At 40.0% G+C, this 288,358-nt stretch overlaps 4 protein-coding genes and 1 long non-coding RNA gene across 10 annotated transcripts; 1 reads left to right on the forward strand and 4 right to left on the reverse strand.

Moving 5' to 3' along the window:
- Positions 1 to 7,994: 7,994 nt before the first annotated feature.
- On the reverse strand, positions 7,995 to 24,459 carry mn1b (MN1 proto-oncogene, transcriptional regulator b). Of its 2 annotated transcripts, XR_014123764.1 has the most exons (3): positions 19,765 to 24,459; positions 19,386 to 19,498; positions 9,392 to 9,608 (listed from the first exon to the last, which is right to left on the reverse strand). XR_014123764.1 is itself a non-coding variant. In XM_027029047.3 (2 exons), exons 1-2 carry the CDS (start codon positions 23,285 to 23,287, stop codon positions 9,403 to 9,405), a joined length of 3,729 nt encoding a protein of 1,242 aa, XP_026884848.2. In that variant the 5' UTR covers positions 23,288 to 24,458; the 3' UTR covers positions 7,995 to 9,402. The 2 variants fall into 2 exon arrangements, 1 of the variants encoding a protein (XP_026884848.2); XM_027029047.3 differs by lacking the exon at positions 19,386 to 19,498 and having other exon boundaries at positions 7,995 to 9,608; positions 19,765 to 24,458.
- Positions 24,460 to 24,477: 18 nt separating this feature from the next.
- Positions 24,478 to 30,979, forward strand: LOC145657859 (uncharacterized). The gene is made up of 3 exons (XR_014123765.1): positions 24,478 to 24,706; positions 26,059 to 26,100; positions 30,393 to 30,979. It is a non-coding gene; the product is annotated as an uncharacterized LOC145657859 (long non-coding RNA).
- A 7-nt stretch (positions 30,980 to 30,986) lies between these two features.
- Positions 30,987 to 51,067, reverse strand: LOC113589682 (phosphatidylinositol transfer protein beta isoform). The gene is made up of 12 exons (XM_035530139.2): positions 50,988 to 51,067; positions 48,198 to 48,228; positions 47,150 to 47,295; positions 46,631 to 46,722; positions 46,447 to 46,454; positions 45,806 to 45,880; positions 45,236 to 45,319; positions 42,809 to 42,886; positions 38,332 to 38,442; positions 37,744 to 37,866; positions 36,718 to 36,792; positions 30,987 to 33,711 (listed from the first exon to the last, which is right to left on the reverse strand). The coding sequence occupies exons 1-11, from the start codon at positions 51,005 to 51,007 to the stop codon at positions 36,745 to 36,747; spliced, it is 816 nt and encodes a 271-aa protein (XP_035386032.1). The 5' UTR covers positions 51,008 to 51,067; the 3' UTR covers positions 30,987 to 33,711; positions 36,718 to 36,744.
- A 1,253-nt stretch (positions 51,068 to 52,320) lies between these two features.
- On the reverse strand, positions 52,321 to 157,509 carry LOC113589087 (tetratricopeptide repeat protein 28-like). Its single transcript, XM_035529946.2, has 24 exons — positions 156,764 to 157,509; positions 110,833 to 110,980; positions 107,250 to 107,522; positions 105,719 to 105,849; positions 85,683 to 86,190; positions 72,761 to 73,557; positions 71,932 to 72,476; positions 69,871 to 70,394; positions 68,006 to 68,115; positions 66,447 to 66,576; positions 65,984 to 66,202; positions 64,485 to 64,641; positions 61,502 to 61,624; positions 60,224 to 60,368; positions 59,605 to 59,784; positions 58,929 to 59,407; positions 58,327 to 58,574; positions 57,944 to 58,068; positions 57,372 to 57,603; positions 57,176 to 57,252; positions 55,887 to 55,910; positions 54,987 to 55,116; positions 54,762 to 54,869; positions 52,321 to 54,569 (listed from the first exon to the last, which is right to left on the reverse strand). The coding sequence occupies exons 1-24, from the start codon at positions 156,788 to 156,790 to the stop codon at positions 52,957 to 52,959; spliced, it is 7,053 nt and encodes a 2,350-aa protein (XP_035385839.2). The 5' UTR covers positions 156,791 to 157,509; the 3' UTR covers positions 52,321 to 52,956.
- Positions 157,510 to 221,628: 64,119 nt separating this feature from the next.
- On the reverse strand, positions 221,629 to 266,027 carry rph3ab (rabphilin 3A homolog (mouse), b). 5 transcript variants are annotated; one of them, XM_027029362.3, is made up of 17 exons: positions 265,810 to 266,027; positions 241,591 to 241,762; positions 241,254 to 241,383; positions 240,823 to 240,906; positions 240,428 to 240,596; positions 239,745 to 239,789; positions 238,903 to 239,079; positions 238,634 to 238,819; positions 233,430 to 233,509; positions 232,709 to 232,783; positions 231,956 to 232,065; positions 229,961 to 230,087; positions 229,798 to 229,854; positions 229,146 to 229,300; positions 228,383 to 228,464; positions 226,895 to 226,991; positions 221,629 to 226,397 (listed from the first exon to the last, which is right to left on the reverse strand). In XM_027029362.3, exons 2-17 carry the CDS (start codon positions 241,737 to 241,739, stop codon positions 226,267 to 226,269), a joined length of 1,854 nt encoding a protein of 617 aa, XP_026885163.3. In that variant the 5' UTR covers positions 241,740 to 241,762; positions 265,810 to 266,027; the 3' UTR covers positions 221,629 to 226,266. The 5 variants fall into 5 exon arrangements, with proteins under 5 accessions (XP_026885163.3, XP_081570294.1, XP_081570295.1 ...); XM_081714168.1 differs by having other exon boundaries at positions 240,419 to 240,596; XM_081714169.1 differs by having other exon boundaries at positions 240,419 to 240,596; positions 241,591 to 244,856.
- Positions 266,028 to 288,358: the final 22,331 nt, after the last annotated feature.

Here is a 288,358-nt window from a genome sequence, read left to right on the forward strand (position 1 = left end):
GTCTGGTGTGTGTGTGTGTGTGTGTGTGTATAATATATACACATATATTATATATATATATATATATATATATATATAGCTAAGGATGGTAAAAATCGCAGTAGTACACAAAGTGTCCAGAGAGGGTTTTTTATATCACATTTGTGCATGCCATGTTACTATTGTAATAATCAGATAATCGGTGTGGTGTTAGTAGGTCAGCACTGAATTTACAGTGTGGCATGCATATTGCTTATGTAGACCAGAAAGCCAGTAACTCATTAGTAGTGATTAAAGTTATCATTTAATCATTGCAAGAGATTCAGTGTTCAAGCACCTGAAATCTAAATGATCAACAGTTTAGTATGATGGTCCAGAAACTGTAATGCTGTTACATCAGAAGTTTTTGTTCATTTGTTTGTTATTGTTTATGTTATAACTGTTGTTATTATTGTTGTCATTATTGTTGTCAAAATTGTTTTTGTTGTTCAAAGTTTCAATACCATACAAATTTTGACAAATAATTAGCCTGAGCCAAGATGAGCTTTTACGGTTCAATCTGGAAATGTGGTGTTTGTGGAACAGAGTGTCTTGTGTTTTCTCATGCAGACAACATGATTTGAATATGTTACAATGAAAGAAGCCGATGGAACTCAACTTCTCATCAAATTGCACTTTGTGACAGTGTTAATATTAAGGCTGGGTCTGAGCTGACACAGGATAGGAATCATGGCTAAACACATACTAAATGCTGACATGGACCTATCACATGCTGTTACGTCAACTTCAGATGTTCTTTACCAAACTCTTTACCCAAAGAGTTGCCAGTAAGTAATCTGATGCTGCCATCTCAGAAACAGCCCACAAACCATAGACCCACTGAAGTGACTGAGGCTCTAGACCCACTGGAGTAATAGAGGCTCTAGACCCACTGGAGTGACTGAGGCTCTAGACCCACTGGAGTAATAGAGGCTCTAGACCCACTGGAGTGACTGAGGCTCTAGACCCAATGTAGAGACTGAGACTCTAGACCCAATGTATAGACTGAGGCTCTAGACCCACTGGAGTGATTGAGGCACCATATCTACACTGAACTGGCTCCACCCAAAGAGTTTTTCCTTGCCTCTGTTGCCTTTGGCTAGATCTTTAGAGATCTGGACCCTAATCTGTGTTGTACAAAGTGCTATATATAAATCTGACTAAATAAATTTGACTTTTGACTCAAAGATCAGCTGTTCTCAGCTCTTCTAGAAGACTCTAATGAATGTGAATAGGCAGGAGGGAAGCGATGAGAAAAGGTTAAAAGGTCAAAACAACTTCTCACTTATAGAGCAGGAAGGGCAGGTAGAGCAAGGTGCCAACAATGCCAAGGTTATAGCTTTGATCTTCACATGCGGACATTCTTGTGTGTGTACACACACACACACACACACACACACACACACACACACACACACACATATATATATATATATATATATATATATATATATATATATATATATTAGTTGCTCTGGATTCTGCTTTTTCACAATGCAATTATTTGCACTTCTGATAGATACTAACTGAATTTTGCTGCCTTGAACTTGTGCTGAGCAATGACAATGAAGTTGAATCTATCTATCTGTATGTCTGTATGCCTTCGAGCTAGCAATGAATAAACAAGCTGAAACTGGAATGTCTGAGGAGACACTTCAGTTTGAGTGGCCAGCTCCATTTTGGACCAGGCCTGGTCCTTTTATTCTCTAGACTAGGAGAAGTCTAGTATTTGAAGCAAAGTCTCTCCTTTGCTTCAAATTTTGGAATGGTTCCAAAACAGGAACCCCATTGCTGGAGCATTGTTTATTATGGCTAGGTGCAGAAATTTTGAAACTTCTCAGGTAGCCTTACTGGATTTTGTTTGCATTTTTTTTTTTTTTGTTATTCTTGCAAATAATCATGATTTGAAATGTTCACATTGAAAATAACAAAGACAAGGAAAGTTTTGATTGAACTTAACATATGAACAACAGTTCATCTCAATATTCTATGCTTAATACGTTAAGAGAACTAGAATGTGGAATCGTGAAGGTCATCCCGTCTCTACAGTCTTCAGGCTGGTACTGTCCCGCCTCTCCTGCACAGGCACTCCTCGGGTATGTCTTCCCTTTCAGGGTGTATATGTGTTCTTCTGCGTGTGAATGTTCATGCGCTTTACCCCAGGGTGTATATGTTTTTCCTGCGTGTGAATGTGCGTGTGTGTGTGAGCCACACTGAGAACAGTGGCTTGTATTGTTCACCCGTACCCCACCCAGCTGCAGATCGAGTTAAGGTCTTGCCCGCATATTTCCACCTTTAAGGAAATCTGATCTCACTTAATTACCCACTCTCCCTCTGTGTAACCACATACACTAGTTACACAGATTGGATGCTTCGGTATAACATTGTGATTAAACTAATGAAAACTTGATTCATGTTTTTTTTTTTCCCATTGAATGCTGATGTGTAAATAGATAAGCAAATTTCGCCACGTATGTCTGCAAGGCAGTACAGATGCAGCTGTGGGAAATATGAGTGTTCCGACTCTCCACCTTAGAAGGTTCCTTTGGGTCATTAGCTAGAGCACAGAAACACTACAGAAGAGGTTTAAACTCTGGTTTGGGCAAACCCCCATAACTCTGGGGCCATGACCTGGATCTGAATCCACTGATGTCTATCAGTTCTATGGACTGCAGAAAAGGTCAAAAGTAAATGTAACAGAGTAAAGTTGCCACGCAGGCTGCTGTATTTCAGGTGACCTGTAGAAAGTATGATAGTTACGCCTTAAAAAGCAGTTCCGTCTTCGGGTATGCTGGCAGACTATGTAGAGTGATGTTGCAAAGAGAGATGGCTTGGCAGGAGCAACAGGTCTGAAGGTGTGGGAATGACTCCATGACCACGCACTCTGTTTCGAGACAGTATCATAACTCAAAGACATGGAGCAACTGGACAAAGTAGGATAAAGCCACATACTGCTCAGCCGAAGCAGCCCATGATCCACTCTCTCTAAGCTTAACACATTCTTAAAACTAAGTGACCATCTAAATTCAGAGCAATTCCTCCACAATGACAATAAGCCACTATACGGCTTAAGTGGCAATTTTAGTGCAGATGAATAATGTTCACTTTGAAAATAACAAAGACAAAGAAAGGAAGTTTTCTGTGTGTGTGTGTGTGTTTCTGTGGATGTGTGTGTGTGTGTGTGTGTATGCCTACAGAAAGTTGCTGTGGATGTAAAAGAAAAAGAGAGTTTCACTTTTTGTTTGTCCTTGAAGTTATGGCCACATTTAGAATTATACTCTGTCAATCAACAAAGCCACAAATCAGACTAGCCCCCCCCCCCCCCCCCCCCAGACAGCCTTTATATTATCCAACAGCCAATTAGCATTACGGTAATGATCTCTCAATAGCCCTCTCACTAAAACTCTGACGTATGGAGTGTTCACAAATCATTAAAACCAACCTGCCCACCTTAAAATATTTATTCTCTCTCTCTCTCACTCACATACACATACACCCATCCTCACTTCTAACTAAATCAGTTAGGGTTAATGTTATTTGGGACTGGGTGCTCTGTTTGGTGTTATAATGTGAGGACTGTTTGGCTGGGGTGTAAAGGACAGTTCTGGCATGCAGTAATGTCTTTATGTTCTTTCCTCAGGCTTTTTACACCTGCTCTCTCTTCTCTGCACTATTTCACTTTACATAATAAATTTAGGTGTGTGTGTGTGTGTGTGTGTGTGTGTGTGTGTGTGTGTGTGTGTGTGTGTGTGTGTGTGTGTGTGTGTGTGTGTGTGTGTGTGTGTGTCTGTGTGTGTGTGAGAGAGAGAGAGCGAGAGAAGGAGATGTTTTGGTACTGATCAGCCACTTCTCCATTGCTTGTCTTCTCTTCCATTATCTGAGCACAAGGCAATTTCTATTGGTAAGTACAGTTGAGCTCTGAGGTCATTTTGTTACCTACACATGCCTTACATAGACCTTCCTCTCTCATGCAAAACATTGAAAATGTGTGTATGTGTCTCAATGGCTGTACACAAATACATGAAATGTGTAAAAATACAACATTCTACAACCAAACCATTCTTACTCCTGGTTAAAGGTTACACTTAAATGGAAAGGAAAGGATTAGCCTAAATCGAAACATGTTCCCTTCCACAGTTCTGGATTCACTCCTCAAAGTATAACAAATTAATTGAAGGCAAAAATAAATTTAAAACATTATGCAGGAAATGGATTAAAATGTGTCAAAGACTGTCATTACAGGAAGAATATATCAACAGGAACTAAGATGGCTTTACAAAATGCAGGTTACTGGTAAATCTCAAGCACAGGGATTCCAGTTACAGTTAGTTAGTACATTTTAAAAAAAAATGTTCCCAATACAAATCAAAGAGTAACATGCACAAGTCATAGAATGAAATACCTGGGTAGCAGAAAAAAAACCTGCTCTCAATGTTGAGCATATCACCTCTTTGAGCACCACTTACCAAGACAGGCCGTAAGGCAAAGGTTCCTGGAACAAGCCAAAGCAGCCTGGAACAGCTCGGAAACGGCAGCATTCCAAGTCAAGGATAACCTGAGAAGACACACTGAGTCTGCTGATGTCTGTGGGCCAGTCATTGATTACAAAGGATTTGCAACCAAGTACAAACCATGCTATGTATTTAAGATTATAATGATTTATCCAGTTACTTATGGTTTCTTGAAATGTTCTAACTGTATATGATTCATATATGGTTCTCCCAGTATACATATCCTCAAATATTCTGTTATGTTCTGCACTTTGTAAACTTTATGTATAAATTATATAAAGTTTATAGGCATTGTTTCATTTCATATCCAATGTGCTGTTGAACAGAGCCAATACAAAAACAGCATCACTCTTCGATTGCTTCATGAAAGCAAGTGCAGAGATGAGGTTGCCAAGAAGCATTAGAGAAGACATGACATTGGGACAGCAGGGGGAGAGGTCCCACAGGGGAGACCAAGGTATGAGAAACACCAACACAAGGCATGAACATACGGCTTATTACCATTCCCGAGGAGCGCTAGGTGAGGAACGACTTCAGCCCCAAGAAATCATAACTTGAACTTGAGTGAAATATTAGTAATGTGTCTATAATTGTTCACAATGGCGTATATATCAAATCTGTCTGTGCTACTTTGTCTTATATCTGTCAGCAAGCAGAGCATTATTATTAAAGCAGTCATAAATCTTGTTTACTAGAAAAATGTAGACAGACATTGTCAATCTGCCAAATCCTGGAGTATTAGATTACTGTTCATCTCCTTTACCACAAAGCCATTTCAAATTTCCGTACAGTAGTTATGTTTAGGTCATTTCCCGCAATTCTTTTACACTGCATAATACAATGAGGAAATGAACAAATGTCTGTGCATACACACAAAGGTGCACACAAACCTCGTAAGAAAGGATTAAAAATATAACCATTGCAGGTGATGTCATGGATCTGGATATGATGTCAAAATGGCTGATGTAAACTTGATCTGTGCTTGCGACTGAAGCCGTAATATTGACTATGACAATGACAATGAAAATATTTCCAGTTCAAAACATCCAACTGACCACCTTCATTCAACATTGCACCAATGTGTATACTTACAAAAATATAGAAAGATCTATAATGAACCTTTGGTAAGCCCTACTAACAAAAAAGCTCTGAATTAATTTTCCTTGAGGTTATACTAGTTATATTCCTGCATCTGTCCTATTCTATTCTGGCCTAATCACCATCCTTATCCGGCATACCATCGTAACACAGGAAACAGAGCTTTATCTGAGTGGCCATTAAGGGCCATGGTTCTGCCCCTTTACTAGTTTCCCCACCCACCCACATCAGGACTCCGCCCTGTTTTATGAAATGGACTGGCCAGAATGTTTGCACCGGTAGATCTGTCCTCGAGCCAGACGAGGAACCATTGTGTTCCACGATTTCCCACCCCCCTTCCTTTCTTTTATGTACTTTTTTGTTTTTATTCATGTTTTTAGCTGCTAACTGTGAAAGTCCAGAGGGGCTGGAGAGGGGCCACCAGTGCCTATGAGTGATGACGATGTCTGTAGGGCCAAAGCGCATCAGTTTCTCTTCCCTTCCCCTCTCTCTCTCGCTCTCTCTCTCTCCTTCTTTCAGGATCTCTTCAGAATAGAGCAGAGGGATAAAAGTCTCATTCAAGGTCCAAATCTATTGGAGTGCTTTGTGAGCACTATTGTTGCTAAAGGACTGTGACTGCCTTTAAGATCCATTCTCCATCTCTCTCTCTCTCTCTCTCTCTCTCTCCTTTTTTTTTCACTTTTCCCCTCTACGTTCAGTTAAACTGACCCTGTAAGTGACTGGACAGCCCAAGCAAAGCAGATTCAGCATATATCCCACTGACACGAATGCAGTGCGTAACAAATTCAGTCTCTCTCTCTCTCTCTCTCTCTCTCTCTCTCTCTTTCTTCTCTCTCTCTCTCTCTCTCTCTCTCTCTCTCTCTCTCTCTCTCTCTCTCTCTCTCTCTCTCTCTCTCTCTCTCTCTCTCTCTCTCTCTCTCTCTCTCTCTCTCTCTCTCACACACACACAGCATTCAACCCTCCTTCATTGAAAAGTTGTGTATGTTCAGAGAAGGAGGGTTGGAGGCACCAGCAGGGTGGGGGGCAGGGGGCTGGATGGAGAGAGCTGGGACACAAACCTAAGTCAACACTGTGGTATTTTCCCAAAGATGCATATCTACTCTAAACAAACACTGATGAGTATTTATAGGAAATGCACCGTGCACTGTTGGGTATGGTGGGAGCTAAAGAAGTGCAGCACCAATCGGGTTTACAATATCAACATGTTCCAAATGCACCATGGGTAATCATAACTTAGTGGTTTGGTTTTTATTTGTCAACAAGGCAAAAAGCCAGCGACGAAGGATGACAGCATGTTACGGCATCTAGGCAGTCACTCAATAAACAGCAGACCAGTGTGATGCCTGAATGACACACCATCCACCGCAACCGTGCAGCTGCCTTGTTCAGACCATGAACTGAAATGGCAGGACACAGTTGTTCAAACTCTCCTAAGCTAACAGCTAACACTGCACCCATATCTCTGGTTTTACTGCTGAAAGATGTTTCATCAGTTTGTCATGGTCCAAATGCTTGTTGTAGCACATATATGATACTAACCAAATGAAGCAGAAGTTACTTACATAATAGCCTAATTATTAAATACCAGTTCAGAAGCAAATATGCCATTCCAGGATCCAACAGTACCTTGCAGGATGTGGGTCATAACGTGCACATTACCTCTGTTGACTATACTTAATGGAGCACACTTCATCAGACGCTTGGCACACTAGCAAATTAGCAGCCTTAAAACACCCCTATGACCCACATTTCAACTGCATTTTGGCTGTAGACAATTTAGAAAGCAACTGCTTCATTACACATAACAACAAAAACTCTGGTCATGCTACCTGTCTGACCTGTTAAGCCATGTGCAATGAGCCATGCACAACTATGAGAAATATCCAGAAACCATAAAGTCTAGAAAAAACAGAAATGTTCCTCAAGCTTGTAAGAAGCACAAGTCCTCAGTGATTACTTATGCTGACCAGCCTAAAACTGTGGCCCATTTATTAGTGCACATGTCTTCATCAACATAGGCACACTGAGCCTTCATTACCATTCAAGGTTCAATACATACTACCAGGAAATACACTTCAGTGGATGGATTTGTCTGATTGAATTGTTTTCCCCAAAACTCTTTTCCATCTCTTACACAGACTCACACAGCAGGCATTACCAGTGTTAACGCTCCAGCACAATGGAAAAAATAAATACAATTTGCTATTTTTTTTTTAATTGTGTGCAAACCACTCGTTATGTTTTATTTTGTTTTTAAATACTAATTTTAACGTCAAATTCAATCTGTAATACAGGCATTACATTTTATCTATAGTATAGTATAGATAAAACATGTTTGTTACCAAAATTAAGACATTTCAAGACAGATTTCACCATTAACATAATATTTATTGTTATTTAGTTACTCAATAAAACATATACATATATATACAATATGCAGGAAAACAGACAACTGCACTTTACATATTATTTTTAAAAAAGAAAATAAAACAAACAGCAAAAACTGAGAAAATGACCTCTGTAAATCTGCCCTCCATCTACCATTTCAGAGTTTCAAAGTCAACTGAAGCAATTTTGTTGAAAGATTACAAGATTGCCTAACACACAGCAAAAAGTTTTTTCTATTTTACATGTGCAATACCAATACGTTTTTTGTTTTGTTTTTTGTTCATTTGCTTTGCATCACAAGATGTTACTGTGTATTCCCATTTTGTCTGGTACACCAGTATTGAAGCATGTTAACACACGATTTTAGACAAGAAAATCTGATTTGGACATTTAGAAGAAAACTATGAACTAGACCGACAAGCGTTAAGAAAGCAGAATTTACAAAAATATCGCTGAAGCACAGAAACACAGAAAGCTGTGAAAACTAGGAAGAAGAAAGAGCTTGAGCAGACGTTCTTTGTAGGATGGGTTGGACTATGTGTATGTTGCAGGAGGGGGGCTTCATAGATGTTAGAACATCATTCTGAGCCTCTCCAAAACACCATCTAAGCGGACTTACCCCCATCTCTTTCTACTTTTCTCTGTTCCCAAAATCCCAGGAGGCAGCCTCCTGGCCTCCTGGGTCAGAAGGACTACGGTGGCTCACAGAGACAAAATTTCAAAGGAGCTCTCTTATGCTGCCTAATGACAATAGGATTACCTGCCCTCTGGCTGGGGAGGTATAGCTTGGACTTGCCAGGCCAGGGAAAAACCCCAGATCACATTCATGCTGACAACCATACAGTCCTAAAGGAACAGTCATTAGGGAAATGACAAAATAAAATGACACGTTAATACTGGTATACCAACACAGCTGGGCACATCATTTAGGTCTCCTTCTGTTCTCTTTTACCACCGCTGACATGACATTTCTTATGTTTTCATATTTATCTGTTTTCTACAAATTTAAAGAAAACCAGAAATAAAAGTTCCTGACAAAAAAAAGGAGAAAATAAGTTTGAGGTTTTTCTGTGGTGAACTCAACTATGCAGCCTTGCGCTATTGTCCTGTCCACGGATACAGGGTTTCGTGTATAGGTGTGTGTGTGTGTGTGTGTGTGTGTGTGTGTGTGTGTGTGTGTGTGTGTACACACGTGTGTGGATGTCTGTGTATATATGTCTATGTGCATATCATGTTCATCATGTGTCCACAATCGAAATTTGTCCTCTCTTCTCACATGAAACACAAAAAGGTCCAAAATCCAAACCTTTCGTCAACCCTCCTCATCCTCAGCCCTACGTCTGCCCGCCTCGTTGTCGATGACCGTTCGTGCTGCATTTCACAGCGTTCAAGTCAGCGCCGCTACAAAGGTCCCGAAGCGGTTGGAGATGTCTGAGTGCAGAGAGCGCCAGGATGGCACTGTCCCGCCACGCCCCTTCGGCTCCCCCAGCTCATCTGTACAGTGGACGGAGAGACACTGTAGGTGGGGGCCCGTGCCCCCCGGGCCTGGGGCTACTCCTCCCGCTCCACCCTTACTCTGAGAGATGTCCACGTCTGAGGGTCGACAGAGAGGAAGACACAGAGTCAGGTTCACAACGCTCAAATTAAACTGCTCTTTGGTATATAAATGATATTTCAACAGACTATAAAACAGTATATTTCATAGTGTTTTAAAATGGGTGAGTGACATGTCTATTAAACCTAAAGCAATACACAAAGATGCTGGCATTTATAACACAAATTCAGAAATGCTAATTCTGGTTTTAAAAAAAGGTTGCAACACTCACAACAGGCATATTTACGAACAGCTCCAAACAGCAAACGTGGAAATCTTCCTTAAGGGATATTTGCAATAACTTTGGTCAGTTAGATCATATAAGAACTTAAAGTCCCTAGAAACAAGTAGCTGGAAATAGCCATGCCATTTAGGGCCTACCCAGATACAACCACACACACACACACACACACACACACACACACACACACACACACACACAAACTGTGCCCTATTTAGTCCTGGTCATCTGTGCAAAGCCACAATGACCTTTGGTCAAGAGGTCACAAAGCTCCAGGGAGGTTGACCTTAGAACCTGTTTGACCCAATTTACCGGTATAATGACCCTGCCAAAGCATCGACTTCTTGTCACCATGGTGTCACAGCAACCAATCATATGTCACACAGAACACCTCCCAAAAAATCTATACACAGGTTTATATGTTAAACGTCAATAGAATGAAAGAGAGAGAGGTAGAGAGAGATGGTCAATGAATCTTGAAAACTGAAGGAAGAAAGTCTGTACACAGTGACCTGATGAAATGTTCTGTATAACTTGAGAATCTTGCAACACACTAATGTCACTTTCTTTGCAATGATCTTTTTCGCTTTTTTCCTCTTTTTCTCCTTTTCATACCTACGAATGTCCTCCTTTCTTTCAATCCTTTCTTTTCTATTCTTTCTCTTTTTCCCCTCTTTCATCAAATTAAGAATTCCTACCCTCAAGCTGCTCACTCTTCCTCTCTTCATCTGATACCATCAGAAGACTACAAAACAAAGACATTTGTACACACACACACCCACACACAGAGCATATGAGAGGCACGGAGTCTGGTCTTGCCCCCAAGCTTGTCTGAGCCAAGACAACTGGCACAGAAAAGGTCAACCCTTCTGCCCTCTCTCTCTCTCTCTCTCTCTCTCTCTCTCTCTCTCATTTCATCCTTCCGTCATGTCCTCCTAAAGCACCTGGGGTCTGAAGGGGCAAAATAATAGTGTAAGAAAGGAGCTCTCATGTTACTATTACATACAAGACCAATGTGACTTAAACAATAATACACACACACACACACACACACACACACACACACACACACACACACACACACACACACACACACACACACACAGTTCTGTCCTGTGCCCTGCTGCCTGCAGCCAGTAGCCCACGGTAGCTGGGCACAGCAGGCTCTGCAGTGGCCTGGATAAGCAGCCAAGCGTTCCACTGACATACACGCACAAACGCACATTCTCTCCCTCTCTCTCTCTCTCTCTCTCTCTCTCTCTCTCTCTCTTTCTCTAACCATCAAGCTGCCTGCTGCCATTCACCACACATAGTGATACACCCTACAATCTGACAACAGTTCAGTCCCAAAGCACACATGCCCACACACCACAGCATTCAAATCACTGTTAAACCCACAGTGCCCTAGTGTATACACACACACACACACACACACACACACACAAAAGAATGACCATACCTATTACTTTTTACTGACGACCTCCAGAGGATTCAACAATCATTCCACATTCATTTACACTTCTCACATGCAAGTTTATTCCTTGCTGACTCAAATTCTAAATAACCAATAAATAGTGATTAATAAACAGTGATCCATAAATGGTGATTCAGTGTAGTAACAAATATGATCTATTCCAAAGATTAAAACACTGAAACTACTTGCGGTTAATGAAGCTGATGTCTACAGACCTGACTGCAAATTTATCATACTTTTATATTATTTTTTTATATTATTAGTATATTATTATATTATTAAAAAATTAAAGTAATATCTATGACCTACGAACCAGAGAACAAAGCAGAAGCTTCCAGCACAGGTAACGTGTGCGCTGCTCCCGACAAGTATGCTGTGAAATCATGCATCAAACAAGGCTGAATTCCAATTTGCCATGAAATGTAACAACCGAAGGTATCTTTCCCCACGAAACCTCACTAACTCAAGCATTGCAAATGCACTGTTACACCAACTGTAATAAAAGGAGTTTCGTTTCTCCAACAGCCAACTATGAATAAGTGCAGATACCATGCAGAGAACAGACACGGTAAATAAATAAATGGTTATATTGATGTTAATAACTGTATTTCAAATACAGTTACTGTATAACAGTATCTCAAAACCAATGTTAAAGGTATTGATATTCAGATGAAACACAAATGATAAAAAAAATCTAATTAACATAAATGGAAAGAAACGAGAAACAATTTCTGCTCGTACGTGTCAGTGGTTTGTGTGTTTGGTGTATATGTGAAACAAAGAGGAACTGGCAGTTTGAACATGTAGAACAAACATGAGCATGTGACTATGTGTTGCAGAATGTCATGGAAGAAAGATGAGGCCACCTTTCTTTCCCACACCCATAATCCTTCACTTCCGGTCCTAGTTGGATTTTTTTCCCAGATCCCCATGCTTTGACCTTTCACCTTTATGTCTGCCTTTCGCATAGAGGGGGATAAAGACAGTACAGTGCTCCCACAGGCACTGATAGTGCTGAGAGCACCGCACTGCGAGAGAAGGCAACAAGAAGTACCTCCACACGAAGGAGGTTCTTTTGCTGTAAGAAGCACAGGGCTTTGTCTCATGAGACTAACTGCACCTCTGCTTGAGGTATTTCAGACTAGAATATTGAACCACACTTTATGAGAAATGAATCAGCACTTTCGCTCATGCTACAACTGTTTTTCCTTCTTGCCGTAGCAAAATTGTTTGGACTCCAAAACGAAAAACAAAATCAAATGTATTTAGACCTTATTAACCATGGGACCAGAGAGAAAGAGAGAGAGCAAGCGATTGGGTGGTGAGTTCAGACAGGCGTGACAACCAACCTCTCCTTCTTCACCCTCTGACCCTGCCCCTCCCTCCCACATTGGCCCACAAGACGTGCCCATTCTGAATGCGAATACAAAACATCAGCACGTGTGGCAAGTGATTTACGGCAGCAAGGCATAAATCTGCACTACGTTCAGTCTCCATGCGACACCTCGTCTGAGGAGATGACATCACTGTCCCTTCTCCATGCTCCTTGACCACACATGCTTCTGTTTAGAGTCATTTGTTTGCACGTTTCAAATAGATTCAGTGAAGCCCATTGTATTCTGCAAACAAAATAATTAAAGCATTTTTGTATTTACTTAGCTGAGTGAATTAGCCAGACATCATGCATCCAGACTCTCTTTAACAGCTGTGGGAATTTTCAGGCTTATAAGCATGTGCAGAAGTAGAGAGTAGAATGGGGGTATGCGGGGTGGGGGGTGGGGGCACATTCAAAATACATGCTTTTACTGGTATACTAAAACAATGTAAGCTTTAACATAATCAACATAAAACTATTGTCAGAAAATCAGAAATAAGAAAAAAGGACATTTCGCAGAGAGATGAAGGAAAAGTAGCAAGAACAGTCAAGGTGGAGTAACACTTCTCCAATTTAAATTTCACGTTAGCTGGTGAACTCATTAGCATTTCAGGTTAGTTGGCATATTAACAAAATACAAGCAGAAATATATTTAGTGTAACAAAAGCATATATGTTCTAAGAGCAGGGTAAGACAACAGGTCAAATTTCATAGTGAATTTTGCCAAAGAAATTTAATTGAGGCTATTTAATACTTCTCAGGACAGGTTTGATTGATCTCCAGGAACAAATATTAAAGACAATGTAAAAAGGCAGAATCATCACCTGGTTGGAATTGGTGCTTCACAGCCAGTAGTTATAATATTGGCTTCGATAGTGTTAGACTTTCTTTAACTGGCTACAATATAGTACAATAATTCTCACATACAGCAAAGTGTAGTGTTGACAATGTAGTGATGATAATAGTAGTATATGTATTTAAGTTTGTTTCTGAATGTGTGTGTGTGTGTGTGTGTGTGTGCGTGTGTGTGTGTGTGTGTATACACAAAGCATCACTGCTACGTTCACTAACCACTCAAACTCTCCACCATCCGGAGAAGAAAGAACAAAGTGGCAGAGCTGTAGCCAAGCAGGAGAAGATCTGGAGAAGATCTGGAAGAAAAGCTGGGAGAAGATCTGGAAGAAAAGCTGGGAGAAGTGTGGAGCAGGGTGCTTGAGCCCACGATGCCCTGCCCACAGGCCATCCCAGTGCCAACCACTCAGCCCTAGCAAGGCCTACACTACGCACTCCCCTATGCCCTACTGGGACTGCATGACAACCTGCTGATCATTTGTCATAAGCAAGTAATGTGCCTGCTCCTCAGTGGTAATATTTAAGAGAGACCACACTTTCTTACATTTTTTTAAAGAATGCAGATATCAATCTTTACCACCTTGTCTGTCATTTGGGATGTATAACAGCCTTACAGCCAAAGTACTTGTTAATTGTTACTATTATGATTATAACCCCTGCCTTTGTGAATGTGTGTGTGTATGAACACACACATTGGAAGCTGATACAGAACACCTTGTGATGACGGATTGAGAACGTGGGTTGCCCTAAGCTGTTTTCCTTTTTTGCAGCAAATGTCAATCACGACATTGTTTTTAGCCGTTAGGAAATGAATGGGAGACACAAAGAGAGGCAGAGGGAAATGAAAATTACTCATGTTTTGCCAGTTGTCGCCTGTGCCAAATGTCAATAGCATGAATGTGCTGGTAACAGATTAGCATGAGTGAGAGAATGAAAGTTGGGGGGGGGGCTCTTCTTTTTCTTGAAAACCAAGAAGGCCAGAATCGAGGTCATTTCAGGTGACCCGTCAATACCAGCTGCTAACCTAATTAAGCTGCCAGAGTATGCTCCCAACGTGTGCACACACACTCATAGACACACACACACAGACATACACATACAAACACACACAGACACATTGATTGCCAAGAACATGGTACAACATGTTGGGATGCAAGAGAGCAACCAGTTACAAAACTCTTTAACTCCTTAACTTTGGACTCAGTCACTCAGTCACTGTTTAGCAAACTGGTTAACTACCAGCCCTTCCTCATACTGTATCAGGTACAGCAGATCTTAATTCACAGGACAGAAATCTTAGTAACTTCATTCAGCTTCATTTAGCAAGGGGGACACATACTAAAGAAATAAATAAAATGGCAGTGATAGGAGACATACAGAAACCTCCAGATGAAATACAAACACAAAAAGGGCAAACACAAAGCTTGGGGGTAGGGGGTCAAATCCAAATAAAATCAGCTGAATCATTTCCTAGGGCGGTTCATTGAGTGTTATCAAGTGAGCACACGTCCCCGTGCACAAACTGTCAGGTCAGACAGGAGAAAGCAAAACATGTGTTTGTGTCTGTATAAGAGACATAGAGAGATAGAAAAAGAGAGTGAGAGAACAAACTCTAAATATATGTGAGAAAGAAAAAAGAAAGAAAGAAAAACAGTTCACCCGTCTTAAAAGTCACAGCTATGAATAGATGTAGGTTTGAGAGTGTAGTCTACCCCAGGGACCTCAACTCCACTGTAGTTGAGACCATGGTCAACACCAGCGTCTACCAGCCCCAGTCATTTAGGACCACAGCAGTGTACAGTACAGGCATTTCTACAGTTCTTCACCCTTCATGATGGGCTTCATAATTAGCTGATGAGCTGAATCAGGAGGCAGAGCAGCAAAATGTCTGTGCTTGACTGTTTTGTGAACAGTGCAGGTCAGATTTACACCCATGTCTGACGTACACATCCGTCAGATGTACACCCATGTCTGATGTATACCCAGCTCAGTTGTACACACCAGTCAGATGTACACCCAGGTCTGATGAAACAGCAAAGTGATCATTCTTTTTTAGCTTCTGCATGGGTAGTTTATTAGGTGCAATATCAAACTGGTGGATGTTAATCACTGGGTGCAACTAGTATTAACAAATTAATAAATTAACAAATTAAAACAAATTAAAAGCACTGAAGAAAACAAGGGTTAGTTTTTTTTTTTCAGAATACAATAATTGCTTCTATATTTTCTCTCCATTTACACAAGCAACTTAATCCCCATTTCTGAATTCTGAACACTCAAGGAGAATCTCGAATATAAAATCCTCAACCTGAAGTAGGGTACAAACAGATAAATACAAAAACGTATAACTCATGGGTTGCCAGTACCTGCAAAACTCCCCGAAGGGTGGGAAAAACACCCCACACTAGGAACTAGCAGCTCACGTTATGGCTGTTAAATTGCTAAAAGTATTATTTCACTACTCCACTTTGGAGGTGCCTATAATGACATCAATTTCCCCACTAAACAAAATCCCACCCCATTAAACCTCTAGCTGGGTGCCTTGTATATGTGTGTGCATTTTTTTTTTAAAGTTCTCACAGTTTCTATATGCCTTGCCCTGCAAAAGTGTTACACATCTAAATTATATTTTTGTGAATGTGTGTGACATATTGGAATGAGTGACATCCTTTAACATTATTGCATAATTTAAATGTTGTATTTGGATTTGAATTCTGTGATTACTGATCACTATTAGTATTTTAAAAACATTAATAATAATTGTCACAACATTCTCTAAAATTAAGGGAGCAATTATAATTTCTGTTATATTTGGCTTTTGATCCCCCATACATCAAAACATGTCTGAACAGGTTTGGGCTTGACAACATAAAAAAAAAAGTCAAAAACAGAAGACAATTAATTACATTAATTGCGTACAAAAGAAAATAACATGGAATCTTACATGCAATAAGATGCAAATCCACACTACTGCATGGTTGAAGTGTGTGTGTGTGTGTGTGTGTGTGTGTGTGTGTGTGTGTGTGTGTGTGTGTGTGTGTGTGTTTCTTTCATGTGGGGGTGCTGACATTTACACCTGGGATGTTTTGAGTTACATCTTACTTAACTCTTTCCTAGCCTGAACTCGACTGGCTGTGAGAACAAACCTATACAGGTTGTGCAAACATATGTTGTTACATGTGCATGAACCAACAGTCCCTGTTGCTTAGGAAACACTGCAAACATTTTACTGTAAACATTTAACACCGAATAAAAGTATAGATTCATCCTGAAGTGTGCTCTTCAGTAATGAAGTTACATATTCTGTATATGCCAGGATCTGTATATTTGTGATATTACATTTTGATGGAATGTCTAATTGTATTAAAATGTAAATATTTAAATCATACTGTTTGCATACTGTTTTGGCAATTTGGCAACACTGTTTACAAAGCTTCTACTCCAGAAACATGTCGTTTTTGTTGAACTTCCCCATACTCTACAGTAATAATTAGATGTTTTATTAAAATGTGATATTAGGCCAGTCAACATTCAGAGAGTCCAACTGTTTATGACAAATGGCTTAGTGGTAAGTATATCCATAATCCAAAAATGTGCCTTATAAATTTTCATCCGCACATCTCTTCACTGTAGCACTCATATGCTGACAGAAAATGAGAATATTGCTGTGAATGAGCTCCGTTTAGGTTTTTAATAGTCCCCTTGCGTGCTCCCATGCAGTGCATCTGATGCCATTTCACAAGCCACAACACCTTGCATCCCTCCTCTCATCTTTGCTGTCTGCGCCACTCAAATGAAAATCTGTCAAGGCTTGTGATTTGTGCTAACTAGCTATCGATCGCACCCGCACCGCGTACGTTTGCAGCTCTGGGGGCCTGAAGGCGAGCGGGGAGAGAAGAGGGGTGAAGGAGAGCCGAGTCGATGGAGGAAAGGAGAGAAAATGAAAGGTGAGAGCGACTGGAAACTACTGTGTTTTGCATTTGATCTACATTTAACGCACTGAAAAAGCCCCAAAGATTCCGTAGTTGGCTCATTGAGTAGGCCATAACATAAAATAAGCGACGGGAGATGGGGCTGGCGTGCTTGACTGCGTTCAGTGTTAAACAATGCGTTCTGACTTGACGTCCCCTAACCCAAGAGCCACCTCCCCCACCCTCGCCCCCTCCCACTCGCAGTTAGCCCGAACAAAGGGACAGAGAATGCACACCGGGGGTTGCCTATTCACGCGCGTGAAAGCGTCTCCGTCCGGCGCGATTCAATTATGCGTGTCCGTCTCGCCGCCTTTTTCAGCAAAGACAGTTACCGTTTCATATACTGGTTAAACTGAAAGACAAGTGACGAGTAGAGAACTTGCATATAAAATATATGGATCCATAATTAAATTGTTCGGGGGTGTGGTGCGGGGGGGGGGGGGGGGGGTCCATAAACATAAAAAAAAGACTTCTCATGAAGCATCAGGTTTTAAACCAACCGATCACAAATTAAAAAGCACTAGAAACTATGGAAATGATACAGTTACAGAAGTGTAAACATAATATCCATTAATAAATATCAGATTTAACTAAGCTTAATGAATCTTGTAAGGCTTATTGATAAAACTGAATGAAAACAACAAATGCAATAATAATAATAATAATAATAATAATAATAATAATAATTCAGCTGCCAAGGTAATCTGCAGTTTAATTCTAGAATTGTGAGGTTTTAGTTGTTTTACGCTTTAACTTTGTTCAAATGGAACTAAAGCGATGTTAAACTTTGTCGATAAGGCGTGTAAGATTAAAAATGGTAGCAGAGAATAACGAACTTAAAGACGAACTTTTTTGATCACATCAAAAGTCATCAAAAACTTTTGATCTAATTACTTTGATTATCTTGAAATTTGTGAAACTATCATTTTAATTTTGAGATTCTCATGCTGTCATATGTCAAAATTAGATTTTTATTTTTTTCTACTAGAGAAGGGATGCAATAGCAATATTGCCGTTGCAGCAATATAATTATTATATATTGATTAAGTAATACACACAGAAAATATCGTTAAAGCCAACATCACTGGACAAGAACAAATTGTTGTTGTTATTATTATTATTATTATTATTATCATCATCATCATCTTATTGATGTTGCTGTGTTTTTTCCCTATTATTATTATGCACTATATACTATATAAATGTTGGGACACATTCATAACGCAGGATTCACATTCGTGTCGTGGCTCATCTAAAGTCAGTTCAAGATCTTCAATAAGATTATCCGCTGGTAATATTTAAAACAAACAGACGCAGAGAAAGGGAGATCCAGTAGACTAAACGCATCTCTCCAAACGCAATTAATCTTCTCCGTGTCGTTGTTCTGAGTGAAAACCGAGATAAAGAACCACAGGAAATGTTTACTTTAGTCCGGTTGCTCTTTTGAAGCCTTTTCTTTGCGGTTTCATGCGGACTTAAACCCATAAAATAGACAAAATCCTTAGATAAATGTTCGGCTCGTGCGAGGCTTGTGAAGCGTTCGGAGCTAGTCGCTCGTAAATGACACGGTTTTTTCAAACCTCAAACACTCTTTTTGACTTACGGCCTCTAAGTAGCTTCGTTTAAAACGCACCATTTAACTTGAAGCAGTTGATTAAGAAATTCTGGCTAATTTGAACTGCCTATTCTTTTTTTTTTTCACCAGACCGAAATATTAGAAGTAGGAAACAGGACTGTGTATTATAAATCATGGATCTCCTAAATAAAAACCTGCATTTTATTGAAAATAATGACATCGAAAAAAAATCTAGAGAGGCTCTACATCAAGTTGCTGTCAGTATGAAACCTACAGAACATACACACCGATATTTGAAATGCACAAGTTGTCCACAATTCGCGTACGCCAAACTCTTTTACCATTGTATTTCTGAAATTGATACATTATTGTTGTATGTCGTCCTACTGTTTGCTAGGGTCTATGAGAGAGAGAGAGAGAGAGAGAGAGAGAGAGAGAGTCAAACAGACTGGGTGTATGTGTGTATGTGTGTGTGGGGGGGGGGGGGGAGTAGTATATTAATGTGTGGCCATTGTGGGCTGAGCACTCTTTTTCTTAAACTAATCAAATAATTTGAAATCCAAAACACAATTAGAAGTCACAGTTTTATCAATTAAATTAACCCAATAAATTGCCCTAGTCTCATTCATTTTTACCCAGTTAAATAGTATAAGCAATAATATTTACCTTCTTTGACAGTGCCCTGTCCCTTAGTCTTTTCCCATGCAGCCAGTGATTTGTCCTCTTCTGAACTCTCGAGAAGGCTCTTGTCACTGGGCACATACCAGGTGGCATGCTGTTCTGCCATGAGTGTGTCCAGGTCAATCGTCCCCATGGAGCCCTTTCCAGCATCCGGGCTGCAACTGGGGAGCTCGCCGTCCCCACTCTGTCCGTTGCAGTCACTGCCTTTCTTGCCGTTCTTTATGGCCAGAGGCTGGTCCTCAGAGATGCTGAACTGCTGCCTCTGAAGCTGGATCTGTGCCTGGAGTATCTCCAGTGGGTGGATCTCATCCTGACCAGAGGTGCTGGAGGGCGTGCGGACCTGCTCCATGCCCGGAGTACCTGGGTGGCCTACTCCTCCGTAGCCCTCTGGGGTTGAGGTAGTGTGATTGGCGAGGCCCATGCCCTGCCCTTTCTGCCCACCCATCAGCCCATTTTCTGCCCTCTGCATCTTGGGTGAGCCACCCAGATGTGGGCTGCGGCCAGCCTTCGCCGAAGCTGCCGCATCGGAGCTGGACGACACCTCGTCCTCATTGCCATAGTGGGGGCCTATGTCATCAGGGAAGTCAACATGGGGCGAGCAGTCGGCTGACTTGGACACGCTCTGGATGCCGCTGTCCAGGGACGACATCAGGTCAGCTTGATCGCCCAGCACCAGGTCGCTCCCCTTCCCCCAGGAGGGCGACGTGAGGGGCTTCTCGTGCGGTGTGCCCGTGCCCCGCTCTGCAGTGCCAGCTGTTGGTGCGGACTGCTGGCCAGGACTCACAACAGGGTTCCCATTGTCAGAGGGGAAAAAAATCCCAGGGCTTACGTGGCCACTGTCTCTTTTCCTCCTCCCTCTCCCTCTCCCACTCCCTGTTGCCGCTTTACCCTCACTGCACGGGGTAGCGTCCATGTTGTAACTTGGGGAGAGGGCACTGGCTTCCCCCTGCACCGTTTGGTTCGGACCTGCCGGTTTAGTGTTGCTATTCCCGGGGCCAGTCATCTGGGTGCTCTGCTGGGTTGCTCCGCCTGGGAAATATTCTGGCCCGGCCCCACCGGTCCCGTTGGCTGTGCTGTTATTCACATCCTGCTCTGTTTGACTCAGCTTTCTCTTCCCTTCACCCTGGCTCTTTTTGTTGAATGTCACATTGAGGTTAGGGGCCCCCAGGCTGGCGATCATGTTCTGGCAGGCAGTGGAGAGAGCTGCCAGGCAGCTCTGTCCGAAAACACTGTCCTTGCTGCTCGTTTTATTAAAGCTCCCCAAGGAGAGAGCCCCCAGTTTGCTGACCGAGGGGCGCTGGCCAGCTGGAAACTCTGCCTGGGAGGCAAAACCCCCTGGAGATGTGCTTACCCCCTGGCCATTATTGTGTGGCGCCCCCTGCCGATTGGAACCTCCAAAAGGGAAGGAGGGCTGAGCACCCATAGGTGGCCCTGAAAAGTCATTTGGTCGCCTTTCTGATGGTGTGTTGGGCAGCCCTACACCTGCCCCAGGAGACTGCATCTGGGCTAGGTTTCCCATGCTGCTGCCAAACTGGGGGTGGATGCTAGGTGAGTGTAAAGGCTGCACATGACCCTCTCCAGGTATTCTCATAGACTCCTGCATACCCAGGCCATTTACACCTGGTCTGAACATCATGGCAGCACCATTCTGCTGCATATCATGAGCCCCTGTTTCTCCACCTGGGCCACCCATGCGCCTGCCCAGCATCTCCCCTGGTGGGTGGGGCCCAGAAAACCAGCCACCGTCAGGAGCCATGTGGGGGTTCTGACCATCGAAGTTCACCATCCTCCCGCCACCATCTCGCTCAAAGCCAGGTTGAGGCATGCCGCCCACAGGGCCTGTGTGCACCATGGGGCCTTGAGGAACGTCTCCGTGGTGGCCAAGCTGCTGCAGGTTGGGCTGTCTCATTCTCTGCTGCTGGCTCCGAGAGGCCATCTGCTTGATCATCATGGCTGCGTTTTGCCGTTGCTGCAACGACTGCTGCTCTGGCCCTGCGTGCTGCAGCGGTGGGCCTGGTGGGAAACCATCAGTCACAGGAGGAGTGAATTCTCCAGGCAGTCCAGGATAGGCAGATGGGGAGATATGGTTCTCCATGCCAGGTGGGTTGTGCATGCTGCTGTTCCAGGATCCACATCCCTCCCCTCCGTGGGCATTGGGGAAATCAAACCTGGGCCTCTTGGCCACATTCAAATAAGGGGAGTCAAAGTGCTGTAGCCTTTGACTGGGAGTCTGCTGGGGAGGGGGAGGTTGCTGTTGCATATTGAACATGGGGTCCCCGTAGGGATGCATCCCTCTGTTCTCCAGTCTGTGAATTGGGTATTCAAACTGGTTATGCTGGCCAGGCATCATGACGGCGCCCTCCTGCATGCCGGCATTGGCGGAGCCAGCCTCGGGTTGTGGGGGCCGTGGGAGGGAAGGCGGACAGTTTTGTCGGCCCATCAACCCCGTCTGCTGCTGCTGCATGAGGGGATGCCTGGCACCAGGCTCCATCCCCACTGGCATTTTGCGCCCACCCCCAAAGCGCTCAAAGAACACACTGTGCTGGGATGGGGGCTGCTGCTGTAGAGGGGCCTGGGGGTGGCCTTTAGAGATGCCCTGCATTCCTGGAGCCCGCGACAGGCCTGGGTTTCCAGGAAAACTGGCCCCTGGCACTTGCCTCCCGGCCCCAAAATGGGGGAGCTGAGAGTCTGGCTCAGAAGGGGAAAACACAGATACATCAAAATGTCCAGAGGGTGGCTCACTAGGATAGGTGTAGTCCAAGCCTTCCACTCCACCACCCTGGGGGGGCATGCGTCTGGACTCCAAGTTGTGACTCTCAGATGATGATGAGGAAGAAAGGCCGTGAAAGGAGGCAGCCCGATTTGGTGACTGGTCCAGGGGGAGGCATGGGGCAGGGACGGGGTGATTTCCACTCGACGGTCCATGGTGTTGAAAGTCAGGCATGGAGCCTGGCCTCTGCTGTTGCTGTGGCGGCTGCTGAGAAAATCCATCCCCCGACTGGCTCTCGGAGAGGGGGTCAAAGCCTTCTGTGAATCCCTGCTGAGGCCCCATACCACTCCCATAACCCATTATCCTACCTCCATGTAAACAGGAGGATCCAGGACCAGGGTCCCCAAAGTTTCCCCCAAAGTGTGGATGATGTTGGTGAGGATGAGCCTGGTGGCTGTGGGGATGGTTATGAGGTTGCTGGTTGTTAAAAAACCCATGCATGGGTGTCTGCTGTTGCTGGGGTTGCTGCTGGAGTCCTCCTCCATGCATGTCCGCGTGCCCTCGCGGGTGGAAGCCGCTGTATTGCTCTCCTCCATTCATGTTCATGTTGAGCGCAAGCATAGGAGGCTCGTTAAGGGGGCCCATACCAGGCTCAACCGTCCCTGGCGGGCCTCCGGAGTGAAAACCTGGGCTCTTGTAATGAGAGCTCATGCTTACTCTTGGCTGGTTTAAGGTTTTTTCAGCGTGGCCGGCGTTTCTGCTATTAATCTGGGGACCGAACTGTTCCAGCCCAAACATACTTCCCGCGATCAATCCCGCATGACAGCCAGCTTGCCTGGCTCCACGGCAGAGTCTGCCGTCTTCCTCGGTTCTATTTTTCAGCCGACCCAACAAAGAAAAATAGGGCGATGATAATATATAAAAAATACAAAAATGTAATTGGATAAATAAAATGTTAGCGACAATATCGATCTTTGTGGCTGAGAGCTGGGATAGTTAAATATCCATTTGGGGTGAGAAAATGTAAAACTCACCAATAAAGTTCATCCAGTTCAGAAAACAAATTGTTCCATGTTTTTCTTCTGTTTTCTCTCAAACTGACTATGACGAAATGCTTTAGGATGCACGGGGAAAGGTTTCTTCACAGTATCACTTTCCTTATAATAACCCGTGAAATACCCTACTTGCGCATCCGAACCTGCGGGGAAAATATGATTGGCACCGAGAACACCGATTTAAAAGTACTCCCCTTATGTAAAAGTTCAAAAATACCTCGCACTCAAATTTCAACGGAAATTTGATGACAGCACCGCGAAAAGTGAAATACTGCACGCGTTCTGCGGGACCATTTCGTCTCCAGGAAACATAATTCCACTTTGTTGTCAAATGTCCCGAGAATAGTGATCTAATACTGGCATTCTGCTTTAAAATCCTCATCGAAGGTGCATCACAAGGACATCCATATTTCTAAAATCAAATCAAGTGTAGACGGTTCACTGAAGTCTTTATCTTGCAATCACAAATGACACCGACAATAATGCGCTTGTATATATTTTCTAGTCCGATGTATTTTCAATTGTATCTGGGAAACAGCGCTTGCCGTAGAATCCTTGTATTGATTTGAACTGGTGAAGAAACATCAAAACGCAAAATCCAGTCCTTTGTGTTAAGGAGTAAACTCGAAAAGCCCGTCGGAGTGTGGCTGTCTCTCCGGTGTGTGACCGACTGGCACAACACACTACCCAAACTCCGCGAATACAGAGCTGCTTGGTAACATAGTCCCATCGGTACTGCTCATTTTCCGTGCAATCGCGCCGCTTGCGTGAAATCTCTATTATAGCCAGCACTCTAGCGCACACACTCTGCGAGTCTTCTTTCAATCGCTCCTACAACACCAGGTTCGAGTCCGCTCGATTCCAGCTGGAAACGATTCACTGATAGATCACATACTGATGTCTGGCGCTCAGCACTGCGTGCGATGAGCGCGTTTCAGAGAACCAGCAACAAGTTTTGCATTTCTGCAAGCTACTCTGTTGGCGAGACTAGCCAATCGCAGACGCGGGAGTTACGGCGTCGAGGGAGGGACAATCTCTTAAGGTGGCGGGGTGTTAGACTGGATGCAACGTGTGGTGGAATTCCCACAGAAATTCGGCTTAAGAGAAGAAGTTTTTCTCTTTTTTTGGCCATGGTTTTGCATGGATTTTTAAAACATATCAGGTGTGATTCATGTTCTGTTGTAGGCTACCTCCGCTGTACGTTTAATATATTATTAGTAATGTAATATACCAGCGTAATCTAGATGATAAAGTTTACATGTGTATTTGTATAACCATAGCGTTGTTACTTACAGTATGTATAACAACTTCGCTACAGAAAGGATCCGTAAAAGGCAGAAAGCATTGTTTTACATAATAGATATTTTTCTTTTCTTTTACAATGTCTAACAACAGAAACACTGGCCCCTGCGTGAAACTGGTTGACAAAGGCTTTGGTCAAACAAATGTGCGGCGTAATCACCGCCTGGAGTTTGTATTGTTAACGCATTTCAAACAACGAATTAACATTTCCATTCAGATTAATAGATATATTAACATAATTCTGTTTACCTTATAAATTAATCCAATTTAACGTAACCTATTGACAGCCCGTTGCTTTGGGGTCTCCGTGTACGTTTTTGCAGTGTAAAAAGACAATGGGAAAGAGTGCTCTTTATAGTTTTTCGTATAAGATTCACATTAGAGGGACTTTTATCTATTTCAGCATTAAGTAAATAATTGAGTTTTTCTGTATCACTGCTAGCCGTGTCTATGCCAAGACTGTTGTGAGTAAATAAATAAAACAATACTAATCGATATAGAAGCCTTACTGATAATAGTGGTTAAATGTGACAAAAGGCGTTACGTGTGCCAGTGATCTGATATGGCCACAATTAAACTAGATTTCAGTGTGGAGAAAAGTTGACGAAGCTGCGCCGACTGTTCCAGGTACATTTGTAAGACCATAATCTGCAGAACATTTACCTGTTTAGTATCTTGGTAATTTAGTAAATATTATCAGAGTAAAATAAAGTGTGGGCTCTTTGATCACTTTGATTAGATAATTAGAGAGAGAGAGAGAGAGAGAGAGAGAGAGAGAGAGAGAGAGAGAGAGAGAGAGAGAGAGAGAGAGAGAGAGAGGATGATTCTAATAGCCTACAAAGCACAGTACCACAACACAGCACTGATATCTTCAGTTTGTAACTTAAAGCATTATTAATTTGTCTACAATCCAAATAAACAATTACTGCATATACATTCAGTAAACTATGTTAGAGGACGTAGGCTACTTCCTCTCTGTAAACCACATACAGGCTACTAGAACTTATTCTTCTTCAGTTTTTAAATACATTGCCAATTCAATCTGAATTATGAACGCATTGGAAAAATGCAGCTAAATGATACGATTATGCTTTTGTGCCTGTCAGACAGAAAACGGACGGAGAAAATTCTGGTCAATATTGGACTAATAATGTTGGTTATATTATTAAACTAATAAGGACTTGTTGTGTTTCGCTTTGTTTCCCTTCGGAGGCTACACGGTTCATGACGGGACAAAATAGAAGCGCCCATCAGGTGAGCTCAAGAAAAGACAAACGGACACACCTCGAGGTTTGCTGTACGTAAGGGCCCTGGCATGTCTACGTTCCTGTTCTCGTCCAGACACCCCAGGCGGCGCCCAGAAATAGAGAAGCTTGAAACAGTACATTTGGGAACTATAATGTGGCACAATTAAATGATTGATGTGATGGGTTTTTAAAAAGTTTTTACATAGACAATATCCTACGTAGTCTAAATTTGATTTAGTTAGGCCCGGAGCTACTACAAATAACAAACTCCAGCGACATGCGTTGGAAAATGTAAATAAATTAATTCATAATAAATATACAAATCCTTATTGGCTAGCTCTGGCCAACTCAGTCGATGTTTGCGAAGATGTGGCGTACCGCAGAACAGATGTGAAATGAGTGAAATAAGGAGCAAAATCTATATTAGGCCTGTGTCACATGCTCAATAAGTTTTCAAAATACTTTTTTTTTCTCTCTCTGTTCAAACGCTTTCTGCTCAAGTATGAATACCCTCTATAACGCACTCTAACGGAATCTGTTAAGGAATCTCAACAGCAAATTTTGGGCTTGATCGCGTTCGCTTCTTTTCAGAGAGAGCTTGGGTATTAAATTCATCTCTCGGGAGACTTCTCTGTAAAAGCCTTCAGAATGACTTCACAATGGAACGTCTGTTAAACAGACACAGTGCCATCTAGCGTTTATGTGGTGAACAGACTACAAAGGGCTAAACTGGATCTGCAAGACTCAGTCCCAGTTCTGATAGTTGCATTAGGGTACCGCTAGTTTTGCTTAGAGGCGCGAAATAGCCATGGTTGAGAATGAAGTGAGTTTATATTAATTTAGATGTATTCAGTGATTTATTTTGTCTTCAGTTAGATGGATTCAACTGAGAACACCACATCGCCAGAAAGTTTTTACCTTGTGTAATTTTTACTCTGCCAACGTGGGTATCGTCCATGTGTAAAACAAATGTTCTGAGAGCATGCATTAGAAGCCTAACTAGCTGTTTCTTCTCTAAGAATTTCAGCCACACACCATGGCCCTTGCCATGTTTAGCTGATTAGCAAATAAATTTACTGAACAGTTGTTCAAAACAGTGCTAGACAGACAGCGAACTTTAATCAGTTGTGTTTATAAAATTACATACTGTAGTTATGTCAACCACTATGACTGGAATCTAGAGCCTGTCTGTCTCTTTCTCTCTCTCTCTCTCTCAAACACGCAGACACACACACAGAGAGAGAGAGAGAGAGAGAGAGAGAGAGAGAGAGAGAGAGAGAGAGAGAGAGAGAGAGAGAGAGAGAGAGAGAGTGAGTGAGTGAGAATGAGCGAGAGAGAGAGAGAAGGACAAGGTGTCCAAATGAAGCCTCTTCATGGCCTAGAGAGTGCCTACCAGTCACTTTAAACTAATGATGCTGCCCAGTGGAAACAGACATGATCTGCACTGTACTCCCCGCCTAAGGGCCACAGCAGTGCTGTCACACACAGCCACTATATGCACCCCCCCCCCCCACTAAGGGCCACAGCAGTGCTGTCACACACAGCCACTATACGCACCCCCCCCCCCACTAAGGGCCACAGCAGTGCTGTCACACACAGCCACTATACTCCTCACCAGCTTGTTTAGCTCTGTTAAGCAAGCTGATTTTACAGTAATGTAAAATGTAAATAAATACATGTAAATAAATATTGTTACAATATATACACTGAAAAAATCTAGTTTATTTTACAAATGAAAATGCAATAACCAATTCATTTTTGATAAGATTCACAGCTTACACAAATAAAAATAAATGCCTAAATCAATGGCTAGTATCTCAACCAAAATAGAAAAGAAGTCATTCACATAGCTCCTTTACCATACACACGGCTCCTTTGCCATTTGGTATTTGGCATTTGCTACTTTCTTGTTTTTAGCTACAGATTTTTTTAAGGAAACCCTTTTAGTCTACCTGATTGAGTAATGTTTGACTTTAACCACTGCTTATGGAAAGATTTGACCTACACCCTCAACTGCTAACTTAAACTAAACTAAACTAAACTAAGCTAAACTAAGTAAACCCAATTTCAGATTCTATCCCCCCTCCATGTCCTCAACATCTTCCACCAGGAAACACATCCCTCATTTTATAGGCTTTTAACTCCTATTTGTCTTAATAACCCTGACAGAGGCACAAGACAGCGGTCAAGCAGCTGTATTAGCGTGCTTTGATTCTACTTGTCCTCATGTGCATACATCACCCCATGGGTCACACCCACTGGGTTGGTTCCTTCCATTTTTTTTTTTACAGGAAATGGCTTCCTGTGCTGAGGGGAAACTGGTTGCATTTCTCTGAGTCCTCTCCAATACTGTCAGTCAAGAGCCACCATTTCAGAGCAACGGGGCATGGGGGTTAAGCAGCATCTGTCATCCAGAGGAAAGTGGTTGTGCATGAACAAGAGCAGAGAAAAAGGATAGGTGAATCTGTGTGTGCATGTGCCAGTGTTTTCTTTTGGCAGAATGGTTGTTTATGGTTTCAGAAGACCATCTCTGTCAGATGTTAGAAAATATATGGTCTGGACTGATTGCAAAAACATGAACAGCACTGAGGGGGCTTATCATATGATGGGTGTTATTTATTTATTTAAGCTATATGTGCCATGTGTGTTTAGACAATGCTCACCCCATTAATAATATGAAAAATCTTGAATTTCAGAACATTACAGTCCGAGGCTCTATAAATGGCCAAAACTATTCTTGCCATTCAAAAAAAAACAAAAACAAAAAAAACCCCAAAAACAACAACACTTTTCTCCAGCTTCTCCCCAGCTCTCTGAAGGAAGGAATAAGTGAGATTCTCTAGGGCCTGACGCTAGCCAGTGTTGATGTGTAGGAAGGAGGAAGTGTGCCTTTTGCATCACAGCTGTAGTGCAGGAGGCCAGAAACAACAGCGGGTCACACGGGGGGGAAACAGGCGGCCCTGCGCAAGTCCGGCTCCAGTGGCCACACCAGGGTCCTGACCTCCAGCCTGCATACAGAGGCCCCGCTCCACTTGGTTGGTTAATGACTCTCTGCTATCGCCTGTTTTGATGAATAGAATGACAAAAGCAACAATTCAGACTGAGTTGTCTTCTAGTCACGCTTCTGTTTAATTGATGCACTGCGCAGCACGTCCCTTCTAATATGTCAAGAACACACACACACATTTGTGTATAAAACCCTATTACGTCAGAAACATGTGGAGTTGGAGGTATCTGGGAGAAAACAAACTCCAAGCACTGACTTCAGCCAGGCAAAAATAGTCAACATCCTGGCGACCTGAGAAAAGCTCTTGGACACACAGACAATGGGTATGGAAGGTCTCCCTCCCCTCTTACTTCATTTAGAAACAGTATTTTAAAACTAACCTCACAAAATGAAAGTCTGCTGCTACAGATAGCCCACTTTCCGTGTGGTCACTCTCATGACTATTCTTCCTTAGCCAAAGGGGGGGGGGGGGGGGGGGGGAAGAGAGGGAGGAGGAGAGGAACCAGCCGACAGGATATCTCTAAGGGCAGACTGGATACTTTTCCTGTGCACTGTGTGCCGATTTGGCTGGTTTTTCCTGGCCCCCGGTCTCCCAGAGATGGCTACAGGCAGAGGTCACACACCCAACCACAAGCTGCAAGATAAAAGAAGTATATTCTAATTGCAAACAAATGTAAACAGGAATTGCGTATATTTACATTATTTTGAGATCATTAAAAAAAAAGTGCATACAATAGATGTTTGTGAATATCGACATCATAAACACCTCTTGTATATAGCTCCAATAACATTATGAAAATTAGACTACCCAACACCAGATGTACAACACAGACAGGGATACCTATCTTATAGGAGGATTTTGATGGTATACAATTGCTCACTGTTGAGGTTTGCACCGTTCGTTGGCCAGTTTCTCACAACAGGACCACTGCTTATTAGATATTATCTGACTGGGGGATCATTCCCAATATAGCAAATGACAAACATGATGGTGTGTGCTGTGCTGATGTGAGTATATGAGGAACAGCAGTGTAACTGCAGGGCTGGTGTGCTACTCATAAATATCCAAGTAACAGCAGATCTCTAGTCAGATGCTGACCAAGTCAGAGTTAGATGATGGTTAACAGATGGGCCATCATTTCTAACTGTACTGCAGGGTGTTTTTAATAAAGTGGGTGATGAGTGTACATCTTCCACCCTTTATTTACAAGCTTTTCAGTAAGAGAAGACAGATCGTAGCCGGATGTATGATGCATACATGTGAACCTGATTCTCACATCTTCCTTTTCCAGCTACAAACATCAAATCTGAGCAAGACTCAAGATGTACAAGAAAGCTCTTGCTTGCAGTCAGGCATGCATGAAGACCCACGCTTAGTTGGAGTGTGTGCAATAATAAAGAACAATAAATAACTCCACACAGAACTATGGGTGTAAACATTAGCTGTTGCCGACAATTTAAATTTGGCAAGCAATGGCTCAATATTTGGCGATTAATCAAATTTTGCTATACTACAATGTGATTTTTTTCAATAATATATGATGCCATTGATGCATCAAGCAAGCAAACGTTACATCACTAATTCACAATAAATGGATTAAATTGTGATTAAATTTATTGAATTCAGTTTAAATGAAAGTCTTTTGATTAACCACAAAATAATGAGGAAAACATCACTTTGAGAATAGTGATTGATAGAAGTACATTAAATGAAAACCATTACAGCCTTTAAAACCCCACATGCTGTTACCCTTACACAGAACACAAGTAAACAAACAGACCTGCATATTTACTACATCTGCTTTATTAAAACCAAAATATAAACATAGGTAAACAGTAAACACATGTAAACAAAGTAGTTGGACAATAAAAACAAGAAGTCAGTATTATTTCTATCGAAATTTAATGAACAATTAAGAACTCTTTTTATAAGCCAGGAAGAAAAATAAAACTACAGGAGAACAGGAAGTAAAGTGTACATTCATGAGAATGCTTTCACCGTTGTAACAAGCCAACTTACAGGATTTCATGGTTCTTTGATTAGCGTACATGATGACAAGTCGCAGCCATGATTGTGCTGAAAACAAAAGAATATAAACCAGGTCCAGATACCCCTTCACCTGGGACCTTCAGGAGTGTAGATGTCAGATCTTTATATAGCGGTGTCACCTCAGTGAAAACGAGACAGTGGTTGGGAGCGTCAAAGTTCTTATAAACCGAGGGTTGCTTTCGTAAAAGAAATGTAACTACACACAGAATCATGATGTCTCAAACTGTTCTGTTTTATCTTCTACTGTCTGTACTGCACAAATATAATTACATTGTTATGTAGTCTGTTTGTCAAAACCCTTTTGTGCTTCAGAGGTCAAGGGATTAAAGCTTACTGAATAAAACTCCCTTTTCAATTCAGCAGAGGAAGTATGAGATACAATTTGGTAGAAACTGATTCAGACTCACTGTAAACATTAACAGTAAGCTCTTCAAACCATTATGACACAGGAGAAAAACAGGTAAGTATGTTAATATAGGTACTATATGTAGAACCTAAAAGATAGAGGCATATCAAAAAAAGCCCCTGGTGCTGTGATGCTTATTTAAGAAGGTGTGTCCTTACTGCCCCTGAGAGTTTGTGCCAAGGGGGAATGCACAGAGAGTATTTATTGCATTTTTCCCTAAATATATTACTTTTTATTCACCCAAGGCCTCCCACTACCAGTAATTGAAATTACAACCATCCCCAAATTTTCTGGGACTAGATTTATGCATGAAATGGTAAGAATTACACCACTATTAAATGTTTGTGTTTTCCCATTAGTACATCATCAGGCAGCCTTTGGCACAGACTGTGCTGGATCACTGTTGACAGGCAATGTAGGTTTAGTTTGTAAATAAGTGAAAAAAAATAAAAATTAAAAAAATAAAAATTAAAAAAAAGGACTGCAGCGCACTCTCCAACATGCTCACAAAAACCACAAGTTGAGGTGATAATGGGGCCATGCCGAGCTAACATTAAAGACAGTAGGCTGTACGTATTGAGGCTCCGATGGTTTAGTTTTAAGGCAACTTAAGGGCAACTCCAACTATACAGAGGACAAAGGTTTTAGCATTATTATTATTCAGATAAAGACTGGGCCCTGAGAAAAGAACTCTACAAACTGGAGGTTAATACCCTGTTTGGAATCTAAAAGCAATTTAGTGCATTTAATAAGGTTTTCAGAAGTCTAAACTTCATGGAACAATGAAAAAAGCATTTAAAAAAGGTGTCACCAAAAAGTGAAGGATATGATTTTTCATATAAAAGTGAAGTGATATGATCTTTCCCACCCAAAAAAACATAAGTAAGGACCAAATAAGGCACAAATTTTTATATATATATATTTTTTATACATATACATACACACAGATATATGGAGAGAGAGAGAGAGAGAGAGAGAGAGAGAGAGAGAGAGAGAGAGAGAGAGAGAGAGAGAGAGAGAGAGAGAGAGAGAGAGAGAGAGAGACACACACACACACACACACACACACACACACACACACACACACACACACACACACTTCTGGTTCTACAAGGTTAGAATGCTGATACTCTTCTGGAATTCAAGAAGTCCATGTACACATTACAGGTTCAAGGGTCAGGTTTGAGAGGGTGACTGGCATGCGGTTGGTGACCATCAAAGACATTTTACGCTACTCTATCAGAAGGCACCTGCAAAGAGGACATGGAGCAAAGCACAAGCAAAATGCAAACAGTGACTGACAACCTGTGCAGATTTGCCCCAATAAAGCTTATGAAAGACATGTCATCATGAAGGCATTGACACCTGGGACTGCGGTTGTGTCTGTGTGTCTATGCAGGAGTGTATGTGTGTTCATTTGAATTCATTTGTGTGCATGGTTGAGTACTTTGGAGTAAAAGTGTGGGGAAGGGATTATCTCTCAGTAACGGCCAAGGCAGGGAAAGACAGGAGAAGAACTGCAAAATGACAGGCACAACCCTGCCCTGAAGGGAAACCTCCGAAAACAGCTTCAGCTATTCAACACACATACACACAGAAAAAAAGAGAGAGAGTGCGAAAGAGAAAATGAAAGAATGCAAAAACTAAACACTGAAATAAGATCCCACATCAAAAGTGATGTAGCGAGGTAAAGAGTTAACAGGCAAGAGACCCAACTTCAGGCCTATGATTCTTGAAGAATCATACCAAAAGAATGTTTACCCAAGAAAATTTGGTCCTTTCATAGCCATACCTCAAACTTATTTTTTTTTCCCCCTCCCTTCTTATTTTGGGGATTGTCATTTTTTTTGAGACAGAGGCAGGACTGCCGTTGGCTTTTCTATGTTGAGGCTCCTGTGATAAAGGCATTATGTTTAAAAGCATTGCTTACTTGCTTGACACAAAGTGATTCTGTCATCATGGAGGCAGGGGGGTCCAATTGCTCTATCAGTTATAACCTCCCTCCTGATTTTGGCAAGAGACTGTTGAATGTTGCCTACAGATGAATGCCAGTCTTCAGTTGCTTTTCTCCATTGTCATGGTAGTGGGTGGGTTTGGAAGGGTGGTCTCATTCGTCGTCGGCAGCGCTAGTTCCTTGCACTTTTTTTTTGCGAAGCTGTCGAACAGGAAAAGTAGATGAAACCCATTTTATAATGGATGAAAGCCATATTTGATATTAACAGTCCGACAGCTAATGAATCACACCAACAAATGAAGTCTAAAGTTTGGTCAATGTTTAACATTGGATAGTTTTGGCTCAGGAAAACCAGTTAAAGGCTTTAGTTTGCTATGCTTCCTCCAGCTTCAGAGCACTGCTGTGAACAGCCACATGAGCACAACTGGGAGGGATCTAAAACATGTACTGCAGTGTCAGTAGCATCTGCACATTGAAAATGCACCAGTAATATGTTTTCTGAAGTTTTCCACCAAAATAACTTACCTGAAACCTCAGAGAAATTGCAGAATGTTTTTAAAAGTAAATTTCAAGTTATGGATGGTAAATCCAATATGAAATATATTACAACTAATCAAATTCATAAAAAATCCTATAATAGAAAACCCAATTCAACAAAGTTTCAATTCTGTCTACCGATTACATAGAAGATCCAGTACTTTTATCTAAGGATTTGAAACATGGGAAGGCCTGACAACTTCAAAAAGCCAATTAGCTGTCAAATTCGATGGGCCCATATCAGAATTCTTAAACAGACAAACTGATTCAAAATAGCCTAGCTGTAAGCAGAGATGGGAGACAGAACCAATGAATATTCCAACATTCCAGCCGTTCTCCGTCGTCCCGCCCCGACGTTCCTCATTTGCAAACATGGCACAGGTGTATTTCAAGTACAGAATTCCATTTGTATGTTAATGAGCCCTCAAGAAACATCTTGAAATGTGAACACACGCGCATTTTTGTGTGTTAGGACTACGGCCAAAAGTGGACAGATGAGTTTAGCGTGCTGCCCAAACAGGCATCTTGCAGACATTCATTTCAAAAGGTATGTCCCATCACCATGTACTCAGTTCATTCATCCCTTTCACAATCTATTCAGAGGAATTTCACTTCTACTCTTTGTGAGTCTTGGTTGCTGTGTGGTTGTTTTACATTAGAGGAGCCAAAAATCGAATTGCCTTGGAATGCATCAACAACTCTGGAAGGGGCTTTTCAAATAGCATGAGAAGTGCAATCAGCAATCATAAACCAAAAAGTGTGTTCAGTTCCACGCGTGAAAGAGAACTGCTCAAAGAGATATAGCTGTTTCAACCACACAAACCTGAGACACTGCAGGAGAGTGTTTACAGTACCCCTTGCCAGCTATGGTTATTAAACCATTTCTTGATTAAAATGTAAACAAAATCAAAGATAACATTTTCAAGTTTAATCTTCAAAGAAAGATGTTTACTGCTCAAGAGCTTGGTAGTCTTACAGTCCAAACCAAGCAGCTTGGTTACCAGCCACTGGGTAACTGACTAAGACAGTAAGGTCTTGAATGGTAGGCCTCACTAAATTTATAAACTCTGACAAACAATGAACATTTCCGTTAAATGAAAACAGAAGGAGAAGTCAGTGAGTACATGAATATGTGGCAGCTGGAACAATATATCTTTCAATATCATCATATGTAAGTAAAACACCCCTACCTGGGTGATCTGAGCTACTCTCTACCCAGCGTTACTCTCTATGCTTCACAGTCACTTCAGCCACTTCATACTTATCCTCTCATCAGTGCACTGGGACTGCTGGAGGGGCAACCAGCTAGTGCCATTCTGGAAGGGCAGCCAGCTAGTGCCCTTCTGGAGGTGTTCCCAGCCTACTCACACACTTCTTAAATTCCTCTGTACTACCAGGCACAGAATTACAGGTCAGCGAGAGAAGCACAGTGTGTAATAGGGTTTATGGGTTGTGTTTACTTTGACGATATTAAAACTAGGACACAAAAAAAATAAAACAAAGTACACATAGCTATAGACTAAACAAAGCCATCTAGACCTACGCTCATTAATAGAGAATCTTCCAACATAATTTGTAAATAAAGCTTTTAGATTTCTGGACAGTACTATATACTCGTTATTTAATGTATAAACCACAGATGTGTGTGAGAATAGTTCAATACTAGGAAAGATTTATATCCAGCAGGTATGTTCCACATTCACTGTGCACCACCAGGTGCATTGTAACACACTTAAACAGTGCTAAGATGTGTGTATTTGCAGAAAACATTACTAGTAAGAAGGACTTCCATTACTTGCTATCTACATTACATATAACTCCAAAACCAATGTGTAGGACAGCAAACAAGCCTTGGTTGATCAGTTATAACTGGTGTAATGGGAAACTTGGGAAATGTAGATTTTTTTGTAGAATCTGTCCTATTCCTGAACCATTACTTTCTTTGCTTTATTAACGTAAGGCTCCCAAGTGGCAGAACAGAAAACATAGTGGGCTCGCAGCGTTGAGCCGATGACATCACAGCCATCCTTGGCCAGGAGTCCATGGGAGCACATCTGGCGCTGCTCTCCTGGCGGTAGGGACATTATTACTCTGTCCCCTGTCAATCACAATGATGCTAGCCAATTGTGGACACCTGTGTGCTCAAATGTGCTGATGAGGGCAGCTTTCCTGCAAGTGCATTCAGCTGTTGTGTGTCTTGAGAAGATGTGGAGCTTGACTTTACATGTCTGGGAGGAAGCATGTAGTTATAATATGAGGGGGTTGCTGGATGATATATTATGGGGTTGTTATATTAGCTACTCAGTGGGTGGCAATAGACTTACAAATTAAAGTTGAAATCAAAATGTGATAAAAACAAAGAATAAACTTTATGTAAATTTAAAAACTGTTTAGATAGCATAACTTCATTCACACCGAAGCCATGATTATGATAATGATGTCATCAATTACTGTCTAACACATAATGGCTTCCCCTTACAAAAAATAGAATACTGAAAGTCACAGAGAGACAGGGACACACTCATGCATGCACACCCACATGCAAACACACATGCGTGCTTCTAACGTGAGACGTGCCTGGGAGATCCCACCCAGTGCAGCCCTGACAGATAAGACGTTAGGTTAGTGTGATGGGTTGTATGCTCCGATCCCACTCCTGGGTGAACTTACACTACATAACTTGAAGCTAAACTCCAGCTAGTCCTCTGCTGCCTTTGTGCCTCGTACTGAACCTCTCTTACGCATCTAGAAAGAAGAGAGTCAGCAAAACAGAAGATTTAGCACACCAGGGCAACCAGCAAGACGGACTACAGAGTAAAAAGAAGATATTGGTTCTGTAGTGATTCTGGGAGTGGGTACACAGAATGGAGAGAAGAGGGGGGAATTACAGACTCTTCGGTTTCTGCTTATATATGTTAGCAGACAACATTTACTGACTGGTGGTCATCAGACAATTTTAATAGCATACATGAACACGTGTAAAAGATGAAAAATACATATAATTAGGGGTATATGCATGATGATATGACAGTTTAAACCAGAACGTTTAAATACTAGTTAAGTGAATGCAGTGTCTTAATGCAAGTCTGTCTCATTTGTATAGTTGTAATACGTGCTTTGGAAGGGACATTCATAAATCTCATACTTTCACCATGAATCCATTAACATAGTCATTACTAGGAAACTGGAAAATCCTGTGAGATTTTATTAGCATCTCACGATGGTTCATTGAACATACAGGGTGAATACTGGATTACATCAAGATTTTCTGCACATGTCTTCATCCTTACCTGGATTTATTATATGAGTGCAGAGATGACTAATTTCTCTCTTTTTTAATCAAAGAAATAATATAAAAATACAAAATGAAAGTGTGCTAACTAGAATGAGTGGATGAGATCTTTCGCAAACAGCTAGCTTACTGGTAATCACAAAACTGTTGAGAAAACAACCAACTGCTAGGTACTTCTCATTCTAACCTATGATTTAAATGCTGTCTACATGTCAAAATTGTCACTGGTGAAAACAGTTATTACCCTTATTAATACAAAACTACTAGGACTAGTGTGAGATGATTGGGTGTAAATGCCAAAGGGCTATTTGGGTGAGGGGGGTGTCACAGTCTTGTGTGTGGTGTGTGATGAGTGTGTTTGTTTGTTTGTGCACGCGCGCATGCACGCACACACACACACACACCTCCTCCAGCTCTTTCTGAGTATCGTCTTCCATTCTTCGAATGTCCTCCATGCTGAGCTCCACCCACTTATCAATCCAGCAGAACAGCTGCCGGTGGAAGTTAGTAAAGATTCGCTTCTCTTGCTGAAGGACAAAGCAGATGCAGTTTAGAATCTCTCCCCTGATTTTATCGGAGGAACAGCTCCCAGTGGCCTCCACATGGCTTCATTTCAAAACAGTTCCAAGATAGCCACTGGCCATTTCCATCAGTCTTTCTCTTTTAAAGATTTAAACCACATAACTGTTTTACAGGCATTCATTACTGGAGATTATGTTAAAAACACTAGAGCATCTGGGTCAGCATCTTGGTGAAGACTTGACAGAGATCACAACAGAAATGAAAACTACCTAGTTGACAGACATACAGCCTGTCTACTAGACAGCTAAAGAACACAGCTAAAGAATAACACTACTGTAAACACTAAACAAAATTATTACAATTTGCAAAGCACTACCGAGGCTAATGGACTGAAGAGACTTCATCTGGAAGTCTTTTCTGTTGTCAGGGTTTGCAAACGCCACCAGCCTTTAGATCTGTGGGCCACGTACCTTATGAATGAAGTTTTCCACTTTGTTCTGTAGGCCCCACCACCTGAACTTGACGGTCACCAGTTTGTAGGCACACATGCGTGGGCTCTCGGGGTTACTGACCAGCTCTTTCTGGGATTTCACATGAAAACAGAAGCTTTTAAGAGGTTGCACACTTTGGACTAAAGAAGGATATACCCAAAACAACAACATCTAGCATAAGATGATCTAATTTCTTCTGTTCTGAAACAGTTTTCAAACTTGGCAAAAAAATTGCTCAGCAATGAAACAGATTGTTTCATAAACTTTTACAAGTGAAAAAAAAAAAAAAAAATCTGTTAAATCTCTGAAAAGGAAAAAACAGAAAAATGTCTTGAAACAAACAAACAAAAACAATCTTCTCCCAGTGTGGCACTAAAACGCTGTTAAAGCGTAATGCTTTGGAATGGAAGAAGATAAAAAGAGCTGTGTAAAAGGCAGACGGAGGCTGAAAGGGCGCTTGTTTTTTTGCTTCATGAGCAGAAGCTGCGGAGGGCCGAGTGGGGCTGCAAGACGAGAAGAAGAGCACAGCGGAGACCCTTCTGCACCTGCTCTGGTAAGCAACACTGCTCGCAGCCACATGCCAGAGATAAAACACGATGAAAGTGACATGCTGGTCGCTTTTGGGAGCGGGTCAGTTACATTATTAACATGGAGGAGCCGTGTACGCGCATGCTGCCCTTTCACTTCTCCCATCCGAGGAAACCTGCTTAATTAATGATTTGATATTTTCCCCCTTTTTGAGCTTTGTACAAACCCAGAAGGGGAAAAAAAAAAACACAAAAAAAACCCTTGGATCCCATCAGCACTCACGTCATCTCATTTGACGCTCCAGTCAGTACACAAAGGCTCGCATGGGAAGAGAAGCTGCACCAGGGTTACAAAAGTTACTGCCACCGCAAAAAGGGGGAAGAAAGGTGGCCAGAAGTGGAGTTTTTGATGACACGGCTCAAAGGAGTCCGTGGTGTGCGCTGTACGCGGAGACAAGCAGGCAGCATCTGTGCATAGCAAGATAGATCACTCAGCCACACCAGAGAGGAGGAACTGAGCCGCAATTTTATATTCGGTCTTAAAAAGAGTGTGATCTAATTAAATAACAACATAGCAAAGTTGTTACATAAAGGAGCTTATAGGCCATTTTTTGCAGGGCTGGGCATATATAGACTTGGGGTGGGGGTGGGGGGGTGAAGGTTCCTCATGAAACTGAAGGAAGTTTTCAATGGGGAAGTTAGGTTGAAATACTGTTACAGGGCATGGAGATTCTAACCAACACACCCAAGTACTTCAAATATCACTATAATAGATGTCTGTCTTTAAAACTCACATAACACCATAATTCTACAAGTACAGGCAGATCCATATAAATTAATTTTTTTTTAGTGACATGCTCAATCTCTGCCTCGTTTGTATAAATCGAAGCATCTAGGGACTCTGGATCTAATACATCCAAGGGCACGGGTCTGTAATAAATTTGATTGTCTGTGATGTTCAGGGTTGGACTGGATTTAAATGTATTCCCATGTGTTTTTCTATCCGTATCATCAGGTTACCTTTTGGACACAGCCTATGTTTTTAACTCCCCCAACAAATTATACAATATTTGACGGTATTCCTTATGAATAAGAAACATTACTACAGGCTTTTAGTCACGCAAGCCTACAAACTGGTATTTTAACCTGGGCTTTACAACTGCAAGCCCCGTGTGTGCGTATTACCTTCTGTGTCCACACACATTTATGCAAGCAGGGACCCACCCATCATACACTCAAGTCTTGGTGTCTAATTTAGATTCAAGATAAATAAAATTCTAATACACAAAGATTCATTTTTATGTTTTCAGCAGATGTCTATGGAACTGTACATGTGCAGCCTAATCTGCACCTGCTGGTAGGCCACGTCTTAATTCCACAAACATGTATAAATAAGAGAGTTAGACTTAATTACAAAGTGCAGCTATATTAATGTAGACCAAAACCATATTACGTTCATGTGGATCTTGCTTTCAGGTTGCAACAACCTAGTCAAGCAAGCTGACCTCAGACATATATTTCTGCATAAATTTGACCTAAAACTTCAGAGTGTCACCCAAGTCCTAAAAGCAGATTAAGAGAGCCATATCAAACAAATGAGAAACATTTTAGACTCTCATTTATTTTTTGAGGAAAATGATTCAATATTACACATCTGTGATGGAATGTGAACCTTTGCTTTCAGTATCTGACCCTCTAGTACATGAATAAATTACTAAATGTAATTGTTGGTTAGTCCTGCACATCTGCTTGAAGGAATTTTAGCCCATTCCTCCATACAAAAACAGCCTCAACTCAGTTATGTTGGTGGGTTTCCTCACATGAAATGCTTGCTTCAGGTCCATACACAACATTACTATCGGATAAAGGTAAAGATATTTAACTTGGCCATTTCAATATCTTAACTCTATTCTTCCTTAACCATTCTTTGGTAGAATGACTTGTGTGCTTAGGGTTGTTGTATTGCTGTATAACCCATGTTCTCTTGAGATTCAGTTCACAGGCAGATGGCCTGACATTGTCCTTTAGTATAATTTGGAATTCATTGTTCCATCAAAGATGACAAGCCATCCTGGCCCAGATGGAGCAAAACAGGCACAAACCACGATACTACCACCACCGTGTTTCACAGAAGGAGTGAGCTTTTTATGCTGGAATGCAGTGTTTTCCTTTCACCAAACATGATGCTCTTCATTTAAACCAAAAATATCTATTTTGGTTTCATTTGCCCACAAAACATTGTTCCAGTGGCCTTCTGCCTTGTGAGCTTTAGCAAACTGCAGACAGGCAGCAGTATTCTTTTTGGAGAGTAGCGGCTTTCTCCTTACAACCTTGTCATGCACACCAGTGTTTTTCAGTGTTCTTCTGATGGTGGACTCATGAACATTAACCTTAGCCAATGTGAGAAAGGTCTCTAGTTGCTTAGAAGTTACCTTGGGTTCCTTTGTGAACTCACAGCATATTACATACATGCTACATTACATGCACTTGGCGTGATATTTGCTGGTCGACCACACCTGGGGAGGGTAATAACGGTCTTGAATTTCCTCCATTTGCATACAATTTGTCTGACTGGATTGGTGGGGTCCAAACTCTTTAGAGATGGATTTTCCAGCCTGACAAGCATCAACAGCTTTTCTTCTGAGGTCCTCAGAAATCTCCTCTTTTCATGCCATGATACAAACATGTGTTGAGAAGATCAGACTTCGGTAGAGCCATGCTCTTTAAATAAAAGTGGGTGCCCACTTACACCTGATTGTCATCCCACTGACTGACAACATGTCTCAAATTTCACCTTCAAATCTACTAATCTTAAAGGTTCACATACCTTCACAGATGTGCAATATTGGATAATTTTCCTTAATAAATAAATGACTCATATTTTTGTCTCATTTGTTTGATTTGGCTCCATTTATCCCTTTTTAGGACTTGTGACAATCTAATGACATTTTGGATCAAATCTATGCAGAATTATGGAAACCTCTAAAGGGTTCACAAACTTTCAAGCATCACTGTAAAACAAGCGCTGTAATGCACATTATAGTGTTTGTTTTACAAAGCTATTTCTAAGTTTCAGAGAGGCTGCAAATCAATGTCCAACTTTATTGTGAGCAACTAAACCTCTTGCAGTTCGTCATAAAACACACCTTGCGCAACGGCTCGTGCTAGCTCACATGCGCGCAACCCCCCGGCCCCCCCCAACACACTCACCATAACAAGATGAGCCTCGTCTGCTCCAATCACTGATTCGTATTAGGCTCAATTAGAGACTGGATAGAAGTGATTTATCTTCATCAGAGCATGGTCGCAGAGCACAGCCCCCCTCTCCAGCTCTCTCTCTCTCCCATGAGACCATGTTCTCCGTTAGTCTCTCCCTTCAGCTGCCCTCCAAGCTTACAACACCATCTACTGTCCCATCTCCCCTCCCCTCACCTGTCCTCCATCACCCCTCACCTGCACTCCACATTTATAAAGTGTTGTTAAATCTTTGTTGGCTGACCATGCTTCTGTAGTCTGTTCTTATGAGCACCCCATTCACATGCCCATTCAGCTCACTTCATTCGATCCTGGGCAACACTCTTTTATATTCTTGTCTTTCTTAAAAACAAAAATAAGGCTGTTTATTTAACAACCCAGTCGACTGATTGCAACTTAACTGCAAATGTCAGTGGGAGCTGACTGTCGCGTGGGTACTCCAGGGTCAGTGGTCCAGCCCAGTACAAACAAAATACACTTGCAAAAACAAATGATAAAAAGTGACCTACACAGATTACACGCAACATTCTGGCAAATAACCTTGCTGCGACTGAAATCACAATGTGTGATTACTGTGCAACGGCTGTAGCTCACCTCATTAGATCTCATTGCATCTGCTCCTGCCTCAACACAACACACATCCACCCTCCCGATGTACTGCTCATCTCGCTTACCTTCCAGTGAGGCCCCAGCGGTCCCCTGCCCGTCTTGGCGGACTTGAAGAGGGCGGGATCCTCATCCGTCTTGTAATCCTACACATGTAGAATGTATCTGCTTAATGCACGTGGTGGAAGTCAAAAGCATCATTTCTGATCATTCAGCACCCGTTTGCACCACAATGGCCACTTTAAGAGCATAATCAGTGAGCAAGTTAACAGTGACTAAAACAGTAAATGGGCACGAAGGCAAAGGGGTTGTGCTGCTCCATCTTGTCCTTAGCAGTGACACACACCGACACACACCTGAAATGAAGATCCGGCAGAGCCAAAGTCAGCACAAATTAGGAGGTAAGAAGTGAGAAGAAGAGAGAGTGTGATGGACACACACACACACACACACACACACAACCAGAGAATCTCCTTTTAATAAAAACGGTAGAGAGGTGGAAATGTAGCACCTAAAATAAATGGACGAAACGCCTTTAATTTTAAGTGCACCTCCAGGGCCCTGCAAGTGTAAATAAATCATGATGTGCCTGAAGCCAAACAGCAGCTCTACTGGCCCGCACAGATGCGCGCGCGCGCACACACACACAAAAACAGCAGCTGTACCAGCTTGCTGCACAGAGAGAAGCAAACAAGCAGTGAAGACACACACACTAAACTGGCCTGTTTAATACCAAATGCACTGTCTGGAGGACAATGCGTGACTGTGCACTAATTAGGCTGGGTGTGAATTCATGCAAAGTGGAGTATAGAAGTTGTGTGTGTGTGTGTGTGTGTGTGTGTGTGTAGCTGCACAGAGCCTTAATTACTCTAACTAACTCATTGTTGCAGGCTCACAGCACAATGCCTATAGCCATGCCTGAGGCTAGAGCCTGATAAGGCCCTCAGACACAGGCAGCCAGTATACCTCAGAGACTATCGCTAGAACATACTCACACTCATACACCCACACACATGCGTGCGCACACGTACACATATACGCATACATAGTTCAAGAAACTATGGTGAATTCTAGTTCATTAGAGCAGTCTTGCCAAAGGCAATCACCCTCCTCCTCCACAGTGGGCATTTGGAGATACAAGTATTCATAAACTTACATAAGAAAACACACTTGCCAAAACAACAAGTTTTCAGGAGCAGTGAAAACTTTCCTGCTGTTTGTTCATCACAACACTACATGCACAAGTCCTATATGTAAAATATTTTTCATTTAAAAACATCTATCATTTGTTTGGGACTGTTAGTTGTGTTGTGTTTGCAACAGCATCATTATGAACTGGGGATGGGAAGGGCAGGGTCACAAACACAAAATGTTGGCTGTTTTATATATAAATCTGTAAGCCAATTAGACAAATTCCTGATTACATCATCTGTATATGCTGCCCTCTTCACTCTCTTCTCTCTTCGTACAGATAAAAAAGTACAGTTTGACCTTTAAAAGGGTTAAAATGCAGAAATTTCACTTTCAGTTTAATTAACAATTCAAAAGTGACCTCTAGATCATCTTGCTCAGATTCTGAAATTAATGTCCTGTTAATGGAAGGGTGGAAAGAAACACTTTCCTTATTATATGTAAATTAGGTAACTTCACAACAATTTTCATAATTATACAGAAATTGGTACAGAATCAATTTATTTATATATATATATATATATTTATTTATTGTGAACTAGAATCTAATGAGGAAAATGATTACAAACATTTACCACAAGGGGGCAGAAAAGTGGCATTCTGAGGTTTGCATTTGAACAACCTTCTTTAAAAATGACATTTAAAAACATATATATGTATTTATTTTTTAAAACAAGGCATTTTTGAAACTGCAAATACATCCGAGAGACTAAAGGAGGACAGGAAAATCAAATTTGTAGCATAAAATAGCTGCAATAAAGAGGAATTCAAAATGGAAGGGGACTCATTTCTGAGGTGAACAATTTAACTATATCAACTTAAAGCGTGTTTCTATAGTGCTTTTTACAGATAGTGTCATATTGTCGACCTCTGCTTCATACAACATGATATCATTTTCGTGATGGCATATAGTGACGCAATGTTTCAGAGCAAAATTGTTCAAAAACTCAGAAACACAAAAATATTTTGCATCATACGTTTTTGCCATGACATGCACCCTTAGTGAGCAATCGGTTTCACTTACGAGCAGTAGTGGCAGGGAACAAAACTGAAACTACAAGAAGAAGAAGAAGACAGAGACAGGAAAAGGATGCCAGTAAAGAATCGTATGTTTAAATGGCATTTCAACTGGTTAAAATTCCGTTAGCATCACCTCTGAAAATCACTTCCCAATTCATTGCAAGTTTCAGTCTTCAGTCTGTCAGCACAGGATGCTATACTGAAAATGGACCAGGGAAGTGAAAGATGACCCCAGCACAATTAGGCAGCTGTATACCACCCAAACTAAAGAGATAGATACTTACACCAGGGGCTACTTGAGCCCTGTCTGCTATGTCAATGGGCATCACCTCCACGGAATTCCATGTGGAACTGTCCAGCTTGTGAACCTGTTGTTCAAAACATGAGCCAAGACTAATATTGTGATAATCGTAAACAGTATTAACTAAGACTACCATCATCACAATATTAACAATATTAATAAAACTACTATGCACTTTCAATGCACAGTTTAAACAGAAAGCTGGCTTGTGACTTTAATGGACAAGCATGACAAATATAAGAAAAAATAAATAAATCAGAATAGTATTAAGCACCAAGAACTCATAAGTGTTACTCCTCTTAAAACCCATATTATGCTACTTTTAATAACAGAGTGCAGCCATCTTCTGATTCTCTCTCTTCTCTCAGAGTACATTTAGCTTTAAAGAAAGAGACAAATACACATGTGACATGTGCCTTGTTCTGAAATACACTAGAGTACTACTACAAGCACACATGGATTAAATACAAAACACGACTGCAATAGTCAAACCAACAAATCACACAAATAGAACAACAATCCATGCATAAGTTTGAACACAGCATTGACTCACATTCTCTATTGTTCCAAGGTCAGGTTTGTGCCATGTTTCAATTTTGATGAAGAAGTCATCCTTCATATATTCATTCTAGAACAGGCATAGCAATCACAACCAAAAAAGCTGAATACAATAATACCACTGTACCAAGAGTATGAGTATAGAGTAATATTACAGAGTATTTTCACAATCAAAACAGAATAACTGTTCTCAATGTTTTGTAATGTTAGCAACTATTACTGTAATTGCCCATCAAAACTGAGCATACATGAACCATGCAACGGAAAAAAAAAAGACATGACCAGTAGATGGAGCCAAATCTTAATTTCAATTAGAAATGCACTTCTGTATTCATTAGACGGTATTACACGAGAACCGTCATAGCGTTGGATTGACTTCATAAATATGACTTCATTCAAATACAGACCACTTGCCCTCATGCAGTATTGATTTCAGAATTTATTTTATCTGTGCCACATAGAACAATTTATACCTGTAACTAAAATACTGTGATGCATATTCTGCATCATGATCAAAAACATACATCTATACATATCCCCACACACACACACACACACACACACACACACACATATATACATATATATATATATATATATATTAAAATGTAGTGATAATCGTTTCAGTTTACATACCGTTACAACTGTCGCCAAAAGATGAAACATGCAACAGAATAAAAACAGATTATTACAAAACCATACAGAGCAGAGTCAAGTACAAACAAAACAGGTAGCAGTAATAGTTTATAATGCTGTTCTATTCTATGGTGGAATAGAAGCAGAAAAATATCAGAGAAAAAAAATCCAAACCATCACTCACTTGTTCTGCAGTAGGGGTAAGAATTCCAAGCCTTCTCATGGAAAACCAGAGAACCTTCTGGAGCGATCATCCTTACAAAGCCTGGAACTTTACTGCGGCCATAGAAACAGGACATAAGATATTTCCAGTAAATCAAGGATTTTATTCAAATCATTGGACTGAAATACAGAGCTGTGTGACAGCTTACCTACTCCTAGAATTGTGGCTATTTTGGAAAACAATTCTAAAGTCAAACGGGTAGCTAGAGATGCATAAAAACCTCACAAACAGTGTGCAAATGCATCTGGGTTGAAATGTTTCATGTTTTATTTTTTATTTCTTTTTTTAACATGATTATGGTGCTACCGAATAGTTTACTGTAACAAGCGGGTGTGTTGGGGGAAATTCTGAAATCCTTTAGGAGCAGGACAAGTTTATGCACGCTGATGACATCAGAGGGCAGTGATTGGTTAACAGGCCTGTTGTTCCAGGATCATGTCCTACTTGAGGAAGCTGGGGTCCATGTGTAGGAACACACACCTTTTGAGATGGTAGATCTTGTGCGTGTACTGGCCTCTCTCGCCATCTTTCTCATAAGGCTCGTTCTTCAGCACCTCGATGCCTTCACCTCCTCCGGTCTCATTCTTACTGGCCTCTGCCACCGAGTACAACTGCCCCACTTGGTACTAACATGGATACAGAGTTATTTGGTTATTCATTTCATTATTTATTTGGTTATTTATTTAGTTATGCGTTTATGTATAAAATACTTTGAAAGCCCGTCGCCTTAATATGCCAACGTTCAACAAAACAGAAGCCAATGCGATGCAACTACTGGACTTGCTACTCTAGCGAGTATCGGGTTGTAAGTGTTTATACCACAGAAAGGTCCACAGCAGATGGTGCCTGGACTTTTTGGGTTCTTGGATTCTAAAGTAGGTCAGACCTGCACTCGTAGATGATCAAAGAGTTCTTAAAGGCATAGTTCAGGCCTGCACACTTCTTTCCCATGGTGCCTGTTCGGTGAATGTGTGTCTCTACAGCATCCAGACTGAATAGTAAACAAACAATCACATATGCACTGGAATAAGAGTCTCCAGCCTGCACACAGCTCAAAAATACTAGTTCCTTGGGGGCCCTTATCAGCATCCAGTATATGCACATGGGTGTAGCAGACAGCAAAGACAGCAAGTGTGCAGCTGGTATAGAAACCGAGTGGACCCAGGGCTACCTAGCAGGCTTTGGCAGCTCCTCAGCCAACAGATGGGAACTAGCATGTCCCTATTACTAATAACTACTTAAGGTGCTTGTGAAATTTCATGCCCATATATGGGGAGCAGGGAGTGAATGGTTTCACAGCACCAAACAAAGATATTACATATGCACACATACTTACACACACACACACACACACACACACACACACACACACACACACACACACACTTACACACTTACACACTTACACACTTACACACTTACACACTTCAGTCATTACTGGCACACTGTTTGACAGCAGTTTATGTTTACTTGTTTGAATGTTCTTGGTCATAAAAGGAAAAAAATTAAAATAAAAAAATAATCTCACCTCTTCAACTGTGCATGGTAAGACCACACGACTGCAAAGAAGAACAGATTAAACCAGTTAAATAAACAGCAAACTTCTCCCACTTCTCTGATGTCTGGGTCATCATTTATTAGTTGGCAATTTTTATTTATAATGTATTATTTGACATAAAGAAAGTGGACTGCAGGCTTAGGAGCTAGCAGGCAAGGCTACCTTCTGAGGACCAAACTGTACTGTCATTCATCTACTCACACTGATAAAATCAACTTGACCTCACCAAGGAACAAGGGAACAAAGTAAAGGGCATACTCTTAACTAAAACCTCAATAAAATGTTGTATGAAGTGAAATTGTAGAATAAGAGTAAGTTTAATAAACCATAAGCCTTATCTAGTTCTTAAAATGAACTATTTGGATGCTTCAGTTAATAAATTCCAGACAGCAGAGTGAAAGGCAAAAAGAACAAAAACAGGAGGAGAAAAAAAGTGAATAGCTGTAGCTTTCGAGGGTACCAGCTCCTAACGGAGAAGCCAGACTGAAATCACAGGGGGAACAATCACAGGCTCACACATTTGAGGAAAGTTAATCAAGACGAGGCTAATGCAGCCCTCAGCAATATCTAACAAGCGTATCTCTTCATCATACAAATTACAGCACAAATTACAAACAGGAGCTAAAACAGAACTCGACTTCCCATGAAACCGCCAGATTATGCACAGCAAGGCTGCAGGATTACAAACAAAATCAAACAGGAATGCGGGTCATCCCTAACACATAGGCATCAGGTTTCATAACAAATTTCCTGGTGCTGTAGTGCATGTTATGTTCATTGTGTCAGCATGGTCCTGCAGGGACGAGCTGACAAAGAGGGAATTTGATATGAGAGACCAGATATCTGATAGACAGACTATATGAAAGTGCATCTCCACAATGAGCTCATTGTATAGGCTCAATTAATCTCACTAGGAGGAGGTACTCTGCAGGTATACACCCCAGAGCCAGAAGGCATATAAGGTTGTGTGTGCCTGATTATATACATTGATTAAGGCCAGAGAGAGCCTCACTGACTAACCAGTGAATATTGTGTTGAATATAATACCTCAGCAACCCAATAAGTACCTTAGAAAAAATCAACTGATGTTGAATAATTTGAACTGTATTCAGTGTGCTGAATTTATAAACAGCAGCTAACATAATTTAGGAAAACATTTGGGGTGTCTACTGTAGCAGGGTTGTTTTGCACAATTAAAAAAGGCTCAATAACATTGCAATACACCTCACTGCAAAACAAAACCACCAAAGAATAGTCATTGAACAGAGGTAGGCTATCTAAGGTTGGTCAGTGCATGCACTTATTAGATTGCTGTTTCAGACCTCATCAACCCATAAACTGCAATAATATTTACATCTTCTTTAGGGCAAACATTTTATATTTTAGTGCAGAATAAGCTCTGCTGAAAGTACTAAATAGCATGCACATGTCATTGTCGGTAACTAAGCAAGAACATTTTTTGCATGTTTCAACTATAAAATCTATAAAATCATACTATAAAATCACTTAACAGAGTCTCTTTCCAAGATCATCAAATCACCAATGTTATCAACAAAGATCACCTATACATCTTTATGACTTAACACACATCTATGATCACTCTTTAGCTCACGGCCAGGAAATCTCCCTTATACACAACAGACCAAGGATCAGTGGGTTCAAAATCATGAATCACTTTATGCTATTAATAAAATATCACTCCTGAACAACATCTTCATGTAATTTTCAGAATTAACATCTCAAAATTTATTTGTTTATATATTTGTTAAATTTTGTCAGTAGTGAAGCTCTAACAGTATCTAAACCTCATCCACAAAACACAGTAATCCAAACTTCGTATCCAACACAGTAATCTAAACCCATGACATAAAACACAGTAATCTAAACCTCGCCTGTAAAACATATTAATCTAAACTTCAACCATAGGACACAGTAATCTAGACCTCATGCATAAAATAGAGTAATCTTCTGCTGCAAGGGCACATGCCTCTACATGCCTGTGATTTTGAGAGATAACTTTAATGCCAGCATAAAGGCAGGCTCCTACACAAGTTCACTGACAAATCTTTCTGAACATCTACAGATATTTCCTGTGGACACTATAATGCTATTTAAGAACGTCTCCGAGAAGCATCGTCAGAGCAAAATGATTCACTTGTATGCTTTCCTGTATCACTTAAGCCATGACTCGACAAATGAATCAAGCAGGAAGATCACGGGGTAGTCAAGACGCCTGCATCGCCTCACGTTTGTGCCACAGGTGCAAAACAAAGTTGCCAGTCGTCCTTAACAAAGTTAAACCATTGTTTTTATTTGATTTTTCCCTCCTTGTTTGTAAAGTCGGTAATTATATTCTCCTTCACTGCCAAGTATGACAAAGGGCTGAAACTAGAATTTGGAAGGAAAACACGCCTCTCTTTTCCTCAGCGTAGCTGCTATAATGCATCCGCTGTTTAACTTAAAAGTTATAAATGTAAATAGTCAATATTATGAAATGGAGTTTGAAGTTATCACCTGCGTGCTATCTACGTGGGAATAATTCTTAATAGCTCATTTGCTGTCAAAGCCGGTAGGCCAGGCATAAGGCAAGCGGGTTGTTGAATACACCCAAGCCACATCCTGTTTAGAAACTTACCAAAAAAGTTTGTGAAGCTTTAAACAGGCACCAGACCCGAACAGGTCACTCAATGCGACACTGTTCAGTTGGTAAGACATTTCATAAACAAGAAGAAAGAATAGTTGAGAGACTATTACACTTACTATTCTTTGACGAGCACCATTTTCACCGTTACAGCTGCGGCTGCGCAACAGTACTGACGTCATAAACAGTTACCAGCGTGCCCCCTTGTTGGTTTCCTGTTTCACAGCACGATGTATTTCATGACTGAGTAGGAAAATATTTTATGTTTCTAGTAGGAAAATTGAGACGTCGCAAATAGACGTCAGTTGGTGGATGCTAGGCATTTAGTTAAACGGTGTTTTTGTTCTTCTGGTTTAAAACCGAATAGAAAGTGTGGGGAAATGTCCTTTCATTACTCGCATAGTGATTTTAATTCCATTATAGGTAGCCAAATTGACTTTTTTTCCTTCTAAAATTGTAATATGGGAACAGTAAATCACTATTCTAGATCCCAGGTCTTCCTAAATGTTGTCCCACTGGAATGTTAGCAACAACCTTTCTATATTTGTTTAATTTAACAACATGGTGTCATATGAGTCTATGAGCACTATGAATGCAAATTCCTTAAAGCACAAATAAAAATAACCAATAGGGCTACGTCCTCTGCAGGACATAGACTGGAGAAGGACCAGGTCTTTCGTCAGAAATACAGTATTTACAATAAGGCCTGACGTATAAGATATACACTTGAAATTCTACCATCCATAGATATTTAGATGCAGTTAGTATATTTTTATTAATTTGTTTTTACAAATTGAAAGAAATTTTGGTACGATTTAAGCTTTCCCCTTTTTAGTCCTAAAAAGTGCATATTCCTTCGATCATAAATATTTATTATGACATCACCTTAATTACACCCTAGCATATGCTGAGTCTAATTTTCAGTGTATCTTTGATCCCCGTTTTCTGGCTGGATTTATTAGTTATTATTATTTTTTTAAATTAATTTGGACATTTTAGGGTGCTGTGTATATTAAAAATAGTATTTAAAGGATTAACAGTTCTATTTTAAAAAAATGTGAAATAGAAGCGCAACATGTATAAATGTGTGCAGAGAAAAAAAATGTAACACTTTTTATGAAAAATATTTAAATTCAGAAAAATACACAAATAAAAATCATGAGATTAATTATGATATTTATGATGACAATTGTCTCACTAATTGAGTGGTGTACTAAAATAGGACCTTGCACATCTGTGCAGAATATTGTAGGTCATTGGTGGTCAGTTACTTACCAGAAGACCTCTGATGGCTGGATCTTTTTGAATGGCAAGACCACTCTTAACTGTGTGACCATGATGTGTAAAGTCTCCAGCAACACTGCTGTCCCTGATACACTTGTACCAGGGCATAAGCAAAAGTGAGTTCATTTACAGCAAAAAAATATATAATAGCAAAAAGCAAAGACAGAGTGGAAGACATTTTTTTTTTTTAATTAAAACAGTTCCTGGTAAATGACAAAGTCTTAAGTAGTAATGTCTATTCAAAAAGTTAGGCTAGAAAGTCATAATTGGTGCTTAACAATGAATATGAAGAGAAACCATGCTTTAGACGAGATACTCATTTAACAAAGAGATGAGGTTCAATGTCTGCAATTTCAAGAAAAATATGAAATACAGTTCCCATTCTCCATTTTCACAAGATTTCATCTTTTTTTAATTATAAAAAGGTGTAATACTGACAAACATTTGATTTAAATTACAAAACATAATAACGATAACAATCAATAACAATCATAATAAACAATACAAATATATTATGTAAAAATCAAATAGAATAAAAGTGAGTTCTGTTTGGCCCTCACAAAAATTAAGTGGTCCTGACTTATATGCACAGTATAAGGTCTTCTGTCTCAAATACACAGTGGTGGCTGAGGGCAGAAGCACCAAATATATTAATTATATTTCAAAGTCCCCAGACAGGTTACAGGTTTGTTTGGTTCACAAGAGCATGAATTTTTTTCAAACTCAAGAGTGTCAGAAAGCATCCTACAGGAGTCGCATGCAAGCAGTCATGAAAAGGTTGTGTAAAAGATTCCCACAAAAGCATCAACATTTCGATGAAGGGAAGAACCTGCCAGATGGAAGGAACTTGTAACCATTACCAGTGGGTAAGTGTAAGGACCGACCACCCGGGCTGCTTTGTGTGGAAATGGAGGGTGATGGTGTAGCTTTCTGAGCTTTAGAATCATTATGTCCACTACATGGCCCTCTTTCCAGAGATTGATGGCCCACCTTCAAAAGCTCCACATCTCGGCCATCTCCAGGCAAGCAGTGACGTGGTGAGAGGTTAAGCAGGCCAAGCACATCTTTCTTAGTTGACATTACTGGACCTCGAAGTCTTTTTACTGGACCAGTGTGTTGTTGGTGCTGGGTCGCTGTGTTAGACCAGAATGTCTTATGACTATGCACCGTTTGAAATTTCTCATCAATAACAACCCTGCTCAAGCGATCAAGTTCAACAGCATCTGTTGGGCCTGACCCAGTGGAGCCAGTGGAGGAATAGGAAAGGGCTGGGGATGGAGTGCTGGCAGCCGGGGACTGGTGGCCTGAATTTGGGGACACATTACTTGGAGAGCAAGGTATGTGACCACTATAAAGAGGGTACTTCAACTTGAACTGTGCAACACTGTCCAGTGTAGGTGAGGGGTGTCCACCCTCTTTCATAGAGGTATCTGATGTGGCAGGGCTACTGTAGCCAGAGCTGATCTTCTGGAGGGATGAGGAACGTGAAGGGGGTTTGGGACAGGTGGATGAGTCTCGAGTGCTGGTGCTGCTTCCTGGTCGGCTAAATGCACTAGTCTCAGAAGAATGAAATGCTGAGCATCTGCTCAGGGGGGATGTAGAGACCGGTGCGGCCATGCCCTCGGCTACTCCTCTCTGTAAGCCTCCCATAGCCTTGAGGTGGCTCTGGGTCTCCTCCAAAATCTTCTTAGCAAGTTCCTGAGGATCCAGAGATGCCAATACAGGTTTCTGTTCCTGGGACTTGACTGTGCTGTCAGTCTCGGTGCTCGACTGGTCAGATTCACCTGTATCTGAACTGCTCACTTTCCCAACCTTCTGGAAAGAGGAGTTTGGACTGGGAATCAAGTTTGCCTTGAGTGGAGAGGTGGGAGTGCTGACACTTCCTTTTGAAGAGATGGACACATTGTACTCTTGTCCTGTACTTGAGTTTGAGACATAGCCACCAATCCCATTCCTCCCACCGTGACAGAGGCGGCGTCTCTGACCATGACCCCGGGGCAGAGGTAGCGAGTCACAATGGCCACTCAATGGCTCATTGCTAATAATGGAGAAGCCCTCGTATTCCTCCTCATCTCCTCGTACCATCATGCTGCCTGTCATTGCAGCATGAGGTGAGGATCGACTACGCCAAACACTGTGTGGTTGTTTATTAGTAGAGAGGGAGGAAGTCAAACCACCACCACGTCTTTGGCCCAGAAAGTCACTTTCAGACTTAGACACAAAGCTCATAGAAGAAGCAACAGAGCTTAAGCTGTACACAGATATGGCATCTAAAGCCAAGCTGTCAGGACAGTGGGTAGAGAAGGGCATGTTTGGACAGCCAAGAGGCAGAGGATTGGAGACAGACTGAGCTGAGGCGAGTGACTCTAGGGAAGATGAGCTGTCCAGGCTCAGACGCTTGGGAAGTTCTGTTGAGTCTAGGACAGAATGATCAGGGAAGTGTGACAGTAAGTAAGTAGACTGAAAAAAGCTGTCACAACAAACTCTAAAAGTTGAAGGGCCATGTAAAAACATATCAAACATAACATGAAGAATGTCTGTGCTGAAGTGATGCAGATTTAAGTATAGCACTATAACTCTGTCAGTTATGATGTTCTAGTGCCCCTTACCAAAGACTGCCATTAGAGACTGGAGGGCAAAGTGCACGGTGCGGCGGCTCGCCTGCTTTCCTGTCTTCAGAACAACGTCTTCCTGTCCCACTTCACATAGATCAAATCCTAAATTTGTGCAACCAGTGGCACAACAAAATTTAATTAGTTAAAATTTTTTTTTTCAAAAGTTGTAAAAAAAAAAACACCAAACATTTGAAGCAGATCAGTGTCACACTAACTCACCCAGTGCGGCAAGAAACTCATGGCATCCTGGCAGTCGCCATAGCTGGACACTTACAGACACCTGGATGGGGAACAAGGAAAAATCCTGCTCCTTCTCCCCTGCCTGCAGCTGAAGCAGGACTTGATGGAGCTGCATATGATGAGAACACCAAAGGAAAAAGTTTGAGCTAATGTGAACAAGATATGAGTGAGATATTTGTAAGGGAATCATAATACAAATAATACACACAAAAAAAATTGATGCCTGAGGAAGAGTTTTTATTTGAATCTCATTGCCATCGCTGAATTTTTCTTTGCCTGTTTCTATTCCCTTTCTACTCCCTTCCAGTTTAGTTGAGGTTGAGAGGAAGGCGGGGCCTCCTTTATACAGGTCTCCAAAGAATACTCCTCTTTAGGAGATGAACTTCAATCAAAAAACAGAGATTTCTTTGTTTTTCCATATTACACCAAAAATGTTTGTTTGCTGTTTCCTTAATCCCAACGTTGGGACGTTTACAATCAAAGGCATCTGTAATTGTATCTATAATTGTTCATGTTTGCACATATTTTTGTATTCACATGCAGTTGGTCAACATGAACATATATTACACAGAATACTTTGTATTTTACTATAGGACTAAGGCTACAGGACTTCTATAGGACCATTGAGGCTCAAAGTCAAAAAAAGTCCAAATCTAGGCAGACATCTTAAAACAAATGATGTCTTCATTACATCAGCCTGCCATCGCACATGATACATCATGTCATTTAAAGTCTCAGAAAACAGTACAATTTGAAAGGCACTCAGATGTCAGTTTAGTCTAATGGTGGTGAGACAGGCATGTCTTTCAAAGGGAAATTAAGAAGAACTAGTTAAATCAGTTCCAAGAAGGTTTCTAGGGCTAAAGAAAGACTACTTACCATTCCAACAATGTTCTTTACAGCCTGCAGTCAGGGAGACAGGGAGAGATAGACAGAGGATGCATTTAAATACAGGCTTTTCATACAGAATATTTAATTAATACAGAAAGTAGAGATGCTTCTGCACATGTACCAGAATTTGGTAGTGTTCTAAACAAATCAAATTATAACAAAGCATGTGGACCACCATCACTGGATTTGCTGAAATGAGTGATTTTGATTAATTAATAGGACAATTAATGTAGAAAACAGTGAATCTTTATATTCAGTGGTAAATATTAAGTATTTTATTAATATGCCTTTCAAGTCATTTGTGATGTTGAGTTTGGCAATCATTGCAAAACGAACATTCTCCGACCTAATGCTGGACAGTGCGGCATCTTGCATCTGTCTCAGGTGCCATACTGTGAACAGCACGAGTCATTTTCTTTCTCATTTCTCACCTTTAGCCTTTAGAGGGGAATTGTGTGCTGATGATAATTTTAATTGTTCTAAGCATACAGCCTTTGTCAGCAGAAATGTGTTAAGCAATCTGAGAAAAACTTATTGAAACATAATTCTGAAAAAAAGTCAAAGTTTATACTAACTGATTAATCATCAATGAGACATTCACAGAATTTTCACAGTTACCATAATTATTTAATTGATGCAAACTGCTCTTATAAGACCTTTAATAAAAAGCACTTATCAGATCTGTAAAACATGTAAAGGTATCATTTATTATTATCTTTCTTGGCACACAAATGCACTTTCAATGCAATAGACCCTTATATTTAATTTACGCATATATACATTGATACTCTAGATTGCACAATTAATGACAAATTATAAAGATGTTTAGGTATAAAAACTTCTATTTACTGGAATAATTAATATACTGAATTGTGAACAAATATGAAATATGTTGAAATATATAATTCTATGTAACTGTACTTATTTATCTAAGAACAAACAAAACTAGTTGCATTGTTTTTATATAAAAACAAACTAATTTCTAGGATGAAACTCTATTACAGTGACTTTGTAGTTTTGAGTTTTATGTAAAATCAACACAAATAGATCTACATCATGGTTGTACTATTGACTACCAACTACTACTGTTCTACTGATCTTAGTTTGCAGAAATGTACTATAGTAGTGAGAAAAAACAAAAGATCCTATCTTTGAGATGTTATGTAAAGGTGTATTCTCTTACAAAAAGACAACACCCTGACAGGTGAGGTCAGCAAAGTCTGTTAAGCTTATCTAACAGGTGAGGTCAGTAAAGACTCTTATCTGCAGTAACTCACCTTATTAATAAGCTGCTCTCCTGCCTCAGAAGCAATAACTACTTTGCAGAGTGCTTGCAGAGCTGCAGGTGGAAGACCTGTAATGGAAACAGGAACCGATGCCGCTGATTTAAGATCAGTTATCCAGCTATCAGCATTTTGCATCAGCAAATAAAAATGGTCTGGAGTCAGGAGTTAGGGAACTCGTCCTTTGTACCTAGTAGTGACTGCAGAGTGGAGCTGCACTGCTGTAGCCGGTCGCCTGGGTCGCTCATGGGGAAGAAGACGGCAGCAGGGACACCCGTGCCAGCCAGGTCCAGCCGGAAGCCCACGGCAGTCAGCAGGGCCTGCCACCCCGGAACCCCCCCCACCTTATTCTCCACACTCTGCTGGGATGTGTACATGGAGTTGCGCTGGCCACTCTGAATGCGTTGAAGAGACTTCTCTACCTGAGCGAGGGCAAAAGGGAAGTGGAGGAGAGACAGAAGCAATGAACTGCCATGCTGTCTGGACTCATCGGTGTGTAGGAAACAGTGCTTCCCTAAGAGGTTTGGTAACATGTCTAAAGAGACTTCCACAGGTATGCACAGGTGCCTCTTGTCTGCCACATGTGCCACATATTTATATTCCCCACTATGCTGGGGTTTGTGTGTATGTATATGTGTTAGTGTGTGTGTGTGTGTGTGTGTGTATGTGTGTGTACGTGTGTGTGCGTGCATGTATGTGCACATGTGTATGTGTGTGCATGCATGTACGTGCACATGTGTACGTGCAGGGCATGCGACTCACCAGGTGCAGTAGGACCCTCAGGGCATCTCTGGCCTTGTCTGGATTCTGGAGAATTTCAGAGAGAGCCTGGCCAATCAGGGACGAGGGGCTGTTCAGTTTCACATCACTCCCAATCAACATGAAGCCTGAGAGACAAAACCACACAGAAATGTGCAATGTTCATGAATAAATTCAATGTATAATGCCAAAAATATTTTTACTCATGCTATATGCACATACTGTATCTAAAAAAAGACTTGCTTAGGTATATTTTCCAAACTTAAACTTTTGTAAACCTAATTTGTGGGTATAGTCTCTCGCAATATAGCTCTTAACTCTTATCTGTAAAGTGCCACTTTACATGTTTAGTTGGTCATTATGGATACTCTAGTTTTGACACAGACCTGCCCAGTTAGAAGGATGGGAGTACTGCTGACTTCCTTGAACACTCTTCATGGCTTCAGTGAGAGCCACACTGGCTTTGGCTCCATTGAGCAAAGCCAAGTAGAAGGTATGAATAAATACTTTGGATGCAGCTCCAGGTACGGGCCACAAGGAGACCAGCACACACTGGACACCCGCAGCCAGGAAGGCCCGTGTCAGACCCACCACACCATCAGCTGTCACCCTACTGCTCGACTCTTGGTGGGAGCTGTGACAAAAAGACAGGTTAGACTGGAAATTAAATGTAACACCACTCAAAAGCCTTGTGCACACGTACTTCCTGGTTTTGAAATTAAACCCATTTTCAGATTTACTTTCAACCATTTCTTTCTTATAGTCCTCATTTCAATGGCTGTATCCATGCTAATAGACCTTTTTAAGGAATATGTTCATTGCGACCAATAAAAACCTTTCTAACCTTTATATCAGGTCGGTTCCATTTCATATCAGGTCAATTCAATTTAAATAAGTTAAAACGCTGTCTTTTAGTGTGCAAAGCATGCGTTTCAGTGTTTTTCTGTGTAACAGTAAAGAAAGTTTACCCAGAAATGTCCCTTCTTACCCCAGCACCACCAGTTTAACTGGCAGCCTCAAACCCAAAATGTCCGCTGCTGATAGCAGCATCTCCTGCAGCGGTGGCGTGTCGCACACGCTCTCCACATCACTCCCATCATCGGGAACCACGCAGTTGCTTCCAAACGAACCCTTGCTTCCTCCTGCTCCTCTTCCTCCATCTCCTGCACTCCCATCGTGGTGGCTGGGTGCCAGCACCAAGGCTGCCAGTCTCCAGGAGATGTGCGTGGCAAAGTGGGCACACTCGGCCTGACTGAGAGCACTGACCACATGTTCCTTGGTGGCAGCCGGTCCCGTGAGGGGCTGACAGCCCAGCAGGCCGGCCACCATGCAGGCTTCCTCTTCGGCTGAGGGCATGGGGCCCCACAGCCAGCGGTCCATGGCAGCGGGCGGAAGGAGAGGGTTGCCCACCACAGCTGCCATGCCCAGGGCGCCGCAGGGTGGGGTAGCAGCATGCCGGGATGTAGCCTTGGTGGAGGAAATCACGGATGACAGGTGGATGAGTAGTTATCCCAAATGAGATGCTCAGTTCTATTCCGCCATGTTAGCATTTACCATGCACTGTGACAGAAAGTGTTGAAATTTACTTTATAGCTTTTATATTGGAGAGTGGCTTTCAGAGTGGTGCAAGAAGACACGGTGGGGGTGCTATGGATTGGGCTTACCTTGGTACCAGCGGCCAAGCTGTGAAGGGAGGGCACGGCGAGGAGGCTGAAACGCTCATACAGGTACTCATTAGAAGAGCTCCCTTTCAGAAGGGCAAAGGGGATGAGATATAAGTCTCCTTCCAGAACCAGAACCAGCTGTCTGTGTCTGCCCACTGGCCCAGTGGAGTGCATCAGACCCTGAGAGAGAGAGAGAGAGAGAGAGAGAGAGAGAGAGAGAGAGAGAGAGAGAGAGAGAGAGAGAGAGAGAGAGAGATTCTTAAATAAACTGAAGAATATGAAGACAGTGCTATCAAAAGGAGACAATAACAAGCAGATACAAAGATATAAATTTGAGTTATCTTAATAAAATCTCTAATGCTGATTATTAATGCTTAATTCTTGACTCAAACCAATGTGCAGCAAAGAATGGTGCAGAATGGAGTAAAGATATGTATAGTAGATCATGAGCAAAATAGTTCACGCATTTAATTACTGAAATATTTAAAGATACGCTGAGTCACACTACCATTGTTTAATTCACACTGAATAATCAGTGTTTGTGGCCTACTGACATTTGTACTGATGTAACAAATTTAACAACACAGTAAAATGGGTGGGCACGAAGATAAGCACACACCCCCTCCATGGGTCCAATGAGGAGGTCATACAGGGTCCGCAGTGGAGGTTTATTTGAGGCACTGCTGGCAAGATGGGGCGTGGTATGGCCATCTTTGACTGGAGACATAGGGTTACTGTAAAGACTGGTCATACTTGGACAACTCCTGCAAGAACCAGACAAAAAGAAGTTATGATGTTTAGGTGCCATCTACGTATCAATAATCCAGTGATATAAACATACACAGACTTTTTTCAAAAGGAAAAATGAAGTTGTATAATCTGTAAAAACACAATATGACCACATGATGGTAGTGTGGGGCTACAAACAAACATCCAAATAAATGCCTTTTCCTCAGATGATGACTAATGTTCTAGAAAAGTCCTTTTCAGATTAAAAGTGAGTCTCATCTGTTTCTCATTACAGAAGATTAATTACAGAGGATTAATTTCACATCAATTACTGTAGGGATTTATACTCTTAATAAAGGGATTACAAATTGGCTCTAGAGTCTTAGAGTGGGTGAGTGTGTGTATATAGCGCACTGGGCTTGCTTGTGTAGTAGCATTCCAACATTCCTCTATTCTCCACTCTCGTCCATGAGAATCATGGATTGGACCATATACACAACATCTGATGTAGACCTTGTTGACCCGGGCAACGTCTTAGCCAGTGTTTTAGTCGGGTAGTGTAAAAGATCTTGCCTAAGGGGCCACATTGGAGATCACCAAATACTGGGATCTACCACACCAGACAGGACACCAGATGCTGTGCAAAGATGCCCCCGAGAAAATCCAGCACATAACAGCGGGATGCAAGATGTTAGCAGGCAGGGCGTACATGGGACACCACAACCAAGTGGCTGGTATATTAAACAGAAACATCTGTGCTGAGTACGGGCTGGAAGTGGAATACACCACCAAAGGTGGTGGAGAATGACCAAGCTAAGATCCTGTGGGATTTTCAGATACAGACAAAATGGTAATGGCTAACCAACTGGACATACTAGTGATGGACAAACAGCAGAAGAGGGCTGTGGTTATAGATGTGGCAATCCCAAGTGATAGCAACATCAGAAACATGGAACACGAAAAGGTCAAGAAATACCAAGGACTGAGAGAAGAGCTAGAAAAGACATGGAAGGTAAAGGCAACAGTGGTTCCTGTGGTAATCGGAGCACTAGGGGATGTGATTGTGTGGCAGATCCCAGGAACAAAAGATGTATAGATACGTGAGAAGCGTATCTGCACAGTACATCCTCATTCTCTCTCTCTCTCACACACACACACACCCCTTCACCTGTTGAGTTGGTTGTTTCTAGACACCATGCGCAGAAAGCCAGAGGTTTTGATACTGAGCTCCTCAAACTGTTGATTAAGCAGATCTCCTGCTTGGCTTGCTGTGTCACTGTCCGAGCACCCTCTTGGAGACATGAAGACACAGACACAGAGAGACAGGGAGAATGGGGAAAGAGCAAACATATATTTAAAAGGGTTCTGCTGCAATGTCTGTATTGCGACTTTTCCAGTGCACAGTGATGAAGAATGCATGTTTTTATTTGATGTGGAAGCAGCTTAGGAAATGTTGATAGACAATGGGTCTTTACCAAGCATCATAAACAGAGGTGTAACTCTGTAAAGGTCTCCCAATATCCTTCACATTTTAAATTCCTGATTTCATCAGAAAAAGAGAACTTCTTTCTCCAGCTAAAAGGCTCCAAAAAACAGTGGGTGAATAAAAGTTTCCCTTTCACACTGTGGTTTCGATCTACACTAGTCAGCATAGGATCGCAACTACCTACACCTGCTGATATCACAACTACTGCACTTTGTGATCCCAGCCATGAGAACCCGTGTAAAACATCTCCTACTATTTTCAGTCTCAGTTTTTCTTGTCAGATCCAGCCAACCATCAAGGGGTATGAAATGGATACTTCAGCTGCTCACAACACACACAAACAAACACACACACACACACACACACACACACACACACACACACACACACACACACACACACACACACACACACACACACACACACACACACACACTCTCTCTCTCCCTCTCATGTTGCAATGCTATAGAGTGCACATTTTTGTGCATCAGTCTAAAATGGTTTTAAAATGGATTCAGCTCATTATTTTTCTCCACAACAACAAAGCAAAAACAGGTTTTTGAAATGTGTTATAAAAATATATTAAAAAAAAGAAAAAACGAAATAGTGTATTTAAATAAGTATCCACACCCTGCACTTAGTTTTGGTTGAAGTGCCTCAAGTCTTCTTGGGAATGAACTTACAAGCTTGGCTCACACTTCTCTTGGAAGGTTCTCCTATTCTTCATGACAGAACCTTTCAACCTCATTCAAGTTGGCTGGGGACAGTGTCAGTGCACAGCCATGTTCAAGTCTGTCCAGAGAGACTGGAGACTCTGGCTGGGCCACCCCAGGACTTTTACAGAGTTTTCCTGAAGCCACTTCTGTGATCTCCTAGCAGTATACTTCAGATGATTGTCTTGTTGAACTGTAAACCCTCTCCCCAACCTGAGATCTTGGACACATTGGTTCACCTAGGATTGCTGTAGTTTCTGCATCCATTTTTCCTCCATGACTAGTCTCCCAGTCCCTGTCACAGAAATCATCCCCACAACATGATACACCACTGTGCTGGACTGTAGGGATGGTATTGATGAGATCATTCTCAGTGTCTGATTTCCTCAGTCCGCTGGGAATTGAGGCCCAAGAGTTTAATCTTCATGATATTTGAGCAGAGACTCTTATTTCTCATGGTCTGAGTATTGTTCAGGTGTATTTCAGCAAAATCACAGCATGCTTTAATGCACCTTTTAGTGAAAAATAGCTTCCATCTGGCCACCCTACCATAAAGGCCTGATTGGTGGAGTACTACGTTGATGGTTGTGATTCTAAAAATTTCAAATCTCCACAATGGAACTCTGGTTCTCCTTCACGGTGACCACTAAACTGTTGGTTATCTGTCTGACCAAGGCCTTTGGTCGCTGAATACTCAGTGTGGCTGGGCAGCTAGTTCCAGGAAGACTGTCGATGGTGCTAAACTTCGTCCATTTGAGAATAATGGAGGCTACTGTGCTCTTGGACACTTTCAATGCTGGAGAAATGTTCTTGTATCTGTGCCTCCATACATTCCTGTCTCACAGGTCTATAGAAAATTCTTTAAACCTCATGGCTTGGTTTTCAATGTGACATACACTATCAATTGTAAGACTTTATATACACACAACTATGTGCCTTTCCTAATTACACCCAGTGAATTCAGTTAGGCAAACCTGGACTCCAGTAAAGTGCTAAAAGCATTTCTGATAGATAGGATGCACCAGAGCAACTATCGTAATACATATAAATGTGATATTTCAATCTATAACCTTTAATAGGTTTTAAAAAAACAACAAAAACAATTTTGCTTTGGTATTGTGGAGTATTGTGTGTAAACTGATAGGGGAAAATATCCATTTTATGATGAGTCTGAGGCATACAAAAATATGGAAAACTTGAAAGGGTCCAAGAAACTTTTAAAAAAGGTCCAGTTATATGCTAGATTCACACAAGTTATGAAAAGAAACTAAAAGTACTGAATAGGAAAACGTGTGTATGTATGTGTGCATATGTGAGTGTGCGCATATGTCGTGTGTGTGTGTGTGTGTGTGTGTGTGTGTGTGTGTGTGTGTGTGTGTGTGCGCGCGCATGTGTTCATTTAATCCATTTCACAGTTTTGCAGGGCAGAGCACACAGGGCACAAGGCAGGAACCAATCCTGGACAAGCTGCCAGTGCATCAGAGTGTGTGTGTGATACAGCTATTACTAATGGTGCTTTGCTCGGCATTCATTTAAACGAGTGAAGTGGGAATGTCAGCAGAATGCTATGAGTGAAATGCAGGGAAGCTTGAACACTGCACTAGGGCTACTAGAATAGCTAATTTAATTTTCATACAAATCTGCAGGCAATTTGGAATAAACTGGCTGTTTAGTGGTCTCTTGCACAGCAGAAAGAGAACTGCTGAGCATCCTGCTGCAGATGGTTCTGTAGAGCCAGTGTGACCCAAACCCTCAAGGCTCACATCTCAGTGCTCCTCTTATGAGGTAAATCAGAGGAATGTGTTTGCCCCTTGCCACAAAATAAAAATGTCATACACTATAGTGTTGAACTAGTGGAATTAGTGTCATGTGAGAGAAAGTGCAATCAACAGACTAGAGACTGGAGTTTGAGGTGTGACTCTGTATCGTGGGTGGAGCTCTGCTAGCTGTACCTGCTGCAGCAGGACTCCACTCCCAGAGCCTCACGAGCACTGCAGATGTACTGCTCCAAAGAGGAGACTCCACAAGATATACCTCCACCCTCTTGGAACTCTGGATCTCCTTCTGACATGCCCTCTCCTAGGAACACCTCATGGAACTTCACAATCCCTGAAGAAGAATTGGGAGGGTTTTTCACCTGGATTTACCAAGCAAGATTTCATATTTAAACTGAAAGACACACACACACTCACAATCTTCACCTTTTTGCCTTTAGGAGAGACTAAAGAACACTAAAAAGGCTTAGAGACAGCTCTCTCATTCACATTCATGAACACAGATATATAAAGCTTACAGTGCTGGAACCCAAACAAAATATACATATGTAGAGAGGACAAAGACTACTACTTCTAGAGAGATGGACAGACAGACAGACAGACAGACACATACACACATACACACACACACACACACACACACACACACACACACACACACACACACACACACACACACACACACACACACACACACACACACACACACACCCCGCTAAATGTAAACAAAGAGGGTATGACAGAGAGAAGGCTTGCATGGAAGCATCTGCTGAAATAAATGAATCAACCAATCAGGAGCGAATAAAACATAATTAGCGCTTGGAGCACACCATCTGGCCAGCATGGGGATTGGGTGGTGGGGGGGTGGGGTGGGGAGGTCTAAAAGTAGGAGGAGACAAAAAGACAAAAAGGGAGAGAGGAGAAAAGAGCAGGTGTTTGGGACAGTCCTGGGTACAAGTACATACATTACATCAAGCTGCACTAAGGAGCCAGGAAGAAAAATACATATTTATTCATTGTGATACCAACTTTAATTATCTTAATGAGTTTATCATTGTGTTTTGGTGTAACATTAATGATGATTTATTATCATTTACAATATATTACTCTGACTGAGTGGATTGTTCATTGGTTTATTAGTAACATTTATCTTTATTTGATCTGATTATAATATTATTTTATTAAGTCACAGAGGAATACTTTGAAATAGAAACACACACACATCTACACACCCACACTGTGTGATCATGTGGCCAAGGTGCCAGCCAAACTAAAGAGTGGCAGGTGGCACTATCAAAACTCTTTTAAATTCTCCTCATACCCTTGAAGAGGCAGCTGTAGAAGGTGTGGCATGTGTGAAATCGTGAGCTTGTGTGTGTGTGTGTGTGTGTGTGTGTGTGTGTGTGTGTGTGTGTGTGTGTGTGTGCATTTAGGCACACGCAGAAGCCATTTGTGTCTGATATGATTTGTTCAATATCAATCAAATTTAGCATGTGAGCACTTGCATAAACAAAATATTAAATAAATACACATAAAACAAATTCATAGACAAAATCCCTCAAAATTATGTAAAATATATATTTTTATGTCATATAACAACATATGTTTCCCACAATGATAAAAATACCTGTTTTCAGCACCCCCCCCCCCCCCCCCCCACACACACACACACACACCTGCTCCTGGGGCGAGAAGCCAGCTGTATAGGTAGCCAGCAGCCATTGAGAAGTAGAGGATGAAGGCTCTTTGCTTATTAACTGCATCCAGGATGTGCTCCACTGTGACAGGGTTGTATGGATCAGTGTCATACTGCCCTGTCTGCCTCTCCACCAGCAGGTCTGCAAATGCACGAGTGCGACCTCGCTCTGCTACTGCAAGTGCCTCATCATAACGACCTATATGAGAGAGACAGGGAGAGGAAGAGGGAGAGAGAGAGAGAGAGAGAGAGAGAGAGAGAGAGAGAGAGAGTTCAAATTTTATTCATTCTACCAGCAATGAAACCGGTACTGCCAAACACACCAAGAGGAAGGGAAAGAAAGAGAGAATAGATGGAAGAGAATTGCAAAAGTAAACACATGATAAAGTGAAGCAGAAAGTGAGAACTGAAGGAGAAAGAAGAAGACGGAAACGTGCTCTCACCCAGGCTGACGAGGACTCTCTGGAGAGCCTCATATGATGAAGTCTGCAGGTCGAAGAGGGAAAGTTTGTAGTCGGAGCTGTGCTGTGCCTCATGCCGTAATGTTTCAAAAAGCACAGATGCACGGTAGAGCTGTAAACCAACACACACACACACACACACACACACACACAGAAAGCATGACATAAACAGAAACTTTTTATATTCTAGCAGAGGTTAGCCAGCAAATACAGTCCCCCAAGCTATAACAAAAAAAAAAAAGTCTAAGCCACTCCACCATCAAAAAACAAACAAATAAACCAAAAAGTCAAAGTGATATCATGTATTAATATAACGTATTTATATAGCACTTTTTACAACATCTGTTGTCACAACAGCCCAGTGAGCAAGCCAAGGGTGACAGTGGCAAGGAAAAACTCCCTAGAGCATGAGGAACGAACCTTGAGAGGAACCAAGACTCAAAAGGGAGGCCCATCCTCCTCTGGCCGACAATGGTCACCACAATAGCAAAAAACACCCATTTTATTATTAGAGAGACCAAGTATGGAAACAAACTATTTAACATTTTATTAAACGAGAGGCACATTGCAGTACTAGCTTTCACCCCTGGGGGGCAGAAGCAATCTATAGAGCAAGTAAAGTAAAGTTATGACCTAAAAATATGTTATCTGAGTCCTCAAACTCTCCGACTGGGAACACTCCTTTGACCAAGCTTCTTGAACAACCACTTCTGATAACAAATGTCCAGACAGGTGCCACTGCCTAGCAGTGCCCTATCAACCTGTAGACTGCTAAACAGGTGTGGGTGAAAATCTTGCCCCGCTACATTGGAGACATCCTTTGGAAATCCTACACTAAGTCAAATTATCAGCCAGTAATATGACATTCAACATCTGTATGCAATTTGCATCTTTTAGCTTGTCCTACATGGCAAAATTGACATAGGAATGCAGATGCTTAAGTTGCATATGTATTAAATGAAAATAAACAGAGAGAGAATGTGAGAGCGAACAAAGGGGTAATGAGCATAAGTGAGCATAGTAAACAAGAAATACTGAATCACTGTCTGGTACTCATTTTCTATGGCTAGAAAAGGTCATCTCTCTCCACGTTCGGTCTACTAAGGTCTGTTCAGCAATCAGCAATGAGAGCAATGGAAGGTCTATAGTGAAATGACAATTAAGGCATAGATCTGTGTGTGAAGAGGTGAAAGTGTGTGTGAGGCAAAGTTTGCAGGAATGTCAAGTCGATGACGGTGCTAAACGCAGGGTTATCTGGTTTTAGACATCCAGCTATGTGTCTGCATTCTCTCTCTCCCACACATACACACACAGCATAACATTTCGAACAGTACAGATGTATGGTAGAGTTGTAAACCAACACACGCACAAGGCTGCATGTGCACACGCACACGCACACACACACACACACACACACACACACACACACACACACACACACACACACACAGGTGTGCGCGCATGCACGCATGCTCACCCTCACCCACACCCACGTGCACAAACACGCACACAACCTACCCACACATGCACCCACAGAGTACCTGGTGCTGAGCCTGGTCCAGGCTTCCACTAGCCCAGAGAGACAGACCCAGACGATGGCGGATCTTAGCTTCGTCCTCACGCTTCGCCAACTGCTCTGCCAGTCTTAGTCCTCCGAGAAAGAGTGCGAGAGACAGAGACAGGAGGAAGGAACGAAATGCACATAATGAGAGCTGGCAGTGGAAGCCAAACCAGATTTTGTGTGGAGGAAAACGCTGTATTTATGTGTACCACATAATCATAACAGAAAAATTGCTTTAACCATATATCAGTTATCTATATTTACACAAAAGTTCCAAGCTTAACTAGATCCATCCATCCATCCATCCATCCATCCATCCATCCATCCATCCATCCATCCATCCATCCATCCATCCATCCATCCATCCATCCATCCATCCATCCATCCATCCATCCATCCATCCATCCATCTATCTATCTATCTATCTATCTATCTATCTAAACATTCTTCTTCTACACTGTTGTGCTCTCCTTTTCCCTGCATCTCTCATCATTCTTTCTGTATGTCTGCTTTGGTCCCTCAGGTCTGACATACCAGAGGATGACACTACTGTCTATCCCAGCATGTTACACCCAGAGGACACATGTGTATGCATGCTCAAACACACACACACACACACACACACACACACACACACACACACACACACACACACACACACACAATCTTCACTTTTTTGCCTTTAGGAGAGACTAAAGAACACTAAAAAGGCTTAGAGACAGCTCTCTCATTCACATTCATGAACACAGATATATAAAGCTTACAGTGCTGGAACCCAAACAAAATATACATATGTAGAGAGGACAAAGACTACTACTTCTAGACACACACACACAGACACACACACTCACACACATATACACACACACACACACATTCACACACTCACACACACACTCACACACATACACACACATACTCACATGCTCACACACACACACTCTCACACACACACACACACACACACACACACACACATACACACACACACACACACACACACTCACACACATATACACACACACACACTCACACACACACATACTCACACGCTCACACACACACACACACACACACGCACACACACACACACACACACACTCTCTCTCTCACACACAAACACACACACATTCACACACTCACACACACACTCACACACATACACACACATACTCACACACACACACACACACACACACACACACACACACACACACACACACACTCTCTCTCTCTCACACACACACACTCACACATATACAAGCTGGACCGAGCCTACTTCCAATTAATTGCTTACATGTTAATACCCAAAAAAACAAGCAAGGCAAGTATAACTAAAAATTACAAAGGAAATAATGAAAGAAATAACACAAGAGGAGGGGAAAAAAATAAAGAGAAGAAAGGAAATTTTAAAAAATCTTAAGTAAACAGCAGAATTCTTTTGTCGGGGTGGGCTGGTCAAATATAATTGGCTGTCAGAAAATAAAAAACTGGGAATATGTATTAGCTGGGAAACAAGACAAAGAATATACCTGTTATTTTTTGTGTTGTGTGTGTTTGTGTCTATATTTACATCTGTGCACCTGCTTTTGTGTGTAAAATGGAGTTTCTGTTTTATGAGATTCTTGGTTTTGAATTATATGAATTGCACCTATTCAGGTGTCTTTCAAATCAGACACTTGAAAGTATTTGTAAAATGAACAGTAGAGGATAATTTCAGTGGCAACCTAAAGTATTATTATTTGTACTTGTAAGTGAATTTCTATTAGTTTACTGGCAAAATTTGAAACTGAATAATATGTATTATTTCAAACACATATCTTCCCATTATTTTCATATGCTTACCTTCTTGCAGATACATAACGGCTTGTGAGTAATTCTGCAGTGCATGGTGTGTCCTCCCCAGGCTTCCGTAGGCCAGTGTTTTGGCTACCAGATCATTTGTTTGTGCTGCCACACTCAGGTGCTGCTCCTGGAACACTACAGCCCTCTCATGATTGCCTAGCAACTCATACGTCAACCCCAGGTTGCCATATGCACGGGCCTGGCGCACAGAACTGCCCATCACCTCAGCTAATTCCAGGTCTCGCTGATGGCACTGAAGAGCTCGGTCCAGCTCACCCATAGCCTGGTAGACATTGCCCAGGCCAGAGTTGGCATCTGCTTCCAGAGTGTGGTCAGAGGTGTCCTGGGCAATGGCTAGCTGCCGCTCCAGGCAGGAGAGGGCCTGTTCGTGGTTGCCCAGCTGGTTATGCAGGGCGCCGAGCTCACCGTAGGCTGCTGCTTTTCCTCCACAGCCCCCAAGCTCATGGGCAGTGACCAAGCGCTTCTCCAAACACACCAGAGCCTGCTGCAGATTACCCATCGCTCTAAGGAGGAAGTCACCAAGAGTCAGAAAACTACGAGTTCTGCAGAGTGTCTTATAGTGGCAGTTGGCCATAGATTAACAGAGAATGAAAAATATGTTAAAGGTGGGTGAGAAAACAATGTTAATGTACAAAGCCTTTATCAATCTCAATAATTCAATTTTGTTCCAATTTGACCTCTGTGGCAAGTATAGGATTGCAGCCACATTTGTTTGTCATATAATTTTGTTAAGGCATGACTTTCTACTCAAATATCTCAAGCTGTAATCCAAATGAGTTTGGCAGTTTAGAATAAATCAATACAATTTACAATTTAAATGGATAACAGTAATACAGGTAATCAACTGAATACAGCAGGTCAACTGAAAACTGTCTTTGGGAAACATGAGGCTTACCCCTCCAAACCCTTTTCATATAGGAATGACATTAGAGGAGCGTTGTTTCAAAAAGCTAATCGACTATGCAGTTGAGTTTAATGAACTCTCTGTGTTAACGGCCCTTGTCTTAGTGCCAAAGAGAGTGGAGATCTGTTTTCATCATGGCTGGAAAACAGAGCAGACCATTCTGATATTGTTCACTTCTCTTCTCAAGCATGACTAATTTAAAATTCCACCCACTTTTCCACTCAGCAGAATGCCAACCGTGCAGAATGACTGAAGAAAACCCTTTAGAGGTGTGCTTTCATCAGCATGCATGTCATTCCTGTCTCCCCACATTTCTAGCCTATATTGTCTGTCTGACCCAGTGGTTGAGAAAAGAACAAGCACGAAAAGACATAGAGAAAGGTTATTTCAAATTAACTTGGTTTCCATTTAGGTTAAAATGTGTGCCAACGAAGCCTCTTTGCGTACAGAGAGGGCCACAGGAAAAAGTGGTGGGCACACAGATTTGTTCAGATACTAAAGCTGATATCAGGTAAGGTAGTCCAAAAATGCAGGCAGCAGCAAACTGAACAATGATGGATTCCCAAGACAAATTAGAATAATCATGAATCTTTACAATAAGCTTCATGACAGGAATTAACCTGACAGAGAAGCAACTGGCTTTTTGTATAATGTTATTTCCTTTCTAAAATACCTCATTACGCTTTAGCAGTACTTATGAATTGAACTCCACTAGTAAATAAGAGATAATGTAATGAAAATAATATATTGATTAAAAAAAAACAAAGGTTATTCTATGATGCAAAACTATAAACAGAATGTGAAATGTGTGTGTTACCATTTACGAGAAAGTGATGGAATTGGCAATTCTTTTCTGTAAAATGAACAATAATGCTACACTTTTTGAGTGGATGATACTCTTTATCCATGCTATATTCTATTATTCTTTTTAGTGTTTTGTACTTTTTAGTTAAAGCTTCTGATTTATCTATGCGTTGGTTTGAGATCAGTGATCTAATCAATTTGACAGATGAAACAAGACATAGTGGCTCTCCAAGAGAAATGATGCAGTCAAGTGAACAGGATTGCCATGGACTGTAACAACAAGCTATTTGATAGACTGGATTAGACGGTGTGCTTTTCTTTGTGGGACTCACCTGTGGCCATTCCCAAGACCACGGTAGGCTTTCTCTTCATCTGGCAACCGGTCAAGACTCTGTGCCACAGCCAAATACCTTTCATAGTATTTCACAGCTTCTTCATAGTCGCCTAGCAGGTGATAACAATCACCCAAGTTGCCGAAAGCTCGTCCGCGGTCCAGCACTGCTTCGTTGCCGCTCAGCTGCTGCAGCATAGCCAGCTGCTGCTCCAAATATCCAATGGCCTCCTCCATGGCCCCCACGTTCATCTTGGTGATGCCCATGTTGCCATAAACCTGTGCCTCGATGCCAGGATCCCTCATTTGCCTGCTGAGCTGGAGCTGTGCTTCATAGCACTTGAAGGCGGCGCTGTACTTCCCCAGTGCCATGTACACAGCGGCCAAGTGCCCGTGGCCTTTGCTTTGGCCCGGTACATGAGTCAGTTCCTGGAATATCTCAAGCTCTTTAGCATGGTATGATAATGCCTCTTCATATTTCTTCATCAGCCGGCAAACAGCACCGAGGGCAGCATAAGCACAGGCTTCCAATTTTCGGTCTTCCATCTCAAAAACAAGAAACAGAAGGTATTAATGTGACATTATTGAGTCTTGGCCTCAAACTGTGATGAAATTCCTTGGCTAGACCTCAATCTTGTGTATTTCAAAATGTTTTGATAGTTCCAAATGTGTAAATACTGAACAAGTTAAACAAATGCATTCAACTAAATATATATATATATATATATATATATATATATATATATATATATATATATATATATATATATATATATATATATATACACGCTCTATATATAATCTTCTTTACTTTCTCCATATATTCTTACCTGGTTGGCAAGTTCCAACTGTTGTTCATAGAACTGCACTGCTCCGGTCATGTCCTTCTTACAAATATGAATATCTCCTAAGTTCCCCAGGGCACGAAACCTGGCCTTGGAGTTCTCCAGTGACTGTGCCAGAGAGAGCAGGTATTTCTGGCACTCCTCTGCTTTAGTAAAGTCTCCCAGTGCCTTAAATGCCAATCCCAGATTGCAGTAGGCCTTGGCTTGGCTTAATTTGTCATGAAGGTCCTTAGCCAGGGCCAGATCTTGTTCATAGCATTTCACAGCATCCTGGTAGTTACCAAGGCAGTAGTGTGCATATCCCAAATTGTGACAGACTTTCCCCTCACTCTCCATGTCCTGTAGGTCTGGGGAGAGTTGAAGGTACTGTTCATAGCAGGGCACAGACTGAGCAAACTCGCCTCTGGAACAGTGGAAATTGCCCAGGTTGCCCAACGCCCGAGCTTCACTCGGAACATCCCGCAGCTCACGGGCGATGTTGAGATGGTTCTGGTAGTGCTGCAGGGCACGGTCATGAGCACCCAGGGCCTGGTAGGCTACAGCCAGGTTTCCATGTGTAGATGCCTGCGAGGCCCGATCATTGACCTCCATGGAAATCTGGAGCTCCTGCCGATGGTAGCGGACAGCCTGGTCAAATACTCTCAGGGCGTTGTAGGCATTACCCATGTTGCCATAAGCACGACCCTGGGCAGCATAGTCATTCAGCTCCTGAGCGATAGTAAGGTGGGTTTTGTGGAGCTTCAGTGCAGTTTCGAAGTCGCCTTTCATTTGGTGGATGATACCTACAGAAGAGTGGGATAATTACTGCTCAGGTGTATCCATAAAGTCCACTGAAATCATTAATCAAATTATGGTTTGGCTCTTGTGCAGAAAGACTTCTTTTTTTAAATAACACAGAATATAAGGTAAAGTTTATAAAGTTAGACCAAAGAAATTGTTTTCAAGTCTTAAAAAATAGACATGGTAAGATTTTTGTGATAGAAAACCTCACACAAAGCTACACGGTTTTAAGACTGATGCTGCTTCCACATACAGTACACGCCAAGGACAGATAAGCCAGCATGGCTCAGCAAAAGACATGAGTCACGCAAAAATAAGAAAGAATTCAGAAGCTTGTTCTAAGTCAATGTGAACAAGCTTGCATGATGTGTTTGATTCCCAGTGGCCCCATTGTCTTTACCATTTGCCGCTTGGTGAAATAATAACAATAATAATAATAATAATAATAATAATAATAATAATTTTCTTCCAGGCTATGTGATACCTATGTCAGTTCACATATGAGAATATTCCCAAACTAAACAAATTAAACCTAGACAAAATGGTTGCTACACCTAACTGAACTGAACGTCATCATTTTGCCTGCATGTAAAGAGATGTGCTTTCTGATGTTCTGGATCACAGTATTACACAAGACCATGTTTGGATTTCAAAAGTATTACAAAGAAGCATATCTTGATATCTACAGATAATGAAGGCTAATTCTTGCAAATTTAATGACAATCACTGTGATGAATAAAAGAAATTCAGATAAGGATCTCTCTCTTTCTTTCTTTCTTTCTCACTTATACACACATGTGCACACACACACACACACGCACACTAAGGTTGATGCCATAAGTGGATTGGCAATGTACTACAGTGTTTAAGAACACAGTCCTTACAGAAATGCATGTAGCTGGCAGAAGCTCTTCATACTTGGCAAGCTGTAATTGTACCATACAAGCAGCACAGAGCCCAGAGCTGATCCCCACTCGAGGGTTCTACAAGTAATGTATGCAGAAAGACCCAGGACAGAGGAGAGACAAAAAGTTCATGACAGTTGGCCTAAACCACAAGCAGCTTCGCAGAGCAGAGCTAGTCCAAGACTCTTTACTGCTCTTGGTTTCTATATCATGGGAAAACATCACAGAGGATTGGTAACATCATATAAAGCTCACAGCTCAGAGTCAAAAGAATCGGCTAGTCCACCCAGGACTAATCCACTGAGGGCTAGTCCAGTGAGGGCTAGTCCACTGAGGACTAGTTCAGTGAGGGCTACTCCAATGAGGGCTAGTCCACTGAGGACAGGCTAGTGCATCTTTGTACTTTATTTTTCTGTCATAACACGTGTGTGATGACAAACTACAGCAGCATAAAGATGTAATACAAAGAAGCAAATTTAAATATGACACAGTGGAGAAATTCACAGGTGCACTTAACCAAATATACACATGTACCCAATGAACCTATCAGCCAGTCAATTTAACACTTTGCATTCCATCGTCCAGGCAAGGTCAGCAGGATACAAACATATTAATATTTAAATCACTATAACATAATACTGTAACACATACAGTGTTACAAATATACCATGTTATTATACAGACCTTTCTGGTCACATGCATCACTAAAAAAAAGGTAATCAAAATCACTCCATACAGCAGTCACAAATATTGGCAATCATAACCTGTTTTGGACATGTTTTTAGCAGGACTGTGGAAAAGATTGGCCAAAAACACCTGTGAGTAGACCAGCAGTGTTAAACTCTACACAGAGTCCCTGAGGTCACGTAAAGTCAACAGAGTTTCAAGAACAGCAGAACCCCTTCACCAAAAAACGCCCAGGCTAGAATGCATTTACAGCCTCTGTGGATTTTGTTCCACTTCCAGGAATTGCTCAGTTTTTGTTGTTTGGGTCTCACATCTTGTGCTCTGGCCAGTGAGGAATTTAGACAATAGAGGCTTGAGTGGGTGGAGGAGGGGAAGGGGGGGGGGGGGGTTAGTGAATAAAACAAAACACTATCCCACACTACTGTAAAAGGCATGTCCACCAACTTTATAGCCCTGACCACCACAGTCACAATAGTGCTGGAGTTAGTTTTGTCCCTTTGGGTTAAATTGTGTCTCTCTGGCCAGGGCCACAGAGGAGATTTATAAAGAATGCAGGTAAGGTTCATCAGGAGTGTAATGAGGAGGAGTGGCTTATAAAGGGTACAGATAATGTCCGTCAGGTGTGTAATGAGGAGGAGTGGCTTATAAAGGATGCAGGCAAGGTCCTTCAGGTGTGTAATGAGGAGGAGTGGCTTATAAAGGATGCAGGTAAGGTCCTTCAGGTGTGTAACGAGGAGGCGTGGCTTATAAATGGTGCAGGTAAGGTCCTTCAGGTGTGTAACGAGGAGGAGTGGCTTATAAATGGTGCAGGTAAGGACCTTCAGGTGTGTAATGAGGAGGAGTGGCTTATAAAGGATGCAGGTAAGGTCCTTTAGATGCGTAACAAGGAGAAGTGGCTTATAATTAATAGGCCAGTGATTCAGAACAATGGAGCTTGTCAACCCATAACAGGCAATAACTAAAGTTATTTTTGTGTTTACATTGCTTTTGTTACTTGTGCTTATATGCTTTGTTGTTGTTGTTGTTGTTGTTGCTACTTGTAACTGAAATGAAGAGGGCAAATAAATAAGTAAGATCAGTGAAAAATACAACAAAAGTCTCTAGCTTTTAACATTCGGTACTGCGCGTGTGAAAACCAGAAGGAGAACGAGAGGCCACTTCAGCTGTCTCTATGCTGCTGGGCTGTGCTAGTGAGGGAAAAGACCTATCAAAGCCTCACACTCTCCCCTCTATGGCTTTTAAGGCACAAAAACACTATGCGACACATTTTTTGTGTGACGCGACCATAAATGGCAGACAGACAGAGACTAATTTAAGCTTTGCTGGGTTTTAAAGCAAAAGCTGCCAGTTCTCATTTCAGAGCATGGTGCTTGTCTAGCCAAGACTGCGATGGTGAATTGTGAGAACTCCCTCAAAGACTAGCGTTGGGCAATGAAGGATGAGCCAGACCTAGAGGTCCAGAGGAGAAGATTGTGCCTTGGGTTTGGTCCACTTAATCATACACATTAATAATGAGAAAACCTGAGTAAACATCATTGATACAACAGTAGGATGCTGTTTTTGTTATAAAAATTACTTTGAAATTGTAATATTCCCTGATATTTCCATGTTGGCCATGGCAAGAATCGTTTAAGGTTATTGTCACTAATGTTAGCTGTCTCTAATACTAGTGTACCTAACATGACAGTGAAACTGGTGAAATTTGATCCATTGCTGTTAAACTGTATTCAAAAACTGCATGAAGTAATCATATGAATGTGATTTTTTTTTTTAATCATCAGTACACACATGTACCCAAATGTACAAAAAGGTATCTTGTGAACTTAAAGCTATTACAGACCTGTAACATAAAGCAGAACTGATGCAGCAGCACATTCTAGATGGGCGGCACTGCACAAAAACGATAAAAGTAACTTCAGTGTTAAGTGCTTGCCTCTCTCTCTCTGTGTGCGTGTGTGTGTGTGTGTGTGCGCGTGTGTGCGTGTGTGTGTGTGTGTGTGTGTGTGTGTCATGGGGACAGTCAGAGAGTCAGAGATGTCTTGCAGTCAACCGGATATGCTGAGACAGGAGATAAAAAGCACAGGCAAGGGAGCGATGGATGGATGGATGGATGGATGGATGGCTGGCTGGCTGGATGGAAAAAGAGGTGTGCCAACACAAGAAAGTGGGCCCCTTAGCCTTGCTGTTCAGTCCTGTTTCCCAAATCCAGATTATCTACCCTGGGAGCAGTCAAAATTTCCATGTCAGGCTCTCATAAGTTAAAGAGGACTGAACAGACAAACTCTTTTATTTTAACCTTTGACACTAAAGGAGTTGCTGAGTGGATGTAGTTTAAAAGTCCAGGTGAGTTATTTAGAAACATTTAGAAAAAAAGATGGGCAGTTTTTTAAAATTCTTGAATCCTTTTTTAGTTATTGAGTACATTGTAAAGTCTTCTAACTATTTCAAATAAATAAATAACTAGAAGTAACTATAATAATGATATAACATCTATGGTGTTGACAGACTACTGGAACTGAGCTGGAATTGTCTGCCGCAATTTACAGTTCAAATAGTTCAGGAGTTCAAACAGGTTCCAGCAGTCTTGATAATCACTTACCTGTTTTTCCAGGAAAAAAAATAGGAAAAACCATAAAGGATATTTAATGCTCCCTTGGTTAAAAAAAGAAAAAGAAAAAAAAAAGTTTATGATAAGGTCATTGGTCTTCAGTGTGAACACAGACACATTTTTACTTCTTTCTTGTTGATAAAACTGCACGAATCTTTGTGTGTGTGTGTGTGTGTGTGTGTGTGTGTGTAGGTTTATAGGGCATGTGCATCGTGTATACAAGGTATAATTCTAGAAAGATGGGATAGAAGAAATGCTTTCATAATATGTTATTCTAAAAAGGGGTGGCAGGACACAGCTGTCTGGCACACCTCTCTCTCCTCCGCTCATCACTCACCCCCCCTCTCCTCCCCTTATCACTCACCCCCCTCTCTCCTCCCCTCATCACTCACCCCCCTCTCTCTCCTCCCCTCATCACTCACAAGCTCTCTCCTCCCCTCATCACTCACCCCCTCTCTCTCCTCCCCTCATCACTCACAAGCTCTCTCCTCCCCTCATCACTCACCCCCCTCTCTCCTCCCCTCATCACTCACCCCCTCTGTCTCCTCCCCTCATCACTCACAAGCTCTCTCCTCCCCTCTTCACTTACCCCCTCTCTCCTCCACTCATCACTCACCCCCTCTCCCCTCCCCATCACTCATCCCCTCTCTCTCCTCCCCATCATTCTCACCCTCTCTCTCCTCCCTTCATCACTCACCCACTCCATCTCTTCCCCATCGCTCTCCCCCTCTCTTTCACTCATCCCCTCCCTCTCCTCCCCTTATCACTCATCCCCTCTCACTCACCCCTCTCTCTCTTCCCCATCATTTACCCCCTTCCTCTCCTCTCACAGACAGGACAAGTTCCCATTCTTTTGCCTTGTCTTTGGTAACTAGCTGACTCACACACCTTTCAGTATTCCACATTTGAGATCAGTTATTTCTAAATACCTGTTTATGCGCTAAACTACCCTTGTCTCTAAAAGGGTTTTTCTTTACACTCTCTGACTGTCTTTGCTCTCTTCACTTTGATCTGACCCTCTACTCTCATTTGTAAATTTTTTTTAGAAACCCATCAGTTCTTCTAACTCTTCTTTCATTTCTTCTATCCTCCAGCTGTGATTCTACTGTGGTGCTACTTTATCTAGGTTTTATTCTTCTTCTGTCTCTCATTTGTGCTGCAGTGTTATAACTCTGTCATCTTGGTGCTGTATGGACAGCATCAGCCTGCCTAATGACCGCAGATAATACTGACAATATTCCCCCAAGAAGATAAATAGGGCCATGTTTCACTGTGTGTGTGTGTGTGTGTGTGTGTGTGTGTGTGTGTGTGTGTGTGTGTGTGTGTGTGTATCTCCGTCCACTGCTGATTCTGTGTATCTCACATCAATTCCAGCGCACTAACACAGCATGTGTCCTTCTCTCAACCTGCTCTTTCTGCTCCCAAGAGCTACTGCCAGATTTTGTGCTATGGTCAAATATTTTCCAGCTGTTACTAGTGGAATTGGAACCTGTAATTCCTCCACTGCAGAAGTAAGGCAGAACGAGAGAGAGAGAGAGACAGACAGAGAGACAGACAGAGAGACAGAGAGACAGAGAGACAAAGACAGACAGAAAATGGAACAAACATCCCATTGAAACTCTGCATACAGAGTTCTGTAACAGTATCCTTGGAGTCCAGAGGAGCTTACCAAACAACGCATGCAGGGCAGAGTTAGGCCATTACTCTGCACTGAAAAAAGAGCCATTGAATTCTGGAATCAGCTAAAAAACAGTAACCCCAGCTACTACTGTTTCAAAGCCCTAAAGAGCCAAAAGATGAATACTGAAACATGTTCTCTCATTCAGCTAGTCCTGAAGCTGCACACACTCTAACACACAAACAGTACTAACATGGCAAACAGACAACCCCACACCATACTAACACACAAAGAGAGAACTACTTAAAATATTGAACTGAAACAAACAAAATCCAGAGTAATCTTCAGTGCTGACTGTCCCTCCACAGAGAACACACAGTGAATACACAGAGAACACAAAGTGGCAGGTACATATGAACATGGTGACTAATAACAGAATAACCCTGAGCAGGTACTGACTGAGTAACCACAGCCTGGCAGTAGAGACAGGCAGACACAGATGTACCTGGCTTCCCAAACAACAACCCACTGGTGCCCACTCTAGTCAAACTACAGTGGAGACAGAGCTACACTCCCATACCACCTGTAGACACAACTACGAGACACATTCTAGTCCAGATTCCAAACTCTTTATCCAGAATTTAAAACATTGGAGGATGATCACTGCAGAACTAACTTGGAGAGAACAGAGACTTTGCAACACTCGCTTCAAAACATGCAAAGGCTTGTCACAGACAGACAGACGCGTCATCAGTGATGCGTTACATTACAATACTTCAGATTGCTCTCTGCGGTATAGTTTATGAATAGAATATTGTATGTAATTATATATATATATATATATATATAGTGTATGTATATATATTACATTTGCTTTTTTCACACTTGGTTTTGCCTGTATTGATTAGCAGCTGTGGTCTATAATGGAATCGACTCATTCCTTTTCTTCCCTGAACTGCATTTCTGTTGTTTTTTTGTTTTCATGTTTCTTTCATTCACACCAGCAGAAACAAGTCCTCCAGGGCTGAATGATTGATTAATTAGAGCCATTACCCCAAGCGTTGTACACTGACAAAGGAATTCTCACATCATTCCTTTTAGTACACAGAGACAAAGAGCGGAAGAAAAAGGAAGAGCACTATGCGTGGCTAAAGCAATGAGAGAAAATGACAAGCTGCAAACAAACTTAAAAAGGTCTTTTGAAAGGAAAACGACGTTTTTTTTATGAGAGAACGAGAGAAAGACAGAAGGAAAGAAAAAATAAAGAAAGTGTGAAGACAAGAGAGGAGAAAGAAAGGGAATAAATGAGAATGAGATAGAATAAATGATAGAGATGAATCCAAGTTTACTCTGCCATTTCTCCAGTGAGGTTTTAAATATTGCTGACTGGGGGTACATGCACTCAGTAATGAATAATAAATGCTGGTTCAGAGAGCAGCATTCTCATATCCTTTATAGTGTGTGGTTTATCCCTGAGGGCATTCATGTCCCTACCCTAATAAAGGAATATTTTGGTGAGAATGCAGTGATGCCTCCAGATCTACCAAGTCAAAGGACTGGACCTTTATTTCAACATGGATCATTTAGGAGAGACTTGAAGGACAGAGAGGTATTCTGGTTACCAAGGAGAGACTTTAAGGAAAGACAGGTATGCTGGTTACCAAGGAGAGACTTGAAGGGCAGACAGGTTTGCTGGTTACCAAAGAGAGACTTGAAGGGCAGACAGGTATGCTGGTTTACATTTACAGTATTTAGCTGAGGCTTTTGTCCAAAGCAACTTATAATTACAACTTGAGCAGGCCTTGCTCAGGGGCCCAACAGTGGCAACTTGGCAATGGTGGGGCTTGAACCAGCAACCTTCCAATTACAAGACGAGTACCTTAACCACTGAGCTACCGCTTGGTTTACCAAGGAGAGACATGGAGGACAGACAGGTATGCGTGTTTACCAAGCTCAGAAGTTTTTCAGGCCTGGCTGGCAATGTGCTTTTACTGAATCCCATGTAGGGAGCAAAAAGCAAAGCAAAGAAGTTTATTTCTACAGTATTCCTACATGAGCAAAATCAAGATGCTTTACAAATAAAAGACAAGCTAAAAATATACAAGTTGAGGTATAATGCTATATAAATAAGAAATAAACAAGATATAAAGAGTACACATGTCCACATAGACCTACATAGACACAAACACACACACACACACAAACACACACACACACACACACACACACACACAAACACACAAGTTAGTCTCACACATTTTTTTTCCCTTCCTCCACTCCTGCTTGGCTTTCAGTATTTTCACACTCATGAATGAGAGAGAGAGAGAGAGAGAGAGAGATAGGAATAGGAAGAGAAAAAGAGGGGCACAAAGAGCTTTTCTTCAAGCTCTTCTCCTGACTGATAGGATGCTCGGGAAGGTATGGATGGGGAATGACTATTTACTGGTCATATTTGAGAAGAAGGGGGGAGTATAATAAATGTGCCACTTTCTTCAGTGATCCAGTAGCGAGAGAACAGAATCTCCACTGCACTGTCCCTCCTATTTCTCTTTATTGACTCACTCGGCCTTATTCACACTGAATCAACTGAATCAACTGAACCAACTCCTCACATTGGGACCGCTGAGCTGTTTTCGCTAGCATTGTTTAATATTTATCACATTTTCTTTTTCAATACCTGTCATCCCTTGTTGCGTTTAAGCTTTTCTTTTTTGTGTTAGTGCTTTATATAAGTACCTCCTCAGACACACACACACACACACACACACACACACACACACACACTGTCTCGCCACCACTGCAGGGTGCACCCTAAATAAGCAGTCTGGGGCCCAGCAGCAGTACAGTAATTAAGGGAGTCGTACTGGTGGCAGACTTGCCTCTCTTCCCTGTTATCTCCGTTACCACCAGCCCACACCAATCAGCCCTTAAAGCTAATTAAACCATTCATCAAGTCACTTTCAATTACCGGCAGTCTGGCAGCCCGTATCAGAGTCAAGAGGTGATGAGAGGAGTGGTGCAATTGGAAGAGAGGAGGAGCGGAAGATGGCAGGATAGAACACAGAAAAATGACAGAAAGAAAGGGTGTGTAAGGGAAAAGGCTTACAGCTTTGGCAAGGAACTTTAGTGTATAGGTAAAGGCAAGGAGTGAAATTGCTTATTGACCTGTTACTTGTTTTATAGCTGGGCAGAGTTGTTAAAAGGTAGTTAAAAGAATAAAAAAAAAATCATCACACATAACCTGGTTGAAAAGGAATTTTAAAATCTTTTCTCTTTATTATCATGAAATGTCGAAGGTGTTAAAGGTTTTTCTAGACCTTTAGTAGCATTTGGATGGTTTCATCTGTAATAAACAAATAGACAGACAGAGAGGCAGACAGACAGACAGACAGACAGACAGCATCTGCTAAATGTCATATATGGAAATGGAATGTAGATAGAAAGAAAATTGTTTATGTGTGATATATGAAATACATTATCTTAGTCTAAAAGGTAAGCAGAGACCTGAATGAACTCAACAGTGGAAGGGGTCCTCCTCTCAGACAGAAGTACACATCGCCGGAGATTTTCCCTAATACATCTATTAATACATAGTGAACATCGCACAAACCTTGAACTCCATTACATAACTGTATGTCACAAAACCCAATCAGCTAAATGCTTTTAGAGACAGATTTTTCTACACACACATACACACACACACACACACACACACAAACAATTCAGACCAGCCTGGAAATTCTAATCTAGGGAGGAGGGCATGCAATTAGTTGTAAAGAATGCTTATGAATATTTATGCAGGCAATGGGTGAGCAGTGGAAACATTTGCATGGTCAAAGGTCTGGTAGTAAAGGGTACTCTGACAGAGTCCCTTGCTCTGGCACTTACACACATTAGCGGCGAGAGAAGACATCATGTCACTGAGTGCAATTAGAGCATTTTCTTTCTGAATTAGGGCCAGCTTCAAGGTTAACTGTTAACAGAAACTAGATAAGACTGCAGTTCGGTCTCACCCATGTATGTGTAAAGAACGTAAAGTCATTCAGCTAACCGGAACTTGAGGCAGGTCAGGCTATGCATAGTAATATGCCAAGTACAAAGAAAAAGATGTTACAGCACTTTCATTGAAAACATAAACCAATGACCTTGAAAACATAAACCTCAGCTGTGTGTTATGCTGTGACAGTTAAGGTGCCATTTCAAACAAATTGAGTTATCATGATACAGTGCGAGGTTTAAGTGTTGTCGAGGCAAGGTACAGGAAATTTCCATCACCTACTGAACTAGACAAATGGATCTCATTATTCTGAGATGACTACGTGTCATCTCTTCTGAAATCAATTTGTCTCCAGTAGGTGCAATGCCAGTGGGACCGTGTGAATCAGTCTCTATGGTGACAACGGGTGATAATGTTACGGCTAACTTTGTCACTGTTAAGACTGAAGACACAGCCAGCATTTAAGTTTGCTGTTCAAAAGTAAAATCTACTCATATGTCTTCTGAATCAGTAATAAACCTTTAATATTTAAAAACAGTGGTTACATGTTTTAATGACCATTACACGTTTTAATAATTAGAAAGGAATTTCTAATGTTTCATAAGATTACAGTAACAATAGTATTTAAACAGAGTAAGGACAGGTGTATGAAAAGAAAATAAGGACCGCTTACTCTTGCTCCAGTCAGTAACTTCTGTACTGACACTGAGTGTAAGAGGAGGAACTACTGAGCAATTTCTGTCAGCAAATGTTTTGACGAACACACATCTCAAAGAACATACTGCAGCGGTATCGCTGATACTATATTTCAGCCATCATTCACAGAAACTATAGTCCAAAACTACTGAGGTGTGAGCTAATTGCTATAAAATATATATATATATATATATATATATATATATATATATATATATATATATATATAATTATACATTTGTATTAAGTATCATGCATGAGGTATCAACTTTGAATTGATATAATGTAGAAAATACTTCTTGCTTTTATGTTGAATGTTGATTGGTTACAATGACATTCAAAGGCAAATGAGGCAACAAACCCCAAACCTCCAGGCCAGAAAACTGACAGGCAGCATCAAAGTGCAACCACAAATACTACTGCAAAGCATTTAGGTAATAGTGCAGTGGAAAGCCCAGGCATCTCCTACTAATAGAGCCTTGTTCCAAAGACGTATATGCCACCAGGCACTGTCATAGGTACGGAAAAGTGCATGCATAATTCATTACCGTAATTCACAAATGGAGGTGTGCTATTATGGACCCTGGGCGACTACTGCAAAGCCAGAGCCTGGTCTCCAGTAATATGGACATACACACCGGGAGAAGTTCCGAGCATGAGCCATGAATTATTAATAAATGTTATGACTTCAGCAGAAGGCGAGAAGAAACAGGAGGGCGGATAAATGACATAATGAGGGTAGTCGACTGGGGTTTAATTTGGTCATCTTTCACAGTATACAGGAGTTTGATATAGACATTGTCCTACCGAGGAAGAGAATGGGAGAAAAGCGGATGTGTGTTCTAAAGGTATCTGACAGGGATGCAGACACTGGCACCAAACGGCTTGCTCTTCAGTGTGAGTTCTCCTGCACAGATAGCATTCCAGTGTCCCCTCCCACATTTGGTCACTATTGGAGTTATTACTTCATGGATAATAGGTTTCCATTCCTACATTTCTGTTATGATGCAATTATCATGACCTTAAACCTAAAGACATGCCATCAAACTGGCAAGCAGTTTGCCAGTACATTTTTGTCAGGTGACAAACATCTTGGAGTTTTCATTAATAAGTGAGTGGGTTAAGAGAGGTGGAAGCAAGCTTTTTTCCAAAGTCGAAGATGAAGTGGGGAAAAAAACTATTTATCAGCTAGGCCGTGGGTCTTGTAGGGGTTCACAAGGATGTTTTGCCTGAAATAATTATGTTAAAACTCACACATACTGTGTGTTTATATTTGGAGTAGGTTATATGGTTATAGCCCAGTTTCATTAGTGTTTTCATCAAGCCCCAGCACCTGTGGTCTGTCTCACATATGTCATAGAAGTGGTCAATTGTTGGAAAAGGGCGAAACATATTGCAGGTGAGGGGGTCATATTTTATAACCTGGAAAACACCTGGCTTTGCAATCATGCTGTCAAGTTAAAATGGTTGCCCTGGTGACTTACCCACTGCTTCCCTTCCAAGTAAATAAAAACCATACTACAACACCTTCTCCAGTCAAAGGGTAATTACTGCAAAGGACCAAAATGCAAATATGAGCACAAAGGCCTTTTAAGTGGACATGTGAAAGCTCTTACCCAGATTGGATGAGGCTCTGCCCTCGGCGGATCTATCCTTCAGCAGATCCGCGATGCTCAGCTGTTGCTCATGGTACTGCTTGGCTCGCTCCAGGTCCTGCATGCAGCGAGCGGCATGGCCCAACCCAGCGTAGGCCCTCATCTCTATGGACTTCTCAGTAAGATCCTGAGCTAGTTCCAGGACACGTGTGTGGTAGGACATGGCCTTGTCAAAGTTCCTGTGATAATGGTAAGCACTCCCCAAGTTGCTGTACGCCCGGGCCTCCTCACGTTTGTTTTCCAGATCCTTGGCGATGCTGAGGTGCTGCTCATGGCACTGGACAGCATTGTCAAAGTCGCCCATAGCGATGTAGACAGCACCCATATTACCCAGCTCCCGTGCCTCTGACAGCTGGTCCTTAGACTGTTTGGCCAGCAAGACACCCTGCTTGTGGCTGGCAAGGGCATTAGGGTAGTCACCGATGGCTGTGTAGACATGGCCCAGGCTGCAGAGAGACACGGAGGCAGCCTACAAAGAGAAGGCAGACACAGATGTCTATTATGGACTTTTTGAAGCACCTGGCAAAGAACCCAACTGACCTGCATTACAAAGCAGAGGATGCTGTGATCTGTTTTAAGCATTTCACTTAGTAACAATCCATGTGGTATATAATGTGAGGGAAATATGTTGGCACAAGATTACAAAAAGAAAGACCCTCCAAATCTCTGTGGGATTACACATCTTTGTAAATGAGTCAGTGGAGGATGGACGGAACTCTTATACTGATAAAAACAGCAGCAATAGTGCTTCAGAGATGTCAGTTAGTGGGGACAAAGACTCAGATAAATAAGGAGAGATTTTTGAAGAACTGCAGTGAGGAAACACTACTGTCTTCCTTGTTTATGAAGAGCCAGTTTGGGAAGTTTACTATTTGACCTGTAGATAATCTTCTGTTGAAACATACTAATTTACACTGCATTCAAAAGACATCTTTACTTCAAAAGAAATCTCAAAAGTAGAATTCTATGCTTTTTAGTGCCACAAACTAATCTATATATTTTCTGAACCTAATACAGTCTTACAGTGGGTAGTAAAAAGCAAATACTGACCTAAATCTAGCAGTGATATTGGCTAGACTATATGTTGTTTATCTTTTGGATCAACAGCTGTGGTTTCATGACAAATGCTTTTGTGTATTACATTAATTGAAGAATTTGCTCTCTCCAGAGAAAGCCATGGAAACTGAAACTTTGGACAAATGCCAGAGAAACATCGACAGGCTTCATTGTTTGTTCATTGCCTGTAGACTGTTCATAGAAAGCTAGCATAGGAGCATATAGAGACAAAGGCATATAGAGGCAGGTACTATTATCCACAGCAACTTACATATAGTAATGCAATACACAAATTGATATGATAAATATTTTAAATATTTTATGTGTGTACACATTTTAAAGTATATGATTACTTGCTCCTGCCAGTAAATAATTCGATCTTTCATCTTGCTAATCTCAAATGCACTACAGTAAACAGATTACATTTTAAAAAAAAACACACAAACAGATCTATCAGACAACATGCACATTTTTTTTTCATTCATTTTGCAGGCTTGATGAAACCTGGAACCAATTACTTACAGCAATAACTTCCAGCAGTGTGCTGTACTTAAAAGGCTTGAAATAACATTACACAGCCCAAAGCTGGCAATTACCCTTCCTCACAACTTGTTTCATGTTTTTCTGATACAGTATCTCAGGCAGTTCAATTACGTGTGGCTTTTGAAAGCACGCCATATCGACTAAGCCCATGCCACTCCCTAAACAAACAAAAAACAAAACAACAACAAAAATACCCGTTAATGGGACTTTCTGCAGCTCCATTTCCGCCTAGAACTTCATGTAGCTGAGTTACCCAAACCAGCAACAATTACTAGGTTCTAGATGGCTAAAGAAATTTAGTGAAGATGTGACACAAGAAGTCAACAACACTGCACCTTCGGTGTGTTTTGGTAGATATAAATGGGTGAAACCAGTCAAATTTAGTATAGTATTTTGCATAAACTTGAACTATAAACTTGATTTGTCTCTAGACAAATATAGTTGGGTCAATGAGTCAAATTTATAGATGGAAATCAACACGCTCTTCTCAGGAATGAATGAACTCCATGGAAAAAGACTATGTTATTTACCTCATTGTCCTCAAGAATCCTCCCCTGTATATCTTATTACATCTGTGCACTTAGGCATTGTTTTGTTTACAAAGCTCAACTAGTCTCTGGATCAATTGATTAATCCAGCTGTCCACAACTAAACTGTTGATGAACTGCTGGCCCCTATCAGTATACGTGTTCCTGCTGAAGGTCCCCTAATATAAGATAAACAAGGCTGGGCTCATCATGGCCCTACAGGAGAAGGGTTAGTGTTCAGTGGAGACACTTACAAAAGTAAACAATGGTTGTGAAGTTGGAATCAGTCCTTTAGCTCTTGAATTCTTCTGTCCTGTTATCTTTTTTCTACACTGTTTTTTCTTTCTTTCCATGTGACTTTGGACAGTCCCTTTTTGTGTTGGACTAGCAAATGTTCTGCGACATCTGAGTAAGCAAAGCAGCTACTGCATAATCTGCCATATTCCACAGGGGTCATACACTGTTACTTTGTTGCAAGCATGTGCACAAGTCATGCAGCATAATTGATTCCATGTGTTGTCTTATTCTGTGAAAACAACTTCTGCTGACCGGCTTGATGTAATGCAGAAAGTCTCTTAACTGCCTTTGTGTCCAAGTATCCAGAGATAGCCTGCTTGTAACTCTCAGTTGGGTGCACAGAACACTTCAAGAGGCTATAGTTAGGAGAAATGTCTGAGGCAGTTATATCTCTTCTGAGCACATACATTTTTATAAGATGTTATCCACCTTGATCCAAACAATGTTGAGTATCTTCTCCAGGAGTTGTTGGCTGGTTGTTGAATGAGCAATTGTACAGTTTTCAGTCCAATCCAGTAAAGATAAGATCCTCTCTCATAAATCACTCCATCAGTGTTTATATATGAAGTTTATAGTTCAAAGGCTGGCTTGCTTGCCAGTGTTGCGGGCGGGCTGTGAGCTTGGCCTGGCGCTGTGAGGTGCATGAACCCACATGATCAGCAGGTGTTAGCTAAGGAAGTCAGTGAAGCAGGCAAGGCCACACTGCAAGGGCAAAAGCACCAAATGCTTCTCCACTGCTGCGAGAGTGGAGCCAGGAGTCAGGAGAACATTCATCCAGTGCTTCGGTATCTCAGCGGAGAGCACTGCGCTTGCTAGCACTAACAACCGGCTTTGTCAGAATTGGCTTTGGAACTGCTAGCAGCTGGGTTGGTGATTAAAAAAAACAGCCACCGATATGCAATTCACTTTTGAGTATAGAGTTGCATAGAAAGAGACAGAAAGACTTTGGTCAGTTTCTTTCCTAGTCTAGGACTAGTCTACTTGGTATATAAAAATAATTAGGCTTTGTAGTAATGCCATCGTGCCTGTAAAGGAGTTGGTAGTAGGCCTCTACACGGGCCCACGGGATCTGCAGTAAGAAAGGCTGCATACAGTGGTCCAAGTCTCCATGTAACCAGATATGGCACTGCTCTGGAGCCACAAGTCCAGCTTTGTGAACATTCCTTCCCTCAAGCTAAGCAGGGTTGGCATAATTTGGGGAGCTGGAAGAAGTCACCTTGGACCCTGTTTCACATTTTCAGTAGTGGCCACATTCACAATTTTTTTTTTTTTTTTCAAATCTGCATTGGCCAAAGAATAAAAATAAATAAATAAAAATAAATGTCACTGTCTTTTTGAACATGGCTGTGCTCGTTACAGAATGCAGATGTGTGCTGTTTTCTCCCTTGGCTGCTTGGCTCATATATACTAGTGTTGTGCATTATATTCTATCCTGGGATCGGAAATATGAGCAGCTGAATACCCCTATCAAGTACAGTCTGTACAGTTCAAAAATATGGCAACACATTACCCAAAAGCTTAACAGGATCATATCAACACACTTCAGAGTACACAACTTTTACTGCATAAATAAGGATGAGAGGAGCATCTATACGCTGGACCTAACCCAAAAGATCTGTAACGAACACTTGACTTATACTTGCATTATACTTGGGTTAAGATTAAAAGCAAGTACACACACACACACACACACACACACACACACACACACACACACACTCACATACACATACACACACACATACACACACACACATACACACACACACACACACTCACACACAGGATTTTTAGTTATTTTATCAATTCAAATCAAAGTGTTTTTCATATGAAAGTGAAATCTGTCCAGTTCAATAACGAAAGAGAGGTGAGGACAGCGGGCGAACAAAAGGTGGATTTGTTTAGACATGAGAAGAGAGCAGAGAGCAGTGGAGCAAGACATCCTGGAGAGGTATACTGTCCTTACATCTGCTTTCAACTGCAGAAATGCATTCTGACAAATAAGGAAATATCTGTCTCTAGTGTTTGTGTGAATGTGTGTGTGAGTGAGAGGGAGAGAGTGGAGAAGGAATCTAATTCTTTAACTTAAACATCCCTCCAGGATGCAGGGGATCCACCAGGATCCACTAATCTCCTACAGATGAGGAGACCAATCCATAAAAACATGAGATAAATAAAGAATCGGTGACACAGAGTGAAACCAAATATAAATAAATGATATATATAAATAAAAATTCTGATTTATATATATATATATATATATATATATATATATATATATATATATATATATATATAATTTTTTTATTTATCTCACAGATTCGTTATACATAAAAATTCTGATAATACATATAGCACCTTTCTCTCCCAGATGCTTTATAGTTTTTTGGGCTTTTTTGAAGGGGGTGGGGGGTGGGGGGGTTAATAGAGAAGGCAGTCTACATTTAATTAACCCATTACCTCTATGTGAATAATTTGAATGATTTAATAATTAATTTCAATTTGGTTTTGGGAACTACCACAGAATTACAGCAGCTTTGCTTAAACTAATAAATTATCTGAGAATGTTCAGAGATTCAGGTAATGTGTGTCCTTGTACTTCTCAATCTCAGCAGAGCCTTTGGCATAATTAATTATGAAATCTTACTTAACGGGCTCTATAACTGGGCAGGATGGGTTTTTTAATGGTTTAGATATTATTTAATAATAGATATTATTTAGATTATTAGATATTATTTGAGAGTGGTTTAGATATTATTTAACAATATACATTATTTAGATTATTAGATATTATTTAAGAATGGTTTACATATTATTTAAGTAGTTGTGAATCTGCTACCCATTCATAAACTCAGCATTTTAAAAAAGAAAATTAAGACTCTTCTGTTCATTGCTGCCTTGAAATACATAAACACACATCGTAACAGATAAGGAAAACAAACAAATTTACAATAAAGCATTCATTTAAGACACAAACAACAACTACTGATTACAGAGCAGGAACATAAAGCTAAAAGGAAGAGGAAGGGATTTTCTAGGAGGGTGATGAATTAGGACGTATGTGTTTATATGCTGGGTGAAACTAGGACGTATGTGTTTATATGTTGGGTGAAATTAGGACATATGTGTTTATATGATGGGTGAAATTAGGACATATGTGTTTATATGCTGGGTGAAATTAGGACATATGTGTTTATATGATAGTTGAATTAGGGTGTTTTTATATTTGTTTTGAATGAGGCATGGATAGGTTGGGGAAGTGCATTACAATATTTTGAAGCAACAACAATGAATGAGCTGTCTCATATACAGAACTATGGAGCAAGTCAAGCAGTCCAGTATCTAGGCATCCTGCGGAGTATGTATAGATGGAGGAATTCATAAGTATGTGGCTACTGAGTGCTTTGAATATGTACCAATGAATATTTAAAATTCTATACAGCATGTACTTGGAAGCCAGTGCAGCTGTTGAATACTTGGAATCTCAGTGAGCAGTCTAGAAGAGTTCTGGACATACTGCAGCTGCAGATATTTTAAAACGAGACCAGCAAAAAGTGAATTGCAGTAGTCAAACTGACAATTTATGATGGCCTGAATAAGAGTTGATAAAGTTTAAGAGATGATAAATATTACAAACATGCTAAGAATCAGTTTTAGTTTATATGGGGCTGAAAGGCGAGTCAAGTATAATGCCAAGGAAGATGTAGACATAGTGATACCATTAATAACAAGATAAAGACCCATAGCTTTCCCAAATGTAGCTTTGGAAGGTATGTTCATGAATTTATTCTTGTCGCAATTAAGTTTCAGAAAGTTTCAGAAAGAAAGTCATAGGAGAGAGGAGTGAAAAGTTTAGTGCTATAAGATTTGCATGTCATCTGCATAAAAATGACATTAGAATCCACAATGGCATACAGTGGCACCGAGAGGGAATATACACATGATAAATAAAAGGGGAGCAAGAATCAAACCTTGTGGAACATCGTGGGGGACAGGGATTGTGTGAGATTTATTTCCTAAGGGCACAGAATGTCATCTGTTTGAGAGGTAGGATCTAAATCAGGCTGGTGTTGTTTTGGACATTCCTGTGTGGGTTTAAAGATGGAAAAAGAGAATGTCACGTTGACTGTATCAAAGACAGCAGTGATGTCATGAAAGTGGATGCTATGAAAACCTGCATCAACAGAGGGGAAAAAATCCTTTGTGACTCCAAGAAAGCAATCTCAGTACTATGCAATGAGGGGAAACCTGAATGAAAACAGTAATAAAGATTATATTTATACTTGGAGTTGGGCAGCTCCCACCTTTTCTAATATCAAAGATAGCAATGGCCAGTAACTGCTCAGAACTGAAGGATTATGATGTGAATTAATTGTCTTAATTGCTATTGTTTTAAGAGATAGAGGAACAGAACAAGAAGCCAGAGAAACAAGTTACTGATATGAGAGATATAAAGAGATATGGAAGACAGGATCTGATTATATCATGAATTTGTGTTAAATATGTTAGATTATTTTCCTATATACAGTTCCAGTATACAGTTTCCTATACTACAGTTCCCAGAATTCCGATGACAATTCAGAAGACCATCCAGCCAATCACCTAACGTTCACACATTTGTCATCATTGGACTATTAACTGCACCTGTTACTCATTTACACTGCCTATCTATACCTTCTATTACCATACACTCTTTGTGAAGTATTGCCATCTGTATCGTCAGTGTATACCGAGCGGTATATCCTATTGTATTTCTGATTTTCTGACCATTTCCAACTGCTTACTTCTATTTTTTTTTTTTTTTTTTTTTTTTTTTTTGTCTGCCTGGATATTTTGCCTCTCTGGATTTTGACCTGGAGTGTATTTATTCTCTGTTTGTGACCCTTGCCTGTGTTTTGAGAATCCCTCATTTTATCCATGAGCATATGGCTCTAATTAGCCAAGCACATCTGTGTAGTAGCTAGATAGTTAGTTCATGTACATTTAATTAGCTAGCTAGCTGTGTAATGTTAAGTTTATTAATTATATGTAACATTGTTTTATCCAGTAGCAATAGTTCTGTTTTGCTCTTGATTATTGTGTAGAGAGCACAAAAACTAACTCCCCCAGCTGTTGCTCATTCTCTCCACCACAACCTTTAGCCTGTCAACCTATCGGACACAGAAATTATGTTTGACGTCACAGTATGAATGTCGCAGTGTGTTTGACGCCACAGTGTGTATGGAGTCTCAGTAGGTATGACACAGTATGTATGGCATCACAGTTTGTATCATCTTGTGTCAGAAGGGTCCTCTGCAGACTGCTGCTGCTAAAGATGTGTCCTATTTAGCAACGATCCTTTAATTGAGACGGAGAAGTGTCTGGTTTGCACACATCAGGCCACCAAAGGTCCTAATCTCTAGAATACTAGTGACTACTGATCTCCATGGTGATTCATGGTGAACTCCAAGGTGACTCATTATGCTCTCCTGCATCCTATCAGCCTCTTCACCACACTATATAATGCCTTCAGTGGCTCCCAGAGCTCTCTCTGCATACCAAGTTGTTTGTTATAATGTCGTGTTGCATTTCTAATAGCTGGTTTTGACCCATGCCTGTTTTATTTCTCATTTTTGCTTCTGGCCTTGCTACATTGTTCTCAGTAAAATTACCCTGCATATGGATCCTAACTCATTCTGAGTCTGCTTTGTCACAGAATACTTTGCCTTCCATGGATCCAGCAGGGTTACCAGAACTGCGGGCAGCTATCCAAGCCCAAGGTAGACGCCTTGGTTCATTTGAGACTCATCTCCAGCAGTGTCACTGCATGATGGGAAGCATCAAATGTGAAGCATTCAAGCCGTCCTGTCTTCCGTTCCCATGCCTGTTCCTGCTTCAGCCTCTGTCCCTGTTAGCGAGACTGTAAGTTCGCTCATGAGACTGTCCTCCCTGACAAGTTCGATAGAACTCCTGGTCAGTGTAAGGGCTTTTTGTTGCAGTGCTCCCTTTATTTCTGCCTAGTTCCCCCCCCCCCCCCCCCAATGACACTTCTAAAATTTCTTTCATTATTTCCCTTCTCACCGGTACAGCGCTTAATTGGGCTACTGCCATCTGGGAAGCTCAGACCTCAGAGATGCACACTCATGCTTGTTTTGAAAGGCTGTTCAGAGACGTATTCCATCATTCACATTGTGGTGAGGACCCAGGTGAACTGCTCCAGCTGCACCAAGGCAAGACACCTGCTGTTGAACATGCCATGGCATTCATAACTCTCGCAGAGCGGATGGAACGATAAAGCACTCCAGACAGTCTACTAGCAGGGGCTCGATGAACATGAAAACCCGAGCTAGCTTGCAAGGATGACCAGTTGTTACTTTCATAGCTTAGTCAACTAGAAAACCTCATGGGGGCCAAGAGAAACCGCTTGAGTCATTCAACATCACACAGAGGAATCTGTGAGTAGGTGGCCATTGAGGTAGGCAGAGCCTATCATAGCCATAAGGAATGGAACAGGAGACATTCCTGCAGGGAGAACAGACACTTCTGCAGCTCCTGCCCCATAATTCTTCACACATATACTACAGATGAGTCGTGCCAGTTTCCAAGCTATTGATAACAGGCCCATGTCTGTTCATGCCAGTTTATGATCGGCTAACATGTCTTTGCCAATTTCATCCCTAATCGACTCTTTGGTGCCAGGAAAGTTTATTGATCAAGATATAGCTCATGAATGGATAATCCCACCTACTACATATAAATCACCTTCAACAGTCAAGGGATTTATATCCTGGTAAACTACTTCCCTGCTGGTAACTACATCCCCAGACAGCCCGCTAATTATAGTTTACAATTAGTTACCGGAACATGAATTTGGATTTTCCTGGTCCACAGGAGAAATACAGTACTGGGACAGTAACTATCACATTCAGGGTTCAATGTTAATGTTTGTTCCAACTTGCTCTATTGAGCAAGTTGAGCTCGATTGAGCAAGTGACCGGAAAATTCACTGCCCCGAACCAAATTTCTCCTGTCACAAACAAATCTTTGTCTTTGTCTTTTAAGATTTGTCTTTTAAGACTTGTAAAGTGTTATTCAAATATAAACAAGCACAAATAAGATATAAGGTTATTTAATCTTAAAATAATTGTACATTGTCACACTATACCTTCACTTCTCATTTTGTTGTAAATAATCAAAGGTTTCATAACAAACATCTTTCTCTTTTAACCCTGTGATACACTGTTGTGACTAACTTGGTCGTCTTGGAATCGGCTTCGCTGTTCATCTGTCATATGTGCATGTCCAGTGGTACAGACGCGCTAGAGGCTTTTTTTTTTTTTTTTTGCTGCTATATACAACATGAGAGAGATTTGTCGAGTGATTTCTAAAATCTTTAGAGCCACTTTTATCGGCCTTGTTAAGATATGCCCTACAAACGTTGCACAACATCTCAGGTACAGAGGGGTCAGAATCCACTCATGAACGACTGATGTGTGATGAAGCTGTGGGCGGTCTTTGCTTCCTATTTACATGTCACCATTTGCCTGCATTTTTCCTGCTCTGTCCTGCACGCACGAACATGTGCAGCATAAGCAAACCACAGACACTATCATACTCTCATCTTGTCTGCTTATGCACAGTCATCCATAGTAAGTACGAGTTTGGAGACAAGAACAGAAGCAAAAGTATTTGAAGACAGAGTTGATAGATTTTACATTATTAAAAATTAAAAGCTGGAATGGGTATGTAAGTATGGAGTGAAAATTCAATATATTTCAATATTTTATGGTTTATGGTCAATAATATAATCAATATTTCAATAAGATTTGTTGTGGGAGTCTTTGAAAAGCACACTAGACTCCATGAGTGGGAAAATCAACATATTACACAAAATTGAAGTAGTCCAGAACAGACAGTTCAGACAGTAGTAGGTATGTCCACATATATGTTTAGATTGCCTTTCAGTCCTGGCACAAAACAACAGCTTTGTAAGACAATGTAGTCTAATAAAAGAAATCCTCCAAATGCATGTGAAAGTTTTCCCAAGAAAATAAGAAACTGAGTGTATGATATCTAAAGAATGTGCCTATAGTGAGAATCACAGAGAAACCAACATATTGTGTGCTGCTTTAACTTTAAACACCCAAATCCAGACACCAAACCATTTATCTCCAAACTCTTGCATGCACCCTAAATCACATTTGCCACAGCACCAAACCCCAGTGGCCAAACCCTCATCTTTTTCTCTGACTGAGACAATCCCACCTTCTCAGTGGACCAGTTTCCAAATCCCCCCGATCTGCTCTCCCTCATCCCCAGATGGAATTACAGGCCTCATGCAGAACGTTTTGACAGGGGAATCAAATGAAAAAGGCAGGTAATTAAAAAGACCGCCAGAGGATTGTGGGTCATCCTGACAGCAGAAGAATTTCAAAGGGCAAGGCATTTTTTCTATGGCTGCTTTGCAGAAGAACCAGATCCTGTCGGCAACAACGGCTAGTTAGCTGCTATGCTAGGATCCACCCTGGTCGCTTTGATAAGGATTTGGGTTTAGAAGAAAAGCTATGGGTGCTTTATCGCAGGCGACGGACCCAAAAATGAAGCATGAGAGAGCGAGCTGGGGTGTTAGAGAGAGGGAACCAGAGAATAGTAGCTGCAGAAGAAGGAGAATGTTAAAAAAAGGATGAGTAGAATGCAGGAGAAGAGAAATGTATATACTCACAAATGCACATCTTCACAAAGTTTTTCATTCACAATCTTGGGTGCATAGCATCCAAAAATGTGTCAAACAGCATGACATCTACATCTACAAAGACAGATCATTTCCATATTCTGACTTAACCCAAACAAAGCCTTCAGTAATGTTATTAATTACTTAATTAATCATTGATTCACTATTGTGATACTGTTCCAATCCCAAAAGTACGTAATGGATTGTTGTTGAAACTGGAAGAAAACCTCTAGCTCTAGAGAGAAAGGGAAGAGACTGATTTACTGATTTACAGTCACTTAATATGGTTTCCCAAGGGTTCGGACAACTTGACGGATACCGTATCTGAAGTGGAGAAATAACATGCCAGAGAGAGTAAAAGAGAAATAGAAAAGACAACATGAAAGAGGGCAGTCCAAATTGAGGACTGATGGGTGGGGGTGGGGGTGGGGTGTTTCAGAAGTGGGGCTGGAGCGCCACAGGGGATTCAGATCATTCGGAGGACAATATAGAGGAATGGTGAGTGTGTGCTATACAAGAGGAAATAACCAATGACAGAAAGTCAGAAAAAAAATGACAGGGACACAGGAGTAGAGAAAAGAACACGACGTTCTTGTCTAAGGTATAGCTGAATGATCACAGGAAAAAAGCAAAATACATTTAAAGAAATGGCATTTAGCAGACTTATGAAGTGTTATGAACTGTAGAGGATGACAAATGGAGGAAACAAAGAGAGAGTAATTAGGGAGTATTAATGAGTTGGTACTGTACTCTTTGCCTGCTGTATGTGGGGAGGCTTTGAAAATGTTGCTTCCTGCTGGGTGACACATGCCACAGGCCTGTGATTGACAGGCAGGGTGAATAGTTGCTGGCAGGTGCTGGCAGGAGCTCTGATTGGATCTCTGCCCCCCCGATCACCACAGCAACCTTGGTTAGGCCTGATTGGTTTTCTTTATGTTACAACCTTCCCCTTAGTCCAAAAAAACAACACTGTCCTAAAATAGGGATATACACAAAATGCAACATATAAAAAATGGTATATTAAGGACTGAATAAAAAGAGGACAAAGAAAGTGCTTTCCAAAATTATGGTTTATTGTTCAGATGAAACAGAAAGGCTGGCCATGTGAGCAGAGAAAGCAATGAAAAAGACGAAGGAAGGGCCATGTTTAGCACACACCGGACTATGAAAAATCCAGACTTTCCAGTAATAATTGAAGTGCCAGAGTCACGCAAGGCACACATGTGATGGACGGGGAGCGATAGACAGAGAGAAAGAAGGAGTTTAGAATGAAAGACTGAAAGAATGAAAGAACTGAGCTGAATGGAAGTGAGTGATGAAAGAAAAAAGAAAAAGGAGAATGCAACATACGGCAGCCAAGGGTAACGTCTATTACATGAGTCATTCAACATCTGCTCCAGTCACAGCCACTGACACACACACACACACACACACACACACACACACACACACACACACACACACACACTTCATATATAAAATGGACTGTGGCTGCAGTTTCTTTTCTATCTTTTCTAAGCATAATCCAGTGCGACAACACAACACAGTGATGTGCATATAGAGAGTATCTTAAATCTCATGTGTGAGGAAGAGTCTCACAACCCATGTGCGTGCGCGCGCACACACACACACACAAACAAACACACACACACAGATAACAGAGAGAAAAGGCTGCTTTTTGTCTGTAGTCAATGATGAAAAGCACCCAGCTGTGAGCTTAAATCATGCTGGAAAAAGCGCTGGAGAATGTGCTGGAACTCCCGGCAGCGTCGTTAGGCATGTCTGTCATCCGCATACGAAATGGCGCAGCAGACAGCTTGCTCACTCAAGCACACCCTCCACCCCAGGATGCATCCGCATGGCACGAGGAGGACGCCGAGGAGGACAGTCGGCTTAATGCAGCTATAATCACTATATAATGCCGTCTCAAGTGTGCTTATGATAGTGACAAGACAGCTAGAATGAGTTTCAAAAATGAGCGGAGCAAATCAAGCCCAGCATGTTGATGGAAAAGCACATTTGGTATTCTGCTTTTCTTTTCACTGAGGTGTAGCTCTGCTGCAGGGCTGTGATGTGCAGCTCACTGGCTTGCTGGTCCTGACTGTGGAGGCCACTCTAGATAAGGTCACAGCACATTTGAAAAGTGAGCTATAAAGCTTTATAAACCCAAAACATTCTGATAAATGTATATAGAATGTCAGTAGAATGAGAGCTGAGCATGAAACAAACTTGACATTCTTTCCTGATGTTTTGCATTACACTTAAAAAATCAATATGATAACGTTTACAGCCCTACTCCCTCTCAATTGGAGTTAACATGCATGGACTGCTCGATCTGGAATTCTTGTTCACCGTTTTCTCTGATGGTGCTTTTACTCTTCTTATCATTAAGTCCTGTGGGTTGTATCTTCTAATCACCCTAAAGCTCCAAGGGAAAGTGATGAACTCCAGAACATGTCTACACACACACACACACACGGAAGTACACACGAACATAGACACAACCACACGATCACACACATATCCCAGTAAGCAGACAAATGTGATAGAACATATACATGAACTCAGCATTCAAAAACAAGAGAAAATATTGGTAACGCACACACACATGTGCAAATACACAAACAAATACACACACACACATCTCTTATTGTTTACAAATGCAAAAATATTTTCTGATGAGACATCAAACCACATCTACCACAGGGAGCAGTGCCTTTTTCTATAAAGCTCCCACACTATGGAATAACCTTCCTGTCATCAATGTTCAAGACTCAGACACAGTCTCAATATTTTAAGGTTTGCCTGAAAACCTATTTGTATAGTCAGGTGTGTTATTAAATACTTCCCATTTTAGGTAAAGGTGTAGATCCGGGGGTCCATTGGTGTTGATTATTATGGTAAACTGGGATGTTATGATGCTGTCACCTATTTTTTATTACTCAAATTTGTTGACTGAGAGTGTTGTAGGACTCCTACAGTCATCGAACCAAGACTAAGACTTCTAAAAAAACAGAACAGACATTTATTGTTTATTATTATTGAATGCTTATTTTGTTCGTTATTGTTTATATTGTTGCGATTGTGGTGTCTGCTGTCAATCAGAGGAGGATGTCTCATTTGAGACTTGGTTCCTCAAGGATTCTTCCTCATGCTCTAGCAAGATTTCCCTTGCCTCTGTCACTCTTGGCTTGCTCACTGGGGGTTTGGACTGTGACAACTGTTGTAAAAAACTTTTTTTTTTAAACAACTTTGATTTTGAACAACTTTGACTTTGCGCATTTTATTATGATGATCTGTTTTGAACAACTCTCTGTACATCATTGGTTATAGTCATTTGTTATAATATTTACATGCATCATGTCTTATGTGCATTACCATCAGTTGTTTCCAATTTTGCTGTTAAGCTGTTTTGATTATTTTAAACCTGCTTCCTGCTTTGCATGCTATAATTGTTGTACATTTTAGATTGCCTAATTGTTTTATTCAGCATCTGCATGGACACACAGAACAACAAAAACAAAATTCAATGATTAAATTACTTCGGTGGCTCTCCTGAAACAGTAAGTGTGCTGATGAGAACAATAACTGGTTAACTAAGAATAATACCCAGAAGGACCTGCTGCCTCTTGAATCAAGGTTTCCTTGACATTCAACCTTTGTGTTAATGACCAATTACCATGCAGGAATAGGTGCCTGTCAATGTACAGTTATGCAGATCTGCATATGAGAGGACCCACCCTGCACACACACAGACACACACACTGAAATGAGACATCATTATCCTGATAAGTATGATATATTCTTTATAAGGTCATATACACATAGCATCCCTTTCTTGCTCTCTTCCTCTCTTTATCACTCTCTTCCTCTCTCTCCCTCTCTGTCTCTCTCATTAGAATACTGCTTCAGAAGCTCACATTCATCTTGTTGACAGGGTGCACATTGATTGGATGGGACCAGAAGTAAGATGCTACTGCTGGGATATGAATGCACAGTGGATCTATCTGGAGGTATCTGGAGCAATGGACAGTGCAGTCTTTTAAAATAACCTTGGAGGTTTCTCTCTGTCTCTCAAAAACATGCATGTACACGCTCACACACACACGCTCACACACACAGACACATCTGCAAGCAGACACAAACACGCACCAACACACACATAGATACACCCGTACGCAGGCACACACACACACACACACACACACACACACACACACACACACACACACACACACACACCTACCTCCTATCTTAACATTTTTTTATTATAATCTTGTTCTTATTTACTTTTTATTTTGTCATTTCATTGCAAATGATTTGTGCCAAGTAAAGTATTAAAAGAACAGATAAGCAAAACATACAATATGTATGACCACATTAAAAAAAATTCTCGTTCTGGCAAGCATGTTCTTATTGGCTTGGACTTATTTGATTTCATCCCCTCGACAGTAACCAGCAAATACATGTACCCATACCTCAACATTAGGTTAGGATGTTGAGGCTAGAAAATACATGTACCCATACTCAACATTAGGTTATTTTACATTACATTTATGGGATTTAGGTTAAAATATCATGGAATGCTATAAATCACTGCTGAACAGCTACTCCAATAAAACACTGCATGCTCACACATCTACCAACCCATCCACACTCATGCACACCAACCTACCCATCCACCGACCCCCCCCCCCCACCCCCCACACACACACACAGCTGTTCATGTAGCCACAAGCATGCCTTTGGTACAACTCTCCCACAAGGCCTTTTTATAGCCAGTGAAATCACACTGTGCCAGTGGTTACTACTGATAAAAAAAATCCATCGAGAGAAACAAAATGAATAATTAAAGTAAAGCACAAACACATAAAAGTACAAAGCACTGCACTGTCCACACACCCTGCACAGCACTGTACACAGCACTGCACTGTGCACACCAATGAACTGTACACACAGCACCGGACTATATACACACTGTGCACTGTACACGCTCCCTGCACTGTACACATAGCACTGGACTACACATACACTGTGCACTGTATACACACCCTGCACCCTACACACAGCACTGGATTATACACACACCCTGCACTGTACACACACTCTGCACTATACACAGACACCCCACATTACACACATAACATGATAGGCCTGATAATTAGCTATTAAATTTAATTGGCTGCATTTAAAAAGAAATAAAATAGTGCAGTTCCAACACAGCTGATGTCAGCTCATGAAGGGCTTGATAATAAGATGAGGAGTTAAATTAAGTGTGTTCAAGCAGGGAAATAAGAAAAATGTCCTGGATTTGGGGACCCCAGGACTTGGAGCTGTTCCTCCAAGCTGTAACTGTACACAGCTGAAGGTTTTGCATATCCACAGGACAAAGACACTGTTTGGATGCAGAAATGTTAAATAAAAGATGAGCTAAATCTATAATAGTACGAGAGAGCTCCATTCATACTTCACAGTGGCTTCTTACGCACTCACAACTTCATACTTATCCTTTCTTCCTTTAAGGTAGGGGGTAGGGAAGGATAAATGGGTGAAAGAGAAGAGAGAGAGAGAGAGAGAGAGAGAGAGATAATATGGGAAAGTCATTCATCTTTTTGACAGCAGCCCAAGTGTTTCAGTGGAGTAAGACACACTGCTGCGTCACCTCTTCTGCAGAATAAGAGCTACACACACACACACACACACACACACACACACACACACATGCAAATATACTTTATAAATGCCAGCCTCAGGTATAAACTTGGGGAACAGCAAGCTTTCCTGTTGGTAGAGATTGACCAAGCTTTGTATTTTTTTTCAGCGACTCTTCCAAGGCATCTTTTTTCACTCTTCAGATTTTGTAATTTAGTTTTGTTTGTCTAAAAACAATTAACATTCAATATATGCAAAAAGTTTTGGACAGGTCAAAGCATGTTCAGTTCAGCAGACCCGAAATTGGCAGGATATAAATATATACATGAGATACTAATTATTATTTTGTGAATTGTTTAGTGAATTTTACCTATAAGGTGGACCTTTGAAGCAAGTGGTGAGTGTATAAGATGAGCAGGTTTTACTGTGAAAATATCATTTTTCAGAGTACATTTTGAATTTTCTTATTCTTCTGTTTTCTTCTCTAAGTGTTTAGGTTATGGTTTGTTCTATATTTTATGTTATTATTTTTATTACCTGTTATGTTTCATTGTAGTAGGTAATGCGTTTTACAGTATTAGCATAAAGAATCCACTGTTGGCAGCAGTAGGCACCATTTAATCTGTAGTTACAACCCCATAACTAAGAAGATGATAGAAATGAAACAGAACGAGTGCAGTCATGAGCTGAGGGGAAACTGAAGTTATTGGGTCTGTATAAGGTGCAATTATGTTGGACCAACTAGGGCATATATACGCAGACTAATCCTGGTGCTTAGGTATACATGGGCTTAGAGAACAAACTTCAATTGAAATGAAGGCACATTCAAACCAACACACATGCACTCATCCACACCCAAAAACATACCTGCACGAACAGGCAAAAACACACAAACATGCACATACACATGGACATGTGCAAACACAATCACATGCATGCTTTGCAGACACACACAAACACATACAATAACAAACACATTCACACACACATGCATTCACATGTGCACACACATATTTGCACCTTTCACCTCATAAAAATCACCATCTGCTGAATCAATAAGTAGCATTCTATATTAGAAGTGGGCCAAAGAGACCCCCAGTCCCATATAGGCCCATTCACCATTGTTTGACTCCTTTTCCCACTAAAACCCCTCACAAATATTGACATTTGATGTAGTCCAGGCACGTACAAACACTTGTGTGTAACATCTGTGGAATGAAGTTTTGTACAGTGCACATGGAAGTCTCCAATTCAAGGCTAGGATTAAGGTCAAAATAAATGTATAATCATTTCAAACTACTAATATATAATAATACACCATAAGCACTGGGGAAAAAAAAATTATTTGAATGGAAAAAAAAGGTTTTCCATGATATCAGTTGGCCACATCCTCTGGCTTTTTTGTTTTCCCTGGCTGTTTTGCTCGTGTGTGTGTGTGTGCTTTTGTGTGTATGTTTATGTGAGTGAAAGAGAGCAAGAGAGAGATAGAGATAGAGAGAGAGAGAGAGAGAGAGAGAGAGAGAGAGAGAGAGAGAGAGAGAGAGAGACAGAGAAAGGGTTTAAATTATCTTGAATTTGGGAGGAAGACAAGCACACACACAAAGTGACCTGCCAAGACTGGATAAGAAAGAGGGAAAGAGGGAGACGTGTTGGCCATTCTTCTCCCTGACTGACAGGAAGTGAGCATGAGAGAGCCCCTGTCATCCAGAACAATCAGGGAGAAAAAGAGTGAGAGGGAGTGTGTGTGTGTGTGTGTGTGTGTGTGTGTGTGTGTGTGTGTGTGTGTGTGTGTATGTGTGTGTGTGTGTGAGAGAGAGAGAGAGAGAGAGCGAGAGAGAGAGAAAGAGAGAGGGAGGACAGACATTTCCAAATGCTAACCTTTAACCCTGTCCTGCAATTTCTTACAAGTTTAAGTTTAAATTCATCACACACAATGTCAGTTTGACAGCTAAGAGAATGAAAGAAGTGTGTAGAGACATAACAGGGCAAAAGGAAGACATCCTACGAATCACATTGTCAGGTCTACTGGTGGAGCTGTGTAAGTTGAGTTCCTTTGTGTGAATTACGTTTGTTTATTGTGTTATTTACATTGTGCGGAGGCTTGGGGCAGGCAAGGTGACATTTAAAAGAGGGGGTATTTCCTCTGACCTAAATACCACATAAGTATGTATGGCATAAAAGGCTGTTTGGAGTAAATTAGATATGGGAGAGAAAAGGCCTGCTCTGCCATGGTACAAAACCGTGTTTGACCGTTTCTATACCATTCAGCTTCATTCTGCTCTTCCTACTTTGTCAGTATGCTTTTGCTTTGGTTGGCTCTTTGGATCCTTTTTTGGGATGTTGATATTTAGAGCAATAAACCACTGACTCCTCTTGGAGTTTGGGAATGCATACAAAATATCGTGGACACCACACTTACAATGTATAGTGAAAAAACTCAAATAAAAATAAACAAATGTAAACTACACCAGTGTAATTTAAACTGAATACATGTGTGATGATGATGTTACTGGGATTACCATACTCTTGTTAAAAAAAGGTTCTTTTTCCCTATGACTTTATCTGTCCATCCTTTCCAGCTCCAGTTTGGTGTAAATTCCACTGCAGTATATGGCGCCGGAGCTTCAGGTTAAGTAGGTCAACCGCAACACAATTATCTGCATTAAACATTTTTGCCATTTTTAAGAAATAAAGAGAGTGCATGAGAGAAGGTTAAGCATGATAACAGATGAAGAAAGATGACATTGTGATGTGAAGTTATCCTCAAAACAAGGCTGAATCATGCAGGCAACAGAATACTTGATAAGTATGAAGCACAGCAGAAATCATGGTGGCTTACCCTCAGCAAGGGAAGAGAGGGGCAACACAAAGATTATGAAGTGAAAACGGATTTGATCAGACTCCACTGACATTTGTCTAGCTGCAATAAAATGTCATGCTGGCCTGTCTGAATTAAATAGAGGTATGCTTATCTGTCAGAAAAAAGCAATGTGCGGAGCTATGTTTATAGACAGCTGAGAGGAATAGTCCCATTTGGCTTAACAGTAACTGGATCTGAATTCTTTATTCAAATTCCTAAATTTAGAACACATTGGTGCAGTATTACATACACACATACAAACACAAACACACACAAACCTATGCATACACACACACATAGGTGCCCTGTTCTTCTGTGCACACCCGTGCACACATTCACACCAGTTGCCTACCTCTCGGTCTTTGAGGCTCATGGCTAGCACTAGCTGGTTGCGGTGATTGGAGAGGGATTCACGATAGTTTCCCTTGGAGAAGAATGCTGACCCCAGGTTCCCATGGGAACGGCATTCTCCAGTTTGGTCACCTGATGGGGAAGGAACAAAGGAAGGAAGGGGATCACATTCAGGAAACTTGTACTTAACCATTTATTTACCAGTGCCATCCAGGTGCCAGTGTGACTCAGACAATCAATCTAGGTCACGCTTACAGAGATTGTCACACTTCACTCATATCTATAAACTTTAGTCATTTCTAAGCTTTGTCTCTACTGGCAGAAACAATACCAGAAAAAATAATGTTGGTACGGGTAAATTGTAGTCATACTGTCAAACAAATTAATGAAGTCATAGAGTTTTGTCATAGATTTTTTAGTGAGCTTTTTCATTAATATTGGTTATTGCTTGCATAATCGGTGCTAAGGAATTAAAGAACACTGGAGAACCTCAAATGTAAACATTCATAGATTCTGATCTGCTGTAGATTCAAATACAGCAGAAGAAGCTGGTCTTACGCTAGCAACATTTTAGCATGGTCTTCAGATTCCTTCTGAGGTTGACAAGAAAGGTTATCCTAATGTTACTGAAGCAAACCAAATTCAAGGTCCAAACTGATCACAGATCAGTGTATAATATTGTCAAGACAGCATGGACACGCAAATGCAGAGACTACATCACTAAAGATACAGTTGTCAGAGAGAAATACAACAAAATACAACAAATTTGGCATTCTTAGAATACCTCAAATTTAATGTATTTATATAATAAGACAACTCAATTCCTTCTGACACTGAACCAGTTTACAATAAATAATTAGCATTTGATTTGCAACTATCCACAGATAAGTAGTGTACAACTGACAACCTGGCTAAGCAATTTTTAAGCCAAGTCTGAAAATCCCAATGGTTCCTGGTTTTAACAGTTTGATTGGACCCACAAGGTAATTTTCAAGTCATTCAGGAGCTAAGTCAAGTTACAGCAAGACAAGAAGTTCCTCAGAAAGTCCTTCTTACAGCCTTACACGCTGCAGGAACCATAAAAATGATAAATACATGAGCCTTAGTGCTTTCATAAATGTATGAGTCTTAGTGCTTTCATAAATGTTTGAGTCATAGTGCTTTGATAAATGTTTGAGTCTTAGTGCTTTGATAAATACATGAGTCTTAGTGCTTTGATAAATGCATGAGTCATAGTGCTTTGATAAATGCTTGAGTCTTAGTGCTTTGAGAAATGTTTGAGTCTTAGTGCTTTGATAAATACATGAGTCTTAGTGCTTTGATAAATGCATGAGTCTTAGTGCTTTGATAAATACATGAGTCTTAGTGCTTTGATAAATGCATGAGTCTTAGTGCCTTGATAAATGTATGAGTCTTAGTGCTTTGATAAATACATGAGTCTTAGTGCTTTGATAAATGCATGAGTCTTAGTGCCTTGATAAATGTATGAGTCATAGTGATTTGATAAATGTATGAGTCATAGTGCTTTGTACCTAAAGTCTTGGCGACCTCCAGGTCTTGCTGCATGTAGCTCATGCTCTTCTCTGTGTTGCCCAGCAACCAGTGGGCACTGCTCAGGGCCGAGAAGACAGAGCCACGAAGCTTCAGGCTGCAGGTGCCGATCTTCAGTGCGGCCTCCAGCACCACCACAGAGGCTCCGTGGTGACCCGCAGAGAGCAGCTCCTGACCGATCACCGACACCACCACGAACGGGCTTCGCTCCAGCTTCATCTTCTGCAGCTGTTGATAGGTGGGCTGCACCGACTCTGCAGTGAGGAGGAAGGTGGAGTTTTGTGAACTTAGTGAGGGAACTGGAGAAGGTCTTTACAAGTGAAGTGACGTACTGATGTTACAAAAAAGGCATCGTGGGTTTAAATTACACAAATATGATGCCCAACTAACACACCAAATCCAGTTATTTGAGGCCTTTAGCAGCAGGTGAAAATAAAGGTCAAATGGGCTGAAATTAAACTCTGCAGTGCAGTGAATCTGCAGCACTGGATCTGGACACCTTTGATCTAGAGGAAAGATCTGTAAAATAAGATAGTTTTCAGTAATCAGGCTAATTGGTTATTGAAACGATCTTTCTACTCCATTTCCTCTCTTTTGGTCCTGACGGTTAGGTGATGGTTACTAATCGGTCAGTGAATGCAGCATGGGGGAGTAAGTAGAGGTAATCATTAAAGCCTCTTGTAGTAGACGTTGACAATGATATCTACCCTATAGTATCTTCTGCTGAAGGCTTAGAAAATGTTAACATTACAGTGAAGTTCAAATTCCTCCGTGGATCGTTGCAATAGTTTTTCTCATTTATCTTTTCTGAGACTGGATAACGAACAGTGTTGTGGAGGGGTATGAGAAGGCTGGCAAAGAATGGGAGTGAAACTTTGAATTCAATAGGGAAATGTGACAAAGGGGAAAAAAATGACAAAGACACACAAGGTGACCTCCAGAGATACAGTGGAGGAAGTAAGATGGGGAGGTAGAGGGAGAGAGAGAGAGAGAGAGAGAGAGAGAGAGAGAGAGAGAGAGAGAGACTAAGAAAGAGCAAAAGCTGAAAAGCACACAATGACATAAATCAATGCCAGGCCATGTGGGAGCAAGTACTACAGACCTCTGAGATTATAGCACCCCCAAACACCCACCCACCTGCACACACACACACACACACACACACACACACCAAGGCTAAAAGAGCCAAGGTGTAAAAAGAGAAGATAAAACAAGCGACTCAGTTTGGACCCTTGAAAAACGTATGTTAAATTTAGCTTTGACCTTTGTTTACAAAGCACATTTTAGTATCCACTGTGCTTCAATTCATTCTTCGTGGTCTTACTTATGTGGCACATTCTCATGCATGAGAATAGATGAGACAAAACACACACACACAAGCACACAAATGCACAATTGACACAAAATTGTTTTACATCAGCATTCTTGATTTGCTCACAGCTGTGTGTGTAAAGGAAGCATGTATTTGATACGCATACACAGCTCATGATTGTTTTTTCAAGTGACGTGCAGCAGTGTCGTTAATCATAGAACGCATGTGGGAAGAAGCACTGTGACAGCATGCACATATGTAGCTACCAACAACAGTCATCAGAGGTTAATCACACACACACACACACACACACACACACACACACACACACACACACACACACACAGTACCTAGAAATACACATACCAACCATGAACCATGCCTGTCAGCATTCACTCTGCTCTATTATCCACACACACACACACACACACACACACACACACACACACACACATACAACATGAACAAATGCTTGTCCTTTTCTCTTCTTTCTATAGGTTTCTTCTCTCTCTTCATTCTGTATTTATTGGTACACCACAGGCGGATGGTGACAGTAGCTGAACTGTATACTAGAGCATCTTTGCGCTCTCCTGATAGAGGACGCTCTGACTATATATTCCCAACTCATTTCACAAGCCATTTTCCAGCCATTGTGTTCAACGCATTTTAATATAGATGCTGAGATGGTTGGGTGTCTGTGTTGTGTGTGTATGCATGTGTGTGTGCATGTGTGCGTGTGTATGCATGTTGTGCGCACATGTGTGAACATATGCATGTTGTGTGCATGTGTGTGTGTGCATATGCATATGCATGTGTGCTCACATGTGTGTGTGTGTATGCATGTGTGCACGCACGTGTGTGTGTATGTGTGTATGCATGTGTGCACGCACGTGTGTCTATGTATGCATATGTGCACCCACGTGTATGTGTGTATGCATGTGGGTGCGCACGTGCGTGTGTGCATGTGTGTCTGTGGTACTGTTCACCTGCTCCAGTATTCATACTGACAAGACTTATCTAACTCATGATCCCGCATTAGTACTGATAAGCCATATCTAACTAAGGCAACCTGGCCAAGACTATCATAAGCCATCAAGACTATCATAAGTTATTCAGTCAGATAATTCCTTGCTGCAAAAATGTATCTATAAAAAAGTTAAGTTGAGGAAAGAGCTAGGGAATACTAATAATACTAATCTAGTTTATGTTGTTCTCCATGCATCTGAGGCAGGGTTGCCATACTAATGCACCAAGCACTTTCCAGTTGAAATTCCCACCACTACGATGTGAGTTATAGAAATTAAAGGTGTCATTTTAAAACACTGCCAGGAAACAAGCACCCACTCTCAGCCCATCTTTCTGGCTCTGTAGTGGATCACACTGTGCTTGATACATTAGGGATTCTGAAAGTCCTAAAAATGGCAAAGTGGCCTACATACAACGCAACCCACATGATATACGGCACACCTCACACTACATCCAGCGCAACCCACGTGATACACTGCACACCTCGCACTATGTACTACGCAACCCATGTGATACACGGCACACCTCACACTACATACAACACAGCCCACTTGGTATATGGCACACCTCTCACTACATACAATACCACCTACGTGATACACAGCACACCTCATGTTACCCATGTGATACACGGCACACCTCACACTACATTCAACACAACCCATGTGATATACAGCACACCTCACATTAACCACGTGATACACGGCACACCTTGCACTACATATAACCCAAGCCACTTGATATACAGCATGCCTTACACTACATACAACACAACCACATCACTTATGATATGGCCTGCACTTCATTTGATGTGGCTTGTACCACATTGGACATGACCCACACTAAACACAAGTCATATATAAATGGATGAAGGCAGCACAGAGAGGAAGAAATAATGTCTGATCTGTGCTTGTACAAAGCTCAGAACAGAGATGATAGCCAGAGGAATCCCTCGCTCTTGTGTTTGTGCCTTACTGTGAAAGTAGACCTGTGTCAGAAAGGATGAATGATAGAAGTGCCATCAATGAAACCTCTTGAAACAAAGAATGAGAGCAATTGTCTCCAGTGATGATGTACATGCTCATGCAGATGTGACTGTGGCACTGAGAACTGCCAGATGAATTTCAAGAAGAAAATGGCATTATTCTTGGCATTATTTGTGCATGAGCCTGTGCATGACTTTACTCACACTGTGGAGGGGTCAGACCCAGGTAAGACGACCTTACCTCGCAGAGGGGACTTCATGACAGCTTCCACCATGCCCACCAGCAGCTGCAGGCTCTTGGGGTCCTGAGCCAGGCCCGAGGCAAAGGCAGCCAGCGCGTCTGCATGGCGGCCCAGATACTGGAGGGCAACACCCTGTCGGAAGTATGCCTGCACAAAAACCCAGAGTGTTAGTCCTGTTAGGTGTGACCATGTTTAGGAAACCATCTCTCTTATTGTAAGCTACAAATCTGTATTGTTTTCATGACTGATTAAGATTTGTACATAGCTCATATAACTGGTCATTTGTTGTATATGTTGGTCTATATTTAGCACACTGCAAAAAAAAAAAAGATTTCATTAATTGGTAATCAGCACTCCATACTGAATGGTATTATTCAGACCAAGAGTGGGAAAATAAGAATGTTCCTAAAAGATTAATGCATATTCAAACAATACAGGCATGTCCAACCACCCCAAATACCATGGTAGTCAAAAAGAACTGATGCATTTAACACTTCTCAGTCAGGTACCATTTGTGAAAGCTGTTATTCGGAGTTCCATTTAACATTCCCTACACCTTCAGGAAGGTGTTGAAGGGCCACGGTATGCGAGTAGAAGTCAGTTGTGCTGATGCTTTCTCACATAGGGGAAGCACAGTTGGAAATAATGGAGTACTTATATCTATTTTTTATTACTTGTCTAGTTACATGTATATCAGTTCTGCCCTTTTTTTGCAATAAATGTTAAATAAATTACCACATCAAGCAGGTAAGGGAGCTTTATATAAATGGTAATGGCTAAAGACCAGAAAATAACCAGGAGTTTTTTTATGTATACCAGTTATCAAATAACTGCTCCTCATTCCTGAACGCTTTATCTTTAATAGTTTGAACTGTGTTATTTTAGAACACTGACCCTCAAATTAATTAATCTGAAGTGATACTGCTTATATGCAGTGTAGCTTCTCCAATCCCCTAACTCCAACCAGTCCTGTCCAGTCTTTGAGCTAATACTGTGACCAAAATTTCAATCTGCAAAATGCTGTTTAAATATTCACCTTGTTTACTGTAGAACCTCTGTGTTTGCATAGATAAAAGATATTGTTCTAATGAGGACACAATTGTTCTACAATAGTCGAGTCAAAGGTCAGATCTCAATCCAATGGAGAATCTGTAACAATATTTGCAAACTGTGGCATGTCAGGATCAAAGTAAACAACCACGTGTAAATCCGCCAGGAAGGACCCCGAGGTGAAAATCACTCCTAGATAGTTGGCAAGAATGGTAGAATCTTACTTTAACAGACCTAAAGCTTTTACTGCATTGATACTACTAGTACTAGTCTGGGTTGAATACTTGTGCCATATCCTTTTTTTAAAACTATTTTCTGACAAGCAATATCTTTGGACCTTAAATTTACTTTAGAAGTATATTTATTTGCAATAAAAATGCCGACTGTAACAATCTGTGTCATTTGTAATCCAAATAAATCTGATTGATTATAAGGGAATTGAATACTGCAAGAAACGCATGTATCACTTGACACTTACATGGACATTTCATGTGGTGATAAATAATCATGTGACATGAGCATATGCAGAGCATCCACTGGCACCTACTGACAACAGAATCTTTGGAAACTGCAACACCTCTTGCAGGGGGATTTTCAGATGCTGTATCAATCTGCACTGGAACATACATCCTTAAGATCTTACCCGTGAGACTTTAAGAACGGAATATTGTATTTAGTGTGATGTAGAACTTTTAATATTTGCTGTATACTAGAGACATAATACAAGGCCTCCACCTTTAAGACCTGCCTCTCCATTACCTTGATGGAGCCTTTCATTATCATTCCAGGAGACACCCAAACAATCTAATAAAGACGTGAGGTGAGATAGAGGTTATACAAAATGAGACATGACATGAATTTGTGGCACTGGTAATTAATTTCCCTCTTCTTGTTCCAGTACATTCTGAATCTACACTGGCCCTCACCTCTGCGATGGAGATTCACCCAGAATGAATGGAGACCATATGCCTGTTAGACTGAATACATTAACCTTTCTTTCGAATGCTCTTGATATGAGATGGTAATAGGCCCTTGCCAAGGAGCATGCAAAAACTGACTCTCCTGACTCGAGTCTTAGGGAAACACGGAGATTCCAGCAAAACAATATGACAGAAGGACATATTTGAGGAATATAGAAAGATAATATTGGGATGAATGGGCAAAAGACAATTATATTGAAAGATAACAAAGAAAGGAACTGTGAGAGAGCACGCTCAAAGAGAAATATGGAAAGTGCTAGAAAAAAGAGGAAAGGAGAGAGATGCAGACTATGAGACAGAGGAAGAGAAAACAGGACAAGAGCGTAGAAAGAGCTGCAGCCCAAAAGAGTGAAAGACATTTAACCAAAGTGTTTCTGACTCTGAGTAAATCACTGCACTTCTCTGTTTCCTCAGCATTCATCAGCAAGAAAAGCAGGAAAAAGCATTGCTCCACTGAAGCACAACTCAACAAATGTTTTCCTGAGCGTATGTTTTTCTTTCATATATAGAAGTATTCTGAAATTTTGTACCCTTTTGGAAAGGGCATTTGAATATCGCCAACATGTACACATAAATAGAGAAATCTCAGAGTTATAAAAATGTATTAGCCTTTGCTTCTCAAGAATTTGCACATTTTAACAGTTTACTAATTTTTCTTTGATTTTTCAAAGATTACTAAATACCATAAAGCCCTACTACAAGTACCACAATACTAACAAATTAGGTCTTACAGGGTTTTTTTTGTTTTTTTTGTTTTGTTTTTTTTACAGCAATAAAACCAAAGTGAAATTAGCCCTATAGCAAAAATACTGCTGTATCTCTTAGTGAAATTGAAACACTTCTGCAGTCATGCTAATGAACAAACAAGGTGTCATCACAAATCTTATTTCACACTAACATTCACATCACTTCAAATACTCCAAGTTTAAATGGAGCTCTTGAGTCCCCAATACCATCTAAGAACTGCTTATAAGAACATGAAGAACTAGCTTCAAAAGACTTCATAACACTGCACTGGGTTAAATTACTGGCATCAATTTTTTCAGCAGTTGGTGCTTTGTATAATTATTGTAAGAACTCGCATTTAGGAGAGGGAGGCAATCATAAAGATTCAGAAAAAAGGATATAATCTATTTTTATAATTCAGTTAAATGCCAGTGCTACATAGCATGAGACAGGTCAGCTACTTCTGTGTGTGTGTGTGTGTGTGTGTGTGTGTGTGTGTGTGTGTGTGTGTGTGTGTGTGTGTGTGTGTGTGTGCGCGCGCGCCTGTGCATGTGTGTGTGCCATTATTTGAAGAACTTTTAAAAAATTATAATTTTTCATTCTCCCTTTAAACACAGGGGGAAAAAAAATATCTGGCATTCAAGAAATGTTTAAAATCCTTTTCACACTTAAGCATGGGAAGTAAATTATGATGGCTTCCTCAGGCCCTCCCGCTCTACTGGAAGTGTGATATAACGGTGTCATGTTAAGTTTAATGACTGTTGTTGTTGTTTTGCATTTTGTGATGGCATTAGTGGCACACACACACACACACACACACGCACACACACACACACACACACACACACACACACACACACACACAAAATTAAAACCTGCTTTGTGCCCCCACTGTCATTCCTGTCATGCCCCCACTGTCATTTGCAGTCCCTGACACTGGCCTAGCCATTCTGGCAGAATGCTAATTAAAGCTAATAGCTTTGGCTGTACTGTTAACTTCCTAACTAGCTCGTTCACACTGAGTCTTTCTTATTGGGGCTTTAACTGTTAGGTACTGATGCTCAAACATGACCTAGAAACATCAAGTATAGAGAGGCATAGAGCTTTTAGCTACAGTAAGATCTGCTTTCATATCTTTCTTAGGTTCTGCTCAAGGTGACACAGCAAGGCACAATATACCCAGGATGTCAAATGCTTAATTTAATAGCTCAAGATAACAGCCATCCAGGACAAAATACAGGACAACAACGGGCAGAAGCAAAGAGGTGTGATCCATAAGTTACTAGTGAATGCAGGGGTCAACAGTGATTGCAATTTAAAAGGCACACAGACTTCAATTGTCTGCATTTAAAGATACAATCAAAGAGGTATCCGAACCATGTCTGTGAGCCATACACACTGTGAGGCATATCCACACACACTACCAAATAGAGTAAAAAAAAAACCAAAAAACAGTAATCTACTTTTCTGAATGTACAATAATATATTTAAATACACTTTGAAAGGAAAACCTAATAAGATAGAATTATGATACTGAGGTTATGCACCCTGTAAGCAATGCACTGGATTTCAAGTTGGCTCGCTTTCTCCCTCAGCTGTAATCTCACGTACTATCTCTCCACATCTCCTTTTCCAACAAAAGGTGATAGAGCACCTATTGCTCATGACCCAGAGTGTCTGGTTGGAGATTATAACCTTTGCCTCAAGCCAGTTTAGCCCTCTAGGTCTCCTCGTGACACCACAGATCCCTGCTAGTCATTACACACTAATCCAGAAAGTTTAACAGACTCAGTGAGGAATGGCTCAGTTTACCCATGCTGGAAAAAAAAAAATCACACCAGGTAAAAGGCTAAATATTGGTTCTTTTTAAATCCACTGTGGAAAGTAATTTTGAAATGGTCAGCTTTAAATATACAATCTAACAAAATAAAGATATGCTGACATTGTGTTTGAATGAAATGACCAATCAAATAAAATGCCGAAGGGGAATGGAATGACATGGAAAAATTTTAGACTGACTCAGAGAGCAGTGCTCATGGATTTCTCTACTGCACATCGTACAGTTTAGAACATAACACAACTTACATGTGTTTGCAAAACATTCACATGAAATATTCAAAATCTTCTACAACTAAGCATGTTTGTCATATGTGTGTAGTTTTAAAAATGTATGTGTTTATACTACATATATGTTAGCATACATCAGAATATAACACATGCAATACATGTGGAAATGTTGCAAATATCAAGGTAATGTCTCTATCCATCATTCACTCACTATTCTTAGGTTGTAGTATCAAACTGCTTTTAATTGCTGGATTAATTTGTAAGTAATGATCTTTTGAATGTACCTTAAAGCTACTAGAATCAACACCGCCATGTTATGGGAAGATCATGTGTGTCAAGTGACCACAAATAGGAGACAATCTCTTATATAATTTAAAAGCACAGTCTTTTGGGAGGTGGCAGAAACATCTTACACTGTTGGGCTAATGTCCCCAGTGAGGAGTTTTTTCCACTTTGACACATCATTTAGAGACTACTGAACAGCCTCAAGCTATCGATTTCTAGGCACACATCAAAATGGAGAGGTACTGAGGGAAAGAGAAACACAGTGGTGGAGAAAGAGATCAGGGCTCCTTGATGCCTCGAAAAGGTTGCATGGTGCAGTGAGTGAGCCCAATCGATAATGCACCTTCACTACATTGTGAATTCACAATATTGGCTCAGTAAATTCACTATATGTGCTTGATATAAAATGAACCATGGTGCGGAACGGAACCATGGCAAATCATTAAAGAGGATTATTTTCACAATTATTTTTACTGAACTGAACCCATCCAATGGGGATCTCAAGGCTCTGCACTCTCACCTGTCTTCTACTGCTTGTATACCGATGAGTGCATCTGCAGCAACCCTACCCTCAAACTGACACAATTTGCTGATGACACAACTCAAGTAGGCCTCATTAGCAAAAATCACAAAACCACTCACAGGAGTGAAGCAGCTACAGGGAAGTGAGGAAAGCCCACCATGGATACCACACACCTGAAGATGTACTATTTCAGAAACTCCTCATCTACATTTACAGCATTTCACTGACACTTTTATCCAAAGCTACTTACAGTTATGACTGAGTGCAACTTGATCAACTGAGTGTTAAGGGCCTTGCTCAGAGGCCCAACAGTGGGGCTTGAACAAGCAACCTTCCAAATACAAGAACCTTAACCACTGAGCTACCACTGCCCTCATATAAATGCCATCACTCCATAAACAGTTTTTTTTCCCCCCAATGACAATGATCCTTCTCAACAATCCACCAGTAAAAAATAAACAGAACAGACATTCCCTTAATGCATGTTGTTGTACTGACGCTGGCATTAGTATTGTACATACTGTATCATCTGGACCTCTGTGGGTTTACTCCTTGCACATTATATGTTCTTGCACTGTTCTGCCATTTTAAAATCTAACGTACAAGTACAATTGGCAAATAAAGTGATTCTAATAGAAACTTCATCAAAATTAGGTGAAAGAACACAATAATTCCAAAATGCCACAGGGTTACAAACCTATTCCTGTGACTTGAAGAATTTAATCCAGTACTAATATTGAAGTACTTTGACAGCAGTACCACGTTTACTACAGTAGATGGCTTAATGCAGATACTTAATGCCGTAATGGTTGCCATGGTGAGAGGTCTCCTTGAGAATCGCAGTCCTGAAGGTCCTGTTACCTGCTCTGTCACTAGATCCTCCATCGTTCTTTGCATGCTTTTAATTGCCTCTGACTTCTGAAGCGCGGTGGCAGAAACTGCCATCTTTTTGTCAACACTGAGCTTTCTCAGCCACATGTCCAAGTAATCAACATATCTGTTTCAAATTGGCAACAAACACTTTGTCATCTGTGCCAGTTTGAATGGGACAGCTGGATATCGGATTCTTGGTTGGTGTTCAGCTGTGATGTGTCTGCTTAATCTCTACATAGGAAAATAAAGCATTTGGTTTCATTTGGACCTCAACTGAAGTCTCACAACACTGTCTACTCATCAAATGCTATAATATATGGACCTCCAGCATAATCAACACCTTAGCCAATAATCAAAAATGAATCATTAATGAACAGACGTATTCTACCAGTTCTACTGAGCCTACCAGATGGAATATCCAAACCCTATATCATCTTAATAAAGAAAGAATACATAAATATGAAAGATTGCAGCCAGTCATTTTGAACTACCCCAAGAATTTGATTTCATGAGATATTTAAGAAGAGGTTCCAAATATGACTGCAGACACTAATTTTTATTGGCTGTATACTGCAGACCATTACATATGCATTGACTAAGCATGGGCTCGGTACAAGACACAAGAGTCATTAGTACTAGACTCAAAGAGGGGTGAACTGTTTCATCATCATAGCCCAGCACTTTACACTACCACTGACAATCCTCTGCCTCATTTCATGAAGATGAAGATCTTCAGAAGGCAGCTGCGCTGGACTGAACAGCCCAGCAGGAAATCATCTCTGATTAAAAGGAAGTTGAATCAGGGTGGAGATCAGTATGAAAAAAAAAGTGGGACAGCCCAATCAAGAAGCACAGACATGCTCTACAAAGAAGAAATGGAGAGAGAGAGAGAGAGAGAGAGAGAGAGAGAGAGAGAGAGAAAGAGAGATAAAGAGAGATAAAGAGAGACAGGAAGAAAACATAAAAAAGACAATGTGTATTAAGATGAGGGGAGAAATAGAAATTGGGAATTATAGAGAAAAGAGGAGTCTGGCTATGAGTTCTACATGCAACCACATGATATTGAGAAAAAATTACTGGGAGATGCAGGGATCTGGACTTCTATGAAAACTGAGTGCCATCACTCTGTCATTTTCCCTCATATCATCAGCTAATCAAACAAAAACAAGCCACCAGCTCAGCACTCTCACCCCAGAACACATTTGAGCTGTACCTAAAATGCACTTAATTTCCCAATGACCACGCTATGGTACATACTCCATATTTCACCAATTTAGGTGTGTGATGAGGAGTTGATTTATTTCAGAAGTCATCATACAGGCATTACACGCTTCTAGACAAGAGGCAATTCAAAATGTGAGGGGATCTGAGTGAACAAATGAGGGTAATGGCCATATGAGTTCAGCTGGATCAGCACTGATGAGACAAGCAATTTCCAAAGTAAATTAACCTACAGTATGGGAAAACTTGGAAAACGGCATGCCACATTTTGCTTCCAAGAAGAAATGGGCCCAGGGAAGTGTGGTTTTTTATTGCTGTTGGTTTTCATATCCTACTTTTAACTTTTGTCATGCAACATTATTCTCTGTCACTGAAACAGTGAATCACATTATTTTTTAGTAATAGATCTTGAGGGATACATTTGAGGAGCATGGACTTAGTGGACATTTGTAAATAACTAAAATTGATTTCATTATTTTCCCAGTAAACAATAAATGGGAAAAACCAAAATGTAACTCTAACCCTGGTGTATAATATGCCTGCTCTGATTGCACCCACAAACATACACATTCACACACAATAGCAAACAATTAAAAAACTGCTCTGTGTAAAATAAATTGGAGCAATGTGTAAAGGAAAGTGGGCTAACTAGAACCTTTAAATAAATTGAACCACAAGCACCACTAGTAATGTATAATGCACTGTCACACCGCCCGATCCCTTAATACACTACACTGCCCAGCAGGCCGTTCGTCACCTGGCCAACAACTCATCCAACCATGGACGTGCCATCAGATCATCATCACCAGAATATTGAATTCACCTGTGTTTACTCAGGAGTATGTATATAAGCCTGTCTAGAGCTCCCATACGTTGCGAAGTATTGCCTCCAGTATTTTCTGAGCGTATCAAGCATTATTTTCTTGATTTTCTCCTTGTGTATCCTACCTACATTTTGTGTTTCTCGTTTCTGACTTTTGCCTTCCCCTTTTTGGATTGTTTTGCCTTGTTTTGTTTTGCTTTTCTGGTTTTGACACAGACTGTTTTTCTCCATGATTCAGATTACCCCTGACTTTGTACTTTTGGTTTCGAGCCTGGTTTGATCAGCTACCACTGTGTTGAACACCAATAAAGCTCCTGTTTCATATCCGCGTGCGTCTGACTTTGCCTGGTCCATGACGTAAACTGAGGACCATTAGTCTTCAGGGATAATTTATTTGGCTTAGTTGAGCGGAATTCATTGTTGGGATGTGAGATTCACTAGGATAGTTCTTGGTAACACACAAGGCTAAAGTCAGAATGCCAAAATGGATGATATATTAAGGACCACATTTCCAGCAAAACATAATTCCTGGTGAACTGCTAAACTCAGAAGACAGGCTTGGCATGAACTGGAGGCATACAGAAGTGGAGACAGGACAATATACAGCCAAATGAGAAACACTCTCAAAAGAGAGATTAAAGTATCCAAAAGTCTTTCCTCAACAAGTGAATGTCGGTGTGGAAAAATCTGAAGGACATTAACAGCTTTAACAGGTTTTTATCTCAGTCAACAGAATGTTAACTAGTTGAAGGTGTCAACTAGCTGCAGAAATGAATTCATACTACTGCAAGGTTGGTCAGGATCACACACCCCAGAAGGTCAACCTCCGATGTTTGAGCATGTTTTGATCAAAGTTTATGAAGAGCCTAGTTTTTTTTTGTTGTTAGTGTTTTTAATGTAAAGACATCAAAACAGCCGTCACCTCAGATATTGCTTCAGAAATTATTAGACTAATTTGTCTTTGAGCTGAAAATAAGAGAATTTTAATTATAGTTTATTACATGGTTTATTACTATGATAAAATATATAATTAGCATAAGGAGGAAATATTTTGAGTTTATCTCCTCTAGGATCCATGCAAATTGCTAAAACTCTGACAGCCACAGCAAGCCAGACCTTGGAGTGTTTTGTTCAGGGCCATTATGGCCAGTATCTCAACTAATACACAGTGGCTTTTCTCCCATGCTCTCGCCACAATGCATGTCTCTCACTTTTCTTCACTTCTCACTTCTCACTTTTTCTCACTTCATGCAATATCTTCAACAATTATTTGAAGTTCCTTTCTACTTATGCTCCTGCTTAAGGTTACACAGTAATATATCTCTCAAAATATAACCATATAGACACTATAGCTATAATCTGAGTAGACATGAAATCCATTGAAAGACCAGTACATCTGAAGGATATCACTAGCCCAGATCTGCTAGTCAAAGTCATGAAGTTTGCAAATGAAAACTTGAAGCTAGCAGTAGTGACGTTAGAAGGAGCTCTTCACCTCCACTATCCTAGACAAAATCATGGCAGCTATGAAGTTTCTGGGAGCTACAATCACCAGGGACATAAAGTGGGACACCAACATTAACTCCATTGCAAAAAAGCCCAGCACAGGATGTATTTCCCATGATAACCGAAGACGTTCAACCTAACCTAACAGTTGCTGGTCCAGTTCCAGCAATCACAATCAGTCATAACCACCTCTATAACAGTCTAGTGCAACTTTGCCACCAAACATGACTTTCACAAAGTACAGCACATCATCACGTCTGCAGAAAAGACTACAGATTCAAAGCATCATGACCGGTTTAGATGCAAACCTGCCTAGTCATCATGACCTGTTTACCAGCAGCACTAAAAAGTAGGCAGAGGAAATCATTCCAACACCTCCCCTTATGAAGGTGCTTCAGACATATGAGAATCAAAACTACCAGAATACAGAAAAATGTCTTCCTCCTTGCTATTACACTCATGAAAAATTCACATACAAAATGTGCCACATCTTTTTTACTCCTTTATCTGTTACTTATCTGGCTGCTGTATTCTGTAATATTATTTACACACATACATTTTATGTTTTTAAACATTTATTTCTATTTTATATTTGAATGTGTGTTTGTATGAATTACTATAATACACTATACTATAACATATGATTGTATATAACCAAAGAAAAATTCCTTGCATGTGTGAACATTCTTGGCCAGTAAAGGCTAATTCTGATTCTCATTCTGATTCTTTCACACTGACACTACTTTAAGCTTATATTTAGATATTTCTTTACTGATGCAATTTTAAGAAGAGTTCAGACTTATACACTCTCTGAGTGTAGCCTAAGCACAGTGATCTGAACCAACAAACCTAACCCATACACCATTATTTAAAACACTTGAGCGAAAGAGCCAGAGTGATAGAGCCATTCATGTCTATAAAATGAGCAATACTGAAAACCAAACAAAACCTGTTTTCAGACAAGGACAGTTGGTTAGCATTGGATTAGAGTATGGCTGGTTATCATTAGAGTATGGTTAGAGTGTGGTTGCTTAGCATTTGTCACGATTGGCCACCCTCCTGGCATCCCTGTTTCCATGGTTTCCCTGTCGTGTCTTTGTTTTCCTTTACATCCTTGTTGTTCCATTCCTTATTTTCATTTTTCTCCATGCCTGTCATTGCTTTTACCTGTTCCTCTTTTCCAGTCCTCGTTTTAGTCTCGTTCTGTTCCACCCCCTGGTCTGTATCCCCGCCTGTAATTATGTTCACCTGTGTCTGTTTAGTTTTCATCAGTCTTGGTTATTTAAGCCCTGGGTTTTGTCTTCCAGGTTGTCTGTTATTTTGGTATGTTCGGTCATGTTTAGAGTTGTCGCTATCACTGTCATTGTCCTTGTTTTTCCATTTGCTTAGTTCGTGTGTTAATTTGTCTCAGTGTTTTCCCTGTGTCTCTGTTTGTTAGCCTCCCATGTTTTGGTTTCCTCGCTCATTAAAGTACCTCCTGCATTTGCATTTTGCCTCTTGCCTCCTCCCTGCTGGAAATGATACATCATTAGAGTATGATTAGAGTATGGTTGGTTAACATTAGAGTATAGTTGCAGTATGGTTGGTTAATATTAGATTATGGTTGGAGAATGGTTGGTTAACATTAGAGTATGGTTAGAGCATGGTTGGTTAACATTAGAGTATGATTAGAGTATGGTTGGTTAACATTAGAGTATGGTTGCAGTATGGTTGGTTAATATTAGATTATGGTTGGAGAATGGTTGGTTAACATTAGAGTATGATTAGAGTATGGTTGGTTAACATTAGAGTATAGATGCAGTATGGTTGGTTAATATTAGATTATGGTTGGAGAATGGTTGGTTAACATTAGAGTATGGTTAGAGCATGGTTGGTTAACATTAGAGTATGATTAGAGTATGGTTGGTTAACATTAGAGTATGGTTGCAGTATGGTTGGTTAATATTAGATTATGGTTGGAGAATGGTTGGTTAACATTAGAGTATGGTTAGAGCATGGTTGGTTAACATTAGAGTATGATTAGAGTATGGTTGGTTAACATTAGAGTATGGTTGCAGTATGGTTGGTTAATATTAGATTATGGTTGCAGTATGGTTGGTTAATATTAGATTATGGTTGGAGAATGGTTGGTAAACATTAGAGTATGGTTAGAGTATGGTTGGTTAACATTAGAGTATGGTTGCAGTATGGTTGGTTAATATTAGATTATGGTTGGAGAATGGTTGGTTAACATTAGAGTATGGTTAGAGTATGGTTTGTTAACATTGGAGTATGGTTGCGGTATGGTTGGTTAACATTAGAGTATGGTTAGAGTATGGCTGGTTAACATTTGAGTATGGTTGCAGTATGGTCGGTTAACATTAGAGTATGGTTAGAGTATGGTTGGTTAACATTAGCGTGTGGTTAGAGTATGGTTGGAGTATGGATGGTTAACATTAGAGTATGGCTAGAGTACGGTTGGTTAACACTAGAGTATGGCTAGAGTATGGTTGGTTAATTTTAGAGTGTGATTAGAGTACGGTTGGTTAACATTAGAGTATAGTTAGAGTACGGCTGGTTAACACTAGATTATGGCTAGAGTATGGTTGGTTAACATAAGAGTATGGTTAGAGTATGGTTGGTTAACATTAGAGTATAGTTAGAGTACGGTTGGTTAACATTAGAGTATAGTTAGAGTACGGTTGGTTAACACTAGATTATGGCTAGAGTATGGTTGGTTACCTTTAGAGTATGGTTAGAGTAAGGTTGATTAACTTTAGAGTATGGTTGATTAACATTAGAGTATAGTTAGAGTACGGTTGGTTTATGATTATGCTGCACTTCCAAAAAGAGATGCTGGTCATGGGCCCATTCATATTTCTCTCCTAAAGTACATTTTTACCCACATTGATGGTTGGCCAGTGGTAATTTTGTCTTTTGTATGCTTTCTGTGTTCAATCCACAATGAGACAAAAGCTCTGGACATTACAGAGAAACTAGCAAGGGTGATTCCATTATTAATCTTTAATGTAGTAATCTCTAATTTACAATATAGTGCAGGATAACCTACCAACTATTTCAAATGAAGCAGCCGATTATATTTACAGAATGCCACTGTATTGTAGAAAAGGTCAATTCTATAAAGCAGCAAGCTTGATTGGTGTTTTATTAATATATAATACAGTAGTCCTACAATTATGAGACTTAATATATAGGGCTAGCCATATGAAACTCTATGGTATATAGGCCACATTAAAATGTATAATTTATTAATAATCATTACAGTTGCATCAGCTTCAATAGTAAAGTTCTCAACCCAAACAGCCGGAATACAAACAGCAGAGATGACAGTGAACCATACACATGATATGAGAAAGAAATGCTAACATGCATATAAGCCTTATACTGCATGCTTTCTGTCTCTCTCTCTCTCTTACACACACACACACACACATACACACACACACACACACACACACACACACACACACACACACACAAACCTAGAAATGCCTACACCCTTATCATTATTTCTATGTGCTTTTAGATGAGGGGTCTTATTAAATCTGAGTCTGCCACAAGGGCAGTAATTACAGTGTGGTCTCCTACTCCTCTGGTCAAATGTTATGCTTCTTAGGGCACAATTAAAGGAGCTCCTGCTATTTTTCTTTTTACATCTTCTTGGCTCTGAGCTAAACATAACCGACCAGGAATTTGATAAGCCACAATGCAATATTGCACTAGAGCATGTTCAATATCACATTAAAGTGTCTACCCATAACAAGCTAATGAAAACACTAATGTTTTCTAATTTCTTCAAGGCATCAATCTGTAAAAGAATTTACAGGAAACAGAGTTAGCAAATTCCATAAGGTTAGAAAGCCACACAGCAAATGGATTCATAGTTCATATCGTAGTACTCACAGTGCAGGCTATTTATGTGAAATAAGAAGTGTGAGTAATCCTTTTTGGATTAATTGCACTGGGTTGAATTCTTTGGAACATTGTTCAGCAGTTTAAATCTCTACTTCAGCCATTCAGGATCATTTGATTACCCACTAAAAACAGGGAACTCCAACTAGGATCAATACTTAGACATCCGATCGACACTGGTGTACCGCGACTAAAGGTTGTCCGTATACATTAATTTCAGAAGCACTTTTCTCTTTCTGATATTCATTGCCTGTAATTCATGGACTGTTCTAAGTCTCAGTCTTTAAACGGACAACAATGTCATTAAAGTTGCATCTGTTAAGCCATGCAATTATAATGGGAACATTTAAATTAAATAAAAGTTCTAAACAGTGAAGGTAGTGTAAAGGTAGCTCTTACATCCCTCTTTCCTGTTTGCACTAAGACACACTGAGATGTACCAAAAGATATCCTGATACTAAGTACCTCTTTTGCCGGAAATGTTGGTTAATAATACATTTAAAATATGAAAGTTTTTAGATTTTATTTTAGGAACTAAACTGTGCTGTAGCTGGTGGCTACCAAGAGTCAGAAAAGGCAAGAAACATGAGAAAAGGCCCAGCAGGCTTTCCATATAATGCTGCATGAATGCAAACATTAATCCAACACACTTGGCTAATGCTAAAGCATGCACACGTGCACCATGCTGAGACGTACTGTTTGCCTGCCCACGGCTCTTTCAAATTCTGAGGGGAAAGTTTCAGCTCTATTAGCACATAATATCCAGCTCCAAATACTGCTATTAGCACTCTAGCCTTCACACTGTGAATGAACCCACAGTACAGCAGAAATGAATGAAAATCAAGTCCCTTTTCAACCATGAGTATTTAGGCTATTTAAAATCATATTTGAATTAGCAAGGTGAATACGTAACATGAAGAGAAAGCTAAGTGACATCATGCTAAAAAATGCAGGTTTAAGGAACAAAAAACAATATAATCCTTTGTACAATAGAGTTAGTTTTCCTTGGTATTTGGCCTTTAACTGGTGACAAAGGAAAAGCAACAGAACAATCTGGAACAGTTACACAACAGACAGTTAAACAACTGCAGTGGCTGTAGAGTGTGTGGCAGCAGCTGGGAGTCAGTTGCTATGAGTGCCCCACTAGGCTCGTCCCCAGACATCAAAGAAGACACGGGGGTGGTGTGGGGTGTCACACACGGGCTGCAGCCTGGCAGCTTGAGCCAGAGACACGCAGCAAGATGGGTCAAAGGTCAGCTCTCAGAGGAATACCCCACATCATTTAACTGTGAACACTCTTTCCCACACCACACACGCTCTTGACCAGACACAGCTGGATCAGGTAACAGTGTTTAAAAAATGGCCAAAGGCATGTTAATTTGCACATACACATATGATCCCTTTCTCACGTTCAAACAAAAACAGCCCCCACCCACTGATACATCCACACCAATAAGCTGGATTTACAGACTGAAAGTCTGACACCATGAAGAGAGAAATCAGTGTGAAAAGGGAATTTAACCACATTAAGAACTGACCCAAACATCTTCTACATACTGCTTTGTTGTCATCTCACTAAAGCAATAACATGCAGAAAAAGAAAAAAAAAATATTACAGAAACCAATTAGTGCAGGAATAAAAGATAAACAAATGCTAAGGCCAACACAAGGAAGATTAAACTACTTCATAATGAAGAACCAGTTAGCACCTTTAAGATATCTCAAAATATCCAAGCAATTTTTTCCTGGCGTTTCTCTGCATATGGCATCTCAACAGGAAACAGTATGTTTATATGATGTATTATATCTATGCCTATGGCTCTGATGACAGGTGTGTTATAGAAATGCTTGCAATAATTCTCAGAAACAGGCAGCCATAGACTTCTGGCACATAAAGGCACAGGCATATTGCCTATGAGCTAGCTTATATTTTTTATTATACACCATATTTCAAAATAAATAAATCCTTGGCACCAATCCACCACCAGGAGCCTTTACGTGAGAATCTGGCTTGGCTATATTAACTTTTGAAATGTCCATGGAGCAATTAGCAATGCCTGACAGACCTAGAGTATAACTCTCAAAAACAGTCTCATATCTTTAATTTTAAATGCTCAGAACTTTGCTACTGGCCAATGCAAGCCCTACATATCTGGAATGAATGAATAGATTAATTAAATCCAAACTGCTTAAATTATTTCAAGTCATATAGCACAGTTCGAACAAGTCAGCAGAAATGGGGAAATAAGGTCTTGTCTGGCAGTTTGCCAGAGAGACTTATTTACCTCCTTTCGGTTTCTCTTGTTCAAGAGCTAGCATGTTGCTGTCTAAAACACCCCTTCTACAGCATCCAGTCAGCAAATGTTAATTTACTAACATTATTTCAAACTCCTTTCACTGCTGGCTTGCTAATGCCAACAAAAGAAAGATGATCTTGAAGCATTCCCCATAAACACTTAGCTGATCAAAGAAAAACACTTCAGAAAAGCACACCAGTCATGCTTTAAATGAAACGTGCCATAAAGTAACAGTGATGGGAATTTAAAACATTTATAAAGCCAACATCTACAGTAATGAACTTGAAGTGAGATGTTCTTTGTCCATGAACTAGCAGGGGATTCACATGAGCAAAGCCTCAGCAGGTGCAGTTGTGTATTTGACTGTCTAGACTTCATTGATTGTAATAGACGTATAGAAAATGTGGCTTTCTGGCTCTCAACTAACAACATTGCTCAGAGGTTTTCTGCCAATGCTAATGTGTCTTGATTCTGTATTTGCTATGCATGAGGTTATAAATGTGAAAACATTTTTAAATCACAGAGCTGAATCATTACTTTTTATACACTGGCAGACTGTAATATCTGCCAAGTGCATTTTTCATTGCATTCAGAAACTGAATCTTTGTGGTGGTTAACCCTGCCTATGCAGTCTCTCTGGCATCTGCATGGTATACAACAGCAGTCCAGAATAATAGTGAAATCTACCAAATGTTTCTCCATGCTCCACACTGCTGTGTGAAAAAGGTGTGGTCGCAATTTTTGCGTGGCTTAATCTTACCTGACCATGTAGCCAAATTAAATTATGCAATATAACAAAAGAGCAGAAACCCTAGAAAATGACAATATCAGATGCCAGCACAAGTCTGTGATGTTACTTCATATCATTACAAAACACACAATAAGCAGATTTTCTTTTTTGTTTTTTTTCCTATGCGTTTGCATTCTGCATTTTCACCTCTCCAACAGAATGTACTTTTGGATGGGGAAAAAAGACATAACATAAGAGAAACAGAAAGGAGGCAGGCCACCACCCAGCTTTATGACAGAGTGGGTTACTGGAGATCAGCCTGGAATGAAAGTATGAGGGGTAAATCTATAAAGAGCCTACTGGTAAGAAAGAGGGGTGGGGGTATGGGTGTGAGAGACGACAAATGTTGCCACTATGCCATGTGTTTCTGTTTCCATCAGACCACTGCTGCTATAGGAACAACTGCTGTCACAGCACATTATTCTCTCATTCCCCCCGCTCCACCCCCACGCCCCTCTCGCTCCCGGGCCTCACTGCAGTAATAGAGTGAGGTATGACATGGATGGAGGGTGTCTTGCTTGTGAGGTATCGTACGTGTTGCTCACTCCACCTGTCAGGCCGCCCCCACAGCCATACATCCTCTTCGGTGCAGACGGCTCCCTGTATATTTCTTTTTCTGCCATCTCTCCCTCCTGCAGCTTGTGGAAACATACTCCCTCAATGTCATTCACAAAAGGGCATCTCCAGGCACTGCAAAACAGATCTCTACCTCCTCATATTTTACATACCCTTACTAAAAAAGAAAGAGTTTTTGATAACAATGTTAAGAATAAGTGTTTCCACATTCTTACAGAATGGTTGCTTAAATCGTTCTACTAAATGTCCCTTAAGCAAATGTGTATGCTTGTGTACAAAGTTAACCAAAGTTAATTTGGTGGTTAGGATTTTGCAAAGCACATATGCCCCTACTGACAAGTGAAAGCCATTGAAACACTGCAACCAAACCTTCGTCACTGCTTCAGAGCATTTCAAAAACAATGACAATATGCTTTAATGCAACAAATCACCTCTGTTGGGGTATCAGAAGACAGTGGGTGAGCAAGAGAGATGGGATGGAGATGGAGGCTATGACAGAAGGACTGTGAACACAGTCCTCTCCATTATCTGCTAAATATGCTTAATTAGGTGCCTGGTAGTGTGTGATCGCTTTGTCTGGCTGCTCGGCTTCTTCTATTGAAAATGTGCAGTTTTGCTAAAAATCGAAGAAGAATTGTGCTTTTTTAAAAATGTATTTTTTCCTTTTTTCTTCCAGAATACAAAGTCTATATGTGCAGTTTTCCCAAGGCTATCGTTGCTTGACAGTGTTCAGAAAGAGATTTAATGAATAACCACCCAGAGCCATATTGTCTGTATATCTTTGTTCAAACAACTATCATGGGAACAAATTTTGACTTCCATTATGCATAATAACTACACAGGTTTGTCATAACATTCTAGAAATGTTTATTACATATTTTATGTAGGAATATAAAAGTACTGAAAACTGAATAGATGTAGAACAGCACTTGTTCACTGTAAGTAAACAACACCATGAAGGAATGGTGTCAATAAAATAATGATTCAATTACAGGGGATGATTTCAATTACAGGTAACAGAATATTCAGCAAGAACTTAATGAGGCAAGGCAGGACTTTCTGTAAGTCAAAGACCTGACTGATAAATGATTTGTATTATGCTTACACACCAGTTAACTGCTTTTGAGCCTGATGGACAAAGCTAGGCTGTACTATGTTTACAATTAAAAAATGACATGTATAAAAACTGATTTGCATGAATGAGTGGTTGGTTATGCCATCAGTGTTGTATGTTATGTTTCACTCAGGGACAGATCAATGAAATTCATCAAAATAATTGTTCACAATAGATGTAAAACATTTTATGAGGTATCTGTGAACATGCTACCTCAGGCATTTCTTTCCATCATGTTTCACAGTTATTGCTTCTAACATAAGGTGATAACCTCAATTTTTCAAAATTTTGTGTATTTACTGGATTTATGAGTAATTAATGCATTCTACAAACAAGTGTTGTTACCTAGGAATAGATCATACTTACCAAGCTAAAAATGTTTCCTCCTATAATAATAGCAGATGTCTTGCAGTTTTTAGAAGAGAAACTAAAGAAAAAAAATGAACAACAATAAACAAATCTAAATGCACTTTTGTTATATGCAGCTATGCATTGTTGCATTTAATTTTATTATTATTATTATTATTATTATTATTAGTTGCATTTATATAGCGCCTTTCTCAAATTCAAGGTCGCTTTATAAATATTGCTTTAAAAAATTATATTATATTATTAATAATATTATTAATATTATTATTATTTTTATTGACTTTCTTTCTGATTTTTGAAACTTCTGATTGGTTTAAATGTTCTCCATGCCCTTTCAAGATGTAGTTCTTGGATGCACAATGAACCCTGATTGACTTGATACTGGATGAAGGCTTCTTGATGAAGTCTTCTGTATGTAGGCAATGAGTCACTAATGATTGCGATTGCTGGTGCGACACATCTTCTGACGACTGGAATAAGGTGGTGCGCAGTTCTTCGTAAAAGTTAAGACTGACCTTCTGCTTCTCCCATTCACTTCCGGCATTCCAAAGACCTACCCGCGCCTTATCAACATTGCCCCAAAGCATCTACATGCATAGTAGTAAGAAAAAAGTACTAAATAAAACTGTGAGACTGCCTGATAGATTAATTTATTTTAGAATTCTAACATAACAGAACTAAACATAGAGCTTTACCTTTCTCTTATGGCAGTGCCATAAGCACTGATGGTGATGTGTTTTTCTTTCCTTTATCTACCTCTGCCAAATTGGTTACAAGTGGAACTGGTACCTGTAAGCCAAATGTGAGGGATACCCAGATCCACCAATAGGATAAGTCAGTTCCTGAGAGGAGGTGGAACCTTTTGCCTATAAGCGTTTTTGTGAGCAGAATAAGTGAGAGGGCAGACAAGGGGGACTGGCAGAGAATAGCTGTTTATGTGCATGTGGCTTGTGTGTGATTTCACCTGTATTCTGAGTATCATTGGATAATCTTTGTTGTTAGTAGTTTACCATCCCATTTTAGATACGTTCTTGGTTATTATAGTGTCAAGAGTGTTATGAGTGTTACTGGCAAAGCTGTTGTTGTTGGTAGGTTAGCATCTATTTACCCTCAGCATTTTAAATACATTCTTGGCTGCGAGATCATAACTGATATGAGTATTACTGGTAAGACTTTGCTGTTAGGATCTAGCTAGGCCTAACCTTAGTTATTTTTCTTCTTAACTGTTCTCCTGTTGACACCCATACCTCCATTCACCCCCAGCCCAGTGCAGACAGGTAAGAACAGGTGTGTCTATACATGCTGTGATACATCAATAGGCACTCTAGGTAAGGAATGAGTGCTGTGTTTTGGATAGGGTAGACTTTGGATAGTTAGGTAGTTTAGCCATTTGATTTTTTCTTTTCTTTGGCATTTTCTGTAGTCCACTCAGTCCGTTTGTACCATCTTACACATTTCATCATTTAATGTATTTGTGCTGTGTACATTAAACAGCCAAAAGAGCATATTGTGTCCCATGTCTCGGTGTCAATATAATGCTTTATGTTGCCTCTCCCCTTCACCTAGACAACCACTCAGGGGAGGACGCAACATATGGGGGCTCGTCCAGGATCATTTTCCTGTGTGTTTTTTTTGTGTGTGAAAATCTAGCTTGATTGTTTTAGTGTGTTAACGCATGGCTTCGCATCTGCGGCTTTACTGTTGTGCAACTGTTGTTGCAGTAGGGATGACTCCGTCATCTGCTCTCTTCTAAAATCACAGAGGCATTTTACCCACCTAGACTCCCTCTCTTGCTTCCACTCCAAGCGTTTTACTGACTGGACACAATTCTCTTTTGCTGACATTTTTGACTCCTTCATCAAGCAAATGCACTAAATGTACTATAGTACATTTGGGTGTAGTAAATCAGAGACATAAAACCAGGCTAACAATGTAAGAAATACACCACTATTTAGAGTATGAGACTGACATACAGTCATTATTTACTTTTTTATTTTGATTTCTAAAAGTAATTTTATTCTGAGGTGTTCTTATTTAGCAAAATCAATAAGGAAAGGAACCACAGCCTGTATTGTGATAGATTTCTTGGTACTAATCATGACTGTAAATCAAATCTGACATCAACAAAAAATAGACATTTCGTTTCTGATGTAAAAAGTTTAATTTTAAATATTTTTTTGGAAGATGACCTTGAAAATATGGACTTGTATCGTATTGATTCTGACACAAACTGTTTAATTCAAACTGTTTGATTCTGACAAACCCTGGAACAGATAAGATCTTATACAAAAGTGTCAGCACATTGATTTTGTCTCCTGCTTATTCTGTGGATATTACTAAATATTACTATTATTTATATTTTATGCATTTGGCAGGAACTCTTACCCAGAATGACTTATAATTTTGTATCATGTTCCAGAGTTAGACAAGTGTAGTGTTAAGAGACTCTTATAGCTCTTTCCCACAGGGAAGGCAGTGTTGTTACCCACTACACTATACCAACCACACTGGAATATGCTTGGTAACATTTTATTAAATATTATATTGTATTATTCTGGTGTATTAATGTGTGCAGTGATGATGTTTTTGAAATCTCCAAAAGCAAATAAACAGGTTGTATAAAGATGCATGGTGTGGTGGGTTTTTCTAACAGAAATCTAATTTTTTGCCAAATCTACTTATGTAATAGAATAGAATGTAATAGAAGGTGAGTAATTCTGAGTAATTTCTCTGTATTTACCTCATCTATTCTTCGGTAACAACACTTGTTTGTAGGTAGGCCTATTTTTTAGGAAGTGGAAAATTACCATTTTAACTATGGATAATTACTGTGCATATTTCCATTATTTTTTTATTTTATTACCACTATTTACCACTGTAATTACTAACTAATTATTTATTAACAACTAGAAAATTAAAGTGTTTAAGTGTTATTGTTACCATTATTTTACCATTTTATTGCCAACTTATTAATTCTACAATTACAGACTTATTATTTAGTAACAAACAGTAACCTGGCATTTAATTTTTGGATAAATGCAACTTGTTACCACAATATTACCTTATGATTACCCGCTTATTACAGATGTGTAAAGTGTAAACAACATACTCTTAGGAAATCCAAGGTATTACACTATTCAAATTATTAATGGACTCATTGATCAATGATTTTGATGCTTTAAACCCAGCTGAATTACACCTCCGTTAATGCATACTTATAAAACTTGTTGTATTGACCTAAAAGCTATATACCACAAAGGAATTTTACAATAACATCAATGAACTGGTGCATGAACAAAAGAGAGCCAAATGTCTGTATTTTAATTCACCCAACTATACAAATGTAGAGATAATAAACTAAAAAGAAGAATGGCAGTTGAGCAGCTGTACTATCTTTCAATCATAGTTAGTCCTGTTGGTAGCTTGCATGTCCTAGAAGGAACCTGAGAAGAACGCCTCCTTGGTTCACCATAGTGTTAACTCTTACCTTGGTCAACCTCAAAGAGGCAGCAGGGGAAACCACATCAGGAACGTGTCTCTTCAGAACCTGCCCTGAGATGGCATTTCAGGAGTGTCAAAACCAACCCAGCTTATGGAACACTAAAGTTGAGCAGCAAAGATATTCTATGGTCATTTTCGGGACATTTACAAACTAGTTTTACATGATCACAGATTTGTATCAAGTCGCAATGAAAGGGAAACTGTTGGTTATTTTCTTTTATTTTCTCAATTGACTGTTTCACCTATTCGCACCTATTTTCTGAAGTTAATTGTGCAGTGCAGTGTAGGACTTCAAGGGCAACAAAGCAGGCTCTACACCTGATTTTCTAATACACATTCTTCACCACCAACAAAAAAAATCAAGGTCTGCTAAGGATGAAAACCTTCTATTTTGAAGCAATGATGAATCACCAAAAATGGGGATGTAATTCATGTAAGAGTGGTGGTTTTAAAGATCTCACTGGATGGAGACAAACAGATTTCAGTGATGTTTTTGGAGTCCTTCCAAGTCAGGGAACATTCTTGGTCAGAATATAAAGTCAGAAATAAAACAGATGGTCTACAAACGCAGACCTTGCTTACATTATGGGCAGCCTCATGGTAACACACACACACACACACACACACACACACACACACACACACACACACACAGACAGCAGAAGAGGTGGCTATAACTTGTCTATTTTGATTTAGACCTTGCTACCCACTAGAATAGGCAGTAGAGGCAGCCTAGAGCAAAGAATTTGTAAACCGCTAATATGAAACATTTACAGACAGACATTTATAGAGCTTTAATAGCTGTTTGAAACCACTGCAGACTGAGTCACAAAATTAAGCCAAAGGGTTTTAAATGTACTTTAAATAACAAGACAACACTATTTAAATAAAACTTAAATAACAATGTTTAAATATAATATATATTTAAACATACTTTATCATCACCAGATTGCATCCCACATTAGGCAATGTCCTAGGTATTCCAAATAGTATTTGACCAATTTATGGACGAAAACATCTTTAACTAAAACATAACCATTTACTCTTGCCACCACCATAACTGGTTCTCCACCGAGTAGCCCAATGTGTGGAACCACGATAAGCTAGACAGCGATGAGGTCTTGCTGATGGGACTCCATGCTGATGGACTATTGACAGAGGGGCATATAAGTTTGAGAGCAAGGCATGGGGGAAATAAAGCTAGCCACTCAGATGCAGCTAGCCCCACGATGGCAGAAAACCACCCAGCTGAATACCTTTAGCCAAGCTAGCAGAGGATTAATGGAGCTTATCAGCAGTTCAGCTGAGGCTTTTACATAAGTGAATGGAGCCCCCCTGTTTACCCAACTCCATGCTGTCTTTTCATCCCTCTATTACTCACTCGACCATCCTCTCTCAGCCTTTCCTACCCAATTTCTCTCTCTTGCACTCTCTCTCTCGCGCTCTCTCTCTCTCTCTCTTTCTCTCTCACACACACACACACACACACACACACACACACACACACACACACACATACTCATATGCCCACACTATGATATCAGAACTCTGGCACTTTTCAATTAAAAAGAAAATTCAATCTTTACAACCTTTGGGTAAATGTGCATGAGTGCGGGGGTGCATGTATGTAACACTAAATACATTTAGGTTCCCGCAATCTCATCTTATCCTTTAAGGTGTTGGCCAAATTATGCAGCCTCTGCAAAATTGAATACAGCCCAGTTTCTGTGTAAATGGAAGACATTCACAGACAAGAGGCACACATGCACACACACGATTAGACACACACACACAAAGATCTCAGGAGGTTGAAATTAATGCAGCTGATAATCAAGTGGAAAAAGGTTAAATATGTATGAAGTAGCCAATGGTGTAATAAACCATTGTGTGTGTGTGTGTGTGTGTGTGTGTGTGTGTGTGTGTGTGTGTGTGTGTGTGTGTGTCTGCACACATGTGCACTTCACATGTATGTTATCCACCTTTCTCTGATCCATGAAGTTATCACACTTTTATTAGGTTTTGCATGGTTATGTGTGTTAAATGGGGTGGGGGTGATGCCCTCAGAGCAAACCTTTTTGTTTTTAATTATTTATGTAACATATTTTAATTAATTGATTTTTTTCCAGTTTTCCACAATAAAATCATAATAAAAACGTTTTATACTTCCATGTTTAAAGTATGTTGCATTATGACAAGAACAAAATTGTTCAGGAGAATAATACCTTTCTCTTTCATGCACACACACACACACACACCCACACCAACCAAACTGGACACTGTTCTACACTGTAGCATAACACCAAAAGTCTACAGCCTCATTGTTTTTAGATTTTTAAATGGAATATGTTTATAGCATGGAAACTTTGCTGCACATACATAGATTCCCTTGACTGGAATAGCCATAGACAATAGATCTATTATCATGGACTTTTTCTTTTTAACATTCTTTGGCCCTTTGTTCCTTAATAGATTGCTGAGACAGATTGTGAGCAACAGTCTTGTACAACTGGCACACATTTGTTCTTTACGAGAGTGATGGGGGGCATGCACTGTAAAATATTCTGTTAGTTTGTTCTATTTGAAATTGGATGGTGATGGAATAAGAGTTCAGAGATCCTGGAATACTACAATGATACTACAAACAGTTGCATTTTTGAAACAGGCAAATAATGGCAAGTTAGGGAACTGTTTTGGGCATTTAATGAATATACATTTAAAATGTATATATGGGGTAGAGATGTGTGTTTGTTTTGGAACTTTAGGACAAAAATGTCCACATTATATAGGAAAATCGAAGGAGAAACACAGGCTAGACTAGAGGGTTTGTTTTGGAAAATTTTAAGCGTGATTTAAGGTAAGGGAGGGCTTAGGATTAGGTGTTTAAATTTCTAATTACATATAGGCAGTTACTATTTCATATTTAATGATTTGTTATTACAATGATAATATAATATATAAAATGTGTGTGTGTGTGTGTGTGTGTGTGTGTGTGTGTGTCTGTGTGTGTGTGTGTGTGTGTGTGTGTGTGTGTGTGTGTGTGTGTGTGTGTGTGTGTGTGTGTGTGTCTGTGTGTGTGTGTGTGTGTGTGTGTGTGTGGGCATGTACACCACACAACTGTCAATGTTAAGAATTCCTCCTAAGAACATTTATTTAGAAGATGCAAAGTAAAGGTGGAACATTCCAGAAAAGGAGATGACATCATGTTAAGAAAGCGCAGCTAATGTCAGGAGGAGAAGTAATTGACTGGAATAGCTGACAGGACACATCTCTCCCACTCATTCATCTCTCCTCTCTCTCCTTCTTTCACTCTACTCTTCTCCCCCTCAAGTTACTCACATATTTCAAAAGTTCAGCTATAGTCTGCTAGGGCACCGAATGGTACATTGCATTAATGACACTGTGTGTCCTTGCTCTGTAAAGCTATAAATACCAACACAAATTTTAAAGTTAATGCACATTAGCTATAGATTTGCTTCATTTGCGTTTCAGTTTCCAGTGTCATTTAAAATGATTTTTAGAGTGTTGATTTGTCAAATGCTTGGTTTTGGAATTACACACACTGTAAAAATGACCTCTCATACACTTCAGTTTGTATACTTTTCAGTTTAAGAAATGGTCGTTTACAGCAACGAACATGAGAACAGTTTTGCGCTAACGGTTGGGGGGGTGCATTTTAATATGTTTAACTGAAATTAACTATAAATCATATTTTACGTAATAGATCCAGTAACCTGTATTCCTACACCAAGGACTGTTCATCCATTACTTACAGTGACAGCTCTATATGACATGTCTAACATTCTAATCTCACATATACAAACATGTCTGATGAAAGGTAACCATATAATATGAATATGAAAAAGATTATTAGTTTAAATCAGAGTATACAGATGAAGGGTGGTGTATATGGAGACTGAATGAATTAAACTGATATGTTTATGAGCTTGAAATGATGCCCCATGGAAAATCATGGAAGGTAATCTTTGCACTATTCATTACAAAAAAAACCAGTAAAGCCAATTTTACACTGTCTTTAATGCTGAAAAAATGTTTTTTGAGGTTTAGTGCAGTAATACTCCTATAAATCCATACACAGGCACTAATACAGTTGAAGGATTTCACTTACTCTGTCACACCAACACATACCTTACACACCTTGTGTAACACATCTTACACACACACATACACGCGCACTCCGCACAAATATACACGCAGTCCACACACACACACGTAGTCCACACACATATACATGCAGTCCACACACATACACACGCAGCCCACACACATACACACGCAGTCCACATACATAGACACGCAATCCATACACATACACATGCAGTACACACAAATATACACGCAGCCCACACACACACACACACAGGCCACACACATATACACACAGTCCATACACACCCAATAAACACACATACACATGCAGTCCACACACATACACAAGTAATCCACACACATACACATGTAGACTGCACACATACAGATTCAGTCCACACACATACACATTCAGTCCACACACATACATGCAGTCATGCAAGTACTTGACTAAGAGCTTGTTTGCATTTCAAACCATGATCTTATTCTTCTTCACATCTTCATTTGGCAGCTGCTTTACATGACATTAAGTAATGGGGTGCCATCTTGAACTATCAATGGCTTTTGTTCCTAAGAATCAAGCCTGACAGTTATTCTCAGTCTTCAGGCTTCGCTGCAGCTTCACATGAAAGCATATTACAATTACTACATTTTGAAACCAGTATAAAAAGCAAACCTTAACCTTTTATTTTGGTACACTGGTCTGTTTTCACATAATCATATATTGCAACAATAAGACGTATTGCAATACAGTGTTTGGACTTATACACAAAATATAGCAAACAGCTTAGCAGATGTCTAACAAGCTGATTTGGATAAGTGGCTGGCACCAACCCCGATGCAGCAATCGGATTAGAGCTATACAGCACATAACATGACCATACATTTACTCTCCAACTAAAAGGGATTTAGTCACTTAGTATATGGGCAGTGTGTGTATACATGTGTCCATTGTCACATATTTATATTTAGCCTCTCCATTTACTCATTTTAACATTTCTACACTTTATATGTTACTCTAACCCAGTGGCTCCCAAACCTTTTCTGGAGTGCCCCCCTTTTGTAGATAATATTTTGAGCCCCCCCCCCCACACACACACACACTCTGACAGATGTACACATCTTTTGCTTCAGATACCTTAACCTCCACCAAATAGTTCCACCCTCCCTCATTCCCCACCCTGAGAAGGCGCGGCACGCACTCTCCTATTGTTTGAGATGAAAAATCCCATGAGCTGCAGAGATATATAGTGTAAAGGTCACTCAAGTAAACCTCTATAGATATGACTTGCCAACATTATGCAAATACAGCATATACAACACATCATGAACACTCTTATGTCTTCAGAATGTACCAAGTGTTTCTTCAATAAAAGGTACCAGTTGTATCATTTTGTTTACCTTTTTAATGCATAAATATTTTCAGGCTTCAACTTAATGAGAAATGATAGAGTTTTCCACTGAATGGAAAACATATGTATAATGGAAATGCCATTTAAGGCATCTGCTAGCATCATGGTAATAGCCACCATTTCCCAGCCTTACACCGCAGTGCATCATCATCTAGCACCACAGTCCCAGCACTGTTACTCAGTCAAGCTCACCCATGCTAATCAAACACCGTTTTAATATGCAACTCAAGTCATTAAGAGACCCTGACAGAAAACACCACCAGATCAGGTCCAAGTGATTAACCTGAAGCTTAACCTCATGCAAGGGCAGATTATCAGACATGCCTTGGGAACACACTTAAAGGTGTTGCCTAAGAAGACCTAGCAAGTATCACCACTTGGCCACTGATGAATTAATCAGATAACTCTTACATCAACATTCAGCTGACATTTTTATCCAAAGCAATTTACAATTATGACTGGGCCTAACAATGGTAAACTGGCAGTGGTGGGGCTTGAACCAGCAACCTTCCAATTACCTTAATCACTGAGCTACCACTACCCTCTTGCTCTTGCTTCTAGCCCGTGGGGAAACTTGCTTACTTGCAAAAGGGAACAAGGATGCACTCCTGATCACACTCCTACCACAAAGGTTTACCACTGATATACTTCTACAGGTCAGTTATCAAGTTATAGAGGTCACCTATCACCTATCCCTTGACTTCCTGGCTGATCTCTCCATTCATCTGGATAACTTTTTCTTAACACAACAGACAAACATCGCACTCAGTTTCTGCTGCAATTCTATCCACCCCCTCTCTTCCCAAAAAATGAAAAAAAAAGAATGCAGACGGATGGTGTTCATCTCACTGCTGAGGAACAACTTCAGAGGAAACATGGCAGTCTCTGCCTGACTCACTCCACTCACCTCCTCAAATATTGCTAGGTATACTTTCAGACCTATCAAGCTTGAGATTCTGGAAAATGCATTTCTCACCTTTCTCACTTTGAGTTTGTTCTTAGAAACCTGAATCTCACCTTTTCATCAACCTAGTTGAGGAGTTAAATTTTTCCAACAACTCTGCCCTACTCATCCTGAACTCTGGACATGAGACCCCTCAAAATTGTGATGTTCCAATAAAAAGGTAGAGGATGCTGTTCCACTGAGATCGTAACCTTATCCATCCTCCCCAGCTGAGAGTAAAGCTATATATTTCTAAAGCCTTAACGCAGGGTTGTTACCCCTCTGTGTCCCTCAGTGGCCTCCTCCCCTTCATACATTACAGAGGACTAAAAGAACTATTAAACACCCATACCCCCTAACTCTAGTCACGTCTACTCTATTAAACACCCATACCCCCTAACTCTAGTCACGTCTACTCTATTAAACACCCATACCCCCTAACTCTAGTCACGTCTACTCTATTAAACACCCATACCCCCTAACTCTAGTCACGTCTACTCTATTAAACACCCATACCCCATAACTCTAGTCACGTCTACTCTATTAAACACCCATACCCCATAACTCTAGTCACGTCTACTCTATTAAACACCCATACCCCCTAACTCTAGTCACGTCTACTCTATTAAACACCCATACCCCCTAACTCTAGTCACGTCTACTCTATTAAACACCCATACCCCCTAACTCTAGTCACGTCTACTCTATTAAACACCCATACCCCCTAACTCTAGTCACGTCTACTCTATTAAACACCCATACCCCCTAACTCTAGTCACGTCTACTCTATTAAACACCCATACCCCCTAACTCTAGTCACGTCTACTCTATTAAACACCCATACCCCCTAACTCTAGTCACGTCTACTCTATTAAACACCCATACCCCCTAACTCTAGTCACGTCTACTCTATTAAACACCCATACCCCCTAACTCTAGTCACGTCTACTCTATTAAACACCCATACCCCCTAACTCTAGTCACGTCTACTCTATTAAACACCCATACCCCCTAACTCTAGTCACGTCTACTCTATTAAACACCCATACCCCCTAACTCTAGTCACGTCTACTCTATTAAACACCCATACCCCCTAACTCTAGTCACGTCTACTCTATTAAACACCCATACCCCCTAACTCTAGTCACGTCTACTCTATTAAACACCCATAACCCCTAAGTCTAGTCACGTCTACTCTATTAAACACCCATACCCCCTAAGTCTAGTCACGTCTACTCTATTAAACACCCATACCCCTAACTCTAGTCACGTCTACTCTATTAAACACCCATACCCCCTAACTCTAGTCACGTCTACTCTATTAAACACCCATACCCCATAACTCTAGTCACGTCTACTCTATTAAACACCCATACCCCATAACTCTAGTCACGTCTACTCTATTAAACACCCATACCCCCTAACTCTAGTCACGTCTACTCTATTAAACACCCATACCCCCTAACTCTAGTCACGTCTACTCTATTAAACACCCATACCCCCTAACTCTAGTCACGTCTACTCTATTAAACACCCATACCCCCTAACTCTAGTCACGTCTACTCTATTAAACACCCATACCCCCTAACTCTAGTCACGTCTACTCTATTAAACACCCATACCCCCTAACTCTAGTCACGTCTACTCTATTAAACACCCATACCCCCTAACTCTAGTCACGTCTACTCTATTAAACACCCATACCCCCTAACTCTAGTCACGTCTACTCTATTAAACACCCATAACTCTAGTCACGTCTACTCTATTAAATATCTTTAACCCCTACCTCTAGTTACAATTGCTCTTGAGCACCTCATAGGTGCCAATTATTTCCTTGAGTTGGACTGCATAGCACCTATAACTTGGCAAGGTTGAAATGAGAGGGTGACGAATGGGAGATCACCTTTGTAACTACATCTGGGAATATTTGATAATGCATTGTGGATTAGCACATACACAGTCAAACTTCCAGTTTTCATTAGACATGCTGGATCACATTGTAATCACTTGCAGAGATGCATTTGGATCTATCTTGTCTGTTCTTGAATGCAGTCATGTCAAGTCTATACTTAAATACCTATTAGAAAGTAATTCATTTGTTATTCATTTAAATAGTTATTAAATAGTCAACACCTTTCTTGGATTGTGTTATCAGCACCAAAGGAGTAACCATGAGAGTAAAAAATAAAAAATAAAATGAAAGTAAGTAAATAACATTTCTGAACTAGCCCGCATCTACGTCCATTAAGGAATTTCAGCATCCTTCTGCAACTTGGCAATTTCTAGTAATGATTTATCCAAGGCTTAAGTGGTATTATTACTCCACTGACTGCCCTCCTAAAGGGCAATCCCAAGAAACTTAATTGGAACCCCCAATCAGATCAGGCTCTCCTTACCTTGAAAGAATCTGTATAAATAACTGTCAAAGTTGTTAGTAGATAACTTAGTTACTGAGATGAATATCAGTTTTAACTGACATGTCACAGCATATCATTGCTTTATTGAAAGTATTTTTGTCATGTTCAGAATAGAGAGCGCCTATTCAGAAATCATGGGACAGTAAGCCCTGCAGTCAATATAGAGAATAAACAGACACATGCAAATCTCCTGCTATGGCCTGAATCACAATGCCTTTGAAATACTGTGGCACAGGCAAATGATGCAGGGGACAGATTTTGGGGGATGGAGCTCGAGGAGAAATGTTATGTGGAATTTGGAACTGGTTGGGGTTTTGGTTTGGCAACAGCAGGAGTATGAAAGATTTACTCTGTGTGGGACATGAAATGAAACTAACATGCAAACACACACACACACACAAAACACCTGCACACAAAAAAATGCTGGTTTTACAGGTCATTAATCTCACCTACACACACACACACACACACACACACACACACACACACACACACACACACACACACACACTCATCAGTAAGTCTCAGCCAAGAAGGCAGCAGAATTTAACAGGGGCATTAATCTCTCTGAAGCACATACAAATAGACACACACATACACCACAGACACTGAGGGTTAATAGAGCAGGTGTCCTTTTGGGCATGTTTGCATGTTTGGAACAGGGCATGAGTGCTGAAGTGAATAACCCAATCATTAAACATGTGCTGAATCGTGGCACATAATGTTCATGCTGCTCTCTCTGACATTGTGCTTTTTATGCAGGCACTCAGTACTAGTTTGTGATTCCCATTCCACAAACACCACTTAGGGCCCCACCTGCATCAAAAGGCTATGCAGTTTAAGTCTCCCATTTCTATGCATTCATAATTTATTCTGAAGTTTGAAATGATAAATTCAGTGCGGTGTACATATGCACATCTTGTATTCCTCTTCTTCAGTCTATACAATTGGTTTGACAAAACAAGAGTTATTCAAGTTTCCTTCCAAAGTAAATTTGTTGTAACATATGAAAGATTTGGCAGGCTTATAATGCTGCCAAGACCAAAATAAGTAATTCCGTATCATTAGGTTTTCCTCCTTCTCATTCAAAAGAGTTCCATTAAAAATCAACATATCCTATTTGGCCAACATGAAATGGTTTGGGAAACAAAAACTGGAAGCAGTAGTTTACATTGTAATAATTTTTTTTAAATCACAGAACAATATCTTTTTAAATGTTAATCCATTATACTTGTCATGATAGCTAATCCTGTTTTAAAGTATGCAAGTGCCTTGCAACGCACCATGACCTCTCTTCAGGTTAGGTGAACAACAGTGAATTTCCATTTTATCACTCTCTCTGCTTCCACTCTCTTCCACAGCCACTTTCAGAAAAATAGTCAGGGCCCAAACAGTCAAGCCATCCTATCTGGTCCATGGCTAGGAGCTCCAATTACACTTGCCCCAGAGAAAAGAAGGCTTGTCCTTTTCATTTAAGTCAGGCCTGTGAGGCTCTGATATGGCAAGGGTTAGCATATCAAGACTTCTTCTACACTTAGCCTTATTTCCTTAGTCCTATGCCTCGTTCTTTTTCTTTCTTTCTCTCCCTCTCTTTTGCTGTTTCTCTGTCCATGAAAAATGATCATTTAACAGGGTCTGTGGCTACAAACAATGCTAAAGAAGGCACTACCATTGAGAAGGCAGGAGCTTTTGTTGAGTCACAAGCTAGAGTTGACTATAATAGATTTGAATTAAGTGAAGGAGGATGAGGGCATTACAGTAATCTGGTCTTGTTTATATTTAACTGTCATGCAATATTTATATACACAAGTAAAAAACAACAATTACTCTAGCCAAGATATTTACACAAGGGTCAGCAAAACAGGGCCTGATGTTAACACACAAGTGTGGATGGTAGATAGAAGAAATTAATGGACAGCAAAGTAGCTTTATGAATGTTTAAAAGAAAGTGATTTGGATGTGTGGGGTGTTGATTTATCAAGAAAAAAAAAGATAAACACTTTTTCCCCCCGGAGAAAATAAATTAACTTTTAAAAATACATTTTGCTTTCTCCCCCAAATTCTTTCTGCCACTCCAAAAAATAATATAGGAATTGCATGACATTTGACATAGTGTGCATCATGATCTTGACAAATTTGATTAAGATAGAGAAAAAGAGATAATGTTTGGTTTGTAATGGAGGAGGGTTTGGTGTAAGGATCCCTATGATGGGATAAAAGTGACAGTAATTGGGTGACTCCCTAAGGATCACTGCCATATTAGTGTCATATTAATGACAACATGGGGTAGATGGGGCTGAGTCCTTTGCAATACTGCATTGCCATTTGGCTCCAATAAATTATTGATAGAATTATTATTGATAGCTTTATATCTTAAAATATATTCTTTTTAATGATCAATGGAAGTTTCAAACAAGGGTTATCCATCCTACACCAAATCCTTCTCTTAACGACAAAACATACAACCCCAAATACAGAATATCACTGGATGGTGTTCTATTCACATCAATATCTTAATAAGCATTAGAGGAAAAAACTAAATAATAACTTATTCAGGCTGGCTTTGGAAATGTACTCAAAGCCATCATAGTGGTCTCTAAATACATCTCATGATCTGCAAGATTCCTACTTTTTTGTTTTTAGGACTTTAGCCTAAACATTCCCAAAATAATGGGCAAATTACTTCTCCCAGAACCCCCCCCCCCCACCCCCCAGCTGATTTATCCTTTAAAAAAGCCATCTGCCAGCCTGGTTTTATTATCTAACCTCTGACCGTCTGGGTTCTTTGAAGTGCTAATAGCCCCGAGTAGCTAGCACCATGCCCTTCCTGGCACCTGGTTTTGGGTAGCCCAAAGATTTGACGAATTTAGTTATCATATTTAGTGCTGGGCTAGCTGTTTTTCTTTGTGTTTTGTTTGTATGTTTGTTTGTTTGTTTTGCTTTTATCTCAAAGGCTTAGGTAACGGTACTTGCAGCATCAACAAGTTTAAGACAATCTACCAATACAATTCTTAAGACAATATGTTAGCAGAAAAGGGGCATTTATGTGTGTGTGTGTGTGTGTGTGTGTGTGTGTGTGTGTGTGTGTGTGTGTGTGTGTGTGTGTATTAAAGAAAGAACACTAGAAGGAAGAGGACAATAAGGAGGAGCACTGAGTACCCAGACAGGTGCTGCTGTCTGTAGGATGAAGTACATATTGGAGTTGTTCAGGTCTAATATGTGAGCTAGTGACCTAATACATTTGTCAATGAATTAGGATTTAATTATCCTAAGACATACACTGAAATTATGTGCAGTTTACTGAATAAGTGTCAGTCTGTTTTATAAATAATGGCAGTTTGAGGACATCTGAGTAAAAAGTGTCCATCTGCAAAAGGAACTGGCACAGGTAGAAATGTTATCAGTTTTTTAGTGATAATTCTCTAATTCAGTCAGACACATAAAAATCCATATTGAGAATCGATACTTTGTTTTCTTGGCAGTGTGATCCCATATCCTGAAATAATTTATTTGAAATTCTCATTCAGTTCAGTATTCAGCATAATTCTGAAGGTAAACAATCTTATTGCTCCACAAAAGAAACGAGAGCACAGATTGTTAAGATAACTCTTCTTTACTGTATCAAACTGGGAAGAGGATTCAGTTACATATTTGGTACAATAAATCTTTATACCATGTTAGTAGTTAGTTATTTCCAAGTTAGTCAGAATAGGGTTCTCAGTGTTTAAGAGACTATATGGATGTGCACTTATAGAGACATTAAAGAAAGGCTAGCAATGTGCAGTAATTATGTAAGTGGGTTTTGGCTCTACCACTGACAAGAACCTTAAATATCTATAGTGTGGAATTATTGGATTTTACTAACTTCAATGTTATTGTGCACACAGTGCAAATGTATAGGAAATTACAAATGGTTTTGGACTATTACATTTCTTTAACAGTATTGAGAGCAACATTTGATCAGGTCATCCCCAGTGCATATCATGGTACCAGGAAAGAATACAGTCAGATATGTTCAAATTATGATCATGATCAGATATGTTCAGAGTGTTTGTTTTATATATATATATATATATATATATATATATATATATATATATATATATATATATATATATATATATATATATATATATATATATATATATATACATATAGTGTGTATTTACCATCTCATAATGATTATGCATGTTTTGACACATTTCAGTGGTAACCTAAAAATGCTTAGATTGCATATTTTCTGTTTAATGATACATCAGGTGAAGCTATTGATCTTTTCTCACCAGGGGCTGCATAATAAGAAGAGCAGCAACATACTGACAAAGCGAATACAAGGCTGGAGTATGCTGGTAGTACAAGGATGGAGTTTGTTCGTAGTACAAGGCTGGAGTATGCTGGTAGCACAAGGATGGAGTATGTTCGTAGTACAAGGCTGGAGTATGCTGGTAGTACATGGATGGAGTTTGTTCGTAGTACAAGGCTGGAGTATGCTGGTAGTACAAGGATGGAGTATGTTCATAGTACAAGGCTGGAGTATGCTGGTAGCACAAGGATGGAGTATGTTCATAGTACAAGGCTGGAGTATGCTGGTAGTACAAGGATGGAGTATGTTTGTAATACAAGGCTGGAGTATGCTGGTAGTACAAGGATGGAGTATGTTCGTAGTACAAGGCTGGAGTATGCTGGTAGCACAAGGATGGAGTATGTTTATAGTACAAGGCTGGAGTATGGTGGTAGTACAAGGATGGAGTATGTTCGTAGTACAAGGCTGGCGTATGCTGGTAGTACAAGGATGGAGTATGTTGGTAGTCTCTGAAAAGGCTGCATGAGGGTTTCTTATTATGCTTTAAAAGTACAATCCAAGCATTCAAATTGCACTTATTAGAAAAAAAACAACATCAACTAAAAAACAGGGAAACACACACACACACACATGCCTCACTTTGAAAGCTCCACCAATTTCGAGATAGACCCCGTGATCAATCCATGATCCAGAGCTGACAGTGTTCTGATGAGGTGTAAGAGAGGGCATCTTTTGCGTATTTGGAGGTCACAGTCATTCATCAAGAAGGTACTGAAAGCAAAATGAGATTATTTAGAGAGGGCTAAAGAAAGAGGGCTAAAAAGGGATAAATATACACTGTAATTAAGACATATGCTTTAATCAGCCCTCTTTTGTCAAGCACAACTGCTTAAGTCATATGTTGAGATCCTCTCCAGACACCTCTCACACACATCTGACATTTATTGCATTAGGCACTATGCACATAAAAATTTTATTTTTCACTGCTAATGTGCTAAACAAGGAAACACATTAAGTCTTTAAGATTGAGACAGGGCTTGCTGACAGGTAATGAGACAGACTAAAATGTACCAGTCATTAATAGATGGAAAGCAGAGGTGGAAGAGAAAAAATAATGTAGCATTATTAATGCAGAAAAAAGAAAACACATTCACATTTTCTCAAAATTGAACAATAATGTGAAATTAATTAGATATAATAAGGGATATTTGATAACTACCAGATATGAGCAATTATCTGATAATTATCTGATTTTAAAACTATAACAGTCTTGACCAAATGCATTAATCTATTCAACATATTTTCCACTCTTCTTCTGTCCTTGAACTTTTTTTTTTTTTAATAACTATGAATACCTAAGTTGGAAGTAGATTACTTCTTTAATACAGTGTTTGTGTAACAAACTCTGATATGAGTTTTAAAAAAGTTTAATTTGGTATGTAGTTTTAGAAACACCAAAAATATGCCCAGCAGTAGGAAAATGCTATAATTGATTACAATGCAGTTTGGGACTCCCAAATTGAACTTAAGGAACAAGGAACCTTTCTGAGCTGCTATATTTAGAAACCTAAGCCCAGAGCTACCACAAAAACATTTACTGCTCTAATTTAAACCCACTGCAGACTGAAAAACATCATTTTCTACGTGCTCCATAGCCTCTTTGGAAATGAGTAGTGGAAAGAAAGGAGAAACATATCAAATAGTTGTGCCCAGGAACATGAGTTTAGAGGCATTTGGATCAAAAGAGCAAGGGCTGTGCTGTATAACAAACTATAGCTTTACTGTATAATACGAGTTTACACAGTCACAAATTTTTGAAAACCTGCCCCTTTGATCCAAATGTAATGAATGTATTAACCAGGTAGTAATGTTGGTGGTTGTCAGTTGAATAAAATGTTGGTGAGTGAAGAGCACAAGTGACATTATATAACACTGTGAGTTCTTACTAGCAATATCCCGATATGCATTATAGAATGTCAATACATAGTATATACTCTGGCAACCTGTAGTGTGGCCTATATCCTAGGTTTCAAATGGACCACTGTTATACTATCAGCTGGGTAGTTACCATTCAGCATATGCCTTTAGTAAACTTGCAAAAGGAAAATCAATGTTGTTGTTGTTTTTTGTTGTTGTTGATGTTTGTTTGTTTGGTTTATTGGGTGTGTATTCAACCATGACACACATACATACACACACAAATACAATATTTGTATTTGTAGGACTTTACTATTCCTTTAAGAAAAGACATGCAATGCACAAGACCCACAAAACAAATCATTTACTTATCATCATTTACTTATCATTTACTTTCCCTTGAGACAATATAAAAAGATAATTAGAATCACCATTACAAATTATAAACCTATTGAAGCCAATTACCTTTCTGTGTTTACAAACAAAATGTCTGATTTAAATTAATATTTAAGTTAACCTGGGGGAGAGGTATCTCTATCTAGTAGTTGTAGGTCCTTGCCTTAGTGTGTCCCCAGCACTATGGCTTGGCTTTATTCTTAATGTCTCACCAGAACTATGGCTTTGTTCTGTACTCAGATTTTATAATGTCCCTTTACCACAAAAACAATTTGTATGGAGACTGTATATTCATTTAGAAATTATAAACCTACTGAAGCCAATTACCTCTTTCTGTGTTTACAAACAAAGCATCTGATTTAAATTCATATTTACGTTAGCTTGGGGTATAAGTATGTCTGTCTAGTAGTTGTAGGTCCTTGCCTTAGTGTGTCACCATCACTATGGCTTGGCTTTGTGCTTAATGTCTCACCAGGACTATGGCTTTGTTCTGTACTCAGACCTTATAATGGTATTTTACCACAAAAACAATTTGTATGGAGACTGTACATTCATAAGAGTCTCCATGTCTGGGAAATAAGATAAATGTCATTTATGTGACTCTGTTTTTAGTTACGATCAATATTAAAATATATACAGAAAGCCACGTAATGCGAGATCTGACATCATCTCACTACTGTTTAGAACTCTGAGTGTGTTAACCAGTCTCACACTTCTCTCTGAAACATCACTGAGTGATATGATTATTAATTCATGTAACTCTGTGATCTGGGGTAGAGGAGCCAGTGTTAGAGGTGAAACTATGTAATTTTCCCATTTTCTGTGAACTAATGAAGTACTGGCCTAATTCCTCCAAACTATCATTATATTGTGAATCTGGGGTGATACAGATACTCCTTTAGCAGAGAGCATGTGAGTGTCTTTGGAACTTTAGCAGTTCTAAGTGTTATCTTCTGTAAGATAAAGGATATTACTTTTAGTTATAAAAGGCAGCTGGTGAACTCCGAATACATTTCCACTTGTATTACCAATGCAGAAATGCCATTAGATCCTCTTTTACCCTTTCAGAATGCTCCCAAACTACCCAATAAGTACATTGTAATACAGCACAAATATTTTTATAGAGGTAATTTTTTTTTTTCGAAACTGTAAGGAACCGAAATGTAGTGTGCATGCATATATTTCAATTCAAAGAAAGACTCTAATAAAAGCAGACACATGGGGAGACTGACATATCAAATAATGAAGAGCTACTGCAGTGTCCTCTCCTGCTGCATATCAGGCTTGTTATACAGGAGAATGGTGGCTGGTGGGGACAGCATCAAATATGTATGTGCCTGAGCGGTAAGTCCCATATACTGCTTGACATGTGGCTATTCTGCAAGAAAAACTCTTGTCCCACCCACAAAGCAGGTACACCTTCTGCATTTCCCACCCCATCCCCCCAAAAATAATAAAACAAAATAAAAATAAATATGCTAGAACCTCTGCTGGAAGATATTTTATTTGGCTTCAAAAATATAGCTTAGCAGTCCTCAAAATGCAACTACAGTTGACAAAACAGAAGTGGCACATATGCTGCAGGCTAGTTGTTAGTTAGACATGCCTCTCATAGTTTGTCTTACAGAAACTACATAATGTTTTTCCTTTCTGGATAGCATTTATACATGGAGTTGGTTAACCTGAATTATTTGGAGATTTTCACTAAAGGGTAGCATTGAAAAATGCTTTTCAATTGGGTACACCACAATATCTGTCTCTCTTGTAGTTGCCATTCAAAGTTCATGTTATCTTGGGATTTTTAGTTACTCTGTAAATTTATGCATATCTAATTGTTTGCCGTGGGTGTTGTCACAGAAATACTTGATAAGAAAAAGTTAGTAAATGGTAAAAAGTAATAACATTACCTTTTCAAGTGAGTTAGAAACATTTTAAAGACTGCTTATGTGAACTGATGGTAACGCTATGGTGTTTCAATAATAAGTGTCCCACCAACAACTGATGGCAACACTGATGGATCGTTAAATGATAGATCGTAACACAATATTTATATTTTTCTTATTTTTATATTTTGGGGGATTTTGAGTATATCTGAATATATTATTATAAATAAAACTATTACACTTACTAGCTTTGTGTAATGTTAGGGTCCATCAGTGTTGCCATCAGTTGTTGATGGGACACTTATTATTATAGCACCATGGTACATAACTAAAGTTGTATTATTATTATTATTATTGTTGTCGTTGTTGTTGTTGTTGTTGTTGTTGTTATAACTTCACACATGTTGTGCCAAATCACGTACATCTATAATTATCACCCCATTAGAAATACAGCCAAAAACACTTAAGCATAACAAGACTTCAAACCTTCAGTCTGCACCATTACCTTTTCTCCATTTTCATCAATAACACAGAAGGAAAGAATTGCTCGCACAAGGCTTTTTTCTCATTTTGCTGTGCCAAAATGCATTGATTCCATTTGAACTTTTTAACCCATATTCATAACTGTGAGAAAGAGAAACACACAGATTCATGACTAAATTAGGGCTTACATTAGTGCCAACATGGTCAAGGCAGACAGAAATAGTTATGGTAGTGATGGACTTTTTTTGTCAAGGGCTGTTCTATACATGTGATTTTCATGTCAAATTATAACCACAGTACATTTTTGATCTCTTATGACCTAAAATCACATTTATCTCAATTCAACGATGAAATTCTAATGTTTCTGTTTTAGCAACCACAATTTTGCTTTACTTGACCAAGTAATTTTAATTGGGCAGAAACTGGACTGAGTAACTCAAATAACCACTTGAGATCATTAAATTTATGAGAAAAGGTTTCAAAGAAGAATGTGGCATCATCCCTGAATATTCTAAAACTGGAAAGAAGCCCTCTGTACTCACACTACTCACAAGTCTCCACATGGACATACACATACCTCCAAAATATACACACTTATGACAAACTGGGTGTTGGTAGTCTTACTGATACCATCTGTGACAAAAAAGCAGATCAAATTAAGGAGATGGCATCTGTGTAAGTGTGTGTGTGTGCATGTGTATGTATGTGTATGTGAGTATGTGCACTAGGGTGTGTGTGAGAGTGTAAAGAAGAAAGAGCTGTCTGTGCACCCCCCATCACCCCCCATCATCAACTTCTACAACCAAAGACATTGCCAAAATGCACTAAATTCATTACAGTAAAATACAGTGTAGAATCATCCCTGTTTGATATCCTGATAAGGTTTTGTCACATACACGGTTTAACGGTAACATGGATCATGTTGAAAGATGGAAAACTATACTATACTTTACTACAACTTTAATATACTTAATATCTTGAGATTGACAAAAATGTCAGTACTTAATATACTTGAAAATGCATATATTAAAATAAAATCATCAGCTGCTAAATTAACTCTTATTTAGTCCATCTTGTATTATTTTGAACTACCCTTATAAGCCCAAGATGTATGTCCCCACAACTGCCATATGTCTTTTCCAGTCCATTGGGCAGAGAGCTGGGGTGTGCTTGGGTCAGCATATCGATCACATTTCAGAATATTCCCTTGTGGTTCAAGCTGTGAAAGCATGGTGTAACACCACCATGCCCCAGTTCAAAATCAGGAAACCATGGCAACCTCAACACATACACAATGTAACACACACACAATACATTTGCACACAGGGTTGTGAGCCAACAAAAACATTTGAATTCAAATGTTTTAATTCATTTTCATTCAAACACCTCACACACCTTTTCTCTCTTGCACACACATGCACAAATATTGTCCTGAGGTCTATGTAGGCCTCCACATGTAGGTGATGAGGATTGATGGGACTTGCATTACTGGCCCCATTTTTGTCACTGCATGACACAGTACTCATGCTGAGTGCTACTCCAGCATGTCCACATGTCCACAGCGGCTGAAGGATCAGACACTGGGTGACTCAGAAGAGAAATACACTATTACACACAAATAGTCATCAAGACATGAGTACTTCCCATACAGGCCAACAAACAGATCCTTCACTGTAGTAAGCAGGCACACATGTACACACACACACACACACACACACACACACACACACACACACACACACACACACACACACACACACAGACACACACACACACACACACACACACACACACACACACACACAGACACACACACACACACACACACACAGACACCTCAGTGGGTTTTTCTAAAAAGGTCACACACCTTGATACACCATAACACATTCATACAGTTCAAACACACACCCTTACCCCTAAACAACTATAAATCAACACAGATGTTACAAACACTCACAATCAGCCACTAACTTCCTACACCATTATAGATCCACACATAGCTCCAGCTCAGTCCCAACAGTCTCGGGGGATGAGGAATGGGATTAGCAGTGCGAGAAGAGGAGAAGAGCACATAAATTTCCTGCATGCAAGTTCCCTAGGGATGGGCCAGGGATCTGCCCTGAGTTCCTCTTGCCCCACTGGGTCATAAATACCCAACTGCATAGAGAACAGCAGGTACTGCCACTCCTACCTCCCATTAATTACCCACCCGCCATCTTTGGAAGCCTGCAGGTCTTCCATGGTTAACTTATTCCCTCCTGGAATGCTCAAGGCTTGTCCATGTGGTGCATGCATGTATTTTATGTCCTACATTTCTCTTACATCTTGGGTGTAATTTACAGTGTAAGGCAAATTTGTTGCTTTAATTTAAAGAATAATCTGTCTGCCCTAAAATTTTGGGACAATTGCAGTTTAGGTTTTGAGCACAGGTTAAATGCAGAATATGTTCATATTTACATTATGTTATTACTAATTATAGTATGTTTCAGTTTTGTGTGTAACCCTCCTATACATAGCATGCACCATCACACTTTATATATTAGCCTCTATCAACTGAATATGACAAAACAAAGATAGGTGGTGTCATCTCTATCAGTGAACTTGAAGATATTCTACTATATATTCCTCCTCCTTTGATTAGTAGTAGAATTTACCAATATAACAAAACTTGATCAAGTTATCAAACAAAACTTTTTTAAATTATTCAAATACTTGTAATACATAGCTGTCATTACATGTAGTTTGCTTTGCTGAAATTGAGCTTCTAAATAATGACTTGAAGTTTTATTTCCACAGAAGAAATGTAATACAAATGACAGGATTTCTTATTGGTTTCATTATCTATGTTCCCACTAACTGACTCCCTGAAGGCTGTATCCCCTACAGCTTCTAGATAAACCAACCTTTAATGCTGTGTATCATTACGCTGTTCCCCTAAAGCAGGCCCTGCGTACCGCACCCCCCCCCCCCCCCCTTACGCTCATAACCACAGAGCAGCAGTTAGTCAAACACCATTCCTGGATTGGTAAGCCTCTTGTGGGGAGGTTAATAACCAGCTTGTGTGTTGATACTTCACAAATAAAGAAAATCAAATCAAAAGAAAAAATACACTAGACTAAGACTACCTCCTGAGGTCAGGACTAGCAGAAAAAAAGCAGTACAAGATTCACTAATCTTACTCCGCTTCACCAGACAACAGCAGCTTTCAAACATATGTCTCAGAGTCGAGAGGAAGACATTTACTCTGGCATCTGGCAGGACTACAGAAAAAAGGAGGAAAAAAAAGAAACAGAGATGTTCAATTTCCACTTAAGCCACTTACCATAAAACGTGCTCTGACCCACAGGATTAGAAATGGGTTTTGTGGACTGAGATAAACGAGGATGTATGGAATCACTTAAGAAGATAAAATCATGGAGACATGTTGGCAGCACCTGCACTTAGACTATGTTGTTAAGACCTCTTGCCTAGTCTGTTAACCCTTTTTTTTTCAAAAAGGAAGATACATAAATCTGTAAGCCCACAGCTATTACAGCACTATTGTTTGCACTATCCGAAAATGATGATTTGTATGTGGGTTACCGATGCAGCTCACTCATCTGCTTTCATGACCTTTCTTCATAACTGCTCATAAACAAACAAAGGTTCACACACACTCTCATTGACTGTCTCCCAAAATGTTGAAAATGACCTCAAACTGACCCCTGCTAAATTATATATTTATAACACGATCTGTGTTTTGGTCAACTCATGCAAGATGATGCCATAAAATGTGCCAGAATGATTACTGAATATTTTACTGTCAAAGGGAGTAATTGCTCGCAGAGTTTTTTGCTGGCTCACGAATACTGTGGTTGTTTTCTCTGCCCAGGTTGCTGTCAGCTGTGGCAAAGACTTCAGATTAAATATTCTGGTAGCAGATATAATAATATCTGACAGCAAAGTGCTACCTACTTCTTTTTCTTTGTCTGATATAGGGATATGGTCAACCTTGATCAAGGTTTGTTTACTAATCACTGAATGTTCACATATCATATGAGGGAGGATAATAAAGGATAATCAGTCAGTGTAGGCCTGAAAAGCTCTACAGCTTTTTCTTGTCGATCAACAATATAAAGGCTTGTTTGGTAAACAACAGCATAGAGAATGCAGCACACACTTATGAAAACACTACTAAAATGTGCTCCAGAGGATAATAAATGGGCCTTGTAGACTAAGATATCCCTTCTAATAGCATCTACGTGAGTGCTAATAGATTGTATTTATTTCTACCCTGGCATCGACATGGTGTTTATGGATTAAGCATATCTGCAGTGAGTGGATATGGAAGCTTTCTCCCCTTCTCTATGTAACAAATTCCAGTGGTTACAGAAATACTACTAAATAGCAATACTACTAAATCAACTACTCTCGATTTGCTCACAGTGTACCATACCAATTCCGATATACCAGTCTTAAGTATGGAAGGATTAGGAAAGCACCTCTTCGCGCCAGTACATACTCTTGGAAACCTCAGGACCACCTCTTATGTCTAAGAGACACATTGTATCGTAGCTCTAATATGTAATTAAGTAAATGAGTCATGTATTACATATTTATATATTTATGGTGTTCAGCTAACAAACCACCGCGTTTCCACATCAATAAAATCAATATTTAAAAAGATAGACCCTGCTTCTCATTTGCGGCTCGACCAGTTTCACAATTTAGGCCCCCTCCCCCGGTGTTATAGTGCACGTGTGATTAAGTCATGGGGCACGCCTCGCTAATCTGCACCACTGCTTTCTCAGGCGAGCCGCAGCCGGATGGGGACCTTAAAATATGTCATGCTTTCTCAACGATGCACACTCATTCACCCACAGTTGGTTACAACAACACGTTTAGTGTAATTTATCAACTCAAGACATGTGCGGAACGGACATGCATAGCCTAAATGTTAATCTAGCCTAGAGAGGTTTAATTTAACTGTCCCTAAAAGGCTTTGATACAGGCAACAGAACGAATATAAACAATACTGTATAAGAACAAGCTTATCAAACTTCTTTGAGAGAGAATGTATTTTAACAATATATATTAACTCAGCGATACATTTTATAGATCACTGTAAGGAAAATGTGTCAGGTATATTTAACCGATCTTTGGATCAATCAGTCATTGACTTTACATAATGTACATTCACTACGCTAACAGGGAGCAACTTATGTTTGCTAAGATTCCATCATAGTATTTCCGATAAAAAAATAGATTTGTTTTTATTTTTTTTTAAAGGGCTAGTTGCGTGTAAAGAGAACCTCTTCAAACTTGTCAACACTAATCGTCCACACACAAGACGCTTAAATCACAGTAGTATAGGGAAAAGCAAAGTCAGAGAGTTGGTCTTCAATAAAAATTTAGGTCACTTTCCTAAATTCTCGGGAGAAATGTATGCAAGCAATAGATCTAAATGCTTCTCTTACCTTCTTCCGGGGCTGCCATTTCATCATATTTGTAAGGCAAAAATGTTAAACATTAAGCTATTATACATAAAGAAATGGAAGATTCGCGGAAGCCGCAATAAGTCATTCTGTCTTTGGACTTTTCTCAGTTTTGAAGCATAATTCCTCCAAGACTGGGCGCACAGGGCTGAACGATGAGCGATGAGCAAGACGGCACAAATGCAGCCAGAACCACAAACACTTCCTTGGAAACCCAGCGAAGACAATGAATGCAACTGGTTTTACAGTTTATTCAGTCAATTACCGTTACGCGGGTTGCATCCAATATTCGTGTGCGTTGCGTGATACAGCGAAGTTCCCCATTATCGTTCGCAACAATATAGAAATTCAGTTACCCTGTTAGGACTAACCCAGCAGCATTCACCCACGGTCAGTCAAGAGCCGTTGACGTGCTTTTCGCACTTCAAAACTTCATCGCTGGCTTGCAGAAAAAAATATATATTTTAAATGCTTGATCCAAATCCGTTAGCACGGAGTATGTTTTCACGCAAAAGACTCGCATTAACATTTGCAGTACACACAGGAAAGGCTTCTGGACAAAATAAAACAGACATTCCACCCAATAACTCTTTATAAAGAACAGTGTTCTGCTCAGTAATTAATAGAACTGTCATTAGGAGAACTTCAGCCAGAGCACTGGAGATAGCCGCTAGAGGTAAACTAGGCGAATCTCTGCAGCGGTGGGAGGATATCCTGGAAGTAGCAACAAAGTGCACAAACGTAGTCTAGAGACTTCCTCTTCTTGCCTCGTAAGGCGTTCCTACAACAGGACTTGACATCTGTAAGCCTGTTTTGCAGGCAGATGGAGCCAAAGCGGGTACAGCGCTGGTGCACGGTGGGCTTCCTAAATCGTTACCTGGGCTAAAATCTCTATAGGATTAAAGTTAGTTTATACATTTAGGTTGATTATATTTTAGGTATTGTGTAGAAGTATGCCTATAGGATAGTTTGTATCAAGTTGTAGGCAAAAATATGTGTAGCCTATATCAAATCAGTAGAGTTGTTTTGTAGCATCAGAGGGGGTGGAACTCTATTTGCACTGAATCTGAATTTGTGACTTAATAAATTACTTTATGGACTGAGCGTGACAGTGGCGATACATAGGGAGCGAGAGACGAGGATGCTAGAAAGTGCTTTTTATTGTCCATAGTGAATACACGTAGTATAGAATAAAAAACAAAGAATAAGCATATACTCCGTAAGGCAGAGTGGAGCTCCGTCGTATACTCAGTTGTAAGACCACTAATGTGCAGCGCTGCCTTCCGAGACCTGTAGATTTCAATAACGAGGGAGTGAAATGTGAAACAGGTGAGTATGTTTAATATGAAGGTGATTGGGATTGGGGCAGGTGTGTGCCGTGATCCTGAGCCGGCGTGGACGTGTCCCTCCTGCTGGATGGCCGGCCACCCGTTGTAACGATGTGGCCCGAGTGCCGAAGGGCGTGGAGCAAGACTAATCTCGACATCCACACGCCACACCAACGATACTGCACACTCTAAAAAGGGGTTAAATACACAAACAAGACGAGGTACGAGTGTATGCAGGCGTGGCCACAAACCTATCTTCTCAAGTCACGTGGCGGGCCAAACCCCGTGACTCGCGGGAGGCGAGCGTTCCGTGACATCTGTGACACTGAGGATATGGATTGAACTGTTATCTACCAAATCTGTTCCATCTGGCTGATCAACCATGACTCAAAAGTATTTGGTTTTGTTTGTAAAATGGAGCTTTTGTAACAGAAAAGATCCAAATTGAGTCCTAATGTTTGCCATAATAGCAACTGTGAATAACTAACATTGGATCTGATTTTAAAGAGCAAATTAAATACTGGGCTGTCCCTCTGTTTATAATACAGTAAAAAAAAAAAAAAAAAAAAAAGACTTTGGAGATTCTGTAGTGTCTGGTCTGCTCATCTATTTACAAACACTAGTTTCTGTTACCAGTATAGGGACCCAATCTTAGCATGTGTGTTTTTTGTTAGTTTGTTTTGGCGTTTGTGTGTGTGTGTGTGTGTGTGTGTGTGTGTGTTTGTGTGTGTGTGTGTGTGTGTGTGTGTGTGTGTGTGTATTTGCCCATTTATAAATTGAATTTGTGATTGTATGGTAACGTTCCCCAATCCATAATGCCATTGTTGTCAGTTCTGAAACCAGTGTTGACACCAAGATTCACAATGGCTAGGTACTGAGAAATTCAAGAATGTGTAGTTGGGATTTTAGGACTAGATTAGCAAAATCATAATTATACTGTACATTTTCTATTTTCCCTTTACCTTATTTATCATACAAATGCCTTAATTATCAGACAAGTCTCTCTCTCTCTCTCTCTCTCTCTCTCTCTCTCTCTCTCTCTCTCTCTCTCTCTCTCACACACACACACACACACACACACACACACACACACACACACATACACAGTAAGTACACTGGGTGACAATTGTCTTTTTTGGTGGGGTGGAGGGGGTGCATTACAATGGGATAGCCAGAATTTCTTGGCCCAAATGCAGTCTGTGTAGGACGCCCTTCGAATACTTAAAAAGTTTATTATACAAGCCTTTAAATATATAAACATATTTTAGTATAAGTTGAAAAGTTGAAAAACTTCGGTCTGCAGACAACCACATATGGCTCCCCAGTCCTTGCCAACCTTAGTATTATTGACTACTGGACTGATGTTAATCACCCCATTAGATTGCTTGACTGATTTGGTTCTTTGTATATTTTTTGCTGTTTTGGTTACTTTATACCTATGTAATACATAGTCAAAAATATATGGACACCTAATAATCACACAACTATGACCCTGTTCGACATATATGAGCCTGTTAGAGCTAGGCAAGCAAAACAAAGAGTATAATCCAAACTCGTGGTGATTAGACAAAAGGGGTCAAAACTACTGCCATACTACTGACAAAACTACAAAACTAAAAGAGGGGTCAAAACTAAAGCCATACTACAGACAAAACCAAATGAGGGGTCAAAACTACTGCCATTGAATGCCACTTTTGCCAAGTCAGCCATGACATTAATAAAGCCATGGCATTAATATTGGAGTTGCACCCCATTTCACAATAATAGCAGTTACAGTTTACCAGGGCAAATCTAGTTGGCCAAAACATTTCACAAACTGACATGGTAAAGGTGCCATCCAATGACAGAAGTAAGGTCAAAGTTACTGAGCTCTTCAGCATGATCCGAGTGTCACACCAGCTCAGGAGGGCAACACCTCTTGTCATCAGGGGTCGGACTCAGAGTATTGAACACCCTCCCCCTTGTCTGTCATCTTAGCCATCACCTGTGATTAATTGATTCATGAGCAGCTATGTATTTAAGATACTCAAATGGCATAATTAAGTTGTGAAGGCTTGCCTCTACTTGTAGTTTGCCACTGGTTCTGTTTGTATTAGCCTGACTAGATTTGACCCCTCTTTTATCTAATCACCATGAGTTTGAATTATCCCCTTTATTTTGTTTGTCTGGCTACTCTTTGTCTACTGGTTTTGTTGACCCATCCCTGCTTCTTTGATTATTGTTGTCAGATTTGAGTTCTGGATTTGTTTGTTTCCCGTTAAGACTCTGCACCTGGTTCCACACACTTTGTCTGGTTTTGTAACAAAGATCCTTCTCTGTGCCTTCTAATTTTGGGGCTGTAGCCCATGGCATCATATCAGTATATGGCACATATCTAGATGTATTGTAATTGCAATAGACAACTATCAGATACCAAAAATGCCAAAAAGTTAAAAAAAAAAAAAAGAGAAGAAAAGAAAAAGTAAAAACAAATGTAAATGAAGACTCTCATCATAAACATAAATATTTATTTAAAATATTTGGTTGACACTTGGATAATAAAATAAATTGTGACGGTAGCAGCAAAGGAGGGAAAAGTGAATGCAAATAAGGACTGTTTTATTCTTCATAACAATAAAGACAACAAAGAAAGAAGCCACCGTGCACAATTAAAAAAAAAAACAAATGAGCTGGCAGTAAACACTCAAACTGCTGAGATGCAGATGAGCAGGGGAACTTGGCGCATCGGTTCTGGCGCTGTAAGGGTAAGCAATGCGCAGCTGTGGAAGTGGACAAACAAGGCATAGGAACATGGCAGGAGCTGTGTGTGTTTGTGTTTGTGTGTGTGTCAGTGGGTGTGTCTCTCCTGCTGGATTCCTTGTGCATAGTGATATAAATTTGCAGTGCCATTTTCAGTCCAAAATTAAGAGGTTAGCTTAATGGATTTTTTATTTTTTGTTTGGATGGGAAGGAAAAAAAGCCTCAGTAGAATTTCTTTTATTTTCACTTTCTGAGGAATGTCTAACAGACAAAATATCAATAATCTGAATGCTTACATTATTGACTATATGACAAAGTAAAGAACAAGCATGCATGAAGCAGGGATATTAGAGGGAGTCATGGTAGCTTTTGTTGTATCAGTTTGACTCACACACACACACAACCATTCTCTACCCTCATCGCTCTCGAAATTAGAAAGGCTTGGACAATGCAGAGAACATGACAAAACTTTCTCAAGCATGAGGGTAATTATAGTACACTGGTTGTTTGATGAATGAGCATCAGGAATGCATAGCAGGTGCCAGCCACTGGTTAGCAAGCAGGTGACTGTGAATGCAGGTAAGGGATGGAATGTCCAGGGATGTGACAACAGGAGCAGTGTGGTTCAGAGCAGCGTATAACCACAATAATAATCTACTGAAATATAATTTTGTGTATATACTCATTGGTGATTGTATTAGGTAGACTAGACTCATTCTTATTAGAAATCATTTACACTCAGAACAGCCTCAACTCTTCATTGCATGGATTCCCACAGGGTGTTGGAAACATTTATTAGACATTTTGGTCCATGTGGACAAGATTGCATTAAATAATTGCTGCATGTTTGTCACCTGTACACTCATGCTGAAAATCTCCCATTCACCACATTCCAAAGGTGCTTTATTGGATTAAGAATTGGATTAAGATTTGGTGACTGGAGAGACCACTGAAGTTCACTTTCATATTAATGGAACCAGTTTGAGAACTTGTTCTTTGTGACAGTTTTATACTGAAAGTGCTATTATAAAGAAGGAAAATTGTGGTCATAAAGTGATGCAGATGGCCAGCAACAGTAATCAGGTTATACATTCAGATGATACTAGTAGTCTAGAAAAACATTCCCCACACCATTACACCACCAACACCTGCCTTGCCAGGTTGGGTTTATGGATTCATGTTGTTCATGCCAAATATTGACCATACCATCTGCATGTAGCAGCAGAAATCGACATTCATGATTCATGCAACATTTTTGCATTATTCAGATTTCCAGTTTCAAGGACTATGTGCCCACTGTAGCCTCAGACATCTAACACAGTGTAACTGGTGGTCTTCTGCTGTCAATCTGCTTCAAGGTTCTATTGTAACGGTGGTGCGTGTGTGGAGAAGAGCAAGTTTTAATAGAGGCAAATCCAGAATCAGAGTGCTTAAGGCAGTCCAGGGTCAAAGAGCCGGCACAGAGAGTACGTGGATACATGATCAAACAAACAAAAACACACGAAGGCATACAAGGGAGGCAGGCTAAAACAAGACGCTAGGAAAACTCGGGCTAGGAAACTCAAAGGCTAGGATAAACACATAGGCACAGAGTACAAAGAAACACAACCATATGAAATAAACATGCAAATGCAATTAACTAAACACATTCAATGAACAGCCAAGACACCGGGAAAACGACAGGGTTTAAATACATGAACTTAACAAGGTAGAAAAGAGGGACAGGTGTAAGTAATCAAATGAGGGGGGTAGAAAACGAAACTAAGGCAGGGAACAAAAACACACAAGACAGAAAAAACACAGAAGCTCGAACCTGGGAGGGACTAATGACATCTATGTGCTGTATGTTCTGAGATGCTTTGCTCCTTACCACAATTGGAAAGATTTGTTGAATTATTGTAGCCTTCCTGTCAGTTTAAAACATTTTGGCCATTCACCTCTGACCTCTCTTATCAACAAGGCATTTCCAGTCCCAATTTGTTGCTCACTGGTACTTTTTCCCTATTTCACCATTATGTGTATAATCTAGAGCGTTTGTGTGTGAAATGTCCAGGAGATTGTCAGTTTCTAAAATATTCAAACCTGCTTCAGGCACCATATCATGGTCAAAGTCACTTGGAAAATGTTTTTTTTTTCTTTCTTATTCTTATGATTGATGTGAACATTAACCAATGCTCTTGATGCATGTCTGCCTTATATTTTACACATTGTACTGCTCCCACATGACTCCCTAACAAACTGACTGGTGAACATTTGCACACAATACTCTGCAAAGGTCTTGGGCCATTCAAGAAATTCTGTTATATGTATTGAACAGCATTTATTTGCACTCTATAAACATCAATAGAAATGAATACAATAAAACATGAATGCAAAATAAACACTTTTTTGCTTTCTTTAAAAAGTTATTGATACCTTTTGAGATGACTAGAAGAATGTTGATTCCCAGAGGGGCTTATGGGTTGCAGCACATGGTGTAGATGCATTTGTGACTCTTTCCCACTTTCTCAATAATTTCTAACCTCAACTTTTCCACATATTAAAAGCATGTGTTTAACTATTGGTACTAATAACATATAATGCACAATGTTTAAAGTGAGGGGAAAACAGGCTGACAGACAAATAAGTAACTTCTTCATCTATGGCTAGCATAAACATGGCAGAGATTAGCTGGCCACTGGACGAACACAGACATACTGGTGGCCGAATTCAAATCCTCCTTTAAATAACTGGTATCAAAAATTTAGACAAAATTCACTCTGCTCTGACTGATCATGGACAGCATCTCACCTCTCAAGTCCAATGTCATGGATGTTGCCCAATAACTGAAGTGGATAGAGCTAGCCTGCTGTCCAAGAAAGCAACAGCACAGTGACCTGGACATCAGAACATTCATATTTTCGGCCTACCCAAGTCATTGGGAAGGCCAGTATCCCTGACATTCAGCTGATACTTTTATCCAAAGCAACTTAGAATTATGACTGAGTACAACTTGAGCAATTTAGGATTAAGGGCCTTGCTCAGGGGCCCAACACTTGCAACTTGGCAGTAGTGGGGTTTGAACCACGATCCACTAACTTTCCAATTACAAGTCAAGTACCTTAACCACTGAGTCATCACAGCAAAGTTGGCAGTCAAATGCCCACATTCTTCTCTCGAGCTTGACAGATCTCACCCCTCATACCCAAACCTGTTCTGCATAGAAACCTCAACCTCTTTAATTCACCACTACAAGATTAAAGAATCAGTTATCTGGATCTGTGACCATGATGCTCAGTGATGAGAGCTGTTGTTTCAGGGCCTCAAAATCTGCTTCTACTATGACTACAGCATGTAGAGCAACGTGGCAAATACAAAACGTCCTTGGCTAAACTTTACAAAAATAGAGGCCTGAATCTCACTTGATGAATTTACCCCAATAAATTGATGGCACAATAGGACATTCAAAGGTAGATGCATCATAAAAAGGAGAGATTTAAGTGACTTCACAGCATCAGTTAGTTCCAATTACATCTTAAGTCACAATTTCATTCTACCAAGCAATATGTAAAAAAGCAATAATCAATCCCAACAATTTTATAAAACCACATAACAAAACATTTAATATCAACTAAGCGGTAAAAGCGGTGCACACAAGTGTTAATTACGTCACATGGAATTCACCCAACCCATCCTCTCTCAATGCATCCAATCGTAACAAACGGAAAGGGAAAAAAAGAAAAATCAATTGGCATTTCCCACCAAATTACAAAAGAGAAAATGTACACACCACAACACAAACGCAGGTATGAAAGCGACCTGGCCAGGATCCCTTTAAAGTCCATATATAGCTCCTTTTAATCCCAAATTGCATGTACAGCTGGTCAAATGCTAGCCTTGCACTGACCATTCACAATTCTGATGTCTCTCGCAACTGGAGCTCCTATTAAGTAGTAATCATCAAAGGCATCTGCTTCACACACACACAATTAAATCCACGGAATAAAAAAAAAACTTTCCTTTTTATTGCGTTTGCCGCACGTTGAATCAATTGGCTAGTCTCAACCAGGAAGTCCTCATTCGAGCCAGAGTCCCGGTACACGAGAACCGAGGGGTTCATTACACAATAGTGCCATAACACAGATCACCTGTGACCATGGAAAAAAAACTTCAACCCACATTGTGATTCACAAAAAAAAAAAGAAAAAAAAAAGAGCAAAATCATATACAAGTAACCATATTTTTAAAAACAATTTGATCACATTAAACAGCATTATTTATTAATTTGTGACAATTTCTCTGAATGTAATAACATTTTTAATTATACCACAACTTAACCATACAGGTTTTATTAATTTACAGATACTGCTTTTGTATTTTCCTTTTTTCTTTTTGGCAAGTTTCCATACAGTTATATAAAAGTTACATTTATTTCACTGAGTAGCAGGCTTATTTTGTATAAAGGTTCATAGTGAATGAAGACAACATAATAAATAAATGAATTTGATGTGTTTCATCAAATTGACCTGAACAAAAAGGAAAAGAAAGCAAAACAGATTCAACAAACCAAAATATACAGATCCAAACAACTTAAAAGAAGCAAAGACCAGAACTGACAAAAGGGAGAAGAAAATTAGGGGTATAAATACACAAATTTACTGAAACAAGAAACATGTGTAATATAGGGCAGGGAATGACAACACAGGGGACAGAGAACAAAAAAAACAAAGGATACATGGTAGGAGCCGAGACACTAGAGGAGGAAGTCGTGAAACTTGTATGTAAACACATGCCAGCAAAGTAACAAACTTGATACTAATAACAGAGAGCATACTAAACAGACATGAATAGACACCACCCCTCCAAAGCACAAAACAAAACCAAGAAATGCAACAACCAGGCACAACAGAACTAAGTAGTACAAACTGGTACAGAAGCAGAACTGACAGGAGCCTAGGTGTGATTAGGAGATGGAACAAGAACTGGGTGATACAAGAAGCAGAGAAAGGAGCAGGAGTCACAAGATGAGTACTGGATCTGGATGAAGGGCAGGGAGATTGAAAAGGACACTGGACAACAGAAGACTGGAAGAGGGACTGGAGGACCGCAGGTATCAGGACAGGGACAAAGATGGACAGGAACAGACATGCACAGAAACAGGGACAGAGACAGATACAAGAACAAGAACAGGTACAATAATAGGAACAGGGACTGAAACAACATCAGGAACAGGCAGAGTGCAAGGAATGGAGGAAAGGAAAAACATTGGGTAGACAAAGAGATTGGAACAATGGCCACAGGGGTCACGGGAGGCAAAAAGGCCGGCGGGACGGCCACGGGAGTCTGGATGGTCAATAGGGCAGCCACTGGAGTCTCAGGGACTTACAGAATAGGTACAGGAGTCACAGGCCTGAAGACCAACAGGCAGCCTGCACTGCCATGCTAGATAGGCTTGATGGGCCTTGAGATCTTAATGCAGAACAAAAAAAATCTTGGATGCCTCCCCACTGAGACCTGGGTTATGAGCTAAGAGTAAGGGGCTTCAGAGACCTTAGACATGGAGACAGAGGAAACCATTATCACAGCTGGGCTTAACCTCGATACTCACAGGTTTGGGGGAAAGAAGTTAATCAGGAGATAGGATAGAAATAGTCCACTGCAGGCCAGCAGCATCTGCAGGAATACTGATACTTGGGCTCTCTCCCAACCTGGAAGTTTCCTGTTCATACAGTGAGTCCAATGTATTGCAAGTTCAGATCTCAGGAATGTGACATTCTAGCTTCTAAAGTGGCAGCTGAAATGTTACAAAAAAACCCTTTCATAATTACTAAGTTTGGTGATAAAGCAACTAAAAATACTGCTAGTCATCAATCTTGCACCACATTACTTACATAAACACTCCCAATGCCATCACAGTTAATCCACTAATAATTAACTATCAGTTTATGAATCTTTATATGGATCTGCACACTTCCGAGAGTAAAGTTGACAACACACAATTGGATATTTTCATCGACTCTAAATTTCCATAACATTAATTCAGAAATTGCCTGTAAGTAAAATTAACCTTTTACCATGGACAAAATTAAAAGTTCCATAAAATTAATGCAAAAGGGAAACTGTGCAGGCCCTGATGGGGATGTTCCCAAACAAATTAGCACCATTGCTGCTTAACATGTTTAATGAATTATTTGAATCCTTCATCATTCCACCCTACCTCAGGCTAGTTTCCTCATTAAACCTAAGGGCAAGGTACCCCTTCAATGTAGTAACTTTCAATCTCCTTACCATGCACTGATATTAGGTTCTTCCACAATGCTTAGGGCATGTTTTCCCTTCTATTATTGACACTGATAAATCTCACTGTATTAGAGCACACCTCTCATGTTAGATAATTACTGAATATATTTCATAGTCCTTCTGATTCAGATATTCCAGAATTTATTCTTTCACTGGAGGCAGGTAATACTTTTGACATGATGAAGTGGAGTTATTTGTTATGGGCTACTATGGCATCAAACATGTAAAAGACATGAATATTGAGGGAATATTTGCTTAAATTAATCGGCTAACCAGTTCATTCATCCTTGACTATGTTTCTAAAAACATTTCTAACTTTCCTGCTCTTTGTTCACACAATATTAGAAAAGGACTCTCAAGATAGGAATACTGTTCCAAGTTAAACCTGTCCTTATTTATACTAAGGGGTGAAGGCTGAATCTGGTATCTTTGTGCCAACTGATACCAAGGTCTACATACAGACACTGATTCTTTGTAAATGATCCTGGACTGAGGGCACATCTCATCTATTTGTGCTCGACGTGCAGTTCTACAGTGTAATGTTTGTACACAATATACTGGTTTAAAAGCGAACTGGCTCATATATATACTGGTATTAACCCTTAGTGTGACAGGTGCCACCATAGTCCTGCCTATCTTTTACATATGTTCTGGATTTGTAATTTCCTTTCCTCATTCTGCAATTTTGTTTTTGATTTGCTCTCTGTAGTAACTACACACATTCCCAGCTAACAATTAAGTAGCCTTTTCAAATTTTTGCCACTGCGCCATGTGCTGCCTTCAGATTTTTCAGTCTTAATTGTTTTTTTGACCTTACTTGCAAGGCAACTCATAATTTACCCCTCACCCATTGTCTCATACCCTTTGGATAAAGCATGCCCTTTATTTTATGAAACTTGAAAGAATCAAATATTCTTTTGGAGGCTCCGATTGGAAGTTTAACAAAAGATTGCACCCTTTCTTAAATTGTTCATGACAGCCAGCATGACTACACTGTTTCACTGCACTATTTCACTGCAAAATCTTGCTTGCTTTTTTCTTATTACATTATTTTATATAAACTTATTCTGTTTTCTTGTAGGTTGGGTTTATTTATTTACTCATTTATTTTGTTTATTTTGGGGGTGGCTTTTCATTCTATTTAATTGTCTGTTGTATTTTCACAATTACTACATTTTAGGACAAATTTATAAATTGTATTATTGCTTGTAATCATTATAAATAAATCATAAAAAATTGATTCCCAAATCTTCTCTGGAGGTGTAACCTGCAAAAAATAAACTAGCGGGTGGCCTAGCTAGTTAAACCTAATAATGCTGTTACAAGTAAACTACATTAGAAGTAAACTGCATCCTTACCTCACCTGTACCTCTTCAGGTGAACTGATGGAGATTGTACATCAGAGCTATTACAGGAGGCTTGGGTGTGCTGTGAATCATCTTTATTCCTACATTAGTGTTAGCTTTTTATGATGAGCTATGATAAAACCAAATGTTTTATCAGTAGGCCAAGGAGAGTTTGAGTTTATGCTCATGTTATTTTGTAACAAACGTGCATTTCCAGAAGATTAATTAATTAATTTTCTTTGTGTTCTCTTTTTTCAATATTAACAATTATATTTGTATCTTAATTTTTTTATTTTCTTGTTTTCACCCTTTGTAAAATCTACTTTGAAAGTATACATCTGCTTAAATAATGAAAGCTTGACCGTTATTTGTGTCCTTATGGTAAAGAATGGTATTGGCAATTCAACAGATCAGCAAGGTTATTAGAGTTAAGCACACAATATAAATCAATCACATTAGTGCAAAAGCAAAGGACACTTACCTGACATCTGGCTTTTTAGACAAAGCCACCTTTTGATAAAAAGTTAAAGGACCATGTGTTGCTTCACTTCATTAGCCAGGGACAAAGTAGGGAACATGGAGGTGTCAATCAAAGCACAGATGCCACAACAATGAGGCAACGGTGAACATGTGACCATCTAGTTTCTTACAACACAGAAAATCAATAGCACATTTAGTAGAACCAATAGGTTGATTAAATGGTTGAAGGTTAATTATTTGTGGCAAGATAGAATGGGAAGGTACACATTTGTATACAGATAGCAGAGAGAGAGAGAGAGAGAGAGAGAGAGCGAGCAAGAGAGAGAGAGAGAGAGAGAGCAAGAGAGAGAGAGCAAGAGAGAGAGAGAGCCAGAGAGAGCAAGAGAGAGAGAGCGAGAGAGAGCGAGAGAGAGAGAGAGCAAGAGAGCGTGTTTGATTGTTACAAAAGAGTGATGTAGAGTTTTTACAAATGCTTAACAAAATCTTTAATCCCAAAATTCCTTTAACTACTTTCTACATTAAAGTGTACCTATATGTTATTGTAACTACATTTACAGTAACTTAATTTTTGCATTTTCCATTGGAAATATTTTACATTCAGTACAAAGTCTTTTTATGAGAAACAGTGGAACTTTTCATGAGTTGAATTACAAGTGAAAAAAAGGACCTATGAATTGAATTTTGAGCCCTGGATGCCAGTTTTTCCGTTGTACCTGGATTTGAACTAAATGTGTGTTAAATTATCTTGAAGAAGGAGTGCTGTTCAGCAGGATTCTGTGTGTGTGTGTGTGTGTGTACATATACCATGTTGATTATATTTGAATGTTTACATGCCTTACATAAATGAAAAGATAGGTACAGCATTGCTATTCAGTCATCACTATAGTGATAATAATGGCCCAGTCCACCTAACAGTTGTATTATTTTGATCTAAAGCTTAATAAATGTTGGCTCTAAATGTTAAATGGCCAAGACAAATATGGAAAGAAATAAAAAAAATGTAAGAATAAGATTACAGAGTGCATAATGTGTAAAGGTAAAATATCTACTTGAAAAAAAATCCATAAAAAGCCTTTAATTTCACTTCACTGAAGCGTACCTTGTAGTTTAAATAAATATACAAATAATACCAATATATTGAACCCTATAGATGCCCCAAACAGTCATACTTGCTCTATTCTAACCTCAAACACACTCGGACCAGAACGCTTTTTTACAGGTGAATTAGAGAAAAATGTGAACTGATTGAAGTTTGGGTGGGTTACTGTGATCAGAAGACAAGATGTCTCAGTGGCTGTATAGTAACATTGTGGATTAACCTAAATCTTATGCATTCAATGGTTTTGAATGTAAGGCGCACTGTCTTGCACACATACAATCACACAAATACTTTATTTGATTCCACATTTAATTAAAAAAAAGCATCATTTTCTTCATTTGTCTAACATGATGTACAGCTCGTTAGTTCACAAAAGTTGTTATAGTTCAAGGATAAAGAAAACAGCATCTTTTCTAAATGTGCATGCTGTTTTACAGTCCTCCAAGGCAAAGTCCATGCACTGCAAGCCTGAGCACATGTACACATTGTCAAGGACTAAAAAATAAGCCAACATTTAAAATATAAAATGGCAGAAGTTAACATTTTTTGTCAGAAATGTATGACTACTAAAAAATAAATCAAAGCCACAGGATATTTAAACAATTTCACTCATTTTACTCACTATTCCTCAGTTTCCTCTTTGGCTTATGTCTGGTCAGAGTGTATGTAAATTCATTAAGTCTTTCAAATAAATAGCCGAGCACTTTTAACTCTGGCTTACAGAAATTTCTTTCCCCTTCTTGATTTACTTCCTTCCTTCCTTCCATTTCAAGTGAGCATAATTAGTTTATTGCTTGCCTGTTATTGGCTTACCAGCATATGGCAGAGTACTGGTGCCTGGCCAAACAAGAACCTTCATGCCAAAAGAGGGCTGTCCATGGTGCTTAAAGTTTTGGACAGCAGAGACAGCATGGCTTAGAGGGTGGGGCTAGCAACAAGACACAGCTGGTAGCACATATTCATTGCACCTGTTTCTACTTACCCATCCATCACTGAGCCACACAAAATTGCAGCTCAATGCACAGATTTTTGTTCTTGCTGAATGTTCTTTGCTAACATGCTATTTTTTCTTTGCTTATTTTTTCCTGCCATACAACTCCTTAGATGACTAAGAAGACTGCATGCCAAGAAGACGTCTGCAAGACCCACTAAGGAAGCTATGTCAGACTCAGGTGTTGCTCTATGCATTGCAGATGGCATTAGTATGGCTCTGTTACTGACTCCCCCTTTTTACCACTTGAACCTCATTACTGCTCTTGATTTGATGACTAATTATAGCCTTCTCACCACCTATTTCTTTTGTAGTTTGTGTTTCTTGATGGCTCAGTAATGCTCGCAGTGGTGGAGAATGCATACAATAGGTCAATGAGTAACCCTAATAAATTCATTAATTAAGGATTTTTTTTCCATAAAATCTCAAACCAGAGTGATCATAACTACCCAGGACTGTGGAAAATATGGATTCGAATTACACTTTATTTCCCAGTGATCAATGTACTGCAGCAGCAGATCACACAGGAGCTATCTTATGACCTGAAAGATATCACTGAGAACCTCCTAGTCACCCGATGTCTGGCTGTGGCTCCACCCTTTCCTGATGTGAAGAAAACCACAATTCTTCACACACCTGTGCCTGTTCAAGTGCATAGTCGAATGGGAGGTCTGTGATGAACTGTGGGCAGAAATCCTCACACCCTTTCTCATACATGAGGTCCAAGTGTCATACTTTTTCCTGCCACCATCCCCATGCCAATAGGTATGATGACATGGAGGAAATCCTGGCTCATATGGGACTAGGTCTTGCTGCAGACACAACTGAGTATCACCACTGGTCATATAAGCTTGTCATATTACTTCATCTCACATAGAGGTTGTTGCAGCCTGATGCTCTGGATGCAGAACAAGTCATGGAGTGGGTGTCAATGGACAAGTTGTTGAGGACACTGGAACCTGAGTTAAGAAAAACTGTGGGTCTAAAAGGCTGAAGGAACCCAAAGCAGATGGTGGAAGCTACGAGTGATTATAGTGCTTTGGGAATTCTCCATCTTGAAATAATAGACAGGACTGGGACCCCATACTTACACTCTTTTCCAGAGAAGCAGTAGTCCAGCTAAGGATAAACTCCCGAGGACAAGGTGGCTTTACCTGGACAGGCAACCCCTGTGATGAACCTTTTGCCTACAAAGCCAGAACCCCAACCTCCCCAATTGTGATCCAAGTCCTGTCTGGAGGGCTGTAATTAGGGATGTCCTAAAATGATCCAATCAGTATTAGTGCTAATACTATTAATCAGTATTAGTGCTAATATCTGAGCATATATTAATAGATCAGGAATCAGTTATTTTAACCCTGATCCATATTCAGTCCTCCTTGTTCAATCCTCGTTGGTGTTATTCTATCAATGCGCACTCTGTTTACACATGCCATAAATGGAAATATTCCACAGCTTGAAGTAGTTAAGAATGATTGCAGGCAAAGAATGTCTGGAGTTTGGAACTATTCAGAGTGGAAAAATGAAAACAGTGCAACAGCTATATGCACAGTTTGCAAAGCCAACCTTTTGCATGGTGGCAGCAACAGCTACTGTCATGGGCCCCTCTTCTACCCCTCATCTGTGTGGTGATACTCACCACATGAATTCATGTTTTTGTCCTGGCAGCATGTCACCATGTGCCTTTTGTTTACAATTCTTTCCCCACATGTTGCCATGCCCTCTCATCAGCAGTGTTCCTCACTTCACCTGTGTCTTCCCATATGTCTTTTTGCAATCATATGTGTTGTCTTTTACTTTTAGCTTGCCATTAAATACCTTTTGTGTTTCTTTAGACTCTTGCCTGCATTTTTTTGCTTTTGAACGCCTCACCACATCACTGCTGCCTTTAACACAATTAACATGAAAAAGCAACTGAAGATAAAACATATAATCGAATATGTTGGGTTCACTCATTCATGAAAATGCACTGAAGCAGCAAACACTAGAATATTTTCAAACAGCATGAGAAGTTTCCTCTAAACAGAAACAAGGCCCACACTTACCAAGTGGGTACGTCACGAGACTGCCGTCAACTTCACTACAAGGTGGTGGCTCAGGTAGATGCAGCAGCATGATGCCCTCCCTACTTTCAAAGTTTTTGCTTTGTTTTATGTTTGTGCATTCACAGAGTAATAGCAGTGAGTCTCTCGTATAACTGGCACAGCTCCTTTGCATAGTAGATCAGCACAAAGACTACATTTTCCAATCAGCAGATATCTCATTTAAGATCCTTCGCTGCTTGGAGCTCTATGGAGCTAGAATATGAAGGTGATGAAGGGGGTGCAGGGGCAAAAAAGCAGAAGCAGGGGAAGTGAACAGACCGGCTGTTCCAAGAATCTTTCTTGCCAACAAGATGGATGAGATCAGACTTCAGATCACCCCACAGGACATGCGTAGCTATGTGATTATCATCATAACAGAGCCGTGTGTGATACTCCCTATAACTGATGCCGCTATTGGGTTAGCCGACTTGGGTGGACAGGATGTGGGACTTGGGGAAGACCAAAAGAGGAGGTTTATGCATTTACATTCACAACAGCTGGTGCACTGCCACAAACATTGCTCTCCAGATCTAGAATTTTTAACATTAAAAGGCAGACGGTTCTTTCTCCAGAGGGAATTCATTACATTAATAATTATGCCATTGTAGGTTTTGCATCCAACCAAATGCTAAGATAGCATTTAGGAAGCTGCACAATGCTGTAAACAACCATCCGACAGCACCTCTGACAGCATAGGACTTCAAAAATTCTAATCTGCAATCAGGTATGCCATAATTCCACAAACATTTGCATTTCCCCACAGGAGAGATCAATATTCTGGATCAGGTGTAAATTAACATTTCATGGGTATTCAGAGCTAAACCGTCCACACACCTATGAAAATATCAGATCTGACTTGTATCTGCCAATAATCCATATTAAAGTATTCAGATCAGAATCAGGGGCAAAAAAAAACCTGGATCGGGACATTGCTAGCTGCAGTGTTCATGCACCCACCCCTCTGATCCTTGGTACTGCACAGCCAAGATTCTGGGCTCTCATTGACTCCAGGAGTGCAATTTTTTTGGTTCAACTCCGCCTCATGACTGGTCCCCACTGAAGAAAATTTACCAATTTTATACCTTCAAGGGGATGTGCAAGGGGATTTCTGGCTGGGAAATGAACAAGAAAATTAGGTGCTCACGACCAGCCTTGTCCCAACCTTGTTTGTGCCCCTGTTAATTGAAGAGGACTATCTTGGGTTTGACCAGGCACTGGGGGTATGCCAGACATCCCAGAACAGATAGGTGGCTCAACACATTATTCCCCACCCTACCTTTGCTGTCCAGGATGAGAGCACTGATGCTGGTTCAGAAGGTAAGAGAAATATTGATGCTCATCCCTTGTTCTTTCTTATCCAGCAGGCTATGAACGAGACCACCTTATTCAGGGTACAGCAGCAAGCTTGGGATATTACCACCCCATAGGGGGCCATAGGGGGCCACTTAGCCTATGAGAATCCCCTAGCCCACATATGTGTATAATTCTACTGTCTTTGATCACAATTTAAAAATCTCTCTCAGAGCTGGCAAAAGTGCCTGATGGCCTCCTCAATAAAATAAAAGTAAGATTCTGGAATGCTTAGCCCAACTCAAGGATTATCTTGCCTCCAACAACCTTTTTGAACAGTTTCAATCTGGATTCAGAGTAAATCACAGCACTGAAACTGCCCTAGCAAGGATCATGAATGATCTACTATTGGCAGTTGATGCTGGTCCAGTGAATATCCTTGTCCTCCTTTGTCTTACTGCGGTGTTCAATACAGTCTGTCACTATGTGTTGTTGCATAATTCTGGAGTCCTGGACTGGTGTCACTAACACAGCAATATCTTAGTTTAGGTCATATCTCACCAACAGGCAACAATTCATCACTTTTGGGAGCTTCAGGTCAGATGCTTTTGCTCTCACTCGGTGTCCCCCAGGGTTCAGTTTTTGGCCCCCTTCTTTTCATAATCTACCTGCTTCCACTTGGTGATATTATCCAAGAGCACAGTCTTCAGTTTAACTGTTATGTAGATGATGCTCAAGTTTACATCTGCACCATGCACTCTGATATACTGCCTCCTGACTCACTGAGCAGCTGCCTGGTTGACATTAAAAACTGGATGTCTTTGAACTTCTTCAATCTTAATAGTAATACATCGGAAGCCATTCTCGTAGCATCTATTTCCACTCTCAAGAAAATTGGTCAACCCACTATATCTATACTAGGTTTTATCACCTCATCTGTGACTCAGGTTTATAGCTTTGGTGTTATCATGGACTCTACCCACTCTCTCGAGGCCCACATTAATAACATCACCAAAATTGCCTTCTTCCACCTTAAAATTATTGCCAGACTGCATCCCTCACTCCACGATTCTTTATCTGAAACTTTAATTCATGCTTTTATTACATCCAGACTGGATTACTGCAACTCAGTTCTTTTTGGGCTCCCTGTTAGTTTTCTCAAGAAGCACCAATATGTGCTGAATTCAGTGTCAAGAGTTCTCACGGACATCAGATCATGGGAACACATAACCCCCAGGATAAAAAACCTACACTGGCTCCTGGTCCATTATCACATAAAGTATAAAATCTTACTCCTGGTTTTTAAATCTTTACATGGTCTGGCTCCTGATTACCTCTCCACTCTGTTGTCCAGACACAATCCCTCACAGTTGCTCCGGTCTGCCGATGCTCATTTGCTCTCTGTTCCTCATGCCAAATTACACATGTATGGTGATAGAGCTTTTAGCGTTGTAGGCCCAAAGCTATACTGGCAAGGAAAAACTCCAAAGGGCATGAGGAAGAAACCTTGAGAGGAATCAAGACTCAAAGGGGTGGGGGGGGGGGGGGAGGCATCCTCCTCTGCTGACAACTGTCACCACAATAGCAATAATATAAACAATAAAGGGAAAATTAGGAAATAAACCTTTTGGCAGTTTGCAGTTAACTGTTCAACTGGGGCAGATGAAGAAACCTTTATTTAAAGTCTAAACATGTTTGAATGTAAAACCAGAGAAACTGAAGTTCTGTTGGTGAAAAGTATTTAAACACCTGAGTGCTATGTGCTGTTGAATGAACACACCACCTTTTCTTTGATGCAAGCTTGCTTTGTACATTGCTGAGGGTGCTGCCACCTCCTGGTCTACATGGTACCTACAACACCCTGATATTGGACAGGCCCAAGTTGTTGAACACAGGAGCCTGATCAGTCTTACTGCTATTCCACTGGTTTCCCATACTCATTATTTTGTAAAAAGACTGCACATTTATTATAATTAATTTCTAGACCTGACCATTTTAGGAATCTATTGGTGCAAGAGAGCATCTTCTTGATTTAAATTTGTGTCTCCTGAAAAAATGAGAAGGTCATCAACATAACCCTGGACTGGATTTGGAGAGAGAATCTGGGGTGGAGTATACATTGTCACTTAAGCCAATTATTAAGGCAAGAATGAAATTAATAGCACTCCACCAACATCTGGTTGTAAACATCCAGTTTTGATTCCCACTTCCATGTGTATTGGTTCAGAAGTCCTCCAGAAAGGAACATTGGTACACATTTTTCATTATGTTCTTATAGATCTTAGGGATCTTTATTTCTTCTATCGCATTAACCATAACAATATGTTATGATGTGCCAAAGGCATGTCTAAAAACAGTTAAAAATTGGCATTTTGCACACTCATGATCATCTTCAGTCAGTCTTTAAACAGAAAATATGTTTAATCATACTTTGACACTGAATATAGGCCTATTGAATTCCAATATCAACAAAACAAAACATCCTAGAAAGCAAACACTTAATCAAGGTCTTTAATAGAGATAGAAGTAAATAAATGTCCCTCCATGCAGATGTGCCCTCTGGTATAGCTTTTGTTGATATGTGAATGAGAATGCCTTTACATGAGGAAGATACATTACTATTAATAAGACATGCATTAAATGTATATGCCAAGGTTTAAGCAGAAGCATTAACATCTTAAAGTCGAGCCTTGTCATTTTATCACCATTGCTTTTGAGACTGTAATACTTTTCCTGATAATGTAATAAAACACAGGATGAGATGACAGATATCCTCTGTCAAACCATTAGGGTTTCACATAAGGCCTCAGCCCACTCACATCACTCATAGTAACCTCTAAGAACCCACTACCTCATAGGATCTTCATAGGGCTTGTCAGGTAGGCACTTCCTTTCACTGGTGATTCACTGAAGCCCAAGACACTTCCAGATGTCTCAACAATGAGGTGTGCAGTCCCTGACCAATGCTCTTCCAAGATCACTTTTAAACCACAATCTTGCAACTTACCAAACCTCAGCCAATCCCCCCTTAAATCTTATAGTCTATACTGGCCTCGCTGGTGACTAAGATCATACAAAGTACCACTTGCACTTTTAATGCATGCTCAGTGCTGCAGGTTCCATATGGACTTTAAACAATACATCAACAGCAAACATTAAAATAAAATCCCTATACTCACTGAGCTACCCTTGTGTAGCCTATCACTTCCAAAACTGTAAAATCCATACTGGCCTCCCCAGCGACTAAGGATATACCCAGCCCCAAGTTAATGACAGTCTACTCCCATGCACTTTCGTCTCTGTACCGAAGAGAGCGTTTGTGCAGCATTTCATTTTCCCAATATCTTATTCTCTCATCATCCATAGCCACTGACTTGCCCTTTCAGCTACTTCCAATAATTCCTTCATAACTTCCCTTTTTTTTACAGCCTTTAAAGCAAATTCCACATGCAAATTTGTGCTAGCCTTCCTCTTTTTTGTTTAATGCTGCACTACACAATTTATCTAAACTCTTAACTGATTTCTCCAGTATAGAAGGTTTCAGTTCTCCTTCCATCATAAAACTTTTCTAAGGTTTGCTCTGATGTTCTGCCTGCAGAAGATATATAGTAGCTACTTCATTCCTTTACAGCAAACCTTAGCACATGGCCTCTAATACCAAATTCCACAAGCAAACAGGTACAAATCCCCAAAGCACCAATTCTCAACTGCCCTAATATGTACCTGCCACCCACGTTCTCTCACCTCATTCACCAAGTCTGCATATTTCAGCTTCTTCCTTAAAAAAAATGTAATAAACTACCTGATCAAATGTAATTGTTAGTTCTATAAAGTAAACTATCCACTTACTTTCTGTAGATGCTACAATATCGGGCATCGGCGTAGTTAATGCTGTGGAACCTGTACTTTCCTACCGACATCTGCCGACAATTTCTAATCTCACGCTTTAATCCATCTACCGATATTCATAGCCTGTGCTAGCTCTTCACTACACTGCACCCCATGCACAAACCTAATTGCTCTACTACTGACACTAAAAAGAGAAGAGTTAGAAGAGTTAAGCTTGTTCCACTTGCCAAGGAACTAAGCACCTAATTATGCCTCCATGTGTAACATCCCTTACAGACTGACAACCTTATAAGGTCACAACTTTACAAGCTGAGAAAATATGCTTAAATGTACCAGTCTCCGCACATAATCTACATCTTGACCTACCCACTCTCCAAGGGTTTGCAGAGGTCAAAGGATATTGTAAGACACTACAAGATAAATGTAACATCTGTTGTTTACAAGTCTGGCCAGGTGATTCTCCACTTCTCTAAATTCTCCCAGCCGTGCCATTGGTCCTGTCTGTTGTTGTGCACTGTGCTGCCTCTTCCTGATCTAGTAACCATTTACCTTCTCTCTGGTGATGTAGCCATACTACATGCTACAAAAAAGATACAATTTTTTTTTTCTATTAAATACTGAAAATGAACATCTTAAAACCTGTTATTTACTGCTAGTTGCCTGTTTGCACTCCGGTAGCTCACCAGGCAGCGCAAGCTATCAACACAAAGACTTTGGGGGTGAGAAAATGCTATGCTATATTTAATGGTGGAACCCATTTTAAGCTATTGTTGGTACCAGGGTACAGTAGAGTTCACTTTTATGTAACAATATTACTGCTGATAACTGATAATATTACTTACAGCAACAACTATGTCATTAATGATTTGATCTGTTTTCTGAAAATTTTGTCTGCTAGGCCATTGTTTCACTGCCCTGCAAAGATTTGAATGTACTCTGCCACCACACCTAATGCAACATACCAAGCACATGATAATGAGTTGGTGAGCTGTATGAGGTGTGCTAGAACAGAGAAAACCTAAAACTGCCAGGCAGTGGGTCACCAGGAATGGAGTTAATAAACCCTGGGCTGGTAAACGTCTGTAGATTTGTCCTGTGGTTGGCTGAATAACATCCCCTACCCCTTCTCCCATTTCAATGCAATGACATATCTGTTTGCCTTTTAAATCATTTTACATCACCACGGGTGTTCTGTGTTGACATGGAAATAGTGTAGAATGTGATCATTGTGATGATTGGATGAGAACTTCTTAAGCAGTCTAAATACAATCAGGCACTAAGAGCTCATTCATAAAAAAAAACAAAACAATTGAGCCTCATAATGGCAAATTTCTTGTCCAGATAGAGTTGATTGCACAGTTTGATCCTGTCATGAGTGAATACCTTAGAAGGACTGACAAAAAGAGATCAAAGATCACTACTTTAGTTAAAAAAAAAAAAAAAAAAAAAAAAAAACCCAGAATGAGCTTATTGCATTAGTTGGACAGAAAACAAAGGATGCAGTTGTAGAGAGAGTTAAGGAGGCCAAATACTTTTCATTAGTAATGGATTGCACCCCAGATACATGTCACAATGAACAGCTGTCCCTGGTACTATGCATTGTAAATTGTGAGTCATCTTTGAGAGCATCCATCTTAGAGCACTATGTTGTTTTTTTTCATTGTTCCAGACACTTTAGGGAGAGGCTTGTGCAATACCCTCACTGAGGAGCTCAAAAACTTGAAATTGAACATTGTAGTCATCAGTCTTGGGAATAATGGCAGCAGTGTGATGGGACATAAGCAAGGGGTCCAGAAATGACTGCTACAGATCAACAGAGAGGCATTGTGTGTTCCCTACAGCAGGCATTCATCGAGCCTTGTTGTGGCTGATACTGCCAGGTCGTCTATGCTGTCTGTGATTTTTTTTTTTTTTTGGTATTCTTCAGCCTACAACCTTCTCAGCTCCTCAGTGTAGCACTGGTCAATCCAACAACAGCAAATAAAAATCACTGAAAATTATATCACAAATGAGGTGGGAGTTCCGTACTGACAGTGTAAAAGCCCTATGCCAGATGGTGGAGGCCTTATCTGCGCTCACCGAACATGCAGCAGAGAAAAAGGATGGATAGACACAGTTTTCCACACAGAATCTGTGTAAGGAGCTGGTCTCATGGGGATTTATTCCCTGCTTTGCAATCTGGTATAATGTGTTGTATCACATTAACCATGTAAGGAAACTCCTACAGAGCCCTAATATGGCAATTGATGCAATGAAGAGGGATACAGACAATGTTAAACAGTTTCTCCATGAACTACTGGGTTCATGTACTTCATGGACTGGCATCAGCCTTTCATCAGAAAAATTGCAAAGAAATTACTGATAGATATGAAATTCCCAGTGGTACAACAATGAAATGAAGAGCAGCTCACAAGTTCCTTTATGAAGGAAAGGCAGAAACTCAGAAAGGAGGGAAATGAGGAAGCTTATGCCAGAACAACTTTTTAACCAATATTTTTTCTTTCCCTTGATTCATACAGCACTATATAGTACTGAAAGGTTCACACAAGTTGAGTTTTTTTCTCTGTTTAGATTTTTATACTCAGCAAATGACATGAAGAAGACAGGTGAAGAGGACACACTGGAGGAGCCATATAAGAAATTGAAGACCTAGCAGCCAAGACCTGGTACTGGAAATGAGGGCAGCTGTCTGTGTTTTGCCAGATCACATCTCTTCTCCTACAGATGTTAGATATGTTATATGTTATATATTTACAAAGAGGTTCTCTTGGAGCCTTATGGCAGTTTAATTGCTCTGTGCTTCCTATCACTGTTGCTCCAGGAGAAAGAAGCTTCTCCTCTTTAAAGTTGATTAAACATTTCTTGCTGTACTTAGCATTGATCTCCATTGAACAGAGTCTATAGAGCATTGAACATTGAAGACATAATCAAGGCTTTTGCTGAAATCAGAACCAGGATGGTTCAATTCTGACTGCAGTAAGAAGTACAGGGTGGGTAAAATATTGTATTTTTGGTAAAAATAAAATTGTCTTTGATTAGTGCCCCAAGACAACTTTGCTTGATTAGGATGTTCATTTGTTTAACAGCTTAATGTGTGAGTGACGGGGGCCTAGGAATGGACAGTGAGAGGCTATAGAATTGGAGAGGTAATAAGCATGCATCATGGGACAAATGAGTTTCATTTGTTCTTTTTTTAACAAGCAATCCTAGTCAGGTCAATTTTAGGACTATATAAGTGTGTCTTTGTAGGTACAATAACAGTACAATTGGCATGAGGAGCCATAGACTGATTTAAACTTTTTTCACCTTTTTTTCATGTTGCATCTACTTCCTGATTTTTCCCTATTGTGTCCCTATAAATGTACCAAAAAACTTTGAATTGAAATTCAGATTAGTGTGTGTGTTTGTCTCCAAAAGGTCTGAATATTCATAAAATTATAATAAATGAAGTCACTGACATTTATACAATCCATTTTAATCTCGAATATATAACTACATTGCCCCAATTCCCATGCATATTATTATTTTAGAGTATTTATTTTAAAACAAATCTAATTATTGGGGCATTCCCAATAATGGGCAATAAGGGCATTCCAGAGTTTATTCATTTGGGATGCGGACCAAGGCTTATATAAACAGCACTGCATGGTTACCGTAATCCACACAAACTCTTACTCTTACTATGACTTACTTCATAGACTTGGCATTATCTTTGGCAGTGACATGGGTACATACTCTATTTTAATGAGATTTAAATGCCATGGCAGACATTTACATCCATTTATACAGAGAAAGAGAACTATACTTTAGAACAATTTGAAAAGGTCATTGAAAATCTATAAAATCACCAGCCATGACAGGCTCATTACACTCATAGCAATGCCCTATTTGACTACTTCCAACTCTTTGCTGTTTATGAATAAGCAATATGATGAATATGTATATAACACTGGTTGCACAGTCAGGATTTGCTGTTATTTATTAGGGAAAAAAAAGGTAAATGGTCGAACATATATAAGCAATCCAGAATAAAATTAACCTTAAATGGTCAAAAGATCATAACACTGATGAGCAGACTATAGCAAGATAGACAGACCTAGAACATCTGAAATAAGCAGGCTAAAATAAGTACACAAAAGGGGGCTATGTGCACAGAATTAGACTAGATGGTAATGATGAGGAGGAGAACCATGTGGTCAGCAGGCTGATGAGAGTGATGGATAAAATGTGGAATCTGGTTTTAAAAACTCTATTCAATTATTGAACAACTATTGTACAACTATTAAAAAAAAAATCTTCATAAACAACCAAAAATACATGCCATTTATGGTAGTTATTAGCAGCCCTGCATGAGTCAAAATTCCCAACCATATTTAGATTTAGCACAGAAAGTCATTACACAAATTAAATGCTGGATGAGGTGAGAGTGCACATAAAAAGGGATTCTCTGATGACACTGCAATATTAAGTTTACTATATAAAGATTCTGGTACATTATATTATCTGTATGAAGTAAAAATATTTGCCCAGTGGTGTGTAAACTATTGCCTCACAATACATTTGAATAAAACAAAAGAGATGCTGTTTGACCCAAAGGTAGTAGGCCACCATAGTCAGCTGATCATCCACGACACTCCCATTAACCAAGTATGTTCATACACATACCTTGATAATGCATTAACATGGAAAATTGCTGATGGTTTGTTCCAAATTACAGCAAAGGCTATATTTTTAAGAAGGCTTAGAATGTGGGGAATGACTGGCAGTGTTATTTCAGTTGTTAAGGAGCTTGACTTATACTCAGAAGGTTACTGGTTCAAGCCCTGCCACTGTTGGGCCCCTGAGCAAGGCCCTTAACCCTCAAGTTGTGCTCAGTCATGATTGTAAGTTGCTTTGGATGAAAGTGTCAGCTAAATTTTAACAGGCAGTTTTGGAGCTTAATTCATTAGGGAATGCAGGCAAGTTATGGCAGTCTTACTGTTCAGTTAAAATCTCAGATTACTTCTATAAAAACTGCAATGAAATTCATAGGTAAAACAATAGAAATCTCTTCAGATCATCTATGAATGCATTTTGCTCAAAGGAGCACAGAATATTGTGGGAGACCCATGTTCTACAAATTAAATTGTTTAAAATATTTATTTATGCCTGCTTCAATACAAAAAGCTAGTTATAGGGTACTGTGCAATGTTAAAGGCTTTGCAATGATGGTGGGACTGTAAATAACTGGAGAGGTTGCTTTTTAAGGCTGGTAGGATGTGATACGTTATTTGGAACTAAAATGTTGACACTATGGGATAAATGCATTTGAATGCATGACTGATTGCTTTTCTGTGCGTTGAGTCCAAGAAAAATATCCCTGTAGGACAATAAAGTATATATCATATAATCATATTTGAGACCAATATATTATTATGACATGGTTTTCGTTCTTTTATGTATTTCTCCTTAGCTCGAGGAACAGACAGTGTCAATTTGATGAACTTTGGGTGACATCATGTAGCAACCAGCAGACAGTTGGTTTAGCCTCTTTGTCTGCTGCCTGGCCTTTGCTCTGGATTGTCATAGATTAATTAGGTCTGTCATGAGTCTATGGTTTATGTTAATGGAAAGGAGAGCAGCGCCCTTCATAGTAGGATGGATACTAAAAGGCCAGTCTTGCCCGCGAATGTGTTCTATTTATCTATAAACCCTATATTGTTTTTTGAGCACCACTTGGACATCCAGCAGTTCAGCAGTTCCGGCTGAATGTTATATTGCTATGTGGGAAATAAGGAAGTATAGGAAAGAAGATGGAGGTAGAGGTGGGCAAAGAATAAATGGGATGGCAAGAGGTATGAGGAAAGTAGAAATTACAGGGAGAGATAGTGAAAGCCAATAGGGAGGTAGCAGAGGCTAAGGAAAAGATGCCTGGAGAGTTGTATGAGAGGTAGTATATTAAGGAAGCAGAAAAGGACTTGTACTGATTGATTAGACAGAACCGGGCAGGTCAGGATGATGAAGCATTGGGAGAGTAGTGTGCTGATGAGGAGAATGTGTTGAGAAGGTGGAAGGAGCACTGTGCTGAAGAATGAGAGAGAGAAGGTTAGATTTTGTGGGGACTGCAAATCAGATTGCAGAGGTTAGTAAAGTGAGGGAAACTATGAAGAAGAACTATGAAGAGTGAGTCCAGATAGCATTCCAGTGGAGGCATGGAGGTGTTTAGGAGAGATGGTAGTGGAGTTCTTAACCAGATTGTTTAACATAATCTTGGAAAGCAAGAGTACGCCTGAGGTATTGAGTGGTACCAAGCATACTGGCACCAATTATTTTAAGAGTTAGGGTGATCCACAAAGCTATAGTTCTTACAGAGGCATAAAGCGGATCAGTCACAGCATGAATCTACAGGGAAGAGCGGTGGAAGTGAGGTGGTGGAAGGGAGGTGAGGATTAATGAGCAGCATATTAAAGGAGAGGTGAGGATTAGTAAGAAGATTAAGAGAAGAGGTGCGGTTTAGTGATCAGACTGAGAGGAGACGTGAGGGTTTAGTGAGCAACACTATGGTTTCATGCAAAGTAAGAAAACTACACATATAATGTTTGTGCTTGGAATTTTGATGGAGAAGAATTGGGAAGGGAGGAAGGAATTAGATTGTGTTTTTGTGGAACTAGACAACGCATTTGACAAGGTGCCAAAAGAGGAGGTGCGTTATTGTATGAGGAAGTCTGGAGTAGCAGAGAAGTATATAAGAGTGGTGCAGCATATGCATGAAGTCAGTGTGACAACGAGGTTTGCAGAAAGAGTTTCAAGTCAGAGGTGGGATTGTATCAAGGGTTGGTTCTGAGCATTTTCTTGTTTGCAATGGTGATTGTCAGGTTGATGGAGATCAGGCAGGAATCTGAGTGTGCATCAGCAAGAACAATTTTACAGCAATTTAGAGCATTGGTCCCAAGCCTAACAGTTGCAACAAGGCAGTGGTAGGACTTGAACTGTGAACCTTCTGTTTACTAGTGAAGCACCTTAACCACTGAGCTCAGACTTCCCTTAGGAAAGTTGAGAATTACAACAGCTCATAACCTTATCAGAAAAGTCAAAGCTTATTACCCTGGTTTATTCCATTTACTTTGACTTCCTACTATAAACTATAAAGTTTTGATTTTGGTGTTTAAAGCCCTTAATGGCCTAGGTCCTTTGGGGTCTTCAAGAAATTACAGTTATTAGAACCTGCATAGATATATTGAGAACTTCAAATGTTAAGCTTCAGAATTGTGGACTCACCTTCAGTTTGCTTCAGATATTTAAGAGTCTGTAATTTTAGTGCTTATTGCAGTCTAATGGGCAGTCTAATGTTCATTTAAAACAGAGTAGGCCATGCCTACCTCTCAACTGTTTGGTGGACATTTTTGTAGTTTTTTTCTGAGAGTCTTTAAACAAAAGAGGCAACAAATTTTATCAGTTTTAACTAAGCTATCAAATCATTGCATAGCTTTGTGATGGGTCTTGGGCAGTTTAATATGAAGAATCATATTTTATATAGTTTTCAGAGAACTGCACTCCTTTTACTGCTCCTTCTATAAGTGAAAGACAACCTTAGATTATGCACAATAATAATTACAATATAGCTTTTCTACATATATAAGAATTACAATATAATTTCCAAAATGCGAGCTGGTGAAACTTACTAATAGAGCGAATAGAGTGAAACTTACTAATAGAGCCAGCTCATATCTGGCTGTAACAAACTCACAGTAGTTATCTAAAACCTACAGGCATCATATTTACATTTATCTGACACCTTTATCCAAATAAGCTTACAATTATGACTGAGCACAACCTGAGCAATTGAGAATGAAGGGTCTTGCTCAGGAGACCAACAGGGGAAAGTTGGCAATAGTGGAGCTTGAACCAACAACCTTCCAACTACAAATCAAGCACCATAACCACTGAGCTACCACTGAATCAAGTCTAGCCCTGGGAGAAAGTGGAGATATCCCCAGGTTGCTCTCTCCTTTGGAGGGTCCTTCAGAGTGTTTAAGACCACACACGTCCACCAGTCAGTCAGTGTTCCTTCTGAAAACTGACATTCTTTGTTCATTTGATTTATTCTTTGTAATAAAGTTCATTTTGATTTTTTTTCATTTTGTTTATTCATGAATCTATGTGTGACACAGAAAATAATTCTCTATGACTCACATGAGAAGGGGAGTAAAGGCTGAAGAAACTTGGCTAAATAAAAGGGAGTTAAACCATGTGAGGTTTTATACGTCACCAAGAGTAATTCACCTTTAATGTGCTGTGTCACTGGGAGCCAGTGTAGCAGAAATGGGGCAAAGAACATATGGGCAGATTTTTTACTGTGAGAGATTTCTAGCTGCTGAATTTTTATATGTTTTTATCAGGAAGGCCAATAAAGAATGGAGAAAGGAGTGTGTCAAGTTAAAAGACTATGTGGTGTGACCAATAATCATTATTGAAGCTAAATGGCCAGGCACCATCATGGATTTTAGGGGTCTACATTGTACAGCAAACTTGAACAGGATATCACTTTTGAAGGTCAATATTTCAAATTCTAATTAAACCCTCCCATGTGATTACAGGACAGATAGATGATCCTCTAACACACTGTGTAGTTATGGGTTTTGCCAACCAGGAACAGACATGACCTTACTAACTTTAAATAAAACAGGGTCTATGGCAGGAAAGAAAGATATAATTAATTATTATAATAATTATTATTATGCTTTAAAATCCTAAAAGACATATTATATTATTTCAGATTTAGAAATGTGATCACCCAGAAATGCCAAAACCTAAGGAACAGAAAATCAGCTATATATTCTCATAGATTTTATCTTATTATAGCTATAACTTGAAACATGTATGTCATTTAACATGTGTGACTGAAATGTATAGTGTTTCTATGTTTTTGGTTAAAAGTGAACTACAATAAATGTGATTAACCAGTTTATGTTTCCACCATAAGTTCCATGGATGTAACACCAACATATGTTTAAGGCAAGTGTGTCTTTCCTCCATAGGTTTTAGGGCCATACCACCAGTGTAGCCAGAGTTGGCAGGCGGTCTGCCATGAAAACCAACCCAATGTAACTTTCAATCTGATCCTTGCTCAAAATAATTTTAGCTGTGTATATTAGGGACCAGTCTATGTTCCTTCCTTAAGTTTAATGGATGTAACATACCCTTGTGACTTTCATTATGTTGATCCTAGCTCAAAATTTTAGCCATATAGAATGCGAACAACCAGTTTATGTTTTGCCATAAAATGTGTATATAATGTATATACATCTCAGTAATATAATACTATCAGTGTTGACTGAAACATATGATCCTAAGCTCATTCCTTTGATCAGTATAGAACTAAAACTGAAACTAAAACTTTCAGTAGACTGAAAGTTCTACTCTGTAAATCAGTGATTTCCATCACTATGATCTTTGTTTCATTCTTTTGATCAATACAGAACTAAAGTAATAACTAAAGCTTCTTCTTTAAGCTTCTTAGAGGCAACATGTTGAGTTGGTGCTTGAGGGGGTGTTTGAGTCAAAATGAGTGGAGTAATGATATGGAACACTTTTGGGATGGCATGTGCATTAACTCAACATATTATGGCCACCACTAGATTTATGCTGACATAGGACGGAATTAAGGATGACCAAATCAGCCACAATTAAAATGAAATCAAATTAAATGACTCAATAAATTAATCTAAGTAAAAATAACTAAACTAACTAAATTTTATGTAGGCACTTTTCCTTTCATTTCTGCATTTATATAGTCGTGTTTTTTATTTTCTGGATTATTATTATTTTTAATTCTATGATTTTTATATTTTTTCTGCATGTATTTTAACTATTGTTCTATTTATTTATTTAATCAATTAATTTATGCAAGTTCTTCATATGCTAATGAGGGGGTGTGTTTTCATGGTCAGCATTAGCAATCAAGACCAGTGGAAGAGTAGCTGATTTAAGTAGAAGAGTGTGAAAGTCATAAGTATAAGGTCTGATAATCTACACAGAGGAACCTGCTCGCCTTGATGAAAGTATTGAGCAAAGTATTAAGGGTTATATTGAGATCTTTGTGGTTTTAGCACCACAGCCACTAACTTTCACTTTCATAACAAGTTCTTAAACACTGAGTGCTGCTTGCAAAAGACTCTAACTATACCTAAATGTAATGGCTGTACATAAAATATAAACTCACTATCAGATGATTAATCACATTCATGCAGTCTTAGTAGTATTGTAGCCAGACTAAATAAATAGATAGGTTAGATGAGATCTTTTATTTAATTCCTTATTGTAATGCTAAAGCTTATTTTTTTCTTACTTGTTTAATAGACCACTGAAGTAAAACAACTGAAGCAGGAAGAAGTATTTCCACATAATATTAGGGGAAGTGTCCTTTCTGGGACACTGTAGCTTTCAATTGGATGCATGTCATAAATTGGTAAATTTTGTTTTGAAATCAGTGTGTAACTTGCTAGATTAGTAGTTTAGGTTTTTGTGCATTTTTCCTTAAGGTAAAAAGGGAGATTTTCTATATGTGATTTTATTTTAAAAAGATTTGCTGATTTCATGAGCTTTTGTGTTTCTGTTTTCAGTTGCATGGTAGTTTGGTGAGCTCCCACACATAAGTGTAGGCTTTGCTTTTTGGAAGTAGGTTTGTGGTCTTGCTGATTGCAATGAGTTAAAAAAGAATTGTTGTTGTTTGTTTGTTTTTTAGAAGAGCTATTTGTTTTATTGTGCCTTTGGTGGATATGCACCTTTCATGTTGCATCTTACTGGATTAATCTGTTGTTCATATTAACTGACAGGCTTGTCCTTCAGTTGAAAAGGTATAAATGAATGTGTTTAAAATTAGTTGATCAGTAAAGTTATTTGTTTAATTTCTTTGTTTTAACAGATTGAAGGCCTCTGCAGTTTTGTCTTTTTTGTTTTGCTTTTGACTTTGAGTATGTATGCTGTATACCAAATATAATGCTTTGAATGTTATCTCTGCTAGCTGGCTAGCTACTTATTACTACGACAGGCTAAACTCTGTTATAATGCGTGTGGGCAAGTTTAGTGTTGCTAGACAGCTAGCTAACTAAGAAGCTAGTTACATAATGTCACTACAATTGAACTTGTGACCAAGTGACTGTTTCAACCATATTTTAAAATTGATTACTTAATATCAATCTTCATGCTTGCACTATTAGTGGAACAGTCTTGGATTATGTGTCATCCCTACTGCCCTGCCCGAATTCTGATCTCTCAGTGCGCAAGTGCACGAATCAGGAAGATGTCTGCTGATGTGTTGCAAAACTTGAGGTGAGCAGATTTGAAGTTGTGCTGTCATGTTTAACAGGTTGCGAACTGGAATTTTGACGTTCATATTTTTATTTTATGAGTTCTCACATTAAAAATACAACTAAAGATTTTAAGTTCTCAGATAAGGTCCTACAAGTTTTGCAAATAATAATTACCTTCATAAGAGTCTATACTAGTAGATTTGTTTAACCAATTATTTGTTGGTTGGCCTAATGCCAACAATATTATTTTTACTTATGCTGATTAGAAAGTGAGGAATGCAACTCGAAGGTAATTTGTTTGAAAGGCACTTTATTTATGAACTAAAAAGAATTTGTTACTCAATGTTTAGAGGAAACCTTTTTTCATCCTCTTGAGTCATACATATACAAAACACCTGGGACTATGCAACAGTTGGCCAGATTCTGATTTCAAAAGGCACCTTTAGCTCAAACCTCATAGTAATCCACCAAAACACAATGGCTTGTTAGGAAAGTCATTTCATTGTGAGAGCCCATGACCACAAAAGGAGGCAAGAGACTCATTAAATGGCTACAGCAGCATAAACTTCTTAAATGGCGAGCGTGCCAAACAAAGATGGATTTACATGAGATAATGTGATGGATACCAAGTATTGGCTATACATATACTGTAATGTACAAAAATTGTAGATTCACAGTTAGAGGTAACATTACAGTAATTACCACCAAAAAGAGTGCCAACTGACCATGTTTGCCAGTAAGACTGCCATGTTTTCCTCAAGTGCATATTTACATGTACCTTTGGTGCAATAGCCTAAAGAAAATTCTAATGAATTGTTATGAAATAATTATATTGCTATTGTATATCTGGATTACAAATGAATTCACTTTTGTCTGGTGACATTAAATTAGACCCATTTATATGTGACACAGGTGTAAATACAGGGTGAGTGTGTCATAGAGAATAACAAAAAAAATTAAATGAACACATCTTCTGTTTTAAGACCATTGTATGTAGTATAAAGCGAAACCATTTCGGTGTGGGAGTTTATCATGTGCAGGATCAAATCAGCCGTTTTATACTTAAATTGTTGCCTCTGTCAATATGTTTAAATTATTCCACTTAACTGTAATAATATATGACTGCTACAACAGAAACATAAATGTTCTGTTCTCCAGAGCTCACTCATAAACACAAACATATTACCTACACCTATTACCATTTTCTAACTCCATTTTCTAGGACATAAAAACAAAAAAAAAGAAACAGCCCAAATGCTGCCTATCTCGCATTCAGAGCCATGCTCCCTGCCCCTGAGTGCTATGCTGGTGAGGCAGGAAGTTGTAGGGGGTTCCTCCTCCAATGCTCACCAGCTTTCGAGCAACAGCCCTCTCGGTCCCCCACAGAGCGAGCGAAGGTGGCGTACATCATCTCCTTTCTGACTGGGCGGGCTCTTGCATGGGCTACCCTGGTCTGGGAACACCAAACTGACCTTTGTTCCACTGCGGTGGAGTTTGCTGCTGCCCTCAAGCGGACTTTTGACCATCCAGTCGCTGGAGGAGAGACAGCCTCCGTCTCCTTAATATACGTCAGGGAAAGAGAGTGGTGGCTGATTACGCCATTGATTTTCACACTATGGCGGCCGGGAATGGATGGAACCCTACAGTGCTGATAGCTGCTTTCCACCAGGGCCTCAACAAGGAGCTTAAAGATGAACTGGTCCACAGAGATACTCCCGCCTCTCTCAACAACCTGATCGATCTGGTGTTGCGAATTGACAATCGCGTACAGGAGAGGTGCAGAGCACAGGGACCAGAGGTCAGTCGAGGCTCTCATGGAGCTCCGCGCACCCTTAGCCCTGTTCATTTGCCTGATAAGCAGGGGGAGTCCAGACTGCTCTTCGAGGGTGCTGGTGTTTTTTCACTCCCCCTCTCTTCTCCAGTTTTCCCTCTCAAGTCTGTCTCTCTCTCGCTCTCTCAACTTCCCTTAGTCACTAAAGCACCTCCCTGTTTTCTGGTTTTGTTTGGGAGGTTTTAGAGATTTGTTTTCCCCAGTGCTTTGGGCCTGCCATTTTTCCTATGGCGTCCTTTGTTTTACCTTTTTTCCACGCTCGGCGTGGTGTTTATTTTTTTCCCACCCGTTTTTTGTCCTCCATGCCTTTGAAGTGCAATATACGCGCAGGCTGTTTAATGGCCGCCGCAGTCTAGTGGGAGCTTGTTTGCCTCGCAACAAAGCTGCCAGGGTTTGACTACCCAACTTCGTTTTTTTTACGTCTTTGTTTTACCTGTTCTAAGATCTAACTGTTTTGCACATGGTACCACCGTCATTAAAGTGGTAGCTCACCCAGTGGCGTGTCAGTGTCATCACCTATCTGACCTGTGTTTGAGCCGCATTGCACGAAAATATATAAAATAGCATAAACTAAATCTAAACGGGAGTGTTTCTTCAGGATGGGGTTTACGCTGACACAACAAACAAAAATGTACTAAAGCCAACTCAACTAACTTCCAGAAAATAAAATGCATCACTCTTACCTTAACTTCCTATCACAAAACAGAAATACAACAAAGGCAAAAAGAACAGAGTACCTGCTTCTACAACTCCAAACAAAAAAAAGAAAAGAACAATACTGACAATGTGTCTGAAATATATATATAATTACTTTTGATACTCCTTTTGAAACTATAAATTCGAAACTCAATGGAGAAGCATTACATATCTGCTTTTGTAACAACTCGAAACCACTTGAGGCTCTGTGCATGAAGCCTCTAAAGATCAAGTACACTCATAAGGGTCTATCTAAGAACCTAGCTAGACAGTTAAGTGCTAACTCCTAATGCCCTGTTCAAAGAACCTAGGACAAAAAAAGGGTACATTCAACTCAGCACCTAATCTCAGAGAGGCTACATTACAAACTCAGAGCCCTACACAGCTGTGTCTACCATCTTCCTTCTCCATGTTTCATGTAGCCCTTGAATATGCATGTAATAAAGCACATCCTGGCATGAGAATAACCTTTTTTACAATTCTACACATTCCAAGGCCTGCAAAAACTCCATCCCTTTATTCACAGCTACTTAGACTTAACAAATGTGCAGTGAGAATGAAGACGTCCTCCTGAAAAGTATGGCAATGTGTGAATATTTTCAAAACTGGGTTTCCTAAGGAAGTCATAGATGATACCTTTGCACGTGTTTTCCTGTTCAGAGAATGGACACACTGAACTATGAGCAACCGGTTAAGACTAAAAGAATTCCTTTGGTGCTGACCTATCATCCTACAAATAAAACAGGAGCTGATATTACGTTTAAACAATTCAGAATCCTCCAGGATGATGTTGAGAACCACATACCTTTTTAAGGATCCTCTACTAATCTCCTACCGACAAGACAAAAGCATCAAGAGTGAGAGTTAGATAATTGACCACTCATTAATGTCGTACTGCAGCTTGCAACTACTCTAGATGTGCTACATGTAAATTTATTAAGAGAGCCACTAAAATAACTGGCAAAAAAGGATCAATTGTCATGAATCATTCCTCCTTATTTACCACTGCCGGAGTTGTCCACTGTATTACTTGTAAGAGATGTAGTCAGCTTTATATTGGAGAAACCAAGGCTTGCACATCAGTTTGTTGAAACCTTGTGTACTTCACTAAAATGTTGAATATCTATATATCTAACTAAAAGCAGGTGTTCCTGTAGCTCACCTGGTTACACAGGTGGAATGAGGCACAAGCAAAACCACAGTGATGAGAGCACACACATTCTCATACTGATATACATAAGTTGATCTGTATAACAGCATCTACCAAATATATACATTTAAATATAATTAAAATCTTTAAAAGTTCTGTCCTTCTTGTCAAAAGACTCTTTGGGTGAGGGCTAAGACAACGTTATTAAAGTTTCCGCACAGTATAAGTTTTGCCCAGACAATTAATTGGGATTTTAACAGATCAACTGTAATAACTGTAAATTTGTACTGAGTTTGGTTTACTGGAAGCTGCTCTTCAATCAGATGATATAAAGCTGTGAAAAGTTTGTAAATCATCAATCATCAGTTTAAGATTACACATTAAAGCACCTTGACAAACTGATTAAGGTTAATAAAGATTGGATTCTGGATGTGGCGACCCGAGTGCCGCAGGGAAAAGTGCAGGATGCACAAGCTTCTTGATACAGACAGACATTTATTAACACGAAGTATAATGCACTTGCATACAACAGTCCAGTGAACCATGACAACAAACAACAAACGATAAGCAAGTACAAAATATAAACATAGCAGCAGAGAATACTAAACACATACACACTTATCACCTGCACCTTGTTTTACATCATTTATGTATATAAATGTATGTATATAAATGTATAACAAGGAAGGCGTGGTCATAATTAATGTCACAGTCAGATAATTCCCACAGCACATGATGGGCGATACCATGTGATATGTGGAAAGGGGAGCGTACCATAACACAGGATATAAATTAAGACTGGTTATTGTCAGGAATGACTGCCTTCCTGGCATCCCTGTTTCCGTGGTTTCCCGGTCATGTCTGTTTTCCTTTTGCGTCCCTGCTCTGTTCCTTGGTTTCGTTTTCGCCACCCCTCGGCTGCCCCTTTATTCCGGTCCGTATTTTGGTTCTCCCTGTTCCTATGTTCATCTGAGTCTGTTTACTGCCTAATTGTCCTGGTTATTTGTACCCTGTGTTTTGTTTTCTAGTCTGGTTTGTCTGTCGTGTCAGTATTACGCCTGCTGCTATTGTCATCACCCTTGCCTTGTCATTTGCCTCGCTCATGCGTTATCTCACCTCTGTGTTTTACCCTCGTGCCAGGCTGGCAGGTGTTTTCCCCTTTGCCTCTGTTGATTTTGCCCTCCCTGATTGTTTCCCTTATTTAATAAACTGCCTCCCTGTGCATGCATTCTGCCTCTCGCCTGTTCCTAAGGGAGAACGTTACAGAATAACCGACCACATTTAAAGAGAATGCAGCAGGAGAGCCTCAGTCCATCACATCGTGTTCTGTCCTCTTCGGTTCAGCAACTCTCACGCCATACAACAAGGGACGCTGGATTACTCCCTGAAGTGGAGTTGGATTATCTCAAGACTCTGCTCTCCACTCTCAGGGATGGGAAGCCCCTGGTTTTGCCCTCACTCATGGCAGCTCCAAGTGAGTATGAGGGGGAGGACCAGTCGGTGGGGAGATTTGTTATGCAGTGCCGTATCTACCTCCAATACCTGACCTGCCCTAATCCCTCCGAACTAGTGGAGGTGCTCTTCATGAAGACCTTTCTTCGGGGCAAAGCACTAGATCGGGCTGAATTAATATTTCAACACAGAGCTCAGGAATCCAGGACTGTGGAGGGTTTCTTCCGACTGTTAACAGCATGGTTTGTAGCAAAAACCCCAAACCTGCCTTCTGCAACTACTCTCCTCTCAGCTACTCAGCCAGCCAGAGGCGTGAGAGATGATGCCGCCCGGCCAGATCCGGTCCCCGGCGTGAGAGATGACGCTGCCCAGCCAGAACTGGTCCCCAGTGTGAGAGATGACGCTGCCCGGCCAGATCCGGTCCATGGCACAAGTGATGACGCAGCTTGGCGCGAGAGACGCCGCCTGTCACCAGCCTGTTCCCGGCCTAGTGGTGGCCTCCTGGCCTATCCTCGCCACCCAAGAGGTCTCTCAATCTGTTCTTGTTCCCTTTGTCAGGTCTGTGCCTGTAGGTGCACCCCTGGATCTCCCTGCAGCGCCACTGAGCAGCACAGCCCCGTCTTTGGGCCTCCCGGACCCGCCGCTGACCGGCACAGCCGTGCCTCCAGACCCGCCACTGCTGAATGCCTTAGCTGCACCTCCGGACCTCCCTGCAGTGCCACTGACTGCTGAAGCCACACCCCTAGACCTCATGGGCCTGCTGTTGACAGAAGTAGCTGGTCCCCTGGTCCTTCCTGGCCCATTGTCTGACCCAGCTGTAGGTCGGGACCTACCTACTGTGGTCTGCTGCACTGCTGGACCCCCAGCCAGACTCCGTGCCTAAAATAGAGAACGCTGCTCTGCCGGTCTCTGTTTCTGGCACGGAGATTGTCACCCCGTCAGCTACTGCTCCTGGAGTGGAGGAGGCCACTCTGCCCGTCCCGGCGCCTCGTGCCAGGCCAGCAGGTGTTTTCCCCTTCGCCTCTGTTGATTTTGCCCTCGGTGATTGTTTCCCTCATTTAATAAATCGCCTCCCTGCGCATGCACTCTGCCTCTCGCCTGTTCCTAAGGGAGAACGTTACAGTTATACATGGATATTGTTATCTCAGCTTAAGTTCCGCATCTATCAAAGGACCAGAAGCATGTATTTCATTTGTGGTCAAAAGTGCAGAAGCAATGGTATTCAAGTCTAATGAAGTACAAATGTATCTATGATATTAAAACTAGTGGATTTTATTTTTACTAGGTTTCAAGTAGCTTTCAGCAGTTTTAATATGTTTCAAGCTTCATATGCTTTATCTATTTCTTGTAGAACAGGGCAAGGTTGGAGGAACACATGCCTAAGTACTTGTGTGATGTAACTGTGCATCTCATTAAAGTGAATGATTGGCTGTTGGGGTGCACGTGGATCCTAACAGAAATATATGATATTAAAGTTTATCAACAGTAACTAAGGCTATGCAAGTCTCAAAAAGAACAGGGAAAGTTTGCACATGTCCCCATTTGTTGGTGAACTCTGACTCTCTTACATGTCTGACTTTGTGTCATATTGGGTTCTGCTGTTAAAGTGAATCAACTGAGCATAGAATTTGAGCAATGATTCATGGATCCCAAACACAGTGGGCACTTATGTGATATTCCAAAGCACTTCTGACATCTACTGCCAGTAATGATCCACCCCATGAACCTGAACCTGAAATGCAGATTATACAGTTCCAGCACACCTATAGGATGTGCATCAGACAGCAGATCTATCTACTACAGTGAAACCTCTCCCAACAAAGCAGAGCATTGAAGTAAAAGCAATATTTAAGCACTTATAAAGTCAGCTAGCGTACAATAATTTCTACATAGGACTGACCTAATCAGTTACTCTTAAAATGTTTGTTCAATCCCTTAACCAACAAAGGCCAAAATGCTGAAACAGTCCTTTAACTGAATTATTTCACACCATGCAGTACAATATGAATGCAACTGTTATTGTGGTGGTGGCTGCTGTCACAATTACCTTCAATTTCCTCTGTAATTGCTTCATTCTCTAAGTAATTATAGGGGGCCAGTGTAGACAAGTAATCCAGGGAGCTCGTTCTTTTCTCTCTCTCTATTTTTCTTAGTGGTTTGTTGATTAGATACAGTTGCCTGATGAATCCTTCAACTGGGTGTGCATTGTTCAGAAGCGCTTAAGTGTTCTAGACAGAAGGAATATCTAAGGGGTGTTGCTCTCTTATAAACAACAATTTATATTTGTCTCATTTAACTGTATTATTCTGATGACGAATTCTTCTGTGTATAGAAGTGTTGTATGCGTGCGCTCCAGAGGGTGGGAGCTTCAACCCAGAATTTTTTCCCCCCATACTATCCATTGAATACCATGTCTTCATTAGGATATTGAAGTAATGATTCCTGTTACGTGTCACCAGCACACTGCATTTGAAATGCAACAGTGAAACTATACAGAAAAAGATTGTATTTTCTAAATGGTTCACCAGGTACAGACAGAAATAACCTTAAACTGAAACTAATATTCTGAACTCTTTTCATTGTTTATTTTCGACTGTAACATACAGAAGTACAAAAAGAACTGAAAATAGAAAAAGCTACACCATATTTGAAATCCTTAAATAAAGAAATAGTTAATAAAGTATTTATTTCCTGCTGCAGTGAGTATTGTAGCCATACAAAATATGTGTGCATTTCCTTCCTGCATCACCCATTTTAGGAGAGGCATGTCAAAACAGAACAACATGCAAAAAAGATTCTAACAAATGCTACCTAATCTGCTGGTGTGTACACACACACACACACACACACACACACACACACACACACACACACACACACACACACACACACACACACACACACACACACTCACACTCACACACACTCACACACACACACACACACCAACCACAGAAAATATTTGGGCTTTTGGGGGTTTCTTTTGGAGCTTCATAGCTGAAAAGAAAAAAAAAAGATAGGAAATGGCTGGGCTGACCCAAACAAATTGGATTAAATTGTATATATATTTATTATTTGCTGATCCATTCCTTTAATTCTGATGTAGGTCATCCCCTGATGCACAAATTATTTATATCTACATATGTATAATTATTTTCCGACATAAGTTTTATTTTGGGGGCTGAGTTGGTGGAGATTTAATAAGGTGGGTCCTTTGAGTTCACATTGGTTGCCATCTGGAATTGTACTATCAGTAGTGCCCAGTTCTAGGAGTTTCATAGAAGTCCCTACTGCAGACAGGGTTGCACATTGCTGACAGGTAGGAGGGGGCAAATCTCTTAGCAGGATTTAAACCTTGAACTGTTTTATATCATTAAATATGTATTGTGGTCTCAGAGTTTTTGTGGCATTTATAACCATTCGTTCAGTACAGTGTGTTGCCCTCTGCCTGCTAATGAGAGATTTTATTTTTAAAAAGTATAGCAGATGGAAAAAGCATTTACATATCACACATATGTCCCCTACTATACACCTTTAGTGCTGTCATTGTGCAGGGTATCTTAGAAAAATGCTACTGTCGCTCATGCTAAGGAGTTGGAGAAATGAGGTAATAAATTATTCAAAGACAATTCCTTAAGTTAATGAAGTAAATTACTATGAAAAAGAGAGGTAGCGGGTGTTTATTTCCCTTATATTTTAATAAATAAACATGACGTGTTCATTATTTTATGTTCATCACAAGGAAGAATGCATCTTTCTAGGAATAAGTATATCTAGAATGTTTAAAAATCATCTTGTGGACTTCAATTAAACTGAAAGATCTGCATTACAAATGAAAAAACTAATCTCTGTTAAACAGCGATCATGGTAGGCCAGCTGTCCAGCAGGAAGGACATGCCCACTCCTGCAAATACTCCTGCACATACAGTCAGCTCGCAAAGAACCCATGCAGCTGGGCGGTGCTGGGATTCAATGCAAGCGAGAGGAAACGTCATGGATCGGGGTTTCGCCAAGAAATGACCATCTCCTCCACATGTGCATGTGCTTGATGGGGACCTGTGGGCTCAGGTTTTCTCACTCATGTCACTCCTCATGTCCACCTTGAAGTAGACGGAGGGCACATTGAGCACATATCCTTTTATTTATTTTCTTCTCCCTGTCAGCCAATCTCATTAGGTCTCCATTGGCTACGCATACACAACCCTCACATATCCTGGCGGAAAAATGGCATTCTAGAAGGGGCGCCCTCCTGTGATAAACAATGCTTCCCCAACCGGGCTGTGCTTCTCTAGTCTACATCGGTAAAGAGCCCGGAAGCCAACAACAACTTCTCCACTGAGGTTTTCAGTCCTGTCAAAGCCCCCCATCATAAATGGGACTATTCGATCAACCTGAAGGAGGGAGCTATTCCACCTCAGTGCAGGATCTACCCAATCTCCCAGGAGGAGGAACAGGTTATGGAGCAGTACATCAGGGAGGCTTTGGAGCAGAGTTGGATCTGTCCCTCCACTTCACCCACCTCAGCTAGCATCTTCTTTGTAAAGAAAAATGGTGGGTTGGCGCCATGTGTAGATTACAGAGGTCTTAACGGGTTGTTGGCTAAATACCTGTACCCGTTGGTTCCAGCCAACCTTGAGCAGCTTAGGGGAGCACAGTGTCCGATCGGGATAAAGGAGGGCGACGAATGGAAAATGGCCTTCAGTACATCCTCTCGACATTATGAATACTTGGATCTGCCTCATGGTCTAGCCACAGCCCCCTCTGTATTGTAGGCATACATCAACTAGGTCATAAAGCAGTTTTTGGGTAGATCCATCATTGCTTATATCGTTGACATTCCAATTTACTCACTTTCCTTTGACTGACATGGGCAGCCCTCCACACCCTCCTGTGTAACCAAGTCTCCTGTAAAGGTTCCAAAGCAGTGAGGTAAGCTTCCTGGGGAACATCATTTGAGAGGTTTCTGTACACATGCAACTTTGTAAGGTGGAGGTGAATGACCGAGACCTCAGATGCACCGTGAGCACCAACAGTTCCTGCGGTTCACCAACTTCCATTGACAGTTCATCTCTCCTTTAATACCCTGGCCATGCCTATCACTGACCTGCTCTGTGAACAAGTGAAGTAGATAAAGTGCAGCTCCAAGGCTGAAAAGGCATTAGAGCACCTCAGAATTGCATTTTCCAATGCTCTAGCACTACAGCAGCCAGATTCCACCAAGCCCTTCAGTGCAGTGTTATCTCAATGCACAGGTAAAAGAAGGCAAGCTAAGACCACTAGCTTTCTACTCCTGTAAGCTGAGTGCAGTTACAGAGTCAGCAACAGGGAGCTACTTGCCATGAAGCTTGATTTTGGGTAGTGGAGTCACTCGCTGGAAGGAGTGCGGCACCCCTTCACAGTGATCACTGACTACACAAACCTGGAGTACATCCAGACAGTGAAACATTTAAACTCCGCTTGGTGGTCTCTCTTTTTCTCTTGGTTTTTTTTCCAGATCACCTTCAGATCAGGGGAGACGAACGTGAGGGCTCACACACTCTCAAGGCAGTATGCTGTCAAGGCACAATCCACCAGTCAAGAGCCATTGCTTTCACCCTCCTGCTTCTTGGCAGCTGTGCAATTTGATCTGGACTGCAGCATCAATGTGGCTAATCCCCATCCTCACTGCCCACCGCATTGGTTCTACGTTCCACCCAGACACCTCATTACACACCTCGTTAGGCACAGCACATCCTGGGTCAACATGCACTGCCCAACTATTGAGTGCTTGCTATTGGTGGCCGGCGATGCACAAGGACATTGTCAAACAAGTCGCCTCCTGTGGAGACTATGCAAAACACCATGCACGCCGCCTGCAGGTAAGCTGCTGCCCTTACCCACTCCACAACGTCCCCAGTCTCACACGGCCATCGATTTTGTAACTGACCTTCCTGCCTCAGAGGGAAACACCATCATTCTCATTGCAATAGATGGGTTCTCCAAAATGGTAAGGTTCATTCCTCCACTGCTCTGGAGACTGCCAATCTGCTATTTTGCCACGTCTTCAGACAGTTCGAACTGTCTGAGGACATCATATCTGGCAGGGAAGTTCAGATTACATTGCCTATATGGCGAGAACTGCTGGGAAAGCTCAACATCACTGTGAGCCTAAAGTCTGGATATCACCCCCAGGCTAATGGCCAAGCAGAGAGAGCCAACCAGAAGTTGGGTAAGTTGCTTCACCTGTACTGCCAGCAGCACCATGCGACATAGTGTACTGGCCTCTCCTGGGCAGAATATGCCCAGAACTGGAATTGGGATACCAGCCCCCGTTGTATCCATGGAATACCCTTACATCTGACCAGCCCACTGTCCAGATGTGGTGTCGATGCAGCAAACAGGTATTGGAGGAAACTTTGCACTTTGCTATTGTTGTCTTCAATAAAAAGGCAGATACATAGTGTTGAGAAACCCCATGTTACGAAGGAATGGGTTGCTACAAAAGATGGGCGGGTGGGACCTGCAGCAAGCTGTGTCCGAAATATGCCAGTTTCTACTCAGTCAGATTAATGAAGTCACTTATAGGCTTGCCGGGGAGCAGCTGTGCATCCTCGGCCTTCCATGAGTCAGCCTGTGGTGGAGGAAACCTTCTCTGATAGTGAGGACCCCTTGGGACCACCACTGCCACTGCTGGAAATGGAGGGTGGACCCGCCTATAAGGTGTGTGCCCTGGTCAATTCAAGATGGACAGGCAGGCAGCTGCAGTACCTTGTAGACTGGGACAGGTACAGCCCAGAGGAACATTGCTGGATACCATCCTCCCAGATACCGGATCCCCCAGATCTCACCGCCTCCTGGGAGGTTCTGTCACATTAGGCTGGCCATCTAGCAGAAGGGACATGCCCACTCCTGCACATACAGACTCATAGCAGCTGCTTTGTTCCCAATCGCCAGCCTATTAATTCTATTCACCTGTTCCTTATTTTCCCTGTCGTTATTTAAGCCCAAAGGATCCTTACATCGGCGTTGCATACTGTCAGACTACCGAGCTGCATACTGCTCTTCCTCAAGGTGCAAGCTTACATCCTAATTGTATCTGTTTTCTTTTAACTGCTGTGTTGCAGCTGGTTGCTTTGCGTTGTTTGAATCATGGAGAATAAAGACTCCTTTACTTTACCCTTGCCTTGTGCTCCCTCTGCACTAGTCTCTGTTATTAGAGCAATAAATCCAAGACCATAAGCTTCAAATCCTGTCAGTAATATAGTAATTAGATGTGCACACATGAACATCCACCACAAGGTCATAACTAATAATAGATTTTTTTATATGAATCCTGAATTTACAAGTAAGGGGTGTGTCAATATAAACAATAAGGATGGTTGCCATTATGGATGTTGCATCCCCAATAGACAGTAAATAGCCTAGAGTAGGCCTGTTTGTTAAGTGGTACTGTGACGTGAGGAGGCTAAGCAGGATGTGGGGATGAGTCAAAGGAAACAGAATGTTACATTTATTTACAAAAAGCAATCAATGCAGCACTCAGGCACACATAAGGTTAAACACCAACAACATTCACAACATTATTGTGCATTTATATACATGCACAATAACGATACACAATGAAGAGCAGGTGTGAAACACAGGGAAGGCAGGTCATACAGACAAACACATATAAAACATACACACACGGGGAGAAGTCTGGGAGGAGGGGCCGTACCGTGACAGAGCCCCTCCCCAACGTTGTGACTCCTGGCGCGCCAGCCTATCGGGCTACAACCCCAAAACCAAAGCCAAACGGCGAGGCCGGAGGATCGAGTGACCAGACATGGGCTAACACGAGCAGGACAGAGGGGAGGAAGACAGGGACCAAAACAACAACAGACACAGGGACGGACACACTGACGGATACAGGCACAGACACAAAGGGGGACAAAACGACTGGCACAGTAATTGAGACAGGGACAGGTATGGTGATCAGGACTACATAAAGGATTTCTAAACAGTCTGTGGAAGTTAGCAGGAGCCCCAGCCAGTCCTCCTGTCATTGGCTGGGTTGGAGTCCAGGATCTTCCTTCAACGGCTTGGATGATGGCATCTGTTCAGGCTTTGGCGCACGTGTGTCAGAAAGCGCACCAGATGATTTGCCTGTTTCAGGGGTGGGCACTGGTGACTTCTTGCCACTACAAGACTTAAGTGTAGGCGCTTGAGCTCTGGAGCTGCGTGCTTTCGGGGAGGGAGTGTCTTCAATGGACAACACCTCTCTACAAGCCCCACTGGGCAGTCTGCTTGCTCCAAAGTGGCACCTACTGGGCAGAGCCTTGGGTGATACCTTGGGTGCCAGAGGCTCTGCACTCTCAGAGTCTGCTGACGTGGTGTCCATAACACGGTCCACAACGTGGTGTCTTTTTTTCTAGAGTAGGCCTGTTTGTTATTAAGTTGTACTGTGACGCAAGGAGTCATAGGAAACAGAACAATATATTTATGAAAAACAATGATCGCAGCACTCAGGCACATGTAATGTTAAACACCGACAACATTCAAACTTATATACAAGCACAATACCAATACACAACGAGGAACAGGTGTGAAGCACAGGGAGGGCATGGCCTTTTGCACACACACACACCTTGCTTACCCAGCAGATAAAAAAAAATAATCTCTTAGGGGCGTCTATTTTGTTTCTGACCAAAACTGCTTAACGCATTATGTTGAACAAACATCCATTAGCAAGCTAAGAAACTAAAGCTTCTTTGTGACAACTGTTGTAAAACATTAAATATAAATAAATTAGACTTTTGCTTCTTTTTTGGGATAGTGAACTGTGGTCTGTTCATGTATTTTGTATGTGACACAGCTAGCTATGCTATTTAGAATGTATGTTTTGGAATATATGATAATTTAAGATGACTAATGTAGTCTGTTATTATAACTTACCTGCATTGTTTGCCGATGTGCACTGAAGTAAGTATGGCTCGTTGAGTTTGACATCCCTGACTTCGGAGCTATAAATGGAAAAAAGGTTCCACTACCTCAGGACCTTTTTACACTTGAGTTTGTTTGTTTTTTTCCCCTTATCCAAGTTTGTTTATACAAGTTAATTAAATTAGTGTTAAAGCTGATTTTGTCAAAAGGTGTCGAAAATATCTTGTGAATCGAAATTCATTGATTGTGTTTGCTTCAAGTGAACTTGTATGTGGTCTGCACCATGAATGAAGGATCTCTGCTACCAAGGGCAGGGAATCATTCAACTTATGTTACGTATTTCAAGTTGGACACCCATTCTTATTAATTCTTAGTACTCAAGATGACTCCTTAACAATATTAGTAATTTCAAAAGTAACAAATAATACTGTGGAAGATAAATGTCATTAAATCTTGATGCTGCATTCTAAATTAGAAAAACTTAGAAAATGAGGCATTTTGAAGCTTTGAATATGTTGCACCAATGAAGAGGGAATTGCAGTACTCTACATGTGAGGTAATGAAACTGCGCACCAGGCTTCCAGCATCTTTCAGCCTAAGAAATAAAAATAAGAAAACGTAATAGGAACACAACTAGAAAAAATAAACCTCAAATGATAACTCGCATCATAATATAAAAGGCTCACTGATATTTTTTTAAATTTCACAAACTTACCAAGGCTGTGTGACTTGTTCCTCTGAGCATCACCTTGTTCCTAAAAAAAGAAAGATTGTTCTACCATATGTTAACCCAACCATCTGAGGGTATGACAATACCATGGATGATGGATGCTCGGTGTAAACTTGTTTCACACACACATCTGGTGCATTTTCTTGGGTGACACTGTTGGACACAGACAAGGGAGCAGAAAGGGGCAATGAAACCTGCCTCTACTGTCAAAAACAGCTTTCAGGCTCATTACAGTTTTTGCAGGGCTACTACATACCATAAATCTCACTACTCATGAACCCCCAGATCTACACCTTTACCTAGGATGGGAAGTAGTTAATTAAATGCCTGACTGTACAGATAGGTTTTCAGCCTAACCTTAAATATTGAGACTGCAAAGACCATTCAGTGCTTTGTAGGTTATTAGAATTATAAATTAATATGAAATTTTTACTGGGAGCCAATGTAAGATAGGAGTGATGTGATCAAATTTTTTAGTTCTAGCAAGAACTCTGGCTGCTGCATTTTTAACTAGCTGGAGCTTGTTTAGGCACTTAATGGTACAGCCAGATACAGTAGTCCAAACTTGAAGTAATAAATGCATGGACTATCGTTTCTGCATCATGTGAGGAGAGAATGTTCCTAATCTTTGAAATGTTCCTAAGGTGGAGAAAGGTGCTCCTAGAAATCTCATTTACATGAGCTTCAAACAAAAGCCTGGGATATAATAACTCTAAGCTCTTTACCTGTTAGAGAAGATGTGATGGGGAGACCACTGAGGTTCATTGAGTAATTAGAGAGTGAGGACCTGGCTGTCTCTGGGCCTAATAGAAGCATTTCTGTTTTGTCAGGATTAAGTGAGAGAAGGTTTCTGAGTCTCTGGCATCCTTTATTCAGTCGTCAATAATACTAAGCTGATATATGTCCTGTGGTTTGGTTGAGATACATGAATGAAATGAAAACTAGCAGTATTTAATGTCACCTAGAGGTAGCAAATATAAAGAAAAAAGCAAAAGCTCTAGAACAGATCCTTGTGGGACACCATAGCTAACCTTGTTTTATGCTGAGAAGTCTCCATTTATGTTAACAAACTGGTAGCAACCAGCCTGTAGTTTGACAGCTGACGGCTCAAGGCTAGATTTTTTGATAAGTGGTCTCATTACTGCTAATTTGAATGATTTAGGAATGTAGCCAAAGTTTAAGGAGTTTATTAAATTTAGTGAAGGTTCAGTTACTTCAGGTAGGATTTCCTTAAGCAAGCATGTGGGCATTGAGTCTAATAAGTAAGTGGAGAATTTTGAGTGCAAGATCAGAGATGCAAGTTCTGGCTCTTAGATAGGTGTAAAGGATTCTAGAGTTGTTTTGGCTTGCTTGTTCTGATCTATAAGTAGCTTCCTGATGTCATGTTAATACTCTTAAAGGTTATTTCTAATGTGCTTAATTTTATCATTAAAGAAACTCATTACTACTGTGTGATGCTGTAATCTGAGCATTGGTGTCAGTTTTATTCCTAGTTATATTTGCAATTGTACTAAAAGGAAATCTAGGGTTATTTTTTGTTATTTTCAATTAGGGTCGAGACAAACTGAGTGGTAATAAGTGTTTCAGTATTAGAGAAGGCTCTCCTTCCATGCAAGATGGAAGCAGTGTTCTTTGAATATATTACTTTAATAGTAATTGTTAAGACATGATTTTTGTTTTCTGTATTTCTGCATAGCTCAGGAAACAGTATCAAAATGATACACCTCAAAATTGTGTGTATGTAGGTCAGCTAAAGGTCTGACTTCTTTCAAGGGAAACACTTATATATGTCTATTTTAAGTTATACCAAAAATAAAATGACCAATATGAACTCAAATTTTGATTAATAGCAAAAGACACCAACACCTCAAGAAAAGTCAAATGCATGTGTCTAGCTGACCTCAGAACACGCATACATTTCTCCCCTTCCCCATTCTGTACCAGAGGAAATGTGTGCTTTGTGTTAACAGCTATGTCCAGTAGTCAGAAATGACCAAATTATCATGATCTACCCACTACAGAGATCTATATGTAGTATTATCTAACAGGCCCAGTGGTGAGCTGTGAGGCCCTTTTGTAACACACACACACAGGTATTTATTATTACATCATAATAATAAATTATTATTATTATTATTATTATTATTATTATTATTATTATTACTCACTGACATACCACGTTTTGCAAAAACATGCAGGGAAGACATTTTTCCAAGATCAAGAAAGAAACTACACCCACTTTTTAAGGAACAAAACATATGCAGAATTCAGAAATAACACTCCAAACAGAGTAAAATCATGTAAAAGTACATGACTGAAATGTTATGACAATGAATATGGTATTGCTCTCAATACACATTCTTCATCTTTGAACTTGTGTCCTGCCTCAACTCGCCCTACCTTACAGCATGATCAAGCTTAAAAGGACACGACATGGAGTTTGACTATAATTTGGTTTATAGTTCTGCAGTTTTCCCACAAACACAAGTTTAGTCAGACACAATATTAGTTTATTAGGAAGAGAGCTCACCTTAGCATTTTGGAAAGAAGGTCTCATCATCAGTCAGAGATCCTCTGAGGGAATCCCCTCACTGGAGATCTTCTACAGTCCGAGCCCATAATTTTTTTTTTTTTTTTACTTTGCTGCAAGTACTGTTTGTTTTTTAATCAAAGGAGCACTTACCTGGAAAATCGGCAAGAAGCAGTTTATTAAGTGAGGTTAACTAAAACACAGAGGACTAAATAAACAGGGGCAAGGGGAAAACACTGAGGTAAAACACCACATGAACTAGACAAATGTATCGAGCTTAATTTAAACACAATGAATCAACTGCAACTTACCAAAAATAACCAACAAACTAGAAGACAAAACCCAGGACTAAAATAACCAGGACAATCAAGGATAATCAGACACAGGTGAACATAACAGGGACAACCAAAACATGGACTGGAACTGAGGAACAGATAAGGGGCGGAGAAAACGAAACTAAGGAATAAAACAAGGAAGTAAAGGCAAACAAAGTCTTAAGAGGGAAATCATAAAAGAGGGACTCTAGGAGGGTGGCCAATCATTACAGAACCCCCTCTTGAAGCGCGCAATACCAGGGCACGCAAAAACAAAAAACAGGACTAGGACGAGACACAGGCAAATGGAACGGGTTCCACGCAGAGCAGGGACAAGACCCAGAAACAGAGGCAGGAGATCAGGAAAGACAGCAATCAGGAACAAAAGGGCTACACAATGCAGAGACAGGGCCAAAAGGAGGAGCCAGGGACAACAAGACGGGACAGGAGACAGACAGGGGACACGCGGAGCAAACAAAGAAGTGGAAGCTGGGCTAGGGGCAGCACTACAGACAGGGAACGTGGCAGGACCAGGGGTATATACGGGATATGTGGCCAAACCCTGGACAGGTGCAGGAGTCAGGGCAGATTGAGGGATGGAAGTAGGATGGGGAAAGGGAGTCGGACCAGCAACATGGCTGGCACAGAGTCAGGAGAGGAAAGGAGAGGAGACACTCGGGTAGTGGGCACAGTTGTGGGAACAGGGATAGGAACAGAAGCAAGGACAGAGGTAAGTATATTCAGCACAGCAGACACAGGAACAGGAACAAAATACACAACTGGCACGGATACAGGTACTGGGAAGGGCAAGGGAACACTAATGCCACAAGGCAGGGTAACAGGTTTTACCAGAGTAACACAAACAGGCATGGATGTATGAACAGGATGACAGACAAAATCGAGAACAGGAGCAGGCAAAACAAGGGGCAGAGGAGGTACAGGAAGAGTATATGGTGTGGACACAGGAACCATAGGGGTCCAGGAGGCCGACGAAGAGGTCTTAAGGGTCACTGGCTCGCTGCGAGGTGTGGCCGAAGGAGTCCTAAATATCTTTGGAGGCACATCTGTAGCAGCTACTGGGGGCACAGGACAGTCACAAGGAGCAACCACAGGGACAGGCCTGGCACGAGGCAAGAAGACTTGTGGAGTGGCCTCTTCCACTCCAGGAACAGGAACTGGCAGGTCCAGGGGTGTGGCTGCGGTGTTCAGTGACAGCAGGCCGGGGGGTCCAGAGGCGCGGCTGCGGTGTTCAGCGGTGGGTCCGGGAGTTCCGGAGGCGGGGCTGCGCCGGTCAGCAGTGGGCCCGGGAGGTCCGGAGGCACAGCTGCGGTGGTCAGCAGAGCGGCAGAGAGGTCCGGAGGCATGGCTGTGGTGGTCAGTGGAGTGGCAGAGAGGTCCAGATGCACAGCTTTGACATTCAGCAGCAGGTCTGGGGGCGCAGCTACAGGAACGGACTTGACACAGGAAACAGAACGGGCGACATCTCACGCGCCGGGGACTGGAACTGGCTCAGGATGGGCGGCGTCTCTCGCGCCGGAAACAGGATCTGGCCGGTCCGTCTCTTCCACACTAGAGACAGGAGTGAATAGGGAGTCTGGGAGGGTGGTAGCTATAGCAGGCTGCTTAGATGCAGCAAATCGTGTTGTTAGCAACCAGAGAAAACCTTCCACTGTCTTTGCCTCCTGAGCACGGTGCTAGAGTATTATTTCCGCCCATTCAAGCACTTTACCCCATTGCATGACTGTTCCCACAGACTTACCCTCCCCATTACACTCACTAGGCATTGCCAAAAGCAAGGGTAAAGCCAAAGGTTTCCCCTGCCTATGCATAGAGAGCAGGGCCCTGATGTAATCCATGTCTTAAGTCCGCACCCAGGGCTGATTCTGGGCTTGGCTGAGGAAGGGGCTCATTATCGCTGGTTTGCTTTCACACATAAGAACTCTATCTGCACTGTGGATTAAAATTTCATACATCACTTTTCTGAGCATAGGTTTGCTAAGTGGTAGGAAGAAGCTTCATCCATTTTCTTGGATGTTCAGGTGGCAAGGTATAGTGTAATTTCACACTTATGATCTTTTTACAATAATATATTTATATTATTTTCATAATTACTACCAACTTTATCGGTTATTCTGTAAAACTCAAATGCCTTTCCATATGTAATTTTAATAACTGAGTAAATGCAAAATTTGCATTTCATTTTGAGATTTAGAGGTCATACAAATTCAAAATTAACATTTCAATAATAATATCTCCCTGAGCTCAAAGGTGTATTTAATGCTGGGCCCATGTCCCCAAAACTGAAACGACTGTTTTTAACACTAGGGTTAGGGGTAAACTGTACTAGGATTAGGGTGACACTGTACTCTGAAAATGGTGAGCGTTCCATGACAGTTTCATCTACAAGTCAACTTTGCTTGATTTATTCACTAATAATAATTTGAGAAATATGCTTGTGAATAAAATTAAACATTATTGAGATAATGAACAACTGATTGTCAGGGATGAACAGAGACAGAGTCAAATGGAGTTTAACAGAGTTTAATAATAAACAGGAGTAACCCAAAGGAGTAGTCAGAAAATTGGCAAAAGTCAAGATCCAGCCAACATACAATAGGCAAACAAATCCAATAGGGAAATATGCGATAGAGTAATCCAGATCACAAATATATAACTGGTATCCAGATAATACTAATAACACAACAACTGCTCAGAAACGTATGGCAGCCAAAGTGAGACTTTGCAAGGACAAATAGTACAAACAAACATTAGGAGAAACATTAGGGTCACACAGACGCAGGTGAAATCAATGATCTGGGGAACAGGACCGAACAGGAGGTCTGTAGGTAATGTCGTCCGATGAGGGCCTAGACTGTCCGAGCTGCGTGACACGGATATTTTTGAAAGGAAACTTTTTTTTAATAAAAAATAAATAGAAAAAAAATATAGTTCAAATATATATTAAACCACAGTGCTGATACTACTTGTATTGTTCAATGTTTGAGAAACGCAGCAATAAAACCTTTGAAGGCATCTTTGTGTCCTTGGAAAGCGCTATATAAATGTAATGTATTATAATTATTATTATTAAAACCCTTTGTGAACCTCTTCCTTTCAGTTTCAGCTTTCTTTTCAGTGAATGCTTGTACCCGAGAACGTTGGCAAAATTAAGAGGCAGCTGAAGGCAACACCTGGGCCATATCCTTGTCCCCAACACTTTTCAAAGTAAAGTTAAACCCATACCTAAACAAATTGCTAATTTCAAATCTGTTTGTCATAATATTCTAACATTATTCTCATTATTACTACCAATATTATTGGATATTCTATAATCTCAACCTCCTTATGCATTTACATAACTGAGAAAATACTAAACACTTATTTTAAGATTTAGAGGTCATAGAAAGCCATACTTGTTAATTACTTTAAAAGTTCCCCTATACCTTCTAGATTATATGATCCTTATAGCACGTAAATATTACTTTTCAAATAAATAAATGTAGTTTCTTTAAAAAAAATTAAAAATTCAAATGTCTTCCCAGCATCTTGGGAAATGGCCCTTTTTAAATGCCTCTGAAAACAGCTCTGTTATATCTGGTGCAATAATATTGAAATATATTTAATGGTACTCCATCTGGCCCCACAATTTCCCTGTTTTCCCTGTTGACAGAATAGCCTTGCTTATTTCTTCCTGTGTGTTCAAAGTATCCAGTGCTTCCACCTGCTCCACAGATTGCTTTGAGAATATTTTATTATATACATATGTGTATTTTTCTTCAGTTGATACATGAGAAGATGACCTATATAAATCTTGAATAAACAATGAGAAAAATGTATTTCTTTAGATAAATAAACCAGTCCCTGGTGTGTCTATATGGATGGTAGTATATGGGAATTGTATTGCTTTAACATATATTTATTATACTTATATATTTATTATAAATTTACCTTTGCACCTTACCTGCCCAGTATCGTCCAGCATTGATAACTGTCTTTTGGATTCGCCGAGTTGCCACAATATCATTGATGCATTTTTCAGGTCACTTCAACTCATTTCTTTGATTTTGAACACACAGGAAGCGACCTGAAGCGAATCACTTATTTATTCATTTATTCATTTTACTTATTTTTGCCAGCACATTTTTATTTTCAACTACATTTGACAGCATTGACGGGAATCATCCTTTGGGGAGGGTTCTGGCTCCTGTGAGTTGACAGAGCTTCCTTGTTGAAATTTTACCTAAATTCATCCAAAAGTAGCTAAAGTAGAAGTTATGCTTCAAGTTTGTTCTGGGTGTACAACTACCAACTATCACTGTAGTTCAGTGTCTGACCCAATTAAAGCCATCAGAGTATCTGGGACAGTGTACCTTCTGTCAAGTGACCAATTATAGCGCTGAAGTAAGTGGCAGGTGGAACCTAAGGACTGGAGCAAAGTGTGCAAACACTGGATATCTAGAGATGATTAAATAGATGAGTGTGCTTGAATACGTTGAAGGTCAGCATTCTGGTGGAAAATGTATTTTGTATTGTTCTGACAGTTCCTCATCAAATCTTTTTTAAAAATGTAAAATAAAACTCCCTATAAGCTTTGCACAGTGTAAAGTTTGTAAAGTCTTATGCAGTGGCACACACACGTATATGTATGGCAGTGGTGGTTGAAGAGATGTACTCTTCTGTTTTGTTTAGGTTTTTTTTGATGAGTTTTTTGGCAGATTTGAGTCCTGATACCATGGCTGGGCCTTTGAGCAATGCCCTTAAGATACTGCTCAATCCAGAAAATGGGGGTGCAGTGCTGGTTGTGTTAGAAGAGACATTTGGTGTAATACTGGTGCCAGATCAAGCATGCAGATTCAATCTGCTGTGGCAACGCATAAGAAGGGAGCAGCTGAAAGTAGAAATATATATGAATGTATGTATATATGTCAGATGTGTGTATTTGGGCAGGTGGGTTAGCTCTTTGTTCTTGCTGGATTGATGTGTAATTTTACTCTTTAACTTTGCACCAATCAGGAGGGACTCATTCATTATTGCTTTGACAGCTCTCCAGGCCGGTGTTGACCATAAGAGGGTGGGGTTTCCCCTGATATTTCAGTGTGATACTCTCAAGACAGTGGAGAAGGAAATGGATCTGGGGAGTGAACTGGCAGTACAGCAGGGAAGGAATGAACCCACAAGCGACGGAATGAGAGGAAACGGCACAGAGATCTCAGTCTCGCAGCAGCAATGAGATTGTAAGCCTGTTGGGGCGATGCCTGCTGAGTTGATCAGGGATCCAACAGAGAACACTGAACTGTGGGCCTCACAAGTGTGGGAGGCAGCCATTCTTGGCATTGGTGACCAGGAAGTAGGAGGTGAGATCAGTGTGATTCCACCCAGGCGTCTGCCGCCTGTCACTGGGGGGTAGGCCATGCCTACTCCTAGGCAGAGTGTGAGTTGTGGGTGGAAGTAGAGTCATAATTTGGAGTTTGTGCCCCTAAAGGGGGGTATGCAGCCAGAGAATCTTGAAAATAAACAATGGGTCTTACTTTTTTAATTTCAAGATAACCTCACTGACCTAGGCTTTTATGTATAAGATTATTCAACTATCCTTTAGAAATTTTATCTTGAATTTACTTACTTAGACATAATATATAATTTTAGGATTGTTTTAATTCAGGAAGACTCTTTTAAACAAGACTGATACTGATATCCAACCGTCCATCTATGAATAAAAGCAGGTAATACAAAAACTAAGACCGAAACTAAGGTAAACAGAAACTAAGGTAAATATTATAGCTGTGTTTTTTTCTGTCAGAGTGCATCTGTGGCTGCTTAAGGTAGTCTTACTCAACTTGTGAGGAGGTAAACTTATGAATAACAATTAAACATGTTACGATGTGTCATGTTTGGCTCCTCCTAGCATCCTTATTGTCATCCTTATTGCTTCTGTGTTTCGTTTTCTCCACCCTTCATTTGTAGCACATGTGTCTTGTTAAATTCTTATTTGTACTTGTGTTTAAACCCTGTCTTGTTCCCTGGGTTTTTGCTGGTTATTGTAATTCCTAGTCTCTGTTAAATCCTAGCCCTTGTTTGTATTTCCTAGTTAGTCGTTATTCCTAGCATTGCGTTAATTCTAGCCTTTGTTTATCCTAGCCTCTGTATGATTCCTAGCCTGTTTGTTATAACCTGCTTCCCTTTTCTGTTGTTGTGTGTTTGTGTTTATGATGTATTCCATGTTGTCTCACTGACCCTGGACTGTTACGACTACGACTCTGGATTTGCCCATAATAAATCTAGCTCTGCTCCGCACAAGCATCCTCCTCCTTACCACTCAACGTTACATGATGCATATATTATAACGATAATGAGAAGACATAGACTTCATAACTTTCATGCTTACATGGTGTAATACAACAGAAAAAGAAGAAAAATAAATTGAAAACCTGAAGTAGATAGCATACATTAGTGCAAAGAAAGAAGCAATCTAAAGATTCAACTGCAATGAGGATTAATATAATCTTATTCATGATTATGCAATTCAAATTGTTATGCACAATGCTATTTCCAATAGGGTGATCCCTGTAAGTGTCGCTTGTGAACATTTTGAGTGTAATTGCAATCATTGAGGTGTGCTGTGGGTCCATAATTTAAACACAATAAAAATTTTAAAAAAACAAGCAGTAATTTCTGTGTTTAAGATCAAATAGTGTCGAATTTGATATCACTAAGATGCATACAGGGAGGGGCATCCTTTACGGAAAGTTATATTCTCGCATTTGTTGAAGAACATGGAGTTTTGAGAAACTTTGCAAATCTGAACAGTTCAAAATAAAGATTATTTGAACAGTTAATAAATTCAAGATTAATGCTGACCACCTCACATTCCAAGCAGTTGCTAAATCCATTGAGAGATCAAAGAGCCATAAGGTTTGGGCCATGTGTCCTTGTAGATGTCATAAACCTCTCTTACCAAGAGGATTTGGGGAGCTGATAAGGCAGGGATGTCCAGACCTGGCAAAGCAGTTGTGTGTTCTGACCCTGATAACGGCTCAGTCAATGCATGGATGAGTGTTGAAGGTTGTTTGGAGGTGAAAGTGTGTTCAGGAGGTTGGGAAGGCCCCCCTTCCACTACATATGACTAGAAAACGAAAGTGAAAAAAGCATATGTATTCATTATTTGTGCAGCTAATACTAGCACTAACTTAACTTACTAAATAGCTACGTTGGCTACTGCAGTCATGCGACTGGTGCTGGATAATATTAAGTCTGCCACAACTGGTCAACAATAATTTGTTGAGGTTGAATCGACTCGAAAAATCATAATTTACTTAAAAGAAATTCTGCTGCAAAAATAGCTTAATGATCCTAATGTGGCTTGATGAAAAGAGTCACAGAAGCATATTGATGAACATATGTTGCAGTAATCAAATCTGTCATTTGGTACTAGCCACCATTTCATTTACAGCATTTAGCTGACACTTTTATCCAAAGCAACTTATAATTATAATTGAACACAGCTTGAGCATTAAGGGCCTTGCTCAGGGGCCACTTGGCAGTGGTGAAGCTTGAACCCACATCCTTCTGATTTTCAAGTCAAGCACCTTAACCACTGAGCTACAACTGCCCTATGTTTCTTGCTCAGATCAATATTAGTTCCTCTCTGTAGCCCAACTGAGACAATATCTTAGCATTTATGATCTATCAGTTGCCTCTGCAGACATGTCCAGGTATCTAGTATTATGTAGGATTGTGTAGTAAAATACCACACTATCCATTATAATTACAAATATTTACATATTTAATCTGCCTAATTTCATTTGCTGATTTTCTCCTCGGTTATGTTCTATTCAATGAGCCACACTTTATCGTGTGATAACTGCATATGAACTGTGGACACTGCACCATTCATAGTGCTGCAGACATGTGACGTTGAAGGCTACAAACATTTTATTCAACAATCAGATAGAGCAGAAGCCGACCTAATAACAGTCCAGCGTCAAAGAGTCAACACGAACAAGCCTAGGAAACATGATAAATCAAACAGAAAGTAAAACAAGAAAACTACAAAAAAAAAAAAAAGACACCTGAAAGAAACAACAGGAAACAGGCTAACAAACAGAATATAGACTATGAGCCCAAAGCCCACAAGCATCATAAACACAATAGGTACATCCAAAGACCAGCACACAAACGCAGGGTATATATATACAGACTAATGATGGATGACAAGGAACAGGTGAGTCAATTGAAAGGCAGGGAAACTTAAACGAGGGGTGGAGCAACAAGGAAACAAAGCAAAACGAAGACGAGATCATGAGTAACCATGGCAACAGGACGCTAGGGCAGGGCCAATTGTCACGGAACGCTCCTCTTGCCACTGGCCACGTGGTACGGCCCGCCGGGTGCAGTGGAAGTCATGTCGTGTTGTTTGTAACCACGCCCCCATGTTAGCGCACACCTGCACCTGGTTTAATGTTGTGAGTCTGTGTACTTAAACCCCTGTTGGTGTTTGCATCATTGTTGGTCATTGTTTGTTCATGTTGCTACTCCTATGTATACTCATGTTAACCATTTATGTTATGTGTGCGTGCTGTCGTTGTATTCGTTGTTTGTTAATAAACGTCTGTCAAAGTCGAGGGAGTCTGCGCTTCCGGCTGCGCGCCCCCTGCAGCACTCAGGCCGTTACCCCAACTGTAACATAGGTATGCTTTATTTAGACTTACCTCATTTCCTTCATGGGGGCATTTAAAAACAACTTGCAATAATTCTTTATATTATGGTTTTTATTTTGTAGAATACAGAAAATCAATGAATGGACATGTATGGTTTTTCATTGCAAAGACTTATGATTAAATATATAATTAAATCCGACCTCTAATAATTTGTTTTATCTGTTAATTATTACATGTAAACATATCAGTGTCTTATAATCATTAGTGTTTGCCTGATTTGCAACGGACGCCCTTTGAAGGGGTAAGAACTGTAATATCAGGAGTGAACCTATAATTACAACTAAATAAATAACTAAATTACTATCTAATGTCTTGGAACTGTGAAAACAGGGAAGGCATTTTAGGGATTATCTCCATATAGGCCTAAATATTTCCCCTTATAATTAATTTGTACTCACAATTTAAGGTGTCTTAAATACACAGTTAAGATATTATTGGATTATGATCACTGTGCACGTTTTAAGACAAACACACACTATATTAAATTAATGAAGAGAACGCACTTGTAACACGAGGTGGCTAAGCAGGATGCGGGGGCGAGTCGCGTATAACAGAAATATACGTTTATTCATGCAGAACACAAAGACTACATAGCACATAAGCTATGTAACGTAACGTTAAACACTGACAACAGAATAGGGGTTTTTATACACACGTCAATGAGGAACATAACTACAAACAGGTGTGACACATGGGGGGCGTGGCCACATGGACGAACATACATACACACACACAAACACACAAACACACACGGGGAGACATTTGGGAGCAGGGGCCATACCGTGACAGCACTTTCATCCAGCTAATGTGATACTATTCATATAGAGATAACCAATATAATTGTGATGTGTTATACATTAGAGATTGACTTCTCAAGACTTTTTGAAGTTGACACTCATTAGCAATAGTCCTTTAGAGCAATCAGCTAATACTGATTGTGCAGGAGTGGAAGCTAGACATTGCAACACTGCATCAAACATGAGCTGCGACTGAGAGTGTATGAAAAAACGTTAATGTATTTCAGGGCCTCTGCCAGTGCATCAGTTCCTGACCTGCTCTGATCAAGGGCTGTTCCAGTTCTTCATGTTTAAATATTTGCCATATACTAATTGCTTTAAATATTATTAAGAATTGTCCAGTTCTGATCAGCTTTGCACCAAATTGAAAAAAATATCTTTATATTCCACTGTATTCTTCATATGATTTTTTCTTGTTTTACATATTTATTATTAAAATATATAAAGTTTTAAAACATTTATTTGCTCCTATGCAATACTTAAATATTAGATTGATAGATTTTTAAGAAATTCAAACTGAAATTCTCAAACTGAAATATTTTAAAGGATAATACAAAGGAGCCAACTGAAAACTGTGCCTCAAACAGCTCTTTGCTGCATCTGGGTCAGATCAAATGCACTTATTGAATTAGCTGGGTCAGTCCTGTCCCTGTTCTGCTGCAGATCTAAAAAAACAAATCAGCCTCAGCACTGGCCTGCATAGCTAATAGATCAATATTCATGATTACATTTAATAAACATTATTGTCAGTGTGATGATTAGACCTTAACCCTCTGATACAACTGGATTTCATTCTTCTTAAACATTAGACTAATAAATTATCTTTAGATTTAGATTTAGACTTCAACTTGCATATCAATATGATGTTTGCTTTTTAAGTAACATAGCTACCTGTTTATTTTATATAATTTGTATATATTCATCTTTTCTATTCCCATGTTTATTATTAGTTTAATTTATGTCTATATTGTTTTTTTGAGTTGAGTAATTTTATTTATTTATTTTTTTTATGGTGATAATGGTGCGATGTCATACTCACCTTACATCTACAGACAATGCTCCAATACACAGGTGTTTCTCCATAGCTACAGTAACTACTGCCCCCTACTGTGTCTATCAGGAAATAGCCTTATGCATAAACACTTTTAGATGACACGATTGTATATGAGTCACTGTAAACATTGCCCATTTATTGGCCTTACATTTTTTAATAAGGTCATTGGTAAGAACTTTAAAAATAAGTGATATCTGGCCAACATAACCATTAATGATTTTAGGAAGTTGCTGGCTCAGTAATAATAGTAATAACAATGACAAAAAGAATGTACATAGCTTATAGATAATATTATCAGATAATTTATTTTTCATCATGCTTTCTTGTTTCTGAATGGTGAAAAAGAAAAGGTAGTACCTTTACAGAGTGAAAATTACTTCTTTGTTTGCACTGATGATGGACCTCTGTCTGAAACATGCTGTTTCTATGTACTTCTCTTACTACACTACATCATACTTACTCACCTGGAATCTTCTTCGGATATATATATATATATATATGGTGTGTGTGTGTGTGTGTGTGTGTGTGTGTGTGAGTGTGTGTGAAAATACTGCTTCTGCAACATATAATTATTCAACAAAGACCGAAACCTTTCTGTTGATCTTCTATCCCTTCACCATTGTTTCTGACCAAAAGGTTTTCTCTTCAGTGTATATTTTGGGGTGGTGGACAATTCTTAGCCTAACCAATTGATAATGATGTGTGTAAAATACCAATATCATACCAGCTCCATACATACTAACATGTCATTAGCATGTCAGTATCACTGGTAAGATGAGAATGCTCCACCATTCAATATGGACAACAAATGCACTAAAATTTGTCATTGTGCATGTATATGTGAGTAAAAGTACAAGGTAGAGGTTTTGACTAAAATTAATGGTGAGTTATGCTTATTGTGCAGGGGGAGAGACAAGGAGAGAGACAGCCTTAAATGCTGACTTTTCTTTCTGTAGGCTATAAGATCCTGAAAGAGTCCTGGTACTGAAATGCCAGAAAAAAAGAAACCCCGACTGAAACTGGTGGGTTGGTTTGGTTGTTTGTTGCTTTCACATTTGAGAATAAAAAGAGCTCTGTGTCCTTCCTCCCTACCCAGCCATGGGAGCTTATACAGTTTTGCCATAACCTGGATTAAGGAAGGATGTAAATGCTACGATGGTGTGCTCCCCACTGGGCTCAATTATCAAGACCCTTGCCAGCCTGCAACACACCCCTCATCAGGTGCTTCTTGACCTACAGTGTGAGCAGATCCTCTGGCCATCACAAAGGAGCAAGATGAAGACTGCCAGATCCTCCCAACTGTGCTTCAGCCTGCCAGTCTGCTGCAGCCTTTTAGCTGGCTCCAGAAGGCAGGATGATTCAGATGACTCTACAGGATGACCCAGATGATTCTAAAGGATGATCCCAGCTTGTAGCCCAGCAGCTGCAGGTATCATCACACCTGGAGTACAAAGTCATGAAAAAAAAGACATTTTGCAGTAGGTCAACATTTTCAGACACTGATGTATAAGAACTTTCACCAGCACTTTGTCTTTGTACTGGACCTCCAAAACCATTGTAAGCAATAGCTTTTTGCCACTGGGCTTCGTGGCTATTCTTAACTTGGTGGTTCAGGAACAATTAATTGCTTGCATAATGGGAGTGGAGACACTAGATGCGGCGATCCACCTGGTGGAGGATCAACTCATAACATACCCGGGGCAGGGGACCCTTTTCTCTCACTCCCTCTCTATCTTCTACCACTGCACCTCAAAAACTACACAGAAAAACCTTTCCCTTTACCTCGCTCCAACACAGCTTCCTTCTCCAATACCCCACCTCCTTTCTCCATGCTCTTTGTATACAGGTACATCCAGCTGAGCCACAAGGGCTGGGGTAAAGCCTGAGCAAGGGTGCTGGTACTGTAGAGAACTGTGGCATTTCCAGGACCAGTGCCCTTTCATGGACCTCATAATCTCCTTCTTGGTCCTGCCGTAGACATGTGTGTGACCTGTGTTGTCCTTGAGCAGGAGCCACTTCCCAGGCCAGGAGATGTACATCATGCTGTGAATGTAAGATAGTTAATCCCCCAGCCATCCCAAGGGTGCCATTGTGTCTCTTCCCTTTAGAAAGAATTGGTATGGGCCTTGTTTGTCCATTTGAGTAAAGTACACAAGGGTACCATTTTATATTAGTCACAGTGGATGATGCAACAATAGCCATAAGAAGTGCCGCTCTGCAACCTCTGAGCACACAGTGTTCCAGAGGCTCTCTTCCATGTTGGATCCTGAGTTGGAATGCTGAAAGAGATTCTGACTGAACAAGCCACAACATTTATGTTGCACATGCTGCGTAAAATTTAGGATTTATTGGCAATTAAGTTGATTTGCACTTTGTACCAGAACTATTCCCAAATGGATCTCCTCGTTGAGCAATATGCACAAAAATATGAAAGGTTTGAATAAACATTGCCATTGCCAAATTAAATAATGCCAAATAATGTTATGTACATGGAAGTAGTAAAACTGTCCATTACGGAAATGGCATCTTCGAAAAAACAAATAAACAAACTGGATGATGTTATGTTGGTTAATATTAAAGGTACTGTTGCATTTGGCAGTTTTTTGGGTGCAAAATATGAAAGAGGAGAACAAAGGATCCAATTGAATCTATCTGTTATTTGTATAAAAATACAAATACTTATGCATAGTGTTCATATGTCCATGCAAATAAAGAAAACATTATGGAAACTTAGTAAGTAAAATATTAATTTACACTCAAAAACATTTTTTGCATTGCAAACAATCAACTGAGACTACATGAGAATATATACACAACGTGGCTGGGTTAATAGCTCAGTGGGTTACAGCACTGAATATGTACAGGAGGTTGGGTGTTGAACCCATGATGGTTCCTCATTATGGTTCATCCTTATTCCCATTCTACTCGGACTTCTGCTGTCTGAGGTCCCCATTAAGCACTTCATCACTTGGGGCAATCATCCTGATGTACTCCAGGGTCGATTGATTCATCCTGGTTAGTTGCTCTGATGCTCACTAGCCCTCGGGCCCTCCTTCCTCTTAGTGTGTATGTATGTGTATGCGATATACACACACACACACACACACACACATACACTCAAACGAATCAGTTTATTTTATGCTGGATTACAATTCCAAACCAACAGAAATTGTGTCACAGTCCAAAGGTTTACTGGTATGTTCATATAAGTGGACAGTAAAATGTAGGCATGAGATGACACTGTCAACTCACTTCAAGCTTCACTTCAAAGTTTGCAAGCAAAGTCTTTTCATGGTGGAAGTAGGATCATTTCTTAGTAAGATAAGAATCCTTACTATATGAATAAAGCAAAACTGCCCCCTAATGCTCTGAATAGGATAATATAAATCTAATGGCAAGTGTTACAATAAAAATATAAATGCATGAAACTCTTCCCATTTTGTGTTTGCAAATATAATGTAAAAGCTATGTTATGACACTGCATATTATTTAAACGTATTAGTTTATATAACATTAGATTCACAGTGTATATTATATAATTTAACTATATTTAAATATGGAATTTAATATAAATAAAAATGAATGTATTATCATCAGTAGTTGCATCATTGTGCATATATTAAGACCACATTTTTAATTAATTTATTGTGCTCTAATAAGACTGTACAGGATGCTAGAACCTTGAAAGCTCTTAATAGAGTGTATCATGGTGCTCGCCAGTTAATTTAAGGCAAACCTTTCTGCAAACAGCACTGCACTTTATATGTTTACAGTGACTGGCTCCTGGAATTCCTTAATACTCTTACCAGTGTAAGACATTCAGAATATATATTTGTGTGAATAATTCTTATAAATGTCTGAATAATAATAATAATAATAATAATAATAATACTTTTGTCAAATTATACTTACATTAGCATTTATTGGCCTTTCTGAATGAAACCAAGTAAAATACATGCAAAAAGAGTTGCAACTCTGTACAGTGCACAAAGCATTAAGGACACCAACTTTTTCTTTGAAATAGACATCTCAGGTGAATACAGGCGAAAGCTAAGAGCATATCTAAGTTCACTTTATGAACAAATCATTCAATGTTGATGAAGAGAAGAAGACAGATCAAGGAAGAATTTTGAGGCTTATAGACAACAGAGACATAGATTGTTTACATGTAGGGAAAAAAAGGAAAAAAACATGCATTTGAACCAGATATACAGTAGTAAGTGCTATTTTAGTATGTGCTATACTATTTGCATCAAAAATTGTATTTCTGCTTGGTTGGATTTTTTTTTTCTTTGAGCTCAAAAGATGTCAAAGAAATGGTAAAAAAGACTCCTTGAAGATCAATGGCACAGTTACAACAAGAATCCAATACAACACTCATGTCAAAAGGACTATTAAAAGAATGCACAACATGTTGCAACTTGCCAATATGCAATGAAGCAGGTGGAGAACTCACAGAGTTCCTATTCTTTCAGAGAGAAAAAATGACAACTGTGAGTTGTCCTTGCAGTGATGAATTCCTGGTGTTTGACACTTGTACATGGATTGTAATGTGTATTTGTGGTTCAACATAACAAAAACATTCATCTTAGTTCAGGGCCATGCTTAAATTTCACTTTATTTGCACATCCAAGGTATAAAATATTTTTTAAAGTAGACATGATGAGCAAACTTCAATCATGGGATGCACAAGTACAAGCATGGGCCAGCATTTTTAATGCTTTCAGCACTGTTGAGCCCATCTTTTAACAAACTAAGGCCATTTTAAGGTCATGGGGGATTTCAACACAATATTAGGAAGGTGTCTCCAATGTTCTGCATACACAGTGTACAAGAATTTCTGTTCTCAGAAATGCATGCACTATATATTTACAAACTGATCATGATTGAATAAAACAGCACTTTATTTCAAGATATGCACACTAACATGAATAGTCATGCTTCTCAGTAGGATGGGAACTAATAAGTAGACAAATAAATTAACAAGCGTCTGTCTGAGATGTTTAGTTATCAGGCCAGAATTCAGGTTGAACTCACACCACACTAGATGGAGAGCCTGATACACTATAAGGGTATGCACCTCAGTGTCCTAAAGATTAGTTGTCACAAAGTTGTCTTTTTTTTATATGGCCCTTCATTTCATACTCAGTTTTCAGTCTCAAGGATTCCAGATTTCTGAAATGTGTCCTTTAATTTGGACATTACAGGCAAAAGGATGGCTCCAACATGCAGCTTCTATATTTATCTTTGTATCGTATTGTAAATGAGGACGATAACATCAATAATGTTATGCATTGTGTCAAACAAATAGCAGTGCTGGAAAGAAAAACAAAATTGCATGAATAAACTTGTGTGATGATATAATCAGGTTATAGCAAATATAATAGCAAACTAACTGGTGATCAGGTATATGCTACACTTTTAGCTTTATTTAATTTATTTTGTCAGGGACCGTGTACAAAAAATATTCATCTCAAATGAGAAGAGGTGCTTTGCACCGGGGATAGCAAACTAATGAATTTCCATCTGCAGTACCCGTATAAACTATACGGCCAAAAGTAGGTGGTCAGCTCTCCAAGCTACTGAGGTCAGAGGTTTAACCCCCCACCCCCCACCCCATCCTAGTTAATAGGAGCATAAATTCAACCACATAGCCATGCAATGGATAATCATACAAATTCCCAGTGACTAAAACTGCAGCACTGTCATAGGATGCCACCTTTTGCCAAGCTCATTGCATTTCTGCTCTACTAGTTCTGTCCCAGTCAACTGAGTTATTACTGTGAAATTAAAGCATCTACAACAGTTTAGCAGTGAAGCACTATACCATGCAAACTCACAGACAGGAGTTGCCAAGTGCTTAAGCGTGTAGCTGTTGCATCAGTTAATATTCAGTGGTAGCAACATCAGCACAAGAACTGTGAATCAGTTGCTTCATATATTTGGTTTCTGTGGCTGGGCAGCTATACACAAGGCAAAGATGATTATGTAAAATGACAAGCATTGACTGGAGTGGTGTAAAGTATGCTGCCACTGGACTCTGGAGCAGTAGATCTCTAAAATGATTAATCAATCTGGGAGTTTGATTGATAAATCTAGGTTTTTTGGATGCCAGTAATAATGCTACATACTGGAATGCATAGTGCCAACAGTTTGACAGTGGAAGAATACTAGTCTGAAGTTGTGCTTCAGGGTTTGGGTACCTTAGATCCAAGTAAAGGTAATTTTAATGCTACAGCATACAAAACATTTTAGACATTTATATGCTACCACCTTTGTGGCAACAGTTTAGGGAAGATGCTTCCCTGTCTCCCTGACTGTGCCCCAGTGTGCAAAGTTAAGTCAATAAAGACATGGCCTGAAGAGTTTAGTGTGGAGGAACTCTAGTTGGCCGTGCATATCCATAACCTCAACTCCACTAAACACTCTTGGGATTAATTAGAATGGTGATTATGAGCAAGGCTTTTATGTCCAACATGAGTGCCTGACCTCACAAAAGCTCTTTTGAATGCACACAAATTTTCTCACAATATCTCTACTCAAAATCTTGTTAAGCCTTCCCAGAAGGGTGGGTATGATAGCCTCAAAGAGGCAGCGAACACCATATAGATGCCCATAATAGGAATGGAATATCTAACAAGCTCTTATAGGAGTGATGGTCAGGTGTCCACATATTTTTGGCCATATAGTACATAATAATGCAGAATTAATTCAAGTTCTGATCATTCTTAGTAGCATATATTTGATTCAAAGCAATCAGTACCAGCAAAGCTTTCAGGTAAAGTTAACTCATTTCATTTTACAATATATTCTTTTCATCTATAAATTCAAAGCTAAATAGCCTACATGAGCTACAATGGCAAAAACTCTGAGGTCATTCCATTGTACAGTAATGTGTGCTTTGCTTAAATGTTCACAGGTCAATGGGCAATAGCTACAAGGCAAAGCTTCAGGGGTTTGAGCCACAGAGGTCTACACTCCCATAGACGAGCCTTTGTGCAAGAGGAGCAAACTATAAGGATCACCTCTATAGTAAATGGAGACAGGTAATAAAACTCAGGGTTTGGAGGTGACACGCACATTTCGCATGCAAAATGGAGCAGATCCTTATGTAAGGGCATTTCTGAAATGTGTCCTTTAATTTGGACATTACAGGCAAAAGGATGGCTCCAACATGCAGCTTCTATATTTATCTTTGTATCGTATTGTAAATGAGGACGATAACATCAATAATGTTTTGCATGTATTAAATCATAACATTAATAATATACGTCTAATTCTTCACCAGTAGACCACATAAAATGGATACAGACTGATAATCTACATCATGCAGGTGCATACTCAATATTTAAATATCCCCACCTAATCAAACAGGCAAACATATAAACTAAACTATAACAAACAACAACAAAAAAAACAATAAACACTAGTTCTTCCATTGACATCAAATCTGGGATCATGCTGATGTAAAACTAAAGTTTCTTTTAAGCTTTACTCACAAATTCCTTTTTATTTGTACCTCCAATATGTCACTGGTATCAAATAATAAATGTGCAATATATAAACTGCATGGTTATAGGCGTTTGTGGTTTTCTTGAGTTGTTAGCTCAAGTGAATAGGCATTAATTGAGCTGTAACAGTGATTTACGGAACAGCATGTTGACCCAAGTAATGCAGCTGTACTGCTAAACTGATGATCCCATTTCAAGAATTATAATCTACCAGGCAACCCATGTAAACATTTTGTTAGTGACCACTGGATCTTATATGTTAAATTCCAGTGGGTTTTATCTTAACTATACCTTTTTTCAGTTCTTGTTTGGTCTAGATAACATATGTAACATTTATGTTAACATATGTTTAAATGTATAAATATCATTCTTATACCATGCCAATAAAAGTAAACACTGTTTCCTTTATTTTGTATTAAGACATGGAGTATCAAGCTACCACAATATTTAACAAAGGCATATAGATATGATGAACAATGCCCAATGAGTGTAAACTTTAGTTTTTTACAGTGATTTTAGGAAAGACTGGGGGCCTTTAATAAGTTGTCCAAGGGTTGCAGATATGTTAAGATGTGCCTTCAACAGGGTAAATGTTTATAATTGGCAGTGTCAATGACCAAAGTACATAAATAAATGTTTCTCTTTGTGTGTGTGTTTGTGTGTGTGTGTTTGTTTTTGGTTTTTTTTTGTGTTTTTTTTTGGCTAGGCTATAGCAACAAACTAAGAGCATATGTTTTCGCTGCATGCCTTAACTCCACTACTGCTTGATTTTTTCTTTATAGTTTGAAGTTATAGTTTGAAGCTGACAAAACTCCCAAAATTCATTGCCAATTTTTTCAAACATTCCCCTTGTTGGAAACACACAGGGACAATCTGTGATGGCAGATAGCAGTAAGAGGGTATGATATGAGAGAATATGTAAACTTTAGTTTAGTGGAGAATAAGGGAAGCAAGGGAATGCAAAAAGAACAAGGTTAAACTAGGGTTGGGGTAATTATCTAAGGCATGCATGAAGACTCATCACAAGTCTTAATCACTGGAGATATGATTCTCATTAAGCAGGGTGTGCCAGCGCTCAATCTTCTTGTCTTTGTTCTTGAGGCACTCATACCAGTGCTTCAGACGCTCTCCTTTGGCAGTGATGCCCAGCTGACACCCTCCTGCCGGATTATTGAACAAATGTTAAAGAACTGCTTCAATCAAAAATGCTAATGTTAGCAATAAATGATAGCTAGTGGCCGCTAGCTCAAGAGGTTCACATCATAGTAGAGCGAGCATAAATACTGTAAGAGCATAAATTAATAAATATTAACTACAAGATATTATTCATTATAGACACGTTAACATTTTTGGTTCAAATGTTGAACCTTTAAAAAAAAGGGGGGGGGGGGGTTGAAACAGGTTTCTGAAGCACAATAATTAAATACCCTGGATGAGAAACAAAAGACTCTATTGAGATGAGCAGCATTTAGTGAAATCAACTTTGAGCTTATTGAATTTAAAAAAAACAACGTTTGAGGCACTCATGTATTTTACAACATGCTGTAATGCACAATATGAATTTGTAGTAAAAGCTTTAGATATGAACACACACGCTTATCATGCATGAATCAAACATTATCTTTGCATTGAATCTTACAATGAATTCATGATTTACCTATATAATCATTGCATTTGCCAATATCATAATCCCACACAGAGATATCCAAGGTTTTCTTGGCCAGCTCTGCATGCTTGATTTCATAGCTAAATTCCTGCAAAAACAATTGTTACAAAAGATAACATTTAATAATATTTACTAGATGCAATTTTAATGTAAATGTGTCTATTCTACATTCAGAGATTGAAGGTCAGCAGTGACAGAAATCTTAAAGATTTCATAGAAATGACACATACATCTTATGGAGCCAGTGAGACATAAAAAAAATCCAGGTCATAATAAACAGCCCAGATCAGCAGTTTTTAATCTATATAATATATAAGGCATGTGACAAGTTGAACAAATGTGTTAAAGGTCCAGGGAACATAAAATGTACTAAATGTACTTAGAAAGTTATATGACACCTATGTAAGCCCTTCATGACAACTGATTTGAAAATACACAAACACTTATAAACCCTTATTCCGACATGCAGCTTTTATCAACTTTACATAATAAAAATCAGCTTTTATCAACTTTACATAATATCTATGTCAAGTGACAGACTTTGGGTGACATTAGGATGTGTCATGGCACTATGTAGAGTGAAATGATATAACACATTATGACAAGTGACTTTGCTGCTCTGACAACTGTTGCTTGTTGGAATAATCGTTTATGTATGTTTATATCAGTTATCAAAAAGGTAGTTGTCACGTAGCCTTCTAAACAGTGCCCTTCAGTAAAATATCAGACATGTTGCAAATTCCACAAAAAAGCCCCACAACAAAAACATGATAAAACATTGCTTACAAACCCACCAAATACACGCATCCATCTGTCTGGATGTGATCTTAATATTCCATGCTTGATTTACAGTTGCCTGTCACAGACTCACAGCCTTCTGCATTATTCTAACATCTGAATATAATGCTGTGCTCAGGGAGAACTTGTGTAATACAGCCAAATTTATACAAACCTATCGATAATGAAACAAGTAATTCTTAAATTCAGACACCAGATAAGGCCTGTTCATAGGCGCTGATGGAATGGTAGGTTTGTTTCTTTTTTTTATCAGGATGAAAATTAAACTATAGTGAAAACTGTATAACCTTTACAGCAAAATAACATAGCCAAGCATTAACTACCTTCATTTAGTTAATTTAGTTAATGTCATTGCAGCCAATTTTGTCCCCTGACAAGTTTAGACTTACATGCAATCTTGATATCACCGACATGCCCTGATTTGTATGAAATGACCTGAGCCGCAGAATCAAATTTACGTCTACACATTCTCTAGTCTACAGGAACATTTGGCACCAGCATTTCCTGACTACTGTCTTTCGCTCACACCTTTGGCTAAGTGGCTGAGACTCAAAGAGGGTGAGAAAGTGGAAACGCAGACTGTATGGGTAGGCCAACAGTTTTCTGACTGTTGAGAGTAAAGATGGGTGTTAAAATTGTGGTTGCCGTCGGGCAGACGTAGTCTGTTTGTTTAGCTCTTACTTCATTGAACTCAGGGTTTAGGGTCTTCTTCTTAATCTGGGTCTTGTTCTTAGCCTTCTTCCCCATGTCTGGCTTTAGGCATCTGCAACCATTGCATGTGAAGAAAATATGGTCAGGCAAATACAGTAACACACTTTGGATCATATCTTACTGATCGTAGTCTTTTCTCTACTCCTTAACTTATGAAAGGCTTTATAATTAAGATAGATTTATTTATTAGACTAGATAAAGCACCAAACTAGACAATGGGCAAACTAGACAATCTGATTCTTGCTCTGTTATTTCTACTCCTGTTGTTTTTGGATTATGTTTTCGTACCTCTGCTTGCTATTTGCTTTCCCACTTTTGACTCCTGACTTTTCCCTCTTTATTGATGTTTGGACTGTGTCCCTATACTGCTACTCTGAATTAAACTGCATGCTGTAATTGGATCCTCAAATGTCCTGGTAACTCATGACAATGTTTAAAGACAGTGTGCAGGTATATTACAATAGTTTTGTATTCTTTGTATTCTTGTTTTATTTCTTTATTATTTTCTGCTCCGTGTGAGATTCAGTTTATCTTTATTTAATTTTCAGGGATTGCATTATTTATTGCATTATTTATATTTTTATAGGTCTGATAAGACATCTTTTTTTTTTTTTTTTTTTTTTTAATAAAATGTACTTTTCAGTTCTAGTTTATTTTTTCATTTAGTTGAATGTTTCACTTGAATCTTATTTTTCAAAACATATCACATATTTGGCTCACATATTTGGCTCACATTTTGACGAAGGGGTCAGAGTATCCATTAGCATCCATGGCTGCTAGGTGAACACAACGGATTACACCCACGATGAGACGACTCTGCTGGCTGTTATACATTAGGGAGATCAGGATACGTCCTCTCTCCTCCACCTCTGTTCCGTCCTTACCAGACTATACATACATACACACCACAACACAATATACATAACGATATGAAGAGTCAGACTGAGCAAAGACATGGTCTGGAATATTACCATTTGCCCATTTGATTTTTTGTTGCTTTCTTTTGATCTCTGGCACCTATGATTGTGCATTTCTCATCAAAACAATATGAATGGATTCAACTCGTTCTGAATAAGCAAATTATGCTTATGCTCAAAAATCTGTAAAATTACCTTTAACATAACCTGTTACTCTACTCTTTCTTAATTATTAATGGGATGCCAGGCTTAACTGTTAAGCCTTCTGGAGGTGTTGTGGGAGAAAACACTGATGAAGGGAGGTGCCTACCTGATGACCCCTGTGAAGAGCTTGCGAAGTTGCATGTTTTCTGTTTTCTCTTATGAAGTGAATGGGTCGGGCTCTATGTGAAGCTCTAATGTTCAGATATCTAGTGTTGCATAATTACAATCCAACTTGTGGATGACTCTGGTTTGCTGTGCATTTACCTCATCTTCATAAAGGGATATTCCCCTAGCAGTTCCAGCAGTTGCTGTTCTCTTTGTCTAAAATGGTAGAAATGGGACAAAAGAAAGCACAATATAATTATTGTGTGTGTGTGTGTGTGTGTGTCAGAGACAGAGAGCATGAAAGAGAGTGAAAGATACTTACTGGTACCACTCTCTCTAGGCATACATTGAAATTCCTTTTCTGGTTATATTTTATTTTCTTCAGAGCTATTCTGGTCTCACCAATAAACTCATTGTGCCCAAACTTGTCCTCATCACAAACAGAAATTCTGTAACAAATGACATTTAAGTGAAATATTAAGTGCTTCAAATACAAGTCCTTTTTAATACAAAGAGAGATTTGATTCTTATCACGTCATTGACTTCTTCGCTTGTCCCTGCAATCTCTCCCATTCCAGTCCTTATTAAAACAAACAAAAAAGGGAAATACATGTCATATACTGTAAACATATCCAATCTGAAATATGTAAAATGTGAGCCACTGCTATGGAGCAAAACACACAGATTAATAAGTGAGGTCTTCTAAATATCAGATCACCCACAAACAACTCTCATTTACTTAATAATTTTATTACAACCCATGGGCTTGATTATATGCTTTTAACTGAAATGTTAAATCATTGTGGTGCCACAACAGTTTTAATTTTCTGAGCTGCACCAAACGTCAACTTTATAAATGTTTCTGAATCATGCCAGCTGGAAGGTGGAAGTACATCTGCTCTATTTAATGGTTCTTTCAATGTAAGCACATATCATTTGGCTATTTTATATCCTTGGAGTATCTCTGTTCGGTTCTTAAAGAGGTACTAAGAATATTACTAGTAACTGTCTACAGAACTCCAAAGTGCAATGCCAATTTTATTGATGAATTTATATACATTTTCTTTTATTTCCACTGATTTTGACTGTTTTGTTATTATTGGTAATTTTAACATACATATATAATCACAAGGAAAATTAAGCCAAAGATCTCTGTGTCATATTGGACTCTTTTGGTCTCTCTCAGAATGTGGGTGGGAACTCACACTTGGTCACACTCTAGATTTGGTTATCTTAAAACATCTCAACATATCAGCCACTGTTAAGGATGTAGTTTTGTCAAATCGTTATTTTCTGTTTTGAGAAGAGATTTATAAATGACAGCACAGCATGACATTCTTTTCAAAACATCCAAGTCTGTTGATGCTTGGCTGCACAGCTTCAACTCAAAAATTATTAGTGTTAAGGATGAGATCACTCCAGTTAAAGTTAAAGCCATTCCATGCCAACAGAAAGCACCATACAGAATTGATACTGCATTTCAAATCCAAATGAGAGAATGCAGCAAGGCTGAATGCAGGTGGCATAAAATAAAACATCTGATTCACAAAGAAATCTTCAAAGATAGGTTACATGATTACAACACAATACTATGCCAAAAATATGCTACACAATCCCTTTTCACCAGCAACTAAAAACAGCAAAATGTTTTCCTAAAATAAATTTCCCAAGGTTCTCATTGTCTCTTCCTTCAAAGATTATTTTTGCCCAAACATTTATTCTTGATAACAATTTTAAAGCAAGACCATAATAACTTTAAAAAAATTAAGATAATAAAATGTAGCATGTAACATTACAACTGTTTAAAGTTGTACAGTAGTTCTAGTTATATTTAACAGAGAGATGGATAAGATTTTTTAAAAATACCCATCAAGTCTTAAAGGTTATAGAATGAATACAAAGTTAATCCAATGCAATTTTCTACTAACAGGCCCAGAGAAAGTGTAAATATTGTGTTGGAAAAATGCTGTTATAAATTTGTAGTAACTACAAATCAAATGATGATAGCCTGCAAAACTCTGCAAATCTAATCTGCAAAAAAATGTGTGTGATGCATCACAAATCCCATAAATCCAATATTTCTGATAGCCAGGGCTTGAATATCCATGGATATGTAAACAAATGCATATACATGTTTTTTCTTTTAAAACTGCAGGGTAAAGGCAGTTTGTGTTTCCATACAAACCGGTGTCTAATAGCTTGTGTATCAATTAGCTTCTCAATTTGTTGAACTGTTTTCAGATCAAATTAGTCTTATTGTGCCACTTAATCTTAAATTCTTTGAGAACATTATTCTAACATTAGAGGGATCTCTAACCTGAGGGTTTTGCGCTGCATGTCATCATCTGTCAGCCCATGGTATACCAGAGTCTCATTCCAGGCAGGATTACGAGTGTTGCGGAGAGTCTTGGTGCGTAACTTAGTTGACTGGGTTGACAACAGAGTCATGCAAATATACTTATAATCACAACATAAAACTGACCTTTGATGTTCAATGGAATGTCAGTAAAAATGTATCTATATTTCACCCTTCACCTTTTAAATGTAAAAATGATTGGACCTTCAGGAGAGTGATGAGGAGCTATACTGATGTGAGGACTGACAAAAAGATACTGTTATAATCTTAAAACATACCCCCAGCAGAGCCCACCTCTTCCCTTTAATCCTATGGCCTCCATCCATAACTTTCTACATATCCCTTCCCCCCATATACTTAGACAAAAAGGATTAGCAAACAACAATTAATAATACTAAACAGTAATATAAACAGAATTACTGCCATGTCATTGTATCGTTTAGTACAGTTACAAAACTTCAGTTAATCCTATTATTGTGGTCTCACTTGCATAAAGGTAACTGATTAAAACTAAGAATATTAGTTAAGACTGCTAATGTGAGAAAAGAGAGTAGTGATCTCATTTGCCTTCTTTTGCATTTATCATTAGTAATATGATGAAGTGGAATCGGAAGGAACTCGACATTGCTACACACACTACAGCTAGAATATTTACTGGTAAAATAATCATTCTTACTCAGTCCAGGCAAGAAATTGATTAAATGTGCAACTGACCTTGCTTGCACCAGGTAACAGATGCAGCTTGACATAGGGATCAGCCAAGCCATTGGAATCCATTGGCTTCAAACCCTGAGGGAAAAAATCATCTTAGAATCAAACATTTCCCAAGCATAGGAAAGGAAGCCTAGTGAGTCTGCATGCAAGTCCTTACTAAAACTTTACATTTTAAACATTTATATGGGCCCTGAATTTTTTATTTAAAGGGAGGGCACAAAATCTGGCTAAATGTTTAATCTTAGAGCCAAAAAGATACTCCTGTTAATTCCAGTCCATATGTTCACAGAGGCCAGAGGCACATATTTATGTTCAGTCATATACTCCAGATTCAATAAATCCATGTATAATAAAGAGGGCTTTTATATTTGTAAGTAAGCATGCATTCTAGGTCTCAGTACGATTAAGAATGGATGGATGAATTAATAGAGCAACAAAGAGTAGAAGCCTTCAAGATTTAAAAAAAAACCACTACAGTATATGTGAGGTAGATGTATCAGGAAGAAAGTATATGCATATGTGTACACACACACACACACACACACACACACACACACACACACACACACACACACACACACACACACACACACACACACATATATATATATATATATATATATATATATATATATATATATACATACATACATACACACACACACACACACACACACACACACACACACACACACACACACACCTCTGTTGCTGATATTACCTTAGCTCTGATGATGTTGCAGTGAAGGCTGTTATGTTCTTGTTCATAAAGCAAGCTAAATTCAAGTGCTCCCAGAGTTGCTGCAATAAACGTATATGAAACATATAATATTAGGCAGGCAAAGATCAAGGCACAAACATATATTCCATGTTCTCAGGAGGTCAGAAGCCCAGATAAATACTTAGTGCCTTCCAGAGTAGTAGTATTTTTATCAGTAGTGTGCTTTCAGGTCCTGTTAAGCCTTCAGAGATGGGGTCACAAAAACCGGATAGAAAAAATAGTAACATATTTTTAAAAATCAACATATTCATATAGGTATAAATATTCTTGGCAACTACAGGACTATCATCATGCCACCCATTTCCCCAGTTCACTACAACTCCCAGCATTCCGATTACCATCCAGATGACAGCCCAACCGACAATTCACAAGATCCTCATCACCGGACTATTAACTGCACCTGTTACTCCCTTACTCTGTCTATTTAAACCTGCCACTTTGATACACTCTATGGGAAGTATTGCCACTGTTTTTTGTTTTCTACTTCTTCTTCTTCTACTTCTTCTTCTACTTCTTCTTCTACTTCTTCTTCTACTTCTACTTCTACTTCTTCTTCTTCTGGTAAGGGCATGTTGAGCATTCATTCCTTTCGGCTTTTTTTTTTTTAAATTGCTGACTACTTCCATATGCTTACCTGTTTTTTGCCTGTCTCTTTGGATTTGTCTGCTTGGTTATACTGTTTTTCTGTCTTTCAACCTGGACTGTTTTATTACTGTTTGTGATGCTCCCTGGCACTGTTAATCCTCATGCGCTGGTTCTGACCCTAGTTTTTGACTACCATGTTGGATTGTACTTTTCTGATTAAAACATTTTATCTGCGAGTGTCTGAAACATTACAACTATATTATAGCATATCTGTATGTGACAGTGGAACTAACCAAAATTGTTCAGTAGTATGGCTGCAGTAACTTATTGAGGTTTACATGCTTCCATGCATATAATTTTTTCTGGTGATATTTTGAAGTGTTCTGTAATGTAGCCAAGTCTGTTAACAAAATGAGAAGAAATCTGACCAATGAAATTATGAATTTCACTAAGGAGGCTGACTTATTCCAGCCTGGTCCTCAATGCTCTGAAGAAGTAATTATGGCATTATTAGTAAAATGTGTGCATGCTACCTTAGCCAGCTAACTTGGAATGTGGACTACAAGTGAGACAATGTGGCATACTTAATAGAAAAGACTGGCATATCTAATTGAAACAGCTACCTTTCAATGGAAATCTCACCATAAATTCAGCAAGATCAGCCAACTCAATCTAGAAATGAAAAGCTTAAGTAGCTATGTAGGGGTAGCTGGTATAATTAGGCTAGTGGGGTTAATCCCTTGTCTTTCAACTAATAAAGACATAATCTATCATATTTTTGCCATCCACATTATCTTATTTGCTGTTATGAAATACCTTGAAGCATATTATTTTTGACTGTTGTGGAACTAAGAATAATAACACCACCTAAAGCTCATAAGAATAATATTAATTGCCTAAAGTGGATTTATATGAACTACCCCCAAACTGTAGATTCTCACAGCCTATCTAACAGCCTATCTGGTGGTTTGATATATTACACACAGAGAACCACCTAAATCTTAACTCAAGATGTCTAGCTCCACCTTCCTTTCATCTACACTCGGTACTAATTGAAGCAGATACATTATAGAAATCAATACATTCTTCTACAATCTATATAAATTTTGGAGTTAAACAAAATGGAGGACTGTAGCAGTGAGTACCTTCATAACACATTTTTGTTGTTTATTACTGTTTAAAGCCATTTTTTGTTTGTCCAAGTGTATCCTTAGTGTGTTTGCTCCTGGTAAGAACTGCAAACTATTAACTAGTTAGCATCTATCGCTTAATGAAAAGCCCCTGTTTGTATTTTTCTTTGATTGTCTGTCTGTACATGGCAAAACCTCTGCCACACATTTATGAAAGATAAATTAAATACTTTAAAAGTGTTTTAAAAATGCACCAAACTTGATATGAACATTACACTATCTTAAAAAAATCACATTTTTTTTGTCAGAAAAATGCATATTTTTCTACATCTTATGTACTATCATGATGTCTGGTTGGTTCAGCAGTACTTCCTTCTCTATCTGGATCTGGAACCACCACAAAATCTTAGCCTTGCTGTTTGCCACCAGTTCCTGTGGCTCCTCCCATTTGGACTTACATATATTCCTGTATATGATCCCTGGCCACTTGTTTGTGTCTCTCAGTTGGTTAATGGAACAAACGATAGCTAGATGGATGAGGGTGGATCGATCGATTGATCTGCCTAGCTATGCAATTTGAAACAATCACTTAAAAGGTCAACTAAAGGTCATATAAAATTACCAACAATATACAGTTAGAGGGCTGTTTTATTTCTTCCTGAAAACAAATAAATGTACAAATATTTGTACAAAATAAATATTGTAAAAACCCATTATTTGTGATTTGCCAAAACCATTTTCAGATTTGGCTCCACCTATAGTTCGTAGGTTTACGCTCTTCTGGACCGAAATTCATGATGTTACTCCTGGGAAACTGTTAGAGCCACTCCTCCAACTTAGGCTCACATCCCAGAGTGTGTGTGTATATATATATAAAAGTTAATTAAATACAAAAACTCAAATCACTTCTTTACAAAAATACACAGACTCTGCTATGGCATTCCAAATTGTGGTCAGGTGCATCCTGGTTGCTTTAATTATCCTTTAGATCTGTCTAGACCTCAGTTGGAGTCCACCATTTGCAATTTGAATTGACATAGTTGGAAAGGAACACATCTGGGTCCATAAGAGCTCACAATTTACACTTCATAGTCAGGGCAAAAGCCAACGATAAAGTTTATGGAGGGTCTCCATAATCAAATTTAGCCAAGGCATAGATCAAGGCAAGGATATAAAGCAAGCTTTGGCTTTGAGTATTCCAATGATTACAGTGACCTTATTCATTTTGAAATGAAAGAAGTTTGGCATAACCTTGAACCTTCTGGGAGTTGACCATTTAGCCAAAATTGCCACTAGGCATGAAAGACAAGAAAGTGGTCAGGGAGGTAAGAAAGAACCCAAAGGTCCCTCTGGCAACATCGTGATATGTGTGTGCTTCTCAGGTAACAACTGAAGAATGGATGAATGCAGCAAAATACAGGAACAGCCTTGAAATATCCCTCCTCTAGAGCACCCGCAAAGTCAGATTTGGGTAACAGTTCTTTCAATGTGGCAATGATTTGAAGCATACAGCCAATTTAACATTGCTTCAGAGCAAGTCTGTGCTTGTCCTTGAGTACCTCAACTGCATGCCCAGACTTCAACCTCTCAAACATCTGTGAAAAGATATGAGGACATCGTGCACAGACGCTTGCCATTCTATCTGATGGAGCTTTCGAAGATTTGCCATGGAGTATGGGATAACTAAATCCAAAATCCAGGTGTCCAAAGCTTGTAGAGATGCATCTTAGATGACCTGCAGCTGTAAATAGGCTTCTACAAAGTACTGAATAAAGGGTCTAAATATTTTTGTGAATAAGAGATTTCAGTTTTTGATTTTTAATTTATTTTTAAAACTCCCTAAACCCTTGTTTTCTCTTCATCATTGCAGGTGATTAAGTTTAAGATTGAGGGGCAAAATAGGCAATTATATCCATTCAAAATCAAACCCACAACACAAAACACCAACATCAAGTAACAAACAAGTAAAGGGGTCTGAATGCTTTCTAATCCATTGTATAAAAGAGTAGCTGCAGTGTACAGTAATTAATGATGTAGAGGTAGTAAAAACTGCAATGTAGTATACAAGGTATCCAAAGGAATAGGACATTTTGGATAGAAGTCATTCATAAGCATTTTGCTTGCACAGTTGATGAAGGAACTCTGTCCTAAACATCCTGTTTCTTCTGTACTATGCACTGCATTTTTTCCAATTTCTATTTTATTAAATTTATAAGAGCTTCTTTTGCCTAAGGGATTGTCATTACTCCGATACATTTTTGTAATAAGCAATAATGTATAATAATAAGTTGACTACTTGATTAAGTTTGATTCATTATTATTGGTTACAAAGGAAGGTATCTATAAGTTTCATAAAGAGTAGGGGAAATCAAACAAGGTACCCAGTTCAGCTCTCCTATCTTTTGAACTGAGGGGGCTCTCCCTAAACTGCACCCCAGTAAAGCAACATCAGGTGCTGTCCTTGGTCACAGCCCTACAAGAAGCTGTAGAGTCTTTAGGTTTTCTGCTTAGTCCTTGGTTCCTTGTTTAGGTGAAGTATTACTTCAGGTTTCACTTGTTTTGGCTTTCTTCTTTTTAAGCTCATTTTTATTTATTTATTTTTTTCTATTTTGATTTTCTTTCCTGATGAGCTCAGTTTTGTTGATTTTTCCAAATACTCTACTTTGCACTGGTATCCTGGCACCTCATCTTCACGCTGTGACATACTTAGCAGGTGCTAATGAACCCTCAAGAATGATTGCTAATTGAAATATGGAAATAGGGTGTTAAAAATTGTATTTTACACTGAGACAAATTGGGATAATCTGTTTGTTAGGTTTCAGTGAATGTTGGTCCATAGGGAAGAGTCCTACCTGCTATTCCTGATTACATAAAAGCTCCAGGGAAATCTGTTCCCTTGTTTCTCTAAAGGCTCAGATTTTGCCCTTAATTCATAATTTATCTCTTTGTAACCAAGTGGCTTGCACAAAAATATGATTTAATTTATACCATGATAGAAACAACTGGACAGTAAATAAGGATGGAAACATCACTAAAATTAATGTGCAATGATCAGCTATTTTCAGGCCATCGATCCACAGGGTTTTTAGGAAATTATTTAAAGAAACTATCACTGAAGAGCATGGGATATAACCCATGATTTTAGCATGCAATTTGCAAAATGCTAATTAGATGCAATTAAATATACTTGCTAAAATAGTGGCATAGCTTTCATGTAAATTAAACAAATACAATCTGGACATTAAACATTCCTTATCTGATTGATTACATTGGAGGAAAGTAAAAATATATATATATATTTCACCAAATTATTTCTTTATGAATTTTACCTGAAAGTCACATGCATTTTTTATGGTGTAGTGTAAATTAAGAATGTCACAAAGTTCATACTGGAAACGAGCAAAAGCCTTAAAGTACTCGTGATCTTACTAGCTTCATCAGAGTCATAGCTGTTTGCATCATCATCATCATCCTCTGGTGGAGGTGCCTGATGACGGGCATGTGAGGGGTTGTAAATGGCAGGCCGAGTTCTCTCTTCCCTCTCTGTAGGAGGTGCTCTGTCCTGCAGCCCAGTGTTCATGTACGCTCCCCTGTCTCCTTCGTGAACAGTAGTAACTATAAACAACAAAAAGGTATCTTCAGACAAGGCTTGTTTGAGATGAACAGCAACTACTAGTATGGTCTATGTCTAAACTTACTCTGCTGGCTTACAAGACCTGGAGTGGATAGGGGTGATCTGGTGCTATGGACAGCAACAGCCTTTTTCATCACTACAGAACCATCTGCTTCTGAGTAACAGGTGCCACTGATGCTAGCAGGCTTGGGAGCCACAGGTGGTTTGGGAGCATTGGGTGGACGTGCTCTGAGCTCTGCAGCTACAAATTACATTTAATACTGTAAAACTTTAGAAACAGGATCATGCAGTAGATGAACAGTATTTGGCTAAATTTGATCTTAATGCAAAGTAAGCTCTGCAAAAGCAAAAAGGATTAATCTAGCATTAATCTAGTGCCAAAAAACACCTTCTGATATAATGCACTGCTATTCACAACTATCACATACATAGACCTAGATGGCACAGAACATGCAATATCATGCTATGAGAGATTGAACCATTCCCTTTTTCATTCTTCACTTTTAGGCCATTAAATACATGTGTAAAAAAGTCCTGGAATAAACTCATGGAAAACTTAGTATGCCAGTATACAAAAATAGAAGCCATCCAGAATTTTGTATGTCATTTATAGGATTCAAAGCATGGATCTTATCTGCTCCTTTTTATTCAACTTCATATTAAACTAAGGGTTCAGATGTTTATTGTAGTAACTGGCTATTGTATATGTCATATTTGGTGTGTCTGGCCCCATTTTTAAAGACATCAGAATCAATGAGATACTGAAAGATGCCAACCTTTATTTAGAAAGCATACTGGGCAACAGCTAAGATATGAAACTGTATTCATTTGTGCAACTTTGGGCACTTCAGGCTAGTGTCCATTACTATGGTGGTGCTTAATCCTTGAACAAGGCATCACTCATACCTGCTGGCTGTGTATCTGGACCAAATGCCTGTCTCTCCACTAGATCTGAGATGGGATGAGAACATAATGCTAATGCTTTTTTGACCAGCTTTCACCTCATAGAAAATGAAAAATATCCTTAGGACTGGCAAGGGATATAGTATTATTAAGCATATTTCTTTAGATTCAAATATCTTTACTTTTTTATATGCGTATAAGTATAAATATCTGAGTACTTTTTGATTATGTGAAGCTAACATGAGCTTGTTTCTCCAGACATGAATCAAGCCTATTCTTGGGCTAAACTGCAGTGTCAGTACTAAATCACCATTAGAAATCCTTAAATTCAGAAATCACATTATCTTTAGGTTGTCAGCTATTTGAGTAAATGTTCAGTACATTCAACAGTTTTTGTTTGTTTGTTTTTTAAACAGTGTGGCATTACCTTTATATATTCATCATTTATATAATTTCCTGTTTGGGAATAGTTAGCAGAAAAGTATCAGAAAACTGTTTGTCCCTTTTTTCACTCTGTAAGACTGTAACTGAGGTTTTCAAATGCACTGGACATAATACCAGCAAACACACAGCAGATCCAGCAGATCATTTTTATAAATATGTCACTCATTAAGACCACTTTAGTATTTAGTGTTAATACCACTTATAATAGTAATTAATATTACTTTAGTGATTACTTTTGTCACCTCTAGAGTGTGCCTGAGGCTGGGCAGCGGCTACAGGTGCAGCAAGAGCAGTTGTGTTCTCTGGAATGTTCTGGGATTTAGGCTCTTTGGCTTTGGATATGGGCATGGGTGAAGGCAGAAACTGCTTAGGGAGGCCCTTAAAGAACCATGCCCCAGATCGCTTCCATACCTTGGGAAGAAACATGAAACAATTTAAGGTTTCTTAAATGAACCTTTAAAATCATGACAACAAATGTTGCATTTTATACATTCACCATATGATAACCTGGAAAGATTAAGATTCTTACATTAACGATATCTATTTGCCTTAACAGTTTTTATTTCCACACCAAAGGCTTTATTCTAATTTATATTATGCTATTATTAATCTTAGTTATCAAATCCCTTTCTCTCACCTCTCGCTGTTCACTGCAAATCTTACACAGCCATACAGACCGCGGTCGGCTGTTATTCTGCATGCCACACTTTGTGCACATGTTCTAAAGAAAGAGAAATTTCATTTAAAAAACATAATATGACACTTCTAATTCTATTTATTTACAATTGGTGAATGAGCAACACAATTCAAATGTTTACTAAAGTCTGTGCTTGTGGCGGCATCACAGGATTTACTGGAGAATTTTGGGTTCATTCTGAATGCTGTTCCATCACATCTGAGTACAGCTTCCTGATTTACTGGAGAATTTTAGATTCATTCTGAATGCTGTGCAATCACATCTGAGTACAGCTTCTTGTATTCAACATGGAAAAAGTCAGAATATTTTCTTGTAAAATCTAGAGGTTTGTGTGATATTGTGTGATGCCAGATTAAAATAACAATCATAACCTTTTTGCAGTCTTCACAGACGACAGAGCTGACTCCTGGGGCACCAAACTGCTCTCCACACAACAAGCAGCGAGACACCCCATCGCCACACACAGTCTTTTTCATGTTATCCAGACGATTCATCAGACGTCTGCCATACGCAGATGGGAAGAAAGCAATGTAAAATTAAACATTATACAACTAAAATAAAGCACCTATGTTTAGTGTTCATTTCAGTATCAGAATGACATTTCTGCTGAAAAGTATTAAGGATGTATGAAACAAACAGTATTTAGAACAATTCATAAGTTTAAAATATATTTATGTGTTACTGTCAGTCCACTCTCCCAGTTCTTACCCAATCCTCTCCTGTTCCATGGCCTCCATCTTTTCAGCTCGGGCAATCACACTGTTAATGATTTCCTTTTCTTCGTCGGTCAGCTCTGAACTGGTGCTAGGTCCAGGCTGTGAGTACATACCTCGTGTGCCCATCATAGTGTCTGTCATGGTGACCAAAGCAGTGAAATCCTCTAAAGTAATTTTTGAACAAAGTGTATGAAAAAAAAAAAGTTATTTGTCATTTTCACACACTATATATCACATCACACAAACTTGATTAAAATACATAAGTTTGTAGGATAGTGGGTCTGTGGTAGGGCCAGGGGGTGTTTTGGAGCATTTGGCAATTACATTTTCATGTTTAAAGCATGGATGTCAAAAGAATTTCAAGAATCAGAATTGTGATGTTCCTTTGGTAACTGAACTCATAATAATCTGTGATAATGCTTATCCAATGTGAAATTAGCCATCATCAATACAACACATTCACCCATGATGGACAACACTTGATTTGGCAATGAATATGGCATAATAATAAATTTTGCAAAAATATCAAACAAATGCACTGCATTATTAAAAAGTGTTATAATTCTATTCAGAAACTGGAACTGGATTACATTATTAGTTATCTTACAAATTCAATTATCAAAATTATTAATATATGTTAATATTTTATGTCAAAATGTAAATATGTAAAATGGTATGTCCAAGAAGGGGTGTCCACTGTAGTGGTCAAATAATCTAAAAACTGTCCCAAAGATATTTACTCTTACTGGTAAAAAAAAAACAAACAAACAAAAAACAACAACAACAACAAAACAATATTAACTGCTAATACTATAATGATTACTATAAAGAAAACAACAATGAGTTAATATAATAATAGTACTATAATGATTTAGTAAAGTCATGAATAAAATTCCATGCACTTCTCCACTTGCTAAATAATATTAAATATATGTGAACAAATGTGTTAAAGAATATTAAATCAATTAAAGCATATATTTAATATGACTGTTAACGTCCTAATATGCAATATGTTGATTTTAACAATTCTTCGTCTGCTCCATCATGTTGCTTATCTCCTCTGACACTATGAACTGAAATATGATTAAATGAGTGAGATAGAGAAAGTGAGATATGTTCAACATGTAAAAAGTGGAAAAAGGATGAACATTTGAGAGGATAGTATTGCACACTACAAAGTGAGGCTTGTCCTGGAGACCACTTATGGTCTTATGTGAAAAATTAATAGACAAGAAAGGTTTGTCATTCTTGAATTTCCACTGCTGATGGATGCGATGCAGGCTCAACTGCAGCTGGCCTACATTTAAAGAGGAAATTTATTGTAGTGCATTATTGTGTACAGGGTGTGTGATGCATTGTCCATAATAGCCAGCTGCTTATTAAGAGTCCGTTTCTCTGCCACAACCTACAGGGTGTCCAGTTGTGGACAAACAAAGAAGCATGTTCAACAGAAGACTGATCCAGCTGCGCTGTGAGAAGGAGCGCAATGTGAGATATTTTCTCCCCACTGTAATAAAAGTCTGTGAGTCTTCTCACTGCAGGGACACTACTAATCTCCTGCTGTCTGAACTGTGCTACACTACACTATACTCTGGCATGTCCAGTTCATACTATCATTTATATATATGATGCACTCATTTTCACTGACCTGCTACTCTCTTTTTTGCCACTGTGACCCCTATTGTTAATGATATTTTACTGACAGTTTCACCTCCTATCTATTCCATTAATGCAACACTTTTTTCTGCAACCTACTTATAGAACATTGGCTCTTTAGTATGATTTAATGTATGACTTCTTTTGTGCAATTTATACAGTATTGTGATGCTGCAATTTGATCCAGATCAATAAAGTCTTATCTTGTAAAAAGGCAACTTCTTGCAGAATATGTGAGGATTTAAGATATGGTTTGAAAAAAGACAATTTTACTGAATTTAACATTTAGGACATCAAGCCTTTTATATCCAATTTATTCATCACCAATTCCAATCCACTACTTTGCGCTTGATCAATCTGGGACAAATTTAGTTAAAATGTCTTCCATTAAGACAAATTTTGACCAATTTGCTTGAAACGAGTTCATATGTTTAGTTAATACTGTGCTTAATAATATCTTTGTTGGCAAAACAAGAATTATTTTTCTTTGTTTTTAAATGTATTTCACTACAGTCTGTACAATAAAATGCCACCTAATTTTAAAATATATACCTAATAAAGTAAAGGTTTTTATGTAGTACTGAATATTGTTTAATATAAGACAATTATATACTATATAATTATCACAGCATACTTTAACACTGGTGTGCAGAATATCTCCTCAGAATGCATCCTTAATCATATTTTGTTGGGTGCTGATGTCATCAAAGAATAAGAAACAATGGGCACAGAATTATGAAAAGTAGACTATTAAGAAGAGGAAAATAGTTGCCTTGTTAAATTAATCTAGGTTCCTGTTTCATTATGTTGATGGAAGGATTAGATTTTGGCACAAACATGATTCCATGAAGCCATCCTGTTTGACCTCAATGGCAATGGCCTTGATATAGTGGCAGTATGATGGTGTGGGTAATGTTTGTCTGATGGGAATTAGAGCTATGTCATAAGTATATCCAAACAATGCTGATGAGTCCATCTAAATGAAAAGGTGCCACTGAATGTAAGATGTTACTTGGGCACCTTGTCAGAAGAAAGCCCATGCTGGGTACTAAGCTACAAACATAAGAACATACAAGTTTAATAAACATTACTTTGGAACAGGCTTACATGATCAAATGCAACAAAAACTAACCTTTAACAAACAAGGTGGGTTTGGTGTAAAAGAGTTAATGGAAAAGACTCCCCAATGTGAAGTAGAGTAGACCTCCCAGCAGGACAACAAACCAAAGCATAGAGACAACACAAAGTTTGGCCACAGCCTTCACAGTCCCCTTACCTAATCCCCTTTGAAAATATGTAAAGTGAACTGACAAACAGGGTTTCTGAAGGACTTGCAAAGATTATGTATGGTCTCACATCCCTTTATGTTTCCTCTAACCTCAAAACAAGCTGTATAAAGAGCTTTAGATAAATGAAAAAGTTAAAAATGGAATAAATGGAATGGAATAAAATACCAGAAAGACAAAACCAAAAGATCAAGCAAAAGATAAAATGCAGATAAAGATAAGAGTTTATAGACTGGATAGACTTAGCTTTTCTGTGTATATGGTATGTAGAGGACTGGGCAGGTGAGTGGATTCTTGTCTCATGTCTTGATCATGTCTAGAATGGTACAGCCACATAGACTGGAGTCATGGATTATATAGTGACAGTGGGGCTAAGTATGTGCTTAATCACCGAGAGAGGTCAGTATGGATCCGTTGTGTTAGGTGCCATAATGGATAGAATCCATATAGAACTGGTGTCACTGAGTATGCATTAATGTTGCCAGTGGGTCCGGGTATGGCCTTTGTCGCTGGGAAGGCCAGTATGGATTTTACAGTTTTAGGAGTGACTTGCTCCATAGGGGCAGTACAATAGATAAATATAAGAAGTTTAGTTCAATGTCTACTGTTGGTGTAGTGCAGGGCTGTACCTGATGATTATTTTGCTATTGAGTAAGCTTTTTTTTTTCAGTAATTATTAGTTTCAGTTAGACAAATTTATTGGTTATTCTATAGATTTTTTCGTTATTACTCAATTATTATAATGACTTACCCAAAATAAATATCAAAAACTTGTCTCATTAATATTTCAAGTATCTCTTAAAACAAGAAACAAAGTCTGACGAGAGCAATCAGGACCCAAGCGTGAGTCTTTTTAATGAAACTGAGAGTGAAAAGACATTGAATCAAATACGAACAAAGCCAAACCAATCAATTGCATCAGTTATGTCGATGAGTGGCCCACAGCCTAGTGTACTGCATAAAGCTCAAATGTAACTGCTGGCACTGAGCACTCATTAACAGTGTCAGTGGGCCTTTGTCATTATCGTGGAGGCCAATATGGGTTTACACTTCAAGAGATTTTGTATGTGACTGATTTCAAAGTGAGTTTGGAGGGAGTGGGGCTGAGATACTATACCTCACTGTTGAGCCGTGTGGAGATGTTGTGGGCTTACTTCAATGAAATACAAACAAATGGAGGTGGCTACCTGATGACCCCAGGTGCATCGCGAGTGCTTATAATATGAACCTAGCCCCAAATGTTTTTTTATCCAAGACATCCAAGAGTTTGAAAGAATGTTGGTGGAATGTCATTGATTACATTTTTACCAGTGATTACTTGATTTTAAAGGGCACATTATGGGGAAAAAAAATCACATTTTCAGTGCTTGTGCACATATATATGTGGGTAATTTGCATACCTACCAACTCACAAACTAAAGACTAGTTAGTTTTTTGTGTGCTGACTATGTCACAAAACATGGGCTTAAACAAGCCACAGATTTAGATCCCCTTTCCACATCAAGAGGGGAGCTATTAGCATTATACTATCCCTAATCTATCTCCATTTATCTCCATCTATCTCCAACACTGTCTCTGTACCAGTTTTGTGCAGACCCATAAATTGTGTTGAAACTAAAAGCTAAGCACAGGAATTGCTCTGTTGGCTGCAAAGGCCAGCACAATTGGTAAAAACCTGTACATGTATGCTAACTGTGAAGGTGCCCTCCCATTGGGATCCTGCTTCATACAGCAGTGGCAGAGCACGTGGCTTTGATTATTTTTTTGTTTATGTTGTTGTTACAATAGGCTTTGTTTTGGTTACCTGCCATGTGCCTCATTCGCCACACCACCTAGAGTTTGTTATTCTGTTATGTTTATAATTTCTAAGCCATTATAATAGAATAATAGCTAAATGCTGCTTCTCCATGCTTAGTCTTTACCCTGGGCAACTAGGCAACTAGGACAGACTAGTACCTACTAAGAGCTCTTCTTGGCTTGTATCACTGTTGCATATCAGATAGATATGAGGGTCCTTTACCATTAAGCAATTTATAGATCAGTAATTAAACCTTAAAATCAACCCTGGCTACCAGAGTAAGGATTTAAGAATAGGGATAATGTGTTCCTTTCTATTGCTCCTAGTGAAAATTCTGGCAGCTGCATTTTGAATCAAAAGAAGCTGTTTAATTAGCTGTCCTTTTAGCTGCGCTGCAATAGTTAGATCTGCCAGAGTCCATCTTTGCATACCCTCGCACCTGGACATGCCTAACAATCTATTCTCTCTTTCTGCAGAGGTACACCTACCCCGATGTCATGTTACTGAGCCTCAACTCGTCTCAGCTGCCATGGCTTCTCCCACCACCCCCTGATGCCCCCTGTTGTAGCCCACCACACCTCCATCGCAGCCAACTTCTTCTCCATTGCCCTTGATTGTTGTTCTTATGCAGGATGGGTTTCAGACAGAGACACACCGTCGGTACCAGACTAGGACTTCTAGAACATCTTACTAGATGTTGACTGTTCATTTTTTCATTTTTGTTATTATTTATTTCTCTCTCTCTCTTGCTACTTATTCAGCTCTTTTTTGTTTTTCCTTGCCACTGTCACCCTTGGCTTGCTCACTGGGGGCTTGGAATCGAACATTTGTAAAGCACTATATAAATAAATTCGACTTGAATGAATTGTTTGGCTTTTTTCAGAGTCTCTTGTGGATACTATTACAGTGATAAGTGTTGCTAAAAATAAAAGCCATATGCCAAAAGCCAAAGTCTTGACCAACACTGCAGGGAGGAGCGCCCTGCCGCACAAGACGTGAGTAGGTGGAGTGAATGCTCAGATAACCCATTTCACAGCACTCGATGCGTGCCCAAGTGCAATTGCAAGGTCCCCATAGCCCGTGTGCAGTTTGAGAACTGCCGAGATGGTTCTGTATCCAAGAGGGTTCCTCCAGGGTCACCCCACCTCTACCAGTGGCTGTCCCGCAAGCCACCCTGCCACTTCCTGTACCCGGCATAAAGAACTCTGCCCAGCCACTTCCTGTTGCCATTATAGGCATGAAGGACTCCACCCAGCCAGTTCCAGTTTCTGTTCCCAGCATGGATGCTGACCTGCTTTCCAACATAAAAACTGGTGAACCTTGGTCTCTCCCATCTAAAATGGGCACACTTCAGGAGTTCAATGGGGTGAGTCCATTGGAGGGATTTATTTTGCAATGACTGTGTTCGTGAAAGTTCTGTTTGTTAGTTTTTGGAGGGGAGTTGGGTTTTTGGGTTGTTAAGAACCAGGTTTTCTGTATCTAAATCTTTTCTGTTCTTTTAAGTTCTTGTTCTGTTGTGTCTGCTCCTGTTCCCGCAGTTTCTGTGTCCGTTCCCTTGTCTACTCCTGTTGTGTCTCTGGCTTCTGTGTCTTCGATCTCTTCTGTACCAGTGCCTGCTCCTCGTGTCCTGTGTTTGGCTCCCATTTCTGGCCTGTCTGTTCCTGTGTCTTGTGTTGGTCCTGTCCTGTCCTGTCTTGTAAGCCCATATGTTATTCCTAGTCTTTGTCTAGCCTACGACTTTGTGAATGTAATTCAAGTGGACTAATCATAGCCTCTATTGTGCTTGTGCAAAAGCCTAGCTGCTGTTTGTGTTCATCTTAGCCTCTTTGTACTAGTCTGCATCCCTTGTTTATTGTGTGCTTTTGTTTGTTTGATAATGTCACGATTAGTCCCTCCCAGCTTCCGTGATCTGTGTTTTCCTGTCTTGTGTATTTTAGTTCCATGCCATGGTTTCATTTGCGCCGCCCCTTTTCTAATTCCCGTTTGCCTCCGTGTGTTTTGTTTGTTTAATCTCTCCGTGTTGGCTCTATGACCCTAGACTGCCCTAATGACAGGATTTGCCGATAATAAACCTCGCTCTTTTCCGCACATGCGTCCGCCTCCTTACCGCTCACCATTACAGAATGAACAGCCTTATGAGGATGCAGCGAGAGCGCAAGACTCCGGGAGGTGGTTGTTCTTCTGGGACGAAACTCCGGCTGTTTCCACACAGTCCAAGTTTCTTATGTATCAGTGCCACCAAGCCAGAGACAGCAAATCCCCTGGCACTGCGGGTACACAGGCATCTTGTCGTTCCGTAAAAAGCAGGATCATGTTTATTTTGATGACGATGACGAGATCCCAGGTAAGTGCCAAGAGTCTACCTGTCTTGAACAAAGCAGCATGAGGGAGCGGCCTGCAGTGCAAGACATGAGTAGGCGGAGTGAATGCAATGCATGGCTAGGCACTCGGTGTACACTTAGGGAGCTTGCAGTTGCGTTTATCACTCATGTGAACCTTGAGAGCTGCCGAGAAGGTTCTGTGTCTGTGTGTTCCTCCAGGGTCACCCAACCTGTGCCCGTGGCTATCCCGCAAGCCACCCAGCCTGATCCTGGTCCTGTTCCCAGCGTGAGAGACGCTGCCTGTCCTGATCCGGTTCCTGTTCCCAGCGTGAAAGATGCCGCCTGTCCTGATCCGGTGCCCGGCGTAAGAGACGCTGCCTGTCCTGTTGCCAGGTCTGTTCCTGTAGCCATGCCTCCAGACCCGCTGGACCTGCTGCTGAATGCAGCAGCCGTGCCTCTGGACCCGCCGCCACTGAACACTGCAGCCGCACCTCTGGACCCGCCCACCACTGAACGCCGCAGTCCTGCACCCGTACCCGCCAGTTCCTGTTCCTGGAGCGGAAGAAACCACTCCACAAGCCCCTGTGTCTCGTGCCAGGCTTGTCCCCGTGCCTCGTGCTAGACCTGTCCCAGTGGTTGCTCCTCGAAGCTCCCCAGTCTCTTCCGTGTCCTCAGACCTGCCTCCTGGCTTGAAGGCTTCATGTTCCCTGCTCGTCCCACCTCGGCCTGTGTCTCCGTTGTTGCCTGCTCCTACTGCGTCATTCTTTTTGCCTTCTCCATTACCTGGTTTTGTTTTTGCACCTGTTTTGTAGTCTGTCCCTGTGCCTGCTTCTGTGCCCATTCTGGTTCCTGTGTCTCCCTTTGTTTCTGTCCCTGTGCCTGTTCGTGTGTCCATTCCGGTGCCTGTGCCCCGTGTTTTTGTTCCTGTCGCTTTGTCCCTGGCTCTGTGACCCTGAACTGCCCTAACGACTCTGATTTTGGATTTGCCCATAACAAATCTCGCTCTTCTCTGCACATGCGTCTGCCTGCTTACCACTCACCATTACAGATAAGATGTATTCTTGGACTCTCCATGCTGGTAATTTTGACCCTGGATCATTGGATTTGCTCCTAATAAATCTCGCTCTTCTCTGCACATGCATCCACCTCCTTACCACTCACAATTACAGAATACCAAGGTTACAAGCTTGTGCTTTAGTTTTAAAAAACTTTTGAGTACAGATGTGTAGCTAGTCTGTACCTCTCATTACTGTTCACAAATAATTGTTTTATCTTCATCCTATTTTATTCTTACACTAAGTGAAGAATTACACCCCATGGAAGGAAGCCTTCGATCATTCGCCTTACAATCTGTTATCTCCTATATCCAGAGCTAGAGGTAGTGAGCCACATCAGCGGATCTATACCTCCATAATGATGTGATGTCCGATCCTCTTCAGCATCAACCTCAACCTAGAAGCAGCCAAGCCTGATGTCAGCCATTATGAGCAATCATCAGGTCAACTCCTACTTACATAAGGCATCTGTAGGTAACCTAGCAGAACCCCCAAGAGACAAGATGATGCTCAATTTCTTGGGATGGATGCTGATTGAACTTCAGACAATGAAGGAGCACTTTCAGTCTGTATCTCCCTGTAGTCCTCCCACAGATGTCTCTCAGGCAGCGCATTCAGTTCAGGATTATGACGACCTTTGACCTTGAAGGAGAATGATGGCTACCCTGCTCAGATCTACTCGCATCTGCATTCAGAGTACCAGAGAGAAGCACCTACCAATCATCATTATCAGCAGCCTCTTACACCTCAGCATAAATTGATGTTCACTCAGCCACTGCAGGCTACCTATCAACAGACTCCCTCTACGTGGATGCAGACACCATATGAAGGCTCATTGTACCATTACAGATGGCTCTGTCCGACCATACCAGACTTCACCACGAAGGATCCCAGCAAATTCTCAAGACTGAAGATAGACCTTGAGAATCTCTTACTTCCCAAATTCACCAAGCTATTCAGATACCAAATCCTCATGGATCATCTTATCGTCATGGATTACCTCAACTCTCCTTACCCTTACTCAGACACCAAGGCTGCAGTGACATTCCAATGTTGTTGCTGTATATCCTGGTGAGATGAATTAGTAAATCAATGTCTTGTTCACATTTGGCATACAGCCTGATGTCATCCATGTAGAAGAGGTGAATGATAGTTGCTCTATTCCACAGCTGGTATTCATAGCCACGCTTGGTGATGATTTCACTGAGGGGGTTCAAGCCTATACACAACAGTAGCAGGTACAGGGCATCTCTTTGGTAATCCCACACTTGATGTGGACTTGTGCTATTAGTTTGAAGTTGGCCTGTAGGGTTGTCTTCCAGAGCCCCACTGAGTCTTAAACTCTCGAATGACTGTTTTATCCACAAGTAGCTGGTGCTTTCCAATGCCTATCTGGGCCCTGCTCATGTATTTAGTCATATGCCTACTCATCTTAGCCGAAAAGATGCCTGACAGGAGCTTCTATGTAGTGCAGAAGCAGGATATCGGCCAGTAGTTAGATAAAACTGCTACTTTCTGGGGTTCTGTCAGGATCAGGACTGTCTGGCTTACAGTTATGTGCACCTGCAATTTTAAACAAATTTTTGAACAATTTGTACTTCTACACTTTAACTATTCAGGGTGGATTCCATCTATTAGCAGTTTGTTCATTTCTGCTGATAGGTGTTCATTGTGTGCAACTAGCTTCTTCAGCCAGTGAGCATGGACCATGTCAGGGTCTGGGGCTGTCCAGCTCTTCAAATTTGAGACCCTTTGTTGGATGTCTTCAAACATTGTTTGATACAGGAGGTTCCTGTTCAGGGAGGTTACTGTGATCTGCTCTCAGGTTCAACAACCACTGGGTGCTATTCTGTGATGCCTCCTCCCATATGATTTTCCAGTATTGTTCAGTCACCAGCTTTGGTTGGTCTGTTTTTATTCTGTTACCTTGTCACCAAGAGTTCACTGTGGATGATTTGTGGGAGAAGATCCTGTTTATTCCCCTGACTTCTACTGCTCATGTTCCTCTTCTTTGCTTGGCAGTCTCCAAGGCCTTGAGTATGGACAGGTTGGAGTACTTCTCAAGTACCCTCATCACACCTTTCTGCATTTCTGATAGCAGGCTATCTTCTCTCAGTATTGCCCATATCTTGACCTCTAACCTCCTTCTCCACAAAGGATATGGCTCCTTAATGCTATTCATCTTGTAGCCAAGCATCTAAAGTATCACTGTTGCTGTAGCATACACAGTCAGTTATTAATGTTTTAACCATGTATACAAATGAGAAAAAGACCCTTGTAAGTACACAGTAGCAGACTAAATGTGTGGCAGAACTGGCATCACATTTTCATCTTGATGACAGAATAACAGAATACATTGCATAGCAAATAAAGCCTGCTGTAAAATAAATCATTATTACCTAATTACGGAGTAGCAGTAGTAACCTACATTCTATTGGTAGCAAGAGAGGAGAAATCATCTTAGAATATGACTAAATTAGGCAATACAAAATATAGTATACCATATCAGTCTACTAGAGGATTTAATTAATGTTGCAACTCAAATTATTGATTACAATGAGTGATTATATAAAATTATTAGACTTTGTTTAAACTAACTTCACTAATGTACCATTTTGAACATTCTTCAACATCGCATTTCACATGACAGGATCGTGGAGTCACCCTTGGGTTAACTACAAATTGTATGCATCGGTATTCTGCTTATTTTTTTAAATAGTTTTTTTACTACTTTAAATTTTCTTTTTAAATGAGTGTGATGAGCATAACATAGGTAATGTCCTTTTAATGTAATTTGTTCATCTATTTTAAAACAGTATGCCATTTGTCCATTTTTAAAAAAAATAGGCAGTCCTGCTGCTAAATCCCATAGCCTTGGCCCCAGACCCCCTGGAAGCATCGCCTCCACGCCCTCAGACCTGCATCCTGACTCACGGGCTTCATGTTCCCTGCCCATCCCACCCGTTTGTGTCTCCTGTGGCCTCCGGCCCTTGTTTCCCAACCACCCCACCCCGGCCTATGTCTCCCGTGTCTCGGTTGTTGCCTGCTCCTGCTGCCCCGTTGTTTTTGCCTTCACCTATGCCTGGTTTTGTTTTTGCCCCTGTTGTGTTGCCTGTCCCTGTGTCTGTTCCGGTGCCCGAGTCTATTTTTGTTCTGGTCCCTTTGTCCCTGGCCTGGTCTGTGTTGCTTTTTTGTTTTCTGCGTCCTTCTGTACCCCTCGTTGTTTGTCTTTTGTTGTGTCTCCTCATCCTCCCTCCCAGCCCTTTTGTCATACTCAGACTTCTGTTTGGTGTTCTGTTCCTGCTCCCACTTTCGTGTCTGTTCCTGCTCCCACTTTCGTGTCTGTTCCTGCTCCCACTTTCGTGTCTGTTCCTGCTCCCACTTTCGTGTCTGTTCCTGCTCCCACTTTCATGTCTGTTCCTGCTCCCACTTTCGTGTCTGTTCCTGCTCCCACTTTCATGTCTGTTCCTGCTCCCACTTTCGTGTCTGTTCCTGCTCCCACTTTCGTGTCTGTTCCTGCTCCCACTTTCATGTCTGTTCCTGCTCCCACTTTCGTGTCTGTTCCTGCTCCCACTTTCGTGTCTGTTCCTGCTCCCACTTTCATGTCTGTTCCTGCTCCCACTTTCGTGTCTGTTCCTGCTCCCACTTTCATGTCTGTTCCCACATCTGTTCCCTTGTCTGCTCCTGTTCATTCTCCAGGTTCTGTGTCTTCTGTCTCTTCTGCCCCTCTGTCTTTAGTTCTTTTGCCTGTCTGTGTCCTTCCTCCTTCCATTTTTGCTCCGGGGCTTGCTCCTGTTTCTGCTCCTTGTCGTGCCCATTCCGTTCCTGTCAGTGTCTCGTCCTAGTCCTGTTTTTGGTCCGTTTTTGTTTTTGGTTGTGTTCTTGTTTCTTCGCACCTCTGTGCTCTTGCCTGTGTTTTGATGGTTATTGTAATTGTAGCCTCCGTGTGTAAAGTCTAGCCATTGTTTGTGTGATTCTTAGCCTGTTTGTAATTCCTAGTTGTTCGTGTTTCCTAGCCTTGTGCTTATTCTAGCCTTCATTTATCCTAGCTTCTTTGTTATAGCCTGCATCCCCAGTTTGTCATTGTGTGTCTTTGTTGCATTTAAGTTAATCATGTATTCCTGGACTCTTCATACTGGTACACAAATTGAAATCCTTTCATACCATTAATGTGCAGCCAATTACACAATGTTTCCTTTCAATTCAAGGCTTTATTTCACAATATACTTGCTTCCGGTATCCAATATCAATATCTCCATGTCATGGAATGCTCCCCCCCACTAGTCACGTGGTAAGGCCCACCATGCAGTGGGATTCACGACTGTTATTTGTAACCATGACCCCTTGATTGCGCACACCTGCACAGGGTTTAGTGTTGTATGTTCGTCAGTGTATATAAACCCCTGCTAGTGTGTGCAAAATTGTTGGTTATTGTTTATGTAGATGTTGTGGTAATGGTCGTTTGTGTAGTTAAAATCAATGTTTGTATAATCTTTGTTAATGCTAAGTGTGTGTTCATGATCTTCTTTGCTATTATGTGTGAGTGCCACTGTTGTCTACATCTTAACATAATAAATAAAACGAAGAAGTCTGTTCATCCTGCCCTGCGCCCTGCAGCACTCGGACCGTGACACTCCACTATCAATAATATCTATCATTCTATGAGTCAATGACACAATCATTCTATGAGTAAATGTCAAAGCACTTTTTAAAGTCGATCTGGATAAGAGTGTCTGCTAAATGTTGAAAATGTACGTGTAAATAATAGTTAATATTGTTATAATTACAAATAATATTTATAGTTGTCAGTAGCCTAATAATAATTGGTTATGTGATACATTGTTGGCTACAATAAATTTGCACATATCACTTCAAGTCATTGTCTGATAATCATGTTTTCCTTCCCATGTGTTTAAGACAGTGTTTCCATCTTGAACACAGAGGGTACCCCTACCTGTTGTCTCTTTTGACATCACATCCTGCTACAGTCTCACACACTGCAGGACTAGATCCAGGACTGAGATAGAAATGTAGGCCAGGCCAGGTTTCAGTGCCTGAGTGAACTTTGAGTGGTTGCCCTGAGAAGGTATGACACTTTATTGTGGCTTGTAGCTGCTATAAGTAACTCCACCCAGTAACTCAGAGGAAGAAACCAGGGCAGAGATTATAATGTCCTTAAGCATTACCACTGGCATAAAATTAATTCTCACTAAATGCTCAAAACCATTACCATCTCCGCGAATAAGTTTGAAAAAGGCAGTAAAGACTTTACTGAAAAGAGAGGAAAAAAGGTTTTTGAATGTTTTTCATGTCACACAAATATTTATTCTCCCTACCAATTTGCAAAAGGTCTGTAAAAATCATATATGACCCTGACTCGGTTTTATGAAGTATAACTCTCCTTTCTTTATAATAACATTTTTCACATATGTGCCTTTCATGCACTTTGTACACATGTAGATCTTATGTAACTTAATGCTGTCACAAAATGCTCGCCTCCTGTGAGTCACGTGGTTTGGCCCACCACGTGCAGTGGGAGGATCTCTGTTTATTTGTGACCATGCCTCAGTCTTTGATATGTTTGACTTTGTGCATGTTTGTCTTTGTAAATGGTTGCCTTTGTTCACACTAGTTATATGTATGTAGATGTTCACCATTTATGTCATGTGTGAGTGCCATCATTGCTCTCGTTCTGTGTTAATAAATGTCTGTCCACGTCAAAGGAGTCTGTGCGTCCTGCCCCTCGCCCTACGGGACTCAGGCCATTACAGAAAGACCAACCGCTACAGGACGCCAGCTCCCGCGACAAAACACGGACTTCCGTAGGCACCCCCCGCACTGCTGCATGGATGCCAGGACATTGGGGAGAGGACCGCAACTATTGTCCCTGTCTTCTCCAGAGGCGGAGGGGAACACCCCCAGGAATTTCTTGGAGGGGTACCACAATGACCAGAAAGAGGGCGGTCGGGTGGAGCCAGTGGGATAACTCTGGGTATGTCCGGTGAAATTAGTTCAGCTCAGAGTTTAAGTTAAGGTTTGTTAAACCCACTTTTTGGAATACCCACCAGGAGCTGTAATTGACCATTGGAATGTAAGGGACTCTCCCAAAACACTTTATACTGATTACTTATGCCTACTTAAAACTCTACATTTCCAACATAGTACTGAATCTTAAGTCCCATTACTTTATTATTACTGATGTCAAAAAAACTGAATCTAAATCAAAATCAGTTCAAAATCCAATTGAAATGTCCCTTTCTAGGATTATTTTTGTTTTATTCAATCACTTATTTAATTTTATGACATGACTCTTGTTCTGGCAGTAGGTATCCATCTCAAGAGTATTTTTAAATTATAATTTATTTGCATACATTTATTTGGACACATTTTCTGTGTGCACAGTGTATTTACTAAATACCACAAATGTAAATATAAATATAAAGTTTAAATGTCAAAAGTAGTGTATACCACAAAATACTCTACTCTCGTCTATGTAATGCACTAGAGCGCAGTGGACATGCACATTTCCTATCCTGCTTGCCAAATATTTCTAGTCAGTACAGATTTCACTTGTATTTAGTGTCTTGCTGAGTAGTACTCTACTTGCTTTCAAGAATGAAACATTGGCATTTCTGTTTAACAGCCATTGCTTATGGCTGTCATCACAGTTACAGGCAGCAGAACCTACACACCAAGATAGATGGCCAGGATTTGTCTAGCTACCTGCAGCTCACAGGAAGAAGGGTGAGTGGAGCGCCTACAGGTTAGTGGAGCACCTACAGGTCTCCCTAGGTTAGAGAGCATACACAATATTCTTTCTCTCTGTAGGAGGATGGGGGGCACTGAGAGCCATCTGCCCACCCATCTGTCCAAAGCACATCATTATAAATGAATGACTGAGTATGTTGTGTTTAGAGTGGCACTGGTTTCACCATTCTCAAGAGGAATCATTTCAGACTCCCATTAAGAGAAAAGAGTTTAAAGCCAGTATCCTATGATGTCAACTTGCTTCGGTATTAGGCAAGGCAAAAATGAATGAAGAAAAATTATACTCAAACACCTGATTTTGAACATAGGGATAAAAACATCTAATCATACGTGCACTTAGTAAATATCTTGCAGAGTATAACATTGATACCTCACAAATGTGTTGCAGGCTAATTTATTAGCAACATCTGATTCTGTTGAAAACGTTAACAAATATTTTGGCATAGCAGTTTGCATTAAAATAGTAGTTGTTTAATTAACTAAACCTTAGGCAATAAATGATATTGATTTAAATTAGTTTTATTAGTACATTTTCTGCAGGCAGAGTTCTTTGTTCTCTTTTATATAGATCAAGTATTCATTCAGCAAGTGTTAAGTAACAATGCTGGTGTTAGTACAGCAGTAAGTCGTCTGAAGATCAGCAGAAAAGAAGCAAAAAGTAAAGTTTCCATTCCTATTGTTTTGGTTATTATAAAGAAAAATTGGAATATACAAACAAAATATCTTACGTTATAGTATTTGTGTCACGGGATGCTCCCCCCCACAAGTCACATGGTACGGCCTGCCGCCTGCAGGGGGGTTCACCTTATTTGTAACCATGCCTTTTGTAATTGTACCCACCTGCACAGGGTTTTATGTCTTGTTTTTTGTCTATTTAAATCTCGGCTAGTGTGTGTATTGTGGTCATAGTTAGTCTGCTGCTATATGCAAAACGCATATGTAGTCATTGTTAAATGTTACTGTGCTTTGTGTTTAGTTAAGTATATAAGTCATGTCTTTTGTTAATATTGTGTATGAGTGCCACCATTGTTGTTCGTGTCTTCTGTTAATAAATGTTTCACTTCATCAAGGGAGTCTGTGCATCCTGCTCCATGCCCATCGGCACTCAGGCCAGCAGAAGCGTTACAATTTGCCTGTACAGTTTAACATGACCTGTGAATCATTATGGGATATGGGATGAATCAATATGGATCAATATGGGATGAAGGCTGGACTACAGGTTCTGACACAGCACAGTTAACAATACTCTCTGCCACTGGCTATGCAGTTCATAATACATAGCCCCTGAGTATGTATGCTTCCAAATAATGCTTTTTTTGATAGTAGCAGAAGGAACATATAACACAAAGAACAAAATAGAAAACATCAAAACAAAAACACTGAAATTGTCTTTGTCTTTTTTAACTGCTCTGACTTTTTCAAAGGTAGGTTACCTCCTGTATCTGATCTGACAATCTCCACTCCTTCTCACTCCAAACTGCTATTTCTGTTATTTCAGTCCAAATAATCTTGCCTGTTGTATTGTCTGATGATAGTCTTTTCTGGACAGGAGGAATTTGTGAATGGCAAATGTAAAGAACAACTTCCCCTGAACAGCATATTGAAAGTGTATAATTCCACTTTCTTCAACTAGCACAGTCTGATAGAAGCTCTGTAGCACAACCAGTTTAGATACATAGGACACACCTGCCATTATGCTTGCGGAGTTGGACTATGTATATGGTAGGTAGCATTCCCTTTTTAAGGCTCTGTTCTTCAATTTGTTTTTTTAATGATCACCAGTAGACTGACACACTATTCAGTCTAAAGTTTAAGTTTAATCTTGGGAATGGACAGATAAATAGTTTATATCTTTGAATACATCTTGGTATTCATCCATACAAGTCAACATAAGCCTTGTTATGTAAAGAGTAGGAATAAACCAGGAGTAGGAATTTTCTGAATCTGACTGAATAACCAAATAGAAAAGGAGGAATTGCTGCTTCCGAGGACCTGACACACTAGCCCCAAGTGTGCACATACACTTGCACAGACCTACTTGTGTCATATGGTTTATTAGCTAAATATAAAATGATGTTCTGATGTTAACACCATTAAAGGCATTAACGATTCACTGTCATGTTCACTATGATGTTAATGGTGTAAAAACTGTGCTAAGGTCTCAAATGCATTCTGCCATCATTGCCATCTGTGCAAATGCCCCTCCAGTCACTAAAATAGGTTAGATGTTATGGGATCAAGACAAAGTGAACCTTCATAAAAACTGGCTCTAAATCTTCATGATAACCAGAAATGATAGGTCATGGCTTCCTCTATAGATGTCTCAGTTCCCATGGTGCCCATGCCATTTGTCTTTGCTTCCAGCTCTGCTCTGTCATGTGTGCTCCCTGCCCCTAATGATCCATACCGGTCAATTGTTCCCCTATATTACTCTGTCTTTCTGTGACTGTTTGGGTTTGGAACGGATTGTGTTCCATGATGTTAATGTTGTGTGTTAATAGCCATTTTGTTTACCTCCTTGTAGTTACAGTTTAGTTTTGTTCCTAATTTACCTGTTCATGTTCCATTTTCTTCTCTCTCTGATTTGACAGATGTCTGACACTGGACAGTCCATAGGACTCTTGAATACTAGAATACTCTCAATAATGGCTCACTCACATTTCTGTGCCTTCTCTTGCTCATAGCTACATTTTGCTTCTCTACATGGTGCCATATTAATTGAAGAGATTCCTCAAAGTGGATGTCTGTTATCCTTTATTCTTTATGTCATGGAAGGCATATAAAGTTACACCTGCTATCCAAACGCACTGCAGTTGCACATCTGCTTCTAGTGTGAAGCCCACATGCATGAATTTTGCTCAACAACTGTGCTGATCTGTCTAAACTGTGACTACTGCTGAGATGAAGGGTATGTTATCAAGTGTGGCTTCAGCAGTTGTGACATGCACATATTTGCTGTTGAATAACAATATTTCAGACTGGATGTGTCATGACACTTTGCGAGGTGAAATGACAGCACGTTATGAAAACTGACTTTGCAGCTCAGTGGGGTTTTTTTATGTCAGAGTGTCAATACTGATATGACAGCTTGCTAAGTGAGCCTGTTGGTAAAATATAACAAAAGGGAGGACTTTAAAAATATGCTCTTAACTGAGTACAGTTATCCTTGATCAGTCTGAATGATCAAAATTACAGAGTGATTGACAGAAAGAAATTTTCTTTGCGGGCAATTATACCCACATCTTATGTTGAAGAGGTACATGTTTATTCATTTTCAGAGCATTTCTGAACATAACGGTGACAGTAAAAACCATCACTGTCAAAATATCTGTTACACAGGACTTTATGTGTCATTGTTACAGCTCCAGGTGGTACTACAGAGCATCGTTTTGATGTCCTCACTTATGTTCATTTTTAACAAAACGTTCATTTGGTAAGATGCGCCATCTTGGAAAGCATCATGTCACCCTGACATACCAAAAGATTTAAATGCTGAGCTGCAAAGTAAGTTGTCATAATGTTCTTTGTCATATCACAAAGTGTCATGATATCCTATGTCAACATGGCATCAAACAGCTTTTATGACAGCTTATGCTTGTTTAAATAAGCATTTATATATTTGCCAATCGTTATTAAAGGCCTTATTTAGGTAAAGTGATAGACTAACAAACATTTTACATTTACAGAATGCCTGAGGAGAGCATTTCAGAATTAGGACAAGATTAGTCAATGTACAAAAAGAGCATTTTGTGTTCTGTTTGAAATTTGAAACAATGTTGCGTTAGTACAAACCTGCTGGAAAATTCACATACACTGAGGGAGTAAAATCTGTGCAACATGCAGTGATGGTTGTGACTCATGCATTTAAGAGTGAAAAGACAAAAAGACACACAGACAAACATCTCAGTCAGTTGCGCAAAGTTAGTTGCAGACAGTAATAGCCTAACATACAAAAAAGCCTGATTACTATTTCTGTTCATTTAAAATTCCAGTATTGTAGCTGAAGGTCAGTTCAGTTACTACTCTTAAGAATTAAAAAAGTGAAACGATTAACAGTAAGAATCATGTGAAAGCAGAGAAAGTAATTTTGCAGTCTACAAACACATAACATTCCAATATAGAGAAAAAAAATTGCTTCAACTTTTATTTATCAAATCATTATTTTATTTATCAAATTGAAATGTTGTAATTTTGATTTATACTGGCTATACCTCCACTTGTTATAAAATTTCTATATTGCTGCTTTAATAGTGGTCTTGGTTTTTGTTTGTTCCACCCCCCCCCCCCCCCTCTAATTTATTTACTTGTTGTCTGGCATTCATCCTACTAATGGGTTTGACAGTTTAGCATGTTATATTTACACTGCCGAGAAACAGGAAGTCATTAACATTCACATGGAAGCATTCACAAGGCAACATTGTCAGCTTGTAATGCTAACCATACAGCAAATGACAGAACATGACAATACGAAAGCTTGACTTGGCAGCATTGCAGAGCAATGTCTTACCCAAACCTTCATGTTTTTGTCCATTTACCCTACATTTATTTTTGTCATAATACACTATCATACCTACCACTGTTTAAATTTCACCATGCCCAAATATCCAATGTATGACATTACAAACTTTAATCTTTAAAGTATGCAGCATATTCTAACAATATGCCAAAACATTATTTCTGTTACTGTTATCTGTAACAGGGATGCTTCTACATTATACAGGCTTGGCACATTGGAATATGGAGGTCTCGTCTGTAACATCTGTAATGCCCACTGCTGAGGTGGCTACTGCATCACTTATTATGTGGTTTGGCCTGGGATGTGTTCCAGCTCTGAAATTTAGTGAGCCTGTCTGCCCATGTTATGACTTAAAATTGTGAGAACTCGTTGGGCATATGTGCCATCTTGGTCATGCCCACATTCAGGCTAGTTCCTGCTGTTCCCCATAGGCTATTTTTGTTTTGCTAGTGACAAAGCCAAAGGCAAAAGCTACAGGGTATTCCAATCCACCAATCCTCTGGGACAAAACTCTACTGACAGCTACAGCAGAGGCACAGAGTATAAACTGTTATTGAGAATCTGTATTTGCTGCCATCTCAGAGTCTGTCGTTCAGGAGCAGGGGTCCCAGTGGAGTTGCCTTATGCTTATAGTGGTTTATACCTCATTGTCGGTAATACCTGGTCATTCCTGTCATGGAGTAAAACCCCTGGAAGAATACATGTCATCTTTTCTACACTTTACTGCCACACACTGTACTGCCAGACTTCAGCTATAGTCCCACGGCATTTCCGCTATTGATAATGCACATCTGTTTCTACTTCATAAGCTTTAAATATTTATATATATATATATATATATATATATATATATATATATATATATATATATATATATATATATATATACACACAAGCCATTCCATTCAAGTGTTTATTGAATTCCTTCACAGAACAGACACACCTCATTCTACTTAATGAGATGCTGAATAGGTGATCACCTTAACAAAATCCTATTCTAACTAGCAACAGTATAAAAACCACATCACTATTCTCTTGTTATAGAACCAGCTGGATGGGAAAAGCAGTGCTAGGACTATCCCAAAAGTAAGTGTAGTCAAAATACAGCTACAGACCATGCCAAAAAAGTTGAAAAGAAAGCCTCTTAATGAGGAAAGAAGGGTTCAATTGTAGCTTTACTGGCAGAGGGATACAGTGAGTGTCAGATTGCTTCCATCTTGAAAATTTCAAAAACTGCAGTTCATAAGAACAAGGTCAAGCAGCAAACACATGGTACAACAGCTACAGACTGGCAGAGGTTGAAAATGACTCTCTATTAACTGCAATGATCGCCACCTCATTTGAATGTCACTTAACAACCATAAGATGACATCAAGAGGCCTACAAGCGGCCTGCAGCAGCTGTTATGAATTGCACAGCGAGGACGGTTTGAAACAGGCTTCTGGAAGCAGGACTGAAGTTGTGCAAAGCTAGAAAAAAGCCCTTCATCAATGAGAAGCAAAGAAGAGCCAGACTGAAGTTTGCAAAAGACCATATGGATTGGATCGTAGAAGACTGGAGTAAGGTCAACTTCTCTGATGAGTGCAATTTTCAGCTTTGTCCAAAACCTTGTCATGTAATAGTTATACAGAGACGGGGAGAGGCCTACAAGCCAGAGTGTCTTGCACCCACTGTGAAGGACACATGAATTGAGCCACTTACAAAACTGTGTTGGAAGAAAACTTGCTTCCTTCTGCTCTGACAATGTTCCCCAACTCTGATGACTGTTTTTTTTCAACGGGACAATGCTACAAGTCACACAGCCAGGTCACTCAAAGTGTGAGACCACCAGATCAAGACCCTATCATGGCCAGCCCAATCTCCAGACCTGAACCCCATTGAAAACCTATGGAATGTGACCAAGAGGTACATGGTCACAAGCGATCAAACAAAGCCAGGCACCTGGAGATTCTGTGGCAGGAATGGCGAAAAGTTACCCAACAGCAATGTGAAAGACTGGTGGAAAGCATGCCAAGATGCATAAAAGCTGTGGTTAAAAATCAGGGTTATTCCACCAAATATTGATTTCTTGATTCATCCTGAGTTGAAATATTAGTACTTTGTTGTCTATAAATGAATATGAGCTTGTTTTCTTTGCATTATTTGTGGTCTGAAATTTCTGTAACTGTTTTGTTCTGACCATTCTCATTTTCTGACCATTAATCATTTTAAAAATCTTTTTTTTTTAAAAAAAACGCTCTAAAATACAATATTTTTATCTGGAATTTGGAAGAAATGCTGCCAGTAATTTATAAAATAAAACAAAACTGCTAAACAAAACTGTGTGTGTGTGTGTGTGTGTGTGTGTGTGTGTGTGTGTGTGTGTGTGTGTGTGTGTGTGTGTGTACACACACACACACATTTACATTTGTGGCATTTAGTTGATGCTTTTATCCAAAGTGACTTACAATTATGACTGAGTGCAACTTGAGCAATTGAGTTAAGGGCCTTGCTCAGGGGCCCAAAAGTGGCAAATTGGCAGTGGTGGGGCTTATATATATATATATATATATATATATATATATATATATATATATATATATATATATAGATAGATAGATAGAACCAGCAACCACAGTGGGCAGTGGTAGCTCAGTGGTTAAGGTACTTGACTTGTAATTGGAAGGTTGCTAGTTCAGTGTGTGTGTGTGTGTGTGTGTGTGTGTGTGTGTGTGTGTGTGTGTGTGTGTGTGTGTGTCTATATATCTGAATTTACATTCAATTATCTTGTCTGTTTCTTTGACTATTCTGCCTGTACTGAAACCATTTCTGGGAAAGCCCTACTAAACTCAATCTGCATACACATGTGCATCTTGCAGGGAGGGTGTTAATGGGCTCAATAATATCCTCTTGCAGAAGGAGTTGCATATGCATTGCTTCAGGCTAAGTGTAAGGAGATGTCACAGAGGTTGGATCACAGGTTTGTATCTGTTTTAATATCTGAACCATTGACAAAGCCAGGGAGAGCCACAGAGCCATCAAACACCTCTGGTTATGCTTAAGGGCATGACTGTGAGAGGTGAGCCATGTGAATTCCAGCAGATTCAAATAGATCATATCACAGTGCATTACAGTCGAATCATCTTAATGGGAAAGGAAAAGTAAGGTTTAGGGTATCTTGGTGCATTTAGCACATTTGTCAATAAGCAGCGCAATTTTATTTCTCAAATTTGACGTTCACAATGTTTAAACTTCATGGGGCTCTATTGCTCTGAGTTAATGAGCACAGTGATGAGAACGTGAACTTGCAGTGTCTATAGTGCCCAGGGTATTATAGATTCCTGCTAAATGTACTGACGGACCACCATTTATATAATTAACTTTCGTTGCCTCCAGTTAAATTTTGTCCGGGCATAAAATACCTTCCTGTCTAGTGTAATACTTCATGGAGTCAATATACATCAGACAGGCAATTTCTGTTTTCCACTTGCCATAGCCTTTTCCAGTTTTAGTAGAAGACAAATATAAAGTATGTTTAAAGAGTTGACAAAATTATCTTGAAACATTCCAAATTTATAGTGCTGGAACTGGCACACCATACTAATAACAATGATTCTGAAATTACATCTCTGACTTATATTTAAAGATGTTCAAACAATAGCATAACATATAGATCAAACTAACAATATAGTGCAATCATTTAATTACCATAATAATACTCCCATCTAGTTATGGGGCAACACTGCCATAGACATGAACATATACTTTTAAACACCATCTCTTAAAATTATTAAAATAAACATGACTACAAAATTTCACAAATTACCTAGAATTAATGTAAAGAGAAGGTTTGTGTTTAAATTAGTTCGTGTTTAAATTAGTCTAGAAGTTCTGTATATTGAGAAGCCAGGAACATGTGCATTAAAAGCATGGTATCGAGTCTACCCCATACACATTTCTTATTCAGAGTAGGGGGTGTAGTGTAGGGTTCAGAGTTTAATAAGATCCCAGAGAACACCAGGACAATTAATTACATTAAAAGAAACTAATATAGCATTGCATGTTTACATTTAGGGAACTGTAATGATATTCGTCTCAGACATTTAACACTGATTTTCGGAGCCTTATAACCAAGTGCATGACCCCCACGCTCTCCCAATAAGCAAGGCGCCTTCCCTGTGCTATGGAATTTTGATTGTAAAAAGAAGATCATTTGAGAGCATCACTATCTAATTATCAGTCATCAATTATAAAAACCAAATGCCTGCATCGTATTACGTCTACAATCGTCATTTCTATATTACAGACTAGTGAACGTGAACAGCATGACTGGCAAGAGGCGTTGACATGACTGGCCAGAAATCAGACTTAAAAGGATAATTACTACTAAAAATATGAACATTTGTTATTAAAGTTAAACAGAAAATCACTGTAGAAAGTAATCGTTAATTTAAAGCCACAAAGCAATCCGCCTAGCCACATCCTATAGACCGTTCACATCGACGACGTGCGTTTGACGACGACAGTACACTGATGGCTTTTAATGAATTTCAATGCACGTCTAGATCTAGCTGAAATAAAGCACCTTAGGTTAATGATCAAAACAGCGAAATAGTGTGCCTTATGATCGTTTCGTAGCCATTGATCGAAACGAACAATAAATATTTTCGATACTGATCATATTTATCTAGTTCTCTCGATTAAGAATTCTACTTGCTTTTTCGCTTTGCCTAACTGAACGCGCTCTAAGTGTGTCAGTTTACAGCATACCGTACATTCTGCTGTTCATGACCCATATCAGAAGACCAAGTATTTAGAAATGGTTTGCTTACCTTATATCCCTGTCCTGGTGTGACTGGATGCCTGCAAATGTTGCGGACTAATTCAGCGTAGTCAGAGTCGACAGCAGTCTATTGCGCATAGAACCGCTATTAAACAGATCTTTTGTAACCACGGGAGGTGCTACTGATTGTCACCATAGCGCAGAACGAAGCTGCGTACCCCCTTTCAGATTTTGCCTTAAGCTGTGCGTGGGACCCTATTCAAGTAACCTACTGTAACGAGGTGTGCCCTTGATACTTTGCTTTGGAAACCCCGACACTGAGAGGAGAGAAATGAATAGACGATGTTCTCGTGAAAGCGAAATCCATTTGTCTGAGAACATTTTTGTATGATATTAAGATTTTACGATCACAATACGATTGCTTATGAGAATTTTTAAAAATCGGGTTAGTAATTTGTATTTGTAAATATATGGTCTAAGCTTGTGCGTCTACATCTGCCTTTTGAGATTCAAGAAAAAAATAAATATTGCCGTTTGCAAGTTCTTAATTACGTTTTGAGAAGCAAACGGAATTTGTGTGCTAAACTAGCAAATAGCATCGGTATGCTAAACTGAGGCAAAAGTGCACTACTAAGGCAGTGGAAATGCATTTGGCTTACTGTAAAACCTATCACCAAAAAATGTTAGGCAATGCTCCGTTTAATTAAACTTACCTCCTTAACTATCATCAGATAGTGTGCACAGCACACTGTGGTTTTGGCGCTATAGGCATAGACACCTTATGAATTAAAAAATACAGTCACCACTAACCATGTACAGATCATAGCCCATTTATTGTCATGTACAAATTGCGTTGGCCCCTCTATATCTATATCGGTGGTGAGTTTCTGACCATAGAACTGAATCAGACATTACATTACATTAAAGGCAATCTTACGTTTTGCTTTTTCTGGCAGAGAATTTGAGAATAAACACTAAATACAGCCACATCACAGCACTTCACAGTTTAATGCTTTTTTTTTTTTAACTAACTGTTTAATGACTAGTTAACTGTGGTGTGTTAAATGTGGGGAGAGTATTTAAATCGTTAACTAACAAAGCTGGGGTTAATTTAAAACTTGCTTTCTCTCCTAAAAGCTCATTAATGGCATGAAAAAAATTGTTCATTTCCATGGTAGATCTTTTTAAATTTATTTATATTTTTGTATTTATAATCATTGCAAAGGAAAGCAATGGGAATACAGCGAGATCAGTCTAAGATTTACATGAGGGAAATGAGATTACTCTGGATCATTATTTAAGCAGTTTATGAAAAAAAGTCATCCACAGAGGAAATATGTGAGCAAAATCTCTTCAATTTATGTTGCAAGTCTTCAGCATATTAAATTCACAGTACAGTATTATCACAAATTTGTCATCCATGCTTAGTTTTCCTTTTGCTGCTCATTGCGTGCACACACACACACACACACACGTTACTGGTTCAACCTCAGCAGTGCACCCCTAATGCTTAGCCTTTCATGAGTACTAATATCTGCCACGTGTTCGCTTTTCATTATCACCCATATAAATAACTCCTGGTACCGCATTTCCATTGTGCATTCACCCCACATCTATACTACATCTCTTTCTCTTGTTTTAGCATGTGCCTGTCCTTGTCTTAGCTTTTTCCATTAAAACACTATTCTTCATGCTCCAGCTCCCATTGTCTCCTGTATCTCTACTGGATCTCCATTGTCTGGTTGGTCAAGACAAATCTCTCCAGCTCCAGTGTGTGTCCACCTCTGTAGAGAATTCCCAGTCTGAGTATGGAGATCTGGAGAAGCCCAAGGTCCAAGGACAGCCAGGGCAGCTATAGCAGTTCCAAGGATTCTCCAGTTTTTACCACTGTATGAAGATGCAGAAAAATTGACGCTCGTGGATAAAAAGAGGTATAGGTTTAATTAGGACGGGATAATCCAGAATTATAGTCAGAACACAGGCAAGGGTCAGAATCAGTAGGATAAAGCCAGGGATCATAGCAAATGGTAGACAACCAGTCCAGGTAGAAATCCAAAAGGCAATCAGAAGCAGGCATACAAATCCAAAAATGGACAGGCAAAGAACAGTGGGGAGCAAAATGTAAACATGATCAGAAACACAATCAGGAAAATAACACTTGACACACACAGTAAACAATAGTGGTAATATTCTGCAAAGAGAATACGAACATGGCAGGTTTAAATAGACTGAATCTATGAGAAACAGGTGTAGCTAATAGTCTAGTAATGATGATCTTGTGAAATATATTTGATTGGTTGGGTTTTGCCCTGGGTGACAATGTTGGGAGTTGTAGTGCACTGCAGAAATGGGCAGCATGACACATTGCTTCACACATGGCTTCATTTCCATCATTGCCCCTCTCAGCTTGCATCTCAAAGACATCCAAAACAGCTTCTCCCGATTCCCAACTGCCAAGGAGGCATTCACCAACCTCAAGTACCAGGTCACCTCTGCTCTTGTCTTGGCCCAGCCAAACCTGGCAAAGCCCTTTGTCATTGAGGTTCAGGCCTCTGTAGTGGGAACATGGGACATTCTTTTTCAATGGCAGGGCCAATGATGCTGCATCCAGTTGCATTCTACTCCAAGAAACTGTCCCCAACTGCTATGTTCATAAATGCTGTGATGTAAGCAACTGGAAGCTCCAAGGGGCCATGAGGAGTGGAGGCACTGAATAGAAAGCCCAGCATAGCCCTTCACTGGATCCAACATTTACTTTCTTCTCACTACTGGTAACCTAGTCTTAATGCCAATGTGCAGCACTTTGTTTGTACTCAAAATTTGACCAGGCTAAGACTTCCCACCAGCTGCCCAGGGGATGGTTAATCCCCTACCTGTGCCATGACATGTTTGATCACACCTTTCAATGGACTTTGTCTCCAGCCATTGATAACGTGTTGATGATAATACCACCACTGTAGTTGTGGTATGGCTTGTCTAATCCCTCTTCCAGGACTGCCCACTCCCTGCTAGGTGGTGGAAGCTTTCTTTTACCATGTGTTCTGCCAATTTTAGTGGAAAGTTTTAGCAAGGACCAATTTTGTGTTTCCTCCTTTTTCCTCTTTTTTGCTACTTATAAATATTGCATAAATATTGACTTTTATAAATGACTACTGGAATGCAAACCTGGCTTCCGGAGCAAGACAAAAAATTAAAGCAAGCCCCATTCTACACTATTTGATTATTTTCTACAAGACTGACACAAGCATAAAGATATCGAACAGAGGATGAGACCTTGTATTTATTCCCACTTCTTAATTACAAAGTATCTGCCATTCTAGTTACCTGCAATCCTGAGCTGTGTTTTCAGTAAGTTTGACCCTCTCTTCTGACTACTTCCTGACTTCCTGTCTGTCAGCAATGGGCTTTTTTGTAGAGAAAAAGGATGGAGGAGTTTATCCTTGTATAGACTAGTATGGTTTAAATACAATAATGGAAAATAACTATTATCCATTCCTCTCAGCAGTTACAGAACAACTCTGCTAGGCATGGGTTTTTACTAAACTCAACCTGCATAGTGTGTATAAGCTCATATGCATCCTAGAGGCAGATTAATGGAAAACACCTTTTATTACAACATTCGGCTACTATGCGTCTCATGTTATGCCATATGGATTAGCTAATGGACCATATGTTTCTCAAGCCTTTGTGAATGAGGTCCTAAGGGACATGTTAAACCAATGAGTAATCATCTACATAGATGGTATACTTGTCTATACCTAGTCTCTCCAGGAACACATGTTGGGCAGGTTTTGTAGTGCCTCCTTGACAACCATTTCTATATGTAACTTGAGAGATGAGAGATCCACAAGGACACCATTTCCTTTTTGGTAAACATAATTAGTCAAAGGGGAGTGCAATTGTACAGTATATCACTGTCCAGAAAAATCACTGAATGGCTCACTCCTGAGATCATTACAGCATTTTCTAGGATTTGCAGATTTTTAGAGATGGTTTATAAGTGGATTCTGCAAGGATGTCACACAGCTAACCTCCATGCTCAGAGGGAAGCCTAAGGTCATCCATTGGGACCCCCTTGTTAGCAATGCTTTTGAGGTCCCAAAGGAGATGTTTACCACAGCACACATTCTAAATCATCTTAATCCCACACTCCCTATTGTAGCAAAGATAGATCTCTCCATGGCAGCTATAGAGGCAGTTCTCTTCTAGAATCATGGAACTCCTCTCAAGTTGCATCCCTGTGCCTTCTTTTCTAAGAAACTCATCCCCTCTGAAAGGTATTATGACATAGGTAACCGATAATTGTTGGATGTTGCGAACTGCCTAAGAACGTTATTGGTTTGTGCTACTATCTCTAGTTATTCATTTGATTTTTACTAGTTGTAGCTTCATACATTTGAAATTATTTACATTGACAAAAACAGACTACCTCATTCAATTTTTGGAACACCAAAATACCAGACGACAAAGCAAATCAACATCAGGTCTCGCTGGAACTACATAAATTAAAAACATCAAATGACATTTATATATTTTTTTTAATAATATCAGCTTCCATTCTTCTTCAGGGTGTAGAATGCAATATGTTTAGCTATCCTTCATCTGTCCTTAGCAATAGTTTTAACTGTGAGAAGTGTATATTAATTACTAGTCTGTTGGAGAAGCTTATAGCTCTAGAGGTGTACATCCAGACTTTAGGAAGAGCTAGAGATATTGAGGATTTAGAAGTTCTGGATGCCTGAGGCAAAAGCTTTCACTTGCCCATGAGTGCACCACACTCCTTCCATTCATGTGTCCAACTGGTTTGCTCCACTCAGTGAGACACCTGCTGAGAAACCTGTTGAAAGAGCTCTGGTTATATGGAACTCTATTTGGTGACATATGAAATTATCTAGGCCTTTAGGGACAGTAGCAGCAGTAGTTCTAAACCCGGGGCCCAAGTACTGGACATTGTAGGTAATCTTAAGGTCTTAAGGCATGCAAAGATTCTCTAAGATAGTCATTCACATAGGAGCTAACAATATATATGCCTTTTCCACTCAGAGATTACTGAAAATAATATTTTAGAGGTCTGTCAGTAAAGGCAATGTCTGATGGTGTATTTTGTTCTGGGCCCATTCCAGTGTTATATGGAAATATAATATACTGATGATAATCCTTGCAGAACTGCTGGATGTCTAAATGGTACTCACTAAACAATGTGGGGCTTCATAGATAATTGGACATTTGAGGGCAAGCCTGGCCTTTTAGGGTGGGATAGTATCGATTCTACTAGGGAGGGTGCTGCTCTCCTTTCCTGTGGCATAATTTACAGTCTTATGACTTAATCAATGACAGTCCAGGACAAAGGCCAAGCAGCAGACAAAGAGGCTAAATCTACTGATTGCCATGAGAGATCACCCAAGGTACATCATTTTGACATCATTTGTTCCCTGAGCTAAGCAGAATTATAAAAAAAAAAAAAAAAAAAAAAAAAGCAAAGTCAATTTATTTAGTATTAAAGTTATTTATACACACACACACACGACTTTGGATCTAAAACTAGGATTACTACATTAGATACCTAAAATCTAAAGCATTTGTAATAAATGAAATCATGACCAATCAATTTTAATACTCTATACTCTCAAACTTGGATTAGGCCAAATGAATACATATCTTTAAATGAAGAGAGTCCTTCATGCTACAGCTATAAACACCAGCCTCATCTAAATCCCAGCATTGCAGTTGTTTATGATGACCCACTAGGCATAAACCAGAAAACTGGTTATGACTTCAAATCCTTTTAAATTCTTTTTATTAGCAGAAATGATGTAGCTAGCGAAAAAGAAGCCCATTCTGCCTTTATCAATAATTGCTTTCTACCAGCCACCAGGGCCCTATTCAGAATTTATAATGAGTTTGCAGATTTTCCTTTATATTTACTTTGGTAGAAAGAGCTATTTTAGTTGATGATTTCAACATTCACTTTGATAGTTCCCAAGACTCTTTGAGATCAGCATTTAGTTCTATACATCAAATAGTTGGTTGCACTCAGTGTATAAGTGAACCCACAAAATCTGGTGAACATAGCTTGATTTAGTACTGACGTATAGCATAGCCATAGAGAACATAGTGTTTTGTGCCCAGAAGCAGGGTGTACATGATATTGGTGATATGGCTTTTTATCTATATGATTAGGTACCCACAGTGTGCAATAATATTCACCTAACACAACAACAACTATATACAAATACAAATTAAAAAACAAGGTAAACAAAAGTGAATAAATAAGGGAGCTCACTTGAGTTGATGTAACGTGCGTCGGCCCGAGTGCCGGCGGGTGTAGAGCAGGACGCGCAAACTTCTTTGACAGGGATGAACATTTATTACATAAATTACAGTGGCACTCACACGTATTACAAACGATAAACATGAACATGAAATGATTTGACATTTAAACAAACACGATGCACACGCATACGCTTTCACAAGGACATTGGAACATTAACACGTTACATCAACAAGTTATATCGACAATGACCAACAACGCCGCACACCCTGACGTGAGTTTAAATACGCACAGACAAAACGAAGTACAGGTGTGTGCAGGCGTGGCCACACATGAAAGCACTCCAACTGCACGTGGCTGGCCAAACCACGTGCCTCGCAGGGGGCGAGCATTCCATGACAGTTGAATACTTGCACCATGCTCACTGCACTGCCATAATCTGTATAATAAACCCCTCTTCTAATCATAATGAAGAAACCAAAAAAATTACTTATCTAACCTTCCTAATCTAAACCTAAAACAAAACACAGAGGGTGGCACCCGTCCATTTACTTGGTGTGTATAAACAATGTTCGCAAACCTAGGTGATGTGCGATGCAGGTGGGTACACAGCCCAACCTGTACTCAACCCAAGTGTCACAATGTCATGATTAGTCCCTCCCAGCTTCAATGTTCCATATTTTCCCTGTCTTGTGTATTTTAGTTCCATTTTCTCCACCCCTCGTTTGATTTTCCACACCTGCCCCTCGTTTAGTTCATGTATTTAAACCCTGCCTTGTGGCCTTGATCTTGGCTGTTCATTGTTTATTTGAATTGTTGCGTTTATGTGGTTGTATTGAATGTTTGGATGTTAGAAAGCCCGTCTGTTTTTCCTAGCCTTCGTGTTTGTTAGTTTTTGAGTTCTTCCTCATATCTGACATAGCCTGTTTGCTTTCGTGTTTTGTTTGTTTGATCATGTATCCCGTGCTCTCTGTGTTGGTAATATGACCCTGGACTACTACAAGGACTCTGATTTTGGGTTTGCCCATAATAAATCTCACTCTTCTCCGCACATGCGTCCTTGCCACTCACCGTTACACACAACCCAGTGAACAAACCAACCATGTGACTATGTACACTGCTGACAATGCCAAATCACTATCAATACTCAAATCCCTAACAGTAATCAAAGTCAATACTGTAAACAAGCAACAATTTATGACACAACAGGACAAACATGACAAAACAAACAGAATTACAGGTGTGAGGCAAAATACAAGGCACAAAACATCAGCACAAACGCAATATCTCTATCCAATCCAAATTAATTCCTAATCTATTCCATCCAAGCCCCCGCCATCTTCTCTTCCAAAGCCACTTATATAAAAGAGGTCCCACTTCCGAGCATGTAGCAACTGGCATGCATTACGATTGATGCTGCTACAGAGCACAAGAAGCAGCAGCCCGTAATGACACGAGCATGTAACAATAGTCATACTACCCAAGTCTGATGCCATCTAAGACAAATTGCTTATTTCATTTTAAATATATCATTCACAGTATAGTCACCTTGCTGCCACACCAGACACACAATCCCATCAGCGACTGCACCTGGCTTATTGCAAATCTCCCAGTTTATCCTTTCTGACAGGGATACCCTTAAACTCTACAGATCTTGATTATATGACTGAACACTTAGACTCAGCATTTTGCTGCAAACTTAACATACTTTAAATAAGAACAGTTGAAAGAACTCAAATGGCACCACACCAAACTTGTAGACTTCCAGCATGCATGGAAGGAGAGCCTTCTTGACTATAGAAAAGCACTTATTACCGCTCGAACATCTTATCCTAGATTATTATTTAGTATAAATTGCACAACTAACTAGGAATACATCTCACACCATTACATAGTAATAATGACTTCATGATTTTTTTCTTGAGAAAATTAAGCACATTAGAGATAAAATTCATTGTACATACACAGAATAAGATGTAATATATCCTGTGCTATTAGACCTCCATTTAGCTTCACATAGGGGCCTGCTTAATCTCGTCAACCCAGCAACCACAACATCGCAAGCTCTTCTGAGGGTTCATTGGGTAGGCACCTGCCTTCGTCGAAGTTTCCTTGAATAAAGCCCAGGACACCTCCAGGAGGTTAAACAGTGAGGTCTGGCCTCTCAGCCTCACCCCCCTCCAAGCTAATTTTTAAAGCTTCACCTCTTTATGCACTATGCGACTATCAAACACAATCCAAAAATCGCTTTTAATTTCCTTTAATGCACACCATTAATGTGCGCTCAGTACCTGCAGTTTCATATGGATTTTATCTATTATATCAGAAAGCATTGTGCAAAAGAAAAGAACCATCCTGACCTCCCCAGTGCCTAAAGCCACTACTGTTAAAGCCTGCTCCAAGCCATCGGTTACATCTACCACTTTACCCAATGACACAACAACCTTAACCACTACACCTTTATTGCGCATTACCCTGTCCAGTCTCAGCTCCCCTTATCCAAAACTAGCTATTTCAGCTACTTCTGACAACTCCTTCACAGCTACTCTTAATTTAAAGCCTCTAATGCCAAACTGCACAAACAATTAAGTGGCAGACTGATGTGCTACAAAACCCCTAACACGTCTCTACCAGTCTTGCACTTGTTGCCCACGTTCTCTCACCTCAGCCACCAAGTCAGAATACTTCAGCTTTTTCCTTTCAAATTATTCATCTAGTATATGCTCAAATGGAATTGGTATCTCTATAAAATTTTCAGAGTACAACACCATGTCTGGCCTCAGTGTATTTAGCACAATACACTGTGGGAGCTTTCGATTTTTGTCTACGTCCACAAGCAATTTCCAATCAAGTATTAATGTGGTACCCACGTTAATAGATGCATTAAATTCATTCACTGCCAACACATTTTCTTACAGAAATTCTACCTGTATAAATCAAGCCTCTACTAAATGTAATATACTCTTCCCTGAACATTGGCTACATACATAAATCATTCAAACTAGCAATCATAAAAACACTCATCAAGAAAACCATGATTCATGTTAGACTACAGGCTGATCTCAAATCTTCCTTTAATTTCCAAGATCCTAGAAAAAGCTGTAGCTCAGCAGCTAATCTCATAACTCCATCAGGACTAGATGCATGAAGTCTTTCAGTCAGGGATTAAACCTCATCATAGTACAGAGACAGTGCTGATTAAAGTATTTAATGACCTGTTGCTGGCCTCTGTCCTGGGTTGTGTCTCTTTGCTTACATTGCCCATACATTTGTAAAGCTGCTTTGTGACATGTAAAAAGCAATATATAAATAAGTTTGACTTGACTTGACTTGGCCATAAAAGCTGCTTTAGAGGAATGGCGGCATTAACTATAATGAGCCTGCCATCCAGTTGTTATCTTCTCTGATCATCGCAACCTAAAGTATTTAAAATCTGCCAAAAGACTCAGCCCACATAAAGGATGCTGGGCATTGTTCTTCATTACATTTAGATTTTCACTGATATACAGACCAGGCACAAAGAACAGTAAAGCGGGATTTGTCATGGATTTATGACTCTCAGACTGAGAAAAGGACACACGATCCTATTCTCCCACTGTCTTGCTTCTTAGTCCCAGTTCGTTGAGACATAATTGAGGATATCAGACAAACCTGGCACTTCCTTCCTATCCCCCCTCCAAGGAGTATGTGCAAGAGGTAAGTTTTGGTGGCCCCCTTTAGAGAAGGGCATTTCAGACTGTTATGGTCTGCAGTACCCGTGCCATGAGCAAAACACCATGCCAACCTCCGTTGGGTCTCCTAGAGCCTCTCCCTGTTTTTAAGCACCCCAGTCACATCTATTCATTACAGATCTTTCTTGCTCACATGGTTGGTTGCAATACTTGTGGTCGTAGATATGTTTTTTAAGACCTGCAGATTGAGATTGCTTCCCAAACATCCCACAGCCATGGAAACAGCAGACAATTTTTAGGAGGACCACTTTTTTTGGACTTCCAGAGGACATAATCTCTGACAGGGGTATGCAATTCACATCCCAAGTCCGGCAAGAATGTCCCGTCAAGTTACTGAACATCAGCACAACTTCAGTTTATCATCCTTAAACCATTGGGCAGACTGAACATTTTAATCAAGAAGTGAGAAGATTTTTGAGATCATATTGTCACATCTCTCAGCATGACTGGAGCCACTTTTTACTCTGGGCAGAATATGTTTAGAATTCCATCACTAGTGCATCCACTGAGGTTTATTTCAGTGTGTGCTGGGTTATTAACCCCCACTGTTGCCATGATCAGGCAAACCTTTAGAACTTCCTGGAGTGGACAAGTGGATACAGCCCACATTTGTCTGCAACAGGCAGTGTGGCACCAGAAAATCCAAGCAGGCAAAGGTCACTGCCCTGTCTTGATTCTTTAGCCAGGTCATATGGTGTAGCACACCTAATACTCCCTTACAAGGAACTACTTATAGGGTACTTATAATGAATTTCACTTATATGTTATGTGCCTTTGTTGAGTTGAAACCTGTGTCACCCTCAGGTCATGTATTAGTGCAGGCCCCAAACCCCCCACTCGGCCGTTGAAGGCAGTCTGACTAACCTAAGTGTGCTCACTGTGGCATTCTCAGGATCAGAGCCATCAGTTGTATTATCTAATTGACTAGTTTTATAGTCCTGAGGCACACACAGGGGTCATGGCTGCAGGCATTCAGGACCTCTCACTCAACTGGAACTTCCACCATGGTCACCTGGACCACCTGTCCTCCAGGCCCAGGAGCAAGCTGTGTCAGTGTGTTAATTCGGTCAATGGCAATCTTGGTTTCAGCCTCTAGAGGTCCTCATCCTCTGAGTTCTAATGGTTCCCATGCTTACCCTCATCACCCAGACCTGAGCCCTCTCATCCTTCATTGTGAAGCATTACCAGTCTCTAGTTAGCTGCAATCCTGAATGTATTTTCACTGTGTTTTCAATAAATTTTACCTTCCCTTCTGTCCTGTGATTCCGGGCATTTTTTGGTTTTAGATTTTGTGCTCAGAATTTATTGCTCTTGGAGTTTTTGAAATCCTGCCTGTATCTCCATTTGGGCCTTAATGAGTGTGTTTTTTGTGCACCTCCACTTGCTCTAGTTTACTGGCTGTTTTTTTCTTTCTTTTTACCTTCGCCATGCTTCTGGTCCTCTGGATTAAATTTTTCAGACTGTACTCAGTTAAACAACCTGCATATGGATCTGTGTCAAGTCAAATTTATTTATATAGCACTTTGTTGTCACAAAGTAGTTTTACAATTGTCTGAGCCCAAGCACCCAGTAAGCAAGCCAAATGTCACAGTATGGCCCCTCCTCCCAAGTGTCTTCTCCCTGTGTGTGTGTGTGTGTGTGTGTGTGTGTGTGTGTGTGTGTGTGTGTGTGTGTGTGTGTGTGTGTGTGTGTGTGTGTGTGTGTATATGTTTGTCCGTGTGGCCACGCACCCCCCCCCCCATGTCACACCTGTTTGTAATTGCTTTTCATTAACGTGTGTAAATAAACCCCTTTGGTTCTGTTGTCTGTTGTTTGATGTTATGATAGCTCAATGGCTACATAATCCTTGTTCTAGGTTCAAATAAACATATGTTCTTGTTTTCTGTAAATCATCCCCGCATCCTGCTTATCCTCTTATCGTTACAGAAACACTGACCAATGAAGCATGCCTAGGAAAGGTAAAAGAGGAAGGGAAAGAAGGGAAGTAAATGCCCTCCTACAGGCCTTGCAACAAAGCCCCCCGTGTTCTTGGGCATCCTCTTGACTCCCACAATAGGGGAGAGTGGTCCAGGTGAGTGTGGCCCAGGTGAGTGTGGCCCAGGTGAGAGGTCCAGGTGCGGAAGCGGGGAAGTCGTGCGGAACCACTTCTGGCTACCGGGACTGGTATAATGATTTTCAGTCCTCAGAGTCGGACTCCATGGACTCCTCCCATCCTGTGGAGAGACTTTTGCTCATGTGGGACAATCCTCCACAGGCAGGTAGGACTCAAGCCCCACCGATGACTGGGGGACAGGCCGGGGCTCCTGCCAGCTTGCCTGGACTCTTTAACAGTCCTTTATGTAGTTTTGTACCCGTCGCTGTCACCGTGTCCGTCCCAGTCACGTTGTCCCCCTTTGTGTCTGTGCCTGTGCCTATCAATGTGTCCGTTCCTGTGTCTGTTGTTGTCCTGGTCCCTGTCCTTCCCCCCTCTGTCCTGCTTGTTCTGGCCCGTGTTGGGTTGCTTGGTCCTCCGGCTTCACCATTTGGCGTTGGCTTCGGGGCCGTAGCCCAATAGGCTGGTGCGCTGGCAGTTACGCCACTGAGGAGGGGCTCTGTCATGGTACGGCCCCTCCCCCCAACTGTCTCCCTGTGTGTGTGTGTGTGTGTGTGTGTGTGTGTGTGTGTGTGTGTGTATGTTCGTTCCCCCATGTGTCACACCTGTTTGTAATTGCTTTTCATTAACGTGTGTATATAAACCCCTATGGTTCTGTTGTTTGTTGTCAGTGTTTGATGCTACACTAGCTCAATGGCTACATAATCCTTGTTCTCGATGTAAATACATGGATATTCTTGTTTTCTGCAACTTGACCCCACATCCTGCCTAGCCTCCTATCATTACACCAAGGGAAATAGTGGCAAGGAAAAACTCACTAAAGCATGAGGAAGAAACCACAATGGTCACCACAATAATAACAATATAGACAATAAGGAGCAGAATAAATAGTGAAGAAGAAAAATAAATAAATAATAAAATGGAAAAATAAGCAAATAACGACTAGTCCAGTTTTCTAGAAGTCCTACTCTGGTCCCAATGGGGTCCCTTCCCATCCTGCACAAAAGCATCCATCAAAGAGTACAGAGAAGTATTTGGCTTGGTTGGAGGTGTGGTTGGCTACAGCAGGGGACATCAGGGGGTGGTGGGAGCAGCCATGGCAGCTGAGACGGGTTGAGGTTTAGTAACATCATGACATTAGGGGTAGGTGTACCTCGGCAGAAAGAGTAAATTAGGGACCTATAATATGCAAAGATGGACTCCAGCAGATCTAGCTATAGCAGCATAGCTAAAAGGATAGAGCCAGAAGGAACCACAGGTATGAGGGCACTCTGGAACATCAGCACTCCGCAGCTCTCAGTCAAGAAACTTGAGTGACAAAAGAGAGGTGAAGTGACAGCATCAAAACATCCCAGTTTACCATAACTCTCAATGCCCATGGACCCCAGATTTACACCTTTACCTAAGATGGGAAGTAGTTTACGCACTTATTGGTACAGATCCTTGTGGGACACCATAGTTAACCTTGTTTTATGCTGAGAAGTCTTTATTTATGTTAAATAACTGGTAGTGACTGGCTAGATAAGATTTAATCCAGGAAAAGGCTATTCCCCTGGTCCCAAAACATTTTCACGTCTCTCCAGAAAAATATTGTGAGCTATAGTAGTATCAAATGTTGCACTCAGACCAAGCAATATAAGCAAAGAGACATAACCCTGGTCATAAGCCAACAACAGGTCACTAGCTACTTTAATCAGTGCTGTCTCTGTACTATGATGAGACCTAAACCCTGACTGAAAGACTTCATTTATCTGGTTGTGATTCAGATATGAGCTTAGTGGGTGAGCTACAGCTTTTTCTAGGATCTTTGAAATAAATGTAAGGTTTGAGATTTGCCTCTTGTTTCACAGGTGACATGGGTCGAGGTTAGGTTTTTTTATAAGTGGTCTGCTCAAAAGATTTACTGCTAATTTGAATTATTTAGTTACATAGCTAATGTTCAAGGAGGAGTTTATTACATTTAGTAAAGGTTCAATTACTTCAGGTAGGATTTCCTTAAGAAAGTGTATGGGCAGTGAATCTAGTAAGCAAGTGGAGGATTTTGAGTGCAAGATCACAGATGTAAGTTCTTGCTATTGGATAGGTGAAAAGTCTTTTTTGTCTTGGTTGTTCTGATCTCTGAGTAGTTGCCCAATGTCATGTTAATGCTCAGTGTTATCTCTAATGTGCTTAAGTTTCTCATTGCAGAAATTCATGAACTCTTTACTAGTATGTGATGTTGTAACCTGAGCACTGAGGTCATTTTTATTCCTAGTTAGATGTGCAATTGTACTAAATAGAAATCTAGGATTATTTTTGTTATTTTCTATAAAGGTTGAGAGATAAGGTGTTCGAGCGGTAATAAGTGCATTTCAACACATTTCTTTCTGTGCAAGCTGGAAGACTACAGGTTTATTGTGGCACCATTTAAATTTTAGTTTTTGAGAGTTTTGTTTTAAATTGCGAATGTGATCATTATACCAAGATACTAATTTTTTTTGTCCTTATTTTTTTTAGCAACATGAAGCAACATCATTGAGCATGCACCAGAATACTGATTCTAAGCATTCAGTTATTTTATAAAGTTCCATGAGGTTTGAGAGTATCCTATTCACAAATGATAAGCCTGGGAGATTCACAATAAATCTAGGTGCATTGGCTGACGTGATTGTGCGTCTGGTATGATAGCGAGGCGTGGTTACTATATTGTGGCTCATATGTAGTTCAAATTAAATTACTGAATGGTCTGAGATGGCACCTGACTGGGGTAATATAACTACATTCTCTATGTCTACACCATATGTCAGTAATAAGTCAAGCGTATATCCACCAGAGTATGTGGGTTCTCATATACATTGGGTCTTGGATGCTATCAAACTGAATATTGAAATTACCAACAATAATGGCTCTTTCTACTAGTGTGATTAGATTAGAGAGGAAATCGGAAAACTCATTAATAAATTCTGGTGGGTCCTGGTGGCCTGTGGATGCCTGTAGATGCCAATTAGTGGAAAAGACTGGGTGGGCTTCTTATCGCTGGCTACATCATTTATGCTAGTAAAAATAATTTCAAAGGATTCAAAATCATTACCAGCTTTCTGTTTTATGCCTAATGTGTCAGTATAAATAATTGCAATGCCGCCTCCATGGCCAGTTAGACGAGGACGGTGTACATAGCTGTAGCCGGAAGGATACTTCGTTTAAAGCTATGTACTCATTTGGCTTGATCCAGGTTTCTGTTAGACAAAGTACATTAAATCTATGATCTACGATGTTAGGGATCCAACATCTAGTAAACCCAACTTTAGATGAAAGGTGCAGGCAGTGTTCTGTGAATCAGTAACTCTAATAATAATTAGGTTATTAAGACATGTTTTTCTTTGTTTTCTGTATTTCTGCTTAGTTCAGGGAGCAGACACGGTGTATATATGATGAACCTCGGATGACATCTGTCACGGTACGGCCCCTCACCCCTCAAATGTGTGCGTGCGTGTGCGTGTGTGTGTCTGTGCGTGCGTGACTGTGTGTGTCCGTATTGCCACGCCCTCTTGTGTTGTGCACCTGATCCTTGTTGTCTGCAATTGTCATTGAGTGTATATAAGTCTCGTGTCGTATCGTCAAGGTTGTCGGTGTTTGACCCATGTAGTGTGTTTATGTGTGTTGAGTTGTGCTTATGATTAAAACATATGTTCTGTTTAACGTGCCTCGTCCCCGCATCCTCCTTAACCTGTTATACGTCACAACGTCACGTAGTGACCAGCAGACGGTTATTGTAGTCTCTTTGTCTGCTGCCTGGCCTCTGCTCTGGATTGTCATAGATTAACTATGTCTGTCATAAGACTGTCGCTTATGTTACAAGTAGGATGTTACCCTGGTAGGATGGATACTATACCACCCTAAAAGGCCATGCTTGCACTTATATGTGGTCCAATTATCTATAAACCCCACATTGTTTTGTGAACACCACTTGGATATCCAAAAGTTCAGGGAAGATAACCAACTGTATGTTATATCGCCATGCCACATTGGGATGAGACCAGAGCATATGAGAACATACTACATACTACATCCTTCATCTGTTACTGCTTGGTCTAAACCACTTCTGCGCACTTGGCATGATTATTGCCGCCACTTCTCGCCGGATCTTATACTTTTTTGTTGCCGTGTTTTCTTTCTCAGATCATAATTCAGGATTACATTTTTGGTTCATATCCTTCTTTTGGACTCCTGTATACAATATACGACTCTCCCCACAAGTGTCTTCATCACCTGTTCTGTGTGTGTGTGTGTGTGTGTGTGTGTGTGTGTGTGTGTGTGTATCTCGACAGTTACCTGCCTTCATGCTGCAAGCTCTCTCCCCACTAACATTCACTCTGGCTGCTTCTTTATCATATAAGTTTTAAAAACGCTCTTTAAAGTTGTTGGCTGCCAGCACTTAGATACTTTTAGTTGATATGTGCATCCTTACTATTCTTAGGCTGATTGTTGATTGGTATGTCTAACATAGCATGGTAAGCTGGTCTGAGTAGCACAGTCAGAGCTTTTTCTGCTGATGCAGACTGGTTCTATGTCAATAAAGATCTGCCATATTTTCTGGTGTTTTTTTGTTTTTTGGGTTTTTTGCTTTTTTTTTTTTTTGCTTTGTAGTGTTTGTGGTTGGTCTACCTGCATGCCACTACTGGGATATGGTGTCCTAGTACACGCCATCACAACTCTGCAGGCTCTGTTCCCGTTATCATCTGGAATCTTCTACCTACATGCTATGCCAGTCACTCTTGTTCATCGCCCCCGATATATTCATCACTCCAACAGACCTCAGTTCTCTACTTACTACTTATTTGACTCTGCTATTCCTGTTATCTGGACATATGGACCACACCAGCAAACAACCCAGTATTAACCAGTATTTTCCCTCTGCTCTCTCTACATCTGATTACAGGGATACCCTTCTCACCCCTTCTGCTGAACAATTTTCTGTCTTCTCTCTCACTCAACCTTGCCTAATTACTGAGCTTAAAACAAAATCTATTTCCTCCACCTGCACAGCACAACAAGGACTTACCTTTTGTTTCATTTTTGTTGCTATATGCTAGTGCATTTAGTTATGGAAAATAAAGAGCATGTCAGCGAGTTTACGGAGACAGTAGTAGGGTTTATTGGGAAACTGGTGCGCATTACGATTCCAAGAGCCACCATCAAGATTTTCCCAACCAGAAGCCCTGGATAGACAAAACCATCCACAAGGCTCTGAACTCTCGCACTGCTGCCTACAACGTGGAGATCATCAACAGGAACATGAACGAGTACAAGCCTGCAGCATATGGAGTGCGCAGGATGGTAAGGGAAGCAAACGGGAGAAAACTAGAGACACGGTTCAGGTAGAGTGGCACTAGATCCCTGTGGCAGGGACTACAGATGATCATGGATTACAGGAGCCCACCCTCTGGACTGATGAGTGCAGATGGGTCTCTGGCGAACTAGCTAAACACGTTCTTCACTCGCTTCAAGGCTACGTCTAGCAGTGCTAATGCTAACAGCGCTAGCACTAACAATGTTAATGGTGCTATCGGCGCAGCCAATGGTGCATGCGTAGAGCCCACCATAGAACAGCGCCCTCTCATCATCACAGAGAGTGACGTTAGAAGAGTGTTTAAAAGGGTGAATAACAGGAAGGCAGTGGGACCAGACGGTATCTGCGGGACAGTCCTCAAAGCCTGCGCAGACCAGCTAGCCCCGGTATTCACCAACATCTTCAATCTCTCCCTGATGCTCGGTATCGTCCTATCCAGCTTCAAGCAATCAACCATCGTCCCCGTCCCAAAGAAACCTCGACCCTCCGGCCTCAATGACTACCGCCCTGTTGCCCTCACATCAGTCGTGATGAAGTGCTTTGAAAAGCTGGTCAGAGACTTCATCACCTCTTCACTGCCAGCCTCCATGGACCCACTGCAGTTTGCATACCACCACAACTGGTCCACTGATGACACAATTGCACATCTGCTCCACACCACACTGCCCCCCCTGGACAATGGGAGGGGTAATTATGTTAAAATGCTGTTTGTCAACTACAGTTCAGCATTTAACACTATCATCCCCTCCCTACTCACTACTAAGTTGGAGGATCTAGGACTGCATACATCCCTGTGTGACTGGATCTCCAACTTGCTAACAGACAGACCGCAATCATTACGGGTGGGCAACTGTGTCTCATCCACCCTCAGCCTCAGCATTGTGGACTGCAGCAAGAAGCAGGAGCGGCACTACCAACCTGTGAGGATCAATCGAATCAAGGTGGAGAGAGTAGACAATTTCAGGTACCTTGGAGTTCACATCTCGCAGGACCTGTCCTGGTCCCACCACACCAACTCCCTGGCAAAGAAGGCTTGTCAGCATCTTTACCACCTCAGACACCTAAGAGACTTCAGACTGCCCTCCGAGAGCATCCTCACGGGGGACATCACAGTCTGGTTTGGGAACAGCAACAAGCAGGACAGGCAAGCACTCCAGGCAAGCACTCCAGAGGGTGGTGCTCTGCCAGGCAGTGGGGGAGGAATTCTCCAAGCACCTGTCTCAGACATAGCTGACAGCGGTACTAGCAATAAAACAACAAAGGCAGGAGTCACACCAACAGTATTATTTTTGCCTCTGCTAAGCCTATCTTAGTGCTAGAAATGAACCAGGGATGGAGGAAGATTTAAATTTCAAATCACTATTTATCCAAAATCTCCACCCCAATACTAGCCATTTTCTAGGGGTGACGGCTTGCCCACACATACACTATCTAGTGGACAACTCTGTGACCTAGTGTAACGGTAAGCGGTAAGTAAGCAGATGAATGTGCAGAGAAGAGAAAGATTTATTATGCGCAAATCCAAAATCAGAGTCATTAAGGCAGTCCAGGCTCAAAGAGCTGATACAGAGAGTACATGAATACAAGATAACAAAACAAACACACAATGACATACAGGGGAATCAGACTGCAACAAGACGCTAGGAAAAACGCGAGGCTAAGAAATATGAAAGCTAGAATAAACACAAAGGCACGGAGTACAAAGGAAGATAACATGTGAAATAAACATTTACAATGAACAGCAAAAACTAAGGGAACAAGGCAGGACTTAAATACAATCAACTAAACAAGAGACAGGTGTTGAAAATCAAACGAGGGGCAGAGAAAATGAAACTATGGACCGGAACTAAAAAGACACAAGACAGGGAAAGCATAGAACCTGAAAGCTGGGAGGGACTGATCATGACACCTAGCCCTAAAAGGATCTACAAACACCAACAGATTACAAACAGAATAATCAAGGCTATGAGTGTCCTCAGCCTTGACATTCATTCAATGCCTTTAGAGCTTGAAGGAGCCCCAGGTATGGAGCCACTGGACTCAACCCCGGCTTCTGAAGATTGGGAGCCTTCTTGGCTTCAAACATCTGATGAGGAATGTGCATGCTCCCAGCATCCTTGAAAAAGGAGAGTCAACCCCTTTTCCTAGACTGAGTGCTCTAGACCCAAGAAGGCATTCCAGAAGAGCATGTGAATGCACAGTAGACCCTGGCCATCATACCAAGTGGGGGATATGTAGTGGAGAATGACCATTCACCCTCCTTTCTGTAGTTTCACTTTTGACTGACCCTAATACCAATTAAGGTCCAACTTATCAGAACAGCTAAGAGGACTAGCTTTTGCCATCCTTGTCAGGAGAAACGTTCCATCAGAAAGGCTTATGATTTCACCAAGGACACATGGCCTCAACTTTATGGTTCTTTACCTCTCTTAAAATAGGCTTATGGACTACTTGGAATATGAGCTGAAATGTGTACTTGGAATGTATACTTGGAACATTTTTAATTGTTCAGATTTGCAATGTTTCTCAAACTTCATGTTCTTTGACAAATGACAGAGTATAACTTGTCCTAAACGATGCCCCTCCCTGTATATATCTCAAGAACTGCTTAACAGTTTTTAATTGTGCTTAGGCTATGGGCCCACAGCACCACTCAGTGACTGCAGTTAAACTTGCAGTATACACATGACACACACCTATAGGGGTCACCTTATTGAAAATAGTGCTGTACTTAACAATCTGAATTGTGCTTAATCATGAATAAGATCCAACTAATCATCCTGGTAACTGAATCTTTAGGTTGCTTCTGTCATTGCACTGATGCATGCTGTTTGCTTTAATGTTTCATTTGATCACCAATACTTCTGGACATCATGGAAAGGAAGTGGCTTATTTTAGCTAAAGTTTACGTGGAGTTGTTTGGGTGATTCTAGCATGAATTAGCTTGGCTGCTAGCATGGACTAGCTTGGCTGCAAGCATGCACTAGCTATGATGTTTGCATCGCAAATCACTGAATGTTTCCATTCACTGCTGCAAAAATTCATAATCCTGCTACAAAATGTAAGTATAAATGAGAATGTATACTATTTCTTTACAGTATACAGCATGTGCAGTATTTTCCCCAGCATTTATAGTATTAGCTACAGTATTTTCCCCGAATAACAATGACACTATAAAGCTAATATTGTTGTGGAACTTATTGAATTAACTTAGTCATGTTTTAGCAAAATGAAAAGGCAAACTTGATGTATAGTGACTGATGACATTTTGTGCATTTGCAGAGGTTTTTGGACACTTTGGAAATGTCTAGGACACCTAGTGGAAAATAGTGTGTAGTGTAGCTACTTATTCATTTCATGTATATGCTCAAAAGTGTTCAATTTATTACACAAGACCCTGGTAATAGCAGATACAGAACAGTACTTTAACGGCTGATACTAAACAGCACTGTAATGGTGGATACTAAACAGTACTATAATAACAGATATGAAATTGTACTGTAATAGCAGATACTGAACAGTACTATAATAGCAGATATTGAACAGCACTGTAATAGCAGATACTGAACAGCACTGTAATAGCAGATACTGAACAGTACTATAATAGCAGATATTGAATAGTACTATAATAGCAGATACTGGACAGTACTATAATAGCAGATATTGAATAGTACTGTAATAGCAGATACTGAACAGTACTATAATAGCAGATATTGAATAGTACTATAATAGCAGATACTGGACAGTACTATAATAGCAGATATTGAATAGTACTGTAATAGCAGATACTGAACAGTACTATAATAGCAGATATTGAATAGTACTGTAATAGCAGATACTGAACAGTAATATAATAGCAGATATTGAACAGTACTGTAATAGCAGATACTGAACAGTACTGTAATGGCTGATACTGAACAGTACTATAATAGCTGATACAGAACAGTACTGTAATAGCAGATACAGAACAGTACTGTAATGGCTGATACTAAACAGTACTATAATAGCAGATACAGAACAGTACTGTAATGGCAGATACTAAACAGCACTATAATCACAGATACATAACAGTACTGTAATAGCAGATATTGAACAGTACTATAATAGCAGATACAGAACAGTACTACAATAGCAGATACTGAACAGTACTATAATAACAGATACTGAACAGTACTGTAATAGTAGATACTGAACAGTACTTTGCTAGTTGTTTGGCTTTACTTTTCCCAAGTCCAACAGTCTGTAAATTCCATACACACATTCTGTGGATGTACCCAGACAAGCACAAATTAAAGTCCTTATTCTACAGCTATAGCCACATGCATTCAAATCTTTGCTTATAGTGGTGGATAATTTTAATATTCTAAGTCATAACATTGTTCCATTTAAATATCAAAAGAACAAGCAATTTCCATAATCACACATTTAGCAGTTTTGTTAATCATGACAATGTCTGGGGTGTTCAGTGAATTACTAATATAATTTAATGCAGAAATATTTTGATTAAGTAATAAATGATTGAACATTTTTTTATGAGTCAAGATTCTTAGTGAGGAGTACAATTAGCTGTGCTCTCAGGGAGGAAGGGGTGGCATAGTTTCTCTGGCTCTCTCTGCTCTCTCTCTCCTGTCAATCACAGCAACACTGGTCAATCACAGCTCAAGTATCAGAAGGAGGCGCACAGATCGATCCTCTGAGTGTGTTACTCTGCCCTTTGACACTGCATGAGCTTGAAAGGATGTGGTGATTGTGTGCATAAGGAAGCATGTGACAAACCTTTGCCCTCCCTGGTTTGCAGCTGTCATGTGACAAGGAATAATTACCTAATGGGTGGGAATTGTCTATGACTAAAATATGGAGAACAAAACTGTTACCAACAACTCTTATTATTTATTATAATCATTATTATTTTGAGATTGATGGAGAGACGAGTCAGTACACTTCCTCCCTTCCTATAACTCATATTCCTGAATTCCAGGAGACATCGGGGAATTGCTGGCTATGTTATAGAAAATGTAAAAGAGGAAAAAAAGTGTCTTGTCTGGAGCCTGAGTGTTAAAGTTGGAGATTAGTAATCAAATGGAACTGCTGTCAGTAAAGGCACTCTGGTGAGGAAGATGTGTTACGTGCATTGTACACAGGGTGCCCGCGGGTCCTTAAAAAGTCTTAATTTGC

Source organism: Electrophorus electricus, chromosome 5, assembly GCF_041902795.1.
Source record: "Electrophorus electricus isolate QZ-2024a chromosome 5, ASM4190279v1, whole genome shotgun sequence".
NCBI lineage: Eukaryota > Metazoa > Chordata > Actinopteri > Gymnotiformes > Gymnotidae > Electrophorus > Electrophorus electricus.

Bases quoted from the DNA above. Each gene is read 5' to 3' on its own strand.
- rph3ab (XM_081714168.1), bottom strand. From the start codon at position 241,739: ATGACAGACACTATGATGGGCACACGAGGTATGTACTCACAGCCTGGA. The intron at 238,820-238,902 runs GTAAGTTTAGAC...TGTTGTTTATAG, and splicing joins AGGTCTTGTAAGCCAGCAGA to TTACTACTGTTCACGAAGGA. The intron at 226,398-226,894 runs GTAAATCATGAA...ATAATCCGGCAG, and splicing joins CAAATGCAATGATTATATAG to GAGGGTGTCAGCTGGGCATC.
- mn1b (XM_027029047.3), bottom strand. From the start codon at position 23,287: ATGTTTGGGCTGGAACAGTTCGGTCCCCAGATTAATAGCAGAAACGCC. The intron at 9,609-19,764 runs GTAAATATTATT...GTCGACCCTCAG, and splicing joins ACAGGGCACTGTCAAAGAAG to ACGTGGACATCTCTCAGAGT.
- LOC113589087 (XM_035529946.2), bottom strand. From the start codon at position 156,790: ATGATGAAATGGCAGCCCCGGAAGAAG. The intron at 64,642-65,983 runs GTGTGTGTGTGT...ATTCTTCTTCAG, and splicing joins GCTTCTCGCCCCAGGAGCAG to GGATTGTGAAGTTCCATGAG. The intron at 61,625-64,484 runs GTACAGCTAGCA...CATGTCTCCAAG, and splicing joins GTGGAGTCCTGCTGCAGCAG to AGGGTGCTCGGACAGTGACA.
- LOC113589682 (XM_035530139.2), bottom strand. From the start codon at position 51,007: ATGGTGCTCGTCAAAGAATA. The intron at 46,723-47,149 runs GTGTGTGTTCCT...CTATGGCCGCAG, and splicing joins AAGATCTACCATCTCAAAAG to TAAAGTTCCAGGCTTTGTAA. The intron at 36,793-37,743 runs GTGTGTGTGTGT...TCTTCTTTCTAG, and splicing joins CTCAGAAAGAGCTGGAGGAG to ATGCGTAAGAGAGGTTCAGT.